The sequence below is a fragment of the Scyliorhinus canicula genome, chromosome 12 (genome assembly GCF_902713615.1).
Source record: "Scyliorhinus canicula chromosome 12, sScyCan1.1, whole genome shotgun sequence".
Classification (NCBI taxonomy): Eukaryota; Metazoa; Chordata; class Chondrichthyes; order Carcharhiniformes; family Scyliorhinidae; genus Scyliorhinus; species Scyliorhinus canicula.
In genome coordinates this window covers 104,217,003-104,505,360 of record NC_052157.1, presented here as the reverse complement: position 1 = coordinate 104,505,360, position 288,358 = coordinate 104,217,003, and the positions used below count along the sequence as shown (strand labels likewise).

The following is a 288,358-nucleotide window of genomic DNA, read 5'->3' as shown; positions in this document are numbered from 1 at the left end:
CCCTGTCTAACTCTCTAGATGTCGGTCTGTGGAAAGAGGCAGAGTCTGTGTGCCCTGGCCTTTTGTATGGGTCATGTAGTGCCCCCTTGTGGTAATGCCACCTCTGGGTGTCCTGATTACCCATTGATTGTGTCCTGTTCTAATGACCCATTGGTTGTATGTCTGCATGTCATGACATCTCTGGTGTTCCCTCTAGTGGTTCTTAGTTGTAGTATATTTACATTAACCCCTTGTGTATATACAGTGACGCATATCACTACATCCCCCCTTTTTTCATGTTACATATTTTCTGTACTTTGTTCAAGAAAATTGTACAAAACAGTAGATAAATGATGACATGTACACGTTGTGATGATATTGATGATTATACAATACCAATTAACATTTATGAGTCCAAACTTTAGGAATTGGTATGGCCGAGTGGCTTGCTTGTTTTGTTGTTGAAGTGGTGATGTTGATGCTGCCATTTTCTTGTGAACGCCGTCAGTGTTCCTGTGATCATGAGGTGTTTGAATGGTCGATTCATTTTGTTGTCTGATTTGGACTCTTTTTTTTTTGCTTGTGGTAGCGATTCTGTATGACATTTTTCATGGAAGCTGGTTTGCATGTTTGTAGTGGAGCAAACGTGAATGGGTGAGATGTGGTGTCATGCCATGGTATGTCTGCACTCTTGCCATTGTTTAGAGCTGTGCTGTTACATTGTCTTTCACGTGCAGAGTTGTACCATGTCGTTCAAGGTGTTGTTCTATTGTTGTTGTTTTTGTTGTTTTTTGTCATGCTTGTTGTTGCTGTTGTAGCCTTTGTTATTCTTCTTGTTGTTTTTGTTGTTGTTCTTGTAGTTTTTGTTGTTGTGCTTGTTGCGCTCAATGACCGTTCCGTGTGGATAATTTGAGTAATTCTCAAAGTTATTTGTGTCAGTGTCCTTTGTGGTAACTGATGCTTCATTGAAGGTTTCTTCGTGAGGATTGCGAGAATGACCTGATGTTGCATTGATCTTGGTGACATCACTCCTTTGTGGTTGACGTGATTCCTCTTTGATCCCTCAGTGCTCCTTTTCTGGAGTCATTTCTGGTTCACTTGAATCATCTTTGGTTTCTTGATGCTCCTCATCTGGAGTCAAAATCTTCAAGATTTCATTTTCTTGTGGATAGGCTCGAGTGGATGAGGTTTTAATTGACATGGTCGCACTGGGCTCACGAGTAGTTTCACTTGGATTGTCGACTGCCTCTGTACATACGAGCTGAGATCTGTCAGTCTCGCTGTGATGTTGCACATCTTGTATGGGAATTGTAATGCCTTCGTCACTTGTCTCACATGCAGTGGGTAGACCTTCAGTGTCTTCTTGTTGGTTAAATGAGCTGGGTAGACTTCCATAGCCTTTTTTATGGTGGCTCAAAAAAGCTGGGTAGACTGTCATCGTCTTTTTGTTGTTTACGTGAGCTTGGTAGACTTGCATAGTCTGCTGCTGGTTGCTCAGATAAGGTGGATAGACCTTCATGGTCATGTTCATGAATGGACTACGTTATGGAGTCATGAGTTGCTTCCATTGTGGAGTCTGTCAATGAGCTCTCTGTGGAGGCTTGTATCGCTCTCTCAGGAGAGTCGTGCATTGTTCCCTGTGTGGAGTCGTGCAGTGGTCTCGCTGTGGAGTCGATCTGTGCGCTCTCAACAAAGTTGTGTGGTAGTCTCGCTTGTGGAGTCTTTCATCGTTTCTGTGTGGAGTTGTGTGGTAGTCTCGCTTGTGGAGTCTTTCATCGCTTTCTGTGTGGAGTCGGGGACACTTCATGGTGCACGGACCACTTTTCGTGGCGCGTGGACCACTTTTTGTGGTGTGTGGACCACTGGTGTGGCGTCAGGCCGCTCTCTGTGGGCTTCATCTTCTTCTTGGGTATTTGACAGGTTGCTGTCATCCAATGTATCGACGAGTTGCCATGGCATCATGGTATTGGATTCGTCTACCATGAGTAGAGAGTCGAGTTGAGCTTTGCAACCATGTTGCTGGTACAATGATCATCAAATCCGAAGAACTCATCCATGTCTGAGCAGTAGTCTTCAATGTACAAATCATCTCTTTGTGTTTCGGATTTATTATTGTGCTCTCTATGTCCCATGATGAAATCATCTTCTGAGTAGTATTCTTCAATGAACAAATCATCACTTTTGGTGGTGCAAACTGCTTCTTCCAGGATGCTGCGGAGGTTATTTTCAACTGCTGATAGAAGTTCAAGCATTGTTCCGTCTTTCGAGGTGAAAGAATTGTGTTTTGTGGCTTTAAAACTCTTCTTTTTAATTTTCAGACATTTCCCCTTTAAGAGGGCATGGTCCGGGGCCGCTGACGTCATGACGCTCGTGACGTCATGTATAGGACTCCATTGCGCATACGCCGAGGTTCCTTTACTGTGCGCTCTTTTCGCTTTGCCGGTTTGCGTCTTTTAGAAATACGCATGTGCAGAGTGGTCTGGCTGGATACGCGCAAGGTGGCTGCCAATCAAAACTGCTGTCTGCTTCTGTTGCAACCCGACCTCTGCCTCATGGTGAGTATTCGCGCCAGTTTTACCGATTTCCTTTGTGTCTACCTCGCAGTGGCTGTCGAACTTGTCCAGGATGGTCTGGAATTTTGTTCTGTTCTGCTCGTCGGAGTTTTTAAAGGAGTTGATGATCTCTATTGCATGATCACCCGCACTGGTGAGTAGAAGAGCTATCTTCCGAGCATCGGTCGTGCCATCGAGGTCGGATGCTACCACGTATAGTTGAAATTTCTGCTTGAATGATCGCCAGTTGGCACTAAGATTGCTGGTAGTCCTGAGCTGATGAGGAGCCTGAATCTTGTCCATTGTACCTGTATTCAGTAGCTGGTTGTCACGGATCTTGCTGAGTTGAACTAAATAGATTGAACAGTCACTCCTGGTATCATGTTGTGTTATGCTGCTTCGGATAACACAGGCTGCTACTTGATGCAGTCTTAACTAAAGGATGCTCCAGACTCTGAAATGAGTTCACCGTGTTTATTGAACTATTAACACAGTTCTCAAATGAGTTCGACTCTCTGCTAATCTAACTATAGTAACTCAGTCTAACTGTACCAGCTTGCTCTAAGCCATGTGCTGGGGTGTGATGCTGCTGATCAACCCTGTCTAACTCTCTAGATGTCTGTCTGTGGAAAGAGGCAGAGTCTGTGTGCCCTGGCCTTTTATATGGGTCATGTAGTGCCCCCTTGTGGTAATGCCACCTCTGGGTGTCCTGATTACCCATTGATTGTGTCCTGTTCTAATGACCAATTGGTTGCATGTCTGCATGTCATGACATCTCTGGTGTTCCCCCTTGTGTGCATACAGTGATTCATATCACTACATCCCCCCTTTTTCATGTTTCATATTTTCTGTACTATGTCTGCATGTCATGACATCTCTGGTGTTCCCTCTAGTGGTTACTTAGTCGTAGCATATTTACATTAACACTTGTGTATAAACAGTGATGCATATCACTACACTTGTGAGGGGTGATCCCATGTGGGTTTTTGTTTGTGTGAAAATGAACTGGTATAGTTTTGTACTTCAGAACTTCAGGAGAACCAGGGATCAGAGGTGAGTGTAGTGGCCATCACAATGGAGAAGGTACTTGGGGAGACTGAAAGGTCTGAAGGTGGATTCATCACCTGGACCAGATGGACTATACCCCAGGGTTCTAAAAGAGATAGCTGAGGAGATTGTGGAGGTGTTGCTTCTTCCCCGCTGTTACCAGACTCCTAAACGATCCTCTTATGGACTAACCTCATTAAAACTACACCCCCTTCATCCGATGCCGGTGCTTACGTTGTTACATTGTGTACCCTGTGTTGCCCTATCATGTATTTTCTTTTATGTATTTTCTTTTATTTCCTTTTCTTTTCATGTACTTAATGATCTGTTGAGCTGCTCGCAGAAAAATACTTTTCACTGTACCTCGGTACACGTGACAATAAACAAATCCAATCCAATCCATTGGTGGTGATCTTTCAGGAATCATTGGAGGCAAGGAGGGTCCCAGAATCGTGGAAAATGGCTAACCCTTGTTTAAGAAAGGAGGGAGGAAGAAGAGGGGAAATTATAGGCCGGTTAGCCTGACTTCAGTCATTGGTAAGATTTTAGAGTCCATTATTAAAGATGAGATTGCAGAGTACTTGGAAGTGCATGATAAAATAGGACTGAGTCAGCACGGCTTTGTCAAGGGGAGGTCATGTCTGGCAAATCTGTTAGAGTTCTTTGAGGAAGTTAGACAAAGGAGAACCAGCAGACGTGATCTATTTTGATTTCTAGAAGGCCTTTGCCAAGGTGCCGTATAGGAGGCTGTTAAATAAGATAAGAGCCCATGGTGTGAAGATTAAGAAACCAGCATGGATAGAGGATTAGCTGACTGGCAGAAGGCAGAGTGAGATCAAGATGGCAGCTGGTGACTTGTGGTGTGCCTCAGGGGTCGGTGTTGGGACCACAACCTTTCACAATTTACAGTAACAATCTTGAAAAAGGAACTGAGGGCACTGTTGCTAAGTTTGCCGGTGATGCAAATATATGCAGAGGGACAGGTAGTACCGAGGAAGGGGGCTGCAGAAGGACTTGGACAAGCTAGGAGAGGGGCAAGAAGTGGCAGATGGAATACAATGTGGAAAAGTGTGAGGTTATGCACTTTGGCAGGAATAATGGAAGCATAGACTATTTTCTAAGTGGGAAAAGGCTTAGGAAATCAGAAGCACAAAGGGGCTTAGGAGTCCTAATTCAAGATTCTCTTAAGGTTAACGTACAGGTTCAGTCGGCTGTTTGGAAGGCATTGTTAGCATTCATGTCGAGAGGGCTAGAATACAAGACCAGGGATGTACTTCTGAGGCTGTATAAGGCTCTTGTCAGACCCCATTTGGAGTATTGTGAGCAATTTTGGGCCCTGTATCTAAGGAAAGAAATTTTGGCCTTGAAAAGGGTCCAGAGGAGGTTCACAAGAATGATCCCTGGAATGAAGAGCTTGTCATTTGAAGAACGGTTGAGGTCTCTGGGCCTGTACTCGTTGGAATTTAGAAGGATAAGGGGGGATCTTATCGAAACTTACAGGATACTGAGAGGCCTAGATAGAGTGGACGTGGAGAGGATGTTTCCATTAGTCGGAAAAACTAGAACCCGAGGGCACAGCTGTAGGGATGATCCATTAAAACTGAGATGAAGTGGAATTTCTTCAGCCAGAGAGTGGTGAATCTGTGGAACTCTTTGGCGCAGATGCGATGGGCTAAATGGCCTAATTATGCTCCTATATCCTATGGTCTTATGGTCTATGGTCTTATTGGTACCAATTTGGAAAGGTGATGTTTCCTTGTTGTTTATGGTTAGTGTGATATGTGGAACGTTAGGTAGTTGATTTTCAAATCTTTGTTATTGTGGACCGTTTAATAAACAAATCTATCCTTTCTAAATTCCTGAAACTCCACTCGAAGGGGCAATTCATCATGGCCAATCCACCTCACCTGCACATCTGTGGGAGGAAACCGGAGCACCCAGAGGAAAGCCACGCCGACATGGGAGAACGTGCAAACTCCGCACAGTTACCTGAGGTCGGAATTGAAACTGGGTCCCTGGTGCAGTGAGGCAGCAGTGCTAACCACTGTGCCACCCAAATCTTATTGAATGGCGGAGCAGATTCAAGGGGCCAGATGACCTACCCCATTCCTAATCCTTGTTATCTTGTGTTCTCGGGTTACCAACTCTCCAGCTGGTGGAAATAGACTTTCCTAACTTACTCTGTCATCAATAGCCCCCATAATTCTGAACACTGCCATTCAACCTCCCTTAGTCTTCTCTACTCCCAGGAGAATAATCTCAGTTTCTCTAGACTCTGCATATGAAGCATCCCAATTCTTATTGCTGGGAGAATTGTCCTTTCTATCCATCTCCTTGATTTATTGTAGCAGGGTTTTTTTGGAATTTAATAAAAATGAAGGTATTTGTTCAATGTCGGGCTTAACCATTTCTGTGCTGATTGCAAAGAAATCAGTCTGACAGGCTTTCCTGAGATTAAATATAAAAGGTAGGTTTTTCTTGGGCACCAAACTCAGCCAGGGAAAGATATTGTCCATAAACATACAAACACAAATACACAAGACACAGACATACACTAAGATACATACAGGCATACACAGACACACTAAGATACATAGACATACACAGACACATACACGCACAGACAGATAGGCACACACACCTAGATACACACACACAGATACACACACAGACACACAGACACAGATACACACACAGACAGATACACACACATAGATACGCACACAGATGCACACACGTATATATACTCACAGACTGTGTGACTGATATACACACACACACACACAGATACACACATACACAGATACACAGACATATACACACACAGATACATGCAGACACACACACACATACATACACACACATATAGATACATACACGCACATAGATACACACACAGAAACACACACAGCTACACTTACAGACACACACACAGACACACACACACATACACAAACAGATACACATACAGATACTCACACAGATACACAGATGCACACACTCTGACGCGCAGACACACACAAACAGACACACAAACACAAAAGTACACACACAGACTGATACGCGACACACACACATATACATAGATACACACACACACAGATACACAGATACACAAACGGACAGATACACACACAGATATACACACTGAGACACACACAAATACACACACAGACTGATATAGACACACAGACAGATACACACATGCAGACACAGACACACAGATACACATACAGACACAGATACATACACACACACAGACTGATGGAGACACACACACAGATATACACATGCACACACACACAAACACAATAACATGTTCGACAGTCAGTGGTTCTTTTTTGGTCAAATTAAAATAATTTAAGAAAAGGCAAATGAAATTAGAGAGTTCACTGTTCATGAGTGCTTCGCTGGTGCCTGTGGCTGAGGTTGACTTTTTCCATAGTGCTCTTGAAATTCCACTGGAGTTGAGGCTGATGTAAGCTGCAATTTCTGGAGATTGTCACTTTTAAGCTGTAATCTCTTTTCCAAAAGTTCATGCAATTATACCTGAGGTTCCTTGTGATGGAATTTCTCTGTCTGTGCGGTGGCTTCCAAACTGCATTCGAGGTAGGGGGGGAATTGTCCCATTTTGAGACAAGGTGCAGTGGTGGGTGGTTCCAATGGGACCTTTTCCCCTGGCCAGAATGGCAGGATCCTGCGGCAGGTCATGCACTTGGAACCGCATTAATTACGCACAGGCATGTTCCCCTCCGACTCTCCTGATGCTCCAACAGCTGATTAGTCTGCCTGCCCTCAGCTGACAGATTCGAAAGTCCTGGTGCCATATTTACAAAACCAGTCCAGCAAGCTCATCTCACTCTCTCCAGCCCACCTGTCTTCACCACACCATGCAAGTCAGTAACCCAGAGGGAAAAGGTTAGTTCCTTCATTTAAACCCAAACCCCCAAGCCCATTTCCTGTGAGGCGCTCTTGTCACATTCAGGCCACTACCCACTGCACCTGGACTCTTCACCCATTGACTTCCAGTAATCAATGGGGGATCCCATTGATCTCCTTGTTTGTGAACTTTTCAGGCAGCCTTTCCTCCGCTCGGTCTTCCTTCTGCCTTCCATTGCTCGACTTCTTCATCCGCCTCCTTGCCACTTTGCCTGCCATTGTGAGCTCTCATCCTTCCCCAACCCCTCTCCTTGCACAAACCACTTTCCACATTGTTCCCTTGCTCTTCATGTCTTTGTCACCCACACAGACCGCACTGCTTCCTCCTCCTCCTCCCCCCCCCTCGCCCACATCTCACTTCCCCTCCCCTGGTTAAACTTTGGACCTTAGTTGCGGTGGCTGCATGAGTCCCAGAGCACAGTCCTGTCCAGATAGACACTGGTGTGAAGCACCAGGGAGAAAGAGACTCCTGTACTCCCCAAAACCTGGCTCGATGCTGATCTTACTTGGTGACACAAGAGGGTGCATGGTGGAGCAGTACGGTGCTCTCTATGTAGACCAGCTCAGATTGGAGAGGGAGGGCAGGAACCGGTCTGCTCCGGCAGAGTGGTGAACAGTCCATCAGGATCAGCGCCGCAATATGGCAGAAAGACTTTGTCGCACTTGCCTCAAAGTCTCGTGCCAACTGAGGACCATCTTGTCCGTGCCACTCTTCAGCAATCGATTTGATGCCAACATGATTTCACACTGGTGAATATAAGGTTAGAAGACCTGATGGGATTCTAGCGGGCAGCTGTTTTAATGAGTATTTTGTAAGATGCAAATGACATTCGTGCCACTTGCCAGTGGGAAAGACGACCCACCATTAACCCTCCATTGGGAGAATTGCAATATATTTTCTCCGGGCCCCGACGGGCTGAGCGGCCGTCAGTTTCTGGTCAGTCCCGCCGGCGTGGATTGGACATGGTCCCACACGGCAGGACCTGGCTGGTAGGCCATCTGGTGCAGTCCTTGTTGGGGGGGGGGGGGGGGAATCGGTTCCAGGGAGGGCTCCCATGGTGGCCTGGCATGCGATCGGGGCCCACCAATCTGCAGGCTGGCCTGTGCCGTGGCGGCACTTCTTCCTTCCGCACCGGCCGCTGTAGGGCTCCGCCATGGTCGGCGTGGAGAAGACACCCCCCTGCGCATGCGCTAGAATACGGCGCCCGGTCTCCACGCCGGTGGTTCTGCGCATACGCTAACTCCCTTCGGCACCGGTTGACACAGCGCCAGCCCCTCTGCCACTGGCCTAACCCCCGGATTCCATTGTATTTGTCTTCCTAACTACCGACTGAACCTGCACGTTAACCTTAAGAGAATCATGAACAAGGACTCCCATATCCCTTTGTGCTTCTGATTTCCTAAGCATTTCCCCATTTAGAAAATAGTCTATGCCTCCATTCCTCCTTCCAAAGTCCATAAACTAATTTTTCCACATTGTATTTCATTTGCCACTTCATTGCCCACTCTCCTAGCCTGTCCAAATCCTTCTGCAGCCCCCTTGCTTCCTCAATACTATCTGTCCCTCTACAGATCTTTGTATCATCTGCAAACTTAGCAACAGTGCCTTCAGTTACTTCCTCCAGATCATTAATGTATATTGTGAAAAGTTGTGGTCCCAGCACAGATCCCAGAGGCACACTAGTCAGCAGCTGCCATCCTGATAAAAAACCCTTTATTCCCACTCTCTGCCTTCTGCCAGTCAGCCAATCCTCTATCCATGCCAGGATCTTAACCTTAACACCATGGGCTCTTGACATATTTAGCAGTCTCCTATACGGCGCCTTGTCAAAGGCCATCTGGAAATCTAAATAAATCACATCGACTGGTTCTCCTTTGTCTAACTTCCTTATTACCTCCTCAAAGAACAGATTTGTCAGACATGACCTCCCCTTTACAATGACGTGCTGACTCAGTCCTATTTTCTCATGCACTTACAAGTGCTCCACGATTTCACCTTTAATAATGGACTCTAAAATCTTACCAATGACCGAAGTCAGGCTAACCGGCCTATAGTTTCCCATCTTCTGCCTCCCTCCCTTCTTAAACATCAGTGTTACATTAGCCACTTTCCAGTCCTCTGGGAGCCTTCCTGCCTCCAGTGATTCCTGAAAGATCACCACCAATGCCTCCACATTCTCCTCAGCTATCTCTTTTAGAACTCTAATTCACAATACACAATTGTACACAATACTCTAGAAAAGGCTTAATGAATGCTTTAATGAAGGCTTAGCAAACTTTTGTTGCATTGTACTCTTTTCCTCTATTAACAAAGTATTCTGGGTATTTAGATCTGAAATGTTGGACATTTTCTGCATGTTTCATGGTGGAGGCAGCCTGCCATTGGCTGGCGGTGGGAATCACATGGGGGGGGTCATCACCTGCGGTAGCCAAGGATCCCGCTGGCAAGAACAACTGGAAAGTTCTGCCACTTAACACTGTTTCTCCCCAGAGACGCTGCCAGACCTGCTGAGTTTATTCAGGATTTTACGTTTTTATTTCAGATTTTCAGAATCTGCAGTATTTTGCATTTATTTAAGTATTCGGTATGCTTTTTACCAGCTTTATCAACCTGCCCTTTCAAAATGCATTGCATCACACCCCATTCCTTCAAATTTCATCTTTCATCAATCTTTGGCGAGCATCACCGTATATTACCCTTTGGTCTGAAGAGCCACTCTCTCGTTTCCCTTTCTTAGCCAGTTTTATCTCCAAGCAACTACTGCCCCTTTACCCCCATGAGCTTTTGCCAGCAAGTCTTTCATGTGTACACTTTTTCAAATATCTTTTGAAAGTTCATGGACATATCAAGTGCTCGACAATTGTCAACTCTTCAATATTTCAATCAAGTTGATCAGACATGATTTGCATTTCAGAAATCCATGTTGGCTGCCATCTATTAACCCACATTCTTCCAAGTAACAATTAAGTGACAATTCATCTTGTCTTCTCTTGAGGATTCTCGAGGTTCCTCACCACTGATATTAGGCTGACCGGCTTTTAGTTAGCTCCTGTATATATCTCTCTCCGCATTAATGATCAGAGGTTTACCATTTGCAACCCTCCAGTCCTCTCCCCCTCTCCAACAAAGATTATGGCCAGGGCTTGAGAATTTTCTACCCTTATGAATCCTCAGCAATCTGGGCATACCAACAGAACCATGAGCAGTGACAACTTTGTTTAGTACTGCCTCTTTATTTACATCCTATCCACTTATGGTAAAACATGGAATCATCAAATTTACAGTGCAGAAGGTTGCCATTCGGCCCATTGAGTCTGCACCGGTCCTTACAAAGAGCACCCTACTGAAGCCCACATATCTACCCTATTCCCATAACCCAGTAACACCCACTTAACATTTGTTTGGACACTAAGGGCTATTTAGCATGGCCAATCCACCTAACCTGCACATTTTTGGACTGTGGGAGGAACCCGGAGCACCCGGAGGAAACCCACGCACATACGGGGAAAACGTGCAGACTCCGCACAGACAGTGACCCAAGCCAGGAATCGAACCTGGGACCCTGGAGCTGTGAAGCAACTGTGCTAACCACTATGCTACCGTTCTGCCCGCCTCCTCCTATGCTGTAACATTGGCAGTACCCACTTCGGTGAAGACAAATGCAAAGAACCCCTGAGCTCAAATGTGCCCTCTGCCTCTAAGGATTTCATTTGGGGTATTTAATTGATCCCATCTTTCTGATTGGCAATCTTTTTACCCTTTTGATGTTTATAAAGGCATTAAGATTTTTCATTTTCGTTTTGACGTCCTTGATTATTTTGCCAGTCATCTCCACACCCTTTGTACTCAGCTTGCTTCTCAACTGTATTGTGAACCTGACATTTATCATAGTCTTGTTCCATTATCATTTCCATTCCTTTAGTCATCCAGAAAATGTCCTCCCACACCCTCTCCTGGGAACGTGTCTAGCCTGTATCTGAACCGTCTCCTTTCTGAAGATTTCCCATTGATCGCTTGCTGATTTTCGCCTGTCCATCTTTGGTTCCAACTCCCCTGAACCAAATTTATTTTCAGCTCTCAGGAATCAAACATTCTTTGTGATTGTCCCTTGTCCTTCGTAGAAGAGCCTGGCACGTAAAGGGTTAACATGGGACTGAATACAGTACCGCCCACACGGTGATAGCCTGCACCAAGGGGTCAGTCTGGTGTTGGTCAGAGACTTGTGTACAAGCAAGCATGGAGAGAGCTCCTAGTTTGAATCCTCTACAGTAGACATGTACATAGGGCGCGATTCTCCCAAAACGGGAGAAATCGTAAAGCTGGCGTCAAACCCGGGCGGGTTTGACGCCAGCGCGCCCCTTCCCGACCGGGAACCGATTCTGGTCCCCGGTCGGGGCTAGCAGCCCAACGCCGTAGGCTCCGGCATGACGGGCTTAACGAATATCGTTAAGCCCGCTTGTCGGAGTTAGCGCCGGCTGACGCGTCATATGACGTCAGCCGCGCATGCGCGGATTGGAAGACTCCAACCCGCGCATGCGCGGATGACGTCATCGCGTATTTGCGCGAAACCCGCGCATGCGCGGGCCGGGTTGCCCCTCAGCCGCCCCGCGAATGGATACTGCGGGGCGGCGGAAGGAGAAAGAGTGCGCGGGCATCGGGCCCGCTGCCCGCGATCGGTGCCCACCGATCGCGGGCCCATGGCACCCTTGGCACGGCCGTGGTACTGCCGTGCCAATCGGTGCCATGGTTATGAAAAGCGAGTTTGTGACGCCGTTTTTACAAACGGCCAGACCAGGTGTGTTTGCCGTTCGTAAAAACGGCGTAAAGGGCTGGGACTTCGGCCCATCGAACAGCTGTGAATCGCTGCCGGCCGTAAAAAAACGGCGGCAGCGATTCGGGTCGGGAGTTGGGCGGGGGGTGGGGGAGAATAGCGGGAGGGCGGGAAAAATGTCGGGAAGGCCCTCCCGCTATTCTCCGACCCGTCGTGGGGTCGGAGAATTTCGCCCATAGTTTTTCTAGTTAATCCATACGTACTTATGAATATAAAGGTCGCGATCGAACGGCCACGATGCGTCCGAAAGGCAGCTCGCTGTGGTGCATTTTGGCCGATAGAAGCTAGGAGATCCTGCTACCGGGATTTGCCCAGCTCGCAATGCCTCGCGAGATAATATTGCGATGTAAATCCTGCCCTTTGTGGGCGGGACCACTTTTTAGCAAATCTGCATATTAAAGCGAGACAGCTAGTCTCACTTTAATGTGCAGGTTCCCGAGGTACCCGAGGCATTGGGATCTATCCCCTTCACCTCAGAGACCTTGGTCGAGTGCTGTTCAAGTACTGGTCTTCACATCGCTTCTCGGCCTTTTGGCTAAGATCAAGTGTAGCGCACTTGATCAAGGGAAGCTAAGGATTTCGATGTCGATCGTGGATTGGACAACACGGAGAGACTGGAGATTTTGAAGAAGAAATGTTTGAGCTCTGCTGCTATTGGTGGATCTTCATGCTCGTCTAAGCCTTTGGTTTAGGCCTGACGCTGGTACAGTCAAGACTCAATGTCTGAGCTATGACTGCAGCTCCATCCCGACCACCAGGCTTGGGAGTGCGAAACACTGTCCGAGTCACAGTGAAGAAGTCGGAAGGGAAGTCGCCTGTGGATCGAAATTTCTTCGTGAAGCGGGTGCTGCTCGAGTCCTGCGGGTTTCAAGCAACAGATGTCTTCTGCTTGCAAGATTTCCCCAACAATGGTTATTTCGACGTCACCTTCGAGAGTGTAGCTGCTTGCATCAAGTTCTTGGATGTGTTTAAAGAAAAAGGCAACCAGAGCCCCCTGTCTATCCTGACTGCGGAGCCTCTGTTCACGCTACCGTCGCAGAGAAACCAGGTTGTTACACTGCACAAGTACAACCCCCACGTCCCTGATATACCATCAATTGAACGCGAGACGAGTTGCTGTACAAAAGTAAGGCTTTAATAAGCTAGATGTTCGCCCTGCGGTCGACTACAGTAAATGGACGACCGCCGGGCGTACTGGGTATTTATACCCTGCCCTGGAGGCGGGTTAACTCAGCCTCTCGACCAATCGGGGAGCCGTCACATGACTGGTCTCAACCAATCGGTCGAGAGGCACATGACCGACCAGGGCCAGTGGTAAGCCGGTGTTCTGCACCAATGGCAGGCAGCTATGTTAATCATATCACCACAGTCCCCGTGTCTGATGTGCTTACGTTCCTCGCCAGGTACGTCGAGCTGAAAAGTGACAACGTGCAACTAAAGGACACCTTTGGCATCTGGACAAGTGAGCACCAGGTCAAGGTGACCCTGAGAACGGACGGCAACGGAACCATCCTACATCCCCCCTCCAGTTTCGTCATTGGAGGAAATCGAGGCTACCTCTACTACGGGGGGCAGCCACGAGTATGTCACACCTGTGGCAAAACGGGGCATACGGCCGCCAACTGCAACGTCACCTTCTGCAAAAACTGCAAGCAGGAGGGACACATGACAAAGGACTGCAAGAAAGACAAGTACTGCAACCTGTGTGGGGAGGCCGGCCATCTTTACAGGGCCTGCCCAAAACGTGGGACAACCTATGCGCAAATCATCAGCGGTGGAGTCAAAAAGGCAACCACAGAGGAGGTTCAGGCACCCTCCATCGACAAAGACACCACACCACAGAATGCTGAAATTCAACAGAAAGACCCTCAACAGAAAGTGGAGGCCTCAGCACAGCCTGACAAACCAACCCCACCCTCATCTGACGGGGAACACTCGACGGACGAGGATGGAACAAAGAATGAAAGGCGCTGGGAAAAGACGAGCGGAAACAAATGAAAGAGGAAACAGAAAAATAAACCAAAGAAACCCCTGACGGTGAATGGAAAAAAGCGGCAATTCCTTATCGCCGACACCTCCTGCGATGAGGGAAAACCATCTAAGAATAGGCCTCAATTAAAGAGGCAAAGCACCAATGTGGAAGGGGGTGCACAGAACCCCCAGACCACAGACAGGAACGAAAATAAAACTCGCCCAGAGCACCAACCTCTGGACGATGGGAACCGGCCTGCAACCCCACTGACTGCCACGACGGACACAACGGCTAACCCCCCCCACAATGCACATCCATCAAGTTCACGACCACACTGCGGACCAGGGCAGCTTCCTTAGCCCTGCAACTGTGAAACATTTTGTGAGCACCACCGGCATGCTGGGGAACTTTGAACAGCTGGAACAACCAACTGTAATAGAACATAGAACATAGAACAGTACAGCACAGAACAGGCCCTTCGGCCCTCAATGTTGTGCCGAGCCATGATCACCCTACTCAAACCCACGTATCCACCCTATACCCGTAACCCAACAACCCCCCCTTAACCCTACTTTTATTAGGACACTACGGGCAATTTAGCATGGCCAATCCACCTAACCCGCACATCTTTGGACTGTGGGAGGAAACCGGAACACCCGGAGGAAACCCACGCACACAGGGGGAGGACGTAATAGACTCTGGACTCTGAGACTGGTCAATCTACCTTTTTAAAATGGGATTTAACCCACAGGAGAGACCTGATTAATCTCCCTATGAGGCTCCGAGAGTATGAGCTACGCTGCTGAGGGGGCAGAGGTCCATCAGTGGGATGGATAACTCTGGATATTAAAAACCAGCCCTGGTAGGAGCCAAGCTGCAGAGTGGTGTCGGCTGGGACTGAGACTGTTCCGTATATGTACTTTACTTTGATAATAAACCATTTATTTTAACTCTCCTTTCCGGACCACTCTGTGACTGATTAAGCATATTTATAACAATACTATCTCCAAGAAATATGGCTTGAGTTGCTGTTCAATCTGTAAGTTCTGTTTGTCGGAGTTGGTGACACTCATTTCAGTCCAGTGCGATGGGGAAGTCAAATCTGTGAGTTCAGTGTCGTGGTCACAAACATTCTTCCTTCAGCCCTGACTGAATCTTGGTCACTCTCCGTGTAAGGAAATGCTTCCTGACATCTGTCATCGTCCAGCATTTCATTGCTTTTATCTCTGCCCCATGTCCTGTGTCAGAATGTATTGTCTGTTGTTCGGTATGTTATTTATACCTCAGCAAAATTTCCCTGAGATGTTAAAGCTTCCTGCAGGGCAAGGTCAAAGCCATTAGAACTGAGGTTACCTTGTACACATTTTACATGTGAGGAGGGCGCATGGTAGTTCGAGACAGATTTTCAATGCTCAATCCTACCCTCATTGGAGCGGGATGGGTAGGGCCCGTGGTGAAATTGGCAGCAGAGTACTAACTACCCTGTTACCGCAGATGTCTGTGACTGCACCACCTTGATAGAGATCTTGCCATAGGCAGCTCTGACACCAGGCAGCAGCTTCATTGACCCATGGGTTTGCTGTCCATCTAGTTTTGAAGTATCAGTTGGGAGAAGGATGTGACGCCAATGGCCTTTTTCATTAATTCATGGTATGTGGGTATTGCCAGCTGAGCCCGCACTTATTATCCAACTGAGTGACCATTTCAGAGGGCACTTAAGAGTCAACCACATTGCTGTAGGCCAGACCAAGTAAGGAAGGAAAATTTCCTTCCCTAAAGAGCGTTAGGGAACCAGATATTTCTTTCCGACAATTGGCAATGGTTTCCTGGTCATCATTGGACATAATTCCAGCTTATTTTTGTTAGGTTCAAATTTCACCATGGGAATTGAACCTTGGTCCCCAGAGCATTACCCTGGCTCTCTGGGTTACTGGTCCAGTGACAATGCCACGTTACTCCATCTCAGTTGTATTGCATTAAGCAATCTCACCAGCGGTTCTTAAAGGGGCTACCATGGATCTGGACCATATGGTTTCCCAAGACCTTCCCGAATATGAACTTCCCCTTTAAGGGGCCGGGGCTTACCCTAAACAAGGAAAGCCCCAGCTTGTATAAAAACCCTGGCCTGGGTGCAGCTCAGGGAAGGAGACCCTTAGGGGAGTGGAGGATTTGTACTGGAATAAACCTTGCTCGTTAATTTCTACTTACCGTCTATACGATCTGCTCACTGCGGATTCAACACCGCCTGGCCTACCTCGTCTAGGCTTCAGAAGGCCCCACTACTAACTGCTGAAATGCTGCATATTGGAGCGCTGGAACCTTTTAATGCAGGTTCAGACGAATGGGGGCAATACGTAGAACACATGACTTTTTTTTAACAAATGCAATTACCGGCGATCAGAGGCAATCTGTGGTATTGCTAACAACTTGCAGAGGGCCTACCTACAATGTGACGAAGAGCCTGACTCACCCAGTCCCCCCAGGTACCAGGTCATTTGCTGCCCTGGTGGCCCCAGTGGGGGATACTTCAACCCGAAACCACTGCTCATTGTGCACCATTCCCGGTTCCACAAGGCTGCTCAGACTCAAGTTGAGTCAGTGAGGGACTTCCTGACTCACCTCCGAAAACTGGCTGAGACTTGCAAATTTGGAACGACGTTGAATGAAACACTCAGGGACCGCTTGGTGTGTGGACTCCGTGATGCAGTCACGCAACAGAAATTACTAACTGAGGCCCACCTGCATCTGCAAAGTGTGATGGAGATAGCCATCTCCAGTGAAATCGCTGAACTAGGGGTCCAAATACTCCAGGGGATGACGGTGTTCAGTCAGGGATGCCAAAGCGAGCGCCAATCACACTCAGCTAGACCTTAGGAAGCCGGCCCCCAGTAGTGGGACACGCAACGGAGGAGGAACACTGGTCGCCCTAATAGAGGCTGGGGGTGCCCCCGAACATTCTCCCCTCATGGATAGGTGGTTTGGCAATGATAAATTTCCCTTAGTGACCAAAAAAGGGGTTATTGGGTTACAGGGATAGGTTGGAAGTGAGGGGCTTAAGTGGGTCGGTGCAGACTCGATGGGCCAATTGGCCTCCTTCTGAACTGTATGTTCTATGTTCTATGACCGTGAGGAACAGGAATACGACCACTGACCAACAGGGGCTGCAGAGACCAGGGGAACAGAAGGCCACATGAGGATCTACCCGCCCACCGACCAGCTTGGCACAACCGCCCCCTACGTGACAGGGCTTACGATGTGGAAGGTGACGACAGCACCTACCAGCAGTTACACTGCATGGCTTCGTCAAGATTGGCGCCCATCCGCATCTCCCTGCAAATTAATGGACACCCAATCTGCATTGAGCTCGACACTGGGGCAGGAATGTTTGTAGTCAGTCACCGTACATTTGACCGCATCCAATGTGACCTTCAATCGCTGACCCTGTCGGACGCCAGCAGGAGGCTGGCCACTTATACAGGGCGACCACTGGCAATGGCAGGCACTTCAACTGTTCCTGTCGAGTATGGTCAACAATCAAAAAAATCATCCTTTAGTGGTGGTCCACGAGAGCAGTCCGAGCTTGCTGGGGCGTGACTGGTAACACCAACTGCGGTTAGATTGGCAACAGGTGCACCACATCCACCCACATGGTGCGGAAGGAGCTCTGACAAGATTTATGTCAGTGTTCCAGGATGGCTTGGGCACCGTAAAAGGACCTGTGGCCCGAATAAGCGCGGACCTGATGGCTTAACCATACTACTTCTGCGCCCGACCTGTCCCATATACCTTATGACCCAAGGTAGACGTTGAATTGGACCAGATGGAAAGTTTGGGCATCATACGCCTGGTGCAATTCTCCAACTGGGTGGCCATGGTTGTCCCGATCATGAAGCCAGATGGATCAGTGGCTTATATGGTGACTAAGATGACGGTCAACCGTTGTCTCAACTGAACCGTTAACTGGTTCCTCGGATTGAGGATCTTTACACGAAGCTCAGCGGAGATCGTATGTTTACGAAACTCAACATGATTCATGCTTACCCCCAGTTGGTCCTGGCCCCCGAGCTTTGTAACCGTGAACACATACATTGGGGTATATGAATACACACGCCTGCCCTTTGGGGTTTCCTCCACATGTGCGATATTCCAGCAAGTAATGGAGAACGTCATGTGCGGCCTGCCCCGCGTGGCAGTCTATTTCAACAATGTTCTGATCACAGGCTTGTCTGACCAGGAGCACCGGCAAAGCCTTTCAGGTTCTGAGGCATTTTGAGGAAGCCGGCGTCCGTCTCTGGAGGGGGAGACCAAAGAGAAAATGCTGGAAAATCTCAGCAGCTCTGGCAGCATCTGTCGTGAGAGAAAAGAGCTAACGTTTCGAGTCCAGATGGCCGCTTTGACAAAGGGATCTTGTCTGCCAATGGGATCCATCATGTGTGGACCCGTCACAAACCACCCAGCTTCGAATGGGTTGGCCGAGCAGGCGGTGCTAACTTTTCAGCTTGAAATGGAAAAGGAGACATCGCGGTACTGAGAGACCTGCTTAGCCAGGTTCTTATTCTGCTGCCAGAGAACCCTGCATGCCACGACGGACATCGTACCAGCCGAGATGTTGATGGGTCGCCGCCTCCGCACCCATTTGAGTCTCGCCTTTCCTGATGTTGGCGGGAAGGTGCCATGCTCAGGAGCAAACCGAGGTGGACACAGGCCACCGCAGGCCAATGCTTGAGTTTGCCCGAGGAGATGCGGTACACGTTGGGAATTTCGGCGATGGAGCCGGTTGGCTCCCGGATGTCGCGTTAGAGAAACCGGGTCCTGTTTCCAACCAAATATGGACACAGGGCTGTGAGTCTAATGGTCATGTGGACCACCTTCGAAGCCACGTGCCGGATACTCCAGCTGTACCAGCCATTGATTCGGATTTCCTAGCTCTGCCGTCTTCGCCGCTGCCCCTGTTGCCCCGGCTCCCCCCCCGGCTTTCGGGGATCCAGAGGTCAGTTTTGAGGGCACCGAGATGCCGGACAAAGAAGCGCATAGCTTTGACTTGGAAACTGAAATGTACGTTCTGCCACCGCCGAAGGCGCTCGTGCCGGCTCTCGTGGCCGCACCAGATATGCCGCCGCTGCCCAGACGTTCATCCCGCAAACGGCACTCCCGGTCTGATATATGCCTCCTGGCGCCGCAAGGTCTGTGCCTGAACACCGTCACAGGTCAAAGAGCCAGATGCACTTACTCATGGATGTGGACGTTGCTCCGGATTAGTTCGGGGGGAGGAGTGTTATAATCCCAATGAAGTTCCCGGGATCAGGACCATACGGTTTCCCGTGAACTCCCTGGAATGTGAACTTCCCCTTTAAGGGGGCGGGGCTTGACTTTAACAAGGAGAGCTCCAGCTGTATAAAAACCCTGGCCTGGGTGCAGACCAGGGAAGGAGACCCTGAGGGGAGTGGAGGAGTTCTGGATTTGTATCAGAATAAACCTTGTTCCTCAATTTCTACTTATCGTCAATACATTCTGCTTGCCGCGGATTGAACACCAAGCCTCTATATTTATCTCACCCGCCTCAGCTCGACTCTTTGGTGCATCCATGTCTTGCACCTCCCGATCCATAAAATTACCTCAGGTCTGAGACAGTTTCCATTGGTTATTTGGCAGACTGACCCTTCCTGTGTCACTCCTGTCGGACATGTTCATTTGAAAATTGGCTACTACGGGGGCACCTCTCGCATTCGTGAGGTTCTCCTTCAGTTCCCCTGGGCAGGCTGAAGGTTCAGCGGTATAACCCATTGTGTGTGGTGCTGCCAATGCTCTGTAGCTTTCACAATGTCCGTCCGAGTCTGTGTTATGGTAATGTCACCTTTCTTCATCCTTTGAGATGATGCATCAAACCGAGTGACCGTCTGTCTCCTCAGGTGGATACCACAGCACGGAGAATCAAGGAGAAGGGGAACCCACCTACCCCTCAGCGAAAATCACAATCACCGGTAAACAGGTTATTGTCACTTCGTTGGGGCGATTCTCCGAGCCCCACGCCGGGCCGGAGAATCGACGCAACCACACCACGATGCCCCAACGTCTGTGCATGATTCTCCAAGATGCGGATAATCGGCGCCATTTGCGCCGGCGCGTTTGGCGCTGCGCCGGCCATGGGCCGCTAGAAGCGGCGGGGCCGCCGATTCTCCGGCCCAGATGGGCCAAGCGGCCGCGCCGATACGACAGAGTCCCGCCGGCGCCGTTCACCCCTGGTCGCTACCGGCAGGAAATCTGCGGGAATGGTCAGGGGGAGGCCTGTGGGGGGCTCCTTCATCGGGGGGGTCCTCCGATGGGGTCTGGCCCGCGAACGGGCCCACCAATCAGCGGGCTGGCCTCTTCCCCCCCCCCCCCGGGCCTACTTTATGGCGTGGCCGGCCCCTGAACACCGACGCCATGTTGGTCGGGGCTGGCACGCTAAAGAAGTTCCCCGCGCATGAGCGGGTTGGCGCAGCGCCCATTTGGCGCCATGTAAGGAGGCTTGAGCGGCGTGAACCGCTCCAGCGCTTTGCGGGGCCAGAATCGCTCTTACCCGGGCCCTGTTCGCGCCGTCGTGAAACGCACCAGCGTTCACAACGGCACGAACACTTGGGCCCAATATTGGAGAATCGCCCCCGTTGTTTGTCCGAATTTGGGACATTGGGCGGAATTTTACCAGAATTTGACAAAGTGTCAGGCTCAGACTTAAAACTTACACCTAACTCTCCAGTTGACAGACCAGTTTTCACTCCGCATACTGCGTCTCTTGGAGAGAGAAAAGAGGGGGCGTGGTTCATGCTATCATTCTGGCAGGACAGAGCTTCATAGAACCAGCACCCACTTCCACAGAGATCGGGGCGCCCATTTTAAACTTTACATTCCCCCCCCCCAACACCCTCTCAGTGCTCACTCTCCCCCCACCTTCCCACTACACATCAATGAATCCCCCCCCCCCATGGGTGTCCCAGTAGCGCCCACCCCTGGCACTCGCTGACACTGCCAGGACACGCCCCAGGTATGACCCGCCCACCCGGGGCTATAATTATCTCCAGATCCCTGGAGGAATTCTCTCGACTGCTTCTTATTTGGCCAAACCCGTTGTAAATCCCGCGGACGTGACGTCACGTTGGTGAAGAGTGAATATTTAGTGAGTGGGGGTGGGATTATGTGGCGGGGGGATTGAGATTGATGCAAATCTATTAAAATGAGGTTCTTGTCGGTCGCCGGTTGAGGGGTGGCGAAAATCGGGAAATGCGATCTCTCTGGTGTGAATCGCGTTTCTCGATCCTCACGGGATTTCCCTTCCACGCCGTGGTACCTACGTGTGGCGAGTGCGGGCTCAGAATTGCCCCCTTTGTGTACAAATTGACTTCCACATTTCCAAATAACATTGACTTCAATAATACTTCCTTGGCTGTAAAACCCTTTGAGGCAAAAACAGAAAATGCTGGACAATCTCTCTTTTTTTTAAATCTAGAGTACCAATTATATTTTTCTCCAATTAAGGGGCAATTTAGCATGGCCAATCCGCCTACCCTGCACGTCTTTGGGTTGCGGGGGTGAAACCCACGCAGACACGGGGAGAATGTGCAAACTCCACACGGACAGTGACCCAGGGCCGGGATTCGAACCCGGGTCCTCAGTGCCGCAGTCCCACTGTGCCACATGCCGCCCTTAAATGCTGGACAATCTCAATAGGTCTGACAGTGTCTGTGGAGAGAGAAGGGAGCCAATGTTTCGAGTCTGGATGACTCTCTGTCAAAGCCCTTTGAGACACCTGCTTGTTTGTGAAAGGTGCTATGCAAATGCAACTTCTTTTTTTTCTCCGTCTTCGAACAATTAATTTCTCTCATTGAACCATCCTTAGGGTTAAAGCACATCAGCAGGCGGGGGAGGGGGGGTGGTGTGAGGGGAGATTTCTGGAATAAGTAGATTGTTTTTTTCGGACAGGCCATTGATGGCAGACAATTCTACTGGTAATGGTCTGGAATCTTGTACTTTCATAACCTCGAATGACAAAAGTCAGTGTGTCGAAGCTGGTGAATTGCCTTGTGATTGATAACCCCTTCCCCTGAAGAAAATGTACTTAAGTGATAAAGACAGAGCAGGTTGTCAGAAATAATAAAATATTAATTCATTAATCAATAAATCATTACTAAAGCTTAATTATAGAATCTGTAGATATCAACTGACCTACATAAGCTGCATGGAGTGCTGCAACAGAAGAACAAATTGGTTAATTCTAGTGGTGTAGAGATTTCGGAAGGGGAATTCTGCAGCAACACATTGATCAAAGGTCTATTCTGATCTATAAGGATAATGATCACGCAAGTGTGCATAAGGGCTTCAAAATTCTACATATTCAGGAGGACAGCAAGGCAATCTCTGTCTCACAATTAGATGATTGACAGCAGTAGCCACTCAATCCGATCTGCCAAGAGGTTTCTTGCTAAGGTCTGTGGTGGAGTAGCCTGCTTGGGAGAAGTAGGACACTTCATCTCAGGAGATGAGAATTGCTCCAACCTGCCTCTTCAATGCTTCCTTTCCTGTTATCAGGCGGCAGTGTCAATGGTCACCCAATCCAAGCCGCCAAATTGTTGCTGGGGGGAGGGAAGGGGTGGGGGGGGGGGGGGGGGGGGTTCGTGGAGATCAGAGCGTGGATCCCAGAGACCTTGGGTGGAATTCTCCGACCCCCCGCAGGGTCGGGGAATCGCCCGGGGCCGGCGTAAATTCCGCCACCCGGGAATCGGCGGGAACAGGAATCACGCCCCGCCGATCGGCGTGCCCCCCGCGGCGATTCTCCGGCCCGTGATGGGCCGAAGTCCTGCCACTGACACGCCAATCCCGCCGACGTGGCGGGATCAGCGGCACAAGCGGGCCCCAGGGATCCTGGGGGGGGTGCGGGGCGATCGGACCCCGGGGGGTGCCCCCACGGTGGCCTGGCCCGCGATCGGGACCCACCGATCGGCGGGCGGGCCAGTGCCGTGGGGGCACACTTTTTCTTCCGCTGCCGCCACGGCCTCCACCATGGCGGAGGCGGAACAGACCACCTCCACCGCGTATGCACCGGTGGTGACGTCAGCGGCCGCTGACGCACCAGCGCATGCGCGGAGCGGCGAAGGCCTTTCGGCCAGCGCCGACGCCGGGCGGCGTAGCGCCAAAGGCCGTTGGCGCCAGTTTTGGCGCCATCGGCAGAGCGGGAGCCACTCCAGCGCAGGCCTAGCCCCTAAAGGTGCGGAGAATTCCGTACCTTTTGGGGAGGCCCGATGCCGTAGTGGTTGGCGCCACTCCGCTACGCTGGGACCCCCCCGCCCCACCGGGTAGGGGAGAATTGCGCCCCTTATGCGGACACAAATTAGAGGAAAAAGTACTGGAAATGGTGAGGCATATTCTGACCAAAATGGAAGTTAATAATGTACTATCTGAATGGTTAATCACCAGGCCATTTTGTTAAAATGGGTTTTACTGATACCATCCCGAGGGTTAGTGGGCAAATCCTGGGGCCTTCCTCATTATTGCCATTCTGAAAACAGCCACTAAGATGTGAACAAGAGCTAGCTCAGATCAGCATCCCCCCCCCCCTGAGGCCCAACGTCACATCCAATGGCTTCCGAAGTCCGGAAATCATCATGTCAAGAATGGTGAGTGTAAGTGTGTGTCCCTCCTGCTGTGCCTCAGTGGTAGCACTCTGGCCTCTGGGTGACCAGGTTAGAAATTTAAGCCCCACTCCAGAGTCTTGAGCCATAATGAATGCTGACATTCCAGGGCAGTACTGAGGGAGTGCTGCACAGTCGGAGCTGCTGGTACTTGGATGAGGTGTTCAACTGTGGCTAGTCGGCCTCTGAGGTTGGCGTAAGAGATCCTATGGCACTATTGGAAGACGAGCTGGGGAGTTCCCCTCAATACTTATCCCTGAATAAGTATTTTACTAAATTACTAAATACCATTTAATTGGTCATTGTCACAATGCTGCGTATTAACGGCAGCAATGGTAGCACAGTGGGTAGCACTGTTGCTTCACAGCTCCAGGGCCCCCGGTTCGATTCTCGGCTTGGGCCACTGTGCAGAGTCTGCACTTTCTCCCCGTGTCTGTGAGGGTTTCCTCTGGGTGATCTGGTTTCCTCCCACAAGTCCCGAAAAACGTGCTGTTAGGTAATTTGGACATTCCGAATTCTCCCTCTGTGTACCCGAAAAGGCGCCGGAATGTGGCGACTAGGGGCTTTTCAGAGTAACTTCATTGCAGTGTCAATGTAAGCCTACTTGTGACAATCAATAAAGATTATTATTTTGTGACCTTACGGTACAGAAATTGGCTGCTGTTCTCCACATCGAGACTCCACTTCAAAACGACTTCACTGGCTGTGAGACATCCTGAGATCATGAAAAGCACTATATAAATGCACATTCTTTCTTTACCAGTGGAGAGAGGGCTGCAATGTCTTTTATCACACATGTCATTGATTATAAATGTGCCATCAAGGGAAACACAGGGACCACATCGAGTGGAGTATTACTCACAAAAGGAGAGGGACTTGATTTGAACTAAATCCTTTTTATTTCTGGACGCAATAGATTTTGATCTAATTCTATCAAACAGCAATCAGTCAGAAGCTGCCATTGTTACTTTGGGAATTGGACAGTCAGGCTGCAGATTAAATTCAACGTGAAGAAATGCAAAATGCTTCACACGGGGACAGAAAGTGCAGGAAGGGGTGAATAATTCAATGGAGAAAATAATGCAAACAGAAAATGAAAGAGACCCAGGCTCCTGATTGATAATAAATTGAAGCTATTGTAACAATGCTCAGCTGCAGCGAGCCAGGCTAATCAGATGTCAGGATGAATTGAGAGGTAAGTATTGAAGCGGAATGTAACTCCACCATTTTATAAACCATTGAGACTCCCACAGCACAAAAACATATACTGCAGCTGTGGAGAGGATTCAGCAAAGAGCAACTCACTGTCCCATAAATGAATCGGAGGATTACTGATATATCTGATTGCTGCTTGAATTTTTAAAATCTAATTTTAATAAATCTGCATTCATTTAAAATGAACCAAAAGCAGGATTGTTTTCTTTGAGATAAAAGCAAAATACTGTGGCTGCAGGAAATCCGAAATAAAAACAGCAAACGCTGTGAAAACGTAGCAGGTCTGGCAGTGTCTGTGGAGAGAGAAATAGTGTTAACATTTCGAGTCCGTATGATTCCACTTCAGAGCTGAAGAAGGATAGAAGGTGGGGCAGAATAGAAGGTTAGGTATCGGTGGGAGCTGAGGAGAGATTTGAGAAAGGTGCCATGGCCACAAGACAAAGTGAGTGTTAATGGCAGCCGAAAGATTAAAACACATGAATGTCCCACATTCACTCACCCTCACTTAAAAGTGACAGGCCATGGGGGTCACAGTGTGAGACTCCCTAGTGTGACAGTGATCTACCATCAATTCAACTCAAGACACATTTAGGATCCGAACTGTGGCTTTAATCAGCTAGTTGTTAGCCCGGTGGTCGACTACAGAGAATGACCGACCGCCGGGAACTCTGGGTACTTATACCCCGCCTCGGAGGCAGGGCCTACTTGCCTCTCGACCAATTGGAGAGCAGTCACATGACTACTCCCAACCAATCGGACGTGAGGCACATGACCAGCCAGAGCCAATGGGAAGCCAGTGCTCTGCACCAATGGCAATGCTCATATCCATACCACCACATTCACCCCTTTTGGAGAAAGAAGTGGGGGGTAAGTGGGAGGGGGGGGAGAGAGGGGGGAGAGAGGGGGGGAGAGGGGGGGGAGGGGGGAGGCGGGGCGAGAGGGGGAGGGGGAGAGAGGGGGAGGGAGGGGGGGGTCCGAGGACTGGTGGTATGAGCAGCGAAAATCGATAGGGGTGAACTGCCCACTGGCTCGTGGCAAAACAATACTACTACTACTAATAACAACAGAATAACACGAAATGTCCAAAAAAGACCCATGGCCGCATTAGATGGAGACGATCAGCCTGTCGGGTGCCCATGGTGTTCTGGAGGACCGTTGCAGTGGAGCCGGTGACGTCGGGCCGATGGTCGCCCTTGCCTCCGGGAGCGTCGGTCGTAGATATGTCTCCGTACCCCGGGCCGGTGGTGGAGACGCCGTAATGGGGGGAGAGGGGGCATGTGCGCTGGGTCGTGGGGGCGCGGGGGGCGCTGGGGGGAATTGGGGTTGGAGGGGGGTGTTGGTGTAGGGGAAGAAGGCTGCACGCCGGTGGGTGCCAGGTCCCGGAGCGAGACCGTATCCTCCCGACCATCAGGATATTCCACGTACGCATATTGCGGGTTGTCGTGGAGTAACTGGACTCTCTCAACCAACGGGTCGGACTTGTGCACCCACACATGCTTCCGGAGCAAGATGGGCCCGGGGGTGGCCAGCCAGGTCGGGAGAGGGGATCCTGAGGACGACTTTCTGGGGAAAACAAGAAGACGTTCATGAGGTGTTTGATTAGTGGTTGTACAGAGGAGAGACCGGATTGAATGCAGGGCGTTGGGAATGACTTCTTGCCAACGGGGAATAGGGAGATCTCTAGACCGTAGGGGCCTCACGGTAGCATGGTGGTTAGCATCAATGCTTCACAGCTCCAGGGCCCCAGGTTCGATTCCCGGCTGGGTCACTGTCTGTGTGGAGTCTGCACGTCCTCCCCGTGTGTGCGTGGGTTTCCTCCGGGTGCTCCAGTTTCCTCCCACAGTCCAAAGATGTGCGGGTTAGGTGGATTGGCCATGCTAAATTGCCCGTAGTGTAAGGTTAATGGGGGGATTGTTGGGTTACGGATATACGGGTTACGTGGGTTTAAGTGGGGTGATCATTGCTCGGCACAACATCGAGGGCCGAAGGGCCTGTTCTGTGCTGTACTGTTCTATGTTCTATGTTCTATGTTCTATGTAGGGCCAGCAGGATGGTCTTCCAAATGGTGCCATTCTCCCGCTCGACCTGACCGTTACCCCGGGGGTTATAACTGGTCGTCCTGCTAGAGGCTATGCCCCTGCTGAGCAGGAACTGACGCAGTTCGTCACTCATAAAAGAGGACCCCGGTCGCTGTGGATGTATGCGGGTAACCGAACAGGGAGAAGATGGATAGGAGGGCCTTTATGACGGTTGTTGTGGTCATGTCGGGACAGGGAATGGCGAAAGGGAATCGAGAGTATTCGTCGATAACACTCAAGAAATACGTGTTACGGTTGTTGGAGGGGAGGGGACCCTTGAAGTCTATACTGAGACATTCAAAGGGGCGGGATGCCTTGATCAGATGCGCTCGTTCGGGGCGGTAAAAGTGCGGTTTGCACTCGGCGCAGACGTGGCAGTCCCTAGTGACAGTCCAGACTGCCTCGACGGAGTAGGGCAGGTTGCGGGTCTTAATAAAATGGTAGAAACGGGTGACCCCTGGATGGCAGAGGTCCGTCTGGAGGGAGCGGAGGCGGTCAATCTGTGCGCAGCAGGTACCGCGGGACAGGGCATCAGGAGGCTCATTGAGCTTCCCAGGACGATACAAGATATCGTAGTTGTACGTGGACAACTCGATCCGTCACCGCAAGATCTTGTCATTCTTGATCTTGCCCCTCTGTGCATTGTCAAACATGAAAGCTACTGACCGTTGGTCTGTGAGGAGGGTAAACCTCCTGCCGGCCAGATAGTGCCTCCAATATCGCACAGCTTCAACTATGGCCTGTGCCTCCTTTTCCACCGAGGAATGGCGGATTTCGGAAGCGTGGAGGGTTCGTGAAAAGAAGGCCACGGGTCTACCCGCTTGGTTCAGGGTGGCCGCCAGAGCTACGTCAGACGCGTCGCTCTCGACCTGGAATGGGAGGGACTCATCGATAGCATGCATCGTGGCCTTTGCGATATCCGCTTTGATGCGGCTAAAGGCCTGGCGGGCCTCCATCGACAGGGGAAAGGAGGTGGACTGGATGAGGGGGCGGGCTTTGTCGGCGTAGTTGGGGACCCACTGGGCGTAGTATGAGAAGAAGCCCAGGCAGCGTTTGAGGCATTTGAGGGAGTTGGGGAGGCGAAGTTCCATCAGGGAGTGCATGCGTTCAGGATCGGGGCCTATCACTCCGTTACGTACTACGTAGCCAAGGGTGGCTAGACGGTCGGTGCTAAACACGCACGTATCCTTAGTGTAAGTTAAATTAAGGAGTTTTGCTGTTCGGAGGAATTTTTGAAGGTTGATGTCGTGGTCCTGCTGGTCGTGGCCGCAGATGGTGACATTATCGAGGTACGGAAAGGTAGCTCGTAACCCATGCCTGTCGACCATTCGGTCCATCTCCCGTTGGAAGACCGAGACTCCATTTGTGACACCGAAGGGAACCCTGAGGAAGTGGTAGAGGCGCCCATCTGCCTCAAACGCGGTGTACTTTCGGTCACTCGCGCGGATGGGAAGCTGGTGGTAGGCGGACATAAGGTCCACCGTGGAGAAGACTTTGTACTTCGCGATCCTGTTAACCAGGTCGGAAATACGGGGGAGAGGATACGCGTCCAGCTGCGTAAACCTGTTGATGGTCTGACTGTAATTGATGACCATCCGGTTTTTCTCCCCAGTCCGAACTACCAGCACTTGGGCTCGCCAGGGACTGTTGCTGGCCTCGATCACTCCTTCCTTAAGGAGCCTCTGGATCTCGGACCCGATGAAGGTCCGGTCCTGGGCACTGTATCATCTGCTACCAGTGGCGACAGGTTTACAATCTGGGGTGAGATTAGCAAACAAGGAAGGGGGGTCCACTTTGTGGGACGCGAGGCTGCAAACAGTAAGAGGAGGAATAGGGCCGCCGAATTGAAAGGTCAAGCTCTGCAGGTTGCACTGGAAGTCCAGGCCCAAGAGTGCCGGAGCGCATAGGCGGGGGAGAATGAGGAGTTTGAAATTTTTGGAAACCCTCCCCTGGACTGTGAGGTCCGCTATGCAGCACCCGGTGATTTGGACGGAATGCGAACCTGAGGCCAATTCAATTTTATGTTTAACTGGGTGGATGGGGAGCGCGCAGCGTCTTACCGTATTGGGGTGGACGAAGCTTTCCGTGCTCCCGGAGTCCAGCAAGCGCCTTGTTTTGTGTCCGTTGAGCTGCACCGTCGTTGTAGTCTTGGCAAGCGAGCGTGGTTGCGACTGGTCGAGCTTGATGGAAGCCAGTCGTGGTGAGAGTTCCAGATTCTCTTCAGTGGCCGAGCAGTCGCTTGCAGGGCCTTCCGAGTTGATCCAAGATGGCGGCGCCCAGGACCCGCACGTGGAGTTGGGGTCCCAAGATGGCAGCGCCCAGGACTCGCACGTGGAGCCGGGGCCCCAAGATGGCGGCACCCATGGCCCGCACATGGCGTCCGGGGCCCAAGATGGCGGCGCCCGTGGGAGCCTCGTGGCGGCTGGGGGCAGTGTCAGCGGCGTCTGCGGGCCGGTCAGGGCAGCTGGGAGCGAGGGTCGGGAGGACCGTGGGGCCGTTGCGGGAGCCGGGAGGCGGGCCGGAGAGGTTGGTGCGCGGCGTGGGGCCCTGGGGCCCTGGGGGGGCCCGTGGGGGGCGATCCACGGTCGTTGCGCGGAACAGCAGCGACCAACTTGGTCTGGCAGACCACCGCGTAGTGGCCCTTCTTCCCGCAGCTCTTACACAGAGCGGAGCGGGCCGGGCAGCGCGGGCAGGGATGCTTTGAGAGGCCACAGAAATAGCAACGGGGCCCCGCTAGTTTATCGGAGCGACCCGCGGCACAGGCTTGGGGGGGGGGGTCGGGGTCCACGGAGGATGGGGGTGGCGCGTGCCATGAAGTCCAGGGGGTTGCTGCGCGGCCGGGGGCGCATGCGCAGGCGTTCAGGTCAGCAACCTCCAGGGAAGTTGCAAGAGTCCGTGCCTCAGCTAGGCTGAGGGTGTTCTTCTCTAGCAATCGTTGGCAGATAGAAGGAGACTGCATGCCAGCAACGCAAGCGTCTCTTTTTTTTTATAAATGTTTTTTATTGAGTTTTCATATTTTATATATGACAAATTACAAATTATTAGAGAGAAAAAAAGAAAACACAAAAATTTAACATGTATATTTACAGGTAAGCATCTTCATAACAACAATTGTGGCCGCGCCCTTTAGCCAGCATACATATTTTACATTCCTCAATATGGCCGAGGCACATGTTTATAGGCATTTATTTATAGTTTGGTTTTGGGCCTTAGCTTGCCATCAAACCCCCATAACGAACCCGTAACCCCCCCCCCTCCCCCCGGCTACCTTCCCCCGCTTCCCGTCCAGTTTCCCCTGGTTCTTGGCCACCCGTCTATTCTTCCTCTTGTACGTTGGCCACAAACAGGTCCCGGAACAATTGCATGAATGGCTCCCACGTTCTGTGGAAGCCGTCGTCTGTCCCTCGGATGGCGAATTTGATTTTCTCCATTTGGAGAGATTCTGAGGGGGTCGAACAGCCAGTCTGCAGCTCTGGGCGGTGCTGCTGACCGCCAGCCAAACAGGATTATACGGCGGGCGATCAGGGAGGCAAAGGCAAGGGCGTCTGCCCTCCTCCCCAGGAATAGATCTGGCTGGTCTGAAACCCCGAAGACCGCCACTATCGGGCATGGCTCCACCCTCACCCCCACCACTTTGCACATAGCCTTGAAGTATGCTGTCCAGTACTCCACAAGTCTGGGGCAAGACCAGAACATGTGGGCGTGGTTGGCCGGGCCTCTTTGGCACCGTTCACATCTGTCCTCCACCTCCGGGAAGAACCTACTCATACGGTTTCTCGTTAAGTGGGCTCTATGTACCACTTTTAGTTGCGTCAGGCTGAGCCTTGCGCACGTGGAGGTGGAGTTGACCCTATGCAGTGCTTCGCTCCAGAGTCCCCACCCTATCTCCATCCCCAGGTCGTCCTCCCATTTCCTTCTTGTTGCGCCCAGTACGGTGTCGTCCCTTTCTACCAGTCGGTCATACATGTCACTACAGTTCCCTTTCTCTAGGATACTTGCGTCCAGTAGGTCTTCCAGTAGTGTCTGTCGTGGCGGTTGTGGGTACGTCCTTGTCTCCTTTCGTAGGAAGTTTTTGAGCTGCAGGTACCGTAGCTCGTTCCCCCCAGCTAGCTGAAATTTCTCTGTCACTTCGTCCAGTGTTGCGATCCTGCCGTCCGTATATAGGTCCCTGACTGTCAGTGTCCCCCCGTCCTGCCTCCACCTTTTGAAGGTGGCGTCAGTCAGTGCTGGTGTGAACCTATGGTTGTTGCAGATGGGAGCCTTGTCCGACATTTTGGTCAGGCCAAATTGCTGCCGCAGTTGGTTAACGTAAGCGTCTCTGATTAGAAGTTCCATGTGCTCCGTCGCCGAAACTTGGAGACATGCGCACGTTCTCCCTAGAGCTGCGAGGGCCTGGTAAAACTCGTCGAGGGACTCACCAGGGAACTGTTGTCTGGTCGTCAGGAGATGCCGTGTGTAAACTTTGTTGACCGGCCGGAGAAAGTGTCCTTTGAGAATCTCCATGGCCGGATCAAAATCGCCTTCGTCTTTGATCATTGCGTAGACCAATGTGCCCACGGATGAGTGGAGGATGTGGAGTTTCTGCTCCTTGGTGGGCTTGCCGGCTGCAGTCGTCAGGTAGCTATTAAAACACGCCTGCCAGTGTTTAAAGATTGCAGACGCATTTGCAGCATGCGGGCTGGTGCGGAGGCAGTCAGGCTTGATGCGAAGCTCCATTCCAAAATTCTAGCTGATTAAATTGATTACATAGACATACCATCAATTCGACTCAAGACACATTTCGGATCCGAACTGTGGCTTTAATCAGCTAGTCGTTAGCCCGGTGATCGACTACAGAGAATGACCGACCGCCGGGAAATCTGGGTACTTATACCCCGCCTCAGAGGCGGGGCCTACTTGCCTCTCGACCAATTGGAGAGCAGTCACATGACTAGTCCCAACCAATTGGACGAGAGGCACATGACCAGCCAGAGCCAATGGGAAGCCAGTGCTCTGCACCAATGGCAGTGCTCATATCCATACCACCACAGACAGCATCCCCAGTGAATGAGCCCTAACAGTTCACCATCTCCCACCAAACCATCTCCTCCTTCTGCAAGATTTTGGGGCCATGAGAAGGAGACCCCATTGCACAACCAGGGATCACCTGGGCAGACCGAGGTGTGTTATCTAAAAGACCAAAGTCAGGCTTTCTCACACAATGAGGAGCGCCAGAGCTCATGTCGCAGAAAGTCGCCATCATCCTCCGTCCTGCAGACAAGACCCACTCCAGAGTCAACACGCTGGATGATGGTAGGACCTGCGGAGGGGGGAGGGGGAGCTGTGGTCATGAGAAGAGGTGTGTAATGAACTCCAATTGGCTTTATTGGTTGGCCAATTGGAGTATGAGCTCCCTCAATGATAACTCATTGAGGGGGCCCATAAAAGCACCTGTGTAGGCTTTGTGAGCCAGTCTTAAGTTGACTGGACTGCTAGCAGCACTTTTTGTAGCTGCTCCTGTAATATCGTTATTGTAAATAAATATTGGTGTGGTGACAGAACTCCTGCTTCCCGTGGATTACTACAAGGTGAAAGGCTAAAGAGTGGTTTTCAGAGGGTGAAGGGGTGGGGGGCGAAGAGTGCGGAGGAACTGCTGTTTTTTTTGGCCTCCTATTTGGAAAATCGGAAGGTGATCAGATTGTCCCTGGTGCGTCGGCCATGAATGTCTCGTTCTGCGGTCCTTCGAGCTAGCTCTGGATCCTTGCCGGCTCCTCTTTAACACTGCCCTCGTCTGACGAAGCCTGCCATTCGTCCCCCACACAAGCATCATTGGCATGTAAGGCAAGGTGGCACAGTGGTTAGCACTGGAGACCTGGGTTCAATTCCGGTCTTGGGCGACTGTGTGGAGTCTGCACGTTCTCCCAGTGGCTCCGTAGCTTTCCTCCGGGTGCTCCGGTTTCCTCCCACAGTCCCACGATATGCAGGTTAGGTGGATTGACCATACCAAATTGCCCCTTACTATCCAAAAGGTTAGGTGGGGTTACTGGGTTACAGGGATAGGGTGGAGGCGTGGACCTAGGTAGGGTGCTCTTTCTAAGGGTCAGTGCAGACTGAATGTGCTGAATGGTCTCCTTTTGCACTGCAGGAACTGGATGGATTCTATCAGCCATGACCTCAGCAGGTAAGCCTTGTCACCCTCTAGTTAACTCCTCGCCCGAGAGAGCACCTCAAAGCTGCTGGGAACCTCCGAGTGCGCCAGGATGCATGTGGCGTGCACTGGGTATCGTGCACAGATGTGCATGTTGTGTAGCTGGTAACCACACACCAACTGAATGTTAAAGGAGTGAATGCCTTGGATCTGGGGCAAGTCAGCGATGGCAACAAATTCAGCAGCCCGGGTATCCAGGTGGGCCTGGTCCAGGTTAAAGTGGATGTACATAGATGCCCGGGCTCATAGGGTATCCGTCACATCTCGGATGCACCATTGTGTGGGCGGTTGTGATATCCCGCACATTCCTGCCTGAGCCCAGGAAGGAGCCAGCGGCATAGACTTTAGGGCCACTGACAAACTGGCAGCCGTCGGGTGTGGGAGTCTTCCTAACCCTCGCGGTGCCAGGTGCACCATCATCTGGCACGGGTGGCGCATGGTCTCATTGGTGAGCCAGGGTCGGTGGCCACACATGCCCTGGCGCTCTCACCGCCAATCATTTGGCATGGCAGCAGCAGCCAGGTAGATAGCTAGCATTGCTGGCTAGGTCTGGGGAGACAGAGACTGTCACCAAGGTGATGATTTCCTTGACCATCCAAAGCCACCAAATTCCAAGGCCACCCTCAACACCACCCCCCTCTATTTGTCCCCCACCGCTTTCAAGATCATGAAGTCCAATTGCCTCTCTGTCTCCGTCAGTGGCTGGCACCCGGCCCTTATTGTGGGGAGCCTTGAAGTTCGCATGGTGCATATCCACTGCCCAACCAAGACCAGTAGGCTACATGATGGACCTGGCCTGCACTGCAGCTCTTGGCCCCACATGTCCCTTCCCCCCCCCCCCTCCCTCCTTCCCCATCCCCACACCCATCCCCGGCCGTTCCCTCTGCCAATCTGTCCCCCGCATCCCTGGCCCCATCAGTGCTCAGCACCGCGGAGGCCCCTGGCCCCAGCACCTGCTCCTGCTGGCAGGGGTACTGGTGGCTGGCACTACCCATGCCAGCGGTATGCTCTGCGGCCCCCATCCCGCACCCTCCTGTAGGGGCTGCCAATTGCCGTAGCCCTTAGGTGGGCTGCGTGATGCCCCGCTGGCAGATGCCGTCCGATTGTGGGGGGAAGGGGGGGGGGGGGGATTGGTGGGGTGGAGGAAGGCGTTGGGGATGTGGAGGGTTGGTGGGTGGAGGTGATGTGGAGGGAGAGGTTGGGGGTGGGGTGGGTATACCCATACAGCCGGTGTCGCTCTAGACAACCATAAGCCACGATGGGAGGTCAGTGGGGTGTGCAGCAAGATGGCTGCCTTGCAGGCCGCAGCAAGGGCGGTCCATGCCTGGACACCCTGGTCCCAGGGATCACCCTGACGCCACCGCCCATTCCTTGGTCACCCCCCGTGACTCCCCCTGGCCCTGGCAGACGCCACCCAGCCAGCCATGCCAGCGAATAGACAGGCAGCCCATGGTCGCGCCTCTGGGAACATGACCTACCTCCGCTCTCTCCCTCAGCAGCCACTGTGCCTGTTGCCCGATTTCTAAAACTACGAGTGAACCTCACCGTCGGTAATTCCTCCTGATGGAGGTAGAATATCGTGGGAGCTCCGGAGAATACCGGGTCAGGCCCGCTAATGATATGCCAGTGGCGTTTATTGTATTTACGGCGTAGAATTCATTCATACGACTGTCGAGGCACCGGAGCATGGCATCCGTCCAACGCCCAGCGCCGGCCTCAATTTTCAGCTGACGTGCAATTCTCCGCCGATCGCCTTTCCCGATTTTAGTGTCAGCCGACGGAGAATCCCGCCCTGTATGTTTCCAAGAAGCAGTTAGCTTTTGGGGCTAAAGAGGTCAAAGGATATGGGGGGAACGTGGGTATAGTTACTGAGTTAGATGATCATCCATGATAATAGTGAATGGCGGAGCAGGCTTGAAAGACTAAATGGCCTACTGCTCGTATTTTCTATAGAACATAGAATATAGAACATAGAACGATACAGCACAGTACAGGCCCTTCAGCCCACGATGTTGCACCGACATGGGAAGTCAAAAACTAAAGGCCATCTAGCCTACATTATGCCATTATCATCCATATGCTTATCCAATAAACTTTTAAATGCCCTCAATGTTGGCGAGTTCACTACTGTTGCAGGTAGGGCATTCCACGGCCTCACCACTCTTTGCGTAAAAAACCTACCTCTGACATCTGTCCTATATCTATTACCCCTCAATTTAAGGCTATGTCTACTTGTGCTAGCCACCTCCATCCGCGGGAGAAGGCTCTCACTGTCCACCCTATCTAACCCTCTGATCATTTTGTATGCCTCTATTAAGTCACCTCTTAACCTTCTTCTCTCTAACGAGAACAACCTCAAGTCCATCAGCCTTTCCTCATAAGGTTTTCCCTCCATACCAGGCAACATCCTGGTAAATCTCCTCTGCACCCATTCCAAAGCTTCCACGTCCTTCCTATAATGAGGCGACCAGAACTGTACGCAATACTCCAAATGCGGCCGTACCAGAGTTTTGTACAGCTGCAACATGACCTCATGGCTCCAGAACTCAATCCCTTTACCAATAAAGGCCAACACACCATAGGCTTTCTTCACAACCCTATCAACCTGGATGGCAACTTTCAGGGATCTATGTACATGGACACCGAGATCTCTCTGCTCATCCACACTGCCAAGAATTTTACCATTAGCCAAATATTCCGCATTCCTGTTTTTCTTTCCAAAGTGAATCACCTCACACTTCTCTACATTAAACTCCATTTGCCACCTCTCAGCCCAGCTCTGCAGCTTATCTATGTCCCTCTGTAACCTGCAACATCCTTCCACACTGTCTACAACTCCACCGACTTTAGTGTCGTCTGCAAATTTACTCACCCAACCTTCTGTACCCTCCTCTAGGTCATTTATAAAAATGACAAACAGCAACGGCCCCAGAACAGATCCTTGTGGTACGCCACTTGTAACTGAACTCCATTCTGAACATTTGCCATCAACCACCACCCTCTGTCTTCTTTCAACTAGCCAATTTCTGATCCACATCTCTAAATCACCCTCAATCCCCAGCCTCCGTATTTTCTGCAATAGCCGACCGTGGGGAACCTTATCAAACGCTTTACTGAAATCCATATACACCACATCAACTGCTCTACCCTCGTCTACCTGTTCAGTCACCTTCTCAAAGAACTCGATAAGGTTTGTGAGGCATGACCTACCCTTCACAAAACCATGCTGACTATCCCTAATCATATTATTCCTATCTAGATGATTATAAATCATATCTCTTATAATCCTCTCCAAGACTTTACCCACAACAGACGTGAGGCTCACCGGCCTATAGTTACCGGGGTTATCTCTACTCCCCTTCTTGAACAAAGGGACCACATTTGCTATCCTCCAGTCCTCTGGCACTATTCCTGTAGCCAATGATGACATAAAAATCAAAGCCAAAGGCTCAGCAATCTCTTCCCTGGCTTCCCAGAGAATCCTCGGCTAAATCCCATCAGGCCCCGGGGACTTATCTATTTTCACCTTGTCCAGAATTGCCAACACTTCTTCCCTACGCACCTCAATGCCATCTATTCTAATAGCCTGGGTCTCAGCATTCTCCTCCACAACATTATCTTTTTCCTGAGTGAATACTGACGAAAAGTATTTAGTATCTCGCTTATCTCCTCAGCCTCCACACACAACTTCCCACCACTGTCCTTGACTGGCCCTACTCTTACCCTAGTCATTCTTTTATTCCTGACATAATTTTCTATGTTTCTATATTTGTTCAAAGGCACTCACTACCCAATTTAAGGGCTTGCATCAGGAAGGGGGAGCGCCCAAGAGCCACCACTTTGCCCTTACTGCCAACCCTACTCTCCTTTCTCCCTCGCAACCCCCAACCCACGACCCCCATTCTGCTATTGTTCACCTGTGGCCTGAGATCCAGCAACAATACTTGTGGCCTTACATGCGTGTCATACCAGCAGCTGCCACCAGCTCCATGGTGGCACTGCATTTCAATAGAGCTACAGACGTTTGATTGGCTGGGGGCTGTCGGCAGGCAAGACTCCTGCCCCTGAGGGTCCTTGCCGCCGTCCAGCGAAGTGCCTGGGTCACACTAAATGCGACAGGCCTTCATGAAGAGCATAGACCTCTCACCGGCTCTCCAGCAGAGTGCAAACCCCCATCATCTTTACTCCATCTAGGGGGTGGCACGGTGGCGCAGTGGTATGAACTGTTGCTTCATGACGCCGAGGACCCCGGTTCAATCCCAGCTCCAGGTCACTGTCCGTGTGTAGTTTGCACATTCTCCCTGTGTCTGCGTGGGTCCACCCCCAAAACCCAAAGGTGTGCAGGTTGGTGGATTGGCCACGCTAAATTGCCCTTAATTGAAAAAAAAAAAGGAATTGGGTACTTTAAATTTATATTTTAAAAAAATCTCAATTTCATCTAGCACTTAGAGCCTAGGCAGCTGGAGGCAGAGCTACAAATGTTGGAGCCACATAATTCAGGGATTTGGAAGGGACCGGATTTGGAGGAGTGCAGAGATCTCAAAGTGTTGCCGAGTTGATAAAGGTGACAAAGGTAGGGAGGGGGCGAGGCCATAATTTGAACACAAGGATGGGAGTTTTAAAATGATTTAAATTAGCAGCACAGTGAGATGGCAGGCCTTTCAGGTTGCTTGGCCTGATTGGCAGATAGTTCACGGGGTGCGGGCTGTCAAGTAACAGAAGATGATCCAGGTGATGGTCAAAGAACAGGCCACATTCATTTTAAGAATTTGCGTGAGATACATTCGATTTAGTACGGTCAATGTGTACCTGAAGACTACTTAACATTAACATCGGAATATCATTACAGTTAGCACACACAATGCCAAAAAGGGACTTATTTTCTATTTGGTAAATTTACGTTGATATTTTATGGATCCATTCTACATATACATATACTTTCATACACACATATACATACATATGCATAACATAAGCTCATTGTACATGAAAGTGTACATTTACACCAATATTTAAATATAATAATAAATAAATGAATGTATAATAGTAAAAGATTTTCGAATAGACGACTGTTCTGGGGCTGTATCTGGATGCTTCTATTTATGTGATTTAATGCAGCAGATTTCAGCACATATACTGCAAGCCATTTGTCATGTTTGATATGTTGGAAGGGTTGAGATGAAGCACAATGTGAGGAAACTTGGAGCATAAACGTCGATGTAGATCAGTTAGACCATTACTTCACAAACACTTTAAGGCCATTTTAAGGCCTCAGATTTCATGTGATGCCAGGGTGAAAATTTAGGAAGGTATGAAAATTGTTGAGTGAGGGGGACGCGGGGAGGCTTAGAACATAGAACAGTACAGCACAGAACAGGCCCTTCGGCCCTCGATGTTGTGCCAAGCAATGATCACCCTACTCAAATCCACGTATCCACCCTATACCCGTAACCCAACAACTCCCCCCTTAACCTTACTATTAAGACACTATGGGCAATTTAGCATGGCCAATCCACCTAACCCGCACATCTTTGAACTGTGGGAGGAAACCGGAGCACCCAGAGGAAACCCACGCACACACGGGGAGGACGTGCAGACTCCGCACAGACAGTGACCCAGCCGGGAATCGAACCTGGGACCCTGGAGCTGTGAAGCATTTATGCTAACCACCATGCTACCGTGCTTCAACCCTCCCATCTCTCCCCTCTTCAGTCATTCTCTTCCACCTACGTCCCATCACGCTTTCCTTCACCTCATCTCCCTTCACCTCATCTCCCCCTTCACCCTATCTCCTCCTCCTTCATCCCTATCTACCCCTCCTTCATACCCATCACCCCACCATCACCCCATCTTCCCCACTTACCCCATCTTCACCCTTCACCCCATCTCCCCTTCCTTCACCCCAATCTCCCACCTTCACCTCATATTCCCCCTTCACCCCATCTACCCCTTCACCCCATCTCCCTCTCCTTCACCTCTATCTTCCCCCTTCACCCTATCTCCTCCTCCTTCATCCCTATCTACCCCTCCTTCAGCCCCATCACCCCACCATCACCCCATCTTCCTCACTCACCCCATCTTCCCCTTCACCCCATCCCCCCTTCACTCCAATCTCCCCCTTCACCCCATATTCCCCCTCCACCCCATATTCCCCCTTCATCCCATCTCCCCCTTCACCCCATCTCCCCCTTCACTCCATCTCCCCCTTTACCCCATCTCCCCCTCCTTCACCCCCATCTCCTCCTCTTCATCCCTATCAACCCCTCCTTCAACCCCATCACCCTGCCGTCACCCCATCTCCCCCTTCACCCCATCTCCCTCTCCTTCACTCCTATCTTTCCCCTTTACCTTATCCCCTCCTCCTTCATCCCTATCTACCCTTCTTTCATCCCCATCACCCCACCATCACCCCATCTCCCCTTCCTTCACCCCATATTCCCCCTTCATCCCATCTCCCCTTCACCCCATCTCCCCCTTCACCCCATCTCCCCCTTTACCCCATCTCCTCCTCCTTCACCCCCATCCCCTCCTCTTCATCCCTATCTACCCCTCCTTCAACCCCATCACCCTGCCGTCACCCAATCTCCCCACTTACCCCATCTCCCCCTCCTTCACATAATAAAGGCAAATTACTGCAGATGCTGGAATCTGAAACCAAAGAGAAAATGCTGGAAAATCTCAGCAGGTGTGGCAGCATTTGTAGGGACAGAAAAGAGCTAATGTTTCTAGTCCAAATGACCCTTTGTCAAAGCTATAAGAAGCGAAGAGCTCTCAGGCCATCCTGGTGTGGGATGGAGATTACACATCCATGGTGAATAGAATGCGGTTAGGCCCCGCGAATTGGAAGCTGTCAATATGAAGCAGTGCATCAGAGAAATCCCGGATGTAGGTGGGGAGCGAATGGACCAGAGGATTGAGGATGGAGTCAAGATAAGAGGAAATAAGTTCGGTGGGGCAGGAGCATGCTGACACAATGGACCTGCCGGGACAGTCCTTTTTGTGCATTTTGGGAAGTAGGCAAAAGCGGGCTGTCCGAGGTTAGGAGACTATGAGGTTAGAAGCTGTAGGGGGAAGGCTCCATCACTCTTTGCTTCTTTCTCAAAAAGAGACCCGGACAATTCCCATCCACCACCACTCTCCTCCGCCTGGCTGAACTCGTTCTATCTCTCAACAACTTCTCATTTAACTCATCCCATTTTCTCCAAATCAAAGGTGTAGGAATGGGTACCCACGTGGGTCCCAGCTACGTTTGCCTTTTTATGGGGTATGTGGAACATTCCTTGTTCCAGGCCTATCCGGGCCCCCTGCCACAACTCCTTTACCGATACATTGATGACTGTAGGTGGGAAATCACAATTGAGGAAGAAGGAACATATTTTGAAGCCCCATTTTGGAAAGTGGCATCTTCAGAACAAATGCGACGAAGGCGAAGGAGCTGAGAGAAAGGGATGGAGTCCTTACAGGGTGTAGGGTGCGAAGAGCTGTAGTTCAGATAGATGCGGGAGTCAGTGGGCTTGTCACGTTATGCTCTCGTCCGGACCTGGAAAGCATAATCCTCCGCCATTTTCGCCAACTCCAGCGTGATGCCACCACCAAACACATCTTCCCTTCACTCCCTCTGTCAGCATTCCGCAGAGACTGTTACCTCCGAGATAACCTAGTTCTCTCCTCCACCATACCCAGTACCTCTCCTATCACCCATGGCACCATCCCATGCAATCGCAGGTGTAACGCCTGTCCCTTTACCTCTTCCATGCTTAACATCCCAGCCCAAAAACTCCGTTCCAGGTTAAGCAGCGTTTCACTTGCATCACTTCCAATTTGGTCTCTTGCATTCGCTGCTCCCAATGTGGTCTCCTCTATATCGGAGAGACCAAACGCAGACTGGGTGATCGCTTTGCTGAGCATCTTCAGTCTGTGCGCATTCAGGACCCTGACCGCCCTGTTGCTTGCCATTTTAACGCAAGACCCTGCTCCCATTTCCACATGTCTGTCCTTGGCCTGCTGCAATGTTCCAGTGAAGCTCAACGCAAACTAGAGGAACAACATCTTGTCTTCCGGTTAGGCACACTACAGCCTTCCGGTCTCAACATCGAATTCAACAACTTCAGATGATTAGCTGTACCCCACCTAGACTCATTTGTTTCAATTCCATTTCATTTTAACTGACTTTTACCATTTCTTTCTTTCTCGTCTTTCTTTATATATATGTTTACCCCCCCCCCCCACCCATCCTATCCACCTTTCCTTAACCTTTCTCCCCTTTTGTTCCTCCATCCCCTGCCCCCGCATCTACATCTGCCACAGTTTTCCCTCTAATGTTAGTTTCTCCTTCACCCCATCTCACCCTCCTTCACCCCATCTCACCCTCCTTCACCCCCATCTCCCCCTCCTTCACCCCATCTCCCCGTCCTTCACCCCATCTCCCCCTCCGTCACCCCATCTTCGTCTCCTTCACCCTATCTCCCCCTCCTTCACCATATCTCCCTCTTCTTCAACCCATCTCCCTCTCCTTCACCCCATCTCCCTCTCCTTCACCCCATCTCCCTCTCCTTCACCCCATCTCCCTCTCCTTCACCCTATCTCCCTCTCCTTCACCCTGTCTCTCTCTCCTTCGATCCCTCTCCTTCACCCCATCTCCCTCTCCTTCACCCCATCTCCCTCTCCTTCACCCCATCTCCCTCTCCTTCACCCTATCTCCCTCTCCTTCACCCTGTCTCTCTCTCCTTCGATCCCTCTCCTTCACCCCATCTCCCTCTCCTTCACCCCATCTCCCTCTCCTTCACCCCATCTCCCCTTTGAGTGGAATTGCCACCAGTGCTGTAAAATTCTGCAATTCAATTTGGCAAAATGAAGCTGTTTACAATGTGTCAGTGCTTTTATTGATGATCCTCATGATCAAAACTAAAAGACGAAATCGTGTTTTGTTTCAACAATTCACTTTCTGTTACAATTTTATTCTTCTTACAATTCAGGATGGGAAATAGTTTTGAACTATTGACAGTCACTGTAAACACTCGCAGGCCAGGTTACGCAGGTGATGAAGAAAACTCCTTTAATAGAATTTACAGTGCAGAAGGAGGCCATTCGGCCCATCGAGTCTGCACCAGCTCTTGGAAAGAGCACCCTACCCAAGGTCAACACCCCCACCCTATCCCCATAACCCAGTAACGCCACCCAACACTAAGGGCAATTTTGGACACTAAGGGCCAATCATGGCCAATCCACCTAACCTGCACATCTTTGGACTGTGGGAGGAAACCGGAGCACTCGGAGGAAACCCACGCACACACGGGGAGGATGTGCAGACTCCGCACAAACAGTGACCCAAGCCGGAATCGAACCTGAGACCCTGGAGCTGTGAAGCCATTGTGCGATCCACCCGAACACGATCTCTAACCCAGACTCTGAAGGCTATCCCCCACTGTACATTATCCGTGTCTTCCATCAGCCTCACTCAGTGAGAATGTAAATTTATGTTGAATCATAACAGTTTTCACCGTGTCCCCATTCGAGACCAGGTCCAATTGGACTGAACCCATTTCCCACACGGTCACTAATGAGAGGCATCCTGAAAGTCATCCGTCTGGCCGGGATTTAGAATCCACAGAATTCCTACAGTGCAGAAGGAGGCCATTCGGCCCATTGAGTCTGCACGCTCGTTAATCTCGGCTCCCCAAGTCATGCTTGAATTTAAAAAATGCATTGCCTTATTTCCCTGGAATCAGCACCTTTATAAAATATGCTACGGATCTGCATTCCTGATTGGAATAAATCTGGATTTCCTTTTCCTTTGTCTGGATATACATTCCCAACATTGTTCCCGGCAGCAGCGTCAGCTGCACTGGATGTAGATCCAAACAATGGTCGGAATAATAAAATGGTATAAACAACATAACTTCCAGTGGAATAAAGTGTCCCACTGAACAAACGTACCTCAGCAACAATTCTGTGCAAGAATTATGAGAAAGGTTTACAGTTTAATCTGGAACTTTTGTGGCACTAACAAAACCTTACTCATTGACGATGGATGGATTCACTCCCTGGAGCCTCAATGGTTTGTGAGGAATACACCAAGCTACCCCGGAGCTGATAGGGACAGCTTCAGGGACCTCTCCGTGCCCTTAGCCAACGGAGAGTTGAAATATAAATACCGGCAGGCTTTAGCAATTCCGTGAGCACTAATGGAAATTGGTTTGGTCATGGGGCAATGGTGGGAACTGGTCACGTGATGAAGCCAGTATACCAACCGTCTAGCCGCAGACATGGGGAACGGCCACTTGGGTGAGGTGCTGGAATGTGGACAGTGCCGATGGGCCATCAACACCCTCCTGTGGGAGGATGGGAGGGGTGGGGGCTGTTTGTGTGGCAGTGCAAACTTTCAGCTTCAATGTATTTGGCCCGGTGGCCAATTCATCCTTTGCTGGATGGCCAGTTTTCACAGTTAGCCTATTTTAACCTGATCTGGACGAGACTTTATGTCTGCTGCACGTAAAAGACCCCAAGGGACTTCCGATCGAGGCCATGGAGCGAGTGGTCATGCATTTGGTGGTTCCCGCTCGAGGGGGAATTTCTCGTCCTTTTTCACCCGATTTAAAGGGTGTTTGCTGGTGTGGGGTGCATGAGCACTGAGGAATAGAAGTACTACATATGGGGCCAGTTTATACAAGGAGTATAACAAGTAAGAGGCAGCAGCATGGGAGAGAGCTTATTCGAGGTGTGACGCAGGAAAAGATGGCGGAGGGTGCTGAGGCGTCGCTGCCCGCCTAGTAATCTACTGAACAACTTGTGGACTTTTTAATGCAAAGTTCCAGCCCCAGAGGCAGGAGGCGTCAGAAGACCTGGCAACGGTGATGGAGACGCTTAGGGCAGCAATCGAATGGCGCAGAGGCTGGAGGTGGAGGGTGCGGCACTCCAGAAGGTGGAGGAGTCGATGGGAGAGCATGAAGACCAGCAACCTCACAAGGAAGGGATGAGGTTTAGCGTGTTGTATGCTGCACGTCTATGGGTCACGCATCAGAATCAAGAGTTTTATTTTGATACGCTGGAGGAGATGAGTGAATTTATTTATTTATTTTCATTTTATTTTAATGGGGATGCGCGATTGAGGCCGCACATAGTCCTGTTTTTACAGTGGGGAGCCTCGCTCGCTGGAACTCCCTGTTGTAGTGATAGATCAGGACACCATTTTTAAAATGACATCATGATCTCCAAGGCCCCGAAATGAATCCCCGACCTCCCCCCCCCACCCAGCCCGAACGAAGCATGCGAGGGTCCCTCAACACTCATGGCGGGCAACCCCAGCTCGATCGCGCACACACAAAGAAATGCCAGCTTGGCACCCTGGCAGTGCCAACCCAGCACCCTGGTATAACCCCGCCAGCTGGCAGTGCCACCTGGAAGCACCAGGCTGGCACCCACTTGGCAGTGCCAGAGTGCCGGCCCAGGGTACACAGGCGGCACCAGCCATGCCAGGGCACCACCCTGCCCAGATGGCATGCTGCAGGGGGCTCCGATCCCCTCGGAGACCCCCATGGCATTACGTCTGGTTCCCGTTTGTAGGAACCAGTACCAAAAGCGCTCACCTGAGGTCCCCGAGGCCGAAGTGAGTGAATTTATCAGTGACCGTGGGCTGGGAGGTGTGTGAGGACATTGAATTTTGGTGATGCTAAAGTGGGAAAGGGGGTTTACACGGCAGGCGGCTGGTTGCATTTAATGAATATGGGTGCAGAGTGGGTGAGTGTGTACTTTTTCTTACTTTCTTGCTGTGTTTTGGGGGAATGGCAGGTGAAGGGCGATTGGAGGGAAGAGGGACAGGCGGAGGCCTCGAGTGGGGGCCACTATGCTAGCTGGTTAGCTAGTTAGGGGCTGGTTTAGCACAGTGGGCTAAACAACTGGTTTGTAAGGCAGAACAAGGCCAGCAGCGCGGGATCAATTCCCGTACCGGCCTCCACGAACATTTGCCGGAATGTGGTGACTAGGGGCTTTTCACAGTAACTTCATTGAAGCCTACTCGTGACAATAAGCAATTATTATTATTAACAGGACTGAAGTGGGGGGTCGATCTGTGGAGGGAGTGGGGATGGTTGGGTTTTCTTTGTCTTTGTTTATGGGGGGGAGGGGAAGGGGAGGGATTCTGATGTGAGTGGAGTTGATGTGACGCAGATGGTTAAGAGGAGATATAGAACATAGAACATAGAACATAGAACATAGAACAGTACAGCACAGAACAGGCCCTTCGGCCCTCGATGTTGTGCCGAGCAATGATCACCCTACTTAAACCCATGTAACCCGTATACCCGTAACCCAACAATCCCCCCATTAACCTTACACTACAGGCAATTTAGCATGGCCAATCCACCTAACCCGCACATCTTTGGACTGTGGGAGGAAACCGGAGCACCCGGAGGAAACCCACGCACACACGGGGAGGACGTGCAGACTCCACACAGACAGTGACCCAGCCGGGAATCGAACCTGGGACCCTGGAGCTGTGAAGCATTGATGCTAACCACCATGCTACCGTGAGCCCATAAAATGGCGGTGGTTATCTTGGGGAGGGTCCGAGGGGGTGCGAGGCGTGGACCTGGAGGAGCTGGTTAAAGGTGGCTGATCGGTGAGGGTGGGGGGGGAGGGGGTGCCCCATGACCCGGTTGATTACGTGGAACATGCGGGGCCTAAATGGACTGATCGAAAGGTCATGCAGTTTCACACATTTAAGGAGTTTGAAGGCAGCCATTGTGTTTCTTCAGGAGGCGCACCTGAAGCTGGGAGACCAGACGAGGCTGAAGAAAGGATGGGTGGGGCAGGTGGTCCACTCGGGGTTGGATGTGAAGATGAAGGAGGGCGGCCTTTGATATCAGCAATATCGTGATGGTTAGCAGGAAGCGAGAGAGGATGCCTGTGGTGCTAGTGGATGTTTATGCCCCAAATTGAGGCGGGCCGTAGCAAAGGTTCCAGACCGGGACAAGCACTGCCTGATTATGGGGGAGATTTCAATACGGTTCTAGATCCTGGTTGGATCGGTCGTGTCCTAGGCCCCTGAGGTTGTCGGCCACGGCAAAGAAGTTGTTGGGGTTTATGGAGCGGATGGAGGGGGGGACCTTTGGCGATTTGAAAGGCCAAGGGTGAACAAGTTTTCATATTCTTTGCACGTGCAGCGGGTATACTCCCAGATTGATTTTTTTTTTGTTTTGGGCAAGGTAACATCACCAACATCGGCAGGGGGGGTAGGATCGGAGTATTCGGCGAATGTGGCCCCGGATTACGCACCACATTGGGTGGATTTGTGCAGGAGCAGGTTCAGCAGCGACAGCGGGAGGAACTGAAAGCGGAGGTAAGGGCGGAATTTATATTGATTCGACCGCATAGAGAGCGGAGCGGGCTGAGAGGCTGAGATTTGTGGGGGTCATTCTGAGAGTAGACTGGAAATATTCGGTGGCAGCAGCGGAGGCATTGCTGAAGGAAAAGCAGAGGGTTTCGATGGAGTTTGGGCTAGTATCCACGGAGACAGAGAGGGTGAACAGGGGTTTTGAGGCTTTTATCGAAGGCTATATAGCTCGGAGCCTCCAGTGGGGGATGAAGCGGTTTTTGGACGAGTTGGAGTTTCCAAGGGTTGAGGAGGTGAAGGTGCAGTGACTGGAAACCCCGATGGGCTGAGGGAGGTGATGGATTGCGTGGGGTCGAAGCAAGCGGGGAAGGCCCCAGGGACAAATGGGCTCCCAATCGAATTTTATAAGAAGTTTGGGTTGGTGCTGGGTGGGCCCTGCTGGTTGAGATATACAAAGAATCGATGCTAAGGGGGGTGCTCCCCTCCACAATGTCACAGGCCTCGATATCACTTATTTGAGAAGGACAAAGGAAAGGAGCTGTGTGGATTGTACCGCCTGATCTCGCTGTTGAGTGTGGAGGTTGCTTAATGTTATAATGATGCCCTCAGAGGGCTGGGTTTTGGGGGGGGGGGGGGGGGGGGGCAAACCATGGACATATGTTTTGAGCATGTCTGAGGTTGAGTGGGTTTTGGAAGGGAATTTTGGACATGATGTCAAAGATTCTAGGGTAGAGGTAGCTCCGAGTCTGGAGCTGGCGATACATGGGAGTGTCTGTGGATCCAGGAGAGAGGCCGACGTCTTGGCCTTTGCTTCCCTGGTAGCCCAGAGATGGACTTTGTTGTGCTGGCAGGAATCAGGGCCTCTGGGTGAGTGATTTCACAGAGTTTCTGCATTTGGAAAGATCAAGTTCGCTATTTGAGGAGCGGAGGAGGGGTTCACCGTGAGGTGGAAGCTGTTTAGCAACTTCTTTAAGGGTTGTTGAGTCGTCAGCGGCGGTGGGGGGGTTGTTTTATTTCTTTTTTGTTGTCAGGGTTAAGAGGGGGTGGGAAGATGGAAAAGGGAGGCAGGTGCTGGGATGGCAGCGAGCTGAGTGGAGGGTGTCGGTTGGGGGGGGGGGGGGAGGTGTAGGGAGGGTGGGGGTGGGTGGGGCCTTTGTTACCTGTTGCCGCGGCTGTTTTTTGTATTCACCCCTCAACAAACCTCAATAAAACTGACTATCTGGTCATTTTCTATTGCTACTTGGGTTGTCTTGCTATGTACAAATTGGTTGCTGAGCTTCCTGCACAACAACAGTGACTATATTGCAAAGGTTTTTTTGGGATTCCATGAGAAAATCTCTGTATCAGTCAATCCACTTCTTATGCTCACCAAGGTGATTTTTTTCCAAGGTGCCGTTCTTCTAAGTTAGGAAGGAGTAGCAAACCCTGGGCTGGATTCTCTGCACCCCGATGCCAAAATTGCGGCCGGCGTGGGGGCGGGGAATCCATTTCCCCACACGGAATTGGGACCGGCACCGCCGGTTCCCCGATTCTGCGGGCCCCAAAAAGCGTGTACTCGGAGAGTTCGCCACACCGCCCAGCACCTACCTGGGGCCATTAATGGAGGCCCGCTCTGCCATACACCGCCCCCGACCGGTTGAAGTCCTGACAGCGTGGACCTAATGTGGTCCAGCCGGTTGGGATGACCACGGCCGTCCTGGTCGGCGGTGGATTGATTGGAGGGCAGGGGGGGCCTTATAGGTGGCCGGGAAATGTTTGTGTGGGTGTTGAGGGTCGGGCGTGCAGCCAATCGGGGGGTCTATTTTCAGTGTCCAGCTCCGCAGTCCGAGTCCGCTATGGAGCACAGCGAGGCCGCTGGAGGCTGCTGCGCACATGCGTGACCTCCGACCCGGAAGTGCGGGGCCCGTATCGGGCAGCAATAGCTGCTAGATCTATGCCGGGTCCCTGCTAGCCCCCTGCAGGGTGAGGAATATTTCACACCAGGTTTTCTGCCGTTAAAGTCTGACACCGGCATGGGGACATGGTCCCAATAACGGAGAATCCAGCCCCCTATTAGTGATTCAAAGTGATTTTTTTTAATGAAATGAAAATCGCTTATTGTCACGAGTAGGCTTCAAATGAAGTTACTGTGAAAAGCCCCTAGTCGCCACATTCCGGCACCTGTTCGGGGAGGCTGGTACGGGAATCGAACCGTGCTGCTGGCCTGCTTGGTCAGCGAATTAGCCCTGTGCTAATCAGCCCCATTTTAAATAAAGGTGACAGCATGTTACCATGGGCAACCAGGTTCAGAATAGAAGCAGGCAGGCTACACACTAGGTTGACTTGCTCTATGTACAAAGTGCAGAGTGAGGAATGCCGATGTGAAGACCATCTTCAAAAAGCTGATGCTGAAAGTGCTGTTTTCAGTCGCTGAGAAAATATCAGTGTTTTATTTCATTAAAAACTTATTGATTGATGTTCCAGCCAATCACAAAATGATCCTCCTTTGATCCAGCAGCCCAAATAGTTTTATTCAACACTTCAGCTTTCTGTTTGGCAACGGAGTCTTAGGTTCTCTGGGCGCAGGTCACCTCTGCTGGATCTGCAAAACATATGACAGCAATCACAGCAATTTAACAGCAACCATAGTAAACAAACTAATGTTACGATCCCAGCTGATGTTACGACTGGACAGATCCCAGGGTGAAACCTGGATTCTTGGATCCTAACTTTTATTTTTGTTGAGATACGGGAGGACAGCAACAGACCGAGTCACAAAGATAAGTGTTTATTAGACTATATTAGACTGCTCCTTCACCCCAACTATAATTTACAGGTATATACAGATTCATAAGGATAAGACAAGATCTTATCTAATGTTCTCAGTAAGTGCACAGTCCATGTAGACCAATGTGGTCAGACAGCCCACATTCCAAAACCAAGCTGGCAGACACCAGCCAATACAACTTCTACAGATTTCACAGTAATTACCCCTGATGCCCTTCACATTGTGAGTCAGTGGGTCTCACTCGAACTCTGTCTTCCACATGAGAGTTTCTAATTTCCACTTTCGAAGAACATGCCTTGGAATCTTCTCCCAAATGACGCCTTCTCTGGGATGTCAACACCAAGGATCCAGCTCCAGGATTTCAACCTCTTTCCATTATATCTTCAATTAATTTTTACAAGATTAGTTCACGAGATGTGGGTGCCGATGGTGAGACCAGCATTTATTGCCCATCCCTAATTGCCCTAGAAAAGGTGGTGGTGAGCTGCCTTCTTGAACCGCTGCAGTCCACGTGGTGTAGGTGCACCCACTGTGCTGTTGGGGAGGGAGTTCCAGAATTTAGACCCAGCGACAGCGAAGGAACGCCGGTATATTTCCAAGTCAGGATGGTGAGTGGTTAGAGAGAAATTTGCAGGTGGGTGGTGTTCCCAAGCATCTGCTTCCCTTGTCCTTCTAGATGGTAGAGGTCATGGATTTGGAAGGTGCTGCCTTGGTGAGTTGCTGCAATGCATCTTATAGATGCTGCACACTGCAGCCACTGTGCATCAATGGTGGAGGGAATGAATGTTTGTGGATGGGATGTCAATCAAGACGGCTGCTTTGTCCTGGATGGTGTTGAGCTTCTTGGCTGTTGTTGGAGCTTCATTCATTCAGGCAAGTGGAGAGTATTCTATCACAATCCCGACTTGTGCCTTGTGGACAGGCTTTGGGGAGTCAGGTGGTGAGTTACTCGCTGCAAGATTCCCCAGCCTCTGACCTGTTCTTGTAGCCACAGTATTTATATGACAGGTCCGGTTCAGTATCCGATCAATGGTAACCCCCCCAGGAGGTTGATTTGATTTTGCGATGGTAATGACATAGAATGACAAGAGGAGATGATTAGATTTTCTTTTGTTGGAGATGGCCATTGCCAGGCACTAGTGTGGGCTGAATGTTACTTGCCACTTGTCAGCCCAAGCCTGGATATTGTCTCAGTCTTGCTGCATTTGGACGTCAACTGTTTCCTTATCTGAGGACTCACGGATGTTGATTAACATTGTTTAATCATCAGCAAACATGCCTGATGCACAATTTTTAAAAAAATTTTGTTTTGAAGATAGCTGGGTTCTCTTTTATTGGCAATGATCATTTTTGAGCACATGTGTGGTGCAAATGTTCCTTATTACATCTATGAAATTGAAACATTCATGATTATGAAGGGCTCGATAGGGTTGCCAATACTTAAGACATTGTTCCCCATGCTCTCCAGTGAGCCGATCAGCAGCAAATGCAGGATAAAAACAATCTGTGATTGGCAGAGCATTGTGAAGGTGAGTGGTCATGGTGCATTCTCTCCCTTGCCTTCCCATGCAGATGCCAGGCCCCTAAAGGAGCTCAGGGGGTCAAGATGACGGACTGGGCTGAAAAAGCTAAGAGGCACAGCAGCAGCCGCCGGGACAGCTGGAGTCTCTGAAAGGGCCAGGGTGAGTGTGATAGCCGAAGGTTAGGACTTCATACAACACATGGTAATAATAATAATAATCTTTATTAGTGTCACACGTAGGCTTACATGAACACTGCAATGAAGTTACTGTGAAAATTTCCTAGTCGCCACACCATGGCGCCTGTTCAGGTATGCAGAGGGAGAATTCAGAATGTCCAATTCACCGAACACGCACATCTTTTGGGACTTGTGGGACGAAACCGGAAGCACCCGGAGGAAAGCCACGCAGACGGCAGGGCACAACTCTATCCAGAAATACTACTCCTCACCCTGCAGGGTCATCCCTCCGACCTGCTCCCAGGTTGGGGTTTATATCCTGTGAGGTTCCTCCCAATTACCGGGCTCTGCCGCCCCCCCCCCCCCCCCCCCCCCCCCCCCGCCGCACCCTCCCCCGGCCGCGCCCCCCCCCCCCCCCCCGCCCGCAACACGCACAATCACCTGGGGAGTTTATACTCGAAGATATCAGAGGAGAACCGTATACAATATAGGTTTTGGCCCTGTTTGGCATCAAATTCTTCCCCGGTGGTAAAGTGCCCAAAGCTCATGGGCCTGGGTGAGGAAAGAATGAGTCTGTGTGAGTGCGTCACAGCAAGAAGCTTAGGACTGGGAGTGAGCCAGACACACACATCTTCCCCCATCTCCTCCACCCTCCCCAAAAACCTTCCCACAGCAAGTCGGGACAGGAGGAACTTCAGGTCGAAATTTCCGACCCCGACTTTCGTATGAGTTCTACTGAGGCCAGGTCAGAGTGTGTCCCACCAGGGGCCAACCCGAGGTCAGTGTTAGTTAAACCCAGCTCCTTAGCTTGGTCCTGGTCTCCACCCCTTCCTTGACCAGGACTGAGGGCGTAGTCTGCCTCTTTTGCCCGGCTTCTTTTTTTTAAAAATAATTTTTATTGAAATTTTTACAAAATATAAACTCAACTCTATTAACAAAACAACCGTGGTAACACCCCAAGAACAATTCCCACCCAACTTCAAAAGCAACTACAAACAAAGAAAAAACAAAAAAACAAAGAACACCCAACAACAAAAGGGAAAGAGATAGCACCCGCCACATCCCACAGACCCGTGTACACAGTTCTCCCTCCCCCCAATCCAAACAACCCCCTCGCTCCCCCTCCCCCCTCCCTCCCACCTCCCCTCTCCCCTCTCCCCCTCCTCCCCCCTCCCCTCTCCCCCTCCTCCCCCTCCCCTCCTCCCCCTCCTCCCCCTCCCCCTCCCCCCCTCCCCTCCCCTCCCCCCCTCCCCTCCCTCCTCCTCCCCTCTCCCCTCTCCCCCTCCTCCCCCCTCCTCCCCCTCCTCCCTCCTCCCCCCTCCCCCCTCCCCTCCTCCCCTCCCCCTCCTCCCCTCCCCCCTCCCCCTCCTCCCCTCCCCCCTCCCCCTCCTCCCCTCCCCCCTCCCCCTCCTCCCCTCCCCCCTCCCCCTCCTCCCCCTCCCCCTCCTCCCCTCCCCCCTCCCCCTCCTCCCCTCCCCCTCCCCTCCTCCCCTCCTCCCCTCCCCCCTCCCCCCTCCCCTCCTCCCCTCCCCCCTCCCCCCTCCCCTCCTCCCCTCCCCCCTCCCCCCTCCCCCCTCCCCCCTCCCCCCTCCCCCCTCCCCCCTCCCCCCTCCCCCCTCCCCCCTCCCCCTCCTCCCCCCGGGTTGCTGCTGCTGCCGGTCTATTTCCCTACTGTTCCGCCAGGAAGTCCAGGAAAGGCTGCCACCGCCTAAAAAACACTTGTACTGATCCCCTCAGGGCAAATTTCACCTTCTCCAATTTGATGAACCCCGCCATGTCATTGATCCAGGCCTCCACGCTTGGGGGCCTCGCATCCTTCCACTGAAGAAGAATTCTCCGCCGGGCTACTAGGGACGCAAAGGCCAGAACACCGAACTCTTTCACCTCCTGTACTCCCGGCTCCACTGCAACCCCAAAAATTGCGAGTCCCCAGCCTGGCTTGACCCTGGATCCCACCACCCTCGACACCGTCCTTGCTACCCCCTTCCAAAACTCCCCCAGCGCTGGGCACGCCCAAAACAAATGGGCGTGGTTGCTGGGCTCCCCGAGCACCTAGCACACTTGTCTTCGCCCCCGAAAAACCTACTCATCCTCGTCCCGGTCATGTGGGCCCTATGCAGCACCTTGAACTGTATGAGGCTAAGCCTTGCACAGGAAGAGGAGGAATTCACTCTCTCCAGGGCATCCGCCTACGTCTCTTCCTCAATCTCCTCACCCAGCTCCTCTTCCCATTTACCCTTCAGACCTCCTGCATTACCCGGTATATGTCCAAAATCCTCCCTCCTCCAACCCACACCCCCGAGAGCAACCGATCCCGCACCCCTCGTGGGGGCAGCAAGGGGAACCCCTCCACCTGCTGCCTGGCAAACGCCCTCGCCTGCATGTACCTAAACATGTTCCCCGGGGGGAGCCCAAACTTCCCCTCTAACTCCCCCAAGCTCGCGAACCTCCCCTCCACAAGCAGGTCCCTCAACCTCCTAACCCCTGCCCTGTGCCAGCCCAGAAATCCGCCATCAATGCTCCCTGGGACAAACCGATGGTTCCCCCATATCGGGACCTCCATCGAGCCCCCCACGTCTCCCCTGTGCCGTCTCCATTGCCCCCAAATTTTGAGGATAGCCGCCACCACCGGGCTCGTGGTATACCTCGTTGGAGGGAGCGGCAACGGCGCCGTTACCAGCACCCCCTGGCTCGTGTCCACACATGACGCCGCCTCCATCCTCTTCCATGCTGCCCCTTCCCCGTCCATTACCCACTTACGCACCATCGCTGCATTGGCAGCCCAATAGTACCCACAGAGGTTGGGCAACGCCAGCCCCCCCCTATCTCTACCTCGTTCCAGAAACACTCTTCTCACCCTTGTGTGGGCGTCCCATGCGCCCACACAAATCCCGTGATACTCCTGTTGACCCTCCTAAAAAAGGCCTTCGGGATAAGGATGGGGAGGCACTGGAACAGGAACAAAAACCTCTGGAGCACCGTCATCTTAACGGACTGCACCCTCCCCGCCAGTGAAAGCGGTAACATATCCCACCTCTTAAACTCCTCCTCCATCTGCTCCACCAACCTTGTGAGGTTGAGCTTGTGCAGGGGCCCCCAGCTCCCAGCCACCTGGACCCCTAGGTACCTGAAGCTCTTCCCTGCCTGCTTCAATGGGAGCCTACCAATCCCCTCCTCTTGATCCCCCGGATGCACCACAAACAACTCACTCTTGCCCAGGTTCAACTTATACCCCGAGAAACCCCCAAATTCACTAAGAATCCTCATCACCTCCGGCATCCCCCCACCGGGTCCGCCACATACAGCAACAGGTCGTCTGCACACAGCGACACTCGATGCTCCTCCCCACACCGCACCAGGCCCCTCCAGTTCCCTGACTCCCTCAATGCCATGGCCAGGGGCTCAATCGCTAACGCGAAGAGTAAGGGGGACAGGGTCACCCCTGTCTCGTCCCCCGGTACAGCTGAAAGTACTCCGACCTCCTCCTGTTTGTGGCTACACTCGCCATCGGGGCCTCGTAGAGCAGTCTCACCCACCGGATAAATCCCTCCCCAAACCCAAACCTCTCCAACACCTCCCACAAATACTCCCACTCAACCCTATCAAAGGCCTTCTCCGCATCCAATGCCACCACTATCTCCTCCTCCCCTTCCATGGCCGGCATCATAATGACATTGAGGAGCCTTCGCACGTTCGTATTCAACTGCCTTCCCTTCACAAACCCCGTCTGGTACTCATGAATGACCCCGGGCACGCAATCCTCTATTCTAGTGGCCAGGATCTTTGCCAGCAGCTTAGCGTCGGCGTTAAGCAGCGAAATCGGCCTATATGACCCGCACTGCAGAGGGTCCTTGTCCCGCTTCAGGATCAAGGAAATCAGCGCCCGTGACATAGTTGGGGGCAAAGCCCCCCCCCCCCCCCCCCCCCCCCCACTCCCTTGCCTCGTTAAAGGTCCGGACCAACAGGGGGCCCAACAGGCCCAAATACCTTTTATAAAATTCCGCCGGAAACCCGTCCGGCCCCGGCGCCTTCCCCGACTGCATGCTCCCTATCCCTTTGACCACTTCCTCCAGCTCAATCGGCGCCCCCAGTCCCTCCACCTGCTCCTCCTCCACCCTCGGGAATCGCAGCTTGTCCAAGAAGCGCCCCATTCCACCCCCCTCCACTGGGGGTTCAGACCGGTACAGTTCCCCATAGAAGTCTCTGAAGACCCCATTAACATCGACTCCCCTCCGCACCACCTTCCCAGCCTTATCCGTCACTCCCCCAATCTCCCTGGCCGCGTCCCGCTTTCGGGGCTGGTGTGCCAGCATCCTGCTCGCCTTCGCAAGAGGGTGCCAGTGTTCAGGTAGGTGGTTTGAAGTGTGTCTACTTCAATGCCAGGAGTATACGAAATAAGGTAGGGGAACTGGCAGCATGGGTTGGTACCTGGGACTTCGATGTTGTGGCCATTTCAGAGACATGGATAGAGCAGGGACAGGAATGGTTGTTGCAGGTTCCGGGGTTTAGGTGTTTTAGTAAGCTCAGAGAAGGGGGCAAAAGAGGGGGAGGTGTGGCGCTGCTAGTCAAGGACAGTATTACGGTGGCGGAAAGGATGCTAGATGGGGACTCTTCTTCTGAGGTAGTGTGGGCTGAGGTTAGAAACAGGAAAGGAGAGGTCATCCTGTTGGGAGTTTTCTATAGGCCACCTAATAGTTCTAGGGATGTAGAGGAAAGGATGGCGAAGATGATTCTGGAAAAGAGCGAAAGTAACAGGGTAGTTGTTATGGGAGACTTTAACTTTCCAAATATTGACTGGAAAAGATATAGTTCGAGTACATTAGATGGGTCATTCTTTGTACAATGTGTGCAGGAGGGTTTCCTGACACAATATGTTGACAGGCCAACAAGAGGCGAGGCCACATTGGATTTGGTTTTGGGTAATGAACCAGGCCAGGTGTTAGATCTGGAGGTAGGTGAGCACTTTGGAAACAGTGGGCGAAATTCTCCGACCCCACGCAGGGTCGGAGAATAGGCGGGAAGCGGCGTTATTTCCGCTCCCGCAGGTTTTTCAATTCTCCCGGCGGTAAAAAACCGGCGTTGTGCAAATCCCGCCGGCAGCCTGTGAAAACAGCTGGTGCCGGCGGGATTTCATTTTTTTTGCACTGACCTTAAATCTCCGGCCCGGATGGGCCGAAGTCCCGCCGCCGTGGCCACGGGTCACGTCGGCGAAAATCACAGTTGATTTAAAACGGCGTCAACCATTGATGATGGTTGACGCCGTTCAGTGTCGGGGGTGGGTTGCGGCATGGGGGGGGGGGAGTGGGTTGCGGCATGGGGGGGGAGTGGGTTGCGGCATGGGGGGGGAGTGGGTTGCGGCATCGGGGGGGGAGTGGGTTGCGGCATCGGGGGGGGTTGCGGCATGAGGGGGCATCGGGGGGGTGGGTTGCGGCATCGGGGGGGGTGGGTTGCGGCCATCGGGGGGGCATCGGGGGAGTGGGTTGCGGCATCGGGGGAGTGGGTTGCGGCATCGGGGGGGTGGGTTGCGGCATCGGGGGGGGTGGGTTGCGACATCGGGGGGGGGGGTTGCGGCATCGGGGGGGTGGGTTGCGGCATCGGGGGGGGGGGTTGCGGCCATCGGGGGGCATCGGGGGAGTGGGTTGCGGCATCGGGGGAGTGGGTTGTGGCATCGGGGGGGGTGGGTTGCGGCATCGGGGGGGTGGGTTGCGGCATCGGGGGGGTGGGTTGCGGCATCGGGGGAGTGGGTTGCGGCATCGGGGGAGTGGGTTGCGGCATCGGGGGAGTGGGTTGCGGCCATCGGGGGGGCATCGGGGGAGTGGGTTGCGGCATCGGGGGAGTGGGTTGCGGCATCGGGGGGGTGGGTTGCGGCATCGGGGGGGTGGGTTGCGGCATCGGGGGAGTGGGTTGCGGCATCGGGGGAGTGGGTTGCGGCATCGGGGGAGTGGGTTGCGGCATCGGGGGAGTGGGTTGCGGCATCGGGGGGGTGGGTTGCGGCATCGGGGGGGTGGGTTGCGGCATCGGGGGAGTGGGTTGCGGCATCGGGGGAGTGGGTTGTGGCATGGGGGGGGCATCGGGGGGGGTGGGTTGCGGCATCGGGGGGGTTTGGGGCAGCGGCGGGCAGAGGGGAGGCGACGGATGCCCGGGGCCAACGCACCGTCGCCCCCCCCTCTGTACGCCGCTGCCCCCTACCCCAACCACCCCCCCTCACCACCCCTACCTCCCTCCAATGCCCCTACCCCCCTCCCCACCACCCCTACCCCCCTCCCCACCACCCCTACCCCCTCCCCACCACCCCTACCTCCCTCCAACGCCCCTACCCCCCGCCCCACCACCCCTACCCCCCTCCAACGCCACCCCCCATCTCTCGCAACGCCGCAACCCCCCCCCTTAACGCCGGGTCCCCCCCCTCAACGCCGGGTCCCCCCCCCCCTTAACGCCGGGTCCCCCCCCCTTAACGCCGGGTCCCCCCCCCTCAACGCCGGGTCCCCCCCCCCTCAACGCCGGGTTCCCCCCCCCCTTAACGCCGGGTCCCCCCCCCCTTAACGGGGTGTGGGTACCGACCCACACCCCGTCCCCCTCCCTCTGAAGGCCGGTACCCACACCCCCCCCTCTCTCCTCCTCCTCCCCCCTCCTTCCTCCTCCCCACCTCCTTCCTCCTCCCCCCCACTTCCTTCCTCCGTCCCCCTCTTCATTCCTCCGTCTCCCCCCCTTCCTTCCTCCCACCTTCCTTCCTCCGTTAGTGGGGGGGGGGGTGCGACGTTAGTGGGGGGTGGGGGTGCGGGTGTGGGGGTGCGGCGTTGGAGGGGGGTAGGGGTGGTGAAGGGGGTAGGGGTGGTGAGGGAAGGGGTTGGGGTAGGGGCAGCGGCGTGCAGAGGAGGGGGGCGACGGATGCCCGGGGCCAACGCACCGTCGCCCCCCCTCTGCACGCAGCTGCCCCTACCCCAACCCCCTCCCCTCACCACCCCTACCCCCTTCACCACCCCTACCCCCCTCCAACGCCGCACCCCCACACCCCCACCCCCACCCCCCACTAACGCCGCACCCCCCCCTCCCCCACTAACGGAGGAAGGAAGGGGGGGGGAGAGGAGAGAGGGAGGGGGGGGGAGGAGGAGAGAGAGGGGGGGGGAGGAGGAGAGAGGGGGGGTGTGGGTACCGGCCTTCAGAGGGAGGGGGACGGGACGGAGTGTGGGTACCGGCGTTGGGGGGGGGGGGGGGGGGACCCGGCGTTGGGGGGGGGGACCCGGCGTTGAGGGGGGGGGGACCCGGCGTTGAGGGGGGGGGAGAGACCCGGCGTTGGAGGGGGGTAGGTGTGGTGGGGAGGGGGGTAGGTGTGGTGGGGAAGGAGGTAGGGGTGGTGGGGAGGGAGGTAGGGGGGGAGGGAGGTAGGGGTGGTGGGGAGGGAGGTAGGGGTGGTGGGGAGGGAGGTAGGGGTGGTGGAGAGGGAGGTAGGGGTGGTGGGGAGGGAGGTAGGGGTGGTGGGGAGGGAGGTAGGGGTGGTGGGGAGGGAGGTAGGGGTGGTGGGGAGGGAGGTAGGGGTGGTGAGGGGGGGGTGGAGGTAGGGGTGGTGAGGGGGGGGTTGAGGTAGGGGTGGTGAGGGTGGGGGTTGGGGTAGGGGGCAGCGGCGTACAGAGGGGGGGGCGACGGTGCATTGGCCCCGGGCATCTGTCGCCCCCCCTCTCTGCCCGCCGCTGCCCCCAAACCCCCCCCCCCCAAATGCCGGAACACCCCCCCCCCCAAATGCCGGAACACACCCCCCCCCCAATGCCGGAACACACCCCCCCCCAATGCCGGAACACAACCCCCCCCCAATGCCGGAACACCCCCCCCCCCCCCCCCCAATGCCGGAACACACCCCCCCAATGCCGGGTCTCACACCCCCCCCCCCCCAAATGCCGGGTCTCACACCCCCCCCCCAAATGCCGGGTCTCACACACCCCCCCCCCAAATGCCGGGTCTCACACCCCCCCCCCCCAAATGCCGGGTCTGTCTCTCTCCTCCTCCTCCTCCAAAAAACGCCGGGTCTCACCACTTCCGCAGCTGGTGAAACTGACGCGTATCACGTCAGTCAGCTGCTGGCCCTTCCGGGACCGGAGATTGCCAGCTTAAAAGAAGGCCCGGACGCCGGAGTCATGCGCACCGATTTTTTTCGCAGGCAACCCGCGTTACGAAGGCCTACGGAGAATCCAGCCCAGTGACCACAATTCGGTGACCTTTACGTTAGTGATGGAAAGGGATAAGTATACCCCGCAGGGCAAGAGTTATAGCTGGGGGAAGGGCAATTATGATGCCATTAGACATGACTTAGGATGTGTTGGTTGGAGAAGTAGGCTGCAAGGGTTGGGCACACTGGATATGTGGAGCTTGTTCAAGGAACAGCTATTGCATGTTCTTGATAAGTACGTACCAGTCAGGCAGGGAGGAAGGGGTCGAGCGAGGGAACCGTGGTTTACCAAAGAAGTGGAATCTCTTGTTAAGAGGAAGAAGGAGGCCTATGTGAAGATGAGGCATGGAGTTTCAGTTGGGGCGTTTGATAGTTACAAGGAAGCGAGGAAGGATCTAAAGAGAGAGCTGAGACGAGCAAGGAGGGGACATGAGAAGTCTTTGGCAGGTAGGATCAAGGAAAACCCAAAAGCTTTCTATAGGTATGTCAGGAATAAAAGAATGACTAGGGTAAGAGTAGGGCCAGTCAAGGACAGTGGTGGGAAGTTGTGTGTGGAGGCAGAGGAGATAAGCGAGATACTAAAAGAATACTTTTCGTCAGTATTCACTCAAGAAAAAGATAATATTGTGGAGGAGAATGCTGAGACCCAGGCTATTAGAATAGATGGCATTGAGGTGCGTAGGGAAGAAGTGTTGGCAATTCTGGACAAGGTGAAAATAGATAAGTCCCCGGGGCCGGATGGGATTTATCCTAGGATTCTCTGGGAAGCCAGGGAAGAGATTGCTGAGCCTTTGGCTTTGATTTTTAGGTCATCATTGGCTACAGGAATAGTGCCAGAGGACTGGAGGATAGCAAATGTGGTCCCTTTGTTCAAGAAGGGGAGTAGAGATAACCCCGGTAACTATAGGCCGGTGAGCTTAACGTCTGTGGTGGGTAAGGTCTTGGAGAGGATTATAAAAGATACGATTTATAATCATCTAGATAGGAATAATATGATTAGGGATAGTCAGCATGGTTTTGTGAAGGGTAGGTCATGCCTCACAAACCTTATCGAGTTCTTTGAGAAGGTGACTGAACAGGTAGACGAGGGTAGAGCAGTTGATGTGGTGTATATGGATTTCAGTAAAGCGTTTGATAAGGTTCCCCATGGTCGGCTATTGCAGAAAATACGGAGGCTGGGGATTGAGGGTGATTTAGAGATGTGGATCAGAAATTGGCTAGTTGAAAGAAGACAGAGAGTGGTGGTTGATGGGAAATGTTCAGAATGGAGTTCAGTTACGAGTGGCGTACCACAAGGATCTGTTCTGGGGCCGTTGCTGTTTGTCATTTTTATAAATGACCTAGAGGAGGGCGCAGAAGGATGGGTGAGTAAATTTGCAGACGACACTAAAGTCGGTGGAGTTGTAGACAGTGCGGAAGGATGTTGCAGGTTACAGAGGGACATAGATAAGCTGCAGAGCTGGGCTGAGAGGTGGCAAATGGAGTTTAATGTGGAGAAGTGTGAGGTGATTCACTTTGGAAAGAATAACAGGAATGCGGAATATTTGGCTAATGGTAAAATTCTTGGTAGTGTGGATGAGCAGAGGGATCTCGGTGTCCATGTACATAGATCCCTGAAAGTTGCCACCCAGGTTGATAGGGTTGTGAAGAAGGCCTTTGGTGTGTTGGCCTTTATTGGTAGAGGGATTGAGTTCCGGAGTCATGAGGTCATGTTGCAGTTGTACAAAACTCTAGTACGGCCGCATTTGGAGTATTGCGTACAGTTCTGGTCGCCTCATTATAGGAAGGACGTGGAAGCCTTGGAACGGGTGCAGAGGAGATTTACCAGGATGTTGCCTGGTATGGAGGGAAAATCTTATGAGGAAAGGCTGATGGACTTGAGGTTGTTTTCGTTAGAGTGAAGAAGGTTAAGAGGTGACTTAATAGAGGCATACAAAATGATCAGAGGGTTAGATAGGGTGGACAGCGAGAGCCTTCTCCCGCGGATGGAGGTGGCTAGCACGAGGGGACATAGCCTTAAATTGAGGGGTAATAGATATAGGACAGAGGTCAGAGGTGGGTTTTTTACGCAAAGAGCGGTGAGGCCGTGGAATGCCCTACCTGCAACAGTAGTGAACTCGCCAACATTGAGGGCATTTAAAAATTTATTGGATAAGCATATGGATGATAAGGGCATAGTGTAGGTTAGATGGCCTTTAGTTTTTTTTCCATGTCGGTGCAACATCGAGGGCCGAAGGGCCTGTACTGCGCTGTATCGTTCTATGTTCTCCCCGTATTCATACACCGCCCCCTGTGCTTTCCTCCACTGAGCTTCTGCCTTTCTGGTAGTCAATAGGTCGAATCTGGCCTGAAGGCTACGCCTCTCCCCCAGCAATCCCTCCTCTGGAGCCTCCGCATATCTCCTATCCACCCTGATGCACAATTAATGGACATGAAACGTAGGTGAAGTCCGAAACGAAAGGCTATAATTAGCAAGAAGTGAGCCCGGCAGCAGACGTAGAGGAAATGGCCTGGATGCAGGGGAACACGGGTTCTTATACCCTGCCTCGTCGGCGGAGCTACCTTCCTCTTAGCCAATAGGGATAAGAAGCACACAATACTTGGGCCAATGGGCAGCGAGCCCTCTGCACCAATGGCAGCTCACACTCCCAGGTACCGTAATACCCCTAGTCATACTATCACAATGCCCATTTCTAATCTTATGATGGAGGGAATGTCATTGATGAAGCAACTGAAGATGGTTGGGCCTAGAATATTGCACTCCTGCAATGATGGGTTCTTTTCTTTTTTTTTAATTTAGAGTATCCAATTAATTTTTTCCAATTAAGGGACAATTTAGCATGGCCAATCCACCTAGTTTGCACATCTTTTGGGTTGTGAGGGTGAAACCCACGCAGACATGGGGAGAATGTGCAAACTCCACATGGTCAGTGACCCAGAGCCGGGATCAAACCTGTGACCTCGGCGCCATGAGGCAGAAGTGCTAACCACTCTGCCACCCTGCTACCCCTTCCTGCGGTGATGTTGCGAGGTCTCAGACAGGCTTGTTAAATACAACCAAGCCTTTCGGAATCTGACTATTTTTGATTATATTTTCTGTCTCTTAATGCTCTTCTATTACTTATTTTGGATATAAATTCCACTATATTTCCTATCACTGTCGATAAGCCTACTAGTCTATAATATCCCAGTTTTGTTCTATCTCCTATTGAGGGGGTGGCACAGTGGTTAGCACTGTTGCTTCACAGAGCCATTCGGCCCATCTAGTCTGCACCGACCCTCCGAAAGAGCGCACCACCTTGGCCCACTCCCCCGCCCCATCCCCGTAACCCCACCCAACCTTTTTGGACACTAAGGGGCAATTTAGCATGGCCAATCCAACTAACCTGCACATATTTGGAGGAAACCGGAGCACCCGAAGGAAACCAATCAAAAAACTCCTGAGGGAAGAGAACGCTCAAGTTGACCGAGGAACAATCAACAAATCAACCAAGGGTTAACCGAATCCACCTTGCACCAATACTCATTTCCAAAGAACGCGACCTCAAAGAAAGGTCAGAAGGAAACCCAGTCCTTCCCGGTATATATAATCCCCACAGGCCATCGACGAAGATAGGCACAGATTTTTCAATTCAAAATAACAAAAAGTTAAATAAATTTCCGATATGGTTAGCTCTAACTGGGGGACTCTACTCAAGCTCAGTGAGGACTTAACTAACCCTACCACCTAAGGCAGCACGGTAGCATTGTGGATAGCACAATCGCTTTACGGGTCCCAGGTTCGATTCCGGCTTGGATCACTGTCTGTGTGGAGTCTGCACATCCTCCCCGTGTGTGCGTGGGTTTCCTCCGGGTGCTCCGGTTTCCTCCCACAGTCCAAAGATGTGCGGGTTGGGTGGATTGGCCATGATAAATTGCCCTTAGTGTCCAAAATTGCCCTTAGTGTTGGGTGGGGTTTACTGTGTTATGGGGATAGGGTGGAGGTGTTGACCTTGGGTAGGGTGCTCTTTCCAAGAGTCGGTGCAGGCACGATGGGCCGAATGGCCTCCTTCTGCACTGTAAATTCTATGTAATCTATGTAAACTCCACATCAACCAACCTCAAAGAAAGGTCAGAAGGAACCCAATCCTTCCCAGGATATATAATCCGCACAGGCCATCGACGGAGATAGGCAAAAAGCCAAATAAAAACCTGATATGATTACCCTGCCCTGACTCCACTCATCTTTCCCTTCCCCCCCATAACTGCAAGGATTACAGCACATAAAAATAAAGGAGTAAAACTGTGCACAAACCACATATCGCATAATTGCTTCAGTATGATTTTTGCTAGAACAGGATAACAGGCGACCCTCACCCTCGTTCTCCCATCTCGCCCGTCCTTGCCAGGCGATAGGATAAACAATCAGCAACATAATCACAAGGGAGTAACGTCCAGGATTATTGAAGAACCTCACTGCAAATAATGACACTATCCACGCTGATTGAAAAGGCCAAAGTCCTGGCAGGATCATCGAACACGCCTCAGACTTTCTTAAGGATTTTAATGGACGAAGCACCAAGTCGTTGCCACGCCCCCCCCCCCCCCCCCCCCCCCAAAGATCAACAGCCCAGTTGCCAGACGGAGAGGGTTGGGGGTTGACTCGACACAACTGGCCACCTCTATCCCCTCACGAGAATCATTACAAACAGGATAATATAAGGCCAGCGGACGGGGTCCCGACCCATCACAGGCCTTGGAGACCGGATACATTGTGCTCTGTCAAATCTGATACACCCAGCCTCCAAATCAGGATTATTAAAGTATGGTAACCAATCTCCAAACTCAGTCAGGAACCCGCCTCATCCAGGATCATCCAGGGACACATTGCCAACAATATCTCTCAGGAACAGACAATGTTCCGCAGTGCGGTTCTTCAATAATCCTGGGCGTCACTCCCTTGTGATTATATTGTTGATTATTTATTGTTTTCTCCTAGCAAGGAGGGGCGAGGTGGGAGCATGAGAGTCATCAGCAACAACGCTACTACAAATTGGGCTCCACCTCAGCCAACTTCAACCACCTCACTCACACAAGGATCCTTTACAATTTCATTCGGTTTCTCATTGCAAAACTCCAGTCAGGATCATCCAGGGACATGTTACCAATAATATACCCCAGGAAAAGACAATTTTGAGATGTCCACATGGATAAAATAAAAGATGAGCAGACAGAACTCGCGAGAAAGCAGCCATTGACCTCCTCCTCCCATTCAGGCCATAGTTAAGGGGGAGCAGCCATGGAACAGAAGAATCTGGAAAGAGGAAACATGATAAAGTCACCTTGAGCAAGTTAAGAGGTGGAGTTGCCTACCTATTGGCTTGGTGTCAGGAATAACCAAATGGTACACCGCAGAGCTGGACAAATCTGATTTGAGTCAGTTTATGAACACTTGGGGCTTGAAGAACATCATGAGCTGAATGTCATGGGATTCTCCTTTTCTCTGTTCTTAACAGAGAGAGGATGTCAAAGAGGTCCGAGAGCAAAGGGCTGTTCTTTATTTTTTTAAATTTAGACTATCCAATTATTTTTGTCTCCAATGAAGGGGCAATTTAGTATGGCCAATCCCCCTACCCTGCACATCTTTTTGAGTTGTGGGGGTGAGACCCAAGCAGACACGGGGAGAATGTGCAAACTCCACACGGCAGTGACCCAGAGCCGGGATCAAACCTGGGGCCTCGGCGCCGTGAGGCAGCAGTGCTAACCCACTGCACCACCGTGCTGCCCTAAGCAAAGGGCTGTTCTTGATGCATTCTTTCAACTGTCTGCGGAACTTGCAGGTGCCGTTTTCGAACCATCGGTGTGTAAACCGCACCATCAGGAAAAGTGTAGCCTAAATCTGGATGTTTCCCTTTCTCCTTGTGACACCAGCCCACGGTTAACAGTCATGCCTCTGAACAGCAACACCTTCTGTTCTGACAGCCAACAATCGCCTATCTGGCCTGCTCAACCAGACACAGCCCAGGGGTTTAGCAGATGTCTTTGCAGAAGGATGATTGCTGGGAGGTATTTCTGACTTTCTATCCATTAACCCCATCATGTAAACACGAGACTCGAATCGGGACAAGGCAGGGTGCAGATGGATTTCACAAAGCGATCCCACCAGACATCCTCAATGCAGCAAGGAGTGACATTGTTTTACTCAAAATCAATAACAGCAGAAGAACAAAAAGTGGTTGAACCACCAGGAGTGTCAGCCAGTGTCTGGGGAGTGAACAAACAAGTTTATGTTTTGGGTGTGGAGCCGTTTATCATTACTGAAAAAAATAACAGGCAGAAGGTGTGAGCGTCAACACAAACATAAATGGGAATGGTTTGCATGAAGCAGACACAAACCCGAGAGGAATGGGGAGCAGATAGAAACGTGAAAAATAGGAGCAGGAGGAGGCCATTCAGCCCTTCGAGCTTCTGCCATTCATTATGATCACAGCTGATCATCCAACTCAGTAATTGTAGCCCCAAAAGCTATATCTAACTCCTTCTTGAAAACAAATGTTTTGGCCTCAACTGCTTTCTGTGGTAGTGAATTCCACAGGCTGACCACTCTCTGGGTAAAGAATGTTCTCCTCATCTCAGTCCTAAATGGTTCATCCCGTATCCTTAGGCTGTGCCCCCTGGTTCTAGACTCCGCCGCCATCGGAAACATCCTTCCTGCATCTACCCTGTCTAGTCCTGGTAGAATTTTATAGATTTCTATGAGACCCCCACCTCATTCTTCAAAACTCCAGCGAATATAATCCTAATGCTGACTCAATCTCTCCTCTTCCTTCAGTCCCGCCATCCCAGGAATCAGTCTGGTAAACCTTCACAGAACTCCCTCTATAGCAAGATGTGGGCCTATTCCAAGGCCCTGTATACTTGCAGCAAGACAGCCCTGCTCCTGTACTGTAATCCTCTCACTACATAAGAAGTCTTACAACACCAGGTTAAAGTCCAACAGGTTTGTTTCAAACACTAGTTTTCGGAACATTGCTCCTTTCTCAGGTGAATGAAGAGGTATGTTCCAGAAACATATATATAGACAAAGTCAAAGATGCCAGACAATGCTTAGAATGCTGGCATTTGCAGGTAATTGAATCTTTACAGATGCAGAGATAGGGGGTGACCCCGGGTTAAAGAGGTGTGAATTGTCTCATGCCAGGACAGTTGGTTGGATTTCGTAAGCCCAGGCCAGATAGTGGGGGGTGAATGTAATGCAACATGAATCCCAGGTCCAGGTTGAGGCCGCATTCATGTACATAGAACATAGAACATAGAACAGTACAGCACAGAACAGGCCCTTCGGCCCTCAATGTTGTGCCGAGCCATGATCACCCTACTCAAACCCACGTATCCACCCTATACCCGTAACCCAACAACCCCCCCCCCCTTAACCTTACTTTTATTAGGACACTACGGGCAATTTAGCATGGCCAATCCACCTAACCCGCACATCTTTGGACTGTGGGAGGAAACCGGAGCACCCGGAGGAAACCCACGCTCACAGGGGGAGGACGTGCAGACTCCACACAGACAGTGACCCAGCCGGGAATCGAACCTGGGACCCTGGAGCTGTGAAGCATTTATGCTAACCACCATGCTACCCTGCGGAACTTGACGATAAGTTTCTGCTCGGCGATTCTGCGTTGTCGCGCGTCCTGAAGGCCGCCTTGGAGAACGCTTACCCGGAGATCAGAGGCTGAATGCCCTTGACTGCTGAAGTGTTCCTCGACTGGAAGGGAACATTACTGTCTGGTGATTGTCGCGCGATGTCCGTTCATTCGTTGTCATAGCGTCTGCATGGTCTCGCCAATGTACCACGCTTCGGGAAATCTGGAAAGATTTAATTACCTGCAAATGCTCGCATTCCAAGCATTGTCTGGCATCTTGGTGAAGAAGGTGAAGTGAGGCAGGGGAGGGACAAAGGGAGAGGCTGGAAAGAGATGAGGAGGGAGTGGGGGAGTGGTTGGAGAGAGCCAGGTGGGTCAGGGTCACTGGATGAAGAACATCGGTGGGAGGGGGGGGAGGGGGGGGGGTGCGTTGGGAGGGGTCAATGTTCCTCCCAGGTGAGTGTATTCATGGCTGTGCAGCAACTTAGAATGTCCCTTGGATTGCCATAAACAGGTCACACAGTGAGCTCAAGTAGGGAGGGGCAAAGTTGTGTTACACTCTAACTACAAAAGGCTAGGAGAGAGACAGAAAGTGTAGCTTTGATTGGACCCCAGTCAGGCAGGGGGGGAGGAGCACGTAGCCTGAACTGAGAACCCTGCAAAGCAGGGAGGCCGGACAAAGCCTCTGAACCCCTGCTTCAGCACTGTAGGGATTCTATTCTATTCTAGATGAGAGCGCTTCAGACTCACAGGTCAAGGGTTGTGGGATGGTGGGGGAGAGACTTGGAAAAATACGCTGCTGGTCAGTCAGCCATGAGGAGAGAGGATCACAGAATCATAGAATCCCTTCAGTGCCATTCGGCCCATCGAGTCTACACTGACCCCCTGAACGAGCACCCCACTAAGGCCCACGCCCCCACCCTATTCGTGTAATCCCACAACCCCACCCAACCATTTGGACACAAAGGGGTAATTTAGCATGGCCAATCCACCCAATATCTTTGGACTGTGGGAGGAAACCGGAGCACTGGGGAGGAAACCCATGCAGACACGGGGAGAACGTACAAACTCCACACAGTCACCTGGGGCTGGAATTGAACCCGGGTCCCTGGCACTGTGGAGGCAGCAGTGCTAACCACTGTGTCACCATGCCGCCGGGAGGATGAGCTTGAACCGGGTGAAAATGATGGGACCCGCGGAGCAGATTAAGACTGAGATTTGGGAGTGCTCAGGTCAACCAAATCCTATTTCGACACCAATGACAAATGGGGACTTTGACTGATTTTCCTCCTCTTTACCCCAGGAGGATGGTTGTAATCCCAGCTAACTGCATCAGATAACTGAACCCAGACTGCTTATAGCACTGGGGATTCAATAGTCTGTTTTTGTTCTGAAAACTTCTTAAAATTTGAGCATTATTAGGGAGTTCACCTTAACTTCTTTTGTCACCAAAACAATCACTTTATCCAAAAAAGAGTAACAACTTTAAGCTCTGTGCAATGAACCCAACAGAAACAATCATTCACAGAAGATGCATTGATGTTTTTTCATATATTGTTCCAGCTCTCTCAGGCGTTGCACTACAGAACAAATGGCTGCCAGAAATCACCACTGATTTATTTATTTGTGGCTTCCAGACAATAAGCTTAATCAAGTTAAGAGTTGTCAAATTGAACCAGACATTTTCTCTTCTAATGGTACTTTTATTTTGTTTTCTTTTCTGGGGCTGGGGTGTTGGTGGAGGGAAGGCAAATATCATTTGATTATTTGAATTCAACAATCCTTCTGGCCCGTTGCACATAGTCGAGAATCTTTAACAATTAATCATAGAATTTACATTGCAGAAGGAGGCCATTCGGCCCATCGGGTCTGCAGCGGCCCTTGGAAAGAGCACCCTACTTAAGCCCGCACCTCCACCCTATCCCTGGAACCCAGTAACCCCACCTAACCTTTTTGGACACTAAGGGCAATTTAGCATAGCCAAACCACCTAACCTGTACATTTTGGACTGTGGGAGGAAACCCACGCACACACGGGGAGGATGTGCAAACTCCGCACAGACAGTGACCCAAGCCAGGAATCGAACCTGGTACCCTGGAGCTGTGAAACAACAGTGCTAACCATTGTGCTACCGTGCCACCCATACAACCTCCACACAAAAGACACAACAATCAACGATCCCATCAACAAGAAACAATGGCCGGGAGGGTGGGTGCAAACAAAGGAAAGCCTGTTGACACTGGCCGGACGAGAAGATCCCGCCACCAGCTAATAGTGAACCGCCTCTGCCGCCACGAAACATAGCGCAGGGGGGGACCAATGTTTTCTCAATTATGAATGACATAAAGAATGTTACAAGCTCAGTGTGTACAATGATTCTTGTACTCGATCTTCATTAGGAATGAATATAACATGGCTGCTCTCATGGCAGCATGGTGGCATAGTGGTTAGCACAATTGCGTCACCGCTCCAGGGTCCCAAGTTCGATTCCGGCTTGGGTCACTGTCTGTGCGGAGTCTGCACGTCCTCCCCGTGTGTGCGTGGGTTTCCTCCGGGTGCTCCGGTTTCCTCCCACAGTCCAAAGATGTGCAGGTTAGGTGGATTGGCCATGCTAAATTGCCCTTAGTGTCCAAAATTGCCCTTAGTGTTGGGTGGGGTTGCTGGGTTATGGGGATAGGGTGGAGGTGTTGACCTTGGGTAGGGTGCTCTTTCCAAGTGCTGGTGCAGACTCGATGGGCCGAATGGCCTCCTTCTGCACTGTAAATTCTATGATAAAACTGAGTGTTGCTCGCCACATCAGAGGCAGTTTAAGAGTTAACACATTGCTGTGAATCTGCAGTTGTATATAGGTCAGAACTGGGAATATGTTATACATAGGTTTTTTGTTTCTATTGCTGGCACACAGCCAAATATTACTTTGATTGGTGCGCATAACAAAATTCTTTCCACACAAGGATGGCAAAAGATTAATAGGAACTTTGGTCATTTCGAGGTTCACTCAGAGACAGGAAGAAATCCACATTTTCACATTCAGGCAGCAGCATGTTGGGGTATCTCTCCCTCTGTGCCATCTCCTGTCCACCGTAGCGGAGGGTTCCCAAACTGTGGGCGATGACCCCTAATGGAGCAGCAGAGATCACATTTGGAGTCAAGAGCTTCCCCTGCATGTGGCAGTGGTGACTGTGAAGTGGAGGCGGCCCAGTCTGGAGGCTCTAAGTGTTCCCGACTGTGCGTGCATGTGTGTGATTACAATGAATCTGCATGGGTGGGGGAGGGAGGGGGGTGTCACTGAGACTTCTGTCATTAGTGAATATGAAGAGCTTGGCTGAAAACCACATGTAGATCGAGTGGGAACGTGATGGCGTGGCTACGTAAGAGGAGCGCGGGAGTTATCCCCGGGATCTCAGGCAGAACGTATTACTGTCTGTAGCCGTTGTGCTTTGGAATAAACTACCTTTGTTGGAACTCTGTGATGTCAGTGAGTTGAGGAACTCACAACATTTTACATGGTATCAGGAATTGGCAGTATGGCACAAGGACTTCACCGCACCTTTGATGAAAATATTGCAGATAGTTTTGGAAAGTTCCAGAAGGAGTGGTGTATTTACTGCGGTGCTGTACTCTCTGACAAGTCAAAAGGTTTACAGTCTTTTACCCCAGGCCATCAAAAACTTGAATCATTTGTCTTCCAGACAGAGGAGGAAAAGGAAAATCCCGAGAAAATACTGAAACAATTCGAGAACATTTGCCTCCCGGTAAATAACCTAATCTTTGGCAGACATGCATTCAATTCTGATGTGACCATCAATTCACTCGAAACACGATTGGAAGTAAACTGGTTTTAATAGACTTACAACTGAGCCTGTCTGCGACCAGAAGAACTGAGGGCAGGCTCACACGGCTGCAGCACATTATACTTCCGGTAGTGGGAGGGGCCATGGGCGGAGCCATGAGCAGAGCCATGGGCGGAGCCGAGGGTGGAGCCCTGTACAAGCTCCTCGTCTCCCCTTGTGGACAGAGCCACGCAACGGCTCACAGACAAGGACCACAAGGACACAATCCAATCCAATACAATACAGTGTGAATTACATTAACCACACTGCATATAGTAAGAGGGGGTAGGGGTCCGCCGAAGCTGAGTGTGAGGCTCTTGAGGTTGCATTGAAAGTCAAGCCCGTGTAAGAGTGGGGCGCAGAGTTCGGGGAGTACGTTCAGCTGGAAATACGAGTAGCTGGCGCCCTGAATCGTTAGGGGCGCAACGGTGCGCCCTTGTATTTGGACCGAGTGCGAGCCCGAGGCGAGGGAGATAGTTTGCCGTGCAGGGAAGATAGGGAGCGAACAGCGTCTTACCAGGTCAGGATGTACGAAACTCTCGGTGCTCCCGGAGTCTAAGAGGCACGGTGTCTTGTATCTATTGATCTGAACGGACATCATCGAGCTCCGGAGGTGCTTCGGATGCGACTGGTCCAATGTGACTGCGTTGAGTTGCGGGTAGTCGGCGGCTCGATCAGCAGTGCTGGAGTGGCCCCGTGATGACTGTCCGCTGAGGTCGTAGTCGTCGAGGTGAACATCGGGTGATGGCCAAGATGGCGGCCCCCGTTGATCGCACGTGGCGGGCGATGAAGAAGATGGCGTCCAAGATGGCCACCCCCGTGGATCGCACGTGGCGGGTGGCGAGGAACATGGTGCCAAGATAGCGGCCCCCATGACTCGCACATGGCCGGCCGCGTGGGGGAGGATTGCCAAGATTTCGGCCCCCATGAGTCGCACATGTCGAGCGGAGGCGGAGGCGGCAGACACGCTGCAACGTTGCGGGGCCTGCGGGCCTGCGAATTGGGGGAGTGATTGTTCTGGACTGCGGGGGAGTTAGAGGGTATAGATTTAGACAGGCATACCTTAGGAAAATGTCCTTTTCGACCGCAGCTGCTGCAGGTTGCGTTGCGGGCCGGGCAGTGTTGCCGTGGGTGTTGGGGCTGGCCATAAAAATGGAACGCTGGCGCTCCATAGTGAGTGGGTCGCCGCGTGGTGCAGGCCTGGGGCAGTCACTGGTCAGGGGTCCACGATGGTGTCGCTTGGTCTGCGGGGAATGAGTTTAGACTTCGGAACGCGACCTCCATAGTAGTTGCTAGCTCTACCGTGTCCTCCAAGTTCTGGGCCCCTTTTTCGAGTAGTCGCTGGCGCACATAGTTAGATCGGAGCCCCGCAACGTACACATCACGGACAGCAAGTTCCATATGCTGGGAGGCAGTTACAGCCTGAAAGTTGCAGTCCCGAGCAAGGGCTTTTAAGTCACGCAGGAAGTCCTCTAGCGACTCTGCGGGGCGCTGGCGGTGGGTAGCGAAAATGTGCCGCGCGTAGACCTCGTTTACCGGCCGCACGTACAATCGGTCGAGCATAGCAAGGGCCTCAGTATAGGAGTCGGTACAATTGAGGTGCGTAGAGATATGATGGCTCACCCGTGCGTGCAGTAGGCTGAGTTTCTGCTCCTCTGTAGTCTCGGAGGTGGTCGATGCAGCCAGGTAGGCCTTGAAACACCGAAGCCAGTGTAGAAAGATTTCCTTCGCTTCTGCAGCCTGTGGGTCGAGTTCTAGTTGATCAGGTTTGAGGGCTGATTCCATAGTAGTTTTCTTAAGTCTATTAAATTGATGTGACCATCAATTCACTCGAAACACGATTGGAAGTAAACTGTGGTTTTAATAGACTTACAACTGAGCCTGCCTGCGACCAGAAGAACTGAGGGCACGCTCACACGGCTGCAGCACATTATACTTCCGGTAGTGGAAGGGGCCATGGGCGGAACCATGGGCGGAGCCGAGGGTGGAGCCCTGTACAAGCTCCTCGTCTCCCCTTGTGGGCAGAGCCGCGCAATGGCTCACAGACAGAGCCCACAAGGACACAATACAATACAATAGTGTGAATTACATTCACCACAATTCCACAAATCAGAAAGGTGATGAGACAATACTATCTTGCACAGCCACCCTATAAATATTGGCAAAGTAATGTGCGTTTGCAACTCTCACTGAAGACCTAATCAGGGATCGAGTTGTTTGTGAAATATATAGGAATTTAATCCACAAGTAGCTACTTCGAGAAAAATATTTAACGTTACAAACATCCATCAATATCTGTAAGTTAAACTGACGTTCAGAGAAATTAAACAGAGGTTTTAGGTGGGAAACCAAAGGTTGTACAATGCAGGAGGCCCCTGCTCCAGCTGTAGCGGTCAGCACCCACCAAACTGAACAGCTTGTTCTGCATATGGCAAAAAAAATTGTAGGACCCCTACAGTGCAGAATGAGGCCATTTGGCCCATCGAGTCTACAACAACCATCTGAAAGATCACCCCAGCCAGGCCCACTCCATCCTTGTAACCCTGCAATCCCAATTAACCTTTGGACACTAAGGGACAATTTAACATGGCAAATACACCTAACCTGCACATCTTTGGACTGTGGGAGGAAACCGGAGCATCCGGAGGAACTTCACGCAGACACGGGGAGGACATACAAACTCCACACATTCATCCAAGGCCAGAATCGAACCTGGGTCCTGTCCTGATGTGGTGAGGCAGCAGTGCTAGCCACTGTGCCAACTTGCCACCCATGGTGCAATAACTGTTGGAAATGGAACCACTTTATGAAGTTCTGCAGATCTAAACCACAGCAGCCCTCCTCCACCACCAGCAACATGGCGGCTGTTCGATCCCCAGGTAGGAGTGTCAGGAAGGTGAATGAATTGGAATTCAACCAAAACAGCAAAGCTCCAGTGCCTCCAACAACACTCTATTGCAGCAGTATTGACAATGTCACAGAAAAGAGAGAAATCTTCACCGCCCTCAACATAATTAGCAGTAATGCAGTAAAGTCAAGATTGACACTGGAGTAAAGGATAGTGTACGAGCCAGCCAACGGTTATGGGTAATAGACCCATATGCAGAACCACATCCCAGCACGCTGATGCACTTTGTAGCTTATGGCGGACAAACAATCCATACCAAAGGTGTAGCAACTCTCCACTGCACACATGGAAATTTCAAATTCTATATGGTTTGCCAGAACGTAAAGCCTCTCCGAAGGGCTTAAGGGCAACATTGCACTGGAGCTCATTCAGGTTGGTTCAGAGGTGCATGTTCCACAACACCAGGCCCCAGAGATGACAGCAGCTATCACTGCAACTGTGACATCATTGGTAAGCTACCAGTCATATACCACATGAGAGTAGATGATTCGGTATCACCAACAGTTTGTACTGTGGATAGTACAATTGCTTCACAGCTCCAGGGTCCCAGGTTCGATTCCGTCTTGGGTCACTGTCTGTGGGGAGTCTGCACATCCTCCCCGTGTGTGCGTGGGTTTCCTCCGGGTGCTCCGGTTTCCTCCCACAGTCTAAAGATGTGCAGGTTAGGTGGATTGGCCATGATAAATTGCCCTTAGTGTCCAAAATTGCCCTTAATGATAGGTGGGGTTACTGGGTTATGGGGATAGGGTGGAGGTGTTGAGCTTGGGTAGAGTGCTCTTTCCAAGAGCCGGTGCAGGCTCGATGGGCCGAATGGCCTCCTTCTGCAATGTAAATTCTATGCACTCCGACAAGAGTACCAATAACCTGAATGAGCTGCATCAAATGACAGCACCAGGTGTCAATATAGACAAGGCCACAGAATGGATTTCAGCAATGATGGCTGCAGTAAGGAAAGATGGCACAATCGGGATATACACTGACCCAGTGCACTTCAACAAAGCGCTGCTCAGACCTCATTTCCCTCTGAAGACAGTGGAACGGCGATAGCAGATATGCCAAATGATGAGGTGTTGAGCGATCTTGATGCAAAATGTGGGTTCTGGCAGATCCTATTAGATGAGGAATCCTCAAAATTAACCACATGCATGTCCCCGATAGGCAGATATCAGTTTCTGTGTATGCCCTATGGGATCTCCACTAATAGTGAGGATTTCCACTGGTGCATGGAGCAACTCTTTTTAGGCCAACCCTGCAACATCAGTGTTGACATCCTTATTTGGGGTTGTATTGTGCAGGAACATAGTGCACGTCTTTGTCTCACCCCCGACAGGATCAGGACCAATCAATTAAAGCTGAACCCTGCAAAATGCAGATTCAGGGTCAACCAAGTTCCTTACGTGGGTCACTTACTCACAGCCGATGGTGTAAAGCCAGATCCAAACTAGGCAAAGGCTATACAACAGATGGCTATTCCGGAGAAGCCGGTTTTAAAGGGCTTTATTGGGATGACAAATTATCTTTCTCAGTTCATCCCGTGTTACAGTGAGGTCACTGGGCTTCTTTGTCAACTTCTCCACCTGGATGTTGAATGGTGTTGGGAAGAGCACCACACAGCGGCTTCAACAGACCAAACAGGCATTCTCAGCCCTGCTGGTGCCACAATACTTTGATATTCAAGCACCCGCAAGCATATCAGCAGACAGGCCTAGCGCAGTCTGCATCCAGAATGGCAAACCATTACCATTTGCATCAAGGGCTCTCACTGACAATGAGATCAAAAAGGAACTCCTTGCTCTAACTCTTCTCCTGTCAGAAATGCCATGATTTCAAACATGACCGTCCTGCAACTGTTGAAACAGATCATCAGCCACTCATAACTATCTTAACAAAGCTTTTTCACACTGCGTCTGCACGGTTGCAATGCATGATGCTAAAGCCGCAACTTTACAATCTCAGTGTCATCTACAAACATGGTAAGCAATTGTACTTGGCTGGCGCTCTCTCTTGAGCTTTCCTACCCACTACAGACCAGGAAGATCGTGAGGGAGATATAGACACTATGGCGATAAGGGATGCTGTCCTCTCGTAGAATCCAGGAACTCAAACAAGCCATACAGGCGGACATCACATGCAGGTAACTGCACATCGCCATCATGAGGGGCTGGCGTGTGTCTTCACGGGAGATTCCCCATGAGCTCTGCACACTCCCTGTCATCAGAGTTGAGCTGACCGTATACGGTGGATTAATATTGCGTGGCCAGCGATTCGTCATCTCTACTGGCCCCAGAGATACTACACCCACCATCTTCACCAAGGGCACCCCAGGTTGGAAGCAACCAAATATAGGGCCAAGGAATCACAGTATTTGCCCTCCATGTACGCCGACATGGAGAGGGAAGTCTCCAGATGTGCACCGTGCAATACACTCAAGCTGCATCAAGCAAAGGAACCATTGCATTTACACGAGGTCCCGGACTCCACATGGTCATTCACAGCAACTGACATCTTCGAATGGAATGGTAAACAACATTTAATCCTAGTTGATTTGTACGCTGGGTTTTTTAAATTTGACTATCTACCAATAGATCTATCTATCTTCCTCCCACAGTCTAAAGATGTGCAGGTTAGGTGGATTGGCCATGCTAAATTGCCCTTCGTGTCCAAAATTGCCCTTAGTGGTGGGTGGGGTTACTGTGTTATGGGGACAGGGTGATGGTGTGGACCTTGGGTAGGGTGCCCTTTCCAAGAGCCAGTGCAGACTCGATGGGCCGAACGGCCTCCTTCTGCACTGTAAATTCTATGATCTATGATAATCGGCCTCGCTGTGGTGTGAATTATACAGAACCACGTTTGTCCTATCGATCATTGTGAACTGCATACGTTCACTGGATAATTCAGAAGCTAGATGGAAGACTTCAATTTCAAACCGGAACATTCAAACCTGTTCCTTCCTTGTTGCCAGGTCAATATCCAACCTGTATGAGGACAGAGCAACAGTGGTTCAAAGAGAAGACTCACCACCACCATCATCAGAATAATGGGCAATAAATAACTTTGCTAGCAATGCCCATAGCAGAAACATGATAGGGTGCCATGATATTTCTGAATGATTGACCATCCCTGCTCCACTCTTCTTTTTCAATTACAATTCATGCATATTAAGAATTCAATCAAGGTCGCCACCAATTTTTAGTGTAAAATGTTTCGGTTTTGTCTGACAAACCTGAATCTACAAATCTCCGCAAAAAACATCCCATGGCAGATTTTTGATGAAGAGCAGGGGAGTTCTCCCCGGTGTCCTGGCCAATATTTATCCACCAACCAGCCTCACTTTAAAAAGAGATCTGGCTGTTATCACAGGGGATCTCCCTGTACGCAAACTGGTCACTGTATTCCCTGCAGTCTAACAATCGCGACACATCGAAATTACTTCATTTGGCCGTGAACCACTTTGGGATGATGCGACGGACCCTATGAAAACGGAACTCTTCCTTTTCTAATCTGATAGCCGTCGCTAGAAATGAAAATTTTTTGATTGTAGTTGTGGATAATGGAGAAGCTAATTCACCATCGGCCTGTGTGGCAACCGGTCATGGCCAAGTTAAACCCTGGAGACCCTCCCACCGGAACCTTCCGGCAGCTTGTACTGGGAGATGCGCTCACTTCACCTTTGTTGCTGAGGTAACAGTAGGTGGGAAATGAGTGCAGTTGGATGGTTGGTGTTGGAACCAACAATTCTACGGACACGTGCTTGTAGGATTAGAATAGCGGTTTTAATATACTTACAACAGAGCCAGCCTGTTAGCTGTTGAACTTTCGGTGAACTGGCCGGCTGACCCTGTGGCACTGATCTTTATACAGCAGCTCCCGGGGGAGGAGTCCTGGGCGGAGCCAAGGGAGAAGCCCAGTACAACTCTCGAGCATTCCCAGAGCTACTCCCCCTGGTGGTCAGGTAGTGCAACTGCACTTACAATATAGACACACGTATATACAGATTATAATCCGGTGTGAATCACATTCACCACAGTTGGTATAAATATCCAGGAGGCCCGAGAAGGTGAGTTAACTGGAGTTTTATTTGAGTTTAAGGAAACAGCCACTATGGCAGCATACAACATAATAGGTCCCGGCCAGGACTAACGGTCCCAGTCTAGGCCGGTTTATAAAGTGCAAGTTAACAAGCTCCAGCTGGGTGGGCCTCCGCCCACTAACAGGGAAGCTCGTGTTCTATGAGGCCCAAAGGGGAGACCAATTAGTGTATCCCCCAGTGGGCCTGGTAAGGGTTATTGCAGAGGGTATACAATCGTGCGGCTGCTAGATGTTTTGTTGTTGTTGGGAAGATGAATAATGTGGATATTGGGATATCGACTCAGGCAATAATTGTTCGATTATAAGGGCTCACACCTGGAAGTCAAACATTCCAACATGTGTGATTTTATTAGGGAGAAAGTTGATTTTGTCCCTGAGTTTGTTCCCCTCTCTATTCATTCGCAAACCTCAAAGAGGTGCCTTGGTGAGGATAGCATAGAACATTTTCCTTCACTCTGAAATGAGGTTGCCACATGCTGAGTGTACAACCAGAATCTCCCTCAGATGGTGACAAAGTGAGAGGATCCGTGTCGGCACTGAACACCCTGCCCCATGCACAACTCTGTCATAGGGAAGAGTTACCTCAAGGCTGCGTTTAATGACACTTTGACTGCAGAGGGCGCACAAGGGAAGATGGTGGTGGACTGGTGATGTCACTGGACTAGTAATTCAAGGGCCCAGGCTAACGAACGCCCTTGGGACACAGGTTCAAATCCCAGCCACAACAATAAAAATCTGAATTGAAAGCATCAGTAATGACAACGATGAAGCCATCATTGATTTTGTTGTTTTAAAACCCATCAGGAGCCCCTTTCAGGATGGAAGGAAATCTGTTACATGTGACTCCCAAACCACAGCAAATGTGTTTACATAGAAAATAGAACATACAGAGCAGAAGAAGGGCACCCGGCCCATCGAGTCTGCACCAACCCATTTAAGCCCTCACCTCAACCCTATCCCCGCAACCCAATAACCCCTCCTAACCTTTTTGGACACTAAGGGCAATTCAGCATGGCCAATCCACCTAACCTGCACGTCTTTGGACTGTGGGAGGAAGCTGGAGCACCCGGAGGACATGCAGACACGGGGAGAATGTGCAGACTCCGCACAGACAGTGACCTGGTGGCGAATCAAACCTGGGACCCTGGCGCTGTGAAGCCACAGTGCTATCCACTTGTACTACCGTGCTGCCCTCTTCTTGATTCTTAGCTGTCTCTGAAATAGCTGAGCAAGCCGAGCAAGCAAGACACATGCTGGCCTTGCCAACGACAACCATGTTCTGTGAAAGAATTCTTTAAAAAACATGCAGTTACAGCTTGCTGTGACATCACCAAAGATGATGCAGACCAAACTCACCCCCTAAAGGACACTGTTTTCACCATGTCCTGCTTGCCATTTCCCCCAACCCTGCATTGCCTCACTTTAATGGATGACTATGATGTGGAGATGCTGGCGTTGGACTGGGGTGAGCACAGTAAGAAGTCTTACAACACCAGGTTAAAGTCCAACAGGTTTGTTTGGAATCACTAGGTTTTGGAGCGTAGCTCCTTCATCGGGTGGGTCACCTGATGAAGGAGCTGTGCTCCGAAAGCTAGTGATTCCAAACAAACCTGCAGGACTTTAACTTGCTGGATGGCGAGAGGGGTCAGGAGTGGGGTGCCCAAGTGGGAGGTGAGCTGGTTGAGAGTTGGGCGGCCAGAGGGATAGCAAATGAGGTGGTGGTTAGCCAGAGTTCAACGTACGATGAGCGCACATCAGCGCAAGGTGGAACTGCACGTCTGCTGGTGAGCGGAGTGGGTACAGAATTATTTTCTCAGAGGGGGAGGGGGAGGGTTGTTGGGTTACGGGTATAGGGTGGATATGTGGGTTTGAGTAGGGTGATCATTGCTCCGCACAACATCGAGGGCCGAAGGGCCTGTTCTGTGCTGTACTGTTCTATTCTATAAAAAAGTGCAATTTTAACAGTGGCCTGAATGGGTGGGGGAGATGTTGTGACTTTCCTGCCGGCTGAAGACACAGGAAGAGGGTGGAGGAAAAAGGGAGACCGGAACATAGAATTTCTTTTAGCTTCCTGATGTGACCTGGAGGAAATTTAGGCCTCCCCTGTCCTGGGTTCTCCCCCAATTTCCTCATGTGAGACTGACCCTCTAAGGCCTGCCACCAGAAATTCTCCTCCCGCCAGTTAACCAGTGCTCAACCTCCCGTAGTCCACTCTCCAACAGCTCGTCTGAAGCTCTGCTGCCTGTATCCTGGCTCGCAACAAATTCCGTTTAGCCATCACCTCTGTGCTCACTGACCTGCATTGGCAATATCGCGATTTAAAATTCTCATCCTTGTTTTCAAACCCTCTATGGCCTCACCCTTCCCCACCTCTGTAATCTCCTCCAGCTCTTCCACCCTCTGAAATATCTGTACTCCTCTAATTCTAACCTCTTGAGAATTCCTGATTCCATTGGTGGCCATGCCTTCAGCTGCTTGGGTCCTAAGCTCTGGAATTCACTCCCTAAACTGCTCTACCTTTTGTTCCTCCTTTAAGGTACACCTGGCTGGAACTGAATTAACTAACGAATGTCTCACCATTGGGAATTTTGTATTGACATTACTATATAATCTTCCTATGTTAACAGTCACAATGCAGTGACCAGCTTCAGCCACTAGGTGGAGTGATAGCCAGTCTGTCGTTTTGACCAATTCTAGATGTCCACCATTTTCCTTTTCACCCGGTTTTCACAGTTCAGTCTTTTCCTTTCAAACTTTCCTTTTTTCTCTCTTTTATGTTGATGTATTCCCCTGATGTCCTGTTTTTCCTGTTTTATTATTTGCCCATGTATTCCTCTTGTAATGAACTCCAATTGGCTTTATTGGTTGGCCAATTGGAGTACGAGCTCCCTCAATGATAGCTCATTGAGGGAGCCCATATAATCACCTGTGTAGGCTTTGTGAGCCAGTCTTTAGTTGACTGGACTGCTAGCAGCACTGTTTGTAGCTGCTCCTGTAATATCGTTATTGTAAATAAATATTGGCGTGGTGATGGAACTCCTGCCTCCCGTGGATTACTACACCTCTCTTCGCCCATTCTGGAGTCTGCAGCCATTTCCTTCTTCAACTCTCTCTTTGCTATAGAATCCCCACAATGCATAAGGAGGCCCCTACAGCGCAGAAGGAGGCCATTCATATCATCAAATCTGCAACGACCCTCCAAAAGAGCACCCTAACCAGGTCCAGACCCTCGCCCTATCCCCATAACCCAACCTAACCATCAGGGGCTGGTTTAGCACAGCACAAGAGCTGGCTTTGAAAGCAGACCAAGGCAGGCCAGTAGGACGGTTCAATTCCCGTACCAGCCTCCCCGAACAGGCGCCGGAGTGTGGCGACTAGGGGCTTTTCACAGTAACTTCATTTGAAGCCTACTTGGGACAATAAGCAATTTTTCATTTCACATCTTCAAACTGTGGAGAAAGCCCGCCACACACCTGTGGCTCACCCAGCACTGTGCGGGTATGGAGGAGGACACAGCTCCTGGTGGCTGTCAAGGTGACGGTGGCGCTTAACCTTTATGCCTCTTGCTTACTCCAGGGCTCAAGCGGGGACCTGTGTGGGATCTCGCAAATGTCTGCACGCATTGAAATGAAATGAAATGAAAATCGCTTATTGTCACAAGTAGGCTTCAATGAAGTTACTGTGAAAAGCCCCTAGTCGCCACATTCCGGCGCCTGTTCGGGGAGGCTGTTACAGGATTTGAACCGTGCTGCTGGCCTGTCTCGGTCTGCTTTCAAAGCCAGCGATTTAGCCCAGTGTGCTAAACAGCCCCTATTGATTGATGCCCTATGCACCGAAGCATCTGACTGCATCACCTTCGATCTGGACCAGGCCCGTCAGGATGCCCAGCCAAAGGTCAATCACCTTGTTCCGGCATTGCTTGCTGGTTATCCTGGTGATGCTGGCAGCCTTGACCTGCCTCTGCCACCTCCTCCCAGGTACTGTTCAGGAGGGTGGGCTTGAATCTCTGCCCCAAACCTGGGGAAGAGGTATTCCCCATCTCCTCAATGGCATCGAGTAGTCAGTCCACTTCAGGCTACCAAAATGAGTCTTCTCTGAGAGTGTGGAATGGATGGAGTGCTCCTGGGGCAGCAGGGTAGCATGGTGGTTAGCATAAATGCTTCACATCTCCAGGGTCCCAGGTTCGATTCCCGGCTGGGTCACTGTCTGTGTGGAGTCTGCACGTCCTCCCCCTGTGTGCGTGGGTTTCCTCCGGGTGCTCCGGTTTCCTCCCACAGTCTAAAGATGTGCAGGTTAGGTGGATTGGCCATGCTAAAGTGCCCGTAGTGTCCTAATAAAAGTAAGGTTAAGGGGGGGTTGTTGGGTTACGGGTATAGGGTGGAGACGTGGGTTTGAGTAGGGTGATCATGGCTCGGCACAACATTGAGGGCCGAAGGGCCTGTACTGTTCTATGTTCTATAAGTATAAGCAGCTACAAGTATAAGCAGGGGCTGGTTTAGCTCACCAGGCTAAATCGCTGGCTTTTAAAGCAGACCAAGCAGCCAGCAGCACGGTTCAATTCCCGTACCAGCCTCCCCGGACAGGCGCCGGAATGTGGCGACTAGGGGCTTTTCACAGTAACTTCATTGAAGCCTACTCGTGACAATAAGCGATTTTCATTTCATTTTTCATACAGCTTGCCAGCCTCTTTAATGCAAATTCCAGCCCCAGCAAATCTGACCCCAAAGGGGCTGGGAATTGCTGCCAATTCACGTGGGCAGAGTGCTGGCCAATTTGCATCTCCTGAATTTCGGATCAAACAGCGCCCCCAATCGGAACGCAAACTGCATGCGGTTCAGTTCCAGCAGGAAGGAACACTTTGCACTGAGTGCTGAGCTTGTGGCATTTGAGTGCTACAGTGAGAGTTTGGTGACTGAGGGAGTATAAGGGTTATTTAAAGTCTAGTATTTCTTTTATTTAGTTAATTAACTTAAAAGTTGCTGTTTGGTCTATAAGAAGGTGAATTTTGAATCAGCTTTAAACAAGGTTCTACTTGGACTTACTTGCAGCTGGAGCTTGTTAATTAGTTAATTGCATTAGGCCAGTTTTTAGAAGCTAGAGTCACAGTATAAATAGGGGCTAGATACAGTGCAGACTTTGTTTGCACTGAGTGCTGAGCTTGTGGCATTTGAGTGCTACAGTGAGAGTTTGGTGACTGAGGGAGTGCTGAGCTTGTGGCATTTGAGTGCTACAGTGAGAGTTTGGTGACTGAGGGAGTGCTGAGCTTGTGGCATTTGAGTGCTACAGTGAGAGTTTGGTGACTGAGGGAGTTAGGTGAGGAGGGAGTAAGGTACTCCTTTCATTTAATTTCCTATATTTATCAAAGAGCGTGAAGGGAACCAGGAGTTTAGAGTACAGCTGACTGGGAGCAGAGCCGGAGGGCGGAGGTCCAGTTGGTCCACAGGGCAGCTAATTCTGTAAAGTAAGAGGGGATGGAGGCTAGGGCAGTTGCATGCTCCTCCTGTAGGATGTGGGTGGTGAGGGATACCACTGGTGTCCCCGCTGACTATACCTGCGGGAAGTGCACCCAACTCCAGCTCCTCAGAGACCGTGTTAAGGTACTGGAGCTGGAGCTGGATGAACTTCGGATCATCCGGGAGGCAGAGGGGGTCATAGAGAAGAGTTACAGGGAGGTAGCCACACCAAAGGTACTGGACAAGAGTAGCTGGGTTACAGTCAGGGGAAAGAAAACTAACAGGCAGACAGTGCAGGGATCCCTCGTTGCCATTCCCCTTCAAAACAAGTATACCGTTTTGGATGCTGTTGGGGGGGATGACCTACCGGGGAAAGGCCCCAGCGGCCAGGTCTCTGGCACTGAGTCTGGCTCTGGGGCTCAGAAGGGAAGGGGGGAGCATAGAAAAGCAATAGTAATAGGAGATTCAATGGTTAGGGGAATAGATAGGAGATTCTGTGGTCGCGAGCGAGACTCCCGAAAGGTATGTTGCCTCCCGGGTGCCAGGGCCAGGGATGTCTCTGATCGTGTCTTCAGGATCCTGAAGGGGGAGGGTGAGCAGCCAGAAGTCGTGGTGCACATTGGTACCAACGATGTAGGTAGGAAAAAGGGTGTGGAGGTAATAAACAAGTTTAGGGAGTTAGGCTGGAAGTTAAGGGCCAGGACAGACAGAGTTGTCATCTCTGGTTTGTTGCCGGTGCCACGTGATAGCGAGGCTAGGAATAGGGAGAGAGTGCAGTTGAACACGTGGCTGCAGGAATGGTGTAGGAGGGAGGGCTTCAGGTATTTGGATAATTGGAGCGCATTCTGGGGAAGGTGGGACCTGTACAAGCAGGACGGGTTGCATCTGAACCAGAGGGGCACCAATATCCTGGGGGGGAGGTTTTCTAGTACTCTTCGGGAGGGTTTAAACTAATTTGGCAGGGGAATGGGAACCGGATCTGTAGTCCAGCAACTAAGGTAGACGATAGTCAGGACGCCAAAGCACGTAGTGATGCAGTGGGGAAGGTAACAATGACAAAGGAGAGTACTTGCAGGCAAGGAGATGGGTTGAAGTGTGTATACTTTAATGCAAGAAGCATCAGGAATAAGGTGGGTGAACTTAAGGCATGGATCGGTACTTGGGACTACGATGTGGTGGCCATCACGGAAACTTGGATAGAAGAGGGCCAGAAATGGTTGTTGGAGGTCCCTGGTTATAGATGTGTCAACAAGATTAGGGAGGGTGGTAAAAGAGGTGGGGGGGTGGCATTGTTAATTAGAGATAGTATAACAGCTGCAGAAAGGCAGTTCGAGGGGTATCTGCCTACTGAGGTAATATGGGTTGAAGTTAGAAATAGGAAAGGAGCAGTCACCTTGTTGGGAGTGTTCTATAGGCCCCCCAATAGCAGCAGAGATGTGGAGGAACAGATTGGGAAACAGATTCTGGAAAGGTGCAGAAGTCACAGGTAGTAGTCATGGGCGACTTCAACTTCCCAAACATTGAGTGGAAACTCTTTAGATCAAATAGTTTGGATGGGGTAGTGTTTGTGCAGTGTGTCCAGGAAGCTTTTCTAACACAGTATGTAGATTGTCCGACCAGAGGGGAGGCCATATTGGATTTAGTACTTGGTAATGAACCAGGGCAGGTGATAGATTTGTTAGTGGGTGAGCATTTTGGAGGTAGTGACCACAATTCTGTGACTTTCACTTTAGTAATGGAGAGGGATAGGTGCGAGCAACAGGGCAAGGTTTATAATTGGGGGAAGGGTAAATACAATGCTGTCAGACAAGAATTGAAGTGCAGAAGTTGGGAACATAGGCTGTCAGGGAAGGACACAAGTGAAATGTGGAACTTGTTCAAGGATCAGGTACTGCGTGTCTTTGATATGTATGTCCCTGTCAGGCAGGGAAGAGATGGTCGAGTGAGGGAACCATGGTTGACAAGAGAGGTTGAATGTCTTGTTAAGAGGAAGAAGGAGACTTATGTAAGGCTGAAGAAACAAGGTTCAGACAGTGCGCTGGAGGGATACAAGATAGCCAGGAGGGAACTGAAGAAAGGGATTAGGAGAGCTAAGAGAGGGCATGAAAAATCTTTGGCGGGTAGGATCAAGGAAAACCCCAAGGCCTTTTACACATACGTGAGAAATATGAGAATGACTAGAGTGAGAGTAGGTCCGATTAAGGACAGTAGCGGGAGATTGTGTATTGAGTCTGAAGAGATAGGAGAGGTCTTGAACAAGTATTTTTCTTCAGTATTTACAAATGAGAGGGGCCATATTGTTGGAGAGGACAGCATGAAGCAGACTGATAAGCTTGAGGAGATACTTATCAGGAAGGAAGATGTGTTGCGCGTTTTGAAAAACTTGAGGATAGACAAGTCCCCCGGGCCTGACGGGATATATCCAAGGATTCTATGGGAAGCAAGAAATGAAATTGCAGAGCCGTTGGCAATGATCTTTTCGTCCTCGCTGTCAACAGGGGTGGTACCAGAGGATTGGAGAGTGGCGAATGTCGTGCCCCTGTTCAAAAAAGGGAATAGGGATAACCCTGGGAATTACAGGCCAGTTAGTCTTACTTCGGTGGTAGGCAAAGTAATGGAAAGGGTACTGAGGGATAGGATTTCTGAGCATCTGGAAAGGCATTGCTTGATTAGGGATAGTCAGCACGGATTTGTGAGGGGTAGGTCTTGCCTTACAAGTCTTATTGAATTCTTTGAGGAGGTGACCAAGCATGTGGATGAAGGTAAAGCAGTGGATGTAGTGTACATGGATTTTAGTAAGGCATTTGATAAGGTTCCCCATGGTAGGCTTATGCAGAAAGTAAGGAGGCATGGGATAGTGGGAAATTTGGCCAGTTGGATAACAAACTGGCTAACCGATAGAAGACAGAGAGTTGTGGTGGATGGCAAATATTCAGCCTGGAGCCCAGTTATCAGTGGCGTACCGCAGGGATCAGTTCTGGGTCCTCTGCTGTTTTTGATTTTCATTAACGACTTGGATGAGGGAGTTGAAGGGTGGGTCAGTAAATTTGCAGATAATACGAAGATTGGTGGAGTTGTGGATAGTGAGGAGGGCTGTTGTCGGCTTCAAAGAGACATAGATAGAATGCAGAGCTGGGCTGAGAAGTGGCAGATGGAGTTTAACCCTGACAAGTGTGAGGTTGTCCATTTTGGAAGGACAAATCTGAATGCGGAATACAGGGTTAATGGTAGGGTTCTTGGCAATGTGGAGGAGCAGAGAGATCTTGGGGTCTATCTTGGGGTCTATGTTCATTGTTCTTTGAAAGTTGCCACTCACGGTAGCATGGTGGTTAGCATCAATGCTTCACAGCTCCAGGGTCCCAGGTTCGATTCCCGGCTGGGTCACTGTCTGTGTGGAGTCTGCACGTCCTCCTCGTGTGTGCGTGGGTTTCCTCCGGGTGCTCCGGTTTCCTCCCACAGTCCAAAGATGTGCGGGTTAGGTGGATTGGCCATGCTAAATTGCCCGTAGTGTAAGGTTAATGGGGGGATTGTTGGGTTATGGGTATACGGGTTACGTGGGTTTAAGTAGGGTGATCATTGCTCGGCACAACATCGAGGGCCGAAGGGCCTGTTCTGTGCTGTACTGTTCTATGTTCTATGTTCAAGTGGATAGAGCTGTGAAGAAGGCCTATGGTGTGCTCGCGTTCATTAGCAGAGGGATTGAATTTAAGAGCCGTGAGGTGATGATGCAGCTGTACAAAACCTTGGTCAGGCCACATTTGGAGTACTGTGTGCAGTTCTGGTCACCTCATTTTAGGAAGGATGTGGAAGCTTTGGAAAAGGTGCAAAGGAGATTTACCAGGATGTTGCCTGGAATGGAGAGTAGGTCATACGAGGAAAGGTTGAGGGTGCTAGGCCTTTTCTCATTAGAACGGAGAAGGATGAGGGGCGACTTGATAGAGGTTTATAAGATGATCAGGGGAATAGATAGAGTAGACAGTCAGAGACTTTTTCCCCGGGTGGAACACACCATTACAAGGGGACATAAATTTAAGATAAATGGTGGAAGATATAGAGGGGATGTCAGAGGTAGGTTCTTTACCCAGAGAGTAGTGGGGGCATGGAATGCACTGCCTGTGGTAGTAGTTGAGTCGGAAAATTTATGGACCTTCAAGCGGCTATTGGATAGGTACTTGGATTAGGGTAGAATAAGGGAGTGTAGGTTAACTTCTTAAGGGCAGCACGGTAGCATTGTGGATAGCACAATTGCTTCACAGCTCCAGGGTCCCAAGTTCGATTTTGACTTGGGTCACTGTCTGTGTGGAGTCTGCACATCCTCCCCGTGACTGCGTGGGTTTCCTCCGGGTACTCCGGTTTCCTCCCACAGTCCAAAGATGTGCAGGTTGGGTGGATTGGCCATGACAAATTGTCCAAAATTCTATGATTAACCTAGGACAAAAGTTCGGCGCAACATCGTGGGCCGAAGGGCCTGTTCTGTGCTGTATTTCTCTATCTCTATTTTAGTCTCCAAAACAGAGAATTCCAGCCCATACCGGACCCAATTCTCAAATCTCTGATTTTTCTCCTTGAACTGACGTCAAACCTACCTCTGCGGAATGGGAAAGGTTCATCGTGCAGAATGCAGGAGCGACGTTAACGTGACAGCAATAAGTGAGGTGGAAGGTGAGAACGTCTAGCCCATGGGCCTTACAGCAACGCCATGCGAGATCTGCTCTGGTCTGTAGAAAACTGCAAGGTGTTGTTTACACTGTGCTGACATATCACGGAAACTAAAATCAACAGATTACATTTGTGGTTCAGAGCTGATGTCAGGGAGTCGGAGAAGCTGCCATTAATTCGACATCTGTCATCACCTCGGCTAGAAAACCACAGGCATCTCCAGGTGAGTCAATAAACCGTCAGCTACATGTAAATGAGGTTGGGATAACTTTGGTGACTTTTGTTGACAAGCCCCAAATTCACTGACAAAGAAATGAATATTATCGGCTTTGCTGGGCCACAGTTTGATTTGAGCTGTTTAAACAATGTTTTTCTGAATGCTTCTTCACTAATGCCCTTGGTTCAAATGTTCCTTTCCAGCCGTGTATAATTTAGCTCCATCTCCCCATACTTTCCTTTTATTGTTGCCTCGCCAGCCACTTGCCACGGAATGTGCTGGGGTGGAGATTGGCCTGTACGTTAAACCTGTTCCTGCACCCAGCATGTGAAAAATGCTTCTCCGACAGTTTTTCGGCAGTGCTGACTGTGAACAGTGAGGGGAACGGGGGGGGGGGGGGGGGGGGGGGGGGGGGGGGGGAGGGGGCAGTATCTTCAGAAGGCCGATGAGGCAGGAACTGCGGCTAGTGGACATTTAATTTCACCATCCCACCTGCAAGCCATTTTTTGGATAGGCCAGAAGGGCAACTCACTCACATGGGCGGTACGGTAGCACAGTGGTTAGCACTGTTGCTTCACAGCGCCAGGGTCCCAGGTTTGATTCCCGGCTTGGGTCACTGTCTGTGCGGAGTCTGCACATTCTCCCTGTGTCTGCGTGGGTTTCCTCCGGGTGCTCCGGTTTCCTCCCACATGTCCCAAAAGACGTGCTTGTTAGGTGAATTGGACATTCTGAATTCTACCTCAGTATACCTGAACAGGGTCCGGAACTAGGGGCATTTTCACAGTAACTTCATTGCAGTGTTAATATAAGCCTACTTGTGACAATAAAGATTATTATTATGTGGCGGCTATAGTAAACTGAGGTGATGGAGGAACCGGTTAGGGCCCCTGTCTCATACCAGCTGGAATGTTTCAATTGGCGTGCAGGTCCCACACAGCGGCTGAAAACAGCGAGTTAAACAGTCTCCAGCAGTTAGGGAGGGTGTGCTTCATTGCGCTAATATATCCACACACCCCCACCCCTGCATCCACCATGGCCACTGGGCCACAGCAGCAACTGCTGTTTACCCAACAGAGGGTTTGCCTCTCAGGGCCAGGCAGCTGTGGCCTTTATTAATTTATTTTTCACCTGGTACTTGGAGACAGCACACCCCCCCCCCCCCCCCCCCCCCCGCCTCTCTCTCTGCTGTGTCATTACTGGAGGGCCTCCAATCAACCCTTTAGTTTCGAGAGCCTCCCTACCATCCTCATTTGGACGGTGGGTCCACCCTCCAGCCACTAACTGGTCACTCCGGGAAAACCCGGCTGTCAGGTTACTCCTCCCCTCAGGGGACTGGGTCACCGTTCGATTTGATTCCGACCTCAGAGTCCGGATGCAAAATGGAAAGCCCAGCACCAGGGCACTTGGGAACCATGGGGATCACAGGAGTGACTAGCGTGGCTCTTAACCAAAGAGATTTTAGGGTTGAGAAACAAAGAGGAAATGAGAAAGAAGGAGGGTGAATCAGAATGGGGGAATTCAATGTCAAATCATGTGCAGAAAGAGAAATAAAGAGAAGGAAAAAAGATATGATTGAGAGAGGGGTAAAATAGGAAGGAAGGAAAAGTAAGTCTTTTTTTAAAAAGTTTGAATCCTGACATATTAAAAATCTCCAACGGCACTACCTGAAGCAATGAGACCCCACGCTTTTAATACAATCAATAACTTATATTGATCTCGCACCTTTCCGGTCTTCTTAATATTTTCACCCTATTATAGGAAGGATATTGTTAAACTAGAAAGAGTGCAGAAGAGATGTACGAGGATGCTCCCAGGACTTGATGGTCTGAGTTATAAGGAGAGGCTGGATAGGCTGGGACTTCAGTGCAGGGCTGCTGTGTGCGCAGGACCAAAAGAACAACATGCCCAAGCCCGTGCGTGCGTAAAATGATGTCTCCTGCAAAAGAAGAAATCGGGGACACAACGCAGTATGGGAAGGCCTGACCCAACACCCAGGGCAAAAGACCAAATGATGGTACTGGAGGATTGGTCACACTGATATACACTGTTAGCTGCTATACTTAACTTCCTACAATGAAAAGGGACCATTAATTTGCAATCGCAGCAACTTCATTAATTCATGGAGAAGTTAACCATGAGAAGCCATCTTCACAGGGCCAAAGGCAGAGCAACAGAAATTAGACAACAATTTGTGGCATTGACAAATGGTCTGGTATCTCCACCTCACCATTGGTTGCTGCCTCATTTACATATTGATAGCAGTGCGCAGAAATTATTATTGTTTCAGAAAGTTCCGGAAAGAAAGCAGAGAATATTTTGCTAGACCGCAGCCCAATTGTGACATCCATTTCCACTAGGAGGCACGCGCTCAGGGTGTTGTATCTCCCTCTCCCTATGGCTGGCTCAGTGGCTTTAGGTTGTTTGATAATTGGGAGCCAGATTTTCCCATTGTCGGAGAAGCCCCACGTGAGCCCTAATCCTAAATCCGTCTATTTAATCTATTCTTTGTTCAAAGAAAGACTCTCTCTTCCCTCTCCCCCGACACAGTATTTGGGGCCATTCCTGCTGCAATCTCAGGGCCCTCACGCTGGGGCTAGGCAGAGACAAGGGTAGAGGTGCGGGGGCCAGGTACTGAGACCCGCCAACACAGATACAAAACTGGTAGAGGAATAACTAAGAGAGAATTGTGGTGAATAGTTGTTTTTCAGTCTGAAGATAAATATACAGGGTGTCCCAACCGGTGTTCATTTCGAGCTCTTTCTGAGCTACACTAAGTCTTGGATTTAGGGATTCAGGGCACATTTCAAATTTTGCAAATCAAGGGGAGAGCTGTGGGGAGTGTGACATTATGTGAAATGTTCAGAATACAAAGGGTTAATGTCACATCATGATTAGCCACCAGACGGAGATAGACGCAGAACTGTAGAAAGCACTGACCTGCAGGCTTCTGGGAGAGGGCAGGAGAGTGCAGAGGAGAGGTTGAGGGAGTGTAGGGTACAGTTATAGATAGAATGTAGCGACTAGTGTCAGTAGAGTGTAGATTGTAGATTACTAGATTATTGCTTACTATAAGAGTAAGTGGTCGTGCTTTAATAAGTAGTGTAAATAAAAGTTAGCTTTGTTAATGAACTTAGCTTCTGTGGGGTATGTGAACACTACACCATCCATCCTGATGGTAAGAATCACAAAGGACAGCACAGGGATGGTAGCAATAGACTTCATGGGGACTAGGCTGGTGGTATAGGAGGACACATGCAAAATGAAATTCATGTTAGACAATTGTGTGGTGATTGATTAGGGGAAAATCTGGGGCGGGATTCTCCCGTACCTGGCGGGGCGGGGGAGCCCGGCGGGACGGAGTGGCATGAACCACTCCGGAGTCGAGCCGCCCCAAAGGTGCGGAATCCTCCGCACTTTCAGGGGCTAGGCCGACGTCGGAGTGGTTTGCGCCCCGCCGACTGGCGGGGAAGGCCTTTGGCTGCCGCTGACGTCACCACCGGCGCATGCGCGGTATGGGGGTTCTCTTCCGCCTCCACCATGGTGGAGGCCGTGGCGGCGACGGAAGAAAAAGAGTGCCCCCCACGGCACAGGCCCGCCCGCCGATCGGTGGTCCCCGGGGGCCCGCTCGCGCCGCCAATCCCGCCGCCACCAGAGGTGGTTGAAACCATGGTGGCGGGATTGGCCTCTCAGCGGCGGGACATCGGCCCATCGTGGGCCGGAGGATCGCCACAGGGGGCCCGCCGATCGGCGCGGCGCGATTCCCGCCCCCACCAATTCCCGGGTGGCGGAGATTTCCGGCCACGGCGGGGGCGGGATTTGCGGCGGCCCCATGCGATTCTCCGACCCTGCGGGGGGTCAGAGAATTTTGCCCCAGGTCTGTGGGTGTTTGTGCTCAAATCCCAAAGGTGACAGAACAAAGTAGTTAAAGCATATAGGACATTATACAAAATCCAGGAAATTAGAATAAATCCAAATAGAACACTGTTTCTGCTCCAGTTGGACTGTTGTGTTCAATTCTGAGCACCACATTTTTGGAAGAACTTTCTTTTCTTCAGTCATAGGATAAGGGTTTTGCTGGTACGGTCAATATTTGTTGCTCCTCCTTAATTGCCCTTGAGAAGACACCTTCCTGAACAACATCAGTCCGTGTGCTGTTGGTGCGCCCACAGTGCTGTTAGAGAGGGAGTTTTTAAAATTTGTTCATGGGATGTGGGTGTCGCAAACTGTGCCAGCATTTATTGCCCATCCCTAATTGCCTTTGAGGGGGCAGTTAAGAGTCAACTGCATTGCTGTGGATCTGAGGTCACATGTAGGCCAGACCAGGTAAGGGCGGCAGATTTCCTTCCCTAAAGGACATTCGTGAACCAGATGGGTTATTACGACAATCAACAATGGTCATCATAAGGCTTTTAATTCCAGCTATTTTATTGAGCTTAAATTCCATCACCTGCCGTGGTGGGATTTGAACCCAGGTCCCCAGATCATGATCCTGGGTCTCTGGATTACTGGTCCCTAGATATTGACCCAGTGAAAGTGAATGAACAGTGATATATTTCCAAGTCAGGACGGTAGTGGTGTTCCCATGTCTCTGCTGTCCTTCTGGATGCTAGAGGTCGTGGGATGGAAGGTGAAGTCGAAGGAGCTTTGGTGAGTTCCGGCAGTGCATCTTGTGGATGGTACACTCTGCTGCTACTGTATGTCGGTGGTGGAGGGAGTGAATGTTGAAGGTGGTGGATGGAGTGCCAGTCAAGTGGGCTGCTTTGTCGAGGGTTGTGTTGAGTTTCTTGAGTGTTGGAGCTGCACTCACCTAGGCAAGTGGAGAGGATTCCATCACACTCCTGACTTGTGCCTTGCAACTGGTGGACAGGCTTTGGAGAGACAGGAGGCGAGTTACCCATCACAGGATTCCCAGCTTCTGACTTGCTTCAGGATTAATATGGTTAGTCCAGTTCAGTTTCTGGGCAATGGCAACCCCCAGGATACTGATAATGGAGGATTCAGCAGTGGTAATGCTATTGAATATTGAGAGGAGATGGTTAGATTGTCTTTTGTTGGAGATGGTCATTGCCTGGCACTTTTATGACATGAATATTACTTCTTACTTATCAGCCCGCCTGGATATTTTCCAGGTCTTGCTGCATTTGGACATGGACTGCTTCAGTGTCTGAGGAGTCTCGATTGGTGCTGAACATTGTACAACCTTTGGTGAACATCCCCATATCTGACCTTAGGATAGAAGGAAGGTCATCGGTTAGGCCGAGAACACCCCCCTGATGAACTCCTGCAGTGATAATCCTGGTCTAAAATGATTGACCTTAAATAACCACAACTATATTCCTTTGTGCTACGTAAGATATCAACTAGCAGAGTGTTTTCTCCCTGATTCCAATTGGCTCCAGTTTTGCTTGCGCTCCTTGATGCCACATTCAGTCAAATGATGCCTTGCAGCAAGGGCACTTCACCTCTAGAATTCAGCTTTTTATCCATGTTTGGACTGAGACTATAATGAGGTCTGGAGGCGAGTGGCCCTGTTGGGACCCAAACTGCGCACCAATGAGCAGGTTATAGGTGGGCATGTTCCACTTGCTAGTACAATCGATGACACTCTCCAGTTCCTAAGTGATAGTTGAAGGTAAGCTGGTGGCTATGTGCCGCCTGTGGCTCACTTGCTATTCTCTTGCCTCTAAATAGGTAGGTTGTGGGTTCAAGTCCCACTTCAGAACATAAATTTAGACTGACACACCAGTTCAGTGCTGAGGGAATGCTGTACTGTTAAAGATGCTGCCATTCAAATGAGAATTACCTTCTCAGGTAGGGGGATGCAGTGGCTTCATGGTATTGTCATGAGACTAGTAATGCAGAGACCCAAGGTAATGCTCTGGGAACCCAGGTTCAAATCCTACCACCACAGCAGATGGTGAAATTCGAATTTCAATACAAAGAACAAAGAAGAGTACAGCACAGGAACAGGCCCTTCGGCCCTCCAAGACTGTGCCGACCATGCTGCCCGTCTAAACTAAAATCTTCTACACTTCCGGGATCCGTATCCCTAAATTCCCATCCTATTCATGTATTTTTCAAGATGCCCCTTAAACGTCACTATCGTCTCTGCTTCCACCACCTCCTCCGGCAGCGAGTTCCAGGCACCCACTACCCTCTTTGTAAAAAGCTTGCCTCGTACATCTCCTCTAAATCTTCCCCCTCACACCTTAAACCTTTGCCCCCTAGTAATTGACCGCTCTACTCTGGGAAAAAGTCTCTGACTATCCACTCTGTCAATGCCCCTCATAATTTTGTAGACCTCCATCAGGTCGCCCCTCAACCTCCGTCGTTCCAGTGAGAAAAAACCGAGTTTATTCAATCTCTCCTCATAGCTAATGCCCTCCATACCAGGCAACATCCTGGTAAATCTCTTCTGCATCCTTTCTAAAGCCTCCACATACTTCTCGTAGTGTGGCAACCAGAATTGAACACTATACGCCAAGTGTGGCCCAACTAAGGTTCTATACAGCTGCAACATGACTTGCCAATTTTTATACTCAATGTCCTGGCCAATGAAGGCAAGCATGCCATATGCCTTCTTGACTACCTTCTCCACCTGTGTTGCCCCTTTCAGTGACCTGTGGGCCTGTAAATCTAGATCTCTCTGACTGGCAATACTCTTGAGGGTTCTACCATTCACTGTATATTGCCTACCTGTATTAGACTGGGAATAAAAATCTGGAATTAAAAATCTAGAGCTACCCAGTTAATTTTTTCCAATTAAGGGGCAATTTAGTGTGGCCAAACCACCTACACTGCACATCTTTGGGTTGTGGGGGCGAAACCCACGCAAACATGGGGAGAATGTGCAAACTCCACACGGATAGTGACCCAGAGCCGGGATCGAACCGGGGACCTCGGCGCCGTGAGGCAGCAATGCAAACCACTGCGCCACCGTGCTGCCGTAAAAATCTAATGATGACCATGAATCGATTGTTGTTAAAAACCCATCTGGGTCACTAATGTCACTTTAGGGAAGGAAATCTGCCATCCTTACCCGGTCTGGCCTACATGTGACTCCAGACCCTGAGAAATGTGGTTGACTCTTAACTGCCACTTAGTCTAGGGCAATTAGGGATGGCCAGCGATGCCCACATACCATGAAAGATTAAAGGGGAAAAAATGAGAATGTAAAAGAGCCCATGGCACCGTTTCAAAGAAAAGCAGGGGAGATCTCCGGAGTCCTGGCTCATACCTTTCCCCAATCTTCATCCCAAAATCAGAGGATCTAGTCATTAGCACAATGTTGTTTGTGGAAGGTTGCTCTATGCACATTGATGACCATGTTTCCTGCATTACAGCAGCGTCTACACTTCAACATCACCTTGATTATTGCAAAGTGCTTTGGGATGTCCTAAGGCTGTGAGAGTTAAATGTAAGTTTTTCTAAAATTAAATTTAGAGCACCCAATTTTTTTTTTCCAATTAAGAGCCAATTTAGCGTGGCCAATCCACCTATCCTGCACATCTTTGGGTTGTGGAGGTGAGACCCATGCAGACACGGGGAGAGTAATTGTGTTTTTTAAGCTTTGGAGAGGGTGCAGAAGGGATATACTAGAATGGTTCCAGGGATGAGGGGGATTAGAGATATATGGAGAGACTGAAGAAGCTGGGGTTGCCCTCCACAGAGCAGAGAAGGCGAAGAGAGGTGCTTAAAATCACAAAGGGCTTAGACGTAAAAACAGTTTCCAGTGGCTGAAGAGATGATAAACCGGTGTGGGTGGCGAGGGCACAGATTGAAGGTGAACAGCAAAAGATCTCAAGAAAACCTGAAGAAAAACGCTTTCACGCAGTGCGTGTTTAGGATTTGGAATGCACTGCCTGATAGGATTCAACAGCAACCTTCCAATGGGAACTGGATAAATTGCAGGCGTGAGGCCAACTGGACAGCTCTTGTAAAGAGCATAGTCTCAATGGGCTGAATGGGCTTCATTTGTATCTGGTGGGCAAGAAGGAGACAACTAGTCCCTATAGAAGTGGGGTGAGGGGGAGCTGGTTTGGGGTCAAGCGATTGGTATTTTGGAGTGGTGGGACATCGAGGTGTTGTATTTTGGGGTGGTGAGGACAGCGGGCAAGGTAAAGAAATTCCAGTTCTGGCAGCAGTAGGCGTCAATGCCCAAGTTTTACCTGCCTCTCAGAGCGATTCAGCTTGAGCTCCACATTTAATGGCCCATTTGTTAAGCACAACTTTGCAAGTTGTGTTCCAATCAGGTTTCACAGAGTTTACATTTACTCTTCACTGAGTTTGTTGTTTTTTAAAAAAATCTCATCATATATAAAACTACTGGCAGCATTACAAAGTGCTAAGCACGTGGAAACCTGACTGTCAGAATTAAGTTAATTGTCACCTTCTGTTAATGCACTAGATTAAACAAGCATTGATCAAAGGAGCCTGCTGTGCCCTCAAATGGCACCTTCCAGAGAGTTTGTTTTGAATGTCATTCACATCCAAGTCAGCCGTTTCTAGGGGCTTATTAGTGTTGTTCATTCCTCATTTCTTCCGACAAGGATGGATTAAATATATCAATTTTTCCCTCCCAAGTGCAGTGAATCACACCAGTGTCTCAGTCCTCTATGGTGAAACTCTTCCAATGCATTGTCACTTTGGGTCTGGTGTTGCTGTGGTTTGGCAGTTCTCCTGCTGGCTAATTGTGCAGCCTGATTTTGCTAAGCCACCCAGACTAGCCATGCTGGAGGTTTGATTCCCAGACTGCGCTGAGTTAGCTATTTGCAGCCAGTGGCGGTTGTTGGGCCTGCTAGATTAGTTAGACTCGGAGCTGGGCCTAGTGACACATGCAGCAACCTGGCTTTCGTAATGGGAACGGAGTCAGTTGAGTAAAAATAAAGTACTGGTTTATTCACGTCAGAAATGTATATGCACACACAGGACTCAGTTCGACCTTAAATACAACAGACCCCACCCAGTAGTTAGCAGGGGGAGTGCATGCTCCTCAGAACACACGGGAACTATCAACAAGCCTGTCCTGCGTGCTTCGCGCACCCCACCCCCACCAAGTTCGAAGAACCCCTCAAGGAAAGCTGAGGGTGATAAAGACGATGAGAAGACGAAGAAGAGGTCAGGTAGACTGATGACAATGAAAGAACTGAAGAGTTCGGCTCAGGCCCCATGGGTTGCAGACTTCAGCCAAGGCACTTTGCACCCCTATGGTGGAACTGGAGTAGCCGATGTATAGTGAGCCGGGTTGGAGGACCTGTAGGTGGTGGCCAGGCGACAACATCCAGGTTGGAGACCTCCGAGGTCCGGGTATCCATATCGGAATCTGAGGACCACACATCTGGCATTTTGATATCCCGAGGAGAAGAAGATGGCCCTTAGCAGAGTGGGCAGTGGGGGCAATGCAGTTGGCAATAGCAGGGCAGATTGTTCACAAAGGGGTGTCCTGGTGGTCGATCAGATCACAGGTGGGGACATTCGAGAGTATGGCTGAGGAGCAGATGAACGGGCACAAATATGATCAAGGTACCTCTTCATTAGCTGGCGTCGTACCCGGACCTGATACGAGATGGGACCGGTCTGTCGATCAATCACCCCTGGAAGCCAGCAAGGATCCTCACCAAGGTTGCGAACTGAGATCTGTTGGTCAGGTATGAAACGGCGTTGTGGGCGACGCCCAATAGGATAACGCCCTTGCATTTCCTGTGAGCGACACACCTTAGCGCCGATGCCAGGAAGCAATAACCCCAAATGAGTGTGGAGACGATGACCCGTCAACAACTCGGCCGGGGCCACTCACGTGACTGCATGCAGAGTGGTGCAGTATGAGAAGAGAAATCAAGCCAGCTTGTTGTCCATTGATCCTGCGGACTGTTCTTTTAGGTCCAGTTTGACAGTCTGGACCCCATCTTCCGCCAATCCATTCGATGCAGGGCGATAGGACTCCACGCGGACATGTCAGATACCATTCAACTTCATGAAAGGGTAAATGAGGCCCTGTTATCAGTAACTAGGACGTGTATGGAAAAAGAGACACGTAGGGCATGGGAGGTGATAGACGACATTCGATGTACCTCCAACCGTTTGGAACGTGCAGCCACTATCGCCAAGAACATGGAGCCCATAAACAGCCCCGTGAAATCTGCGTGATCCCAGGCCCAGGGACGCCCAGGCCACTCTCATAGATGTAGGGGCGCTGCTGCTGGGAGTTTTTGATGGGCCTGACAGATGACGCAGCGTTGAGTGAGTAACTCTATGTTCAAATCTATGCCGGGCCACCAGACATAGATCCAGGCCAGCGTTTTCATTTTGGTCACTCCAGGAAGCACGGCGTGACCGTGACCGCCCTTTTTTGAGAACGACAAATCTGGTGTCCCAGAGGAGTACCCCGCCCTCCACAGTCAACTCTGTCACCTTTGTTGAAAAAGCCTTCACCCAATCCTCGTCATCAGTTTAGTACAGGCAACAGAGTCAGTGGAGTAAAAATAAAGTAATGGTTTATTCACAATACAAGCGGATTGACACACACAGGGCCTGGTTAGGCTTCTCAGGTCCGTTCCTTCTGGAGGCCTATTCTAGCTAGGCCGACCTTATATAGTCCACTCCCCCCCCAACTGCATACTCCTCGAGCCACACGGGGACTATCATCAAACGTGTCCCGTGTGCTTAGTGCGGGATATTACATGGGTGCATTCACTGCAGTCTGTGCAGAGAAATCTGTCTCTACTCCCAGTGTCATCCCACCTTAGCTCGAGTAGATTGTGATTCACCACAGTTAAAGGGAAGGCTTACTATTTTTAGCACCTCTCAGGACTGCAGGATGCCTCAAAGTGCTTTGCAGCCAATTAAGCACTTCAGAAGTGTGGTCGCTGTTGTAATGTAGGAAAGACAGTGGCCAATTTGAGCACAGCAAGATCCCACAGACAACAGTGTGATGATGACCAGATCACGTTTTAGATGTTGGTTGAGAGGTGAATAATAACCAAGGCAAGGGGAGAACTGCCCCACTCTTCATTGAAACAATGCCGAGGGATCTTTTACATCCACCCAAGCGGGTAGACAGGGCCTCGGTTTAACACCACCAACATATATTGTACAATTTAGAGCCAGGATTCTATGGCACTCTGCTGGGCATGTGCCTGGCTCAAACACACCTTGAATTGTGTGAAATGACGCCAGGCGTATGTCCCAAAGTCATCGCGCACATGTGCAATACTGAGGGCGCGCGCAGCAGTCAGAGACATGCCCGCTGACAATTAAAGGGCCAATTGAGGCCATTAAAAAGCCTAACACAGATTTTAGGTTGTTTGTGCCATTTTGTGCTCATCGCAAAGTGTAAAAAGGGCATCATTTTTATCCATATGTAATCCAAGGGCGGGATAAAGGTCCCCAGAGCACAAGTACCTCCATTGTGTTTGGGATTTTGCTGCTGTGACATTTCAAAGTTTTTCCAGATTTCTTTTTGATTGCGTTAACTTTCTCAACGGCTTTACCTACAAATCTGTGCCAAAGTTCCAACGAAATAGGTCGGTCTGTACAAACCATGGGGAACACTGATGTTTACTAAAGATATTGGCCTGGAAATGTATGGCCATTTCACATATTGCCACTGTAATTATATGGGGAGGGGGATGGTTGTGCTGAGGGTAGGGGGCTCTCTGAACATCAGACGTCCATGAGTCAGGCTTTCATTATGGCCCAGCAGGTTTGTCATGGGGGGCTAGGGTGGGGTGGGGAGAAGAGGACTAAGCCAGCTGCAGATGTAGAATGTGACCAGATCCTTGCATCATTAAAAACTGCTTTTTTAGAAGGGATTCCCTGATTAGAGGGGTCAACTTGATTGGCACCTCTGGCACCCCCTCCCTCACTTTCCCTCCCCCACCTCGGTCACTAATGCAGGCTGCACTACCTCAGCCGGGCAGTTCAGAGCTGCCGAAACAGCAGGTAGACCAGAGGCACCCTTGGTGACATGGTTGTCTACCACGTTGGAGCATTCGGCTCTCTGAAGTTCAGTACGTTATTGGTTCAAGTCCTGTTCCAGAGAGTTGAGCATGTGGGCTTACAGACCCAGCAGAGTTATGAGAGAGTGCTGCACTGTCTCTGGTGCCAGTATTCAGGTGAGATATTAACCGGAGACTACGTCTGCCCTCTCAGATGGATGTAAAAGATCCAACATTGCTGTCTACTGTTGTGTTATGTACTCTGGGATAACACAGGCTGCAACTGGATGCAGCTTTAACCAAAAGATACTCCAGACCTTGAAGTTAGTTCTATCTGATTTATGAACCAGTCGCACAGTTAGCACAGTTCTCTATGAGTTCGACTCTCTGCTAACCTAAGTGTGGTTGCTCTGTCTGACTGAACCAGACTAGCTCTTAGCCACGTGCAGGAGGTGTGATACTGTTCATACACCCTGACTCATTCTGTAGATGTTCATCAGTGGAAAGAGGTGGAGTGTGAGTGCCTCGTTCCTTTTATACTGAGATACCACCCCTGAGTGTCCTGCCTGCTCATTGGTCATGTCCTGTTCTCGGTGTTCATTAGCTGCCTGTCTGTGCCTGTCTGTATATCATTATCTGCTTGTCTGCATATCATGACATCTACAGGAGCTTGCTGTGCGCAAAGTGGCTGGCCGGCATATTCTCCACATTACAGCAGTGATCACACTTCAAAAATTGCTGAGGCACTCTGGGTCATCCTGAAGACATGAAAGTTGCTGGAGAAATGCATATTCATTATTTTTTCTTTCTTCACTCATGTAAGTAGATGAAAGGAACCCCCTCCCCAAGGAACCCTCAGCATCCTCACTGCCGCCACAAACTTTAGTTGGATCAGTGGTGGATGCTGGGCAGGGTCTTAATAATAATAATAATCTTTTATTGTCACAAGTATGAAGCTACTGTGAAAAGCCCCTCGTCGCCACATTCTGGCGCCTGTTCGGGTAAGCGGTATGGGAATTGAACCCGCGCTGCTGGTCTTGTTCTGCATTACAAACCAGCTGTGTTTCCCACTGAGCTAAACTAGCTATAGATTTTCAAGGTACATTTCAGAGCTACTATAGACAAATACATTGGATCAGTGAAGGTTTTTGAGTGGATCAGTTCATAGCCAAAAAGCTGCCCTATTAACACCAAATTTGTTTCCATGTTGTAGGACCTATCAGTCTTTCCATTAGAGGTTTAATTTAAAGTCTTAGGGAATACCATTGGATCTGGTGCCTGACATCCTCCCCCCACCCTCCAACCCTCCCCAACCCCCGCAGCACTGGCCCAACCAACAGGCATGTTCACCGCTGGAGTGGGCCTTATGCAGGCTTCACATCCCTGCCTAGTGCACCAGACCGTTGGGCACGTGTGAAATTCAGCCCTTGGTTTTTATGCTTGAGTCTCATTTAATGAGTTGAATTCTGACTCAGGGATGACAATGCTACCCACAGAACCACAGCTGACACCGATGTTTATATTTCTAGCTGATGTTTATATTTACCAGTCTTTAACAAAGCTGCCTTGCCTCAGGCTGTTTCCATAAGAAAAGGTATTCCTCTATGGCCAAGCCATTAGTCTGACTCACAAGCTCCTACCCAGGAGGGTGCCTAACTACCTTGAGTCTGGCTCCCATCTTCATAGATTATCATAGAATTTACAGTGCCATTTGGCCCATCGAGTCTGCACCGGCTCTTGGAAAGAGCACCCTACCCAAGGTCAACACCTCCACCCTATCCCCATAACCCAATAACCCCACCCAATACTAAGGGCAATTTTGGACACTAAGGGCAATTTATCATGGCCAATCCACCTAACCTGCACATCTTTGGACTGTGGGAGGAAACCAGAGCACCCGGAGGAAACCCACGCACACACGGGGAGGATGTGCAGACTCCGCACAGACAGTGACCCAAGCCGGAATCGAACTTGGGACCCTGGAGCTGTGAAGCAATTGTGCTATCCACAAGGCTACCTTCGGACTTGTCTGGCTTGGGTGGCCCTACCTGGAGTTATAATCCCACAAAGCATAGCATCCAGGGTCAGAGCCGCACGCACGCCTTCCCACCACATGGTGGGGCACCGATGGTTGCCAATGATTCCTGTCGCTAGGTGTCATCCTGTTCTCCCTCCTGGTCTTCTGGGCCAAGGCTGGGTTTGGTTGTGATGCCCCCAAGGTTGAGGTACCACCTGGGCTACCAAGTTAAAGGAGGCTGTTTGACCAGGAGCTAGAATGGCCAAGAGCCAACATCCCAGCAGAGGTTCAGAACCTTGAGGGCATGAGGGAATAACAAATCTGGTGAGGAAAGGTACTCCGGGTGTCCAGCAGAACCTGACAGCATTGATCAGTGCAATGTGACATATGTTGCTTCTCAAATCATAGCATGAAAGTGGGACTAACCAGACTAACAAACTTATCCCCAGTTTTTAAAAAATGGTATGTTAATGATAAAGGGCTTTGTTTAAGTAAGTATCTCGAGCATTTATAAAGAGAGAGTGATGGACCACGAGACTTGGTGGGTAGGAGCAGGCATACAGAGTGCTGCATTCTATAAATAAATCTATTAACAAGAAAAGTATTAGCGTCTTGTTTCACAGTTCAATAAGTGGCTTGGAATCAATATAACATAGTTGTCTCGAGCTGAGTGGCCTTCTAGCCCACTTGAGCCACATGTAGGCCAGACCAGGTAAGGACGGCAGATTTCCTTCCCGAAAGGGCATCAGTGAACCAATTGGGTTTTTAATGATATGGTCATTTTTACTGATATCAACTTTTAATCTAAATTTACAAACTACCAAGGTGAGATTTGAACTCCGGATTCAAACCGTCTAGATTATTAGTCCAGGGCCGTAATCTCAGAAACAAACACACATCTGTGTGTACTTGGAAGCAGCCAAAGTATTACTTTGTTATGAACATTTACATTGAGCAGCAGATGCTGATCAAGTTTCCATGCCCCAGTGTTCATTCTTTCACAGGATGTGGGCTTTACCGTCTAGGCCAGCATTCATTGCCCATCCCTAACTGCCTTTGAGAAGGTGGTGGTGAGCTGCCTTCTTGAACCGCAGCAGTCCATGAGGGACTGTTAGGGAGGAAAGCTCCACTGCAAGATAAAGCTTGAGGGTTTCTACTCAGTAAAATCAGCCACTTCTCTCACAATATTGGCTCTAAGGCCTTCTCACTTCTCCACACAAGTCCTCAGTACAGTTGAGAGTCAGCAATCTGAATGTTCCCAAGCGGCCGCCATTGAAAATACATAAAGAACTCGCATTTCTACAGCACCTTTCACAACCCTGGCAGCTCAAAGCCAATGGTGTACTTTTGAAGTGTGGGCACTGTCGAAACATAGCAGCCAATCTACATTCAGCAAGGTCCCACAAACAGCAACAATATTGTCAACAAATGACCTGTTTCAGTGAAGTTGACTGAAGTAGAGGAAGTTGGCCAGGAAGACCTTTTGCGCTCTTCTTCGAATATTGCCATGAGATCATTCCTGTCTCCCTGAGAGGGCAGAAGGACCTCCTCAGTCTAATAAATCATTTAAAAGAGAGCGGGCAGGATTCTCCGTTCCCCGACGACAGCATTGGGAATGGCGATTGGGCGGAGAATAGCTCCCGACACCGAAATCGCGTCAGGTGACGGTTTTTCACCGATTCGCGATGCTCCGCCCGTTTGAAAATGGCGTCATTGCGATGCACGGCAAGCGTAGTTGCAACGCTGTTCGTATCTCATTAGCGGGCCCGCATGTGATGCTCCGCCTCCGATGGGTCGAGTTCCTGACGTCACGGTCCACATGTGCTCTCGACGGTCATAAACCTGGCATGGTGGCCGCAGAGAGAGAGAGAGACGACGTACGGACAGTGTCCAGCACCACCATTCTTTGCCGACAGTCATGCCACTGGCCTGGGGGTTTCTGCCAGGACTGGCGGGGGGGAATGGGAGGTTGACCAGGAGGCGGGCTGTGGGGTCAGGGTGGATAGGGACGCGGTGCAGCACAACCTGGTGCTTTTCAGCATGTGTGTGTGTGGGGGGGTGTGGGGGGTGGGGGGGGGGGGGCGGGGTTGTATAGTGTACGTGGGGCTGCAGCTTTTCAGCCATCACGGACCTGGTGATTCCCGCACCATTTTCTGTGTGTTCTGTGGATATTCCACGCGCCGCCGGTGCTAGCCCCTCACCAGTAGTGGAATTGGTGCGGGTTTGGCACCGATTTTCCCAACGTGGAATTCCACGGATCCTCCGTCAGCACTTAGACCCAGGAAGGGAGAATCCAGCCCAGGACTTTTGGCAATGAAGCGTTTCCTCAGTAGAGCACTGTTCTCAGGTCCCTGGAGAGGGACTCGAACCCACAGCCCTGTGACTCAGAAGTGAGAATGTTACCCACTGAGCTCTGGCTGCTAATCTGAGGCAAACAGCTCTCCATCCAGTGGAGGTTTCAAACTTGCTTCTCGACGAAAGTGCCACCAGCAGAAAAACTAAGCGGGTCCTGCCAGCAGTCGGTGCCTAGTCAGTTTGGTTGGTGCCAACGGGGATGGCAATCTTCCCATTTACGTGTTTAAGCCAGTTTGGCAACAACAAGGGGTTGGCACCACTCGTGTGCACGGTTCCCGACGCTGGCAAAATCAAACTCCACTTAGGATCCAGTGTACTCCGAACAGAGGTGCTCATGTGCCATTGCTGTGAGGATGTGGTAATGACTTCTATTCAAGTCTTGGGCTATGGAATTTTCCTGTCGTTGGAAGCAACTTAACAATGTCAAGGAGACATTAATTTGCCAACTGAGAGACAAAATGTTCTTTACATGATCATTCCCATCAAGTAAATGTTCGCATTCTGCAGAATGTGTGAGGATTTAATTGATGCCAATGTTCCACTGAACTGAATGTGGGCACAGAACGAAATGCCATCTGTACCCTTTGTACTCGCTGGATCAGTGTAATTAAGCTGATTTCTCTGTCCAATTTGCAAAGCATTTGAATCTTCAGCTTCTCGACAAGAAAAGAAGTTGCAACCGAGGGCTGGCCATTTACTAAACAACTGTTAATCAGGGATTTTTAAAGCGATTAAACAGTGCGCAATACCAGCTTAGAAATTCTTTGTAGCATCTACTAAAGGCGAGCTCAACTGCGAACGGGGAGCTGCCGCAGCAGCCACCGATAAAGACAGCATCCGTCAGTGAGTCTATTTAAAATTTGCTTTTACACGGGGTGTGGGAACCTCTGGCTTCGCCAGATTTGTTACTTAACACTGTTGTAGTCAGTGAGGAGCCCCGAAAAGGTGAGTCAAAAGTAGTTTGTTTCCTATTCACAGTTTGGAAATACAGCAACTCAGCAACAGTCCCAAGTCCCAGCCGGGACCATCCTGGGATGCTGATTCCCTCCTGGGCCAGCCTTTATCTTGGGGGATTGACAAGCCAGCTGTTGGGCCTCCGCCCCTCAGCGGGGGAGATCGTACTCCACGAGACCCTCGGAGCGATTGATTAGGTCATCCAGTGGGGGTTGTGACAAACGCCCCCCTCCCCCCTGCCCCAAGACCATAAGTCCCTCTGTTGTAGGGGGTGGAGGAGGTTGTCTTCTCTGCTCCGTTTTGCCTCCGTCTGTTGTGGGGCTGGGTCGGGAGAGGGGGCATGTAGCATGTCGGAGAATGTCGTTTTCTCGTCAATCCTCTGGGGGGCGCCGTCAGTGACCGTTCTCTGGTGAGGCCATCATCCGAAAATCTGGATGCCTGAGTTTCCACGTCGGAATAAGAACCTTCCACTTCACGCATCTCACTGTCGGGGTCCCGAGGGGGTGATGTCCTCAGGCGCCCCTTGTGCCGGGCCGGCAGGGCTGGAAGATGGTTCCTCCGGTGGGGTTTGACCTGACGTGGCTCCCTGCTCCGGAGGTGGTCCAGGTGCTTCTGCACTGTCCGTTCTCATGTTTGTATCGAGTAAGATACCGGTCTATTTCACCACCGTCCCTAGAATCCACCGGGCACCGTCTCCAAAGTTTCAGACATTTACTGCGTCCCCGATCGAAACTTCTATCCTGCGTCCATCTGCTTCGGTACTGCCTCTGTAGTTCTTGTCTCCGTTCTACTTTCCCGCTAATATCAGGGAACGTTAGGCTAAGGTGCATTCCGAACCTCTGGCCCATCAACAGTTCTGCGGCACGGTGTAACTTTGCCAATACTGGGTCCTTCAGTGTCCAGTCGCGTATTTGTGCGGTGGTGACTGGAAAAGTTTCCATCAAATTTAAGGTCAATACGGGCCGCATCGAGAGGAGCTCCCACCGGTGGCCACTATTTGCAGTGCTTTCGCGGGTTTCCCCAATTCTTCGCTCTACCCCCGATTATTGTCGGCCTTTGGGGCCGTCCCGGGCATCAAGCGGGGCCGGTTTGAAAACCGGCGAGGAATCCCGCGCGGGTGTCGGGCGGCTGGTGCTGAGGCGTCGGGCCCAGCGCGCGCGGAGGTCGGAGCAATGGGGGCGGAGCCAAGCGGAGGCAGAGGCGGCAGGCCCGAAGCCAGGGCGCGATGTAGGTGAGATGTCCCACATCGGATGGCCCCGCCCAGAATGTGGCAAGAAGACTGAAGTCCAGTCCCAGGGAAATTCTGGAGGAATACAAAAAAGAGAAAGAAGTTTTAAAGAAACTTGGTGAAAGTTTTCTTTTCTTTTTTCTGAAGGAAGAATTTTTTGTTTTTCTATCAAATAAAAAAAAGATTGAAGAAGGAAAGAAGGGTGAAAAAAAAATTAAAAGTAAAGACATCGGCCGAGGTGAGAGTGCAGGGCGAGAAGATGAAGGAAGTGGAGGAAGCCGTGTCGCAGCATAGCGACCAGTTCACCTCGATGGCGGACGTGCTACGGAGGGTGATGGAGTTCAACAGAGGACTCCGAGCAAAGCTTGAGGACTTGGAGAAACGCTCGAGGCGGCACAATCTGAGAATTGTGGGCTTGCCCGAAGGGGCAGAGGGTCCAAGGCCAACAGAATACTTCGCTAAGAAGTTGGCGGAGTTGATGGGGGAGGGTGAGAACCCCTCCCAGTACGAGCTGGACCGAGCTCATCGGTCATTAAGGCCGAAGCTCAAAGTGAGTGAGCCGCAAGAGCAGTAATCATCTGTTTCCATAAGGACTGCATGAAGGAGAAGGTGTTAAACTGGGAGAAGCAGAAGCACGAGGTGCAGTGGGATGGTGCCGGAGTTCAGATCTACCAGGACTTGACGGTGGAGTTGACAAAAAGCCGAGTGGCGTTCGGGCGAGTGAAGGTGGCACTGTACAAGAAGGGAGTGTGATTTGGTATGGTATACCCGGCGAAGCTGAGGGTGACGTATGATGCCAAAGGCTTTTATTTTGAGACAGTGGAGGCGGCTGAGGCATTTGTGAGGGCAGAAGGCTTGGGACAGACATGAGGAGCGGAGCTGGAAGAGAGACTGTGATTGGGGAGCTGGAAAATGTATAAATGCTATAACTGTAATTTACTTCTCTTCACATTGTGAAAGAGTTCAAGTTATTGGTTGGGTTGATTGGCATTCTGTGTTGCGAAGGTTATATATTATTTTAGTAAATTGTATGGGTTGGATTGTTATTTTTGTTTTTTCTTTCTCTGGGACTGGGTGGGAGTGGCCAGTATACCTTGGCGGGGGGAGCCACCCGCGCTAGCTAACTAAAGTCAGCTAGTGAACGGCGGTGAGGTGAGGAGGGCTGCAGACATTGGAGCCTGGTTAGCAGGTTTCGAAGGGCCTACGAGGCGAGCGAGCGGGGGGGGGGGGGGGGGGTGGTAATTGTGCTGGGAGATGTTTTTTGAGAGGAAATGTAAGGGGAGTTTTTGGTTGGGGGGGGGGGGGGAAGGGGTTCGACGTTAATAATAGATAGGGGAGAGTCCGGCTCATGGGGCACGGCCCGCTGGTATGATGATGGTGGATAAGAAGGGTGTGGGGGGTGGGGTGAGAGACCCCCAGTAAGGATAGTCACGTGGAACGTGAGGCGGTGAGGAGGTCCGGTCAAGAGGTCAAAGATGCTTGCACATCTTAAAAGTTTGAAAGACGACGTAGCAATGCTGCAGGAAACTCACTTGAGTGTGAAGGACCAGGTGAGACTTAAAAAGGGCTGAGTTAGTCAGGTGTTTCACTCTGGATTTGACGGAAGGGCTCGAGGGGTAGTGGTGTTCAGCAGTGGGTCAGCAAAAGAGTACGGTTCCAGATGGAGAATGTGGTGGCAGATCAGGGGGGATAGATATGTGATTTTGACAGGGGCGCTGGAGTGTATGTGGTCCCAACTGGGACGATGTGGGATTCGCAAAGAAGGTGTTCGGGGCCATCCCCGACTTGGACACACACGAACTGATCGTGGGGGGCTGGAACTTGATGCTTGAAGAGGCGATAGGGAAAGGGGTGTTGCCACATACCTTGGGTAGGCATCCATTTCCCTTTTGCTAAAAAAAGAAAAGGATCCAACGGAGTGTGGGTCGTATAGGCCCATATCACTTCTAAATGTGGACGCAATAGTATTGGCGAAGGTACTGGCGGGTCGGCTGGAGGAGTGCCTCCCGAAGGTGATAGGTGAAGATCAGATGAGGTTCGTGAGAGGGAGGCAGTTCTTTTCAAACGTTAGAACGTTGTTATGGCACCAGCAAATGGGAAGGAAACAGAGGTGGTTGTGGCATTGGACGCTGAGAAGGCGTTTGACCGGGTAGAATGGAGGTACTTGATGGCAGTTCTGGAGCAGTTTGGGATTGGACCAAGATTTGTGAACTGGGTAAAGCTATTATATAAGGAGCCGAAGGCGAGTGTCCGCACAAACAACATTAGCTCGAGATACTTTTCTCTCCACCTTGGGACTAGGTAGGAATGTCCTATGTCCCCCCTGCTGTTTGCACTCGCAATTGAGCCTTTGGCCATCGCAATAAGACGTTCGGGGGTATGGAAAGGAATAGTGCAGGGGGCGGAGTTAGAGCATAGGGTGTCCTTATATGCCGTTGACTTGCTGTTATAAGTGTTGGAACCGAGTGTATCGATAGAGAGAATATTGGAGCTGCTTCGAGTGTTTGGGTCTTTCTCGGGGTACAAACTAAATCTAGACAAGAGTGAGTATTTTGTGGTGTCTCGGCCGGGGGTGGGGGCAGGGGCGGGGGGGCTGGCATTCCATAGGGCAGGGGCTCACATTCATTACCTGGGGGTGCAGGTTTCCCGGGAGTGGGGGGGGAGGGGGCTCCGCAGGTACAACATTTCTAGTTTGGTGGGGAGAGTGAAAGCCGATCTGGCAAGGTGGGATGGTCTCCCTCTGTCACTGGCGGGTCGGGTACAGACGGTTAAAATGAACATGTTGCCGCGATTTCTGTTTATTTTTCAATGCCTGCCGATTTTCCTGCCAAAGGTTTTTTTCAGAGAGATTGAGGAAAGAATTACTTCATTCATATGGGGATGGAAGATGGCCAGAGTTATAGAGGTACTGCTACAGAGGGAAAGGCAGGCAGGGGGTTTGGCTCTTCCGAACATGATGTACTACTGGGCAACGAATGTGGAGAACGTGCGGAGCTGGGTCAGAGGGGTTGATTCCCAGTAGGTCAGAATGGAGGAGAGTTTGTGCAGGTGGTCAGGATTGAAAGCACTCGTAACAGCGCCGCTCCCGATGGCCCCGGGGAAATACTCAGGGAGTCTGATAATAATAGCTTCATTGAGAATTTGGAGGCAGTATCGCCAACACTTCGGGTTGGGGGCAGGGTCAAGGGAAAAAGATTCGGGGGAACCACAGATTTGAGCCAGGGAGGTGGGATGGAAATCTTCGGAAATGGGAGGAGAAGGGAATTGAGACACTAAAAGATTTGTTTCTTCGGGGTCGTTTTGCAGGATTGAAGGAGCTGGAAGCGAAGTATGGGCTGGAGCAGGGGGAAATGTTTAGATACATGCAGGTTTGAGATTTTGCCAGAAAGGGGAAACAGAGCTTCCTGGTGGAGCCGGCCTCCACATTGCTGGAGGAGATGCTGACAACAGGGGGACTGGAGAAGGAGGTAGTGTCAGCGGTTTACGGAGCTATTTTGGTAGAGGAGAAGGCACCACTGGAAGGGATCAAAGCAAAGTGGGAGGAAGAATTGGGAGAGGATTTGGAGGAGGGGTTCTGCTGTGAGGTGCTCCGGAGAGTGAATGCCTCCACCTCGTGCGCGAGGTTGGGGCTGATGTGTGTTAATGGCGACTATATGTGATCCCTAATTCCTTTCTGTCATTTGTTGTGTGAACATGCGGGCTAATGTTTGGGGTTTGGTGGGAGGATGGGATCGTTGTTATTGATATGGGGATTGACATATTTGTTCGTGATTATTGTTTATTGTTGGTGGGTGTAAATTTGGGAGAAAATGTGATAAAGGAGGAGAATAAAAAATATTTTTTTTAAAAATTAAGCCCAATACGACCTCATCAGTCTTGGTGGAGTTGAGGGGGGGGCGTGTCAACAACAGGAGTCGGCTCGGATGTCCACATTTACGACCTGTGTGCCTGGGCCGGGCGATACTCAAACACATACTCGTACGCCGCTAACAATGGGACCCATTGCTGCCGGGAAGGTGCTATTGGCGAAATCGCCTTGTCCTCTTTAAACAATCCAAACAATGGTTTGCGGTCCGTCTGATGGTGAACCAATGCCCAAACACAAACTGGTAAAATTTCCTCACCGCAAAAACGACGGCCAGTCCTTCTTTCTCAATCTGAGCATAGCTGCGCTCTGCAGCGGCCAAGTCCGCGATGCATAGGCTATTGGTCTCTCCTTTCCATCATTCATACGGTGGGGTAACACCGCCCCGATTCCGTATGGAGAGGCATCACAAGTGACAAAAACAGGCTGGAAGGGGCAGTCGTAATCGGTCAACAACCCTGATGACAAGTTACTGCTTCACCCTAGCACTCGCCACGCCCATTCTTGATGCTTCTTCAGTAGCGCATGCAGTGGTGCGAGGATGGTCACCAGGTTAGGGATAAACTTCCCATAATAATTCACGAGTCCTAAGATCGACCGCAATTCAGTTGCTTCTCTGGCTTGGGAACTGTTTGATTGCTCATATCTTCTCCTCTATTGGGTGCAAGCCATCTCGGTCAACACAATATCCTAAATCCATGACCTCTTTAGTGTAGAAAACACAGTTTCCTCTCTTAATGCCTGTCACCTTTTTCAGAAAACCAGCAGAGGACTTCCTCCAATTTGCTCCTTGTCGCTGGCTCCGGTGACCAGGACGTGACCCAAGTTAACCGCCATTCGCGGTAGACATTAGACGATGTTCTCCATGATTCTCTGGAAAATAGAGCAAGCCGTTGACAGTCCCCATGGCATCTTTGTATATTCGTAGAGGCCTCTGTGGGCATTAATGGTCACAAATTTTCTGGAAGTCACATCTAGCTCCAATTGGAGGTATGCGTGACTCATGTCGGGTTTAGAGAAAGAGTCTCCTCCAGCCAACTTTGCGTCGAGGCCCTCTATTCACGGCATCAGGTATCTGTCCGGAGGAGAGGCCTTGTCCACTGTCCGCTTGTAATCCCTGCACAGGCAATTGTTTTATCTGGTTTCAGTACTGGGACTACAGATGCTGCCCAATCTGCAAATTGTACCAGCCGATGGTTCCTCGGCTTTCCCAGCAGTTGAGTTCATCTTCCACCTTTGTCAGCAATGCGCAGGGAACTGGGCGGACCCTGAGGTACTTCGGTTTGGTCTCATGGTCACATTTAGAAGAATGAAAGGTGAGCTTGTTGAAATAGGTCAGATTCCGAAGGGTAGATGCTGAGAGGAAGTTTTCCCTCATGGAAGGAACCTAGAACTAGGGAGCACTTTTTAAAAATAATGGGCCTCCCATTTAAGGTGGAAATGAGGATTTTTTTTTATTTTATGGGGTCGTTAGTATTTGGAAATCTCTCCCCCAATGAGCAGTGAAGGTAGGGTCGTTGAATATATTCACGGCCGAGTTAGATAGATTTTTGATGGCCAAGGGATAGTCAAGGGTTATGGAGGGTTGGGGGAGGGCAGTTAGGTAGGGGGAGTCAGGCAGAAAAGTTGTCACCTCAATCAGATCAGCCATGATCTATTGACTGACAGGGCAAGGTTAAGGTGCTGAACGGCATACTCCTGCTCCTATTTCTTGCATTCTTTTGTGCTGAGGGTTAATGGGCCAAATAGCATGTTTTGCTGCTTCAAACCACAACCTTCTCCAAATACAGCTTTGCAGCATGTCACAGTACTCCTTTGGTCCTATTGCTCTCAATAACTGCATCATATTATTCATGTTGACTGAACGTCCCAGAAATAGTATTTTATATTACTCTGGAGAGCGGGGGAAACTTTAAAGTGGAGGCTTCTGCATACAGTATGTGTAACTCCATGTAAATATTGTATCTATTATATATATAATAATTTTTTTTATTATAGAGCAATGTATAATGTGTGCTTCAAAAGTATGAAATTTGTCAGCACATCTTATGTGCAATGCACACTGCGTTGGTCAGTAAATTAGAATATACTTCTGTCTTTCCCACTGGCAGAGCGTCAGTGACTAGAGGACATGTAACTGCCCAGTGAGCAGTTGAGGAGAATTTTCTTTATGCAGTGAGCTGTTGTGGCTAGTGGAAGCAGATTCAAAAGGGATAAATGCTTGAAATCAATGTGGACACATGGGCACGATGGGCCGAATGGCCTTCTTCAGCGATGTTAGGATTCCACGAGACTCCCTCTCCCTGTCAGTAATAATACCCATGCCGCTGTGTTGGTCCGTCTGAAAACAGGCTGACTCCAAAACCTCAAATCTGCAGCATAAGCAGCACAAATTGCTTCAAGGCAGCAACCTGTTGAGCTGAGGCCAAGGCAATTAAAATAGAAGCCAGCGTTTCTTACTGATTTCTCTTCTGTTTATCCAAGAGCTAATTCAGGGATCTAAGTGTCTGCTATGGCTCGGTGGTAGCATTCTCTCGCCTTCAAGTCTTACTGCATAAATCCAGGTTGCCATTCTTGTTGAGTCAGAAGGTTGTGGGTTCAAATCACACACCGCAGACTCGAGCACATAATCTTGTACTGAAGGAGTGCTGCACTGTTTAAGGTGCCATCTTTCCGATGAGACATTAAACTGTGACTGCCGTCTGTCCTCCCAGCTGGAGCAAAAGGTCCCAAGGCATCATTATGAGGATAAGGGGCTGGATTCTCCGACTCCCCGCCGGGTCGGAGAATCGCCGGGGACCGGCGTGAATCCCGGCCCCACCGGCCGCCGAATTCTCCGGCACCGGATATTCGGCGGGGACAGCAATCTCGCCACGCCTGTCGGCGGGCACCCCCCACCCCCTCGGCGATTCTCCAGCCTGCGATGGGCCGAAGTCCCGCTGCTGTTATGCCGGTCCCGCCGGCGTGAATTAAACAAGGTATTTACAGGCGTGGCCCACCGATCCGCGGGCGGGCCTGTGCCGCGGGGGCACTCTTTTCCTTCCGCATCGGGCATCAGCCTCCGTGATGGCCGACGCGGAGGTGACCCCTCCCCTGCGCAAGCCGGGAATGACATCAGCCACCGCTGACGCTCCCGCGCATGCGCGGACTTCCGCCGGCCGGCGGAGTCCCTTCGGCCACGGCTGGCGTGGCGCCAAAGGCCTTTCCCGCCGGCCGCCGGTGCGCCAACCACTCCGGCGTGGGCCTAGTCCCTAAAGGTGAGGGCTTGGCCCCTAAAGGTGCGGAGGATTCCGCACCATTGGGGCGGTCCGACGCTGGAGTGGTTCACGCCACTCCATTCCCGCCGGGTAGGGGAGAATCCAGCCCAAGTAAAGGAGTTCTGTCCCCATGTCGCGGCCAATACTTAACCCTCAGCATACAGTACAAAAAAAGATAATCTGGCCATTTATCCCATTGCTGAGTGTGGGAGCTTGCTGTGCACAAATTGGCTGTTGTGATTCCTACATTATGACTGTGACCAAACTTTAAAAGTACTGGCTATGAATTGCGTTGCGAAGTTCTGTGGTCATGAAAGCCACCATATAAATACATCTCTCTTTCTCTGATATCCTGCTTATCACAGAATCGTTACAGTGCAGAAGGAGGCCATTCAGTCCATCCTGTCTGCACAGGACCTCCAAATGAAGTGTTTGGAACTAACCCGCCATCTCTGGGTTCAGCCTAACCAGTATCTTGAATACATTCAGAATTACTTCCTTCTTTGTTGATTTGTACCATGCCACCAACATTTCCTCTTTTTTCAGTGAGCGGACTCTTTGTTTAAATGTGCAGGCCACTTAAGTTTTTATGCGTGGCCAGCACACATGGTAACTGAAGGGGGTTGGATGTCAGAGAGGCACTGCTCTGCTCTCACACAAGTAGCCTGACGGGATCTCTTATGTCCACCTGAGTGGATAGGTGGAGCCTCAGGTTAATATCCCAACCAAAGGACGAATGGCACCTTGGACAGTGCTGCACTCTCTCAGTACCTATCTCATTGCGGTGTCATTCCAGATTTTGTGCTCAAGTTTCTGGTGCGATGAATGTAAGAAATTGTTACATATATTGTATTTTATATCTGTTACAGTAATATTATTAAAGAGCCTAGGTTAAGGTGTCCAGACACTGTGGCTGCAGATGGTGCAATTAAGATGTCGTAAACGTACAATCATCATTCCTTCCAGCCGTTTATATTGTTTACCTAAACAGGGCAAATGTAATTTTGTCCACAGAAATAAAGGGCTGGATTCTCCGCCCCACATTTCTGTTTTATCCTGCCGGCGGGATGCTCCGTTACGCCGGCCGGTCAATGGGGCTTCCCACTGTGGGGCAGCCCCATGCCATCGGGAAACCCCCGGGCTTCCGGCAAAACGGAGCATCCCGCCGGCGGAGAATCCAGCCCCAGGTTTCCTGGGGTTTAGATCATTGAGGGGCTGTGGTTAGCCTTAGTAAGACGGTCATAACCCAGTTAGTGGAATGGAGATTATGTAATTTATGGGAGGAACCAGATCTGTAGCAGGCAGTTTAGCATTTGTTTTGCTGGGAGCAGCAGCTTTTGCAAAAGGCTTTCGAAAGAATCAGCAGGCTGTTTCCTGACAGGATCTCTCTCTCAAGCAGTATTTCAAAGAAATCTCTATTCAAGTGTGTAGCAACTATTTGCTAACTGTATTTACAAGTGACTGCAATGGGGTTTGCTTGATTGGGGATAGAGAAGGTATCAGTTAGAAGTGACAGTGTTTCCTTTTATTGTTAATTTAATTATATACGTTTTCTTTAAAGCTTTGTCTTTTGTTACAGCGCCCCTTTAAAGAGCTGTCAATTTGTTTAATGGGTGTATTTGTTAATTAGTCCATTTTATTTTACTGATACACCCAAAAGCATATAAAGAGAGGCTGTCTGACCTGACTGTCTGTCCCTCCTCCGTGGCTATGTCCTCACCCAGGTATCCCTGGAGAGGGAACATGCAATGTTCACTGGTGTGCTCGAGACCTTTCACAACCAGTGGGCAACACGGGGGCTGGAGGGTTTTCGCAACACCTACAACGTCATTTTGATTTAGTTTGATAAGATTCCTTTAATGGTTTGTCCTTTCGTTACAGTACCCCTTTAAGGGACTGTCACTTTAATTTAATTTATTAATTAGTTTTTCCTTTGGTCAATTTGTTTTATTCCAAAAGCGTATAGAGAGAGACTGGCCGTGGTTGCTAAAACAGGTCCAGGCAGTGGGTGATTGAGGGAGTCCTTTGTCCTGGCTGTCTGCAGCTCTTCTGTGGTTACATCCTAATCAGGGTGTTCTTGGAGAGGGAGCACACAGTGTCTGCTGGAACAATTGAGACTGTCCATGACCAGTGGGCACCGCAGGGACTGGAGTGCATCCGAGAACCATGGAATCCCTACAGTGCAAAGGAGGCCATTTGGCCCATCGAGTCTGCACCCTCCCTCTGACCGAGCAGCCTATTGAGGCTCACTCCCCAGCCTACCCGCTAAATCCCACCTAACCTACACATCTTTGGACAGTAAAGGGCAATCTTAGCATTGTCAATCCACCTAACCTGCACATCTTTGGACATCTTGAAACTGGGGCACCCAGGGGAAACCCACACAGACACGGGGAGAAAGTGCAAACTCCACTCAGACAGACACCCAAGGCCAGAATTGAACCTGAGTCCCTGGCGCTGTGAGGCAGCAGTGCACCCGTCATTTCCCCCCAAAAATATTTTAATTTAAATGCATCTCCTTTAAAGTTTTTATTATTGTTACAGTAGCCCCTTTAAGGGGCGGTTAATTTGTGAAATTAATTAACCAATGAATTAAAACAAATTAACTTATTTGTTGATTAGTTTATTTGTGTCATTGGTACAAGAGAGACTGCTGGGGCATGGGGATGGTAAGCATAAGGCAGAGATAACTTCTGCATACTCTGAATAAACCAATGAAAAACCAGATTTGCGTTTAGTGTAATACTTACCATCTCAAGCCAACCTCAAGAGTGTACTGCTAAAATTCCACCAGCACATCTCCTGTCCCACCAGGGGCGACAACACTCTTGACCACTGGTACTCAAAAATCAAGGGCGCCTACCGTTCCATCCCCCGACTGCACTTTGGGAAATCAGACCATAAGACTGTGCTCCTTCTCCCGGCTTACAAGCAGAAACTCAAGCGGGAGAATCCAGCTAAGTAGGGTTGTGCAGTGCTGGTCCAAGGAGACAGAAGAGCTCTTACGTGACTACTTAGAGATAGTGGACTGGTCCATATTTAAGAACTCAGCGACTAACTTAAATGAGTATGCCACCACCGTCACAGACTTCATCAGTAAATGTGTGGACGACTGCGTGCCAAAGAAGGCAGTACGTACGTTCCCCAACCGGAAACCATGGCTCAACCGCGAGATTGACTCCCTACTGAAGGACAGATCTGAGGCGTTCAAGGCAGACGACCCTGTCCTATACAAGAAATCCAGGTACGACCTCCGCAAAGCCATCCGAGATGCCAAGAGAGAATATCAAAATAAGCTAGAGTCACAGACAGACTCTCGGCGGTTGTGGCAAGGACTAAACAACATAACGGGCTACAAAGCGAAGCCGAGCAGTATCTCTGGCAGCAGCGCACCCCTCCCCGATGAACTTAATGCATTCTATGCTCGGTTTGAGCAGGTAACCAACAATCCGCTGTCGAGTGCCCCAGCAGCCCATAATTCACCCATACCCACCATCAGTTTCCGAAGTCAGATCGGCCTTCCTGAAAGTGAACCCACGGAAGGCGATGGGTCCGGACGGGATCCCTGGTCGTGCACTCAGAGCCTGCGCATACCAGCTGGCAGAGGTATTCACAGACATCTTTAACCTATCCCTACTCCACTCCGAGGTCCCCACCTGCTTCAAGAAGACCACCATCATACCGGTACCAAAGAAGAACCAGGCAACGTGCCTCAATGACTACCACCCGGTGGCCCTGACGTCAGTTTTGATGAAGTGCTTTGAGAGGCTGATCATGAAGCGCATCACCTCCATACTCCCGGAAAGCCTTGACCCACTTCAATTCGCATACCGTCGCAACCGGTCCACATCAGACGCCATTTCCCTGGCCCTACACTCATCCCTAGAGCATCTCGAATACAAGGACTCCTACATCAGACTCCTATTTATTGACTACAGCTCCACCTTCAACATCATAATCCCAGCCAAACTCATATCAAAGTTCCAAAACCTAGGACTTGGCTCTCCACTCTGCAACTGGATCCTTGACTTTCTGACCAACAGACCACAATCAGTAAGAATGAACACCAACACCTCCTCCACAATAGTCCTCAATACCGGTGCCCCGCAAGGCTGCGTACTTAGCCCCCTACTCTACTCCCTGTACACACACAACTGCATGGCAAAACTTGGTTCCAACTCCATCTACAAGTTTGCTGACGATACGACCATAGTGGGCCGGATCTCGAATAACAACGAGTCCGAATACAGGAGGGAGATAGAGAACCTAGTGGAGTGGTGTAACGACAACAATCTCTCCCTCAATGCCAGCAAAACTAAAGAGCTGGTCATCGACCTCAGGAAGCAAAGTACTATACACACCCCTGTCAGCATCAACGGGGCCGAGGTGGAGATGGTTAGCAGTTTCAAATTCCTAGGGGTGCACATCACCAAAAATCTGTCCTGGTCCACTCACCAAACAATGTTTATTCTATGAACTCAAGTTAACCTTTTTAAAACATAGAGTGAACATCTCAGCTACCATTACTTCAAATACAACCCCCAAGGAGTACAACACTAAGTAATGCTTATGTTGTCCTTTTTACATCGAGAAGACTTACAAAAAATATAACCTTTAACAGAAGCACATCAGGTTAAAGTCACTACTGAAAACATTTATAATTCTGAGTTCACCAAATGATCAAGAGATCAAGAGATTTCATTGCAGAGAGAACAGCAGTACAGCTGCTTTGGCTGACTGCAGCTCCAACACTGAAAACAAAACTAAAGCACAGCCTGCAGCAAACAGCCTAAAACGAAAGTAAAAAGCTGACAGACAGCCCAGCTCCACCCACTCTCTGACATCGCTGCAGTAATAAACACCCATTTCTTAAAGGTACTCTCACATGACAAGCTAAGCAAACAGCGGAACACCAAAGGGCGGTTTAAACTCAGCAGGTAACAGCAACAGGAGGCAGGGGATAGGGTGTCGGCTGGAAATAGTGATCTTAATACTTGAAGTGGCAAGGTTATTGAAAAAGAGGAAGTTACAAGGAGTATGAGATTTTTAGAATTATGAACAACATTTTGTTGGTTAAAAGATCAGTAACTTGGGGCCAGAGATTGAGGTTTACCAATTATATCAAGGGGGAAATGAGAAGAAATGTTTTCGGACAGGAAGTTACTCGAATGAAGAATTTAATACCATAACTAGCCACTGCAGCATAGACTTGGGGTGGGATTTACCCACCAACCCGCCGTTGCCAATGGGATTCTCCCCTCATCGCCGGGAAACACGTGCGCCGCTGTGGGATCAGAATATCCCGCTGACACGCACAGCCGGTAAATCCCACCCTATAATATTATTGAAAAGGGAATTTGTTGTGCATTTGGAGGATGCCACTTGGGAACACTCGATAACTAAAAGTAACTTTTATTGTGGTGTGTCCTCTCTCATGCCTGCTGCTTCTGTTTCCCGCTCTGCATCACATTACATCACTTCTTTGCATACATTACTACAGCAGGGCTCTAAGGTGAGCCAAAAGGGACAAACATATCACATTTCCTCCCCCCCCTTAATTTTAACGCCCCCAAAACAAGTTCAACATGAACAATAGTTAATAAGTTAGTCACTACTATAAGCTCAGGCGGTATGGAGGCCGTGGCTCTTGGAACAGTTGATGCGAACCACTGGCGTTTTCATCTTCACACTGACATAAGCGGTGGTTGGTTTGACTGATGTTGACATGGGAACTGGAGGATGTCTCTGTGCCTGAACAGAGGGTGAGGGGTGGACTTCCTCAGTGGTCTGTGGTGGTGTAGGGGTCGCAGGAAAGTCCTGACTTGGTACGGCGGAATCTGAATTCTCAACAGGCTCCAACTTTAGCGGATCTAATTTTCCAGCCAGTCTGCGTGTCTCCTCCAGATAATTATCATCTGAGGTCTGGACAGGGCAAGAAACAGGCCTGGTTCGAGAGCCCATTTCTCACCTGAGGAGTAATCCCAGGCCAGGACTCCTTGTCCATGATGGAAAACTGTGCTTTGACGTGCTTTCCTATCATTCCACTTGTGACATAGACATAGAACATACAGTGCAGAAGGAGGCCATTCGGCCCATCGAGTCTGCACCAACCCACTTCCACCCTATCCCCATAACCCAATAACCCCTCCTAACCTTTTTGGACACTGAGTGCAATTTATCATGGCCAATCCACCTAACCTGCACATCTTTGGACTGTGGGAGGAAACCGGAGCACCCGGAAGAAACTCACACAGACACGGGGAGAACGTGCAGACTCCTCACAGACAGTGACCCAGCAGGAAATCGAACCTAGGGACCCTGGCGCTGTGAAGCCACAGTGCTAGCCACGTGTGCTACTGTGCTGCTTGTTTTTATTGTCATACGATCTCCATGGCATTTGGAGGTTTTAGAAGATCTAAGCACAGTAGCATTGTGGATAGCACAATTGCTTCACAGCTCCAGAGTCCCAGGTTCGATTTCTACTTGGGTCACTGTCTGTGCGGAGTCTGCACATCCTCCCCGTGTGTGTGTGTGGGTTTCCTCCGGATGCTCCGGTTTCCTCCCACAGTCCAAAGATGTGCAGGTTAGGTGGATTGGCCATGATAAATTGCCCTTAGTGTACAAAATTGCCCTTAGTGTTGGGTGGGGTTACTGGGTTATGGGATAGGGTGGAGGTGTTGACCTTGGGTAGGGTGCTCTTTCCAAGAGCCGATGCAGACTCGATGGGCCGAATGGCCTCCTTCTGCACTGTAAATTTTATGATAATTCAGAATGCAGCTGCCTTTTTATCACGAGTAGTGCAGGAGAGGTCTTGGTCGTGGCATGTGTGGTGTTCCGATAGACCAGTAAGAATTTGTTGGAGAAGCGAACCTTGTTCTTCGGTTGATTTCAAAGCACGTTTCATGGTTTGGATGAAGTATTCTGCTAATCAATTAATGGCAGGGTGATATGCCGTGGATATAATGTGTTGAGTGCCGTTTTAGGATGTTGCCTGGTATGGAGGGAAGATCTTATGAGGAAAAGCTGTTTTCGTTAGAGAGAAGGTTAAGAGGTGACTTAATTGAGGCATACAAGATGATCAGAGGATTAGATAGGGTGGACATTGAGAGCCTTTTTCCCCAGATGGTGATGTCCAGCACGAGGGGACATAGCTTTAAATTGAGGGGAGATAGATATAGGACAGATGTCAGAGGTAGGTTCTGTACTCAGAGAGTAGTAAGGGCGTGGAATGCCCTGTCTGCAACAGTAGTGGACTCGCCAACATTAAGCGCATTTAAATGGTAATTGGATAAACATATGGATGATAAGGGAATAGTGTAGATGGGCTTTAGAGTGGTTTCACAGGTCGGCGCAACATCGAGGGCTGAAGGGCCTGTACTGCGCTATAATGTTCTATGTTCTTGTAGGAAGTTCTCAAACTCGACACAAATTGAGATATGTTGTCGCTCACCAACTGTTTTGGAAATCCAAACCGACTAAACATTTCTCGATGGCCTTCTCAGATGAGGTAGATTTCATCACAGCAACCTCTGGCCATTTGGTGTGAGCGTCAACAGTTACTAAAAAATGGGTCCTTCGATAGGACCTGTAAAATCCATGTGCTCACGTTGCTAAGTCTCTTCAGGCCATTCCCATGGATGCAGGGCTGCTAAGGTGGGCAGGTTTCTACCTTTGCACATGAGGAGCATGTTCTAGCTTTCTCTTCAATCTGAGCATCAAGTCCAGACCACCAGAAAAAGTTCCTCGCTATTTCATTCATGTGTACAACTCCGCAATGGCCCTCACGTAGCTTCTCTGACACCCATTACCACATTGATGGCGGAACAATCACTCTGAGCCCCCACTGAAGACACCCTGACTGAGCTGACAGCCCCATTCTCCTGGAGTCGTCTGGCTAGGTGCCAGTCCTGAAGTCTTTCCTTGTCCATCACTTGTGCGAGCACAGGAACTTTCCAAGCGTGTTTTCTCATTTGCATAGAAGTGACTGGTGTGTTGTCTAAAGTGGCAAGTAATCCCTGTCGAGCAGCCCGAGGAACAGAGAGGTAGTGACAATCTTGAAAGTCCATCTGCGTTACCATGTAAACCAGACTGGTGGTAATTAATGGTGTAAGTATGTGCAGATAGGATGCCCATCTTCTACTTACAGTGAGTGACAGAATTCTTGTGTGTGGTCTAATAACGGTAGTGAGTGGGCGATGGTCCGTCAGCAACAGCTCTCTCCCATACAGGAATTGATGGAATTTCTTGATGCTGAAGATGATCCTCAATGCTTCCTGTCCAAACTGGGCATAGTTGCTCTCTGCTTTGTTTAAGATTTGAGAAGTAAAAGCATCGCCCGATGACATGATGTGAGAGACCACCGCTCCGACACCATAAGGAGATGCATCACTAGCTAGCTGCAAGGATAATGTAGGATCAAAGTGCGTGAGAGATTCATGCTTGAGTGATGCTTCTTTGGCCTGCATGAAGGTGTTATTATATTGCTCTAACCACTTCCATGTCTTGTTTTGGCACAAGAGGCTATGTAATGGTTTCAGAATTGTTGCCAAGTTTGGAACAAATCTTCCATAATAATTGAACAATCACAGTAAGGAATGTAACTGGCTTATATTCTGAAGTGCAGGCACCTCTGCGATGGCTTTAAGCTTAGAAAGAGATTTGTGAAGGCCAGTGCCATCAGTGACATATCCCAGGTACTCAACAGAGGATTGGGAGAAGTCACACTAGTCCTTACGGACTCTCAGACCATAGTCTCCCAATCTCTGGAGAGAGGCAGCCAGACTTCAAAGGTGCTCCTCTTCATCTCTTCCAGTGATGAAGAAGTCATCCAGATATCACTGGACTCCACCCAGTCATCTCAGGATCTGATCCATTGCCCTTTGAAACAATGTAGGAGCAGACCTGATATCAAACGGCAATCTTCAGTACCGGAACAAACCTTTATGTGTCACAATTGACAGAGGTTTCTGTGACCTCTTGTCCACATTCATCTGTAAGTAGGCTTGGTTCAGATCAATTTTGCTGAAATTTCAGCCTCCCTCCAATTCCGCAAACAGGTCCTCAATGTGAGGTCATGTGTACTGTTCAACACATAACACTGGATTTATGGTGACCTTAAAGTCCCCACAAATCCTCATGGAACCAATATTCTTGATGACTGGAACAAGAGGTGTGGCCCATTTACTGATGCTGACAACGGACGTCCCGAAGCGTGGTACATTGGCGAGACCATGCAGACACTGCGACAACGAATAAACGGGCATCGTGCGACTATCAACAGGCAGGACTGTTCCCTTCCAGTTGGGGAACACTTCAGCAGTCAAGGACATTCAGCCTCTGATCTCCGGGTCAGCATTCTACAAGGAGGCCTTCAGGAGACGCGACAACGCAAAATTGCTGAGCAAAAACTTATAGCTAAGTTCCGCACGCATGAATGCGGACTCAACCGGGATCTGGGATTCATGTCGCATTACATTCGGCCCCCACCAACAAGCCTGGACTTGCGGAGGCCTACCGACTGAACTGGCTTGGGACAATTCACACCTCTTTAACCTGGAATTACCTCTCTCTCTGCATCTTTGATGATTTGATTGCCTGCAGGTGCTCGCATTCCGGGGCATCTCTGACTGTGTCTATATAAACATTTCTGGAACAAGCCTTTCCATTCACCTGAAGAAGGAGCCGTGCTCCGAAAGCTCGTGTTTGAAACAAACCTGTTGGACTTTAACCTGGTGTTGTAAGACTTCTTACTGTGCTCACCCCAGTCCAACGCCGGCATCTCCACATCATTTATAAATAACCAACACCCACTCCCCACCTGCTCCCCACCATAATCCACTTCTCCCACCCTGCCTTCCCCATTTTAACCCCTTTTTCCCTCCCTTCCCTTACCCCTTGTGGCCCCCCCCCTTTTGCTGACCTCTCAACCCTCCTTAAAGAAGTCAATAAACAGCTTCCGCTTCCGAGCAAACCCATCAAGCGACCCTCTCAGGACGTACTTGACTTTCTCCATCCTCAGGAATTCTGCCAGGTCACTCATACATACTATTGGTGGCTCTGAGTCCCTCCATCCAAGTAGGATCAACCTCCTGGCTATTAGGGAGGCAAAGGCCAAGACATCAGCCTCTCTCGCCCCCTGGACTCCCGGGTCTGAATATTGCCACCTCTGAACTCAGGGCCACCTTCACCTCCAGCACCTCGGACATTACGTCAGCAAACCCCTGCCAGAACCCCCTCAGCTTCGAACATGCCCAAAACATGTGGACAAGATTCACGGGCTTCCTTGTGCACCGTCCACACCTATCCTCTACCCCAGGGGTGGGCAAACTACGGCCCGCGGGCCGCATGCGGCCCGCCAAAGGTCTTTATGCGGCCCACCAAGATCAAGTCATTAAAAAAAAATTGTAATTTTTTTTTTTTAAAAAAGGTTAATGGGGGGGGGGGGCTGTTGGGTTACTTACTGGTATAGGATGGATACGTTGACTTGAGTAGGGTGATCATTGCTCAGCACAACATCGAGGGCCAAAGGGCCTGTTCTGTGCTGTACTGTTCTATGTTCTATGTTCTATATGAGGCGCCCAGAATCATAACCGGGTGAAGTAATTATTTTACTTAATATACTATGCGGCCCTTTAAAATTGTGAATTTCTGAATATGGCCCTTGCACGGAAAAGTTTGCCCACCCCTGCTCTACCCCCTGAAAAAACGTATTCGTCCACCCTACCGTCATATATGCTCTATGAATTATCTTGAACTGAATGAGGTTTAGTTTTGCACACGATAAGGACACATTCACCCTCCGTAAGGCCTCAGCCCACGTCCCGGCCTTCCCCCCACGTCCCGGCCTTCCCCCCTCCCCACTCCTCCTTCTCCTCCTCCTCCCACTTACAAATTTAATATAGTTGGTTCTCGGGCATGGAGACCTGATGTACCATCAATTGTACGCGAGGCGAGTGATTTACCAAAGTCTGGCTTTAATTGACTAGAACACAGCTCTGCGATCGTCTACAATGGAAAGGGACGATCGTCAGGCGTCTGACCATTTATACCTCGTTAATAGAGGCGTGGTTAACTCAGCCTCCCGGCCAATCGGTCGAGAGGCACATGACCGACCAGGGCCAATGATAAGCCGACGTTCTGGCCCAATGGCAGATAAGTATGCAGATCATATCACCACAAGACCACAACGTGTGATTACCCTGCACCCAGTGGATGCGATGCAGACAGAATGGTGCTTTCCCATCATAATGACTGTGTTGTGCAGCCCAGTACTAAGCATGCTGCTAATTGGCTGCATATTCAGCAGGGGGCCCAGATGCATGTGAGGCTAGCACCACTTAAAGCTTGATTGCACTTCTTAAAGCCACACTGAAATTCTTAAAAGGGGCTGCAGCAGTTTCTCAAAGAGTCACAATGAGGCAGCAGGCCAGAGAAAGAGAGGTCTCTATATGACATCGGAAGTCTTCGTCCAGGAATTGGAAAGGTGGAGAGAAGTCACGTTTCGGCATGAGGGGTCTATCAGGAAAAGGGAATGGGTGAAAATAACTATCAAGCTCAACCCGAAGAGTTTGGCCCAAGGATCCGGCTGCCGTGTTCAACAATCTCACCAGAATGGTCAAGGCCAGTGAATACATGTCCAAATACCATCTCCTACCCACTACCCAGCCTCAGACACTGCTCAATGCAGCACACCCTCATCACTCAGTCATCAGCAATCTCTGGCCATCAGGGATCATCCCCAAAATTCAAATACTCCACCTCACCTTCACACACTTACCACTGCTGCCAGACGCGCCCTCACATCCTGCAGGATAAGGTGGTACAAATGAAAAGAGAATGGCAACGAATGGGCAAGTTCAAGCAATTCTCTGAATTATTCGCACAGCAGGCATTGAGGCTTTTGCAGCCAGTGATGCTGGAACCACCCAAGATGAGGTGTGTCCCTGAGCAAATCCCACTCCACTCATTCCGTAAGCTGCTGTGAAATACAAGCTGCAAATGGAGTAGCCTTACACCTCTCGCTTACCCCCAACCAACCCCTTTCCTCACTCCAAACTTCCCCTTGTGTGTTTTACACTTTCAAATGGCATTTGTATGGCCCGAATGTAACTTGTCAGCCCAAGCCTGCATATTGTCCAGGTCTTGTTGCATTTGGACATGGACTGCTTCATTGTCTGAGGCGTCGGGTATGGTGCTGGGCATTGTGAAAACATCAGCCCCACTTCAGACCTTATGATAGAAAGAAGGTCATTGATGAAGCAGCTGAAGATGGTTGGGCCTAGGTCACTACCCTGAGGAACTCCTGCAATGTTGTCCTGGAGCTGGGATGATTGACCTCCAACCACCAGAACCACCTTCACACCTGTCCTTGTTATTCCAGTCTTTTAACCCAGGTGAATCGTTACCTCGAATTTGCTGTGATGCTTTTTTTCGGTCCTCCTCTAGATAGCGAGCAGTCCAAAGGAATAAGGCTCCTCCAACGACGGCAATGAAAGGGCACAGCAGGAAAGCGTATTCCAGGCTTACAAAGCTCCAATAGCTCGATGCTGGTTGACTTCTCCGGATAGTGTCGGAGATCTGTGCAGAAAAATCACAAGTTATCACCATATGCGTTAAGTGCTTTTCTGCTGCTTCTGCTGAGTACTGGAAGTGCTCACTGCTGCCTCCCTCTGTCCGGAGGTCATCTGTTTTATCCATCCTGTGGCAGCTCACCCTACACATGAAGGGTAGATAGGACAGGGCCCCTGCCCCATGTGGAAGTTGAGGTCACGCTTGGTCCCTCTTGGCCAGCTCACCCTGCCACCATTTAATGGCTGTCTGAATACTGCTGTCCAATCACAATGGCTGGCATTTCTCTGGTCACGATGGCCACTGCCGGGACTGCAAGCAGTCCCCAAGTGTGATCACCGATGTAAGTAGATGGGAGGCGGTGGGGGGGGGGGAGGAATCACTGGGGCTAGGCTGAAGTAAAGATGGGTAACTGTTGTTGAGTGGTAGGTCAGCCACAATGTGATTGAATTACAGGCTCAAAAGGTTAAAAGGCTTCCTCCTGTTCCTAATGTTTCTTTGCACATAATTCAGTCAATCACTCTTCTAATTGTGCTTAGATGGTTACCAATTATTGCCAATTGTAGTGGCAAAGCTATTCCTCCCCTACCCCAAGAGGGGAAGAAGTGACGTTCCTTAGCTACCTGCACTCTCAGTAGCTCCATTGATTAAGGGAGCTGTGTCCGTGCAGACTGCAGTTCACAACAAAGTCTGGGATTCAATTGTGCCACTTCAAACTCGGCCAAAGACTGGCTGGCTGCGAAGGCCTTTGTCTTACATGTTTCCAGATTACTCCAAGTTGCCATTGGTGACATCAGGTGAAAGTCAATCATCATGGGATAAATCCTCATTTATGTCACCCGGGTATTGGATCAAGGTGGCAGTGTCGGAGTTGAATATTATTCCACGGAGCTTCCCATTTTCCAACCAGAATTACAGTCAGCCATTAGGAGTGGGGATCTGCTACCTGACAGTGAACAGTGTAAGCTCCCGTTCAGCGAATAACACTCTCATCTGTAAATCAGACAGTGATGGGTTTGAATCCCACTCCAAGACTTGAGCACAAAAACCAAGACTGGCAGTACTGCGGGAGTGCTGCACAGTCAAGGCACTGGCTGGAATTCTGTGTCCCTTCGCTGGCGGTGGGATTCTCTGGTCCTGTCGGTAGCGCACCCCCGAATGTGGTTGGAGGTCAATCATCCCGGTGGCATGGGATGGCTTCAATGAGAATTCCCATTGGCATCGGCGGGAGCAGATAATCCCGCTGTCAGCGAACAGCTCACCGCCGAAAAGCGCACGGCTGGGAGACCAGGGAATCCCACCCACTATCTTTTTGGTAAGACATTAAATTCAGATCCTGTCTCTCTTGGCTCAAGGGAAAAATTTCCAGTATTTATCCTTAAGTCAACAAAAACAGATGATTTCGTTGTTATCACATTGCTGCTTGTGGGATCATAAAATCCCTACAGTGCAGAAGAAGGCCATTCAGCCCATCGACTCTGCACAACCCTCCGAAAGAGCACCCTGTCCGCTTTAGCCCTCAACCTTTTTGGACACTTAAGGGGCAATTTTAGCATGTCCAATCCACCTAACCTGCACATCTTTGGACTGTGGTAGGAAACTGGAGCACCCGGAGGAACCCCACACAGACACTGGGAGAATGTGCAAACTCCACACGGACAGTCACCCAAGGCCGGAATTGAACCCAGGTCCCTGGCGCTGTGAGGCAGCTGCGGAAAAAAAGCTGTGACACCATGCCACAAATTGGCTGCTGCGTTTCATGCAGTAGAATAGTGCCTACACTTCCACAGTTACTTCATTGGCTACAAAGTGCTTTGGGATGACCTGAGCCTGCGTAAGTATTTCTAATTGGAGCAATTCCCCAGTGGCCCTGGCTCAGCACAGTCTGAGGGTTGAACTAGGAGACTCTCAGTGTTGACCTCATCAGCATTCAAGACTTAACTCAAGCCCCCACAGTTGGTTGTCTTTTGTGTGTAGAATTAAAATGATTCCAAAGAAATAATTGCATTGATGAGGACATTAACATTGAGCCTTTCCCAACCAGAGCTCTTTACAGCCACTGAAATATTTTTGAAATATCGTCACGACCGGAAACCTGGCAGCCAAAATGTGCACAGCAAGCTCCCACAAACAGCAATGAAAAAAATGCAGATGGTTTATTGATGTTGATTGGGAGTCAAATATTGCTGAGGACATCTAGGAGACAAATATCTCAGAGGGCAGACTGGGCCTCAGTTAATTCACGAACATGGCACAGCTTGGCTGTAAGGAGTTTTGGGCAAATCTAGCTTGTGAAATGAGATACATAAATACAACTTTCTTTTCTCCCGTGGAAGGGATGCCAAACGGTTATGCCACTGAACTCCCATGATGTAGACGCTAGAACTGAGGTCTTGGTGAAAATCCTTCCAAGAGGACAATGTAGAGTGAGAGTGAATGGAACTTACAGCACCGATGATGTAGGAGCTGCTGGCATCTCCCAGAACGTGGCAGATAGTTATCTGTACTGCCTCTGCCATCGAGCGGCGGGTCGGGATAATAATGTACTGGGAATAACAGAAAGAGACACATTAGAGCCCTTGGTTCACAAGTGACAAGCTGAATAGATACAATGCTGGGCACAAGCATTCCTCCAGCTCAGGGAGGTTTCTCTGCCCCAAAGAGCCCTGTCAGATAGAGAGGCCTTTCCCATCAGCTACAAACATTAGGAAATTGCGAGCCTGCTGTCCCTGGATATCTATCCGTGGGCTGAAATTGTTAAGCAGGGGGTTCATGACTCCTAGGAGCTCCAGCACTCATAAAATCCTGGAATCTTCCATCAGGAGCCAGGCTCTTTGGGCCAATGGGCCCGGGCAAGCGGTTTCAAAGAGCAGTCCAATCCGCTCATTCTGCTGCTCTTTTCCTGTGGCTCTCCACAGTTCAAGTCCTGATCAAATTCCTTCAGAAAGTTATTGTTGAATCTGCTTTCACCACCTTTGTAGACAGTGCATTCCAGATTACAACAACTCGCTGCATAAAAAGACATTTCTCCCAATTCTTTCTGGCTCTTTTGTCATAGAATCCCTACATTGCAGAAGGTGGCCATTCGGCCCATTGAGTCTGCACCGACGCTTGGAGAGGGCACCCGACCTAGATCCACGCCTCCACCCTCTCCCCATATCCCAGTAACCCCACCTAACCTTTGGACACTAAGGGACAATTTAGCATGGAGAATCCACCGAACCTGCACATCTTTGGACTGTGGGAGGAAACCGGAGCACCCGGAGGAAACCCAACCAGAAATGGGGAGGAACAGGAAACTCCACACAGTCACCCGAGGCCAGTATTGAATCCGGGTCCCTGGATCTGTGAGGCATCAGTGCTAACCACTGGGCCACCCTAAATTATCTTAATTTTACAGGTCGATTATCTTCATTGTTTATCCTCTGGTTCCTGGGAATTCAGTAGAGGAACATGAGCAGTTCCACATTTAATGGTAGAAGATACTGACGTTTACTTGTCCATTCATTTAAACAAGTCCATAGAGATGGAAGAGGATGCTCCATTGGGACTTATCAGAAATGAAGAGTAAATGTGGCGGCATGGTAGTTAGCACTGCTGCCTCACCGACCTGGCCTCGGGTCACTGTCCGTGTGGAGTTTGCACATTCTCCCTGTGTCTGCTTGGGTCTCACCCCCACAGCCCAAAGATGTGCGGGATAGGTAGACTGGCCATGCTAAATTGGCCCTTAACTGGAAAAAAAAGAATTGGGTACTCTAAATTTATTTTTTAAAAGAAATGAAGAGTGAAAACGAATGCATCAGATGAGCTACATCGATGAATACAATCTAGCGATGTTTTTTATATGCAATCCGTCAAAACCCAAACATTCACAAGATGAGGAAGAAATTATGATTTAATGATTGGATTGCTGATTCAAACACAGGGAATTTATGATACAGAAAGAGGCCAGCCAAAATAAAAGCCTCTCCCACCTAATCCAACTCTAGGTCTGTTGGTTCTGGGTCTTGAAGTTCATATCCAAGTGTTTTTTTAATTCTTCGAGGGTTGCTGTGACGACGCCCTTTCAGGCAGTGAGTTTCAGATCCCCAATTCTCTTCAGCTCTCTTCTAATTCACGGGTTCCCAGAACTGTGGGTCATGACAGCCACAAGCTCCGAGGGAGGAACGGAGGCCGTGGAGCTCGGACTGAGTTTTGACAGCTGTGAAGCCCCTTTAAATGTTAGCATTGTCTTTCTGTCACTGAGCGTGTCTGTTCTCAGAGGCCTGGTTGCTGCTACAACCACTGCCTGTCAAAGGGGTGAATCTTTACTTTTTTTCAGGGCAAGTCCAGCAATTTTAACACCCCACTCCCCTCACCCCCCCCCCCCCCCCCCTCTCCTGGGTGTCCGGGGTTACATGAAGCATGAGGTATTAAAATGGGGTCACACAAGGGAAAGGTTTTCAAAGCGCTAGGCTAATCCTGCCACTTTACGTTACTTCAAATTTGTGCTCCCCTGGCTATTGACCTCTCTGCTAATGGAAACTGGTCTTTCTTATTTACTCCATCCAGGTCCCTCATATTACTACACACCTCAATTAAATCTCCTCTCCGCCCCTCATCCGTTCCGAGGAAAACAACCTCTAATCTCTCATCAAAAAGCTAAAATTCTCCTGCTCATCAGAAATCCAGATTGTACAGTCAGAAACCAATTACAATGACCAAAGAGGTTCGTGGTGAGGAACAAAGTGTTAGTCTGGCGCAGTGTTTACAAATGTAATGGAGATGAATAAGTAAGTACTTTCAAAGAAAAACACAAACCCTTTGTACATCTTTACTGTATGACTGTATTCTATCAGAACGGTTTGCCTGTCTGAATTGGAGTATCCCACAGTGCAGCACAACGTGTGCATTTGTTTATTTAAGAGCAACACTCCCTCTTTTGAAAATAGTTTCCTCCCTGAGTTCTGGGTCTTAACAATGGATCAGCTGTCCAGCTTTCTTTGTGTGGCCTTTAATATTGAACGGATGTTAATTTATTTTGCCCATCAACTCAAGGCCTCTCGGCCCAAACCCAAGTTGTGCAGGCTGGTTTCCATGACTTCACAAGGATACAACCAATGGAAGGCAGGGAAAGATCCTTTGGTCCATCACAATTGTGATGCCTTATGAATCTATCTATACAGTCATCACTCTAACAAAAAACATTTAATTTCTTGGAATAGACATAAAATAAGAGATTAAACCCCCCCCCCCCCCCCCCCCCCACCAGCTCATTTGAAGGATTAAAAATGTGAGAGATTTTTCTCTGGTCCCCTTAGATGATCAAAATGACCCATGGAGGTCACCCTGACCCTGTTAAGTTCTTGCAGTGCCCATGTTTGTACGAGAGATCTCCACTGGCAACTTTATAATCCGTTACTTGGCTGCGAGTGGTCGAAATGCCAATGGTAAAACAAGAACATTTGAAACTTCTTTACTGGCTAGCTAATCAAAGGTAGGCCCATCAGTGCAAGAGCGATGGCTATGTCTGGGTGAAGGCAGTGAACAACATCACTGCATTTAAATTTCCTTCCCCCCACTCCCCACCCTGCAAAAAAAAAACATAAATTACTCCCCTGCATCCAGGAAGCAAATTAACCAGTGGAGAAACCCTAACATAGCAGAATGAACAGGTAGGAGACTACCTGGGGTACCGGCAGCTCGGTTTTAATGTGTAGTGCTGACAAGCGAAATCCATGCACCGATTTACTGACCTCTCCCAAATTTAGCTTTGGGCCAATTTGGAAATTGGAAAGTACAGCAGATTGATCCAATTGTGGTGTTTAAGATGATTAACGGAGTTTTTTCCAATTAAGGGGCAATTTAATGTGGCCAATCCACCTACCCTGCACATCTTTCGGTTGTGGGTGTGAGACCCACACAGGCATGGGGAGGAATGTGCAAACTCCACACGGACAATGACCTGGGACCGGGTTTGAACCCGTGTCCTCGACTAACCACTGTGCCGCCCATGATTAACAGAGTTCATAGTGTAGGTGGTATGTTACAGTTCTCTCGGGAAGGTACAAAGCATGTTGTAGTCAGGAGCTATGGATAGTAATGGTAGAGATACACAGATACATAGAATTTACAGTGCAGAAGGAGGCCATTCAGCCCATCGAATCTACACCAACCCACTTAAGCCCTCACTTCCACCCTATCCCCATAACCCAATAACCCCTCCTTTTTGGACACTAAGGGCAATTTATCATGGCCAATCCACCTAACCTGCACGTCTTTGGACTGTGGGAGGAAACCAGAGCACCCGGAGGAAGCCCACGCAGACACGGGGAGAACATGTAGACTCCGCACAGACAGTGACCCAGCGGGGAATCAAACCTGGGACCCTGGCGCTGTGAAGCTACAGTGCTATCCACGTGTGCTACCGTGCTGCCCCTGTGCTACCGTGCTGCCCCACAGATCCACAGAGGCTCCAACATTCTTGCCAGTGGACCAGGAATTCATTGTGCTCTTTGTACTTGCCATTGGTGTGTGTTGGAAGGATTTCCAAGTTGATACTCAACCTGTTTGGCCATGCTATTAACACATCTTCATTGATCATCAAGTCCTGGAGTGGGGCTTGAATCCAGAGCCTCTGCTCAGAGGCAGGGGCGCTACCCACTGCATCACAACACTCCATCGGTGACAGGGGCGCTACCCACTGCATCCCAACAACACTCCATCGGTGGCAGGGGCGCTACCCACTACATCCCAACAACACTCCGTCGGTGGCAGGGGCGCTACCCACTGCATCACAACAACACTCCAGCGGTGGACTATGGCCACTGTTGGAGAATCCAGAACTATCACAAAATTGTTGTGGGGCAGAAGGATGCCCTGGGGCTCGTTGTGTCTGCACCGGCTCTCCAAATGAACATTATGGCTTTCCCTGCCTTTTCACTGTACCCTTGCAAATTGTTTCTACTCAAATAATCATCAATGTCCTCTTCAATTGAAGCTGCCTCCACCTTGTTTTCGTTAGAGAGAAGAAGGTTAAGAGGTGACTTAATAGAGGCATACAAAATGATCAGAGGGTTAGATAGGGTGGACAGTGAGAGCCTTCTCCTGCGGATGGAGGTGGCTAGCACGAGGGGACATAGCCTTAAATTGAGGGGTAATAGATATAGGACAGACGTCAGAGGTAGGTTTTTTACGCAAAGAGTGGTGAGGCCGTGGAATGCCCTACCTGCAACAGTAGTGAACTCGCCAACCTTGAGGGCATTTAAAAGTTTATTGGATAAGCATATGGATGATAATGGCATAGTGTAGGTTAGATGGCCTTTAGTTTTTGACTTCCCATGTCGGTGCAACATCGTGGGCCGAAGGGCCTGTACTGCGCTGTATCGTTCTATGTTCTATGTTCTATGTTCTAAGGTTAAGAGGTGACCTAATAGAGGCATACAAAATGATCAGAGGGTTAGATAGGGTGGACAGCGAGAGCCTTCTCCCGCGGATGGAGGTGGCTAGCACGAGGGGACCTAGCCTTAAATTGAGGGGTAATAGATATAGGACAGAGGTCAGAGGTGGGTTTTTTACACAAAGAGTGGTGAGGCCGTGGAATGCCCTACCTGCAACAGTAGTGAACTCGCCAACATTGAGGGCATTTAAAAGTTTATTGGATAAGCATATGGATGATAAGGGCATAGTGTAGGTTAGATGGCCTTTAGTTTTTTCCATGTCGGTGCAACATCGAGGGCCGAAGGGCCTGTACTGCGCTGTATCGTTCTATGTTCTATGTTTTATGAGACAATCAGGGTTCCTAAGAAATCTGATCATCCTTGACTAAGGTTGGGCACAATAAGAAGTCTTACAACACCAGGTTAAAGTCCAACAGGTTTGTTTCAAACACGAGCTTTCGGAGCACTGCTCCTTCCTCAGGTTCCTTCACTCATGTTTGAAACAAACCTGTTGGACTTTAACCTGGTGTTATAAGACTTCTTACTGTGCTCACCCCAGCCCAACGCCGGCATCTCCACATCTTGACTAAGATTGAGAGACACTTCAACAAAACAAGACATTGATTTCATAATGCCCATCTCATGAGTATTTGGAGATTGAAAAATTAAAATCTCTCCTCTCACATTCACCTCTGCAGGTAGAAATATCCTGTTCAATCAACCTGAGCAACGAAAAAATACGATATTAGTCTACAATCGGTTAAACAGCCGCGAACTGATGGCTCGGACTTACCAAGAGAATGTCTGCAACGATAGCCCAATTCAAAGCGAGGAAGATCTCAGCCAAGAAGATGAAGAACTTTGGAAAAAGAAGTATTTTATTCAATGTGCCATCTTGAACTACTATCAGACAGTTACCATGGAGTTGCCAGGGGGGTGGCAATGATTGCTATTGGCTGTCCCTAAATCACATCCCTACTCTTCAGATTGGCCATCAGTATCTGAAAGTGACCACTAAGTGATGGGGAAACACACAGAAGTGTTTGATTTCATTCATTCATGTGATGTGGGCACCGCTGGCGAGACCAGCATTTATTGCCCATCCCGAATTACCCTTGAGAAAGTGGAGGTGAGATGCTGCCTTGAGATGTCCACGTGGTGTATGTCCACTAAGACTGTTAGGAAGGGAGTTTATGGGATTGTACACATCCTGGGCCAGTTGTACATGGGTTTGTACACGTCCTGGGACAGTTGTACTGGGTTTGTACACTGCCTGGGCCAGTTGTATATGGGATTGTACACTGCCTGGGCCAGTTGTATATGGGATTGGACACTGCCTGGGCCAGTTGTATATGGGATTGTACACGTCCTGGGCCAGTTGTACTGGGTTTGTACACTGCCTGGGCCAGTTGTATATGGGATTGTATACTGCCTGGGCCAGGTGTGTATGTGATGGCACACTCCCAAATGGCACACTCCCTGAACCAATTGTATATGGGACGGTACACTGTCTGAGTCAGTTGTATTTGGGATTGTACACTGCCTGGGCCAGTTGTATATGGGATTGTATACTGCCTGGGCCAGGTGTGTATGTGATGGCACACTCCCAAATGGCACACTCCCTGAACCAATTGTATATGGGACGGTACACTGTCTGAGTCAATTGTATTTGGGATTGTACACTCCCTGGGCCAGTTGTATATGGGTTGGCACACTTTCTGACTATGCTGGTGAAAATATGCTGTGAACTCTCTCCAGTTTTAGTACACTCTCTATAATGTTATAATGAGTGTGTGTTACTGTGCGTGAACGTGTGTGTGTATATACATAGAATTACTTAGAATTTACAGTACAGGAGGAGGCCATTCAGCCCATCGCGTCTGCACCGGCTCTTGGAAAGAACACCCTACCCAAGGTCAACACCTCCACCCTATCTCCATAACCCAGTAACCCCACCCAACACTAAGGGCAATTTTGGACACTAAGGGCAATTTATCATGGCCAATCCACCTAACCTGCACATCTTTAGACTGTGGGAGGAAACCGGAGCACCCGGAGGAAACCCACGCACACACGGGGAGGATATGCAGACTCCGCACAGACAGTGACCCAAGCCGGAATCGAACCTGGGACCCTGGAGCTGTGAAGCGATTCCACAATGCTACCGTGCTGCCCACTAACAACACATATGTGTGTGTATTTTGTGTGTGAGAGTGTATGTGTTTTGTGGTTGTGTATGTGAGGGTATGTGTGTGAGTGTGCATTGTGTGTGTGCTGTGTGTGTATCAGTTTGTGAGTGTGTGTGCTGTGTTGTATGTGTGTGAGGTTGGTGTTTGTGGTGTGTGTGTGAGTTGTGAGTGTGCGTGTGTGTTGTATATGTGCGTGGTGCGTGTGTGAATGTATGTTGTATGTGTGTGTGTGTGAGTGTGTGTTGTGTGTGTGAGTGTATGTCGTATGTGTGTACTGTTTGTGATGTGTATGAGGGTGGTGTGTGAGTGTGTGTGTGTATGAGTGTGGTGTGTGTGTGTGTGTTGTATGTGTGTGAATGCGTGTGTGTATGTTGTGTGTGTGTGTGTATGTTGTATGTGTGTATGCTGTGTGTGTGTGTGTGTGTATGTTGTATGTGTGTATGTTGTGTGTGTGTATATGAGTGTGGTGTGTGTATGTATGAGTGTGGTGTGTGTGTGTTGTGTGTGTGTGAGTTGTGAGTGTGTGTGTGTGTTGTATATGTGCGTGGTGCGCGTGTGAATGTATGTTGTATGTGTGTGTGTGAGTGTGTGTTGTGTGTGTGAGTGTATGTCGCATGTGTGTACTGTTTGTGTATGTGTAAGAGGGTGGTGTGTGAGTGTGTGTGGTATGTGGTGTGTGTGTGTTGTATGTGTGTGAATGCGTGTGAGTATGTTGTGTGTGTGTGTATGTGTATATGAGTGTGGTGTGTGTATGTATGAGTGTGGTGTGTGAGTATGGTGTGTGTGTGTATGTGTGTGAGTGTGTGTGTGAGTGTGGTGTGTGTATGTATGAGTGTAGTGTATGAGTGTGGTGTGTGTTGTATGTGTGTGAGTGTGTGTGTGAGTGTGGTGTGTGTATGTATGAGTGTGGTGTGTTGTATGTGTGTGTGAGTGTGGTGTGTGAGTGTGGTGTGTGTTGTATGTGTGTGAGTGTGTGTGTGAGTGTGGTGTGTGTATGTATGAGTGTGGTGTGTTGTATGTGTGTGAGTGTGTGTGTGAGTGTGGTGTGTGGTGTGTGAGTGTGGTGTGTGTTGTATGAGTGTGTGTATGTGTGTGAGTGTCAGTTTGTGCTGAGGGATAAAATGAGGAATGTAGCACTGTTTGAAGAACAGGAGACTTCTCCCCAATGTCCTGCCAATATTTGTCACTCAACACAAATCACTAAAACAGATTGTGTGGTCATTTATTTGTGGGCCCTTGTGTACAGATTACTGTGTTTCCTGTTTTGGAACAGTGACAGCAAAACAATGTTGGAACTGGGGAGGATAAGGACTAGGGTAATTAATTTTAAAAGATCTGAGATTAATTATTTAAAGGGAAAGGCAACGCTCGGGGTAAATCACAAGGATTTGTAAGAGGTACACGTCTCTGAAAGTACCTGCCTCTTTAAATAATGCAATGTTCTTGCCAAGATTTGGTTCGATGGCATGTGTGAAGAATTTAATGTGTAAGGGTAAGTGCTGAGGGAGCCTAGAAAATGTACTGAGGACCTGTGACACACAGACTGAACATTACATGGTGAGGTACAATTAACCTGCTGTTACGTACAGCTTTCATTGCATTTCTCTGCCAGTAATCTGTACTTGTTTTGGTTTTGTTAGGTACAGTGCAGCCATCTGCTGGCCAGATGGAATATTGCCACCATCACCAGCCAGTCTCCAGTTGACTTGCCCACTCCATGCGTGGCAGACTTTTCCTCGGTATCCAGTCAGTGGCCTTTGTAAAATAATTTACTTGAGCCTTGGCCATGATTGTGGGAAAGGCTGGATCCCTCAAGTTATCACAATTAATCAGGTTACGGCCGCTGTCCCTCAGAGATGATCTGACTTCCATTTGTCCTTTGCTATCGGGAGGTTAGTTTCCATTGGGGGCTGGAGGTGAGCACTGCCTCCTCAGGTTAGTGATCACACCTTCTATTTACCAACTCTGCCTCCTGAGCACTCCTGCCTCACTTTCTATTTCAGTGACTGGAATGACCTGTGAGTTCAACCTTATCTGTTGCCACACATTCTCCTTATCTCATGTATTTTGTCCTCCCTCTTTCCACTTTTTTCTGTATTGTTTCTTGGGATGTGGGCATCGCTGGGCAAGGCCAGCATTTGTTGCCCATCCCTAATTGCCCTTGAGTTGCGTGGACTGCGAGGCCATTTCAGAGGGCGTTTAAAAATCAACCACATCGCTGTGGATCTGGAGTCACATGTAGGCCAGACTAGGTGAGGATGACAGATTGCCTTCCCTAAAGAAACATCAGTGAATCAGATGGGCTTTTAGAATAATCGATGAGTATTGTCATGGCCACTGTGACTGAGATTAGTTTTGTTGTCCAGGTTTGTTCATTTAGAATTAAAATTCCGCCAGCTCCCATGGTGTGATTTGAACCCATGTCGCTAGGGCATCAAATAAAATAAAAAGAGTGTGCTGGATAAACTCAGCAGGTCTGGCAGCATTTGTGAAGACAGAAACAAAGGGAAACAACAGAGTCCCATTTTGGGCACGTTTAACAGGGTGTTTCTCAGTGGCAAGAACGGTCCCGCCATCAAATGGGACTCTCAATCAATAGGCTGGCAACCGTCACACTAACATGACTGAAATCCTTCGCTCAATCAGGCATCAAAGGTAAAATGAGGAGGAAAGCCAGGCTGGCAGTGCCAAGATGCCTGGGTGGCAGCAGGATTGCACGGATACCACTCTGTCCAGAGCCCAACCACCCAGGGGCCTCCAATGGCCTGGGAGAACCCCCCAACCCCCCGGTGCCATTATGCCTGGTCCACGTTTGTGTGGACCAGTATTAAACAGCACCATGGCGAGGGCAAGATCCAGATCGCAACACCTCATGAGGTGTTCCGAGGATCACAAATTTCGCCAGAGGCTTGTCGTGATATTTAACGTCTTTGTCGCGTCACCGAGTCAGGTGCAACAAGGCCATTTGATCGTGCCCACAGTCAACGTTTCGAGTCCAATCTGACTCTCCTTTGGAACAGGTTCTTAAGAAGTCTCACATATGAAACGTTCACTCTGTTTCTCTCTCCACAGATGCTGCCAGACCTGCTGAGCTTTGCCAGCACTTTCTGTTTTTATTTCAGATTTCCAGCATCTGCTGTATTGTGCTTTCATCACTGGGGGCATTCGCCTGGGCCTCTGGGTTACTTCTGGTGCATCATTTCCACACAGACCTACCAATTCTGTGGTCCACAGCAAACCCCTCTCACCTCGCGGCATTGGGAAAGGTCGACGGAGCATTTTACTTGGCATGCCCTTCTGTGATGGGGCCAGTAACTTTCAGAGTTGCTACTGATTCTTCACTAGGTGTTGGGAGCAAGTAAGTGCCCCATCGCCAATGCATTCTTAGAAAACTAAATTGTAAGAATTTACAACCTTTGCCTCCCAAGGGCCTGTGATTGTTATAGTTGTAACCCTCTGCTTTCCTCCCCCTTCTACCCTTCCTCAACATCCTGGCCCACGCTGACTTGTCTTCTTGTCCAACTATTGCCAGAAACCAGGCTTCAGCTGGTCCTAATCCATCTTATTTCCTGCTGTTCCAATGATCTCCAGTCCATCCATTCTGTCTGAATGTCCCAAAATAAAACTTTCCTCCTCATTTTGTCTTTGATATCTGATTGGATGAAGGATTTTGGGCATGTGAGCATGGCAGTCACCAGTTTACTAACTGAGAGTCCTGGATGATTAATCTGAAGACATCAGTTCGAATTGCACAACATCATTTGGAGAATTAAAATTCAGTTGACCAAATAAATGTGGACTTAAAGAGCTAGTGACCATATGGTTCACTAATGTCCTTTAGGGAGGGAGATTTTCCACCTTGCTCGGTCTGTGCGTATCCAAACCCACAGCTAGCCACAGTTGACTCTCAGCTATTCCTTGAAATGGCGGATCAGAAAGCCACTCCTTTGTATCAAGATGCTACAGAGACGTTGAAGCAGAATAAAACCAGATGGGCCACATAGGACTGACCCATGAGCTGGATATGACCACAGTCCACCCAGCCCCTTTATCCCCCTTAAAAATTGGGTAAGCTGACAAGTCAATTTAACTGCCACAGTAGGGCCTCACGGTAGCATGGTGGTTAGCATCAATGCTTCACAGCTCCAGGGTCCCAGGTTCGATTCCCGGCTGGGTCACTGTCTGTGTGGAGTCTGCACGTCCTCCCCGTGTGCGCGTGGGTTTCTTCCGGGTGCTCCGGTTTCCTCCCACAGTCCACAGATGTGCGGGTTAGGTGGATTGGCCATGCTAAATTGCCCGTAGTGTAAGGTTAATGGGGGGATTGTTGGGTTACGGGTATACGGGTTACGTGGGTTTAAGTGGGGTGATCATTGTTCGGCACAACATCGAGGGCCGAAGGGCCTGTTCTGTGCTGTACTGTTCTATGTTCTATGTTCTATAAGTTAAGCAACAGCCCAATATATTCATCTGCACAGAGTGAAATCATTCAGCCAGTATCCCATATCGATTACAGTATCAACATTCCTGGGAATGTCCTTTCCCAGTGGCAAGACAGACCCACAAAACGTTGTACAGTTTAGAGGGAGTGGTCTCAGAATCCTTGGCACTGACTCTGGGGCCAGGGAGGTCTCGTAGCACCAGGTCAAACAGAGAGAAGGGAATCTCCTGTTGAGTATCACCTAACACCACCACCCGGCACGTGTTCCTCAGCTGAAGAGTCAGTACTCTTTCATGGTGAACACCAATTGGAAGAAGCACCAAGGATGGAAAGAGCACAAGGCTCTGGGTGAGAGTCCTCAATGTCCATCAACACATACCGACCAAGCTGGCCGAATCCCAAAGGACATAGCTACTGGACTTGGCCTGTTCCAGGTAAATGGAATAGATTTCATAGTATTATTTGAAGATGAGTTGGGGAGTTCTCCCCGGTGCCCTGGTAAATGTTTGTACTTCTACTAACATCATTAAACTGATTAGCTAGTTATCATCACATTGGAATGCATGGGAGATTTTGTGTGCAATTTATCTGCTGTATTTCAGACAAGGCAATAGTGATTACACTCAATAATTGGTTACAAACTGCTTTGAGACATCCTGAGGTTGTGATAGACACTGTAGAAATGCATATTTATCTTATGAAAAAAGATAACTATCATTAATGATTAATGTAGTGTAGGGTAACATCAGGATAAACACAGAGTAGTGTAGGGTAACATAGAACAGTACAGCACAGAACAGGCCCTTCGGCCCTCGATGTTGTGCCGAGCTATGATCACCCTGCTCAAACCCACGTATCCACCCTATACCCGTAACCCAATAACCCCCCCCTTAACCTTACTTTATTAGGACACTACGGGCAATTTAGCATGGCCAATCCACCTAACCCGCACATCTTTGGACTGTGGGAGGAAACCGGAGCACCCAGAGGAAACCCACGCACACACGGGAGGACGTGCAGACTCCGCACAGACAGTGACCCAGCCGGGAATCAAACCTGGGACCCTGGAGCTGTGAAGCATTTATGCTAACCACCATGCTACCGTGCTGAGTAGTGTAGGGTAACATCAGGATTAACACAGAGTAGTGTAGGGTAACATCAGGAATAACACAGAATTGTCTAGGGTAACACCAGGATTAACACAGAATAGTGTAGGGTAACATCAGGATTAACACAGAATAGTGTAGGTAACATCAGCATGAACACAGAATAGTGTAGGGTAACATCAGGATTAATACAGAGTAGTGTAGGGTAACATCAGGATTAGCACAGAATAGTGTAGGGTAACATCAGGATTAACACAGAATAGTGTAGGGTAACATCAGGATTAACACAGAATAGTGTAGGGTAACATCAGGATTACGGAACATCAGGATTAACACAGAATAGTGTGGGGAACATCAGGATTAACGCAGAGTAGTGTAGGGTAACATCAGGATTAACACAGAGTAGTGTGGGAACATCAGGATTAACACAATAGTGTGGGGAACATCAGGATTAACGCAGAGTAGTGTGGGGAACATCAGGATTAACACAGATAGTGTAGGGTAACATCAGGATTAACACAGAATAGTGTAGGGTAACATCAGGATTAACACAGAGTAGTGTAGGGTAACATCAGGATAACACAGTAGTGTAGGGTAACATCAGGATTAACGCAGAATAGTGTAGGGTAACATCAGGATTAACACGAGTAGTGTAGGGAACATCAGGATTAACACAGAATAGTGTAGGGTAACATCAGGATTAACACAGAATAGTGTAGGGTAACATCAGGATTAACAGAATAGTGTGGGGAACATCAGGATTAACAAGAGTAGTGTAGGGTAACATCAGGATTAACACTGAGTAGTGTGGGAACATCAGGATTAACACTGATAGTGTGGGGAACATCAGGATTAACACAGTAGTGTAGGGTAACATCAGGATTAACACAGAATAGTGTGGGGAACATCAGGATTAACACTGAGTAGTGTGGGGAACATCAGGATTAACAAAGTAGTGTAGGGAACATCAGGATTAACACAGAATAGTCTAGGGTAACATCAGGATTAACACTGAGTAGTGTGGGGAACATCAGGATTAACACAGATTGTAGGGTAACATCAGGATTAACACAGAATAGTGTAGGGTAACATCAGGATTAACACTGAGTAGTGTGGGGAACATCAGGATTAACACTGAGTAGTGTGGGGAACATCAGGATTAACGCAGAGTAGTATAGGGTAATATTCATACTTACATATGTCAGTGCAATGGAATGTTTGGCCAGCACAATAGCGATGAAGAGACAAGGGCTGCTGCTCAACATGCCAACTGCACAAATTAGAGGATCAGCTTCTGGAATCTTCTTTTTTAAGTATTTTGAAGTCATTGCTCCTATTCCGATCCCGACGATTCCTGTCACGCAGGTTATGGCTCCAAATATTAAACTGTGCAAAGTGAGTGCGGAAGATACAGTAACTGCACGGGACACACAGGTGTATCAGCAGCATAGACTGATAAAGCATCAATACATCCAGCCTGTCTGTTAATGCCCAGAGTATGCTGTGATGTCCAGTGTCAGTGCCCTGCTCTCTATTACATGCACTGGTTCTGCTCCATTTTAAGGAATGACACTTTTATCCTGTCTCCGTTTTCTTCGCCTACACTTCCAAATAATAATGTTGGCCTGGACCCTGCTACAAAGTGAGGGTGAATAAAAGGTAAAGGTCTTGTGTAAAAAGACCCAGTAATTTGTGGCAAGCAAGAGACATACTGTGAGTTGTGAGTCACCACAAATCGCTGGCCAATTTCTGTCGCTTGCTGTTAGACTTGGAAAAAACACGATCTCGCCCTCAGTGACCACTTTTGATCCAGAGAAAGGAAATTTTTTAAGGGAATTGTTAGTTGCTTTTGACATTTAAGACAATGCATTGATTGCAAAGGGATTAAATATAATTTTCTTGGATAGGAAGAAATACTGGTGCAGGACGTGGTGAACCTTGACCTGGAAGCAGCAACAACAGGCAGGAAGTTAAGGTTACAGATGCCATGTGGTCAGGGACAAAGAAACTCCAGCAGGGGATGAACAGAGAAGGTACATTTACAAGGAGCTTTTTGTGTAGTATATTTAAAAGCGTCAGAAAGCTGGCCTATGTTCAGGGGCCGGGATTCTCTGAAATCCCGGCCAAGTGTTGATGCTGGCATCAAATCCGGCGCAAGTGTAGCGCTAACAATTATAATCAAAGACGAGAGACTAGTACAATCGAGGCTTTATTGCTGTGCGATGATATTCCTCCATCTGCAACTGTAGACTAAGGTCTGAGTGACTCACACGCATATTTATACACAAGCTCCCTGTGGGCGGAGCTAGCCGGCAGGGGCTTGCCGGAGGAACCTGTATTACAGGGTACAGGCATACATCCCCCTACTGCAAGTACACATCACTACAGTGGTTATATCACCACATTCACCCCCTGTAAAAAAATGAGTGCGGTGGGGGTGACGTGTAACTATAATACAAAGGATGAGCTAGTTACAAGAGGGTCCAAACAAAGAAAACCAAGAGTCCATCGGGTTAGCAGGTTACTGGTTGAGCCGAATCGGCGGTCGAACGTTCCGCTGTGATCGGCGTAGCTGTGGTGGCGACGCCGGCACAGGCGGTGGTGGCAATGATGGTGCAGGTGCTGGCGGTGTTGGTGCTGGCTGCTGGCGGGATGACACCAGTGCGAGCCAAAATCTTCCGTGTCCTCCAGTGTGGGCAGGGGGACGAGGGATGGACCTGGTGGGGACGAATAGGGGGGCGCCAGGGAAAAGGAGGGTGGCATGGGGGGAAAAAGGGGCGTGGGCATGGGATCGGCACCTGAGGGAGCCAGGTCCCGGAGCGAGACTGTGTCCTGGCGGCCGTCGGGGAACTCCACGTAGGCATACTGAGGGTTGGCGTGGAGAAGGCGTACTTTGTCCACCAGGGGTTCCGCCTTGTGGTGCCGGACATGCCTACAGAGAAGGACTGGGCCCAGAGTCTTGAGCCACGTTGGGAGCGACACCCCGGATGTAGACTTCCTAGGGAAGGCAAAAACACGTTCATGGGGTGTACTGTTAGTTGCGGTGCACAGTAGTGACCGAATGGAATGGAGCGTGTCAAGGAGGACCTGCTGCCAGCGAGCGGCTGGGAGGTTCCTGGACCATAGGGCCAGCTGGACGGCCCTCCATACCGTCCCGTTCTCCTTCTCTACCTGCCCGTTTCCCCGGGGGTTGTAGCTGGTCGTCCTGCTGGAGGCAATATCTCTGCTGAGCAGGAAATGACGCAGCTCATCGCTCATGAACGAGGATCCCCTGTCACTGTGGATGTAGTCGGGGAAACCGAACAGGGCTAAAATGGAATCCAGGGCCTTGATGACGGTGGCAGACGTCATATCCGGGCATGGGATGGCGAAGGGGAACCTAGAAAATTCATCGACCACACTAAGGATGTAGGTGTTGCGGTCGGTGGAGGGGAGGGGCCCTTTGAAGTCCATGCTGAGGCGTTCAAAGGGGCGGGATGCTTTCACCAGGCGCGCGCGATCTGGCCGGTAGAAGTGCGGCTTGCACTCGGCACAGATCTGGCAGTCTCTGGTGACTGTCCGTACTTCCTCGACGGAGTAGGGCAGATTGCGGGCTTTCAGGCACGGAGCTGGTTCACTTGTGCGCTGGCACATGTACCTCGGGAGAGGGCGTCTGGGGGCTCATTGAGCTTGACGGGGCGATACAAGATCTCGTAGTTAAAGGTGGAGAGCTCGATTCTCCACCGCAAGATTTTGTCATTCTTGATCTTGCCCCGCTGCATGTTGTTGAACATGAAGGCTACCGACCGTTGGTCAGTGAGGAGAGTGAATCTCCTGCCTGCCAGGTAATGCCTCCAGTGCCGCACCGCTTCAACGATTGCCTGGGCCTCCTTTTCAACAGAGGAATGCCGAATTTCGGAGGCGTGGAGGGTGCGTGAAAAGAATGCCACGGGTCTGCCAGCCTGGTTTAGAGTGGCGGCAAGTGCGACATCTGAAGCATTGCTTTCTACTTGGAAAGGCAGTGTCTCGTCTACTGCGTGCATCCCGGCCCTGGCTATGTCAGATCGAATGCGGGCGAAGGCCTTTTGTGCCTCGGCCGAGGGGGGGAAATGTGTGGACTGGATAAGTGGCCGGGCCTTGTCCGCGTATTGTGGGACCCACTGGGCGTAATAAAAAAAGAACTCAAGGCAGCGTTTGAGGGCCTTGGGGCAGTGGGGGAGGGGGAGCTCCATGAGGGGGCGCATGCGGTCGGGGTCGGGCCCCAGTAGTCCGTTTTGGACTATGTAGCCAAGGATGGCTAAGCGGTCTGAGCGGAACACGCACTTCTCCTTGTTGTACGTGAGATTAAGGAGAGATGCGGTGTGGAGGAATTTAGAAAGGTTGGCATCATGGTCCTGCTGGTCATGGCCGCAGATGGTGACATTGTCGAGGTACGGGAAGGTGGCCTGCAATCCGTACCGGTCAACCATTCGGTCCATTTCTCGTTGAAATACCGAGACTCCATTCGTGACGCCGAAGGGAACCCTCAGAAATTGGTACAGACGACCGACTGCCTCGAAGGCAGTGTAGGGACGGTCCGATTTACGGATGGGGAGCTGGTGGTAGGCGGATTTCAGGTCAATAGTAGAGAATACCCAGTACAGTGCAATGTGATTGACCATATCAGAAATGCGGGGGAGGGGGTACGCGTCGAGCTGCGTGTACCGGTTGATGGTCTGGCTGTAGTCCACGACCATCCTGTGCTTCTCCCCGATCTTAACCACTACCACCTGGGCTCTCCAAGGGCTGTTGCTGACCTCGATGATACCCTCCCGAAGCAGCCGCTGGACTTCGGACCTGATGAAGATCTTGTCCGGGGTGCTGTACCGTCTGCTCCTGGTGGCGTCGGGCTTGCAGTCTGCGGTCAGATTGGCAAAGTGTGAGGGAGGCTCGCCCTTGAGGGTCGTGAGGCCGCAAACGGTGAGGGGAGGTAGGGGTCCGCCGAATTTGAGGGTGAGGCTCTGGAGATTGCACTGGAAATCCAGGCCTAGTAAGAGTGACGCGCAGAGGTTGGGGAGAATGTACAGACGGAAACGGTCGAATTCCACGCCCTGTACAGTAAGTTTAACCAGGCAGAAACCCAGGATCGGGACAGAGTGGGACCCGGAGGCGAGAGAGATCTGGCAGTTGGCGGGATGGACCGCAAGGGAATAACGCCTTACCGTGTACGGGTGGACGAAGCTCTCGGTCCTCCCAGAGTCGATGACGCAGGATGTCACGTGGCCGTTGACCAGCACCGATGTGGAAGAGGGTGCCAGGTTGCGAGGACGCGACTAGTCTTGCGTTACGGAGGGGAGTAGCAGGCGATCGGCGGTCGAGTCAGATGAGTCCGACGAGGAGCGGTAGCGACCCGTGTCCCGTGGCCCCGACCCGGGGGAGGACAAAATGGCGGCGTCTGGAGTACCTGTGGATAAAATGGTGGCGCCCATGGAGCGCACGTTGTGGGGTCAGGCCAAAATGGCGGCGCCCATGGAACGCACATGGCGGGGGCGGCGAAAGATGGCGGTGCCCACTGATCGCACGTGGGGTCGGGGGAAGCGGACGGCGGAGCCCATTGAGTGAGCAGCTGAGGCGAGGGGACCGGGGGCGCGATAGCGGCAACCGTCCGGGACTGACACACCACTGCAAAGTGGTCTTTCTTGCCACAAGCTTTGCAGGTCGCTGTGCGGGCCGGGCAACGTTGGCGAGGGTGCTTCTGCTGACCGCAGAAGTAACAGTGGGGACCCCCAGGGAGCGCGATGAGGCGAGCAGCGCAGGCATAGTGCGCGGGGGTGGCTGCTGGGGGGGCCGTTTGCGGGGTCCACGAGGGGTAGGACGGGTGGGCCTGGGGGGCCATTTGCAGGGTTCACGAGGGGTAGGACGGGTGGGCCAAGTGGCTAGCAGAGTAAGATCGCGCACTACGGGAGGCGGCCGTCATGGAAAGCGCCAGGGCCTTTGCGGCTGCGAGGTCAGGGGCGGCCCCTTCCAGCAGTCATTGCCAGATGGGGTCCGATGCAATGCCTGTAACAAAGGCATCGCGCATGAGTAAGTCAGAGTGTTCCGTGGCTGTGGGGGCCCGGCAGTAGTAGTCTCGTACCAGAGGTATAAGGGCCCTCCAGAAGTCCTCAATCGACTCACCCAGCTGCTGGACGCGAGTAGAGAGTTGATGCCTCGCAAACAGGGTATTCGCCGACTGTGCATAGTTCTCCTTGAGCAGTTCCATAGCTCTGGTGTAGTCAGTCGCATCTCGAATTAGCGGAAAGACACTGGAGCTAAGTCTGGAGTACAGGAGTTACTTGTTCTGAGCCTCCGTCGGGGGAGGGTTCGCTGAAGAGATGTAGGCCTCGAAAACTGCAAGCCAGTGAACAAAGTCTTTCCTGGCGTGAGGCGACTGCGGATCCAGCTGCAGACGGTCAGACTTGATTCTGATGTCCATGGTGAACGGAAAATCGCACAGCAATAAATTCAAGCGCTAACAATTATACTCAAAGACGAGAGACTAGTACAATAGAGGCTTTATTGCTGTGCGATGCTATTCCTCCATCTGCAACTGTAGACTAGGGTCTGAGTGACTCACACGCATATTTATACACAAGCTTCCTGTGGGCGGAGCTAGCCGGCAGGGGCTTACCGGAGGAACCTGTATTACAGGTACAGGCATACATCCCCCTACTGCAAGTACACATCACTACAGTGGTTATATCACCACAGCAAGTGACGCCGGCGTCAATCGGCCTCCAGGCCCAGGCATTCATCCATTCCTCAGAGGCTAGCACAGCACCGGAGGGCTGTGCACTGCTCCAGGGCCAAAAGCCAGCCCTACACAGCCGGCGCGGGTCCGCGTGTGCACGCCATGGCCATCTCCGCGCCGTCCCCTGGGCAACATGGCAGAGCCCTACAGGGCTCGGCGCGGAGGAACATAGGCCCACCCGGAATGAGCGCGCCCGCTGATCGGTAGCCCCCGTTCGCGGACCTGGCCACCATGGAGGCCCCCTCCGGAGTCGGCTCCCCCCCGCCCCCACCAGGACGGCCCCTGCAGCCAGTATGCCGAGTTCCCGACGGGAAGGGCCACATGTGAACCACACCGGCAGGACTCGGCGGAACTCGGTGGGCACTTGACCGGTCGAGCGCGGAGAATCGCCACGGGGGCCGCTTTGAACAGCCCCCAACTGGCGCCGGCGTGACTGGCAATGATTCTCTGGTTGACGGAGAATCTGCGGTCCGGCATCGGAGCGGCGTGGCGGGTTTTGCACGCCTAACGGCGATTCTCCGACCCGGCGTGGGCTCGGAGAATCCCGCCCAGGGTTAGAGCAGACATTGCATATTGGACAATTCCGCTCCTATGCTTCAGTTTTTGCCAGAGATGACCAAACCGCTTAACGATCAAAAGTGGCTCTGGTGAATCCATGCCATCTAGACTATCGAGAACTAGCTAAGTAGGTTCTGCAGGAGCATAATGGATGACGACCGTCTCTGGCCCACTCGGAGGAGCGGGGCGGCCATTACAGATGGCTCAAAGACCAAATCCATTTGAGTGCAAAAAGAGTGAGATCGCACACTCTGGAGTGGGAGTTGGAAAGACTGTGACTGCAAGTGATGGTCCTTTTTCTAACTGCTGGTCTGTGTGTAATTCATCATTTGGAATGACTGTAAATTGCCTGGTTAGTTCAGATTTAACCTACGTGGATTTGCGTTAAAGTCAAAGTTACAAAAACTGAAATCTTGTTGGTAGCTATTTCACTTGGGGACCGTTTGGTTAACTTGGCTGGTTTGGTTGGCAGCTCCCCCACGGAGATTGTCACAACATCAACCTCCCGGTGAGTTTCAAGAGATTGTTGGACCAGTAAAACAGATGAAAACCCGTCAGCAGATCCCACACTCCAGAATCTCTGGGCATATTGAAGAGTTATTAGGTGAAAGGAACCAGCCTCAAGGAGAGCAGATGAACTACTACTCCTTTATTCAAAGGGATCCTTGTGAAGGTTGAGGTATAGAAAAAATGGGGTTGGTTTAAGTGATTGAATGGTTATCATTCAATGACTGGGATGATAATACTGAGATAGGAATTCAAATCCCACCATGTGTGAGAATTTCAATTCATTTATTTTTTAAACCTGGGGAAAAAATGCAACAGTGACCATGCCACCTGACAATTGTCATAAAAACCAAACTAGTTTGCCAGTACCTTAGGCAAGGAAACCTCTCCTTATCTACCCGTAGCCTAAGGCCCACAACAATGTGGTTCACCTTTAACTGCCCTCTGGCCTAGTAAACCACTCGAGTTACCTTGGCATGGAGATGAAACGGAAAAGAGGGCGAGGGTGACATGCCAACTCTGCCACCTTCGACACTCACCCTCCTAGTAATAGTCATAGAATTTACAGTGCAGAAGGAGGCCATTCAGCCCATCAAGTCTGCATCGGCTCTTGGAAAGAGCACCTTACTCCATTCTATCCCCAAAAGCCACTGCCACCCATGTCATCTTGGTCTGTGGGGTCATTGGTACTTGAGGCTGGAGGCCAGAATCAGTTGTTTATAGAGATGGTGATTGAGCTTCCTACTTAGAGTGGGCAGCAAATGTAAGGATGGCCATTTATTATTCATTATTAATCATCTTTTTTTTAAATGGGGTTTTCTTCTTGGACCACTGCAGATTGATAAGTCTGAATGGTGTTTGCTAGCCCCAATTCTAGAGGGCAGTTAGGAATCACCCACATGGGGCAGCAAGGTGGCGCAGTGGTTAGAACCACTGCGTACGGCGTCGAGGACCCTGGTTCGATCCCGGCCCCGGGCCACAGTCCGTGTGGAGTTTGCACATTCTCCCAATGTCTGCGTGGGTCTCACCCCCACAACCCAAAGATGTGCAGGGTAGGTGGATTGGCCACGCTAAATTGTCCCTTAATTGGAAATAAAAATAATTGGGCACTTTAAATTTATTTTAAAAATAGACTCACCCATACTGGATGGGAGTGGAGTTGTGCAGGCTTCCTTCCTTTAAGGACATTGGTAAACAAGTTGGGTTTTTAGTCCAGGCCTCTGGATTATTAGTCTAGTCAAAATAACCAGCACATTATCAGGATCCCTTAGTTTTGGTTAACTCAACGAGAGGTGGTGTCCAGCCTTACCTGTCATGTGAGCTGTTGGTTGTATGCTCAGTGAAGTTATTAATGTTCCTTGCACGAAGCAGGAAGACAGGCGTCCAGAATCCCAGGGCCCCGGTTGTGAACGAGACAGATGCAGTGCCAAACGATGACAACACGAAACTCCGGCTGAAAACCCAGATCGAGAGGATTTAATGAGAGGTATCGATGGATTTGAAATCAGGACACCTCCCACCCACCTGACGTTGCTGTAAACGTTAGGCATTCCCACATCCCCTTCACTTTTCACACTCCCAGCGGGAACGGTTACTCGTGCCAGTTATACCCAGACCAAGCCCACCCGCCCTCCGATGCCAACGTCAATGGGCTGGGCTTTACAGCCTTTTCCTGCCAGGCGTGTTTTTAGTGGGGTGACGGGGGTGGGGGGTGGGGTGGGACGACAGTGGGGGGGGGGGGGGGGGGGGGGGGTGCGGGGCACGTAAAATATGATTGGTGGCTAGTCCAACCCCTTCCTGCTCACTCCAACCTGTTCCTCATGATAGGGTAGTCGGGTGGGCATCAAAATCAGCAACCATCTGACATTTAAAAAAAATAATTAACAGGCAATCGAGCTGGTTAACAAGCCAACTGACCATATATTCTGCTGCAAACGCTGGGCGCGATTCAGCGAGAGCACAATGCAGCTGGTGAATGCTGGGAGAGGCTTGCAGCGAGCTCCCGACAGGCTCCTTGACTCCCCGGATTCTCCGATTCATGGGACCAAATGATGCTCGCGGAAGTAGCCTCCCTCAATTCTTCGGCCTCCCCAAGGTGGCTGCAGCAGGGCGCCGCTCAGTGCTGGTCCACACACACGTGGACCAGGCAGAACAGCACCTGGAGGTCTCCCAGGCCATTGGAGACCCCAGGATGGTCAGGGCAAGTGCAGGGTGGCTCCCTGGCCTTCCCCTGGAACACGGACACCTTGGCACTGCCCAGCTGGCACCTTGGCACTGTCGCATTGGCACTGCCAAGGTGCCCATGTGGGACTGCCAAGCTGGCAGGAGCACTGTCAAGGTGGCAGTGCAAAGGGACCCGAGTACCAGGGTGGACCTGCCAAGGGCCTGGGGGTGAAGGGGCCATGCCCATGAAATGAGGGTGGAGGGGGGTTTGAAGGGTGGGGGAGTGCAGGGCAGTTAAGTAGGGGCCTCTGGGTGGTTGGATAGGTGATGGGTGGGAGTCCGAGAAAGGAGGGGGTTCTGAAAGGGGAATGGGGGGCCTGAAGACATCATAGCGGGGTGTCCTCACTTGGGGGGTGTGGGGTAGTGCCCATGTGTGGGGAGTGACATTGCCCATGGGTGGAGGGGGAACAAGCTCACTTAGCGATCGGGGCGCCCTTTCAAAATGGTGGCCCGATCTCGGAGTTCAGCTCCCCAGTGCTGAACAAAACTCTAAGGGCGTAATTCTCTGCTGCCGGGATGCTCCGTTTTGCCGGCAGCCGGGGGAGCTTCCGACAGCATGGGGCTGCCCCACAATGGGAAATCCCATTGGCCAGTTGGCAAAACGGAGAATACTGACGGCATGCCGGATGGAGAAACCTGCCCAAAGTGTGGGCTAAACCGATGAGAAACTCCCCAGGGCCCCAAAAAATGACTAAGTATCATTGAAAAGCGGTGGGGAACTCGCCGTTAGAAATTAACTGAGAAATTTGTTGGGAGAATCGCCCTCACTGTAAAATGGTTGGCGTGGGCTGTTTACGAAACTATTTTGTTGAAAGGGTGATGAGGATATTACTGGGCGGGGAATGCTGAAAAGGTGAAGGGCTGGGTTAGAGCGGGGGACCAGCCCTGGAAAGAGCACCCCACCCAAGCCCACACCTCCACCCTATTCCCTTAACCCCACCTAACCTTTTTGGACACTAAGGACAATTTAGCATGGTCAATCCACCTAAATTTCCCATCTTTGGCTGTGGGAGGAACACAGACAGTGACCCAGCCGGGAATCGAACCCGGGTCCCTGACGCTGTGAAGCATCAATGCTAACCACTGTGCTACAGTGTCACCGTGTATTAAACAGATCACTCCCACCCAGCCCCCAACCCCGACCCCAACCCCCAACCCCGACCCCAACCCCCAACCCCAACCCCAACCCCCAACCCCAACCCCAACCCCAACCCCAACCCCAACCCATCCCGACAAATTCTGATTACTGCAAATACAAGATCCTGAGGATAAGTGTTGGCCAGTTGTTGCTATCAAGGAAAATTAGTTTACAAATCTCGAACACTCAGCTGAAATTATTGACAACAACTTGTGTTTTGTACCAGCAAAGATGGGGGGGGGGGATTCTCCATTACCCAACGCCGATATCGGAATCAGCAATCTGGCGGAGAATCGACTCCGCCGCCCAAATCGGGGTTGGCGCCGGTTTGTCACCGGTCAACTATGCTTCACCCCCTCGAAATGACGTAATCGCGGCAAGTGCCATGCGCGGGTGCAATGGCTTTGACGCATCATCAGCCGGCACTCCCAAGATGCTCCGCCCCCAATGGCCAATGGGCCAAGCTCCTGACCGCAGTTGGGAACATGGCGTGGCGGCTGCAGACTGTGTCCAGCGTCGCCACACTCAGCCGGGATCAGTGGGTGGGTAAGGTCCTTTCCTATCCTGGGGTTCCCCATTCACCCACCAGTGAAAATTACCTTTCATTGTTTACCCACAGTAAGGGTTTCACTTGAACCTTGACTGGCTGCTCCACTCTGTGCTGCACCGACCCACCACCTTATTGTTGCTGCCTCTACTGGCCCGGGGGGGGGGGGGGGGGGGGGGGGGGGGGGGGGCTTCGCTTGGTGTTGATAGGTCCCAGGCTCATCCAAAACCACAAACCCTCCTCTCTTCCACTCATCCTCCCATCCCCAAACCCCATCAAATTATTGTAACAGGTCACAGGCTGGCAGAATGGGCTGACAGGTGGCAGATTAATACAGAGAAATGTGAGGAGATGCATTTTGGCAGGTTGGCCAGGGGGTGGAAATATAGATTTCATAGTCATTCCAAAGTGAGACTTGGTGGTTCATGTGCATCCATCTTTGAAGGTGGCACGACATATCGAGGGAGCTCTCAGCAAAGCAACGGGATCCTGGGTTTCATAAATATTTAGCGCAGAAGCAGTGACATTATGCTGAGCCTTTTAGAAAGATCTTGTTTTAGCCCCAACAAGAGTCTTGTGTCCAGTTCTGATGATCACAATTGAGGAAGGATGCGAGGGTCTTTGAGAAGGGTGACGAGGAAATTTATCAGAATGGTTCCAGGCATGGGGGATTTTAACTACAAGGCTAGCTTGGAGGAGCAAGAAGTGCTCTCCTTGGACCAAAGGAGATTGAGGGGTAATTTGATTGGTACAAGGATTGGTGGGCACAGGCTTCGGGATTTGAGCAAAAGATGCAGGGAAGGACGTGAAAAAGAAATGTTTAAAGAGTGAGTGCTGCTGACCAGGAAGTCGCTGCCCACGAGGAAGCTGGAAGTGGAAACAATCAATGATTTCAAAAGGAAATTGGATGGACATTTGAAAGAAATAAACGTGCCGGCTACAGGAATAGAGAGATGGGGACTGACTGGATTGTTCTGTGGAGAGCCATCATGGATTTAATGGGCCTTTGTGTGCTGTAATAACACCATGGCCAATCTTTGGGCGGCTGCTCTTTCCCTCCTAGTTTTCTGCGCACCTTATCTCTCCTCTCTGCTACTGAGTTCTAGTGTGCGTCAGCCAATAAGAGTTTTTTACCCCTTTATTTTCAGCTTCTCGCTGTGTCTCATCCTCTTGTCTACATGTAGCAGGAGGAGAATGTGCAGCAAAGCAATGGTCAGAGGAAAGTGAGAGAGAGAGAATGCAGGAGGCAGGAATGAAAAGGATGTTTGCGGATTGGTGAATGTGAGTGTGGTGATGTTTGAGCAGCCTCTGGTGGCAGCAAAAGCCTACTGCACCTGGTATTCCCAGGCGGTCTCCCATCCAAGTACTAACCAGGCCTGAATCTGCTTAGCTTCCGAGATCAGACGAGATCGGGCGTTTTCAGACTAGTATGGCCGTAGGCATTTGCTTGCTCCTTTTCTCCCTACTTAAAGCTGTATAGTCTTGACAGTCAGTCTTTTTACAATTTTACATCATTGCACTGCACACAAACATTCATATTTTTTCTTTCCTTTTTCCCCACATTACTCTCTTGCTTTCTCTCTGCCTCCCATACGCACAGACTGCAAGCCCTGCCCCCACATCTTCATTGTCTTCCCTTCAGCTTTAAAACTGTTACCACCCCTCGGGGGCCAAGGACTATGTTCTAAAAGATTCCCTGCCTTTTGTATAATGTATCAACTCCTCCACTAATTGGGGGCGGGTTTCCCCTTAACAAGGGGGAACCTCCTGGGGGCCCTGGTAACGGCGCCGTGGCTGCTCCCTCCCATGAGGTATACCACGAGTCCGGTGGTGACGGCTACCCCCAAGATATGGGGGCAATGGAGGCGACATAGGGGAGAAGTGGGGGGCTCGATGGAGGCTCCGTTAAGGGGGAACCATAGGTTCGTCCCGGGGAACATGGATGGGGGATTTCAGGGATGGTATAGAGCGGGCATTAGACAGCTGAGGGACCTGTTTATCGATGGAAGGTTTGCGAGCCTGGGGGAGTTGGAGGAGAAATTTGGGCTCCCGCCGGGAAACATGTTTAGATATCTGCAGGTAAAGGCATTTGCTAGACGGCAGGTGGAGGGATTCCCTGTGCTCCCCGCGAGGAGGGTGAGTGACAGGGTGGTCTCGGGGGTCTGGGTCGGGGAGGGGAAGATATCCAATATCTACAAAATTATGCAGGAGGTGGAAGAGGTGTCAGTAGAGGAGCTGAAAACAAAGTGGGAGGGGGAACTGGGGGAACAGATCGAAGACGGGACATGGGCTGATGCCCTAGAGAGGGTAAATTCTTCCTCCTCGTGTGCACGGCTTAGCCTCATTCAATTCAAGGTGCTGCACAGGGCCCACATGACTGGGACGAGGATGAGTAGGTTCTTTGGGGGTGAAGATAGGTGTGTCAGGTGCTCGGGGAGTCCAGCGAACCATGCCCATATGTTCTGGGCATGCCCGGCATTGGAGGAGTTCTGGAAGGGGGTGGCGAGGACGGTGTCAAGGGTGGTGGGATCCAGGGTCAAGCCAGGATGGGGACTCGCGATCTTTGGGGTTGGGGTAGAGCCAGGAGTGCAGGAGGCGAAAGAGGCCGGTGTGCTGGCCTTTGCGTCCCTAGTAGCCCGGCGAAGGATTTTGCTACAATGGAAGGATGCGAGGCCCCCAAGCGTGGAGACCTGGATCAATGACATGGCGGGTTTCATTAAGCTAGAGAAGGTCAAATTCGCCCTGAGACGATCGGTGCAAGGGTTCTCTAAACGGTGGCAGCCTTTCCTCGACTTTCTGGCTCAACGATAGGGTACTGGGACAGTAGCAGCAGCAACCCGAGGGGGTGGGGGGAGACGTTGATTATGTTTGCTTATTTTATTTAAATTTGATTTATTTAATTTTAATTTATGGTTAAATTCTCTTGTTGGGAAGGGGGGGGTGGTGGGGGGAGTATGATACATGTGATGTTACGGTTTGGAGGGAATTGTGGGTGTTATGGGGCTGTTAGTTGCATATTACTGCTTGTTGCTATACTTGTTGTTATATTTTTATATTTTATGTAAAAAATTTCAATAAAAATTATTTAAAAAAAAAAACAAGGGGGAACCTCTCAGTATAAAAACCCGGACCTGGGTGCAGGTCGAGAAGGATGGCCTTTCGGGACAGCAGTTGTTACTTTTCTAATTATTGTGCATCTCGTAATAAACATCTGTTCATTTTGGTCCTCTCATCGCTCCCGAGCGAGCGCTCCCTCCCTCCCTCCCTCCCTCCCTCCCACCACTCACTCTCTCCCTCCCTCCCACCACTCCCACCCTCCCTCCCACCACTCCCACCACTCCCTCCCTCCCTCCCTCCTTCCCTCCCACCACTCACTCCCTCCACTCACTCACTTCTCTGCTCATTCACTCCTCCATTCACTCACTCTGCCCAATCCACTCACTCTGCTCCACTCACTCCGTCCACTCACTCAACCCTTCAAATGTGTACACTCGGCGAGCAGCCTCTTCTCCGAGCTACTCTTCCCAACTCTGATCACAGGCGATCCTGGAGCTTTGATCATTTGACATTCTCACCACATGGGCCATCTGATTGTGCAATTCCTCATCATGTGATATCTGATCACGTGACCCGACAAATGTTCTGACCTTGAAAGCAGGGATGTCACTCCCCATTCCCGCCCACCATTCAGACTGGTCTCCATTGGAGCCACTTAACCTCATGTGGCAATTTGTGCAGCCTAGTTGTCAACCTTATTTTAACACACCTCGTATTCAACACACACAGTCCATCTGCATGCAGCCACTTTCATTTTCTCCTCCACCTAATTGCTGCTTATTGGAAGCGGAAAGGACACCGGCTTGTAGACGTTGAAAAGAGGAATAAAGGTGCATAAAAGAGTGTGCTGCCATCGGAGAGAAGTGAGTAATTCCATACTGTATTGGATAGCAGCAGATTCAGAAGCACCATGTGAAATGTAGACAGGATTACAAAGTATATGTGCAAACACACAAAGTGTTCTGAATAAGGTTGATGAGCTGCAACATCCGTATGGGAATGTGATATGGTGTCAATAACGGAAACATGGCTTCAAACTGGTGAGGACTGGACACCTACTATTCATAAACACAGTGTTCAGAAAAGATAAGAAAGGAGAAAATGATGGTGTGGCAGTACTGACCTGGGGAAAATAGGGATGGCCCAGAGGGGGGTGAGGACAGAATCCATTTTGTTACAGTTGAGAAGCAATAAAGGTTTGATGACACTACTGGGGGATTCTATAAGTCTCCAAATAGTGAGAAAGAGATGAAGGAACATATCAACAGGGAAATCTGTGAAATCAGGGACCTTCCGGCAAATATCAGGTAGGATAGTGTTCGAATAAAAGGTAAGGATGGGGAGGAATTTCAGGAGAATGTCAATGGTCATAACCCCCACGAGAACCATGAGGTACCATCATTGATCTCCCCATGGCACTCTTGGAGTTTGGGCTTCCCTGATTGGAGGCGGAGGCCACCCACCTGGGGCTGGTTATGAACTAAGAAAGAAGTTGACCCAAAGCAGGGCCTGGTGTTGCCGAATCCTCGCTGCAAGGACTGTACAGAGAGTGACATGCTGCCTTGTGCAGGACTCAGTAAATAGAATAAACGTTATGTTTATTTACCGCCAACTTACTCTGAGTCGGGGGTACTTGTGGGAGGTGCTGGAAAGGTTTGGGTTCGGGGAGGGGTTTGTCAGTTGGGTGAGGCTGTTATATGAGGCCCCGATGGTGAGCGTAGCCACGAATAGGAGGAGATCGGAGTACTTTCGGTTGTACCGGGGGACGAGACAGGGGTGTCCCCTGTCCCCCTTGCTCTTTGCGTTGGCAATTGCATTGAGGGAGTCGAGGAATTGGAGGGGTCTGGTGCGGTGTGGGGAGGAGCACCGAGTGTCACGTTACGCAGATGACTTGTTGCTATATGAGGCAGACCCAGTGGGGGGAATGCCGGAGGTGATGAAGATCCTTAGGGAATTTGGGGGCTTTTCAGGGTACAAGCTCAACCTGGGTAAGAGTGAGCTGTTCGTCGTGCACCCGAGGGATCAAGAGGAGGGGATTGGTAGGCTCCCACTGAAAAGGGCAGGGAGGAGCTTTTGGTACCTGGGAGTCCAGGTGGCTAGGAGCTGGCGGGCAGGGTGCAGTCCGTCAAGATGACGGTGCTCCCGAGGCTTTTGTTCCTGTTCCAGTGCCTCCCCATCCTTATCCCGAAGGCCTTTTTTAGGAGGGTCAATAGGAGTATTACGGGATTTGTATGGGCGCATGGGACTCCGAGGGTAAGAAGGGTGTTTTTGGAGCAGGGCAGGGATTGGGGGGGGCTGGCGTTGCCCAACCTCTGTGCGTAAGTGGGTAATGGACGGGGCAGAGGCAGCATGGAAGAGGATGGAGATGGCGTCCTGCGTGGACACGAGCCTGGAGGCGCTGGTAACGGCGCCGTTGCCGCTCCCTCCAACGAGTGATACCACGAGCCCGGTGGTAGCGGCTACCCTCAAAATTTGGGGGCAATGGAGACGGCATTGGGGGGAGGTGAGGGGCTCAATGGCGTCCCCGATACGCGGGAACCACCGGGTTGTTCCAGGGAGCATCGATGGTGGGTTTCTTGGCTGGCATAGGGTAGGTGTTAGGAGGTTGAGGGACCTGTTTGTGGATGGGAGGTTTGCGAGCCTGGGTGAGTTAGAGGGGATGTTTGGGCTCCCCCCCGGGGAACATGTTTAGGTAAATGCAGGTTAGGGCGTTTGCCAGGCGGCAGGTGGAGGGGTTCCCTCTGCTGCCGCCACATGGGGTACGGGACAGGGTGCTCTCGGGGATGTGGGTTGGAGGAGGGAGGATTTTGGACGTGTACCACATCATGCAGGAGGTGGATGAGGCCTCGGTGGGGGAGCTGAAGGGTAAATGGGAAGAGGAGCTGGGTGAGGAGATTGAGGAGGGGACGTGGGGTGTGCTAGGTGACAGGTGTGTTAGGTGCTCGGGGAGCCCAGCGAACCACGCCCATATGTTTTGGGCATACCCAGCGCTGAGGGTGTTCTGGAAGTGGGTAGCAAGGACGGTGTCGAGGGTGGTAGGATCCAGGGTCAAGCCAGGCTGGGGACTCGCAATTGTTGGGGCTGTAATAGAGCCGGGAGTGCAGGAGGCGAAAGAGGCCGGTGTTCTGGCCTTTGCGTCCCTAGTAGCCCGGCGGAGGATTTTGCTTCAATGGAAGGATGCGAGGCCCTACTGTTGACTTGTGTTTTCAGATTGGAAGATGGTACAATGCCATTCTCGGGGGCAGTAGTCGGACCAGTGCTTTCTTTGGTCTGTATAAATGGCTTAGATACTGGAATGCAGATTTTTAAAAAATTTCAATTAAACCAAATTTGGACGGGTGGCGAACCACAAGGATGATAGTAAATTATTGTAAAAGGTCACAGGCTAGCAGAATGGGCTGACAAGTGGCAGATTAATACAGAGAAATGTGAGGAGATGCATTTTGGCAGGTTGGCCAGGGGGTGGCAATATAGACTTCATAGTCATTCCAAAGTGAGACTTGGTGGTTCATGTGCATCCATCTTTGAAGGTGGCACGACATATCGAGGGAGCTCTTAGCAAAGCAACGGGATCCTGGGTTTCATAAATATTTAGCGCAGAAGCAGTGACATTATGCTAAGCCTTTTAGAAAGATCTCGTTTTAGCCCCAACAAGAGTCTTGTGTCCAGTTCTGATGATCACAATTTAGGAAGGATGCGAGGGTCTTTGAGAAGGGTGACGAGGAGATTTACCAGAATGGTTCCAGGCATGGGGGATTTTAACTACAAGGCTAGCTTGGAGGAGCAAGAAGTGCTCTCCTTGGACCAAAGGAGATTGAGGGGTAATTTGATTGGTACAAGGATTGGTGGACACAGGCTTCGGGATTTGAGCAAAAGATGCAGGGAAGGACGTGAAAAAGAAACGTTTAAAGAGTGAGTGCTGCTGACCTGGAAGTCGCTGCCCACGAGGGAGCTGGAAGTGGAAACAATCAATGATTTCAAAAGGAAATTGGATGGACATTTGAAAGAAATAAACGTGCCGGCTACAGGAATAGAGAGATGGGGACTGACTGGATTGTTCTGTGGAGAGCCATCATGGATTTAATGGGCCTTTGTGTGCTGTAATAACACCATGGCCAATCTTTGGGCGGCTGCTCTTTCCCTCCTAGTTTTCTGCGCACCTTATCTCTCCTCTCTGCGACTGAGTTCTGGTGTGCGTCAGCCAATAAGAGCTTTTTCTCCCTTTATTTTCAGCTTCTCGCTGTGTCTCATCCTCTTGTCTACATGTAGCAGGAGGAGAATGTGCAGCAAAGCAATGGTTAGAGGAAAGTGAGTGAGAGAGAATGCAGGAGGCAGGAATGAAAATGATATTTGTGGATTGGTGAATGTGAGTGTGGTGATGTTTGAGCAGCCTCTGGTGGCAGCAAAAGCCTACTGCACCTGGTATTCCCAGGCGGTCTCCCATCCAAGTACTAACCAGGCCTGAATCTGCTTAGCTTCCGAGATCAGACGAGATCGGGCGTTTTCAGACTAGTATGGCCGTAGGCATTTGCTTGCTCCTTTTCTCCCTACTTAAAGCTGCATAGTCCTGACAGTCATTCTTTTTACAACTTTACATCATTGCACTGCACACAAACATTCATATTTTTTGTTTCCTTTATCCCCACTTTACTCTCTTGCTTTCTCTCTGCCTCCCATACGCACAGACTCCAAGTCCTGCCCCCACATCTTCATTGTCTTCCCTTCAGCTTTAAAACTGTTACCACCCCTCGGCGGCCAAGGACTATGTTCTAGAAGATTCCCCGCCTTTAGTATAGTGTATCAACTCCCCCGCTACTTGGGGCGGGTTTCCCCTTAACAAGGGCGAACCTCTCAGTATAAAAACCCGGACCTGGGTGCAGGTCGACAAGGATGGCCTTTCGGGACAGCAGTTGTTACTTTTCTAATTATTGTGTATCCCGTAATAAACATCTGTTCATTCTGGTCCTCTCATCGCTCACGAGCGAGCGCTCCCTCCCTCCCTCCCTCCCTCCCTCCCTCCCTCCACTCACCGCTCCCTCCACTCACTCACTTCTCTGCTCACTCACTCCGCCCACTCACTCCGTTCACTCACTCTGCTCCACCCACTCCGTCCACTCACTCCATCCACTCACTCTGCTCCACTCACTCTGCTCCACTCACTCATCCCTTCAAATGTGTACACTCGGCGAGCAGCCTCTTCTCCGAGCTACTCTTCCCAACTCTGCTCACAGGCGATCCTGGAGCTTTGATCATTTGACATTCTCACCACATGGGCCATCTGATTGTGCAATTCCTCATCATGTGATATCTGATCACGTGACCCCGACAAACGTTCTGACCTTGTAAGCAGGGATGTCACTCCCCATTCCCGCCCACCATTCAGACTGGTCTCCATGAGAGCCACTTAACCTCATGTGGCAATTTGTGCAGCCAAGTTGTCAACCTTATTTTAAAACACCTCGTATTCAACACACACATTCCAACAGCATGCAGCCAGTTTCACTTTCCTCCTCCATCTAATTGCTGCTTATTGGAAGGGGAAAGGACACCGGCTTGTAGACGTTGAAAAGAGGAATAAAGGTGCATAAAAGAATGTGCTGGACAGTCGGAGAGAAGTCAGTAATTCCATATTGTATTGGATAGCAGTAGATTCAGAAGCACCATGTGAAATGCAGACAGGATTACAAAGTATATTTGCAAACACACAAAGTGTTCTGAATAAGGCTGATGAGCTGCAACATCCGTATGGGAATGTGATATGGTGTCAATAACGGAAACATGGCTTCAAACTGGTGAGGACTGGACACCTACTATTCATAAACACAGTGTTCAGAAAAGATAAGAAAGGAGAAAATGATGGTGTGGCAGTACTGACCTGGGGAAAATAGGGATGGCCCAGAGGCGGGGTGAGGACAGAATCCATTTTGTTACAGTTGAGAAACAATAAAGGTTTGATGACACTACCGGGGGATCCTATAAGTCTCCAAATAGTGAGAAAGAGATGAAGGAACATATCAACAGGGAAATCTGTGAAATCAGGGACCTTACGGCAAATATCAGGTAGCATAGTGTTCGAATAAAAGGTAAGGATGGGGAGGAATTTCAGGAGAATGTCAATGGTCATAACCCCCACGAGAACCATGAGGTACCATCATTGATCTCCCCATGGCACTCTTGGAGTTTGGGCTTCCCTGATTGGAGGCGGAGGCCACCCACCTGGGGCTGGTTATGAACTAAGAAAGAAGTTGACCCAAAGCAGGGCCTGGTGTTGCCGGATCCTCGCTGCAAGGACTGTACAGAGAGTGACATGCTGCCTTGTGCAGGACTCAGTAAATAGTTAATAAAGGTTATGTTTATTTACCGCCAACTTACTCTGAGTCATTAAAGTCATTGAACAGTGTGTTCTCGGTCCAACTGGAAAGGAGGAATTGTTACATCTGGTGCTGGGAAAAGAGGCGGGCTAAGAGGAATTTGTGCTTTAATAATAATAATTTTAATAATCTTTAGTGTCACAAGTAGGCTTACATTAACACTACAATGAAGTTACCGTCAAAAGCCCCTAGTAGCCATATTCAGCCGCCTGTTCGAATACACAGAGGGAGAATTCAGAATGTCCAATTTATCGAACAGCACATCTTTCGGGACTCGTGGGAGGAAACCGGAGCAGTCGGAGGAAACCCACACAGACACGGGGAGAACATGCAGGCGCAGACAGTTACCCAAGCCGAGAATCGAACCTGGGGCTGTTAGCAACAGTGTTAACCACTGTGCTCTTTTGGGGGAGCACTTGGGTAAGAGTGATCATTACATCAAAAGGTTTGGATTTGTAATGGAGAAGAGCGAGGACCAACCTAAAGTAGATTAACTAAATTGGGAGAAGGCTAATTTCAATGGGATAAGAAGTCATCCAGCCGGAGTAAAAAGGAACAAAAGACTCAAAGGAAAATACGTGATGGAGCAATGGGCGATCCATAAGGAAGAAATACTTTAGCACAGATTAGGTACATTTCAACAAGGGTGAAAGGTGGGGGGATCAAAGCCAGGACTCTTTGAATGACAAGGGAGATAGACAAAATCTTCAAATAAGGCTGGCTAGAAGAGGATGGCTGTTAACATAAAAGGGAACCCAGAAATCTACCAGCATGTAACTAGTAAGCTGGTAGTCAGGGATGGAGCGGTCCTATTTGGGTTAGGAGGGTGATATACACTTCAAGGCGTAGGGCTAGAAAAGCTCATGAGTACTTTGTATCAGCGTTTACTGAGGAAGAGGAATCTGACAAAATAGCAAAATAGCTATGGTGAGGGAATGGATGCTGTGTAAATTGCCAGGGAGGAGACCTGGAAACACTGTGTTTAGTCTGGATAACTCATTTGGTCCCAAGAGCCTGTTTCACACGTTGCTAAAGGAAGTGGGGTGGAGATAGTGGAGCGGTTGCCTTGATCTTCCAATCTTTCCACAACATGGGGGTTGTGCCACAGGTTTGGAAACTGCCAAATGTGACACCCTTATTCAAGAAAGGATGGAAGGACAGTCCCAGCATCTACAAGCGATGTTTTTTAACATCAGTGTTGCCTCAAATTTGAGAGACATTAATCAGGCAAAAAATAAGCAGGCATTTGGAAAGGTTTGAGTTACTTAAGAATAAACACATTGGACTTGTAAAAGCTAAAAGGATTTTGCGTGACTAATCCAATTGAATTTTTCTATGAAGTAACAGACAAGATGGATGAAGGGAATGTGGTGGATGTTGTATATTTAGATCTTTAGAAAGCATTTGATAAAGTTCCAGGTAAACAGTTGGTTAACAAAACCGAGGTTCATGGGAATAGGGGGATTTGTGGCTAATTCGATGAACAGAATTGGCTTAAGGACAGAAAACAACGAGGCATGATAAATGACTACTGTTTTCAGACTGGACGTGGTACAATGCCATTCTCGTGGTCAGTAGTCGGACCAGTGCTTTCTTTGGTCTGTATAAATGCCTTAGATACTGGAATGCAGATTTTAAAAAAATTTCAATTAAACCAAATTTGGACGGGTGGCGAACCACAAGGATGATAGTAAATTATTGTAACAGGTCACAGGCAAAGAATGGGCTGACAAGTGGCAGATTAATACAGAGAAATGTGAGGAGATGCATTTTGGCAGGTTGGCCAGGGGGTGGCAATATAGACTTCATAGTCATTCCAAAGTGAGACTTGGTGGTTCATGTGCATCCATCTTTGAAGGTGGCACGACATATCGAGGGAGCTCTTAGCAAAGCAACGGGATCCTGGGTTTCATAAATATTTAGCGCAGAAGCAGTGACATTATGCTGAGCCTTTTAGAAAGATCTCGTTTTAGCCCCAACAAGAGTCTTGTGTCCAGTTCTGATGATCACAATTTAGGAAGGATGCGAGGGTCTTTGAGAAGGGTGACGAGGAGATTTACCAGAATGGTTCCAGGCATGGGGGATTTTAACTACAAGGCTAGCTTGGAGGAGCAAGAAGTGCTCTCCTTGGACCAAAGGAGATTGAGGGGTAATTTGATTGGTACAAGGATTGGTGGACACAGGCTTCGGGATTTGAGCAAAAGATGCAGGGAAGGACGTGAAAAAGAAACGTTTAAAGAGTGAGTGCTGCTGACCTGGAAGTCGCTGCCCACGAGGGAGCTGGAAGTGGAAACAATCAATGATTTCAAAAGGAAATTGGATGGACATTTGAAAGAAATAAACGTGCCGGCTACAGGAATAGAGAGATGGGGACTGACTGGATTGTTCTGTGGAGAGCCATCATGGATTTAATGGGCCTTTGTGTGCTGTAATAACACCATGGCCAATCTTTGGGCGGCTGCTCTTTCCCTCCTAGTTTTCTGCGCACCTTATCTCTCCTCTCTGCGACTGAGTTCTGGTGTGCGTCAGCCAATAAGAGCTTTTTCTCCCTTTATTTTCAGCTTCTCGCTGTGTCTCATCCTCTTGTCTACATGTAGCAGGAGGAGAATGTGCAGCAAAGCAATGGTTAGAGGAAAGTGAGTGAGAGAGAATGCAGGAGGCAGGAATGAAAATGATATTTGTGGATTGGTGAATGTGAGTGTGGTGATGTTTGAGCAGCCTCTGGTGGCAGCAAAAGCCTACTGCACCTGGTATTCCCAGGCGGTCTCCCATCCAAGTACTAACCAGGCCTGAATCTGCTTAGCTTCCGAGATCAGACGAGATCGGGCGTTTTCAGACTAGTATGGCCGTAGGCATTTGCTTGCTCCTTTTCTCCCTACTTAAAGCTGCATAGTCCTGACAGTCACTCTTTTTACAACTTTACATCATTGCACTGCACACAAACATTCATATTTTTTGTTTCCTTTATCCCCACTTTACTCTCTTGCTTTCTCTCTGCCTCCCATACGCACAGACTGCAAGTCCTGCCCCCACATCTTCATTGTCTTCCCTTCAGCTTTAAAACTGTTACCACCCCTCGGGGGCCAAGGACTGTGTTCTAGAAGATTCCCCGCCTTTAGTATAGTGTATCAACTCCCCCGCTACCTGGGGGCGGGTTTCCCCTTAACAAGGGCGAACCTCTCAGTATAAAAACCCGGACCTGGGTGCAGGTCGACAAGGATGGCCTTTCGGGACAGCAGTCGTTACTTTTCTAATTATTGTGTATCCCGTAATAAACATAGAACATAGAACAGTACAGCACAGAACAGGCCCTTCGGCCCTCAATGTTGTGCCAAGCCATGATCACCCTACTCAAACCCACGTATCCACCCTATACCCGTAACCCAACAACCCCCCCTTAACCTTACTTTTATTAGGACACTACGGGCAATTCAGCATGGCCAATCCACCTAACCCGCACATCTTTGGACTGTGGGAGGAAACCGGAGCACCCGGAGGAAACCCACGCACACACGGGGAGGACGTGCAGACTCCACACAGACAGTGACCCAGCCGGGAATCGAACCTGGGACCCTGGAGCTGTGAAGCATTTATGCTAACCACCATGCTACCCTGCTGCCCGTTCTGGTCCTCTCATCTCTCACGAGCGAGCGCTCCCTCCCTCCCTCCCTCCCTCCCTCGCTCCCTCCACTCACCGCTCCCTCCACTCACTCACTTCTCTGCTCACTCACTTCTCTGCTCACTCACTCCGCCCACTCACTCTGCTCCACCCACTCCGTCCACTCACTCCATCCACTCACTCTGCTCCACTCACTCATCCCTTCAAATGTGTACACTCGGCGAGCAGCTTCTTCTCCGAGCTACTCTTCCCAACTCTGCTCACAGGCGATCCTGGAGCTTTGATCATTTGACATTCTCACCACATGGGCCATCTGATTGTGCAATTCCTCATCATGTGATATCTGATCACGTGACCCCGACAAACGTTCTGACCTTGTAAGCAGGGATGTCACTCCCCATTCCCGCCCACCATTCAGACTGGTCTCCATTGGAGCCACTTAACCTCATGTGGCAATTTGTGCAGCCTAGTTGTCAACCTTATTTTAAAACACCTCGGGCGAAATTCTCCGCACCCGCGGAAAGTCGGCAAACAGTCGTAAAAATCGGGACCGTTTTACGACGGTCGCGAAGGCTTCATTTCCCGACGGATTCACTTCCTGGAAATGGGCTAGTAGCGCGGCCGCGTCAATTACGTGCGTGATGACGACGGAACGCGACGACGACACGAACCCGCCCATGTGACGCCGCCCGACGCCGTAAAAAGGCGCGGGCGACCACAGAATCTGTCGGGCAGGATGTCGGAGCCGAGGAGAGCTGCTCCTCGCTTTGTAGATGCTGACGTCGAGGCGCTGCTCGATGCCGTGGAGCAGAGGAGGGGCATCATCCGCCCGCGGAGAGGGCATCGCCAACCTGCCAGCACGGTACGCCAGGCCTGGCGTGACGTGGCTGCTGCCGTCAGTGCTGTGGGGCAGACCCCTCGCTCAGCAGAGCAATGCCGGAAGAAGCTACACGACCTCACCAGGTCTGCCAGGGTAAGTGCCATGAGGGTGCCCCCTAGTCACAACCATCCCTCCCCCTTAACTGCCCGGGGGGGGGGGGGGGGGGGGGGGGGGGGGGGGAGGGATTGGGGCAGAGTTATTTGAGGGTGGTTCACAAAGTTGTCACAGACCCAGCGCTCTGGCCCCGAGGAGAGATGCAATCGTCTGATGACAACTTGCCCCCCCCAAACTGTGCCAGTATCTGAACGGACTGCTGATACCTACCGTTTTGTAATGATCTACCTATGTTCCCTCCCCCAACAGGCCAAGGCCGGTCATAACCACCATGAGCGGCACAAGACTGGAGGGGGTTCGCCCAACATGCACCCCCTCAGCACCTTTGAACAGAGGGCACTGGACCTTGTTGGGGGGTCTGCCACCCGCGATATCGCGCAATGCGAGGTTGGCGGAACTGCAGCAAGTGAGACAACCCTCCCTGACAAACACCCCCCCCCCCTCCCCCATCCTCTGTCCCTTCACAAACCCTGCCCACTGGGACACCTCCCCCATCCTCTGTCCCTTCACAAACCCTGCCCACTGGGACACCTCCCCCATCCTCTGTCCCTTCACACACCCTGCCCACTGGGACACCTCCCCCATCCTCTGTCCCTTCACACACCCTGCCCACTGGGACCGTCCAGCGGCCTGCCGAGCAAATCGAAATAACCCGTCTCATTCTCTTCCCTAGGACGTGATGCCGAACGACCAGGGCCGTCTGCCTCCAGACGGAGACAGGAATCTGCCGCCACCTCACCCGGGGCCTCACAACAGAGGGTGCCCGATCAGCAGGCAGCCCCATCCGCCCCAACCCAATCTGCGGACCAGGACGCACAGAGGGTTAGAAGTCCACCACCACCACCAGAAATGGCCAGGGACAACCCTCCTGTCGCTGAGCAGCCCCACACCATGGACGAGGCCCTAAGCATTGAGAGCGTCGGGCTTGCGGCACTGGTTTCTCCCACCACATCCATCATCCCAGAGACACACACCCCGGCGGGCCTATTTAGTGATGAGTCTCCTGGGGCACAGTCTGGTTGGCACATCACAGCTGAGCAGGTACAGCAGGTGGAGGTCGGAGCAACAGAGGGCCCGGACTCGCGGAGGCCAGACCAGGCCCAGGATGCAGCCGGCTCCCAGACGTTTTCTGAGTTCCTGGAGTTTATCAACACACCCGCACAGCCGATGCCTCAGGAAACCCAGGGAAACAATGACGGGATGAGGGCTTCCTTCCAGACTCTGCAGACGCTGTTAGAGGAGTCGAACCGCGTCCAAGAGCAGGGAGTGGTGCCGCTCATGGCAGAGACCCAGTCCGACACCGCACGGGTGGCATCCGCGGTGGAGGCAATGGGTCAGGTTATGCAAGACGTTGGGGTTAATGTGCACGCGTCATCCTCGGCCCTGGACAGGGTGGCCCTCTCACAGGCAGCAATGTGCCAGAGCCAAAACAACATTGCCGGCGCCCTGCGGGCCATGGCCGAGTCTCAGCAGGTCATTGGCCAGTCGCAGCAGTCGGTCGCGGAGACCATCAACCGCCTGACACATGTGCTGGATGGCGTCGTGCACACACAGGTTGAGATCGCACAGTCCCTGGCGGGAATGTCTAACTCCCTGGACTCCGTCTCTGCAAACCTTCGGATCCTGGTGGATACCGTTGCAGGCCTCCAGGACTGGCAGCGCCAGGTGTCGGTGGTGCGACGGGGAACCTCCCCGCTCGCACCTCTGTCCCAAAGTGAGGCCCGGGGGCCACCGGGCTCCCCGAGGGAGGAGGAGGTTTCGGGGCCCGTCCCATTAACTCCATCACGGGACGTCCCGGAATTCTCGGCCTCCCCCCGTCCCATCCCTGGTGCATCGGGTGGGCAGCAGGCAGAGCAGGGTGGCACAATGTCACCCGAGACGCCCGCAGAGCAGCCTGGCCCATCCAGGCCGGGTCGCCCCAGGAAACGCATAGCCAAGGAGAAACGAGTCGAGGGGGGCGATTCGCAGCAATCCTCCTCCACTCCTGCTGTATCATCTGGGGATTCACTTAGACGTAGTGGTAGGGCCCGTAAGGCAACTAAGATAGACACTGAGTAAGTTGGCACGGGTGAAGGGCACAGTTTAGTTGTAGGGGCTAGGGTACCTGTAAATAATTGTTAATATTAAACGCACTGTTCCACCTTACTTGTAATACCGTGTGATTGTTCCACAGCCACAGGAATCGTGATGGTGACCGAGTGTCGCTGGGGGTGACGGGTGGTGAAACCTCGGTGCCGGGTGTGCAGTCCCTGCCCCTACCCCCCTCCCACAGCTAGCCCACGCGGGCACGTGATGGAGTGTCAGTGATGAACTCAGCGGCCACCAAGGTGGATGGTTCAGCTATTGCCATGGGTCAGACTCTCTCTAACGATTCTGAGCTCACAGCTCTTCGCAGAGCGGGCTGTCATCATTCCACATGGCACTGATCACACCCGCTGACACAGCCATCAATGTTGTGCCATTCCGTCTGTACCCAGTGATAAGCGTCATGTCGAAGTGGAGCAGTGTACACTGAGGGGGGGGGTTGTGGTGGTGGCAGTTGTGTGGTGACCCTCTGCATGACTAGCGATGCAGGTGGTGGTTTGGTGTTCATCGGGGACGTCACATGCGATGCGTGAACCGTGCTGCCACCAGGGCGTCGCGTGCCCACCGTCCTTGCCGGGTCCGTCGTGCCGCCTCCTGGACATCACCAGCACCTGGGTCGTGTCTGCGTGCTGCGCCCGCCACTCCGCCAGCGTCCTCCTCCTCCTCCTCCTCCTCCTCCTCCTCCTCTGTGCTGGCACCACTGCCACTAGCTTCTCCCTCCGCCTCCTGCAACAGGTCATCTCCCCTCTGCATCGCGATGTTGTGCAGCGCACAGCAGACCACTACAATGCGAGCGACCCTGTCGGCCTGGTACTGCAGGGCCCCTCCGGAGCGGTCCAGGCACCTGAATCTCATCTTCAGGAGGCCAAGGCAGCGCTCCACCACACCCCTGGTTGCTGCATGGGCCTCGTTGTATCGTGTTTCCGCATTGGTCTGAGGCCTCCGTATAGGCGTCATCAGCCAAGACCTCAGCGGATAACCCCTGTCACCTAGCAACCAGCCCCTCAGCCGGGGGGGACGTCCCTCAAACATCGCAGGGATGAACGACTGCGCTAGTATGTAGGAGTCATGCACACTCCCTGGGAACCTTGCACAGACGTTCATGAACCTCATGTGGGGGTCGCATACCACCTGGACATTAATGGAGTATGTCCCCCTCCTGTTTGTGAACACTTCCTTGTCCACAGCAGGCGGGCGCATGGGGACGTGAACACAGTCGATTGACCCCTGAACCCTCGGTATCCCGGCCACACTGGCAAATCCACGGGCTCGTGAGTCTTGACTTGCTTGGTCCTCGAGAAAGGTGATGTAGCGATCGGTGATGGCATAGAGGGCGTCGGTCACATCCCGGATGCACCTGTGCACCGATGACTGGGAGATCCCAGAGACGTCCCCGCTCGGAGACTGGAAGGAGCCGGTAGCATAGAAGTTCAGAGCGACCGTCACCTTGATGGCTACCGGGATCGCGTGTCCTCCCCCCGTTCCACGTGGGGCGAGGTGCGACAGGAGTTCGCAGATATGTATCACCGTCTGCCTACTCAGCCGGAGTCTTCTCCTGCAGGTGATGTCCGGCATTGTTAGGAAAGAGACCCGGACACGGTACACCCTCGGCTTTGGTCGTCGCCTCTGACGCCGTGGCTGCACCCTCACTCTCTCCTCTTCCTCTTCCTCCTCCTCCTCCTCCTCCTCCCCCCCCCCCCCCCCCCCCCCCCCCCCCCCCCCCCCCCCCCCATGCTGCTCGACGACTGGCAACTCCTCGGCCCTTCCCTCTGCTGCTGCAGCTGGCCCTGCATCCACTGCGGGTTGTGGCTGTGGATGCTGCTGCATCTCCAAATCCAGTAGAGCGGCCCCAACCACTGCGCAGAACATAGGCGTTCTGTTCACAGACATTGTGCTAACCTACAGAAGGGTGGTGGGAGGCAGAGAAACGGAACATGTTAGACGGACGTTAGTCGACACCTCGGCAGCCGCCAGCCATGGGATACCAGTGTGTCCCGGTGGCCTGGTCGCGCTGCTGACACGCGGTCAGCCTAACCCCTGGTCACTTTCTGCATCCAACGGCCAGTAAACTATGGCCTCCTCACGGGTGCGTCAGTGGCCTGTGGCCGGAAGCCACAGGGGAACCAGCGGCCGTGTCCTCGTCACCTGCACACCATGGCATGCTGGCAGACATTTTGTTACGGGGTTGGACGGCTCACTCTCTACCTAACCCCCCCCCCTCCGTCCCCCCCCACTGCCCCCTCCGTCGCCCCCCACTGCCCCCTCCGTCTCCCCCACTGCCCCCTCCGTCTCCCCCACTGCCCCCTCCGTCCCCCCCACTGCCCCCTCCGTCGCCCCCCACTGCCCCCTCCGTCCCCCCCACTGCCCCCGTTCTGGACCCCCTCCCGTTCCCAGGGATGCCTTCCCCGTTGTGGTCAGACTCGAGCGGTGCGCTGAGCGGTGCGCTGAGCGGTGCGCAGAGTGGTGCCCTGACCTCCTCCAAGCAGTCGTCAGCCAGGCCGACTGGTTGACGAATTTAAAAAGCAGGTGTGTTTCACGACGTCCAAACAGGGCGCCATGACGTCGGGACTTCGGCCCATTCGGGCCGGTGAATAGCGGGGGGGCTCTCAGTGGCGATTCTGGTCGTGTCAGGGGCGGGAAGGAGGCGTTTGTCGGGAAACGCGACTCCGACAATTTGCGGGGTTCGGAGAATAGCGGGAGGGCGTCGGAACAGCGTCGCCGTAAAAATTTCCGACGCCCGCTATTCTCCGAACCGTCGTGAGTCCGGAGAATCTCGCCCCTCGTATTCAACACACACAGTCCATCTGCATGCAGCCAGTTTCACTTTCCTCCTCCATCTAATTGCTGCTCATTGGAAGGGGAAAGGACACCGGCTTGTAGACGTTGAAAAGAGGAATAAAGGTGCATAAAAGAATGTGCTGGACAGTCGGAGAGAAGTGAGTAATTCCATACTGTATTGGATAGCAGCAGATTCAGAAGCACCATGTGAAATGCAGACAGGATTACAAAGTATATTTGCAAACACACAAAGTGTTCTGAATAAGGTTGATGAGCTGCAACATCCGTATGGGAATGTGATATGGTGTCAATAACGGAAACATGGCTTCAAACTGGTGAGGACTGGACACCTACTATTCATAAACACAGTGTTCAGAAAAGATAAGAAAGGAGAAAATGATGGTGTGGCAGTACTGACGTGGGGAAAATAGGGATGGCCCAGAGGGGGGTGAGGACAGAATCCATTTTGTTACAGTTGAGAAACAATAAAGGTTTGATGACACTACCGGGGGATTCTATAAGTCTCCAAATAGTGAGAAAGAGATGAAGGAACATATCAATAGGGAAATCTGTGAAATCAGGGACCTTACGGCAAATATCAGGTAGGATAGTGTTCGAATAAAAGGTAAGGATGGGGAGGAATTTCAGGAGAATGTCAATGGTCATAACCCCCACGAGAACCATGAGGTACCATCATTGATCTCCCCATGGCACTCTTGGAGTTTGGGCTTCCCTGATTGGAGGCGGAGGCCACCCACCTGGGGCTGGTTATGAACTAAGAAAGAAGTTGACCCAAAGCAGGGCCTGGTGTTGCCAGATCCTCGCTGCAAGGACTGTACAGAGAGTGACATGCTGCCTTGTGCAGGACTCAGTAAATAGTTAATAAAGGTTATGTTTATTTACCGCCAACTTACTCTGAGTCATTAAAGTCATTGAACAGTGTGTTCTCGGCCCAACTGGAAAGGAGGAATTGTTACATCTGGTGCTGGGAAAAGAGGCGGGCTAAGAGGAATTTGTGCTTTAATAATAATAATTTTAATAATCTTTAGTGTCACAAGTAGGCTTACATTAACACTACAATGAAGTTACCGTCAAAAGCCCCTAGTAGCCACATTCCGCCGCCTGTTCGAATACACAGAGGGAGAATTCAGAATGTCCAATTTATCGAACAGCCCATCTTTCGGGACTTGTGGGAGGAAACCGGAGCAGTCGGAGGAAACCCACGCAGACACGGGGAGAACATGCAGACTCCGCGCAGACAGTGACCCAAGCCGAGAATCGAACCTGGGGCTGTTAGCAACAGTGTTAACCACTGTGCTCTTTTAGGGGAGCACTTGGGTAAGAGTGATCATTATATCAAAAGGTTTGGATTTGTAATGGAGAAGAGCGAGGACCAACCTAAAATAGATTAACTAAATTGGGAGAAGGCTAATTTCAATGGGATAAGAAGTCATCCAGCCGGAGTAAAAAGGAAGAAAAGACTAAAAGGAAAATACGTGATGGAGCAATGGGCGATCCATAAGGAAGAAATACTTCAGCACAGATTAGGTACATTTCAACAAGGGTGAAAGGTGGGGGGATCAAAGCCAGGACTCTTTGAATGAAAAGGGAGACAGACAAAATCTTCAAATAAGGCTGGCTAGAAGAGGATGGCTGTTAACATAAAAGGGAACCCAGAAATCTACCAGCATGTAAATAGTAAGCTGGTAGTCAGGGATGGAGCGGTCCTATTTGGGTCAGGAGGGTGATATACACTTCAAGGCGTAGGGCTAGAAAAGCTCATGAGTACTTTGTATCAGCGTTTACTGAGGAAGAGGAATCTGACAAAATAGCAAAATAGCTATGGTGAGGGAATGGATGCTGTGTAAATTGCCAGGGAGGAGACCGGGAAACACTGTGTTTAGTCTGGATAACTCATTTGGTCCCAAGGGCCTGTTTCACACGTTGCTAAAGGAAGTGGGGTGGAGATAGTGGAGCGGTTGCCTTGATCTTCCAATCTTTCCACAACATGGGGGTTGTGCCACAGGTTTGGAAACTGCCAAATGTGACACCCTTATTCAAGAAAGGATGGAAGGACAGTCCCAGCACCTACAAGCAAAGTTTTAATAACATCAGTGTTGCCTCAAATTTGAGAGACATTAATCAGGCAAAAAATAAGCAGGCATTTGGAAAGGTTTGAGTTACTTCAGAATAACAAATTGGACTTGTAAAAGCTAAAAGGACTTTGCTTGACTAATCCAATTGAATTTTTCTATGAAGTAACAGACAAGATGGATGAAGGGAATGTTGTGGATGTTGTATATTTAGATCTTTAGAAAGCATTTGATAAAGTTCCAGGTAAACAGTTGGTTAACAAAACCGAGGTTCATGGGAATAGGGGGATTTGTGGCTAATTCGATGAACAGAATTGGCATAAGGACAGAAAATAATGAAGCATGATAAATGATTTATGTTTTCTGACTGGAAGATGGTACAGTGCCATTCTCGTGGTCAGTAGTCGGACCAGTGCTTTCTTTGGTCGATATAAATGGCTGAGATACTGGAATGCAGATTTTTTTAAAATTTCAATTAAACCAAATTTGGACGGGTGGCGAACCACAAGGATGATAGTAAATTATTGTAACAGGTCACAGGCTAGCAGAATGGGCTGACAAGTGGCAGATTAATACAGAGAAATGTGAGGAGATGCATTTTGGCAGGTTGGCCAGGGGGTGGCAATATAGATTTCATAGTCATTCCAAAGTGAGACTTGGTGGTTCATGTGTATCCATCTTTGAAGGTGGCACGACATATCGAGGGAGCTCTTAGCAAAGCAACGGGATCCTGGGTTTCATAAATATTTAGCGCAGAAGCAGTGACATTATGCTAAGCCTTTTAGAAAGATCTTGTTTTAGCCCCAACAAGAGTCTTGTGTCCAGTTCTAATTATCACAATTTAGGAAGGATGCGAGGGTCTTTGAGAAGGGTGACGAGGAGATTTACCAGAATGGTTGCAGGCATGGGGGATTTTAACTACAAGGCTAGCTTGGAGGAGCAAGAAGTGCTCTCCTTGGACCAAAGGAGATTGAGGGGTAATTTGATTGGTACAAGGATTGGTGGACACAGGCTTCGGGATTTGAGCAAAAGATGCAGGGAGGGATGTGAAAAAGAAACGTTTAAAGAGTGAGTGCTGATGACCTGGAAGTCGCTGCCCACGAGGGAGCTGGAAGTGGAAACAATCAATGATTTCAAAAGGAAATTGGATGGGCTTTTGAAAGAAATAAACGTGCCGGCTACAGTAATAGAGAGATGGGGACTGACTGGATTGCTCTGTGGAGAGCCATCATGGATTTAATGGGCCTTTGTGTGCTGTAATAACACTATGGCCAATCTTTGGGCGGCTGCTCTTTCCCTCCTAGTTTTCTGTGCACCTTATCTCTCCTCTCTGCTACTGAGTTCGGGTGTCCGTCAGCCAATAAGAGTTTTTTCTCCCTTTATTTTCAGCTTCTCGCTGTGTCTCATCCTCGTGTCTACATGTAGCAGGAGGAGAATTAGCAGCAAAGCAATGGTTAGAGGAAAGTGAGTGAGAGAGAATGGAGGAGGCAGGAATGAAAATGATATTTGTGGATTGGTGAATGTGAGTGTGGTGATGTTTGAGCAGCCTCTGGTGGCAGCAAAAGCCTACTGCACCTGGTATTCCCAGGCGGTCTCCCATCCAAGTACTAACCAGGCCTGAATCTGCTTAGCTTCCGAGATCAGACGAGATCGGGCGTTTTCAGACTAGTATGGCCGTAGGCATTTGTTTGCTCCTTTTCTCCCTACTTAAAGCTGCATAGTCCTGACAGTCACTCTTTTTACAACTTTACATCATTGCACTGCACGCAAACATTCATATTTTTTGTTTCCTTTTTCCCCACGTTACTCTCTTGCTTTCTCTCTGCCTCCCATACGCACAGACTGCAAGTCCTGCCCCCACATCTTCATTGTCTTCCCTTCAGCTTTAAAACTGTTACCACCCCTCGGGGGCCAAGGACTATGTTCTAGAAGATTCCCCGCCTTTAGTATAGTGTATCAACTCCCCCGCTACCTGGGGGCGGGTTTCCCCTTAACAAGGGCGAACCTCTCAGTATAAAAACCCGGACCTGGGTGCAGGTCGACAAGGATGGCCTTTCGGGACAGCAGTTGTTACTTTTCTAATTATTGTGTATCCCGTAATAAACATCTGTTCATTCTGGTCCTCTCATCGCTCACGAGCGAGCGCTCCCTCCCTCCCTCCCTCCCTCCCTCCCTCCACTCACCGCTCCCTCCACTCACCGCTCCCTCCACTCACCGCTCCCTCCACTCACCACTCCCTCCACTCACCGCTCCCTCCACTCACCACTCCCTCCACTCACCGCTCCCTCCACTCACCACTCCCTCCACTCACCGCTCCCTCCACTCACCACTCCCTGCACTCACTGGAGAATGTGCAGCAAAGCAATGGTCAGAGGAAAGTGAGTGAGAGAGAATGGAGGAGGCAGGAATGAAAAGGATGTTTGTGGATTGGTGAACGTGAGTGATGTGATGTTTGAGCAACCTCTGGTGGCAGCAAAAGCCTACTGCACCTGGTATTCCCAGGCGGTCTCCCATCCAAGTATGAACCAGGCCTGAATCTGCTTAGCTTCCGAGATCAGACGTTTTCAGACTAGTATGGCCGTAGGCATTTGATGTTTTGCTGTCTGGCTACTTAAAGGCACACAGTCCTGACATTAATTCAAGACTTGTATCTTTTATTTTCATTTTGATTCTCGATAAACTGTAGACTCATCAGATGGAGGAGGAGTTCAAGAGGTGGGACATGCTGCCATTGTCGTTGGCGGGGAGGGTGCAGTCCGTCAAAATGACGGTGCTTCCGAGGTTCTTGTTCCTCTTTCAGTACCTGCCCATCTTCATCCCCAGGGCCTTCTTTAGGAGAGTGACTAGCAGTATCTTGAGCTTTGTGTGGGCACATGGGACTCCGAGAGTGAAGAGGGTTTTCCTGGAGCGAGGGAGGGATAGAGGCGGGCTGACGCTGCCCAACCTTTTGGGGTACTATTGGGCGGCCAATGTGTCAATGGTGCGTAAATGGGTGATGGAGGGGGGAGGGGCGGCGTGGAAAAGAATGGAGATGGCATCATGTAGAGGTACGAGCCTGGGTGCCATGGTAACGGCGCCGTTGCCGCTCTCCCCTAAGACGTATACCACGAGCCCGGTGGTGGCGGCGACCCTAAGAATCTGGAGACAGTGGAGACGGCATGGGGGGGAAACAGGGGGCTCGATGGAGGCTCCATTGGGTGGCAATCATCGGTTCATCCCGGGGAACAAGGATGGGGGATTTAGGGGGTGGCAAAGGGTGGGCATCAGTAAATTGAGGGACTTGTTTATTGGTGGGAGGTTTGCGGGCCTGGGGGAACTGGAAGATAAATTTGGGCTTCCCCAAGGGAACATGTTCAGATACTTGCAGGTAAAGGCGTTTGCTAGGCGACAGGTAGAGGGATTCCCTTTACTGCCCTCGCGGGGGACGATGGACAGAGTGCTTTCGGGGGTGTGGGTAGGAGAGGGGAAGGTGTCTGACATCTATAAGGTAATGCAGGAGGTGGAGGAGTCGTCAGTGGAGGAGCTGAAGGCTAAATGGGAGGGGTAACTTGGGGAGCAGATAGAGGCCGGGAGTTGAGCGGATGCCTTGGAGAGAGTCAACTCTTCCTCTTCATGTGCGAGGCTTAGTCTCATCCAATTTAAGGTGCTGCACCGGGCCCACATGTCCGGGACTAGGATGAGTAGGTTCTTCGGGGGTGAGGACAGGTGCACCAGATGTTCGGGGAGTCCTGCGAACCACGCCCATATGTTCTGGGCATGCCCAGCACTGGAAGAATTCTGGAAGGGGGTGGCGGGGACGGTGTCGAGGGTGGTTGGATCCAGGGTCAAACCAGGGAGGGGACTCGCGGTTTTCGGAGTTGTGGTGGAGCCGGGAGAGCAGGAGGCGAAAGAGCCCGGTGTTCTGGCCTTTGCGTCCCTAGTAGCCCGGCGGAGGATCTTGATGCAGTGGAAAGATGCGAGGCCCCAAGTGTGGAGACCTGGATCAGTGACATGGCGGGATTTATAAAGTTGGAAAGGGTCAAATTTGCCCTGAGAGGATCAGTACAAGGGTTCTATAAACGATGGCAGCCTTTTGCTGGACTTCCTGGCTCAAAGATAGGTATCTTGGTCAATAGCAGCAGCAACCCGGGGGGGTGGGGGGAGAGAGAGAGATGGGGGGGGGGGGGGGGTTCCTTACTTTAGTTTCTCTTTTTTGTTTCGCTACGGTTATGTAACTTAACATTGTGTTAATTTAAGTTGTTGTTAATATGTTGGGTTGTTCATTGAGGAGGGGCGAAGGTTCATGATTGTTGTCATTATTGTTATTGTTGGTATTTTAGTATGGTTTGATGTTGTTGTATAAATTCAAAATGTTTTCAATAAAAAATGTTTTTTTTTTAAACTGTAGACTCAAATGGAGAGTGAAATTACAGAACACTTGGAGTTACCATAAGAGTTCTAAAGACCACACCTGAGCAAACTTGTAGAATTTTTCAAGAAGCAGAGAATATAGAACAAGGAAATATACTGGATGTGGTTTATACTCATTTCAAAAAGCGTTTGCAAAATATACCACACAGCGCTGAGGGTCTTAACTTGTGCAAAATTTGTTAATGGGATGTGGGCATCGCTGGCCGAACCAGCATTTATTGCCAATCCCCGAGGGTTTTTTCAGAGTCTACCACATTGCTGTGGATCTGGAGTCACATGTAGGCCAGACCAGGGAAGGATGGCAGATTTCCCAAAGGTCATCAGTGAACCAGATGGATTTTTATGACAGTGGTTTCATGGTCATCATTAGACTTTTTAATTCTAGGTTTTTTTCAAAATTCAATCTCCACACCAGCTGCCATGGTGCAATTTGAACCCGGGTCCTCAGAGAATTACCCTGGATTTCTAGGTTATTAGGGATAATACCACCGCGCCCCTGTTTCCCCGCTCGCATGGATGGAGAGATACTTGCAACAACGGTTAGGGATTTCCCAGAGGCAGAAGTGAGCAGAACCTACATGAAGGGACGGATTCTGTGGCCTCCCACTGGTATTTGAAGGAACATTTGTAAAATGCGGCTTGTGACCTGCATGCCACCTCCCTCCTGCCCACCCCTGACCTATTTCCCATTTTACAGGGGTTGATGAATGCGTTGGCTGGTCTACTGAGGCCTTTACGTGACCAATCAATACCTACTTGCACCTTGTCCCACCCATAATGCCATTTTACCCGTGGCATGGTGAGGACTATTCCAAGCAAGTAGCCAGGTCGCTTTTATTGCCTCATATTGGGCAAGGGGAGAGGGGGTACATCCTTTGGCCATCTCCTATTGCAGTACACAGATGAGCATGAGCATGCCTGTTCCTGTCTCCATCTATATGAGAATAAAATGAATGCAAATCATGATTAGTCATACTCATTCTTGCATTACCTTTTTCACAATGGTATTTTCATGCTCATCTGTGTACTGTTCCTCTGTAACCTTTTTTTATTCATTTATTTTATTCATTTTATTTTTTTTTTACAAGTTCAAGGGGGGTTTTATTTAATAAAATTTTATGGAAGAAATGCAGAACTTTGGACAGATGGAGACGCCATACTTTCCGACACCGGAAGGCTTCACCTTCATCCAACGGGTTCCATTGGAGGAGCGTGTACGAGGGCCAAAGGGACCCAAAACCATTTCCTCCATTTTTATCAGCAGCAAAGAAGATAAGAGAAAACGGTGGGCCGGGCCGGCGTGGGTCGCGAAGGTCGGCCGGCGTGGGTCGCGAAGGTCGGCCGGGTTGGGTCCCGAAGGTTGGCTGGTTGGTAAAAATGGGTCCCCAGAAAAAAAGTTTGAAGAACACTGTCCTATTGCCATTGGAGGCACGCTCCCTGTCAAAGGTCACACCCGCCCCCTCCTGTAATGCTCTTCCGTGGCCTCCCTAACTCAGCCCCCCCCCCCACCTCCTTACCCCCCACGCTGTTATCTGCCAACCAGGCCACGCTGATAGGCCAGGTATACCTTAAATCCAGCCTCCACTAGCTGCTCTTCTTCAGGGACTGCCTATAGTCCCTGCAGTGGCCACCCCTCACACCTGATGCTGATGGGACGGCAGAGATGCTGGTTAATGTGAATGACCAGTAGCTCTCTAAGGCCACACTTACCTTCCCAGATGGAGGTGGAAGTCTTGTCCTGAGCCAATTAACAACCCCGCCCAGTGTAAAATGTCTGTTGAGGGGCGGGGAGGCATCGGAACTCAGCACCCCTTAAAATCCAGCCCTAAGTAACAACTTTGGTCTGGTAGCTTTAAGTTCAACATTCTCTGAGTGAACCTTACTAGTACCTCTCTTGACTCCTCCATAGTTGCTAATTTATCAGATTGCTTGTCGGACACCAAGGGCCGGCTGAGCAGAAATTGCCTCCAATTAATTATTGGGAAGACCGAAGCCATCGGTTTTGGTCTCCGTTCCAATTTCAATCCCGAGCTCCAGACCCCTTCCCTCTCTCTGGTAACAGTCTGAGATTAAACTAGTATGTTCAGAACGTTGGCGTCACTTTGATCCTGAAATGGGTTTTCGACCTCAGATCCTCCATCAGCCTTACCACCTATTCCCAGCTCCGTAACATTGGTCACGTTCACCCCTGTCTCAGCTCCGCTCTTGTTGAGGCCCTCGTCTGTGCCTTTGTTACTTCGAGACTTGACTATTCCAAAGCATTCCTGGCTGTTCTCCCACATTCTACTCTCTGTAAACTTGAGGTCATCCAAAGTTTTGCTGCCCTTGTCTTAACCCTCACCTAGTCCTGTTTCCCTATAACCGTTGCTCCCTGACCTAATTGGCTCGTGGTCAAGCAGCAGCTTGATTTAAAAATTCTCACCCCCATTTTCAAATCTTTCCCGGGCCTCGCTTCCTCTGTATCTGTGTTACCTCCTCCAACTCCACCACCGTTCCAGATACCTGCCCATTTCTAACAGGCTGTGGCAGTCTGTTTAGGAGTAAGGAAAGAGACAAATCTGGGAAAAGTTCTCTGAGTGGAGTTGAATCAAATAAACTGAAATCTCTCCTGCGAAGGCAAGCAGATTTTGGCTGACCCCTACAGCTTGGAAGGAAAAAAGCAGGAAGCAAACAGAGCAGAGAGATGACAAGTGCAGTTCGATTGAGTACTGTATCTTGTAAATAAGATTCGGGGCTTGGAATGTAAGTGATAATGTTTCCAACAGAGTGGAGAATCAGAAAGCCCTTGCTGAGTCAATCACCGCACAGACCAGAACAATTAGATAAGGATGTTTTAATGACAAAGGAAGCCAGCGGTTTGAAGGAAACAATTTATTTTACTTTTAACAATAATCTGCGTACAGCAGGAGCTATCTACAATCACGGTCCCCGTTAGGACAACCAACATGTTGGTCCCTGCTTGGGCCGGCCTTTATACTCAGTTTAACGAGCCCCAGCTGGGTGGGCTGCTGCCCCTTACCCGTGAAACTCGTACTCCACGAGCCCCATGGGGTGATCAATCATGGTTTCTCTGTGGGGCTTAGTGGGGGTTATGACACCCTTCCCCATACCCCCTCCCCACAAGTCTGAAGTAATCTGGGGAGGCCTCCTGCATCGCTTTGCCCGATGGGCTATGGTCAGATGGGTTCCCTGACTGAGGGGTGGTTCCTGGCAAGATGGAGGTATCGATGTCTACGGTTGTGAATTGGGTAGTACAGGCAACAACTTCTTAAGGTGGTCCACATGCTTGCATTGGACTTTCCCTTGGGCCTTAAGTTTACAGGAGACCAGCCCTGTTCTCTCAATTATGACTCCAGGGAGCCAGAGTGCCCCTTTCCAAAGTTGCAGACGTAGACAATGCCCCCTGAATGGAACTTCCGCCCTGGCGTCCGATGGTCAGGGTGCCATTCCTGTGTTTCTTGCCGCACTTCCACTCTCCCACTCAGTTTTGGAACAACCAGGCTTAACCGGGTCCTGATGCTGCGACCCATCAGCAGTTCGGCTGGTGCCACCCCTGTTGTCATGAGTGGTGTCGTCCTGTAATTGTGGCAAACTCTTCGCTTGTGAATGGTGTCCCATTGCCCATCACCAGGACATCAGGGGGTCCTGAGTGTGCTGAACGAGAAACTCAGCTTCTCAACGATGACCCTTGACGTCGTCGAGGTCGTTTTATAAACATCGAGCCATTTCGAGTGGGTTGCCACGACAAAGGCCCCATGACAGGCCTGTGAAATCGGAGTGCAGTCTCATCTTACCTATGAAATGGCCCTCGCAATTCCCAGGGATGAAGAGGAGCTGCTGGCAGGAGGTTTTGGTGCTCCTGACATGCCGGACAGCTGCATATGACTCCTCTATATCCCCGTCGATGCCAAGCCACCAGACATAGCTCCGAGCCAGCAACTTCATTTTTGAGGTGCCAGGGTGACCACTGCGTAGATCCTTCAAGAGAGACTTCTGAGCCAGCGGTGGAATGACTATGCGAGCTCCCCACAGGATGATACCGTCCTCCACACTTAGCTCTTGGAGTTTCAGAGCACAGGGCTGCTGGGAGGGTCACCTGTAATCTGCCATTTAATAGCATATTGCGGAGCTTCGTCAACTTAGGATCTCATTGAATCCATGTTGAAACTGAACAACCGTCACCAATAGAATATCGCCAACAACCTCATCCGCCACTGGTGGGCGTGGGGGACTCATAGGCAATGGCAGATATCTAAAGGCATCAGTGAGGGCTATCTGTGTACCCTCTAAACAGGCCCGGCAGAGGCTTGTGATTGGTCACAATGCAGAAGTAGATGTACTGAAGAACTTCTTGACCTCAAATATCACCATCAAGCCTTCCTTCTCTATTTGGGCATAGCAATGCTCCTCGTCTGCCAGAGTTCTTGAAACAAAGACAATAAGGCACTCTGTGCCATCATCCCATCTGTGGGCCAGCACCGCCCTGATGCCATAGGGGGAGGCAGGCATCGCACATAAGGATGTGCGGTAGGGCTGGGTTATAATGGGTGAGGAGTTGCACGGATGACAGGCGCTGCTTCACTCCAGCGAATGCTCCTTACATCGAGGCACCACAACTCACTTTTGGTTCTTCTTAAGCAGTATGTGGAGGGGTGCCAACAGGGTGGCCAAGTTTGAGGTGAATTGTCCATAACAATTCACCAGGCCCAAGAATGACTGGAGTTCGATGGCATTCCTCAGAGATCGGGCCCCTTTTACGGCCTGAACTTTCTCCTCCATAGGGTGTCCATCCTGTACCCCAGGTATGTTACCGCCTTCGCTCTGAACACTCACTTTCTCTTCTTCAGCCGGGCGCCACCTTGGGAGTACATCCTCCAGGCTTTCCATGTGCTCTTGTCAGCGGCACCCGTGATGAGCATGGGGTGGGCAGACAGACTTGTCCTATGGGTGCAGCCCACTCCACAAACTGTACTGGGCGTATGATTCCCAGGCGTAGGGAACCGGACTTGCCCTAAAATATCTGGGTTGAGCCTATGGGTCCACATATAAACGAACCTTGGCCCATTTATTCAGCCCAGATCCTCCTGGAATACTTAAGGGTCTTTGCCCAGGACTTCATACAAATTTCGGGTGCCCATCCAGAAACTTTGATGCCAGTCAAAACAGAGGGCTCGTAGACAGTCATGCCCCAGCAGATCGGGTCCCGGTTTCTGCACCACAACTAAGGGTAGCCTGACCATCTACAGACCATGTGCCAGCGGGGTCCCCGTGATGCTCAGCAGTTCGCCTGTATAGGTCCCCAACCTGGATTTGGTGTCTCGAGTGTTAGTGGTAAGCGCGCGAAAAGTCTGTCGGCCAATGATATAGACGGCAGCTCCCCATCCATCTCCATCACTAGAGGTCACTCTAACGTGACCCAGATAGGCGCCACCTTTGGGATCATGATGCAGTTCAGCTGCATCATAGTCTTCTTCTGAAGGGGGCACGTGCAAGGCCCTGGCTCGTGGTGGCCTCATTGCCTGCCTTGGGCAGCAGTTATCTCTGTCATTTCTGGCAGTTCTGACCACTGCCTGTTCTCCTTACACATATTTGGCCTTCCACTTTGTCCCTGGGGGAGGTATCCTGCAGGTCTATAGTGGACCTTGAGTACTGGGTCCAACTGCGGAATTGCGCCTTGGGTTGCCTCTTAGGAGGTGATCTGGCCATTCTGGCATTGCCCTGTGATGCTGTGGAAATCCAATATGAGGTTAAACAATGGACCTCATAGTCCATGGACCCTGAAGGTCCTGTACCCCTTTTGTCTCATTTTTGCAGGATGGCGACATCTCAATGGCAAGTCTAATGTGGGCTCTACCAACAGCTTCCTATGTGTGGCCATGTTATTTGTTCCACAAACAAGCCTATCCCTCAACATTTCTGAGAGGGATGGCCCCAACTCGCAGTGCTCCGCCAGCCGCCTAAGGTGGGTCAAAAAGACAGTGACTGACTCACCCGGAGCTTGCACTGCCGTGTTGAACCTATAATGTTGCATTATAATGGAAGATTTTGGATCATGGTGTTCAGCCACGAGTACAGCCAACTTGACTTGGAGTCTGGTGCAGCTGGATAAGTGAGACTCTTTATAATCCCAAATGTCGGCGCCCCGCAGACAGTCAGGAGAATCACTTTTTTAATGGTCTTTCCCCAATATACCATTGGCTTGAAAGAAGTGCCTCATTCTGCACATTGGCTCCAATCTTCCAGGCTAAAGTCGAAGGCTTAAGCTTACCAAACACAAAATTTTAAAACTTTATATCCTCACATTGCTGCACGGTAGATATTGGGTCCGGAGTCTCCTTTTTCCTCGTCGCCAGTTTAATGACCAAGGAAGCCAACAGTAGGAAGGAAAACATTTATTTTGCTTTCAGCAATAATCTGCCCACAGCATTAACTATCTCCAATCACAATCCCCGTTGGGACAACCAATATGCCGGTCCCTGCTCCGACCGGCTGTTATACCCGGTTTAACGAGCCCCAGCTGGGTGGGCCTCCACCCCCTACCTGCCAAGCTTGTACTCCACAAGCCCCATTGGGAGATCGTTAATGGTTTTCCCATGCGCTCCCTGGGTGTTATGACAGATGTTAAATAGGAAAAGTGGGGTGAGTTGTGGCCTGCTTATCAGTAGCCACGGTTATCTTGTGTTTTTGCTTCTGTGGTTTTCTGATATTTTTATGTATATATGCAAAATGTCTTTAAGAAAATTTTTTTTTTTAAAAAATGGAAAACGGTATCTTTTTATTTTCATGCCGAGAGATGTCAAATGAAAATGCAAGGAAGTAGATGGCACATGGAGTATCATGTATAGTCTCGGCCTCCCATTAGAGCAAGGAAATAAAGCAGTCGGATACGGTCAGTGTGGAATGGCTGGTGGGATTTACAATTACAACAACTTGAGAAGTTAGAGCTTTTCACTAGAGCTGAGAGGGTTAAGGGTGACCTCATAGAGATTTTCAAGATTATGAAAGGTTCTAACAAAATGGACAGTGACAAATTGTGTCCACTGTCGAGATAATAACGAACATTCACTGATTTAAGACCGTCTCAAAAATTAAAAAGGCGTCTAGACCATTTCTTCACACAAAGAGTGGCTAAGCAGTGGGTAGCACTGTTGCTGCACAGCTCCAAGGTCACAGATTTGATTCCCGGCTTGGGTCACTGCCTGTGCGGAGCCTGCCCAGGAGGGGCTGGTTTAGCTCACTCGGCTAAATCGCTGGATTTTAAAGCAGACCAAGCAGGCCAGCAGCACGGTTCGATTCCCGTACCAGCCTCCCCGGACAGGCGCCGGAATGTGGCGACTAGGGGCTTTTCACAGTGACTTCATTGAAGCCTACTCGTGACAATAAGCGATTTTCATTTTGTGTCTTCGTGGGTTTCCTTCGGGTGCTCCAGTTTCCTCCCACAAGTCCTGAAAGACGTGCTTGTTGGGTGAATTGGACATTCGGAATTCTCCCTCTGTGTACCCGAACAGGCGCTGGAATGTGGCGACTAGGGGCTTTTCACAGTAACTTCATTGCAGTGTTAATGTCAGCCTACTTGTGACACTCTGACAAGATTATTATTATTATTAAATTGATAGCACAGAATCAACAAGCACTTTTAAAATGTGGATTAGGTTGAAAGGGGAAAAGAGGAACATGAAAGGGTAAAGGGGAGAGAAGGAAAGTGGAATAAAGGAGTGAGCAGGAGAGTGGTATTACATTAAATGTGGAGAAAAAGACAAGTACAGACTTGAAAAGGTGGGAAAGATGGAATGTGCTGGAACATTCTATGATTCCAAGTTTTGCACCAGGCAGGATGTCACATGACAGCTGGCATTTTGTTGAATCTTGCTCCAGTACTGGTGGCAGCTGACTACCTGTTCTGATTATTTTTCAGATTTATGGTCGCTCACAGCAGCAACAACAACAATTTGCATTCGGATAGCGCCCTTCACATAGTTTTGTTTTAACAAAGCGAATCCAGACATTAATGCTGTTGTCAGTAACCTACTTGGTGCACAGGTATTTGAGATCCTCTCGCCAGGAAGTCCGGGAACTGGGTGAGTCCGTGTGATCTTCTGAGGCTCCTCGAGAAGGGTTGGGAACGAAGAAAATGAGGAAGAGGAAGACCAAGAATCCCACACAGGGGGTCACCTGAGGAATTGAGCAAATCGAGCGTGCCGGTGATTTAAGTATTTCAAGTACAGTCAGAAACAAACAAGTGACAACAGTTGTTTTTCTACATTTGCAGGTTGGGAATGATGTTTCTATGAAAGGTTAAGCCTGTTGGACAAATGCTAAAATATTCCAAGGAACTGTCTGACATGCGCAGCCCGGCTCACCTTGGGGCAGCTAAGATTAGATGGAGCAGCATCCTCCCAGAGCTTGGGTATCCTTACTGTTGTTCCCACAAACTGAAGAGGAATCGAGCCCCAGGTACACTCTATTGTCCTTGTACATTGGAATACCAAGCTTGGTGCCCAAGTCAAGGAACAATTCTCCTCAGACACACAAGATCTCACAGGGCAGAAGGGAGGCCCTTAGAAAAGTTTGTATATGGGCCTCATCCTTGAGAGGACAGGTGTAATAATGTGGGAGTGGGGAAACAGTAGCACCCTCATGGTGATGTATAGGGTGTCTCATGGCTCATCATAGTCCGGATGGAAATAGCTCATGGCTTTGATTGAAGAATCATAGAATTTTACAGTGCAGAAGGAGGCCATTCGGCCCATCGAGTCTGCACCGGCTCTTGGAAAGAGCACCCCACCCAAGGTCCACACCTCCACCTTATCCCCATAATCCAGTAACCCCACCCAACACTAAGGGCAAATTTGGACACTAAGGGCAATTTAGCGTGGCCAATCCACCTAACTTGCACATCTTTGGACTGTGGGAGGAAACCAGAGCACCCGGAAGAAACCCACGCACACACGGGGAGAATGTGCAAACTCCACACAGGCAGTGACCCAAGCCGGGAATCGAACCTGGGACCCTGGAGCTGTGAAGCCTACCTTGTGTATATTTGGATATGGTTACGTTCTACACTAAATAGTTACTGTTTGGACTAAATGCCACTGAACCTCTTCCTTAGGCACCACAACATGCAACATAGGGTGGCATGGTGGCACAGTGGTTGGCACTGCTGCCTCACAGCGCCAGGGATCCGGGTTGAATTCCGGCCTTGGGTGTGTGGGGTTTGCACTTTCTCCTCCAGGTGCACCGGTTTCCTTCCACAATCCAAAGATGTGCAGTTCAGGTGGATTGGCCATGCTACAAATTGTTCCTTAGTGTCCAAAGGTGTACAGGTTAGGTATTGTGGGGATAGGGCAGAGGAGTGGGCCTAGGTAGGGTGCTCTTTCAGAGGGTCAGTGTTGACTTGATGGGCCAAATGGCTTCCTTCTGCACCGTGGGGATTCTATGAAATGTGTGAGGCGTCATTCAGCACACTCTATTGTTACCTTCACAATGGCTACCTGCTCTGTCTGACATGCAGATTTTATTCAAACTGTATCACCATCAGATTGTGCCACTGACCGAAAGTTCAGAGCAACACTTGGATGGACAGAGCATTTGCGGAAAAGAAGGCAGGCAAAGCTTCGACTCTCTACCTGGATGTGGGGCCACTTGGGAAATTGCGGCATCCAATTCACATCACCCGTGGTTTCAGTATGAGTGTGACCCAGGGACCATGTCACATGATCAGGTGTCCAACATGCTCCTGATTAGATGAGTTGTAAGGTCCACTGACTGGGCAGTTTGGTGACACTAGAACTGAGAGAAGTGGCTTTGTGCGATAGAATACAATGGACAATAGCGAATCAACAGTCTGCGTTATACAGTACCTCTCCGAATTTCTACAATCGCCATTAATGGGGGTAACAATTGGGATAAAGACAATAAAGGCTGCCAATTTGCTATTGCCATTTCACACTGACACACAAAATCAACTTTAACCCACTGACTTTCCACTTTAACTTTCTTCGCCTCACTGCATCATCCACAGGCTGAGCGGGTCTGATTTAGGATTCCTCTCTCGCGTTGGGAGATATCTTGTTTTATTTTGCTGCTAGTAGCGATAGAACAACTCCTGGACCAATCATACCACAACAATAAACATTCCTCTTACACCATTGGACTTACCCTCATTGACCAGTGCCAATCACCAGTCAGCTTCATGACACCCGATCCAAGTATGTAACCCAGGCCGCTGCAGCAAAACAAATAAGAGACATTAGTTCTCCTTTTTTGAGAATATTTCAATTGGAAATTTTTCATTTAATATCAAAACTTTGCAGAACAATATAGAAACAATAATAACAATCAACACAATAACATCATCAGTATCATAAGCTGCCATCGTGTCTGTGATAGTGGGCGGGATTCTCCCAGCCCGCGCCAGTTCGGAGAATCGCCGAGCCAGGCACGATTCACGCGACACCGCCTCGATGCCGGTTCGCCGATTCTCCGGTGACCAGGGAATAGAGCGGCGTGGTCGGGACCACTCTATGCTGCCCCACCACCCCGACGATTCTCCGCCCGGGATGGGCAGAGTGACCGCCAAGAAAGACCGAGTCCCGCCTCCACTGTTCACATGTGATCTTACCTGGCAGGACCTCAGCGCAGTCCTGTTGGGGGCGGCCTGGCTGGTGGTGGGGGGGGGTCCTCCACTGTGGCCTGGCCCGCGATCGGGGTCTACTGATCAGCGGGCCAACATCTCCTGGTGGGGGTCTCTTTTACTCCCCGCCGGCCCCTGTAGCCCTTCGCCATGTCGTGTCGAGGCCGGCACAGAGAAGGAAGCTATTGCGCATGCGCGTGTTCGCACTGGTCGCAGGGCGCATGCGCATACCCGCGCCGCCTGTTTGACGCCGGTATCAGCAGCTGGAGCGTTGTGAGTCGCTCCAGTGTCGTGCTGGCCCCCTATAGGGCAGAGCATCGCTACACTTAGTGGTCCAATGACGCTGTCGTTAAACTCTCCGGTTTTTACGACGGCGTCAACACTCAGAAGGGAGAATCCCGCCCAGTGCTTCCAGTTGTATCATTTCCCTACATTATTTACATTAGTGTGTATCATACATCTTAAGCAAAAGAACAAAGAACATTACAGCACAGGAACAGGCCCTTCAGCCCTCCAAGCCTGTACCGGTCATGATACCAACCTTGGCCAAAGCCTTCAGCACGTCCTTGTGCCGTGTCCCTCTATACACATCCTATCCATGTATTTGCCAAGATGCCTTTTGAACGGCGTAAATGTATCTGTTTCCACAACCTCCCCTGGCAGCACATTCCAGGCACTCACCACCCTCTGCGTAAAAAACCTGCCTCGCACATCTCCTCTAAACTTTGCCCCTAGGACCTTAAACCTATGCCCCCTGGTGATTGACCCCTCGACCCTGGGAAAGAGTGCCTGCCCATCCACTCTAGCCATGCCCCTCATAAACTTGTAGACCTCTATCAGGGGTTGGCGGGGTTGGGGGGGGGGGCGGGGTTGGGGGGGGGGGGGGGGGGAGGCAGCAGGATTCTCCGTCCCAGCAGCTGGCAAACGGGGTTTCCCATTGTGGGCACTCAAATCCACGGGTGTGAGTGCGCTGCTGGTGAAATGGAGGATCCTGCCGATGGAGAATCCAGCGCTGCATGTTTTCAAGTAGCAGTTAGATATAGCTCTTGGGTGAAGGGAGTCAAAGGCTATGGGGGGGGGGGGGGGGGGGGGGGGGGATTAAGCTATTCAATTGGATCCTCATCCACTGTCATAATGAATGGTGGAGCAGGCTCGAAGGGCCAAATGCCTTGCTCCTGATCCTATTTTCTATGTTTCAATGTCGCCAATGATAAATCGCCATTACACTCAAATGATAATGTCGCCATTACACTCAAAGTCCCAAGTCACTGAGTGCGGAAAACATTCATCAGTCGATGGAACAGACTCTAAGCAAGAGTGTCAACTAGACTTGCAGCGTGTTCGCTGCCTATGGGAAAATGGAGCCCCCCCCCCCCCCGCCCGAGAAGGCTTCTCATATATCCACTGGGACACAGCACTTCTACAAAGGACAATCAATGCCGACATGTACCTACGCTCCTGGACCACATCAGTTTGTGGAATAGTTCATTGCCATGTGCTTTATTGATAAGGGTGGTTTGAGATGAAAATATGATAATAGAAATATTAATTCATAATTCAAATGAACTTCTTCCAATTTGTTCATTCTGTTTCAATTTGGAAAAGGTTGGCTTTAGTTGGAACGGTGAAATGTATTCAAATTTCCAAAGGTGTGCAGATATTTTCTACTTACTACCACACCTGACTGGAGAGAAAACAGGGGCCGGAATTCTGTGGTCGCTCGTGCCAGCGGGAATCTCTGGCCCCACCGGCAGCGCATCCCCACCATGGGTTTCCCTGCGGCATGGGCTGCTTTCAATGGGAATTCCCATTGACAGTGACGAGACCGCCGAGAAACACACTTTTGGGAAGCCGGAGAATCCCGCCCGAGAAATAGACAATAAGATCATAAGACATAGAAGCTGAAGTAGGCCATTCATAGAGGCACTGGAACTTAGAAAATAGGAGCAGGAGTAAGCTATTCAGCCCATCGAGTCTGCCCTGCCATTCAATGAGATTATGACTGATCTGATGTGATAACCCTCAACTCCACTTTCCATAACCCTCGATTCCCTCACTGATTAAAAATCTGTCTATCTCAGCTATGAACATACATAATGACCCAACCTCTACAGCTCTCTGCGGTAAAGAATCCCACAGATTCACTATCCTCTGAGAGAAGAAATTCCTCCTCACCTCTGTCTTAAATGGACGAGTCTCTTACTCTGAGATTATGCCCTCAGGTCCTAGACTCTCCCACAAGGGGACAGCAACTGCCCTTTCAATCCCCCTGAGAATCCTATATGTTTCAATAAGATTGCCTCTCATTCTTCTAAACGCCAAGAGTACAGGTCCAACCTACACACCCTCTCCTCACAAGAAAATCCCTCCATTCCAGGGATCAACCTAGTGAAGCATGAGCAGGAGTAGACCATATGGCCTATTTAGACTGCTCCGCCATTCATACGAACATACAAATTAGGGAAGGAAATCTGCCTACCTTACCTGGTCTGGCCTGCATGTGACTCCAGTGCAATGTGGTTGACTCTTAACTGCCCTCTGCAATGGCCTAGCAAGCCACTCAGTTCAAGGACAATTAAGGATGCGAATCAAATGCTGGCCCAGCCAGTGACACCCACATCCCTAATGAGGTTATTTATTCCCACCCATAATTTCATCAGTTTACAGAGCACACGATGAAGGTAAAACTATCATTAATGCATGTACCTTCCAACTGGAATTGCAATGTAGAAGATCGAGATCATGATGGTCCTTTTATCACCAACAAAGAGGTCAGCAATGATTGTGGGGGCGATGGTAGAGTAACTGGCTTCTCCGATGCCAACGAGAGCTCGACACAGAACCAATGCCCAAAAGTACTAAGGAGAAAAATAATTGAAAAATAAATGATGGCTCAACAGCGGAAGTCAAAAGACATACATATAATCCGTACAGTGCAGAAGGGGGCTATTCCGCTCATCAAGTCTGCACCGACCCAGGCGGCACGTGGCGTAGTGGTTAACACTGGGACTGTAGGGCAGCACGGTGGCCTAGTGGTTAGCACAACCGCCTCACGGCGCTGAGGTCCCAGGTTCGATCCCGGCTCTGGGTCACTGTCTGTGTGGAGTTTGCACATTCTCCCCGTGTCTGCGTGGGTTTCGCCCCCACAACCCAAAAATGTGCAGAGTAGGTGGATTGGCCACTCTAAATTGCCCCTTAATAGAAAAAATAATTGGGTAATCTAAATTTATTAAAAAAAACACTGGGACTGTGGCGCTGAGGACCCAGGTTCGAATCCCAGCCCTGGGTCACTGTCCGTGTGGAGTTTGTACATTCTCCCCAAGTCTGCATGGGTTTCGCCCCCACACCCAAAAGATGTGCAGGTTAGGTGGATTGGTCAGGCTAAATTGCCCCTTAATTAGAAAAAATAAATTGGCTACTCTAAATTTATTTTTTTAAAAGTCTGCACCGACCTTCTGAAAGAGCACCCTATCTAGGCCCAACCCCCACCCTAATCCCGAAACCCAGTAACTCCACCTAACCTTTTGGACACTAAGGGACAATTTATCCACCTAACCTACTCATCTTTGGACTGTGGGAGCACCCGGAGGAAACACATGCAGACATGGGGAGAACATGAAAACTCCACACCGACATTCACCCAAGGCTGGAATTGAACCCAGGTCTCTGGCGCTTTGAGGCCTACCAGCAAATATTCTTCAGAAGGGCAGTTTGTCAACTCCATCAAGCAAATGCAACGGGATACCGCTTCACCCTGGCACCCCTAAGTTTAAAGCAGCCCAGTCCATAAAGTCTAATGTGAAATGAGTTGGATAGTTTCAATTGCCATTAATTCATGATCTAAGTTACATAAGAATTGGCACGGATCAGCCTCTGAGACTCTGAGGAACATGTCATTCTGTTGCAACTAGAGTGTTGTTTTCAGATGGTCTGTAAGATCTCTTCATGGATCAAAGCAGAAGGGGCTTCTTCATAAGAACATAAGAACATAAGAACTAGGAGCAGGAGTAGGCCATCTGGCCCCTCGAGCCTGCTCCGCCATTCAATTAGATCATGGCTGATCTTTTGTGGACTCAGCTCCACTTTCCGGCCCGAACACCATAACCCTTAATCCCTTTATTCTTCAAAAAACTATCTATCTTTACCTTAAAAACATGTAATGAAGGAGCCTCAACTGCTTCACTGGGCAAGGAATTCCATAGATTCACAACCCTTTGGGTGAAGAAGTTCCTCCTAAACTCAGTCCTAAATCTACTTCCCCTTATTTTGAGGCTATGCCCCCTAGTTCTGCTGTCACCCGCCAGTGGAAACAACCTGCCCGCATCTATCCTATCTATTCCCTTCATAATTTTAAATGTTTCTATAAGATCCCCCCTCATCCTTCTAAATTCCAACGAGTACAGTCCCAGTCTACTCAACCTCTCCTCATAATCCAACCCCTTCAGCTCTGGGATTAACCTAGTGAATCTCCTCTGCACACCCTCCAGTGCCAGTATGTCCTTTCTCAAGTAAGGAGACCAAAACTGAACACAATACTCCAGGTGTGGCCGCACTAACACCTTATACAATTGCAACATAACCTCCCTAGTCTTAAACTCCATCCCTCTAGCAATGAAGGACAAAATTCCATTTGCCTTCTTAATCACCTGTTGCACTTGTAAACCAACCTTCTGTGACTCATGCACTAGCACACCCAAGTCTCTCTGAACAGCGGCATGCTTTAATATTTTATCGTTTAAATAATAATCCCGTTTGCTGTTATTCCTACCAAAATGGATAACCTCACATTTGTCAACATTGTATTCCATCTGCCAGACCCGAGCCCATTCACTTAACCTATCCAAATCCCTCTGCAGACTTCCAGTATCTTCTGCACTTTTCGCTTTACCACTCACCTTAGTGTCATCTGCAAACTTGGACACATTGCCCTTGGTCCCCAACTCTAAATCATCTATGTAAATTGTGAACAATTGTGGGCCCAACACTGAACCCTGAGGGACACCACTAGCTACTGATTGCCAACCAGAGAAACACCCATTTATCCCAACTCTTTGCTTTCTATTAATTAACCAATCCTCTATCCATGCTACTACTTTACCCTTCAAAAGCACCTCCCAAACCAGTGACCTCCATCACCTGGAAGGTTAAGAGCAGCAGAGGCCTGGGGACACCACCACCTCCAGGTTCCCCTTCCTATCAAGGGCATTCAGGGATGAGCAATAAATGCTGGCCTAGCCAGCATCCTTTGAATTAATTTATTAAAAGTCACTCATCATCCTGATTTGGAATTATATCACTGTATCTTCACTATCACTGTTGAAGATCCAGTCACAAGGGGACACAAGTTCAAGGTGAGGGGCAGGAAGTTTGGGGGGAATGTGAGGTAAATGTGAAGAACCCCCCTGTCAGCGATGGCGCGGCATGAAGAAATATGCGGCTGGGGAGGCAGAGAATTCACCTCCCTGAAATTTCTCTAATGTTTTCTGCTGATAATACTTGCTTTAAGTTCCTCGTTCTTAATAACCCCTTAATATCCCGTTATTTCTCATACACAATACTGCTGCAAATTCTTCATTGCCCATAATAATTTCTCCACTCTCTCCCTGTAAGGGACCAATGTTTACTTTAGCTACTCTCCCCATTTTATTTACTTCTAAAAGATCTCAAAAGCCATTTTTATATTTAAGGTCAGTTTACTTTCATGCTCTACTTTTTCCATTTTTATCAACTCCTTTTAAGAACAAAGAAAATTACAGCACAGGAACAGGCCCTTCGGCCCTCCCCGCCTGCGCCGATCCAGATCATAGAATCATATAATTATCATAGAATTTACAGTGCAGAAGGAGGCCATTCAGCCCATCGAGTCTGCACTGGCTCTTGGAAAGAGCACCATACCCAAGGTCAACACCTCGATCCCATCCCCATAACCCAGTAACCCCACCCAACACTAAGGACAATTTTGGACACTAAGGGCAATTTATCATGGCCAATCCACCTAACCTGCACATCTTTGGACTGTGGGAGGAAACCGAAGCACCCGGAGGAAACCCACGCACACACGGGGAGGATGTGCAGACTCCGCACAGACAGTGACCCAAGCCGGAATCGAACCTGGGACCCTGGCGCTGTGAAGCAATTGTGCTATCCACAATGCTACCGTGCTGCCCTAGATAGATCCTTTTTTCTAAACCTGTTGCCTATTTTCCAAGGATCTACTTCCCTCTGTTCCACGCCCGTTCATATATCTGTCCTGATGCATCTTAAATGATGCTATCGTGCCCGCCTCTATCACCTCTGCTGGCAAAGTGTTCCAGGCACCCACCACCCTATGCGTAAAAAACTTTCCACGCACGTCTCCCTTAAACTTTCCCCCTCTCACCTTGAAATCGTGACCCCTTGTAATTGACACCCCCACTCTTGGAAAAAGCTTGTTGCTATCCACCCTGTCCATACCTCTCATAATTTTGGAATCCTTTTGCTGGTTTCTGAAACTCTCCCAATCCTCAGGTTTGCCACTATTCTTCACAACTTCATAAGCCTCTTCTTTTAATCTAACACAATCTTTAACTTTCCGAATAAGCTAGGGATGGATGTTTCTTGATCAGTTTTGTCTTTTTAATTTAACGTATTTAAACATTTTTCAGAATTTCTTTAAATGGTTCCCACTGTTTATGTACCGTCACATCTCTTAGTCTATTTACCCAATCAATCTTAGCCAACTCTTCCCTTAAATCTTTGTTTAAGATTGTTGTTTTGAACTCAAGTGTGTGCCTCTCAAACTTCATATGGAATTTGACTGCATTATGATCACTTTTTTCTCATAGTGGATCTTTCACTATGAGATTACCAACTAAATTGCCTCATCACACAACACTAGATCTACTTAGCCTTATCCCTAATTAGTTCCACAACATATTATTCCCGGAAACGTCAGGAAAGCATTCTACAAACTCATCTCCCAGAGCAACTTTGCAAAATTTACTGTCTAGCCGGCATGAAAATGAAACTCTTCATGATTATTGCATTGAATTTGTTACAAGCTCCAGTTATATGTTGCTGAATATTCTGTCCAAGGGGTCTATAAGTGACTCCCACCCTCAGCATTTTCTGACCCTTGTTATTCCTAATCTCTGCTCATACTGATTCCATGTCCTGATCTTTTGAGCCAAGATCCTTTCTCACTAATGTCCTTATGCCATCCTTTATTGTCAGGGCTAATCCTCCTTGTATTCCATTTTGGCTGCCTTTTGGAAATTTTGTATATTCATTTCCCAACCTTGGTCACCTTGCAACCATGTCTCTATAATGCCAATTAGATCTAAACCATTAATCTTTATGCTGGTTCATAGATATTATTCTAAATTCTTTGTGCATTCAGATAAAGACTTCAGTTTTCTTTTAACCACTATTCTTTGCATGGACCTTATTCATTGCTGCCTTATTACCATTGAACTCTCTGTCCCTTCCTGTTCCATGCCTTGACCCAAAACTCACTGCTGTATTGCCTCGCCCTTCTTCTTTAATTTCTAAAGCACCCTTTACCTCACTCCTCTGCACCCCTTGTGCTACCTTAAAATACACATTTGCTCATTTCCTTCCTGCGATTTACTGGCTGCCATAGTGATACCGATTGACACTCTGACTTCTGTATATTACAATAAGCAGCCAGCTTAGAAAGTGAAAACTGATACAGACAGAGACAGCAGACACTGCACATAGGAATAACAAAGACTAGAATGGGAAGAATTATATTCTCTCCACCGTGGGCAGCACGGTAGCATTGTGGATAGCACAATTGCTTCACAGCTCCAAGGTACCAGGTTCGATTCCGGCTTGGGTCACTGTCTGTGCGGAGTCTACACATCCTCCCCGTGTGTGCGTGGGTTTCCTCCGGGTGCTCCAGTTTCCTCCCACAGTCCAAAGATGTGCAGGTTAGGTGGGTTGGCCATGATAAATTGCCCCTAGTGTCCAAAGTTGCCCTTAGTGTTGGGTGGGGTTACTGGGTTATGGGGATAGGGTGGAGGTGTTGACCTTGGGTAGGGTGCTCTTTCCAAGAGCCGGTGCAGACTCGATGGGCCGAATGGCCTCCTTCGGCACTGTAAATTCTATGTCTATGTCTATATTCTCTTGCCCCAACGTTGAGAAAAACAGCACAAAAATAAAAGTAAAGTGGCCTACAGACGGAGTGGTGAACGATCCTGCCAGCGTCACGCCACACCAAATGAATATTCCGATGGACATGAGCATCTTCCTGTCGTATCGATCCCCCAGGTAACCAAACAAAGGAGCCAATATCATGTAGCTGCAGATAAAGACTGAACAAAACAGGCAAGTCAGTAATAAAACAGTAAACTCAACATCTGGACAGCAAATTCCAGATGAGCAGGGACTCAGCCTTTCCGCTGCATCATGCCCAAATATATGAATGTAGAAGGATAGAATCATACAGTAGAGAAGAGGCCTTTCGGCCCATCAAGCCTGCACCGATAAAAAAAACGATAACTACTCTGAATCTACACTAATCCCACTTCCATGCACTTGGCCCAGGCTTTGAATGTTCTGACATTTCAAGTGCTCATCCAAGTACTTTTTGAAGATTGTGAGGTTTCCTGCCTCAGCTACCCTCCCAGACAGTGCAATCCAGACTCAAATACCCTCTAAATCCCCTGTCCCTCACTTCAAAATTATGCCCCCTTGTTATTGATTCTTCAACTAAGGGGAACAGCTGCTTTCTATCCACCCTGTCCATGCCCCTCATAATCATACACACCTCGATCAGGTCACCTCTCAGTCTTCTCTGCTCCAAAGAAAACATCCCGAGCTTATCCCGCATCTCTTCATAGTTAAAATGCTCCATCCCAGGCAACATCCTGGGGAATCTCCTCTGCTCCCTCTCTAGTGCCATCACATCCTTCCTATAATGCGGTGACCAGAACTGCACACAGTGCTCCAGCTGTGGCCAAACCAAAGTCCTGTACAGCTCCAACATAACCTTGCTGCCCTTACAATGTATGCCAGGACTGATCAAGACAAGTGTCCTGTATGCCTTCTTAACTGCCCTATTCACCTGTCCTACTGCCTTCAGGGATCTGTGGACAAGCACCCCAAGATCCCTCAGTTCCTCTGAGCCTCCTAGTGTCCTGCCATGCAGAGAGTACCCCCTTGTTGTGTTGTTCCTTACAAAGTGCATCACCTCACACTTTTCAGGCTTAAATTCTATCTGCCACTGAAGTGCCCGTCTGACCAATCTGTCTGTATTTTCCTGGACCTTCTTGGTTTCCACCGTAAACCGCCCGCTCAGGATTTCAATAAGGTCACCTCTCATTCTTCAAACCTCCAATGGATGGAGGCCCAAATTTTTCAACCTTTCTTCAGAAGATTATCCCTTCACCCCAGGAATGACTGAACCTCCTGGATGCAATTGTATCCTTTACCAAATAAGGAGACTTCATACTCCAGATGTGGTCTCAAGCCCCATACAGCTGCAATAAAACCTCTCTACCTTTACACTCTATTCCCCTTGCAATAAATACCAACACTCTATTTGCCTTCCTAATCACTTCTTGTGCCTGCATATTAATGACTGGAGCATTGTAGTAAGTAAGCAATGCACAATATATTATTCTGCCGTGAAAACACTTCTGTGTTAAACCTGCAGTCCACAAACCCAATCATTGTAAACGCTAAGGTCAAAAGGTAGATGACTATTTTTCAGGGTATCTTTTGTCAGGTTCTGAAGAGCTGGCAAATTGTTGGCTCCGGGTCAGAAGGCTGTAAATTCCTTTAAATTTCTTCACGCTCGGAATGTGACAGGTGTGGGCTAGTCAAATGTGAGACTTTACATACAGGGAGAAGGAATGGGGATCTTTGGCATATTGATCCTTCAAACAGTAATATAGCTGCTGAGAAAGAATCTCCAACTCTAGACTGGTAAATCATGTCACAGTTAAAGGTCCACATTGTATCCACTCCATAGATTTGTTCTTTAATAAATAGACGGGATAACATAGGCGGGATTGTCTGCTCTGCCAGCCGCACTTCCCTGGACGGCGCGCCCTCGCCGGCAACGCAATTCTCTGTTCCTGCCACCTACCAATGGGATTTCCCATTGTGGCCATCCCATGCTGCCGGCGAAACAGAAAATCCCGCCCCATATTTCTCCTTACTTTCAGTTCTTGACTCTTTGATGTGCTAGATTCTTGCGTACAGCCAGATATTAACCAGTGAAGCTCATGAATGGATAGCTTTTATTTCCTTTGGGCACCCAGGGCCTGTAGTTCCAGGCCAAAGCCAAATGAAAGAAAGATTATCAACTATCCCCCTTCACCGGCCCCCAACCAAATTCTTATCAATTCCCTAAACATCCTTCCTCACATTAACCACAATCTCATTGATGCACTATCAATTACAACGAGACGAGAGTAGAGAGTAATCGAGGCTTTATTGCACAGAGATGTGTGGCCTCCTACAGCTGCAGCCGAAATGGATGCAGTTCAGAGGGCACACATATTTATACTCCGCCTACTGGGCGGAGGCAGCAGGCAGGGATCTACCCCCGTACTACATTGAGAAAATAGGTGTTGCAGTCAGTGGAGGGGAACGGGCCCTTTGAAGTCCACGCTGAGGCGCTCAAAGGGGCAGGAGGCCTTCACTAGGCGGGCACGGTCTGGCCGGCAGAAGTGTGATTTACACTCCGCGCAGACCTGGCAGTCTCTGGTGATAGCCCTGACTTCCTCGATGGAATAGGGCAGATTGCAGGCGTTTATGAAGTGATAAAAGCGGGTGACCCCCTGGGTGACAGAGATCGTCGTGCAGGGTGCGGAGTCGGTCTACTTGTGCGCTGGCACATGTACCTCGGGATAGGGCATCGTTCGTTGAGCTTACCGGGGCGGTACAAAATCTCGTAATTGTAGGTGGAGAGCTTGATCCTTCACGTCAAGATCTTATCGTTGGTCAGTGAGGAGAGTGAATCTCCTGCTGGCCAGGTAATGCCTCCAATGTCGCACAGCTTCTATGATGGCCTGGGCTTCCTTTTCGACGGAGGAGTGCCGAATTTCGGAGGCATGGAGGGTGCGGAAAAAGAATGCCACGGGCCTGCCTGCCTGGTTGAGGGTGGCGGCCAGAGCGACATCTGAAGCATCGCTCTCGACTTGAAAGGGGAGCATCTCATCGACTGCGTGTGTCGCGGCCTTGGTGATGTCGGCCTTGATACGGTTGAAGGCCTGGTGAGCCTCGGCCGTCAGTGGGAAAGCGGTGGATTGAATGAGTGGGCGGGCCTTGTCCGTATAGTTAGGGACCCACTGGGCGTAGTACGAAAAGAACCCCAGGCATCGTTTGAGGGTCTTGGGGCAGTGGGGGAGGGGGGAGTTCCATGAGGGGGCGCATGCGATCGGGGTCGGGCCCTAGAACTCCGTTCTCGATCACATACCCATGGATGGCTAATCGGTCCATGCTGAACACACACTTCTCCTTGTTGTAGGTAAGGTTAAGGAGTTTGGTGGTGTGGAGAAATTTGGAAAGGTTAGCGTTGTGGTCCTGCTGGTCGTGGCCTTAGATGGTGACATTGTCCAGGTACGGGAAAGTGGCCCGCAGTCCGTACCGGTCAACTATTCGGTTATCTCCCGTTGGAAGACCGAGACCCCGTTAGTGACGCCGAAGGGAACCCTAAGGAAATGGTAAAGGCGGCCGCCCGCTTCAAATGCGGTGTACTGGCAGTCCCTCTCCTCCCCATTCCCCACTCCCTCTCCTCCCCATTCCCCAGTCCCTCTCCTCCCCATTCCCCAGTCCCTCTCCTTCCCATTCCCCAGCCTCTCTCCCCTCATTCCCACTCCCTCTCCTCCCCTTTCCCCAGTCCTGCTCCTCCCCATTCCCCACTCCCTCTCCTTCCCATTCCCCAGCCTCTCTCCCCTCATTCCCACTCCCTCTCCCCCCTTTCCCCAGTCACTCTCCTCCCCATTCCCCACTCCCTCTCCGCCCTATTCCCCAGTCCCTCTCCTCCCCAGTCCCCAGCCTCTCTCCCCTCATTCCCAGCCCCTCTCCTCCCCATTCCCCAGTCCCTCTCCTTCCTATTCCCCAGCCTCTCGCCCCTCATTCCCACTCCCTCTCCCCCCCTTTCCCCAGTCTCTCTCCTCCCCATTCCCCACTCCCTCTCCGCCCTATTCCCCAGTCCCTCTCCTTCCCATTCCCCAGCCTCTCGCCCCTCATTCCCACTCCCTCTCCCCCCCTTTCCCCAGTCTCTCTCCTCCCCATTCCCCACTCCCTCTCCGCCCTATTCCCCAGTCCCTCTCCTCCCCAGTCCCCAGCCTCTCTCCTCCCCAGTCCCCACTCCCTCTCCTCCCCATTCCCCAGTCCCTCTCCTCCCCATTCTCCACTCCCTCCCCTCCCCATAATCTCTCCTACCCATTCCAGGTGGCACAAGCAGTGCTGGGGCACCACTCTGCCCAAAGGGCACGCCTCCAATCTCCTTGGAGACCCCATGAGTGCCATTCCATTTGGGATTGATTCCCAAAGCCTCAGGTACCTCGGGAATTTGCACATTAGAGTAAGGCTTACTGCCTCGCTCTAATATGCAAATTTGCCAAAATATGATCCTGCCCATTTTGGGCGGCATTCGCATCGCAAAGTCACGCTAGATTGCGTTGAATATCGCGAGGCGTTGCGAGCCGGGTAGCCCCAGGAACAGGGTCTTCCGGCTTTCAAATGCCACGCTGTGCCGTGGCGAGCTGCCTTACCGGCGTAACGTGGCCGAAGGATCGCGCCCTTAGTTCCAGATGGGTTTCCCAGTAGCGTGGGATGGCTTCAATGGGAAATCCCATTGATCAGTGGCAGGAAGATAGAATCCCGCCACCGGTGAACGGCGCGCCACTGAGGAACACACGGCTTGACGACCGGAGAATCCAGCCCATAATGTTTTATCACTACTAAATGTAACTATTTATATCTACAGTGCTTTCTGAGTGCTTTCTGGTACACACACTTGTGGTGGTAAATCTGTGGAACTCTTTTGCCGCAGATGGCTGCAAATCACTGAGTGTCTTTGAGACAGAGATAGATAGGTTTTTGATTAATAAGGCGATCAGGGGTTATGGGGAGGAGGCAAGAGAATGGGGATGAGAAACATGTCAGCTACGATTGAATGGCGGAGCAGACTCGTTGCCCCGAGTGGCCTAATTCTGCTCCGGTTTCCATGTGCTCCGGTTTCCTCCCACAGTCCAAAGGTGTGGAGGTTAGGTATTGGCCATGCTAAATTGCCCTTAGTGTCCAAAAAGATTGGGTGGGGTTACTGGATTACGGGGATAGGATGGATGTGTGCTTGGATAAGGTGCTCTTTCCAAGGGATGGTGCAGACTTGATGAGCCGAACGCCCTCCTTCTGCACTGTAAATTCTATAATTCTATGATATTTCCAGGTTCAGCTCCATCTGCCATCTTTCCACCCAAGTCTCCAACCAATCTATAATCTACTGTATCCTCTGAAGGTCCTCATCGCTATCCGCAATTCCACCAACCTTTGCATCATCCGCAAACTTACTAATCAAACCAGTTACATTTTCCTCCAAATCATTTATATATATTATAGACAGCAAAGGTCCCAGCACTGATCCCTGAGGAACGCCACCACTCACAGCCCTCCATTCAGAAACGCACCCTTCCACTGCTACCCTCTGTCATCTATGACCCAGCCAGTTCTGTATCCATCTTGCCAGCTCACATCTGATCCCGTGTGACTTCACCTTCTGTACCAGTCTGCCATGTGGGACCTTGTCAAAGGCCTCTCCTCCCCTTTCCCCAGTCCTGCTCCTCCCCATTCCCCACTCCCTCTCCTTCCCATTCCCCAGCCTCTCTCCCCTCATTCCCACTCCCTCTCCCCCCTTTCCCCAGTCACTCTCCTCCCCATTCCCCACTCCCTCTCCGCCCTATTCCCCAGTCCCTCTCCTCCCCAGTCCCCAGCCTCTCTCCCCTCATTCCCAGCCCCTCTCCTCCCCATTCCCCAGTCCCTCTCCTTCCTATTCCCCAGCCTCTCGCCCCTCATTCCCACTCCCTCTCCCCCCCTTTCCCCAGTCTCTCTCCTCCCCATTCCCCACTCCCTCTCCGCCCTATTCCCCAGTCCCTCTCCTTCCCATTCCCCAGCCTCTCGCCCCTCATTCCCACTCCCTCTCCCCCCCTTTCCCCAGTCTCTCTCCTCCCCATTCCCCACTCCCTCTCTGCCCTATTCCCCAGTCCCTCTCCTCCCCAGTCCCCAGCCTCTCTCCTCCCCAGTCCCCACTCCCTCTCCTCCCCATTCCCCAGTCCCTCTCCTCCCCATTCTCCACTCCCTCCCCTCCCCATAATCTCTCCTACCCATTCCAGGTGGCACAAGCAGTGCTGGGGCACCACTCTGCCCAAAGGGCACGCCTCCAATCTCCTTGGAGACCCCATGAGTGCCATTCCATTTGGGATTGATTCCCAAAGCCTCAGGTACCTCGGGAATTTGCACATTAGAGTAAGGCTTACTGCCTCGCTCTAATATGCAAATTTGCCAAAATATGATCCTGCCCATTTTGGGCGGCATTCGCATCGCAAAGTCACGCTAGATTGCATTGAATATCGCGAGGCGTTGCGAGCCGGGTAGCCCCAGGAACAGGGTCTTCCGGCTTTCAAATGCCACGCTGTGCCGTGGCGAGCTGCCTTACCGGCGTAACGTGGCCGAAGGATCGCGCCCTTAGTTCCAGATGGGTTTCCCAGTAGCGTGGGATGGCTTCAATGGGAAATCCCATTGATCAGTGGCAGGAAGATAGAATCCCGCCACCGGTGAACGGCGCGCCACTGAGGAACACACGGCTTGACGACCGGAGAATCCAGCCCATAATGTTTTATCACTACTAAATGTAACTATTTATATCTACAGTGCTTTCTGAGTGCTTTCTGGTACACACACTTGTGGTGGTAAATCTGTGGAACTCTTTTGCCGCAGATGGCTGCAAATCACTGAGTGTCTTTGAGACAGAGATAGATAGGTTTTTGATTAATAAGGCGATCAGGGGTTATGGGGAGGAGGCAAGAGAATGGGGATGAGAAACATGTCAGCTACGATTGAATGGCGGAGCAGACTCGTTGCCCCGAGTGGCCTAATTCTGCTCCTATGTCTTATGGTTAGGCATTCTAATGTCATTCTGTAATCCAGAAAATTCCAAAATACCGAACAAAGAACAATACAGCACAGGAACAGGCCCTTCGGCCCTCCAAGCCTGCACCGACCATGCTGCCCATCTGAACTAAAACACCCTGCCCTTCCGAGGTCCGAGTCCTTCCATTCCACGCCCCTAAAAAGTCACTATTGTAGCTGCTTCCACTACCTTCCTCGACAGTGTGTTCCAGGCTCCTACCACCCTCGTACATCTCCTTTAAACCTTGCCCCTCGCACCTTAAACCTATGCCCCCCTAGTAATTGACTCTTCCACCCTGGGAAAATGTCTCTGATTATCCACTCTGTCCATCACCCTCATAATCATGTAGACTTCTATCAGGTCGCTCCTCAACCTCCGTTGTTCCATTGCAAACAAACCAAGTTTCTCCAATCTCTCCTCAAAGCTAGTGCCCTCCATACCAGGCAATATCCTGGTAAAGCTTTTCTGTACTCTCTCCAAAGCTTCCACATCCTTCTGGTAGTGTGATGACCAGAATTGTACACTATATTCCAGGTGCGGCCTAACTAAAGTTCTATAAACTGCAACATGACTTGACAATGTTTAAACTCAATGCTCTGGCCAATGAAGGTAAGCACACAGTATGGCTTCTTGACTACCTTCTCCACCTGCGTTGCTACTTTCAGTGACCTGCGTACCTTTACACCCAGATCCCTCTACCAATCAATACTCTTAAGGGTCCTGCCATTTATTGTATATTTCCCATCTGTATTAGACCTTCTAAGATGCATTACCTCACATGCCCCCTCTGTGGGCAGCATGGTAGCATAGTGGTTAGCACAGTTGCTTCACAGCTCCAGGGTCCCAGGTTCGATTCCCAGCTTGGGTCACTGTCTGTGCAGAGTCTACACATTTCCCCCGTGTCTGTGTGGGTTTCCTCCATGTGCTCCGGTTTCCTCCCACAGTCCAAAGGTGTGGAGGTTAGGTATTGGCCATGCTAAATTGCCCTTAGTGTCCAAAAAGATTGGGTGGGGTTACTGGATTACGGGGATAGGATGGATGTGTGCTTGGATAAGGTGCTCTTTCCAAGGGATGGTGCAGACTTGATGAGCCGAACGCCCTCCTTCTGCACTGTAAATTCTATAATTCTATGATATTTCCAGGTTCAGCTCCATCTGCCATCTTTCCACCCAAGTCTCCAACCAATCTATAATCTACTGTATCCTCTGAAGGTCCTCATCGCTATCCGCAATTCCACCAACCTTTGCATCATCCGCAAACTTACTAATCAAACCAGTTACATTTTCCTCCAAATCATTTATATATATTATAGACAGCAAAGGTCCCAGCACTGATCCCTGAGGAACGCCACCACTCACAGCCCTCCATTCAGAAACGCACCCTTCCACTGCTACCCTCTGTCATCTATGACCCAGCCAGTTCTGTATCCATCTTGCCAGCTCACATCTGATCCCGTGTGACTTCACCTTCTGTACCAGTCTGCCATGTGGGACCTTGTCAAAGGCCTTACTGAAGTCCATGTAGACAACATCCATTGCCCTACCCTCATCAATCATCTTCGTCACTTCCTTGAAAAACTCTATCAAGTTAGTGAGACATGAGCTCCCCTTCACAAACCATATTGCATATTGCCTCTCGTTAATATGTCCACTTATTTCCAAGTGGGAGTAAAACCTGTCTCGGAGGATCCTCTCCAAGAAATGACTTGATCCCATGCCTTCTGGACTGGAGAGGCTACAACGTATTTATCTTAACTTCAAGATTATGCCATTGATGAAAGATCATTAAGGAAGGGCACAATACTTGCTGTAATTACCATTGAATTCATGAACGTTCCCATTTTCTAGGCCTCAGAAAGCTCGGCAGATGGATGTGAACGAGGAGACACCTGTTTGGAGAGGGAAACAGCAAATTCTCTTTCTCACACTTACCTGTCTGTAATAGGCCAGCTAACGTGTCATTTATTTTAAAGTAGTCCTGAATATCACCCAACACACCTGCAAGAGAACAGCACATTGTGAGTCAGCAGTGCAAAGATTAGAAATGTTACATCCATAGACAGTGACATGGCCAACATTCAAGAACATGATCATAGGGGCTGTGCTTAGTTCTCGTCTAACCCACAGTATTGTTTTGCAATGACTTATTTTCCCACACTTTTACCTTTGGCACCCCCCCGGGGAGAACGTACAGACTCCGCACAGACAGTGACCCAACAGGGAATCGAACCTGGGACCCTGGCGCTGTGAAGCAACTGTGCTAACCATTGTGCTACCATGCATCTCGCACTACTGACCAGATCTCAAAGTCAGCACTGATTTCCAGCCTGTAGGATGGAAGCTCTGCAAAAGCAAAGGCACTTCAGGAAGACTGGTAAACTCAATCTAAATTGGAAAACTTTCAAACAACAGTTTGAAGTTTTTTTATCTTCCTCCGCGCTAGAATCAGCTCCTGACCAGTGTAAAATTGCGCTTCTTCTAAATTTAACTGGACCGCAAGCAATCTAGGCGTATAATTCTTTCCAATTTTAAGACTGTGAGGGTGAAAAGAAATATGAACTGGTAATGAACAAATTCGACATCCATGCTCAGTCTTGTAATTTTTCGTCTGTAGCGGATTCACTAACCGTGATCAAATCGTTTTTGCCGTTAACGATGAGCGGTTGCGTGAAAGTTTACTCCGACGGGAAATTCTGTCTTTAGATGAAGCAATTAATCTCTGTACGGCTAGTGAACAGGCTACAAATCAATATGCAGAGTTTGAGGCTCAAGAAAAGGGCGCAAATTCGTAAAACATGGCCGACGCCATTAACTCAGTGACGCAGTTTAGAAGTTAGCGCGCCACTGAAGGTGGCCATTTTGAACATGACACAGGCAGTGTGATGACGTGTGCCTGTTGTGGACATGTCCATTTAGAAAAACCTGCCCTGCAAATGGAAAAAATTGGTCGCAATGCGGTAAATCGAATCGTTTTGCCTCCCAATGTCATTCAACATCAGCAAAACCAGTGAAAGATTCTAAAAAATCGTACAAAGGAGATAAGAAAGTATAGAGTGTTACAAACAAAGGTGCTGAAGAAACAAAATTTCATTCAAATTTAGAATCTACAAGACACTTCTTTCATGGTTGGTGCGATTGCAACGGTAAATAAATTGGACACCGATGAAAATAAAATACAGATCTGAAAAAGGACTGGACTGTTACACTGAACGTAAATGGTTCAGGTGTTCCATTTAAGCTTGACACAGGTGCGTATGCCAACTTAATTACAGATGCAGATCTGACACTGATAAAGAAGTCTCCAAAGATTGAAACATCCAAATGTCGTCTGACTCACTACAATGGAAACACAATTGAAACAAGAGGTTCCTGCACCCTCATAGTAAAGAATTGTGAGTTATGCATTCCCTCTGCAAAATCATCATTGATAGATGTAGATGCATGCATGCAACTAAATTTGATACAGAGAGTCCATACTGCCCGCACATTCAATGGTTCTCTCAGTGGTGAAGTAGAAGAGATCCAGAGCAAATTCCCGAATGTATTCAGTGGAATCGGGTACGTTACCGTTCACTTATAGCATTCAGCTAAAGAGCGAAGCTAAGCCAGTGATACATCCACCTCGTAGAGTACCAGCACCTTTAAGAGACTATGAATTGTGACTATGAAGGATGAATTGGACAGGATGTTGCAGTGCAAAATCATATCAAAGCTAACTGAACCAAGTGACTGGGTGAGCTCAATGGTGCATGTTCGCAAACCAAATGGTGACTTACACATATGCATTGATCCAAAAGATCTCAACTCGACGTAGGTAGGAAAAGAGGTGTGGAGGTAATAAAAAGTTTAGGGAGTTAGGCTGGAAGTTAAAGGCCAGGACAGACAGAGTTATCATCTCTGGTTTGTTGCCGGTGCCACGTGATAGCGAGGCTAGGAATAGGGAGAGAGTGCAGTTGAACACATTACTGCAGGAATGGTGTAGGGGGGAGGGCTTCAGGTATTTGGATAATTGGAGCGCATTCTGGGGAAGGTGGGACCTGTACAAGCAGGACGGGTTGCATCTGAACCAGAGGGGCACCAATATCCTGGGAGGGAGGTTTTCTAGTAGTCTTCGGGGGGGTTTAAACTAATTTGGCAGGGGAATGGGAACCGGATTTGTAGTCCAGCAACTAAGGAAGCCGATATTCAGGACGCCAAAGCGTGTAGTGACGCAGTGGGGAAGGTAACACTGACAAAGGAGAGTACTTGCAGGCAAGGAGATGGGTTGAAGTGTGTATACTTCAACGCAAGAAGCATCAGGAATAAGGTGGGTGAACTTAAGGCATGGATCGGTACTTGGAACTACGATGTGGTGGCCATTACGGAAACGTGGATAGAAGAGGGGCAGAAATGGTTGTTGGAGGTCCCTGGTTATAGATGTTTCAACAAGATTAGGGAGGATGGTAAAAGAGGTGGAGGGGGTGGCATTGTTAATTAGAGATAGTAAAACAGCTGCAGAAAGGCAGTTCGAGGAGGATCTGCCTACTGAGGTAGTATGGGTTGAAGTCAGAAATAGGAAAGGAGCAGTCACCTTGTTGGGAGTTTTCTATAGGCCCCCCAATAGCAGCAGAAATGTGGAGGAACAGGTTGGGAAACAGATTTTGGAAAGGTGCAGAAGTCACAGGGTAGTAGTCATGGGTGACTCCAACTTCCCAAATATTGGGCGGAATTCTCCACTCCCCACGTGGCGTGGGAGAATCGTGGGAGGGCCTCCTGACATTTTTTACGCCCCCCCTGGCACCCCCGCGATTTCCCCCCCCCCCTCGTAAAAATCGCCGCTCGCCGTTTTTCACGGCAAACGGCGATTCTCCGAGCCCGTTTCACCACGGCAGCAACCACACCTGGTCGCTGCATTCGTGAAACGGGCGCCGGATGCCCGTTTGGGGCATCCAGGGGCCCGATTGGGACGGGAGCACCGCGACTGTGGTCCAGAGGCAACAGGCCCGCGATCGGTGCCCACCAATCGTCGGGCTTGCGTCCAAAACGGACGCACTCTTTCCCCTCCGCCGCCCGGCAAGATCAAGCCACCACATCTTGCCGCGTGGCGGTGCAGAAAGACGGTACTGCGGGTTCGCGTCGTCTGCGCGCTGATGTCATCCGCGCATGCGCTGGTTCCTGCGCATGCGCGGATGATATCCGCGAAGCGCCGTTCGGGCGTCATTTCCGGCAGCCGAGGTCGCGGTCAGGAACGATGGGGGCCCGCTCCTAGCCCCCCGGGTGGGGGTGAATTAGGTGCGGGGAGCGGGACCCGAGGCCATCGTGATCCTCGGCCGAGTTCACGACGGCCTCCACGATTTTGGCTACCAGAGGAGAATTCCGCCCATTGAGTGGAAACTCTTTAGATCAAATAGTTTGGATGGGGTGGTGTTTGTGCAGTGTGTCCAGGAAGCTTTTCTAACAGAGTATGTAGATTGTCCGACCAGAGGAGAGGCCATATTGGATTTGGTACTTGGTAATGAACCAGGGCAGGTGATAGATTTGTTAATGGGGGAGCATTTTGGAGGTAGTGACCACAATTCTGTGACTTTCAGTTTAGTTATGGAGAGGGATAGGTGCGTGCAACAGGGCAAGGTTTACAATTGGGGGAAGGGTAAATACAATGCTGTCAGACAAGAACTGAAGTGCATAAGTTGGGAACATAGGCTGTCAGGGAAGGACACAAGTGAAATGTGGAACTTGTTCAGGCAGGGAAGAGATGGTCGAGTGAGGGAACCATGGTTGACAAGAGAGGTTGAATGTCTTATTAAGAGGAAGAAGGAGACTTATGTAAGGCTGAGGAAACAAGGTTCAGGCAGGGCGCTGGAGGGATACAAGATAGCCAGGAGGGAACTGAAGAAAGGGATTAGGAGAGCTAAGAGAGGGCATGAAAAATCTTTGGCGGGTAGGATCAAGGAAAACCCCAAGGCCTTTTGCACATCTATGAGAAATATGAGAATGACTAGAGCGAGGGTAGGTCCGATCAAGGACAGTAGCGGGAGATTGTGTATTCAGTCTGAAGAGATAGGAGAGGTCTTGAACGGGTACTTTTCTTCAGTATTTACAAACGAGAGGGCCCATATTGTTGTAGAGGACAGTGTGAAGCAGACTGGTAAGCTCGAGGAGATACTTGTTAGGAAGGAAGATGTGTTGGGCGTTTTGAAAAACTTGAGGATAGACAAGTCTCCCGGGCCTGACGGGATATATCCAAGGATTCTATGGGAAGCAAGAAATGAAATTGCAGAACCGTTGGCAATGATCTTTTCGTCCACACTGTCAACAGGGGTGGTGCCAGGGAGAATGGCGAATGTTGTGCCCCTGTTCAAAAAAGGGAATAGGGAGAACCCTGGAAATTACAGGCCAGTTAGTCTTACTTCGGTGGTAGGCAAAGTAATGGAAAGGGTACTGAGGGATAGGATTTCTGAGCATCTGGAAAGACACTGCTTGATTAGGGATAGTTAGCATGGATTTGTGAGGGGTAGGTCTTGCCTTACAAGTCTTATTGACTTCTTTGAGGAGGTGACCAAGCATGTGGATGAAGGTAAAGCAGTGGATGTAGTGTACATGAATTTTAGTAAGGCATTTGATAAGGTTCACCATGGTAGGCTTATGCAGAAAGTAAGGAGGCATGGGATAGTGGGAAATTTGCCCAGTTGGATAACGAACTGGCTAACTGATAGAAGTCAGAGAGTGGTGGTGGATGGCAAATATTCAGCCTGGAGCCCAGTTACCAGTGGGGTACCGCAGGGATCAGTTCTGGGTCCTCTGCTGTTTGTGATTTTCATTAATGACTTGGATGAGGGAGTTGAAGGGTGGGTCAGTAAATTTGCAGATGATACGAAGATTGGTGGAGTTGTGGATAGTGAGGAGGGCTGTTGTCGGCTGCAAAGAGACATAGATAGGATGCAGAGCTGGGCTGAGAAGTGGCAGATGAAGTTTAACCCTGGCAAGTGTGACGTTGTCCATTTTGGAAGGACAAATATGAATGCGGAATACAGGGTTAACGGTAGGGTTCTTGGCAATGTAGAGGAGCAGAGAGATCTTGGGGTCTATGTTCATAGATCTTTGAAAGTTGCCACTCAAGTGGATAGAGCTGTGAAGAAGGCCTATGGTGTGCTCGCGTTCATTAGCAGAGGGATTGAATTTAAGAGCCGTGAGGTGATGATGCAGCTGTACAAAACCTTGGTAAGGCCACATTTGGAGTACTGTGTGCAGTTCTGGTTATTTCATTTTAGGAAGGATGTGGAAGCTTTGGAAAAGGTGCAAAGGAGATTTACCAGGATGTTGCCTGGAATGTAGAGTAGGTCTTACGAGGAAAGGTTGAGGGTGCTAGGCCTTTTCTCATTAGAACAGAGAAGGATGAGGGGCGACTTGATAGAGGTTTATAAGATGATCAGGGGAATAGATAGAGTAGACAGTCAGAGACTTTTTCCCCGGGTGGAACAAACCATTACAAGGGGACATAAATTTAAGGTAAATGGTGGAAGATATAGGGGGGATGTCAGAGGTAGGTTCTTTACCCAGAGAGTAGTGGGGGCATGGAATGCACTGCCTGTGGAAGTAGTTGAGTTGGAAACGTTAGGGGCTATTGGATAGGTACATGGATTAGGTTAGAATAATGGAGTGTAGATTAATTTGTTCTTAAGGGCAGCGCGGTAGCATTGTGGATAGCACAATTGCTTCACAGCTCCAGGGTCCCAGGTTCGATTTCGGCTTGGGTCACTGCCTGTGTGGAGTCTGCACATCCTCCCCATGTGTGCGTGGGTTTCCTCCGGGTGCTCTGGTTTCCTCCCACAGTCCAAAGATGTGCAGGTTGGGTGGATTGGCCATGATAAATTGCCCTTAGTGTCCAAAATTCTATGATCTATGATTAACCTGGGGCAGAAGTTCGGCACAACATCGTGGGCCGAAGGGCCTGTTCTGTGCTGTATTTCTCTATGTTCTATGTATTTCTCTATGTTCTAATAACAATATCAAACAGGAACACTACCTAATCCCGAAAAGAGAAGAAAACATGGCAGAAATGGGTCATGCCAAATACTTACGAAACTGGACACCTCGAGAGGATTTTGGCAACTACAGTTAGATAACAAAAGTAGAAAGCTGTGCACATTTAATACTCCACTTGGAAGGTACTGTTTCAACAAGCTACCTTTCGGCATAATATTGGCTTTGGTAATATTCCACTGAGCGATGGAAACAATAACTGAAGGGATACCTGGTGTTCGAGTCTATGTTGATGACGTGATTATATGGTCAAATACTCCTGAAGAACATAGTTCAAGACTCATGCAAATCATGACAAAAGTTAAATTGTAAGGCCTGAAATTAAACAGAGACAAATGGCAATTTGCCATACAGAAATTGAAGTTTCTAGGTGATGTAATCTTGAAAGAACGTGTGCAACCGGATCAAGATAATCAAGATACCAATTTCAAAAGATAAAAAGACGATTCTAAGAATGCTTGGTGTCATCAATTTAATGGGCAAATCTATCCACCAGAATGGCAGCATTATGAAATCTTATCGAGAGGAATGTTTCATTTGTGTGGACGCCTGCATGAAGCTGAATGGAAGGGCATGAAGTCACCATTAACAACAACCCCTGCATTAGTATTCTTTGATCCGACCAAAGAAACCAAGATCTCAACTGATGTCAGTCAGAATGGGATTGGAGCTGTATTACTTCAGAAATCCGAGGAAAATCTCTGGAAACCTGTTGCATATGCATCGCGTGCAATGACTCCAACAGAACAGAGATACGCACAAATAGAAAAAGAATGTCTAGAATCACCATCCTTTAGTGAACATAATGAGAAAAGATCTAAATGACATGTCACTGTGGTGATGTGCATCACTGTAAATACACAAGGGGTTAATGTAAATACATGTAGACTAGCTAGACACTAGAGGGAGCACCAGAGACATCACACACACACACTCAACCAATAGATCAGTTAGATAGGACACGACCAATGGGCATTCACGATACACACAGAGGTGAAACGAGCACAGGAGGGCATTACACCAACCCATATATAAAGGACAACACACACATGATCTTCCTCTTTCCAGTGGAGACAGTCAATGAGTACAGACACAGGGTTGATTCGATATCACTCCCACCACGCGGATTGTAGCAGTCTGGTTAGTCAGTCTGGGTAGCTATAGTAGGATTAACAGTAGTGTTGAACCCAAGTTATAGAAGTGTATATAGTTTAATAAACGTGTTGAAGTTATCTCCACGTCTGAACCTTCTTTTGTCAAGTGCACCACAAGGAAGCCGCTTATGCTACACCTAGAGCATAACAAGACAGTCACCACGATTACAAAGGATGATGGTGAAGCTTCGTAGATATGGGGCTGGATTCTAGGCATCCCAATGCTGAAATCACGGCCGGCGGCGGGGCAGAGAATCCATTTCCCCGCATGGAATCGGGACCGGCGGCCGGTTCCCCGATTCTCCAGGGCCTGAAAAGCAGCGTTCTCTCCGAGTACGCCGCGCCGCATATCCCATACCTGCAGCCATTGCTGGAGGCCCGCCCACCATTCTCCACCCCCGACTGGCCAAAGTCCCGACGGAAGAGAAAATGCTGAAAAATCTCAGCAGGTCTGGCAGAATCTGTAGGGAGTGAAAAGAGCTAACATTTCAAGTCCAATGACTCTTTGTCAAAGCCCGACGGCGTGGATCTAACATAGTCCTGCCGGTCAGGATACAAGCGTGGCGGCTGTGGACTCAGTCCACGGCCGCCCTGGTCGGGGGTGAGCCGATTGGTGGGCAGGGGAGGGTTTATATCTGACCAGGCTATTTTTGGCTGGGCGGTCCGGGTCGTGAACGCGGCCGATCAGGGCACTATGTTTAAGGTCCAGCTCCGCGGCCGCTGGAGGCCGCCGCCGTGCGCATGCGCGGCTTCTGACCCGGAAGTGTGGGGGCCCGTATCTGCAGCAAAAGCTGTTAGTTTTATGATGGGTCCCTGCTAGCCCTCTGCAGGGCTGGGAATATGTGACCCTTCCACACCAGTTTTGCTGGTGAGAAAGGCCACAGTTTTTACAATGGCGTGGGGACATAGTCCCAAAAACAGAGAATTCAGCCCATGATTTTACGTTATTTTATACGCCAGGCAAAGATCTTGGTGTGGCCGATGCTCTGTCACGTGCCACTAGTTTCACTGATGAGCCAACAGCAGAAGTAATCTTAAATGTGGAAGCCCAAGCCAAGTTCATAGCAGACATGCTACCAGTGTCTGATGCACAACTTAGCCCGATTCATGAAGAAACAGCAAAAGATGCCATCCTTCAGCGTGTGATGAAACACTTGGCGGGAGGATGGCCCAATGGCAGCTACAACAGTTTCAGAAGTGTAAAGGATGACCTAACTGTTGTAAATGGTTTTCTGCTGAAAGGGGACAGAATTGTCATTCCATCCTGCATGCAAAGACGTATCCCAGCCCGTATACATGAAGGGCATAGAAAAATGCAAAAGACGTGCAAGGCAATCAGTCTATTGGCCAGGCATAAATAAGGATGTGGACAATTGTTTTCAAGATTGTAGTGTCTGCCAGATGCATCAATTGTCCCAGTGCAAAGAGACATTTGCTTGGAGTGAACTGATCACTAACCCATGGTCCAAAATTGGGATGGACTTATTTTATTTTAGAGGAAATTACTACCTGATAATAATTGACTACTATTCAAACTATCCAGAAGCAGTGACCCGAATAGATTTGACTGCTCAATCAGTCATCAGAGCCACAAAATCTACATTTGCATTACATAGCATAGCCCTAAAGGTCATAATGGATAATGTTCCCTGTGTTAGTTGTTGGGAGTGGTCGTCATTTGACAAATGCGACAACTTCCAGCACATCACATCAAGTCCGTTGTACCCACAGTCAAATGGGAAAGCCGAGAAAGGTGTTGGAATAGTCAAGAACCTATTTAAAAAGGCATATGATGACCAACAGGATTTTTCTTTGGCACTGTTAAGTTACAGAACTACTCCTTTAGTATCCAGGCTTATCGCCAGCCCAGCTGTTGATGGGTAGAAAGCTACATGCGCCGGTGCCAGGGATAACCATTCCAAATGGAAGAACAGACAGTAGATAAAACGCATCATCAGAAGAACAAACAAGATTCATACTACAATCAGCATGCAAAGGAACTACCTCCACTGAGACAAGGCGATATCATTCAGATACAAAATCCAAATGCTAGGTGGTCGGAAAAAGCAAATGTTGTGAGTGAAATTGCACCACGTTCACATGTTGCCCAGACGAAAGCTGGAGTGATGTACAGAAGGAATCAAAGAGCTTTATTCAAAATCAAGAATCCAGTTCATATCGTTTCTCGGCCTTTTGGCTGAGATGAGCGTGAGGTCAGGTGTAATGCCTGGATCTGGTATGTCTCTCTTGTGGGGACCATGAATTGGATTCAATTTGAGTTGTTTTTTGGAGCAGGCAAGGAGCGGGATTAGGGATTTGTCCCTGTCCACACTCTGAGCTCTGGCTTCGTAACTCTGATAAAGTAATAAAAAATAAATAAAACAAAGAATCCAGTTCATGCTCCAACATGACTGGACTCAATATTTTGGAATGTTGAATTTCCAACAGTATTTTTGGTCTACCATGAAACATGAACAGACAAAGGACAGTTCTAATGATACCTAGTGCGCATTAAGAAGGTCCACAAGGATAAAAAAGAACCTAAACATCTGAATTTGTAAAGAATAACTTGCTACTCTGTAATTCTGATGTTATGCTCACTGACATAACATTGTCAATGCCAGATACATATTCCCATACATGTAGGTATGAAATGTTTGAAAATGTTTCAAACATGTTCAAAGAAAGGGGGGGGTGACATTAGGTAGAAAGTCTAGTACATAAAGGGTTCATGTAATATCATAATCGATCAAATGATGGAGCTGAGGAGCAGACCTGTGAAGAGGAATGCCTCTCAGGCTTCTTGTGGAGAGTGTGGAGAAGGCGAGAGTAGGTTAGAGAGACAAGGAGCAGAACAGAGTACAATTTAAGATAGCGTGCATGAGACAAGTGTTAGTATAGTGTAGATTGTAGGTTAGTTAGAATATTGCTTGGTTTAGGAATAGTGCTCGAACTGCATAATAAGTAGTGTTATAAATTAGCTTTGTTTATTTTACTTAGCTTTTTTGTGGTCTTTGTGTACACTACAAATCCATCCGAGTATAAACAACACAAAGAACACCATAATGGATGCTCTGTAAGCCCGGGCATCCAACTATATCATCTTGCAGTTAGCACAGTTGCTTCACAACTCCAGGGTCCCAGGTTCGGCTCTCAGTTTGGGTCACTGTCTATGTGGAGTCTGCACGTTCTCCCTGTGTATGCGTGGGTTTCCTCCGGGTGCTCTGGTTTCCTCCCACAGTCCAAAGATGTGCAGGTTAGGTGGATTGGCTATTCTAAATGGCCCTTAGTGTCCAAAAAGGTTAGGAGGGGTTATTGGGTTACGGGGATAAAGGGGGATAGGGTGGAGATGTGGGCCTTGGTGAGGTGCTCTTTCCAAGGGCTGGTGCAAACTTGAAGGGCTGAATGGCCTCCTTCTGCTCTGTAAATTCTATGATTCTATGATCTTCCAGCTGGACCAGGTCCACCAAGATGCCTGGGCTGCAGGATTTGCTGCCATCGCCGGGATTCCCCAGGTCCAGGGGGCGATTGATGGCACGCATATCACCCTGCTCAATATTAACAGGAAAGGGTTCAGATCATGTGACAATCACTTATTGTCACACGTAGGCTTCAATGAAGTTGCTGTGAAAAGCCCCTAGTCGCCACATTTCGGCGCCTGTTCGGGGAGGCTGGTACGGGAATTGAACCCGCGCTGCTGGCCTTGTTCTGCATTACATAGATTTACATAGAACATATAGAAGCCAGCTGTTTAGCCCACTGTGCTAAACCAGCCCCATGTGTGACATCCAGGGGCACTCGGAGATCGCTGATGTCATTGAGGACCACCCCAGGATGACAGGCTGGCTGCTCAGGGACAAGAGATACCCGCTGAGGTCATGGCTGATGATGCTAGTGCGGAGGCTGGAGACCGAAGCGGAGACCCGTTATAACGAGGCCAATGTTGCCACCCATGCTGTCACTGAGCGGTGAATCGGACTGCTGAAAATTTGGTTCTGATGCCTGGACTGCTCTGGTGGTGCACTGCAGTACTCTGTCCAGGGGATCTCCCTGTGCCCTCCACATCCTGGATAATTTGGGGAAGGCCATCTATGAGCCTTCTTGCTCCAGACATAATTAGGGCAGAGCTGGTAAGGGGTCAGGATCCACAGAGGCCACCCCCCCCCCCCCCCAACCGCCTGATTTAAAAGCCCCCATCACCACCAAACCCGCCACAGGAGAGGACACAAGAGTCTGGAGAAAATTGCAGGGCAATGGTGAAAGAACCGCGGAGTGGAACTAATTAATTAGCTCCTTCAAAGAGGCAGCACTCTTTCTGCACAGTAGGATTCCATCATTCTATAACTCTGTCAGGAGGTCCAGTGATGATGTCTACGAGCCAGAAACTCTGGGTTTGAGCCCCTCTTCAGGACTAGATGACCAAGGAAGGTGGCTGAGCATCAACCTGCAGATCCTTCCAACGCTTGCCAATGGCAGGCAGTAAAAGTGGGAGATCCCTGGTCAGCCATGGGATGGAAAGAAAGTTGGAGACTCTACCATCACTCTCCATAGCTCCAGGTTGCAACATGCGTGGAAAAGTGCATTGTTGCCACAGCAACTTGGACTCCAAGTGAACTATAACACGCCACCGTCGGTTGCTCCATACCAGGATGTTGCCTGGTATGGAGGGCATTAGCTATGAGGAGAGGGTGAATAACCTCAGTTTATTCTCACTGGAATGACAAAGGTTGAGGGGCGACCTGATCGAGGCCTGCAAAATTATGAGGGGCATAGACAGAGTGGATAATCAGAGACTTTTTCCCATGGTAGAGGGGTCAATTACTAGGGGCATAGGTTTAAGGTGCGAGGGGCAAGGTTTAGAGGCGATGTACGAGGCAAGTTTTTTACACAGAGGGTAGCGGGTGCCTGGAACTCGCTGCCAGAGGAGGTGGTGGAAGCAGGGATGATAGTGACGTTTAAGGGGCATCTTGACAAATACATGAATAGGATGGGAATAAAGGGAAACATACCCCGGAAGTGTAGAAGATTTTAGTTTGGACGGGCAGCATGGTCGGCACAGGCTTGGAGGGCCGAAGGGCCTGTTCCTGTGCTGTACTTTTCTTTGTTCTTTGTTGGTTGTTCTCACAAAGACCACCTACTTTCCTCCATGTCATTGCTGAGTTCCCTTGTTCAGCCCATCCCGTTGAAAATCTCAATTGTGCCTTTTGCAGCTGCAGATTCAATGAGCAGCAATTCTGACTTCCATAATAAGCAGACAGTATCAAACCAGCCTCTGTATCCCTCCTTGAGTTTCACTTCCCTGACATCAATTTGCCCCGGGCAGCCTTCAGAAAATTGTTTTCAAAAGCCAACACTCCTTCCAGCCTCATAATGTTTTCGCATCCCTTTAGTTTTCCCAGTAGCTGTGTCTGGAAATGCTTGTCTTAGTTTATTACGGTTTCTCGGGGGAGCTGGCAGCTGGAGGCTTTAACTTGAGATCAGAGGTACGGCCACAACCCCCTATATCTCTGCTAACAAACATCCCAACCCTGATTGTCAGCTCACAGTGCACAGACAGTGCTGAGACAGCAGGCACATGATAACTGAATTTACTTCAGCTGCAGTGGATTATTTTTCTAGTCACACAAAACGCTGGGTTTCAGATATTCAGGAAACCACAAATTAATAACAGATTGCCTAGCTGCAGTTTGACACTGTCCAAATCTCACGAAATGATCTGGAGACTGGTGTCAAACCAGCACACAGGGCTGGCAATGCCTAGGTGGGGCATTTTGTTAAAGATTTCCTCTGATAACCACCTCTGCCTCCAACCAACTCCCATCACCAACACTTCTATCCTTCATAAACGGGAAGTTTTCAAAGAAAATGAATAAAGATACAGGTTTTCTTAACATCACTATGACCTTGAATCTGGGCTATTCATAGCAGTGTCCTTGACATTAATTTTAGTTATGGGGTTGTATGTTCATTGCTCCACGAAAAGCCACAACTTCTTTCTCAGCCCATTCTCATCCTGTCCTCCAATTCTCAAAGACTGTTTGAATGTCACAAGATTGATAGATTTACTTTTTCTTTGCAAAGAATCTCCAAATGCCAGAAAAATAATTCATTCCATTGGAGGTCCTTGCCACAGGACCTCAATGGTTGGGCAGGCAGCTGCTTTGAAGGCATTATCTAGGAGGGCAGTCGGGTCCGTGAAGGTCTCACGTGGGGTGGTCAAGTGTGCCATGGCAACCATGCAAATTACCCAATTGTTAATGTGCTTTTGCTTCACCATTGGAGACGGTCGCCCAGTTTGAAGAATATTTTCAAAATATGATTCAGGCACTTGGTAAGCGGTCCAGGTATGGGACTCAGCGTGCGAGTGTGGTAGCACCGTGATTCTGAGTTCAAATCACACCCGAGCAAGTCATGAAATGTAATCAATTCATAAGTTCATAGATCATAGAATTTACAGTGCAGAAGGAGACCATTCGGCCCATCGAGTCTGCACCAGCCCTTGGAAATAGCACCCCACTTAAGCCCACGCCTCAAGCCTATCCCCGTAACCCAACCTAACCTTTTTGGGCACTAAGGGCAATTTAGCAACATCTTTGGACTGTGGGAGGAAGCCGGAGCACCTGGAGGAAACCCACGCGGACACGGGGAGAACGTGCAGACTCTGCGCAGTGACCCAAGCCGGGAATCGAACCTGGGATCCTGGACCTGCGAAGCAACTATGCTAACCATTGTGCTACCGTGCTGCCCTGAAGTTCTGAAGTACTTTGGGATGTCCTCAAGTTGTTTCACTTCCACAACCCAAAGATGTGCAGGTTAAGTGGATTGGCCACGCTAAGTTGGAAAAGAAAAATCTAAAACATTTTTTAAGTTGTCAAAGATTCAGCACAAATTTTCTTAAATTTGGGAAGGAGAAAAAGTGGCCCAGAGCTAGCTGGTTCATAAATCTCCACCAGGGAGGAATATCTGCCAATTCTACCCAGCAACCATAGAATCATAGAATCCCGACAGAAGGAGGCCAGTCGGCCCATCAAATCCACACCAATGCTTGGAAAGAGCACCCTACCTAGGCCCACACCTTCACCCTCTCCCCATAACCCAGTAACTCCCTAATTTTTGGACTCTAAGGGGCAATTTAGCCTGGCCAATCCACCTAACCTGCACATCTTTGGACTGTGGGAGGAAACCGGAGCACCCGGAGGAAACCCACGTAGACACAGGGGGCATGTGCAAACTCCACACCGACAGTGACCCGAGGACAGAATTGAACCCGGGTCCCTGGTGCTTTGAGGCAGCAGTGCTAACCACTGCATGGTTGATGATTAGTGATTGACTTTCCTTGAGGATTCTTCTGTTTGGCCGGCTGAAGATGCACAAAAGCAGTGTAAATGCATTTAATCTGGGGACTTTGCAGACCTTCTGCTGAAGTTATTAGAGCTCATGTGGAAATTCAAGCCACTTGCATGCTGAGTGATAAGAATCAAGTGAGGCCTTGAACAGCAGAAATTGCTACAGCCATTCTAAAAGAGGAGGAAGTGAGAGTGAGAGAGGCAAAGAGAATCCAATAACAGTTTTATAATTGTGTAAGTGGTTGTCGACACACTTTATAAATTAAGAACAAACCTAAAATTGCAAGCCATAATTTAACTTAATGCACTCAACAGGGACAGGTTCAATGATGTAAAGTCAGACGTGCTGTAAAATATATACCTGGCCCTTACCGATTGGGTGGGTCTCCAGTCGGAGAGTGCTATGGTCAGATCACTATCTGCTCTATACCGCGGCCTATTGCTCACACTAATATGAATGGACAAAATGGCCGAACAGGACAAGAGCAGCTGCTCCATTCAGCCTGTCCCACATCATGGGCGCAATTCTCCCAACGGGAGACTAAGGGTGGAATTCTCCGCTCCCCACGCCGGGTGGGAGAAACGCGGGATGACCGGGCACCTCACGACACGCCCACTGGCGCCCCCCCGCAATTCTCCCATCCCCACCCGGGAGAATCGCCGCTCACCGTTTTTCACGGCGACCGGCGATTCGCCACCCCGGATGGGCCGAGCTGCCGTTCCCGACCGGTTCACGACGGCGGCAACCACACCTGGTCGCTGCCGTCGTGAACATGGGTGCCAAATGTTGGTTTGAGGATTGTGGGGGGCGGAGAGGGGAGTGAGCACCACGGCCGTGCTCGGGAGGGGACTGGCCCGCGATCGGTGCCCACCGATCGTCGGGCCGGCGACTCAAAGCGACGCACTCTTTCCCCTCCTCCGCCCCGCAATATCAAGCCGCCACGTTTTACGGGGCAGCGGAGGGGAAGACGGCAACCGCGCATGCGCGGGTTTCAGCCGTCAGCCGTCGTGACGTCAGCCGCGCATGCGCAGGTTGGAGCCGCCAACCTGCGCATGCGCGGCTGATGTCACTTAGGCACCGCCGTCGCGTCATTCTTGGCACACCGCCTTGACGCAAGCGTCAAGGCCTGGCGGCCGAGAGTTACGGAAAGCCGCTCCTAGCCCCCCGGGTGGGGATGAATAAGGTGAGAGGAGCGGCCTCCGAGGCCGTCGTGAAACTCGGCCGAGTTCACGACGGCCTTCCCGATTTATCGCGGGAGTGGAGAATTCCACCCTAAGTGCCAACGCCGGAGTGAAAACCGAAATGTTTCACTCCGGCATCGGAGGCCGCTCCTCGCCCCCCTATTCTCCCACCCCCAGAGGGCTAGGAGCGGCGCCGCGTCAACTTCGCGCGCCGGGCCTTGGCGCCCGCGTCAAAACGGCGCCGCCTAAATGACGCGGCCAGCGGCGCCTAAATGACATCACCCGCGCATGCGCAGTTGCCGTCCTCCCCGCGGGCGACCCGCAAGACATGGACCATTGATCTTGCGGAGCGGCGGAGGGTAAAGAGTGCGTCTTTTAGAGACGCCGGCCCGGCGATCGGTGGGCACCAATCGCGGGCCAGACACCCACTGAGCACCCCCCTGGTGTTCGATCCTCCCCCCCACCCACACGCCACACACGCAGTGTTCTCACGCTGTTCACGCTGGCAGCGACCAGGTGTGGTTGGCACCGGCGTGAACCAGTCGTATTGGACAGGCCGCTCGGCCCATCCGGGCGGGAGAATCGCCGCTCAACTGTTAGAAACGGCGAGCGGCGATTCGCCGAGCGGCATGTCGTAAAATGCGGCCCACCGTTTTGGGGGCTGGTGGGAGAATCGCGTGTGGGTGCCAGGGCGGCATGGCGGGAATCGCCCGGCACTCCCGCGATTCTCCCACCCGGCGTGGGGGTCGGAGAATCGCGCCCCATGTCTATCAAAACTAAATACCTTCTACTTAGCAACCCTCCCACCCAAACTCAACACTCCCCTTTTTACCCATCTCCACCACCCCCCCCCCCCTCCCCCCCACCCAATCTCCATCCTTCCCCACAGGAATAATCTTTAGGAGAGGCTGCTGAAGTGTCTCCTTACTCTGCGCTGGCTGGAAGTGTTGACAGGTTGCACAGTTAAGGACTATGTTTGCGATGTCCTGGCTAATCCCGGGCCAGTAGACAGCCTGCCTGGCTCTGCGTCTGCACTTTCCACACCCAGGTGGCCCTCATGGATTTGACAGAGCACCAAGCTCTGGAGATTGTGTGGAATTACAATCCGGTCCAGTTTGCGGAGGATACCATCAACCACCGTCAGGTCGTCCTTTACATTGAAAATTTGAGGGCACTGCCCTTTTTGCCAGCCATTGGCTAGGTTTGCATAACATGCTGCAAGAGGGGGTCTTTGGCTGTCTCCTCACAGATACAAATCACCTTCTCATCAGATGCCGGAAGGGTGCAAGCCAGCGCCGGCCCTAGGGTTGCTGGCGCCCCGGGCAAGCTGAACTTCGGCGCCCTTCAGGGTGGGAGGGGGGGGGGGGGGGGGCGCGAGGGGGGGGGGGGGGGCCGAGGGGGGGGGGGGGGGGGGCCTTGGGAGACTTCTTGATGTGTTTGATGTCTGCCTGTGAGAGGAGGTTGGCAGAAGCACCTGTGTCCAGCTTGAACTGGATGGAGCAGCGGTTGACCTGCATCACCGCCGCCATCCGTCCTCCGAATCCACAGCGAGGATGGACTGAATGCGAGATGAGTTAGGTGTGGCATGTTCACGTGTGGTAATGATGCCCACTCGGTAGGCGGACTCCAGGCACTCGTCCTCTGGATCCGTTGTACTGCCAGGATCAGAATCCTGTAATCATCGTTGCACATTCTGGACGTGCCGTCGTCAGAATTGGGAGTGCTGGCCCCTGACTGGTGGTGCAGACCTGCACAAGGCTGCATAGTGTCCAGGCTTCCCGCAGTTTAAACATCGCCTGCCTCTTGCAGGGCAGTGTCCCTTTAAGTGGGCGTTGCCGCAGTTTGGGCACGTCATGACGTCGGCGTTGTGACGTGGTGTACTGTCGTCGCACATGCGCAGTGCGGTCGGTGCTGAGGCGCTGCATCCGGGAGATGGCCTGCACACTCACTGCCTCGTGGGAGGCAAGCTTCTCATTTTTAGCCAATTTGTATTGGGAATACCGATTTATTTGCGTGCTCATGCACTGTACATGTTTCAATCGTGACTGGCAGGGTCATATGCTTGATTTTTAAGAGCTGCTCTCTCAGAGGATCAGAGTGAACTCCAAACATGATTTGGTCTCTGATCATGGAGTCAGCAATATCACCAATGTTGCAGGACACCGCTAGCAGGCGGAGGCTAGTTAAGAAGAAGTTGAAAGATTCATCTTTACCTTGAAGACGTTGTTTGAATATGTGGCGCTCGAAGATTACATGGGTGTCCACTTCAAAGTGACTGTCAAACTTGTCAAGGATGGTCTGAAACTTTGTCTTGTCCCGGCCTTCAGTGAAGTAAAACGAGTTGAAGAGTTGGATGACTTGATCACCCACTGTTGAGAGGAGAAGCGCGATCTTCCTGGCATCAGACGCACCCACGAGGTCTGAGGCTTCGATGTACAGCAGAAACCTTTGCTTGAATGTCCGCCAGTTGGCACTGAGATTGCCGGAGGTCCTCAGCTGGTGAGCAGCCTGAATCTTCTCCATGGTGCCGGGATACATTTGCTGGTCGTCACGAAACGGACTGAGGTAAGACACCTTAAATTAGTAGTCTCCTGGTATCATGTCGTGTTAGGTACACTGGTATAACACTGACTGCAACTGGATGTAGTTTCGATCGAAAAGATACTCCAGACCTTGAAGTTAGTTCAATCAGGTTCATTGAACTAATAGTACAGTTAGCACAGTTCTCTGTGAGTTCAACTGTCTGCTAACTTATGTGTGATTACTCTGTCTGACTGAACCAGACTAGCTCTTAACCACGTGGTGGAGGTGTGAGATTGTAACAACACCCTTGACTGACTCTCTAGGTGTTCATCAGTGGAAAGAGGTGGAGTGTGAGTGCCTTGTGTCTTTTATAGTCAGATCCCACCCCTGAGTGTCCTGCCTGCTTATTGGTCATGTCCTGTTCTCTGTGTCCATTAGCTGCTTGTCTATGCCTGCCTGTATATCGTTATGTGTGTGTCTGCAAATCATGACAAACACTTACCATGTGGGCATTATTACAAAGTGTGAATATGCCATACCAGACACACCGCAAGTTCAATCAATTCTAGCTGTGGATAGCACAGGCCTCAATCTCGCTGATACCTAAGAAAGACAAAGACCCAACGGAATGTGGGTCATACAGACCCATATCTCTGCTGAACGCAGACGCCAAAATACTGGCCAAAATCCTAGCCAAAAGGCTAGAAGACTGTGTACCTCAGGTGGTCACAGAGGACCAGACGGGCTTCGTCAAAGGTAGACAGCTTACCGCGAACATCAGGCGCCTGCTGAACGTGATAATGACCCCCTCCGGGGAGAGAACACAAGAGGTGATCGTCTCCCTGGACGCAGAAAAGGCCTTCGACAGAGTCGAATGGAAATACCTCATAGAGGTACTGGAGCGGTTCGGGCTTGGAACAGGGTTCACCGCTTGGGTAAAGCTCCTATACAACGCCCCCATGGCGAGTGTACGGACCAACAATACCAACTCCCAATACTTCCAGCTGCACAGGGGCACCAGACAAGGATGCCCACTGTCCCCGCTGCTGTTCGCACTAGCAATCGAACCGCTAGCAATCGCGCTCAGGGCAGCAAAAAATTGGAGGGGGATCCGAAGGGGAGGTAGAGAGCACAGAGTCTCACTCTATGCGGATGATCTGCTCCTCTATATCTCGGACCCACAAAGCAGCATGGACGGAATCATAGCGCTCCTGAAAGAGTTTGGAGCCTTCTCGGGCTACAAACTCAACATGAGCAAAAGTGAGATCTTCCCAGTACACCCGCAAGGGGGGGGGGGGGGGCAGCACTAAAGGGCCTGCCGTTCAAACAAGCCCGAAATAAATTCCGTTACCTGGGGATCCAAATAGCCCATGACTGGAAAGGGATCCACAAATGGAACCTCACTAGCCTGACGGAGGAAGTAAAAAAGGACCTGCAAAGATGGAACACACTCCCGCTCTCCCTCGCGGGGAGAGTCCAGACGATCAAAATGAACGTACTGCCCAGGTTCCTTTTCCTGTTTAGATCCATTCCGATCTACATCCCCAAGGCCTTTTTCAAAGCGCTGGACAAACATATCATGGCGTTCGTATGGGGGGGTAAAAATGCTAGGATCCCAAAGAAGGTCATACAAAAAACAAAATCCAGGGGGGGGCTAGCCCTCCCGAATCTACAATTCTACCACTGGGCGGCAACAGCCGAGCGAGTAAGGGGATGGATCCAGGAGCCAGAAGCCGAGTGGGTGCGTGCGGAGGAGGTCTCCTGCATGGGAACCTCCCTCCGGGCCCTCGCCACGGCAGCACTCCCATCCCCACCCAAAAAACACTCCACCAGCCCAGTGGTGACGGCCACCCTCCAATCCTGGAACCAACTGCGGCAGCAATTTGGCCTGTACAAAATGTCGGACAAGGCTCCCATCTGCAACAACCATAGGTTCACACCAGCACTGACTGACGCCACCTTCAAAAGGTGGAGGCAGGACGGGGGGACACTGACAGTCAAGGACCTATACACGGACGACAGGATCGCAACACTGGACGAACTGACAGAGAAATTTCAGCTAGCTGGGGGGAACGAGCTACGGTACCTGCAGCTCAAAAACTTCCTACGAAAGGAGACAAGGACATACCCACAACCGCCACGACAGACACTACTGGAAGACCTACTGGACGCAAGTATCCTACAGAAAGGGAACTGTAGTGACATGTATGACCGACTGGTAGATAGGGACGACACCGTACTGGACGCAACAAGAAGGAAATGGGAGGACGACCTGGGGATGGAGATAGGGTGGGGACTCTGGAGCGAAGCACTGCATAGGGTCAACTCCACCTCCACGTGCGCAAGGCTCAGCCTGACGCAACTAAAAGTGGTACATAGAGCCCACTTAACGAGAAACCGTATGAGTAGGTTCTTCCCGGAGGTGGAGGACAAATGTGAGCGGTGCCAGAGAGGCCCGGCCAACCACGCCCACATGTTCTGGTCTTGCCCCAGACTTGTGGAGTACTGGACAGCCTTCTTCGAGGCTATGTCCAAAGTGGTGGGGGTGAGGGTGGAGCCATGCCCGATAGTGGCGGTCTTCGGGGTTTCAGACCAGCCAGATCTATTCCTGGGGAGGAGGGCGGACGCCCTTGCCTTTGCCTCTCTGATTGCCCGCCGTAGAATCCTGTTTGGCTGGCGGTCAGCAGCACCACCCAGAGCTGCAGACTGGCTGTCCGACCTCTCGGAATCTCTCCAAATGGAGAAAATCAAATTCGCCATCCGAGGGTCGGACGACGGCTTCCACAGAACGTGGGAGCCATTCATGCAACTGTTCCGGGACCTGTTTGTGGCCAACGTACAGGAGGAAGGATAGTCGGGTGGCCAAGAACCAGGGGAAAATGGACGGGAATCGGGGGAAGGTAGCCGGGGGGAGGGAGGGGGGGGGGCTACGGGCTCGGTATGGGGGTTTGATGGCAAGCCAAGGCCCAAAACCAAACTATAAATAAATGCCTATAAACATGTGCCTCGGCCATATTGGGGAATGTAAAATATGTATGCTGGCTAAAGGAGGCGGCCACAATTATTGTTATGAAGATGCTTACTTGTAAATATTCATGTTAAATTTTTGTGTTTTCCTTTTTTTTTTCTCTCTCTCTAATAACTTGTAATTTGTCATATATAAAATATGAAAACTCAATAAAAAAACATTTAAAAAAAAAAAAATTCTAGCTGTGGATTCCGAGGACGAATGGTCTGCAGTGACGAAGGTCAACCACTGCCCCATCCAGTTCAAGCTGGACACAGGTGCCTCTGCCAACCTACACCCACAGGCGGTCTTTAAAAGAATCAAGAACATAGAACATAGAACATAGAACAGTACAGCACAGAACAGGCCCTTCGGCCCTCGATGTTGTGCCGAGCAATGATCACCCTACTCAAACCCACGTATCCACACTATGCCCGTAACCCAACAACCCCACCCCTCTTAACCTTACTTTTAAGGACACTACGGGCAATTTAGCATGGCCAATCCACCTAACCCGCACATCTTTGGACTGTGGGAGGAAACCGGAGCACCCGGAGGAAACCCACGCACACAGGGGGAGGACGTGCAGACTCCACACAGACAGTGACCCAGAAGTCTGCACGTCCTCCCCGTGTGTGTGTGGGTTTCCTCCGGGTGCTCCGGTTTCCTCCCACAGTCCAAAGATGTGCGGGTTAGGTGGATTGGCCATGCTAAATTGCCCGTAGTGTCCTTAAAAGTAAGGTTAAGGGGGGTGGGGTTGTTGGGTTACGGGCATAGTGTGGATACGTGGGTTTGAGTAGGGTGATCATTGCTCGGCACAACATCGAGGGCCGAAGGGCCTGTTCTGTGCTGTACTGTTCTATCTTCTAAGAGTCCAGCAGAAGGCTCTGCAACTTCAACACGCCTTTTGGCAGATACTGCTACAATCGCATGCCATTTGGCATTGTCTCGGCATCGGAGATATTCCATCGCATCGGAACAGATGATGGAGGGCATTGAAGGGGTTCGTGTGTACGTGGACGATATCATCATCTGGTCCCGACCCCTGAAGAACATGTGTCCCGACTCCAGAATGTACATGACTACGGCCTAAAGTTAAATAGGTCCAAGTGCTGTTTTGGAACATCCACGCTCAAGTTCCTAGGCAACCAGATCTCGCAATATGTGTCCGCCGGACACAGACAAAATCAAAGCCATCGAGACAATGAAAGTCCCTTAGGACAAGAAGGCGGTACTGCGCTTCCTGGGTATGGTCAATTTCCTTGGCAAGTTGATCCCAAACTTGGCCACGCACACCACGGCCCTGCGCAACCTGGTAAAAAAATCAACTGCCTTTGAGTGGAAGACGGAATACCAGACAGAGTGGCTGGAGCTGAAAGCCAAGCTCACCACTGCACCACTCCTGGCATTCTTCGACCCAGACTGGGAGACACAGATATCCGCAGATGTGAGTCAGGATGGCATTGGTGTGGTGTTACTTCAACGAGATAACACATCATCCTGGGCATCAGTAGCTTACGCGTCACGGGCAATGACACCTACTGAAACCAGATATGCACAGATTGAGAAGGAGCACTTGGGTCTTCTCACTGGCATCCTCAAATTTCATGATTATGTCTATGGCCTGCCGACATTCACTGCCGAGACGGATCATAGGCCTCTGGTCAACATCATCCATAAGGACCTGAATGACATGACGCCTCGGTTACAGAGAATCCTGCTTAAACTTAGGAGGTATGACTTCAACTTGGTGTACACACCTGGCAAGGAGCTCATCATCGCTGATGCATTGTCCCGCTCCATCAACTCGCCCAGTGAGCCGCTGGAGACCATCGAATCGCAGGTGCAGCTGTGTGCTCGCACTCTCCTGGCGTCGGATGAGAAGGTCGTTCTCATCCGAAATGAGACAGCCAAAGACCCCTTCTTGCAGCGAGCCATCCACAACCTCACTAATGGCTGGCAGAAAGGGCAATGCCCACAATTGTACAATTACTTCTGTTGTGGGAAAAGTCTTGGAAAGATGTATAAGAGATAGGATGTATAATCATCTGGAAAGGAATAATTTGATTAGAGATGGTCAACATGGTTTTCTGAAGGGTAGGTCGTGCCTCACAAACCTTATTGAGTTCTTCGAGAAGGTGACCAAACAGGTGGATGAGGGTAAAGCAGTTGATGTGGTGTATATGGATTTCAGTAAAGTGTTTGATAAGGTTCCCCACGATCGGCTATTGCAGAAAATACAGAGGCATGGGATTCAGGGTGATTTAGCAGTTTGGATCAGAAATTGGCTGGCTGATAGAAGACAAAGGGTGGTGGTTGATGGGAAATGTTCAGACTGGTGTCCAGTTACTAGTGGTGTACCACAAGGATCTGTTTTGGGGCCGCTGCTGATGGTCATTTTTATAAATGACCTGGGGGAGGGCGTAGAAGGATGGGTGAGTAAATTTGCAGATGACACTAAAGTCGGTGGAGTTGTGGACAGTGCAGAAGGATGTTACAAGTTACAGAGGGACATAGATAAGCTGCAGAGCTGGGCTGACAGGTGGCAAATAGAGTTTAATGCTGAAAAGTGTGAGGTGATTCATTTTGGAAGGAATAACAGGAAGACAGAGTACTGGGCTAATGGTAAGATTCTTGGTAGTGTGGACGAGCAGAGAGATCTCGGTGTCCATGTCCATAGATCCCTGAAAGTTGCCACCCAGGATGAGAGGGTTGTTAGGAAGGCGTACGGTGTGTTAACTTTTATTGGTAGAGGAATTGAGTTTCGGAGCCATGAGGTCACGTTGCAGTTATACAAAATTCTGGTGCGGCTGCATTTGGAGTATTGCGTGCAGTTCTGGTCGCCGCATTATAGGAAGGATGTGGAAGCTTTGGAAAGGGTACAGAGGAGATTTACAAGGATGTTGCCTGGTATGGAGGGAAGATCTTATGAGGGAAGGCTGAGGGACTTGAGGCTGTTTTCGTTAGAGAGAAGAAGGTTAAGAGGTGGCTTAATTGAGGCATGCAAGATGATCAGAGGATTAGATAGGGTGGACACTGAGAGCCTTTTTCCCCGGATGGTGATGTCCAGCACGAGGGGACATAGCATTAAATTGAGGGGAGATAGATATGGGACAGATGTCAGAGGTAGGTTCTTTACTCAGAGAGTAGTAAGGGCGTGGAATGCCCTGCCTGCAACAGTAGTGGACTCGCCAACACTAAACGGATTCAAATGGTCATTGGATAGGCATATGGATGATAAGGGAATAGTGTAGATGGGCTTTAGAGTGGTTTTACAGGTCGGCGCAACATCGAGGGCCGAAGGGCCTGTACTGCGCTGTAATGTTCTATGATCTATGTTCTATTTTACAATGTTAAGAACGACCTGACGGTGATTGATGGTAGCCTCCTCAAGCTGGATAGGATTGTCATTCCGCTCAGTTTCCACAGCTTGGTGCTGCGCCAGATTCATGAGGGACACCTGGGCAGTGAGAAGTGCAGACGCAGAGCCCGGCAGGCTGTCTACTGGCCCGGTATTAGCCAGGACATCTCGAACATGGCTCTGAACTGTGCGACCTGTCAGCGGTTCCAGCCAGCGCAGAGCAAGGAGACGCTCCAACAGCATAACATAGTGACCTCCCCGTGGTCCAAGGTTGGCATCAACCTCTTTCATGTGAATGGTCGCAACTATATATTGATCATCGACTACTTCTCGAACCACCCTGAGGTGCTGAAGCTACCAGACCTCACCTCTCGGACCGCCATCAAAGCCTGTAAGGAGACATTCTCAAGGCATGGCATCCTAATCACCGTCATGAGTGACAATGGCCAGTGCTTTAGCAGTTGAGAATGGTCCATGTTTGCCAGGTCATACAATTTCCAGCATGTCAGCTCCAGTCTGCACTATCCACAGTCCAATGGAAAAGCCGAGAAAGGGGTGCACATTGTGAAACAGCTGATCTGCAAGGCCGCGGATTCTGCTTCCAACATACACCTCGCGCTGCTCGTGTACAGGGCGACTGCATTGTCCACTGGCATGTCGCCGGATCAACTCCTGATGAACAGGGACCTGTGGACGGCGCTTCCAGCCATACACCCGCCCAACCTGGATCACCTCCCGGTGCTGCAGAAGATGCAGCAGCTTCAAGACCGTCAAAAGCAAGGCTATGATGGCCATGCCACCGTTCCGGCCGTGCTATCCCCGGCAGACACTGTCAGGTTCAAGATACCGGATGGTGGGTGGTCTACTCCGGCTGTCATTGTTCGAAAGGCCGCGCCCCGCTCTTATGTTGTATCGCTGATGGCTCCATCGTGCGAAGGAATCGACGGGCACTGCGCAAAGTTGCTTGCCCACAACCACTTTCCCCTCCATTTCCACATGTTGAATTGCCACCTCCTGATACCTCGAACCACAAAGCCACCAGTCAGGCTTCCATCCCGCCTGTCAAGGTGCCGTCATCCCCTCCACCACCTCTCCGGCGGTCAACCACGATCAGAGACTGGACTTATGAACATTTGCTTCGTTTGCTCTGTTCTATATTCCTCAGTCAGTCACGTTAGACAGACTCATTCACATGTACATACATTCACATACACCAACAAAACATAAAAAAAGGGGGAGATGTCATGATATGCAAACATGCAGCTAATGAACACTTAGAATAGGACACGACCAATGAGCAGCCAGGACACACAGGGGTGGTATCTCACTATAAAAGGGATGAGGCACTCACACCCCGCCTCTTTCCACAGACCAACATCTACAGAGTGAGACAGGGTGTACCCTCAGCATCACACCCCAGCACGTGGCTTAGAGCAAGGCTGGTTCAGTTAGACTGAGTTACTACAATTAGATTAGCAGAGAATCAAAGTCTGGAGCATCTTTTACTTAAAACTGCACCAAGTGGCAGCCTGTGTTATTCCAAACTACATAACACAACACACCGCACGTCATAGTCCATCTGAGAAGGTGAGCTGCTCCCTTGGACCTCTGCCAATGTGGCTCTGCTCAGGCATGAGCTGTGTTCATCCCGCAGCTGCGGTCGGAGGACTACTGTGGACGGAATTATAGGTTGTTGGTGTTTATGAATCGTTGTGCACTTCCCACGGAGAACAGTGTGCGGCTGATTAATAGTCTGGTAGGCAGTGTCATCAACACTCCTTCCACGGCCCAAGACTATTGATTAATACTCTCGGTTCCTGTTGCCTCCAAAATTGAAATTCTGAACACATCTTGGCTTCTGGATTTAGTGAAGCTATGATACACAGCATGTAATGCAAAGGCTGCTGGAGACCTCACGTTATAGTTGTTGGGTTTGGTCACCGGTTGGCCAGCCTGCCAGGTCTTTCCTTAATGATGGTGCATTTTGACTCCAGCTAAAAGGTCACCACATCACCTCATGACAGTCTCTCTTGCCATTGCATTAACTTACACCAACAATCCTGAGAGGAGGTCTCATAGCCGAGAGGTGCTCAGCAAAGGGAAAGACCACTGCAACTGGCTTGAAAGTGCTCAATACTGGGATAAGGGCAGGAAATAAGTAGGGGGCAATCTAATCCTTCCTGTTATCTCTTGTTGTATTATCAATGAAGAGGTAGGGACTAATTAACGAGGAACTAATTGTTATCTGGAAGTATTCCGGGGGGTGGGGGGGGGGGGGAACATTTCACGCTGCACTCGAGAATGATGTAATGTATTAACAACATCTGGGAACCAAATCAACACATTGCACCGTAGGGCAGCACGGTAGCACACGTGAATAGCACTGTGGCTTCACAGCGCCAGGTTCCCAGGTTCAGTTCCCCGCTCGGTCACTGTCTGTGCGGAGTCTGCACGTTCTCCCTGTGTCTGCGTGGGTTTCCTTCGGGTGCTCCAGTTTCCTCCCACAGTCCAAAGATGTGTAGGTTGGGTGGATTGGCCATGATAAATTGCCCTTAGTGAACAAAAGGTTAGGAGGGGTTGCTGGGTTACGGGGATAGGGGGGAAGTGAGGGCTTAAGTGGGTCAGTGCAGACTTGATGGGCCGAATGGCCTCCTTCTGCACTGTATGTTCTATGTTCTCTGGTCCATTAGATTTAACTACATAAGTGGGTCCGAGTTGTCACTCAGAACCCCCTTCCTCTCGATTGGTGCCCATAAGGCCCTGGGGTCTACCTTGGGACCAAGGGGCAGCTGGTTCAACCCGAGGCTGCCTCCGCGTCATCTGGCTCAGCCAGCCCTGGCGGTTCACCATGGCCCGCATTATCGTGTCGACGCCCCCGGCGATGCTCCTCAGTGACTGGGACATAAGATGAGTGGTAAAGGGAAAAGTGCAGAGGATACTGGAAGTCTGCAGAGGGATTTGGATAGGTTAAGTGAATGGGCTCGGGTCTGGCAGATGGAATACAATGTTGACAAATGTGAGGTTATCCATTTTGGTAGGAATAACAGCAAACGGGATTATTATTTAAACGATAAAATATTAAAGCATGCCGCTGTTCAGAGAGACTTGGGTGTGCTAGTGCATGAGTCACAGAAGGTTGGTTTACAAGTGCAACAGGTGATTAAGAAGGCAAATGGAATTTTGTCCTTCATTGCTAGAGGGATGGAGTTTAAGACTAGGGAGGTTATGTTGCAATTGTATAAGGTGTTAGTGCGGCCACACCTGGAGTATTGTGTTCAGTTTTGGTCTCCTTACTTGAGAAAGGACGTACTGGCGCTGGAGGGTGTGCAGAGGAGATTCACTAGGTTAATCCCAGAGCTGAAGGGGTTGGATTATGAGGAGAGGTTGAGTAGACTGGGACTGTACTTGTTGGAATTTAGAAGGATGAGGGGGGATCTTATAGAAACATTTAAAATTATGAAGAGAATAGATAGGATAGATGCGGGCAGGTTGTTTCCACTGGCGGGTGACAGCAGAACTAGGGGGCATAGCCTCAAAATAAGGGGAAGTAGATTTCGGACTGAGTTTAGGAGGAACTTCTTCACCCAAAGGGTTGTGAATCTATGGAATTCCTTGCCCAGTGAAGCAATTGAGGCTCCTTCATTAAATGTTTTTAAGGTAAAGATAGATAGTTTTTTGAAGAATAAAGGGATTAAGGGTTATGGTGTTCGGGCCGGAAAGTGGAGCTGAGTCCACAAAAGATCAGCCATGATCTCATTGAATGGCGGAGCAGGCTCGAGGGGCCAGATGGCCTACTCCTGCTCCTATTTCTTATGTTCTTATGTTCTATGCTCTGCAGTGTCTCGGCAATGCCCACCTTTGACTGGGAAAAAGCTCCTCAGCGCCTCGGCCATGTCCATCTGAGAGTGGGACATGTCCCGCAGAGGCTCGTCAAAGTCAACCTGGTACTGGGTGACATCCCACAATGAGTCAGACATTCTGCCCAGACCCTCAGCCATGGCCGTCACCGACTGCGCGACACCTTGGGCACCTTCACTAATGGTGGTGCACCCAGGCTCTTGGCTGCGGTCACCATCCTAGCAGTGTTGACCTTGTATTGAACATGGGGAGAGTGTGTTACACACTGGATAACATGGTGAGAATATGTTACACACTGGCTAACACGGGGAGTGTATGTTACACACTGGCTAACACGGGGAGAGTGTGTTACACACCGGATAAGACGGGGAGAGTGTGTTAGGCACTGGTTTACATGGGGAGAGGATGTAACACAGGGAGAGGGTATTACACACTGGCTAACATGGGGAGAGTGTGTTACACACCGGATAAGAGGGGGGGGGGTGTGTTAGGCACTGGTTTGCATGGGGAGAGGATGTAATACACTAGATAACACAGGGAGAGGGTATTACACACTGGCTAACACGGGGAGAGTGTGTTACACACTGGATAACACTGGGAGAATGTACGTTTTGCACACCGGAAAATATGGGGAGAGTGTATTTGTTACACTTTGAATAACATGGGCAGAGTATGTTGCATATTGGATAACACGGAAAGAGTGTGTTACACACTGGATAACATGGGGAGAGTGTGTAACACACTGGATAATATGGGGAGAGTGTATTTGTTACACTTTGAATAACATGGGCAGAGTATGTTGCATATTGGATAACACGGAGAGAGTGTGTTACACACTGGATAACATGGGGAGAGTGTGTAACACTGGATAATATGGGGAGAGTGTATTTGTAACACTTTAAATAACATGGGCAGAGTATGTTGCATATTGGATAACACGGAGAGAGTGTGTTACACACTGGATAACATGGGGAGAGTGTGTAACACACTGGATAATATGGGGAGAGTGTATTTGTTACACTTTGAATAACATGGGCAGAGTATGTTGCATACTGGGCAACACGGAGAGAGTGTGTTACACATTAGATAATAAGGGGATAGTGTGGGGATAGTGTGCAACTTACCAAGCCTTCTTCGACAGCCAATTCCAAACCCATGACATCTACCATCTCGAAGGGCAAAGGTAATAGGTGCATGGGATCACCACCATATGCAAGTTCCATCCCAAGCCACATACCATCCTGACTTGGAAATACATTGGCTGTTCCTTCACTGTTGCAGAGTCAAAATCCTGGAATTCTCTCCCTAACAGTAATATAATAAGCTTACATTAACACTGCGATGAAGTTACTGTGAAAATCCCCTGTTCATCACATTCCGGCGCCTGTTCAGGTACACAGAGGGAGAATTCAGAATGATCAATTCACCGAACAAACACATCTTTCGGAACTTGTGGGAGGAAACCGGAGCACCTGGAGGAAACCCACGCAGACACGAGGAGAACGTACATACTCCGCACAGGCAGTGACCCAAGCTGGGAATCGAACCTGGGACCCTAGCACTGTGAAGCAACAGTGCTAACCACTGTGTTACCGTGCCACCCATACTACTGTGCTACCGGGCTGCCAATACAAGTGTACCTACAACCACATGGACCGCAGTAACCAGTGATACGCAACTGATGTCGGCCTTGCTAGTGACGCTCACCACCTAAGAACAATGTATATTTGAAAGGCATTTCCCAACACATTTCCTAAGATCAGGCAGTTCCTCTCTGAAGACAAAGTCGGTCAGTGTGCAATCTTTCAGCAATCCTTACGACACAGAATAATTTATTTCTTAAAAAAAGGCAGGGAAGTGTGATTATTTCTAGACATCAGATTAGGACCAGAAGGGGGAAGTCAAGTGAAGTTGGCAATATTAGAAGGAAATAGGATTGTTAATGAAGGTTCACAAACTACGCACCAACATTTCCTCTTTGCAACCACAGACTATCCTTCTGGGAATATCCCGCATTCGGCAATTTCATTGCAGAACTTCTATCAGGTGCATTTCTTAATTAGTTTGAGTGAACATTGACATTACGATAGTGTAGTGGTTCGCACTGTTGCTTCACAATGCCAGGTCCCAGGTTTGATTTCCGGCTTGGGACACTGTGTCTGCGTGGGTTTCCTCCGGGTGCTCCGGTTTCCTCCCACAAGTCCCAAAAGACGTGCTGTTAGGTAATTTGGACATTCTGAACCCTTTGGGCGAAATTCTCCGACCCCCACGACGGGTCGGAGAATAGCGGGAGGGCCTTCCCGACATTTTTCCCACCCTCCCGCTATTCTCCCCCACCCCCCGCCCAACTCCCGACCCGAATCGCTGCCGCCGTTTTTTTACGGCCGGCAGCGATTCACAGCTGTTCGATGGGCCGAAGTCCCAGCCCTTTACGCCGTTTTTACGAACGGCAAACACACCTGGTCTGGCCGTTCGTAAAAACGGCGTCACAAACTCGCTATTAATAACCATGGCACCGATTGGCACGGCAGTACCACGGCCGTGCCAAGGGTGCCATGGGCCCGCGATCGGTGGGCACCGATCGCGGGCAGCGGGCCCGATGCCCGCGCACTCTTTCTCCTTCCGCCGCCCCGCAGTATCCATTCGCGGGGCGGCTGAGGGGCAACCCGGCCCGCGCATGCGCGGGTTTCGCGCAAATACGCGATGACGTCATCCGCGCATGCGCGGGTTGGAGTCTTCCAATCCGCGCATGCGCGGCTGACGTCATATGACGCGTCAGCCGGCGCTAACTCCGGCAAGCGGGCTTAACGATATTCGGGTTCAATTCCTGTACCAGCTTACCCGAACAAGTGCCGGAATGTGGCGACTAAGGGCTTTTCACAGTAACTTCATACATGTGACAATAAAAGATTATTATTATTATTATGACGAGATACTAGGCCAGATGACCAAGAGCTTGGTCAAAGCCATAGGTTTTAATGAGCACCTTAAAAAGGAAAGCGAGGTAGGAAGAGGAGGAAAGGTAACTCGTGACACCTGATTTGTGCCTTGTAGATGGTGGACAGGCTTTGGGGAATCAAGAGGTGAGTTACTCACTGCAGGATTCCCAGCCTCTGACCTGCTCTTGTAGCCACAGTATTTATATGGCCAGTCCAGTTCAGTTTCTGGTCAATGATAACCCCCCCCAGGATGTTGATAGTGGGGTATTCGGCAATGGTAATGTTATTGAATGCCAAGGAGCGACCTAATTGAAAGGGAACGCAGGCTTGATGGGCAGAATGGCCTAATCCTGTTCCTAGCCACATCTGGACTCCTAAGTTGCCACATATGGCCAATTTCTAATGGACAACACTGGTCTAAACTAGGGCTACAGAGTTGTTCTGTCATCTCAAGGAATTAAAGATTAATCACAGCAACCTATGATAAAGATCATTGGGATGTTAATTATTGGGCGGGATTCTCCGACGGTGCGGCGCGCCTCTGCCAGCAGCAGGATTCTCCATCCCACCAACCGGCCAATGGGGTTTTCCTTTGTGGGCAGCCCCATACCGTCAGGAAATCCCCAGTCATGGGTGCGCTGTCGACGCAATGGAGAATCCCCGACAGCGGAGAATCTAGCCTATTGTCTTTTTTAAATTTTCTTTTAATACTGAAAAAAACGGTAGGAGAAAGGAAAGATGGTGGTTTGATCAAATGTTAAGTACCGTTGAATCGAATAATTTACCTTGCTATGTGGTGAAACCTTCAGGAATTTGCCCAGCTGCAGTAGCAAACCCTGCACTACCTTTGGAGAATTGTTTTCCTTGAACAGACAATGGGTGAAGGGCAGGGTGTACAACAGCTTGAAGTCACTCAGTTCTGTCCTCCCACAGGCCAAGCTAATGTATTATTTCAAACTCTATCTTCCTGATCTTTGCTTCCTGACATGTTGCTGGGAAGCTAAGATTTTCCTTTTGGGTGGTCAGCCATCTTGAAGCATTAGGGTCAAAGTGAATTAGGTCAACATTACTATCACAGGGCGGGCCACAGGAGCCAGGGCACGTACCTATGTTACTGAATTAATCACCCAGGGAATGTGTGTTAAAATCTCACCATGGTGGCCTGAGATGTTGCGTTTGAATTTTTTTTTTGAAGCATCTGGAATACTGGGATCAGTAAGAGTGGCCACCAAGCTGCGGGATTATCTAAAAATCGAGTGGAATCATTCCAGCCCCCAGAAAGGAAACCTACCAACCTTACACAGTCTGGTGTATGTGACTCCAGACCCACGGCAATATGGTTGGCTCTTAGATGCCCTCTGAAGAGGCTTAGTGAACCATTCAATTATATCAAACTGTTACTTAGGATGGGCAATAAGTGTCGACCTTGCCAGCAACATTCACATCCTGAAGTTGAAATGAAACGTTAAAAATGCACTGCAGATTTTCCGCCGGTAGACTTGGTGGAATTCTTTGTTCGCTGCAACATATTATGAAATTTGGATTCTCCAATCTGGAGACACGCTGGCGTGGGAACGATGGCGCCAGGAAAACTGGCGCAAAACGGCCACTGATTCCCCATTTTGATGGGGGCTAGCAGGAAGGCAACGTAGAGCACCCGGCTCTAGCTGCCGATACGGCCTGGAGAATTGCCGGGTCCATGGCCACGCATGCGCAGAGCGGCGGTCTGCAGCAGCCTCGCCGTGCTTCACGGCGGATGCTGCTTGCGGACCAGGCCCATGAAATAATCCCTCTCTTCGGCTGACTCACTCACCACGGACCGCCCCACCACAGTGCCCCCATCCCCAAATATGTCCACCCCTGCCCACGGATCGGCCCTCCCCCAACTGTGGCGGCGCTGGACTGAGTCCGCCACGCTGAATTCCCAACGGATGAGACCATGAGAGACCCACACCGTCGGGAACTCAGCTGATCGGGGGTGGAGCATCGCGGGGCTGGCCTCAGCCAACGTACGGAGGCCGTAGATACGACATGCGGTGTACTCTGTGAGTACAACACTTTTCAGGGGGCGGAGCATCGTGAAAGCGGCACCGCCCCCACGATTACGCCGTCATCGGGGATTCTCTGCAATGTCGCCAAACGCAATTTCACCATCAGTGCTCGGAGAATCCAGCCCCCTATTTTATACCCAGTTCATGCACTTGAGTGATTAGTCAGTAGATTAGTCACGCCTAAGCCCATAAGGACATACCTGAATTTTAATCTGAATAATTGTCTACAAGGTTGTTTGCTTGACAGTTCAGTTTGTTATTTCTAACCCTGAAAAATACTGGGCGGGATTCTCCCAGCCCCGCGATAATCTCCGGCCCAGCTTGGGCTGGGAGAATCACCCCGGTGCATTTCTCCGCGATGCAGAGAATCGGTGCCATTTGCGCCAGTGCGTTTGGCGCGCGCCTGTCGCAGGCCGCTCCATGGCTGGGCCGCTGATTCTCTGGCCAGATGGGCCGAGCAGCCACGCGGAAACGGCGGAGTCCCGACGGCGCCGTTCACCCCTGGTCACTGCCGGCGGGAACTCTGCGCGAAGGGATCGGAGGGGGCGGCCTGTGGGGCGGGGGAAAGCGCTCCTTCACTGGGGGGAGGGGGGGGGCTCCGATGGGGTCTGGCCCGCGATCGGGGCTCAATGATCGGCAGGCCGGCCTCTTCCCAACCCCCGCTCCAGCGCTCTTCCCTACTGCCCGCGCCCGTTTCGCGCCATCATAAAATGCAACGGCGTTCACGACGGCGCGGACACTTAGTCCCGCGATCGATGAATCGCACCCACTGTTCCATAAACGTACACTGGAGAAAGGAACACAGCTTTTGCTCATTCCCACCTCAGTCAGAAGGTTATGGGTTCAGGTCCCACTCCAGACAGTTCTAGTGAATGAAAGGAAGAATTCTGGTCTCTGAAATACTAGGTTGATAGCCAACAGGCTACTCGTATCCAATAGAAGAGGAGTGGCCGCCCTTGCTACCAATCGCATTCAGCTAGCCCCCATGGTAAGGTCAACATCAATTATTTACTTTGATGAATATCAGAGATCTTCCAATGCTGAAATAGTAAATGAAAGAACAGTTTCCATTTATAACAGCATGGTCCACAACTTTAGGAAATCTTCAAAACACTTTACAGCCAATAGGCACTTTTGAAGTGCAGTCACTGATGTCATTAGGAAATCCCTAAGCTAAATAGGGCACAGCAAACTCCCACAAACATTAATGAGGGGAATGACCAGATAACCTTTTTTATTGCGTTGATTGAGGAATAAAGTTTGGTCATCCAGAAAGAGGAAGACCGCTGTCTCTTTAAAGACAGTTCCTTGGAATTCTTTACTTCCACCTGAAGACCTTTGTTTAATATCACATCTGGAAGGCACCACCTTTCGCAGAGCAGCACTCCCTCAGTACTACGCTGATGTGTTGGCCTAGGTTTTGTGCTTAATTTTCTTAAGTGGGATTTGAACTCGAGGCAAGGGTGTGACCTACTAAACTATGGATTCCACAATCTGAAGAGTGGCTTGTTCATGAAGAGAAGAGACATACATAATGACACTTGTGTCAATGTATCAGCAATTGCCTTGTTTGGCAATTACCTTGTTAAGCTAATTGCATTGTTAAGGTGATCAGTATTGCCCCACCTGTAAATGTAAACAGTTGCTGATTCCTGGAAAGTGGGATCTGGCTCTCCAATGCTGAAATGGCCGAGAGAGCCACTACATCCCCAAGAATTACCATGAACTGTCAGGTTTTGTTCCCATAAGATAGAAATGGACACAGCTGGAGCAGGGGAGGAAGGAACTGAAGAGTCTATCACTCTGTTGAGCTGGCTTGAGAATAAACCTGCCTGAGTAAAATACTAGCTTTAGACTCATTCTTTCACCATTTGCTATTATTAGAATTAACACTTTGTTGGCACTGAATTCTCTTTGTAGTTGAAAAAGTAAAACTGAGTGCTCCCGGCTCTATCCTTGATTCAAGGGTGTGTCAGGATACTGTATAACAGGATGGTTCACTTGCGATTGATAAGTACGTTTCTCAGGCACTAGTGTGGAGCCTTCAGGAACCAGGAGGAAACCTTCATCAAATCACAAAAAGTTGGTATATACAGGTGATTAGGAAGGCAAATGGAAGGTGCACAGTGTTTAGCACAGCTGCCTCGTGGCACCGAGGACCCAGGTTCGATCCCGGCCCCTGGTCACTGTCCGTGTGACGTTTGCACATTGTCTGCCTGGGTCTTACCCCCACAATCCAAAGATGTGCAGGGTAGGTGAATTGACCATGCTAAAGTGTCCCTTAATTGGAAGAAAGTTTTTTAAAAAGGAAGGCTTTTTGAAGAATGAAATGTTGGAATATAAAAGGAGGAAAATTCTGCCACAGTTGTAGAGACACTTACTTAGGAAAGGATCAAATTATATTAGAAGCTGTTCCTAGAGACAGTTCCTGGGATGAAGGGTTATTTTATGGGGAAATGTTCGACAGGCTGGGCCTGAATCCATTGGAGTTTAAGAAGTAATCTGATTGAAACATATAAGATCCTGCAGGGATTTGGCAGGGTGGAAGCTGAGAGCATGTTTTCCCCCTGAGTGGGAGACTAGAACTAGGGGGACAAGATTAAAAATGAGGAGTCTCCCATTTACGATGGAAATGAGGGAAATTTATTTTCTCCCAGAGCCATTCGTCTATGGAGTTCTCTGCCCCAGAGAGCAGAGGAGGCTGGGTCACTGAATATATTTAATTCTGACATTAGATTAATTTTTAAATAAATTTGGATTGGATTGGATTGGATTTGTTTATTGTCACGTGTACCGAGGTACAGTGAAAAGTATTTTTCTGCAAGCAGCTCAACAGATCATTCAGTACATGGGAAGAAAAGGGAATTGAACAGAATTCAAGAAAATACATGAGAATACATAATAGGGCAACACAAGATATACAATGTAACTACATAAGCATTGGCATCGGATGAAGCAGACAGGGTGTAGTGTTAATGAGGACAGTCCATAAAAGGGTCATTTAGGAGTCTGGTGACAGTGGGGAAGAAGCTGTTTTTGAGTCTGTTCGTCCGTGTTCTCAGACTTCTGAATCTCCTGCCCGATGGAAGAAGTTGGAAAAGTGAGTAAGCCGGGTGGGAGGGATCCTTGATTATGCTGCCTGCTTTCCCCCGGCAGCGGGAGGTGTAGATGGAATCAATGGATGGGAGGCAGGTTCGTGTGATGGACTGGGCGGTATTCACGACTCTCTGAAGTTCCTTGCGGTCCTGGGCCGAGCAGTTGCCATACCAGGCTGTGATGCAGCCCGAGAGGATGCTCTCTATAGTGCATCTGTAAAAGTTGGTAAGGGTTAATGTGGACATGCCAAATTTCCTTAGTTTCCTGAGGAAGTAAAGGCGCTGTTGTGCTTTCTTGGTGATAGCGTCGACATGAGTGGACCAGGATAGATTTTTGGTGATGTGCACCCCTAGGAATTTGAAACTGCTCACCATCTCTACCTCAGCTCCGTTGATGCTGACAGGGGTGTGTACAGTACTATGCTTCCTGAAGTCGATGACCAGCTCTTTAGTTTTGCTGGCATTAAGGGAGAGATTGTTGTCGTTGCACCACTCCACTAAGTTCTCTATCTCCCTCCTGTATTCAGACTCGTCGTTGTTCGAGATCCGGCCCACTATGGTCGTATCGTCAGCAAACTTGTAGATGGAGTTGGAACCAAGTTTTGCCATGCAGTCGTGTGTGTACAGGGAGTAGAGTAGGGGGCTAAGTACACAGCCTTGCGGGGCACCGGTGTTGAGGACTATTGTGGAGGAGGTGTTGGTGTTCATTCTTACTAACTGTGGTCTGTTGGTCAGAAAGTCAAGGATCCAGTTGCAGAGTGGAGAGCCAAGTCCTAGGTTTTGGAGCTTTGATATGAGCTTGGCTGGGATTATGATGTTGAAGGCGGAGCTGTAGTCAATAAATAAGAGTCTGATGTAGGAGTCCTTGTTTTCGAGATGCTCTTTTGAGTGTAGGGCCAGGGAAATGGCGTCTGATGTGGATCGGTTGCGACGGTATGCGAATTGAAGTGGGTCAAGGCATTCCGGGAGTATGGAGGTGATGCGCTTCATGATCAGCCTCTCAAAGCACTTCATTACAACTGACGTCAGGGGCCACCGGGCGGTAGTCATTGAGGCACGTTGCCTGGTTCTTCCTTGGTACCGGTATGATGGTGGTCTTCTTGAAGCAGGTGGGGACCTCGGAGTGGAGTAGGGATAGGTTAAAGATGTCTGTGAAAACCTCTGCCAGCTGGTCCGCGCAGGTTCTGAGTGCACGACCAGGGATCCCGTCCGGGCCCATCGCCTTCCGTGGGTTCACTTTCAGGAAGGCCAATCTGACTTCGGAAACTGTGATGGTGGGTATGGGTGAATTATGGGTTGCTGGGGCACTCGATAGCGGGTTGTTGGTTACCTGCTCAAACCGAGCATAGAATGCGTTAAGTTCATCGGGGAGGGGTGCACTGCTGCCAGAGATACTGCTCGGCTTCGCTTTGTAGCCCGTTGTGTTGCTTAGTCCTTGCCACAACCGCCGAGAGTCTGTCTGTGACTCTAGCTTAGTTTGATATTCTCTCTTGGCATCTCGGATGGCTTTGCGGAGGTCGTACCTGGATTTCTTGTATAGGACATTTAGAGTACAGTTAGTACTGTACATCTAGAGGAATTTAGAGTACCCAATTATTTTTTTCCAATTAAGGGGCAATTTAGCATGGCCAATCCACCTATCCTGCATATCTTTTGGGTTGTGGGGGTGAAACCCACGCAGACACAGGGAGAATGTGCAAACTCCTCACCCAGAGCCAGGATTTGAACCCGGGTCTTCAGCGCCGTAGGTAGCAATGCTAACCACTGTGCCACCATGCTGCCCTGAAATTAGATTCTTGATTGGCAAGGTTGTCAAAGGATATAGTGGGTAGACAGGAAAGTAGAGTTGAAGCCACAATCAAATCAACCATGAGTATCGGAGCAGGCTCAGAGGGCCGAATGGCCTAATTCCTGCTCCTAATTTGTTTAGTCATATAGTTTGCATGTAAATTCTGACTGGTACGAACTGTAGGTGGTAAAGACTAGCTTCATTGATGTGACCAAAAAGGCAAGCATTGCACTCAGTCATGTTGAAACTAGCAGTGAGACACTGACATGCTCATTATCAAGAAGAAAACTGGGCAGTTAACCCTTCATGGGTTTTTAAAGGCAATAGATTTTTAAGGCAAATATTTTTTGACCAATTTAACAGAGATATTTGGAAAGGTAAAGGAAATGCAATAGGCCGAATAATGTGCTGTACATTCTATGCTTCAATGACTATATATCATAGATATCATAGAATTTGCAGTGCAGAAGGAGGCCATTCGGCCCATTGAGTCTGCACCGGCTCTTGGAAAGAGCACCCCACCCAAGGTCAACACCTCCACCTTATCCCCATAACCCAGTAACCCCACCCAACACTAAGAGCAATTTTGGACCCTAAGGGCAATTTATCATGGCCAATCCACCTAACCTGCACATCTTTGGACTGTGGGGGGAAACCGGAGAACCCGGAGGAAACCCACGCACACACGGGGAGGATGTGCAGACTCCACACAGACAGTGACCCAAGCCGGAATCGAACCTGGGACCCTGGAGCTGTGAAGCCATTGTGCTATCCACCCGAACACCCACGCACACAAAAGTGCAAACTCAACACAGACAGTCACCCAAGGCTGGAATTGAGCCCGGGTCCCTGGCGCTGTGAGACAGCAGTGCTAACCACTGTGCTACTCTGCTGCGCATATTGCTTAAAGCTTTCTATAACTTTCAAAACTTTGGGGCGGCACGGTGGCGCAGTGGTTAGCACTGCTGCCTCACGGCATCGAGGACCCGGTTTCAATTTCGGCCACGGGTCACTGTCCATGTGAAGTTTGCCCATTGTCTCTGTGTGGGTATCACCCTCACAACCCAAAGATGTGCAGGGTAGGTGAATTGGCCATGCTAAATTTCCCCTTAATTGGGAAAGAAACGAATTGGGTACCTTAAATTTTTTTTTATTTCAAAACTTAGAAACTAATGGATAAATAACTGGTTAAATTGACCAACACAGAAGATTTCTGAGATAGATAATAAAATGAAACGTTTCTTTTGAAACGATGTGAGAGGGCAGGCTGCCTGCTTTGCCTGGGGGTGAGAATTGAGATAATTTGCAGCTTGCAAGAAAAAGTTTGCAACATATAGCACATGAGAGCAGGAAGAGGTCACTTCTGTAATCTATGTCACAGTGCTGTGGTATCACAGGCCTCGTAAAGAGTACCATTGTTTTTTCCTCACAAATCTGACCCAATACCAGCTCTCCCCAGCAGTGTGTACAGGACCACACAACAGCACATAAAGGAGGTTGTGCCTGGGTCATCTCTATGAAAAAGTGATCCATGTAGTTCCCAAATTCTACTGCTTATCCCCCATTGCCCTTCCATTGTTTAAGTTCCAACATTTGTTCACTGTTTCCACATGGTACTTTACTGTGTGTCAAAATTATCAGCAATTTTATTGTTTTAAAAAAAAATAATTTTTATTCAAATTTTTCAACAACAAATTTTCTCCCAACAATAAAATAAACAAGGCATAGAAAAAACAGAAAGAAAAGCCCCTCCCCAATACAAAACGATAAATTAATAACAAAAAAGAAAGTAACAAACATATAGTTGCAAAAACAAACCCCCTTAACAGACCCATAATCCAGCCCCCCCCCCCCCCCCCCCCCCCCGGGTTGCTGCTGAAATTGACCACCCCCTAACACTACGCCAGGAAATCAAGAAAAGGCTGCCACCGCCGGAAGAACCCTTGCCGACCCCCTCAGGGCAAACTTGACCCTCTCCAGTTTGATGAACCCAGCCATGTCGTTGACCCAGGATTCCGGGCTCAGGGGCTTTGCGTCCCTCTACTGTAAAAGAATCCTGCGCCGGGCTACTAGAGACGCAAAGGCCAGAATACCGGCCTCTCTCGCCTCCTGCACTCCCGGCTCCGATGCTACCCCGAAGATCGCGAGCCCCCAGCCCGGTTCCACCCTGGAACCGACCACCTTGGACAAGTTCCCCGCCAACCCCTTCCAGAAACCCTCCAACGCCGGACACGCCCGGAACATATCGGTGTGATCCGCTGGGCTCCCCGAACACCTCCCACACCTGTCCTCACCCCCAAAGAACCGGCTCAGGCTGGTCCCAGTCGTATACGCCCTATGCAGCACCTTCAGCTGAATTCAGCTGAGCCGTGCGCAAGAAGAGGACAAATTCACCCTCCACAGGGCATCCGCCCACGTCCCCTCGTCGATCTCCTCCCCAGCTCCTCCTCCCACTTCACTTTCAGCTCCTCCACCGAGGCCTCCTCCCCCTCCTGCATTACCTGATAAATTGTCGAGATCCTACCCTCACCGACCCACGTCCCCGAGAACCTACCCTCACCGACCCACGTCCCCGAGAAAACCCTATCCTGCACCTCCCTTGGCGGCCGTAGCGGAAACTCCGCCACCTGCCGCTTAACAAACGCCCTAATCTGCATATACTTGAAAGTATTCTCGGGGGGAGACCCCACTTCCCCAGCAACTCCTCTAAAGTCGGAAACTTCCCGTCGCTAAAAGGGTCCCCCATCCGCCTGATGCCTGCCCTATGCCAACTCAAAAACCCGCCATCTATTCTCCCTGGTGCAAACCGGTGGTTGCCCCGTATCGGGGTCCAAACTGAGGCCTTCACTTCTCCCCTATGCCGCCTCCACTGCCCCCAAATTTTGAGGGAAGCCACCACTACTGGACTCGTAGAATACCTTGCCGGGGGGAGTGGGAGCGGGGCCGTCACCAGTGCCTCCAAACTCGTGCCCACACAGGACGCCACCTCCAACCTCTTCCATGCGGCACCATCCCCCTCCATCACCCACCTACGAATCATTGCCACATTCGCAGCCCAGTAGTACCCACACAGGTTGGGAAACGCCAAACCACCTGCCTCCCTTCCTCGCGCCAGGAATACCCTCCTCACTCTCAGGGTCTTCCGCGCCCACACGAACCCCAGAATACTCTTATTAACCCTCCTAAAGAAAGCCTTCGGAATCAAGATGGGGAGACACTGGAAGAGAAACAAAAACCTCGGGAGCACCGTCATCTTAACCGACTGGACCCTGCCCGCCAAGGAGAGTGGCAGCGCATCCCACCTCCTAAACCCCTCCTCCATCTCTTCCACCAGCCTCGAAAAGTTTAGCCTATCTAGGGCCCCCCAGCTCCTAGCTATCTGGACGCCAAGATACCTAAAGCTCCTCTCCGCCCTCTTCAACGGGAGCTATCTCCCTCTCCTGGTCCCCCACGTGTATCACAAACAGCTCATTCTTCCCCACGTTGAGCTTATAGCCCGAAAAGTCACCAAACTCCCCAAGTATCCTCAACACCTCTGGCATCCCGCCCGCCGGATCCGCGATGTACAACAGTAAATCATCCGTGTACAGCGACAGCCAGTGCTCCTCCTCTCCCCCCCCCCCCCCTCCCCCACCACCACCAGCACAATCCCCCTCCAGTTCTTCGAATCCCTCAGCGCCATGGCAAGGGGTTCAATCGCCAACACGATGTCCCTGCCTCGTCCCCCGGGACAGCCGAAAGTCCTCCGACCTCCTCCCATTCGTCACCACGCTCGCTACCGGAGCACTATACAACAGCCTCACCCACCTAATGAATCCCTCACCGAAACCAAATCTCCTCAACACTTCCCACAGGTAGCTCCACTCCACCCTATCGAAGGCCTTCTCCGCATCCATCGATGCTACTATTTCCGCCTCCCCATCCGCTGCCGACATCATTATAACATTAAGTAGCCGCCGCGCATTGACATTCAGCTGCCTCCCCTTCACAAACCCCGTTTGATCCTAATGGATAACCAGCGGGACTGCATCTTCCACCCTCCTGGACAGTACCTTAGCCAACAACTTTGCGTCCACGTTGAGGAGTGAGATCAGCCTGTAAGACCCACACTGGAGGGAATCCTTATCCCGCTTCAGAATCAGTGAAATTATTGCTCTAGGCATCGTCGGGGGCAAAGCCCCCCACTACCTCGCCTCATTAACAACGGGCCCAGCAGGTCTGAGAACTTCTTATAAAACTCCACCGGGAACCCATCAGGTCCCGGTGCTTTCCCTGTCTGCATGCTCCCCAGCGCCTCAATCAGCTCCTCCAACTCGATTGGGGCCCCCAGACCCTCCACCCGCTCCTCCTCCACTCTTGGGAACTCCAGCTTATCCAGAAAGCGGTCCATCCTGCCCACCTCCCTAAGGGGCACCGACCGGTCCAGCTCCTCGTAGAAGGACCTGAACACCCCATTAATGTCCCTAGCACTCCGCACCAGGTTCCCTCCTACATCCCTAACTCCCCCTATCTCTCTCGCTGCCTCCCGCTTCCGGAGCCGGTGGGCCAGCATCCGACTTGCCTTCTCCCCGTACTCGTACAGCGCTCCCTGCGCCCTCCTCCACTGCGCCTCCGCCTTCCGGGTGGTCAGTATATTAAACTCCGCTTGGAGACTGCGACGCTTCCTCAAAAGCCCCTCTTCCGGGACATCCGCATACCTCCTGTCCACCCTTACCATTTCTTCCACCAACCTCTCCCTCTCAACCCTCTCCCCCCTCTCCCTGTGCACCCGAATAGATATCAGCTCCCCTCTAACCACCGCCTTCAACGCTTCCCAGACCACCCCAACTTGCACCTCCCCATTGTCATTAGCTTCCAAATACCCCTCTATGCAGCTACGGACCCGCCCGCATACTTCCTCCTCTGACAGAAGCCCCACATCTAACCTCCACAGCGGGCACTGATCCTTCCCGTCCCCCAGCTCCAGGTCCACCGAATGCGGAGCGTGGTCCGATATGGCCATCACCGAATACTCCGCCCCCACCACTCTCGGGATTAGCGCCCTGCTGAGGACAAAAAAGTCAATCCGGGAATAAGCCTTGTTGACATGGGAGAAAAAGGAAAACTCCCTACCTCCCGGCCTCAAAAACCTCCAAGGGTCTACCCCTCCCATCTGATCCATGAACCCCCTCAGCACTGTGGCCGCCGCAGGCCTCTTGCCCGTCTTAGACCTCGAACGATCCAGGGCTGGGTCCAACACAGAATTAAAATCACCTCCCAAGATCAAGCCCCCCCCCCCCCATCTCCAGGTCCGGAATCCGGCTCAACATTCGCCGCATGAAACCTGCATCGTCCCAGTTGGGGACGTACACATTAACCAGAACCACCCGCTCCCCTTGAAGCCTACCACTCACCATTACATATCTGCCACAGCTGTCCGCCACCACACTCGACGCCACAAACGACAAGCTCTTACCAACTAAAATCTCCACCCCTCGATTCTTCGCATCTAGCCCCGAGTGAAACACCTGTCCAACCCAGCCTCTTCTCAGCCTCACCTGATCCGCCACTTTTTTTTTTTTTTTTTTTTGTTTTTTTTTTTTTTAATTTTTTTATTGGAATTTTTTGCAGAAAATATATAAAAAAAGTATAGCAAAAAGCAGTAATATGCAACTAACAGCCCCATAACACCCACAATTCCCCCCATACCGTAACATCACATGTATCACATTCCCCCACCCCCCCCCAAACACGAGAACTTAACCATAAATTAAAATTAGATAAATCAAATTTAAATAAAATAAGCTAACATAATCAACGCCCCCCCCCCCACCCCCACCCCCCACCCCCCACCCCCCACCCCCCCACCCCCACCCCCCACCCCCCACCCCCACCCCCCACCCCCCACCCCCACCCACCCCCCCCCCGGGTTGCTGCTGCTACTGTCCCAGTACCCTATCGTTGAGCCAGAAAGTCGAGGAAAGGCTGCCACCGTTTAGAGAACCCTTGCACCGATCCTCTCAGGGCGAATTTAACCTTCTCTAGCTTAATAAAACCCGCCATGTCATTGATCCAGGTCTCCACGCTTGGGGGCCTCGCGTCCTTCCACTGTAGCAAAATCCTTCGCCGGGCTACTAGGGACGCAAAGGCCAGCACACCGGCCTCTTTCGCCTCCTGCACTCCCGGCTCTACCCCAACCCCAAAGATCGCGAGTCCCCATCCTGGCTTGACCCTGAATCCCACCACCCTTGACACCGTCCTCACCACCCCCTTCCAGAACTCCTCCAATGCCGGGCATGCCCAGAACATATGGGCATGGTTCGCTGGACTCCCCGAGCACCTGGCACACCTATCTTCACCCCCAAAGAACCTATTCATCCTCGTCCCAGTCATGTGGGCCCGGTGCAGCACCTTGAATTGCTGATCCGCCACTTTAAGGTGCGTCTCCTGGAGCATAGCCACGTCCGCTCCCAGCCCCTTCAAATGCGGCAAGACCCGGGACCGCTTCACCTGTCCATTCAGCCCCCTCACGTTCCATGTGTCCAACCGAATCTGGGGGGTCTTCCCCCTCCCTCTGCGCTGATCAGCCATAGCTCTCCCTCGGCACACCACATTCCCACAGAACCCCCCAGGCCCGTTCCCCACGGTGGCAGACACCCCTCCCAACCCCCCCCCTTCGGCCCCTCCAGCAGCAACCCGGTACCCCCCCATCCCCCCCCCCCTCCAAGCCCCCCCCCCCCACGCCCCCCCACGCCCCCCCAGCTAGGGCCCCCCCCAGCTGTGTAATCCCTTCCATCGTACTTCCGTAAGTCAGCCGACTCCTGCTGACCCCGACTGCTCCCACCACCCCACCACCCCAATGACCTCCCCACCCCGGTGTCACACAACCACCACTCCCCCCACCCAGTGCCGGTCCCGCCCACTGCGCCTCCAGCGCGGGAAGAAAGCCCGCTCTTCCATCTCAGACCCCGGCCCCCTGACCCAACACGCGGGAAAAAGAAGTGCGCGTGACCCAGCGGGACCGCGAACAGCTCCCCAGCCCTCCACCAGTGAAAAACAAGAAAGCACCAGAATAAATAAATAACAGCCCCAAAAAGCAAAAAAGCAAAAATGGCATCAACAAACACAACCAGAAAATCGAAAGGATACCCAAGAGGATAAGGCCTATGTACATCAGTCCCCAGCCCCCCAGTGCTCAGTTCGAGTCCAACTTCTCTGCCTGGAAGAAGGGCCAGGCATCCTCCGGGGAATCGAAGTAAAGCTGGCGATCTTTATAAGTGACCCAGAAGCGAGCCGGCTGTAACATGCCAAACTTCACCCCCTTCTTGTGAAACACTGCCTTCATCCGATTAAAACCAGCCCTTCTCTTTGCCACCTCCGCGCTCCAATCCTGATAAATCCGGATCTCTGAATTCTCCCACTTGCTGCTCCTCTCCTTCTTCGCCCATCTCAGCACACACTCACGGTCAACGAAGCGGTGAAAACGGACCAGCACCGCCCTAGGCGGTTCGTTCGGCTTGGGCTTCCTCAAAGGCGCTCGATGGGCCCCCTCCAGCTCCAAGGGCCCCTGGAACGATCCCGCGCCCATTAACTAATTCAACATCACGGCCACATAGGCCCCCAAGTCCGAACCTTCCAGCCCCTCCGGGAGGCCCAGGATCCGCAGGTTCTTCCGACGGGAGCGGTTCTCCATCTCCTCCATCCTCGCTAGCCATTTCTTGTGGAGCGCCTCGTGCAACTCCACCTTCACTGCCAGGCCTAGGAGTTCGTCCTCGCTCTCCGAGGCCTTTTGCCGTAGCTCTCTGATCTCTGCACCCTAAGCCGTCTGAGTCGCCATGAGCTTGTCCAGTGAGGCCTTAAATGGTTCCAAAAACTCAGCCTTCAGCTCTCTGAAGCAGTGCTTAAGCAGCTCCTGCTGCTCCTGCGCCCACTGCTGCCACGCTGCAGGTTCCCTGCCCGCCGCCATCTTGTTTCTCCTGCCTCGCACCTTTCTCTGCTCCAAAGCCGATTTTTTAACCGCTCCGCTCCTGGTCCAGTCCAACCTCCGGCAGATAAGCGCAGTGGATGTGTTCCCACACCGGGAAAAGTCCAGCCAGCACCGCTACGGGTCCTTAAAAGAGCCCAAAAGACCGAAAATAGCGGGAGCTACCGAACGTGCGGCTTAGCTCCGCATCACCGCAACCGGAAGTCCAGTAATTTTATTGTTAAGGTTTAATAGCAATTACATTATTAAACCAGTAAGAAGTCTTCCAACACCAGGTTAAAGTCCAACAGGTTTATTTGGACAGGTTTCACCTCACCTGATGAAGGAGCTGTGCTCCGAAAGCTGGTGATTCCAAATAAACCTGTTGGACTTTAACCTGGTGTTGGAAGACTTCCTACTGTGCTCACCCCAGTCCAACAGCGGCATCGCCACATCATTATTAAACCAGTGATGGGGTTTTGTACACCAAAATATCGAAAATTCCCAAAAAAGTATAAACGGGGATAGCTGGGGTACTGGAGGGCTGGAGTAGTGTTGGCTTTGTACTTAGTCAATACTTCATGGGGATACCCTGGGCAGGATTCTCCGCCGGCGGGATTCTCCGTTGCACCAGCAGTGCACCATGCCTGCGGGTTTCCCAGCGGCATGGGGTGGACACAATGGGAAATCCCATTGGCAGGTGGTGGGAACTGAGAATCTCCCTGTGGGCCATTGAGGAACACGCGGCTGGCGGACACAGGAATCCCACCTTGGTTTTGACTCCTCCAACAGGTTTGGATCTGTATAGGATGGTGCACACTAAAATGTGCAGCATGGCCGGGAATGCCTCTCAGATCAGGCCTCTGCCTAAACTGATTTCTAAAGCTAGGAATTTGCTCCATTCCCCTCAAAATATCCCCAAAAAATTGATGCAAAGAAATAGGCCACTCGACCCAAATGGTCTAAATTCCAGTCAAATCTTCTCCTACCCTACTTCACCTCATCTACCCTGTTAATATTAATTTAAATAAAACAAAATCTCCTACAGTCTCTCTCTCCCGCCTTGACTCAAATCTCATGTCGTCTCTCATCCTGTGAACTGCTTTGAAATTTTTTTTGTATAAAACCCATTACGTTAATCCAATGTTTGCAATTTCACTTCCTCACAGTGAGTTCAGCTCACCAGGGCTCGTGATCCCAAAAGCAACCGTGGGACTCACCAGTCAACCAGAAGTAAAGTTTGGAGTCTTTTTGTTTGGCCCTGCCAATCGGAAAGTTCCAAATCAACACCAAGACCCAACCCCAAGGAGAAACAGATTTGCCTCAGACTCAAATGCCCAAATAGAGGGCAGGTCGAACCCATAGTTTAATTGTGGCAGGAATTTGAGCCAGGCGGTCAATTGGTCAAGTCCCACTCCAGGAAACATGAGCACAAAGTGCAAACTGACAGACCCAGTGCAGCACGGAACTGCTCTCATATAATTTACAGTGCAGAAGGAGGCCATTTGGCCCATCGAGTCTGCACCCACCCTTGGAAAGAGCACCCCACCAATGCCCACGCCCCCACCCCATCCCCGTAACCCAGTAACCACACCCAACCTTTTTGGACACGAAGGGCAATTTATCATGGCTAATTCACCTAACCTGCACATCTTTCGTCTGTGGGAGGAAACCGGAGCACCCGGAGAAAACCCACGCACACACGGGGAGAATGTGCAGACTCAGCACAGACAATGACCCAAGCCGGGAATCAAACCTGGGACCCTGGAGCTATGAAGCAACTGTGCTAGCCACTATGCAACGTGCTCCCCTCTGAATAGATGAAGATGCCAGCTTTCAGATTAAACATTAAGTTGATACACTGTGTGCTCGCTCATGTGAAGATTCTACTGGATTGCACAAAGAAGGGCGGGTGGGGGGGTTTCTTCTTCGCAAAAACATCACTGCACATTGACTGCATTGCTGTTTGTGGGATCTTGCTGTGCACTGATGGGCTACAATGCTTCCTACAGTACATACACTCCTTCCTCCGTTTGGAGTAAAGAGACATGGGGTGACAGTGCATACAAATCGTTGAACTCGACAAGGCAGGTTGAAAAAGTGGTTAGTAAAACATACAGAATCCTGCCTTTATAAATGGAATGCAAAAGGGCTGAATTCTCCGGCCTCCCAGCCGCACGTTTCTCCGTGCCGGGAGGCGGCGCGGCGGGAAGCGGCCCGCCGGTCACTGTCGGCGGGATTCTCTCCTCCCGCAGCTGTCAATGGGATTTCCCGTTGAAGACACCCAACGCCACCGGGAAACCCGCAGTGCTGCTGAGCTGCTGGCGGTAAACAGAGAATCCCAGCACCAGCAAACGGCCGGAGAATTCCGGCCTGTATCTGTATAAAACTCTGGTTCAGCCTCAACTGGAGTGTGGTGTCCAGGTCTGAGCACCACACTATAGGAAGGATGTGAAGGCTTTAGAGAGAGTGCAGAAATGATTCAGGGGAATGACCCAAGTTATGTAGGTTAATTGGAAAAGCTGGGCTCCCGGGAGATGGTTGTCAAAAGATTAGATAGGGCTGTTCAAAATAATGAGGGGTCTGGACTGAGTAGGTCGAGAGAGACTATTTTCATTGGCAGGAGGATTGAGAACCAGAGGACAGTGATTTAAAGTGATTGTTAAAATGAAGCAATAGACATGAAGAGAAACCTCTTTCACACGGCGAATGGTTCGGCTTTGGAAAGCGCTGTCTGAGAGTATGGTGGAGGCAGGTTCCATTTCAAAGGGGATTGGATAATTTATCTGAAGAGAAAAAACTTTCTGGACTTCCTGAGCTGAGTGGCTCCTGCAGAGGACGGCACAGGTACAAGGGGCTGAATGGCCTCTTGTACTGTTCCCATTCTGTGACAATATGATCTATAACAGCAATTATACAACAACAGCTTGAGGGCTCTTGAGGTCTCCAATGGTACCGTGTAAATTCAAATTCTTTCTTTCTGATGGCTGAGTGTTTGACTTTACAGTTTACCTGTACCTGACAGACTCACACTCTCACCATTGTCAGATGCACGCTCTCACTATTGTCATACTTACACTCTCACCATTGTCACACCCAAATTCTCACCATTGTCATGCCCACACTTTCACCATTGTCACACCCACACTCTCACCATTGCCAAACTCACACCTTCACCATTGTCGGACTCAAACTCTCACCACAGTCACATCCACACTCTCACCATTGTCACACCCACACTCTCACCTCGATCACACCCACACTCTCACCATTGTCACACCCACACTCTCACCATTGTCACACCCACACTCTCACCACTGTCACACCCACACTCTCACCATTGTCACACCCACACTCTCACCATTGTCACACCCACACTCTCACCATTGTCACACCCACACTCTCACCACTGTCACACCCACACTCTCACCACTGTCACAACCACACTCTCACTATTGTCACACCCACACTCTCACTATTGTCACACCCACACTCTCACCATTGTCACACCCACACTCTCACCACGATCACACCCACACTCTCACCATTGTCACGCCCACACTCTCACCATTGTCACACCCACACTCTCACCTCGATCACACCCACACTCTCACCATTGTCACACCCACACTCTCACCATTGTCACACCCATACTCTCACCACTGTCACACCATACTCTCACCACTGTCACACCCACACTCTCACCATTGTCACACCCACACTCTCACCATTGTCACACCCACACTCTCACCACGATCACACCCACACTCTCACCACTGTCACACCCACACTCTCACCACTGTCACACCCACACTCTCACCATTGTCACACCCACACTCTCACCATTGTCACACCCACACTCTCACCATTGTCACACCCACACTCTCACCATTGTCACACCCACACTCTCACCACAATCACAACCACACTCTCACCATTGTCACACCCACACTCTCACCATTGTCACACGCACACTCTCACCATTGTCGCACCCACACTCTCACCACGATCACACCCACACTCTCACCATTGTCACACCCACACTTTGTAAGACTCACGCTTTCACCATTGTCACATTCTGACCATTATCAAACTGCCACTGTAACAAATGTGAAAATGGATGGGGTGCTAGGAGTGGGGTGGGGAAGGTGGGACCGGCTCGGAAGTTTGGGAAAGCACAATCTCCATGAAAAGTGTCCTGAAAAAATCCTTTTAGAGACACAATGCAACGATATAAACATCATCAAAACAAACCACCACTGTCTCCCGTAATGTAATTAAAATGCCATCTGTTATTCTGTCTTTGCAAATTATGTTTGCAAAACAGTTTCAGACAAATTCCTCCCTTGTATACAGCAGTTTAGTTTAAGTCGTCCACTGACAACCCTGGCAAAACCCACGTTGCTGCTAATTTGAAATATTCAGAAGCGGCAGAGTTGCATCATTAAACCACTGGTAATAGAATCTTTTTTTAACTCTGGCTAACATTCCACGGAACATTTCAAAGTATATCCTACCCACGCCCTTACACACACAAGAGCAGTAGCAGCAATGTTGTGGGAACACCATTGCCTGCAAGTTTCTCTCCAAGTCACACAACATCCTGACCAGGTCATATATTTGGATGTTGCCTCTTTAGTGTTGGGTCAGTCACTTGGCCCTTTTCTGGGAGCAACCTGATCACAAGGGCTGGGTAAACGCCCACCTTCTCAAGACAGGTGAAGGTGGGCAATAAATGTCGATCTTCCCCCTTCGCCCACATTTGAAGAATGATTTATTTTAAGATTTGGGAGTTTCAGGGGCTCTTCCTGGGAGACGGTGCTGGTGAAAAGATCGAGAATGAGAGGGCACAATTTAAAGTGACTTGCAAAAGAAGCAAAAAGTGATGTGAGAAAAAGCATTTACACGCAGTGAGTGGTTAGGATCGGGAAGAGTGTGGTGGGGAGCAGGTTCAACCGAGGCATTTGAAAGGGAATTAAACTGTTACCATAAAAAGAATGTGTGGGGTTGAGGACAGATGTCAGGGGAATGGCATAAAGAACCGGCATGGTGGCATAGTGGTTAGAACTTCTGCCTCACAGCTTCAGGTTCCCCAGTTCAATTCCAGCCTTGGGTGATTGTCTGTGTGGAGTTTGCACATTCTCCCCATGTCTGCGTGGGTTCTCTCCGGGTGCTCCGGTTTCCTCCCACAGTCCAAAGATGTGCAGGTTAGGTGGATTGGCCATGCTAAATTGCCCTTAGTGCCCAGGGATATGCAGGTTAGCAGGTTAGGGTCACTGCCAACATGATAGACCGAATGCCTTCCTTCTGCTGTGTAGAAATTCTGTGATTCTGAAATACAAATTAAATAAAGGCATCTCACAACTCTTCGAATTGTTGCCCTGCCTGCCATTGACCAGGGGATGGAGAGGGGTAAATGGGGGAGGGAGTGGGTGGTAAACTTGAGACAACAGATGCTGCCATCACTTCAGAGAATACCAGTCCCCAGTGAGAGATTTGCCCCGGGTTGGTGGGTAATGGTTAATGACATTGAGAGTTAATGACATAGAGAGTGGAAACAACGGGAAAAAGGGCGCGCTCTCACCTGCAATGATAAAGCGATCCATGTAGTTGAGGAGGTTAATGAGAAACAAGATGAAGGTGACGATGTAGGACCTGGTCGGGGATATGTAGAAGTGTCCGGTGCCGTTGACCTGGACATTGTCCGCCTCCGCCTCCGCCCCCAGGCTCCCGGTTGAACCGTACCTGGCTGTTGCGGAGCGCTCCCTGGGCTGGGCGTCGCTGGCACCCTCCATACGAGTAGAAACTGGAGACGCAGCTTTGTTGGAAACACTTGTCTCAGAAAGCTCTTGTACTTCTGCAAAGTAACGGAAGGAATCCCCCTAGCGACAAATCAAACACTCTGGCTCTCAACCAGTAGTTCTCTCAAACAGTAGACTGCACTGCTCTACATACCACAGCAGAGGCATTGCAGGGGCATAAACATCCTCCTTCAAAGACTGCTTACCCACGATTGACCAGCCAGATCTTTCTGTGGCCAATTTCATTTGTTCCAACGGGACAAGTGAAGGAATTTCAGAGAACTGACCAAGAGGTGGCCAGCAAGTAAAAAGTAGTCACCACAGTCCCAGATGATCATCGGCTGCTTTTAAATATTGAGGGGAGAAAGCTGACTGGTGCTGATTTAACCTGAGGGTCACCACACCACACGCCAGGGGGGCAAGGCTGAGAAGGTGGCACGGTGGCACAGTGGTTAGCACTGCTGCCTCACAGCTCCAGGGACCCGGGTTCAATTCCGGCCTCGGGTGACTGTGCGGAGTTTGCACTTCCTTCCTGTGTCTGCGTGGGTTTTCTCCAGGTGCTCCGGTTTCCTCCCACAGTCCAAAGATGTGCAGGTTAGGTGGATTGATAAAATTGCCCCATAGTGTCCAAAAGGTTAGGTGGGGTCACGGAGATAGGGTCGCGGTGTGGGCCTAGGTTGGGTGCTCTTTCCAAGGGTTGGTGCAGACTCGATGGGCTGAATGGCCTCCTTCACTGTAGAGATTCTATGATTCTAAGACGGGACCTTCATGCAGGGCATTCAACTTTCAAACTGTCCTGTTAAGGCATTATGGTGCTATGAAGCAAAAGTGCTAACCACTGTGGGGCCTCACGGTAGCATGGTGGTTAGCATCAATGCTTCACAGCTCCAGGGTCCCAGGTTCGATTCCCGGCTGGGTCACTGTCTGTGTGGAGTCTGCACGTCCTCCCCTTGTGTGCGTGGGTTTCCTCCGGGTGCTCCGGTTTCCTCCCACAGTCCAAAGATGTGCGGGTTAGGTGGATTGGCCTTGCTAAATTGCCCGTAGTGTAAGGTTAATGGGGGGATTGTTGGGTTACGGGTATACGGGTTACGTGGGTTTAAGTAGGGTGATCATTGCTCGGCACAACATCGAGGGCCGAAGGGCCTGTTCTGTGCTGTACTGTTCTATTCTATGTTCTATGTTCTATGTGCTACCACACCGCCCAATCTGCCACGGTGATCATGAAACTGTCATAAAAACCCACCTGATACATGAATGGGCTTTTGGGAAGGAAATCTGCCATCCATACATGGTCTGGCCTGCATGTGACTCCAGATCTACAGTAATCTGGTTGGCTCTGAACTGCCCTCTGACATGGCCTAGCAAGCCACACAGTCCAAGGGCAATTAGGGATGGGCAACAAATGCCTGCCCAGCCAGTGATGCCCACATCCTCTGCCCTGGGGCAGCAGGGTAGCATGGTGGTTAGCATAAATGCTTCACAGCTCCAGGGTCCCAGGTTCGATTCCCGGCTGGGTCACTGTCTGTGTGGAGTCTGCACGTCCTCCCCCTGTGTGCGTGGGTTTCCTCCGGGTGCTCCGGTTTCCTCCCACAGTCCAAAGATGTGCGGGTTAGGTGGATTGGCCATGCTAAATTGCCCGTAGTGTCCTAATAAAAGTAAGGTTAAGGGGGGGCTTGTTGGGTTACGGGTATAGGGTAGATATGTGGGTTTGAGTAGGGTGATCATGGCTCGGCACAACATGGAGGGCCGAAGGGCCTGTTCTGTGCTGTACTGTTCTATGTTCTATGTGTTGTTGCAGCTGCACTCATCCAGGCAAGTAGAGAGTATGCCATCTGACTTGCGTTTGACTCACTCTCTGCAGAATTCCTAGTTTCTGAGCCTGTCTGGTAGCTGTTTATGTCACTGGTTCAATTATGTTTCTGATCAGTGGTGACTCCAGAATCTTATTGGTGAGGGATTCAGTTATGGTAATATCATTGAATGTAAAGATATTTAAGTATTAGAACAACGGCCAGTGAAATTCAAGGGGGAAATAAAAGTGCAAAAAGCAACACAAGACGAGGAAAGATAGATGACTTGCATGTATTGTGAATGGTGGTGAAATAACCATTCATGAATTTGGAAGAGACTTAGGAATCTTAGTAGATTCAAAGGTAAACATATTGTACCAAAGCAGTATATTGTGTTAAACGATTTGTCCAAAACAGTGGAGTATGTTTCAGAGGCAGAAATGATTAAACTCATCAAATCACACGTTGGCTCAGTTCTTTTTTATTTATGTCATGGGAATGTGAGCATCACTGGAAAGGCCAGCATTTATTGTCCATCCCTAATTGCCCTTGAACTAAGGGGCGTGCTGGGCCATTTCAGAGTCACCCACATTGCTGTAGGCCTCAACACACATATAGACCAAACCAGGTAAGGATGGCAGATTTCCTTCCCCAGAGAACATTTGTGAACCAGGTGGGTTTTTATGACAATTTCATGATCACCATTCGTGAGACTAGCTTTATAATTTAGATTTTTTTAATTGAATTTAAAATCCACCAGCTGCTGTGGTGGGATACAAACCCTTGTCCTCATTGCATTAGCTGCAGCCTCTGGGTCGCGAGTCCAGTATCATTAGTGCTATGCTGCTGTAATGAGTGTAAGAAATTGGGATATATTTTCTGTTGCAGCGGAGTGAGAGTCTTATAGGCCTATTTCACTGTTGAATACTGATGCTAAGATATTAACTAAGATTCTGGCAAAGTGTTTGGAGGGATGCTTGAAAGAGGAAACCTCTGAGGGTCAAACAGGGTTTGGCAAGGGCCAACAGTTGTTGGACAATATCAGGAGACTTTTGAATGTGGTATTGTCATCCTCTATGCTGCAGGTGCCTGAGGCACCTCTCCATGGATGAGGAGAAGACTTTTGATTGGGTGGAGTGGAGGTACCTCTTCGATGTCTTAGGACGATCTGAGTTTGGACCGACATTTATCTCCTGGGTGAGACTGTTCGATAGTGCCCCTATGGCTAGGGTCTGGACCAGTGCGGTGAGCTCAGGGTATTTCCAGTAATATAGGGGCACGAGGCAGGGGTGCCCACTGTCCCCATTGTTTTTTGCATTAGCAATTGAGCTGTTGACCATCGCACTTAGATCGTCAGGGGAGTGGAGAGGTACTGAGAGAAGGGGTGAGGAGCATAGGGTGCCCCCTTCAGCAGACAATTTGGTGTTGTACATTTCTGATCCTCTCGCTAGTGTGGGAGAGGTAATGGAGCTACTGAGGAACAAAAAACAATACAGCACAGGAACAGGCCCTTCGGCCCTCCAAGCCTGTACTGGTCATGATACCAACCTTTGCCAAAACCCTCAGCACTTCCTTAGAACATAGAACATACAGTGCAGAAGGAGGCAATTCGGCCCATTGAGTCTGCACCAACCCACGTAAGTCCTCACTTCCACCCTATCCCCGTAACCCAATAACCCCTTCTAAACTTTTTTGGACACTGAGGGCAATTTAGCAATGGCCAACCCACCTAACCTACACGTCTTTGGACAATGGGAGGAAACCGGAGCACCCAGAGGAAACCAACACCAGACACGGGGAGAACGTGCAAACGCCGCACAGACAGTGACCCAGCGGGGAATCGAACCTGGAACACTGGCACTGTGAAGCCACAGTGCTATCCACTTGTGCTACCATGCTGCCGTCTTCCTTGCGCTGTATCTCTCTATACCCATCCTATCCATGTGTTTGTCAAGATGCTTTTTGAATGCCAGTAATGTATCTGCTTCCGCAACCTCCCCTGGCAACGCGTTCCAGGCACTCCACCCTCTGCATAAAAAACCTGCCTCACACATATCCTTCTCAGGGTACAAACTGAAATCCTCCTGGTGAATCCCCTGGGGAGAGGAACTGGTTTAGGGAGACTGATGTTTAAGCTAGCCAAGACAAAGTTTAGATATTTAGGGATTCAGATGGTGCATGGCTGGGCTCTGTTACACAAACTGAACCTTGGCGGGTAGTGTGCAGATGATCAAAATGAACGATCTGCCAAGGTCCTTATTTGTGTTCCAGTGTTTCTTGATCTTCCTCCTTAAATCTTTTTTCGTTAGGGTTGATAAGTTAATCTCAGCCTTTGTTTGGGAGGGTAAGACTCCCAGCATTCGAAGAGCCTTCCTGCAGAGAGGGCAAGTCGGGCAGGCTGACACTACCAAATTTAATGTTCTATTGCTGGGCGACGAACATCGGGAAATTGTAAAGGTGATCTGAGGAGCCGGGGCCAAGGTGGAGGCAGATGGAGGAGGCCTCTTGAGTAGGGTTGTGTCTAAGGGTATGAGTTATGGCCCCTCTTCTGATTTCTTCAGCCAGGTTCTCAATGAGCCCGGTAGTAGTGGCATCTCTAAGCATTTGGAACCAATTTAGGCAGCATTTTAGATTAGGGGCCATGTCATTACTGTCACCAATTTATGGGAATCATAGGTATGCGCCGTCAGTGATGGATGCAATAAATGTACAAGATTGGGAGCAGGGACGGGGTTGAGAGGTTTAGTGTTTATGGAAGGTAGGTGTCCGGGCCTCAAGAAGGTGGTGGAGAAATTTCAACTCCCAAGGGGAACTGCGTTTAGATATCTGCAGGTGAGGAACTTTATTCGTAAAGAACTGTTTTTGTTCCCCCAGTTGCGAGGCCTACATTAATGGACAGGACGCTATAGAAATGAAAATGAAAAAATGAAAATCGCTTATTGTCACGAGTAGGCTTCAATGAAGTTACTGTGAAAAGCCCCTAGTCGCCACATTCCGGCGCCTGTCCGGGGAAGCTGGTACAGGAATCGAACCGTGCTGCTGGCCTGCTTGGTCTGCTTTAAAAGCCAGCGATTTAGCCCAGTGAGCTAAACCAGCCCCAAAATGAAATGAAAATCGCTTATTGACACGAGTAGGCTTCAATGAAGTTACTGTGAAAAGCCCCTTGTCGCCACATTCCGGCGCCTGTTCGGGGAGGCTGGTACGGGAATCGAACCGTGCTGCTGGCCTGCTTTAAAAGCCAGCGATTTAGCCCAGTGTGCTAAACCAGCCCCTTTCATAGAATCATGCAGCACAGAAAAGGCCCTTCAGCCCATCACGTCTGTGCCGGTGAAAAACAACCACCGAGGCAGCACGGTGGCCTAGTGGTTAGCACAGCTGCCTCACGGCGCTGAGGTCCCAGGTTTGATCCCGGCTCTGGGTCACTGTCCGTGTGGAGTTTGCACATTCTCCCCGTGTTTGCGTGGGTTTCACCCCCACAACCCATAAATGTGCCGACTAGGTGGATTGGCCACACTAAATTGCCCCTTAATTGGAAAAAATAATTGGGTAATCTAAATTTATTTTAAAAAAGAAGCAACCACAGAACCATTCTAATCCCATTTTCCAGCACTTGGCCCATAGTCTATATGCCCTAGAATTGCCAGTGCATTTCTGAATATTTCTTAAATGTCATGAGGGTCTCTGACTCCACCACCTTTCAGGCAGAAAATTCCAAACTCTCACCACCCTCTGGGTAAAAATGTTTTTACTACACATCCCCTCTAAACCTCCTGCCCCTAATCTTAAATCTATGTCCCACAGAGTCATCTCGGGATGAGAAAGCAGAAGGGAAGATTCCCGCTGTATATGGGCGGTTGCTGGAGGTGGTAAGAGGAGGTAAAGGGAAAATGGGAAGAGGAACTGGGCCTGGGGCCAGAGGGAGGGGTGTGGAGTGAGATTTCAGACAGGGTGAATTCCACCTTTTCTTGTGCCAGGCTGAGACTGATACAGTTTAAAGTAGTCCATAGGGAGCAACTGATGAGAGCGCGCATGAGGGGACCGTGTCGGAGATTATGGAGATTAAACTGGATATTCATCGGTGGTAATCTTGCGGTGTTGGAAATGAAAATGAATGAAATGAAAATCGCTTATTGTCACGAGTAAGCTTCAATGAAGTTACTGTGAAAAGCCCCTAGTCGCCACATTCCGGCACCTGTTCGGGGAGGCTGGTACGGGAATTGAACCGTGCTGCTGGCTTGCCTTGGTCTCCTTTCAAAGCCAGCAATTTAGCCCTGTGCTAAACCAGCGGAGCATCTTGAGGGGAGGAAGGCTGATGCCTTCACCTCTCTGATACCGGAGACGGGTTCTGTTTGGATGGAGGTCGGTGATGCCACCTGAGGCCTCAGCATAGTTGGGGGACTTGGTAGAGATCCTGAGATTGGAAAAGATTAAGTATACCTTGAGAGGGTCAGAGGAAGGATTGTATTCCAGATGGAAGCCATTCATCACTTTCTTTAAGGATTTGTTCATGGCCATCAGCTAGGGCAGGGGGAGGGGTGGGGAGGAAGGGAGCGGGTGTGGTCAGGCTGAGGTGGGTAGGGGTTTTAGGGTCTCTACCTTTACCCTGTTAAAATGAAAAAGACATTAGATTATATTAAAACACCTTTGTGTGTGAGAATTTGGCAATGTTTGGACCAAAAATATATATAAGAAAGAAAGATTGACCGAATGGATTTTCTCATTCATAACCTCCCTGTGAACTAATAATAACAAAGCCTGATTAAGTCATTGCTATTTGCTGGGTCTCACCGTATATACATTTGCTGAAATATTTGCATTTTTGGGGTAACAGACCCAGTTGGTTCTACATGAAATGCTTTAAGCTGCTTCTGGGAAATGTCTTTCACTAAGAAGGCTGCGTTTCCACACTGGCTGTTTAAAACTCAAATTCAATTATAGAGGCTGGTTCGGTCTTAATTCCATCAGGTTTGTCCCATCTTGTGTCTACGGCGGCCATGTTGATGCGCACTCACACCGGGGGCTGACTCATCGCAGGCATCACGTCCGTTTGGGCGTTTGCCAGGCCCCTCGCCGACCACCCCACCCAGCCAGCAGCACCCACCGGGGGTGGAGACACAGGGCCACACCCACGGCAGCCCCCCGGTGAGGGCCTGGCAGGAGGGATGGGCGATAGGTGCAGAGGCACTGAAGGGCGGGGGTGGATGGACCTGTGTGGCTAGGGCCCACGGTGCCAACCGGGCGACCATGTAGGCCATGGCACCTGGTTGTGGACGGCTGTATGCGCCATGATAACATTTTATTTCCCCTCACCCTCTGCAGATCATAATATTTGGTCACCACCCAGTGATGTTGGCCGCCGTGGCAGGAGCCGCTGCCCTGCATGTCGCCCTGTGAAAGCAGAGGAGACAGAGGCCACAGCAGAGGAGCAGGCCGCAGAGGGCCATGTGCCAGACACTCAGGCTGCAGGCACTCTGCCCGACAGGCCGAGGAGGAGAAGGGGGAGGAGGAACCAGACGAGGGGGAGCCACAGGACAGGTATGACGATGAGGAGGAGGAGGAGGGGGAGGGGAGGTGGTGCCACGGAGGCGCCTGATGAGGCCCCGTGTGGTACCAGCGCCGCATGTCCTTCCAGGACCTCCCAGACAGGTCATGCAGGAGGAGACTCCAGAAGAACCAGGAAACCATGGCCCACATATGCCACATGATGGCACACCTGGCACCGCGTGGGATTGGGGGAGGACACTCTCTCCCCGTGGCCGTCAAGGTTACGGTCGCCCTAAACTTCCACGCCACGGGGTCGTTCCAGTCGCCGAGTGGGGACCTGTCCGGCATCTCCCAGGTGTCTGTGCACAGGTGCATCCGTGCCCTGACTGACACCCTGTATGCCCTTGCGGACCGGTACATAGAGTTCCCCGTGGACCGCATGATGGAACCATCAATTCACCAGACACGTGCTTTCCGATATGAACAGTGGTTTTAATCTACTTACTACAGAGCCAGCCTGTTACCCGTTGATGAACTCTCGATGAACTGCAGGCTGACTCTGGACAAGGGTATTTATACAGCAGCACAGGGGGGAGGAGTCGGGGCGGAGCCAAGGGTGGAGCCCTGTACAAACTCCTGCGCATTCCCAGAGCTACTCCCCCTAGTGGTCGGATAACGCTACTGCGCTTACAAAGGTATTGGTAAATAGAGTGTGAATTACCAAGTTACATTCACCACATTCACCCCCTGCAAAAAAATCAAGTCCGGCGGGGGTGGTGGTCTACAAAGTAAGTCTGTCCGGTGGTCGAACTGTCCGCTGTGATCTGCGGAGCACCGGGGTTGCAGCCTCTTGCGGTGGCTGGATGGGTGTTGTGTGCTGGTGTACGATGGCGGACTCCAGGGAGGGTTGTATCCGAGCTTCAACTCTCCTGGTTCGACCGGGGACTGGGGGCGCTGGGGGCTGGCCGGCGCGGGTGCGCAGAACTGGTGGAGCGAGCTCGTGGGCTCGGGAGCGCGAGGGGGCGGCAGCATGGGGTGTAGGGTGAGGGGTCCTTCTTTGGGGGTAGAGGGGGCGCTGGATCCGGCGGGTGGCAGATCCCGGAGGGATACTGTGTCCTGACGGCCGTCAGGACACTCGACAAATGCGTACTGGGGGTTGGAGTGGAGCAGGCGCACCTTCTCAACAAGGAGGTCGGTTTTGTGTGCCCTGACGTGTTTCCTCAGGAGTTCCGGGCCCGATGTCCTCAGCCATGCCGGAAGTGAGACCCCCATGGTAGTGCCCCTGGAAAAAATGAAGAGCCTCTCGTGAGGGGTCTGATTGGTCGCTGTGCATAAGAGGGACCTAATAGCGTGGAGCGCGTCTGGGAGGACTTCCTGCCACTGGGAGACTTGGAGCTTTCTAGACCGGAGGGTCAGTAGGACAGTCTTCCAGACCGTCGCGTTCTCCCTCTCCACCTGCCCATTCCCCCTGGTGTTGTAGATGGTAGTCCTGCTCGAGGCAATGCCCTTGTCGAGCAGGTACTGACGCAGCTCGTCGCTCATGAAGGACGAACCCCGGTCGCTGTGTACGTAGCTGGGGAAACCAAACAGGGTGAAGATGCTATGCAGGGCCCTAATGACTGTGTGGGAGGTCATGTCGGGGCACGAGATAGCAAATGGGAAACGGGAGAACTCATCTACGATGTTTAGAAAGTAAACGTTCTTGTTAGTTGAGGGGAGTGGCCCTTTGAAATCAATCACGAGGTGTTCAAACCTTGACCAGGTGGGCCCTGTCTGGTCTATAGAAGTGCGGTTTGCACTCCGCACAGATCGGGCAGTCCCTGGTGACCGCTTTTACCTCCTCGTTGGAGAAAGGCAGGTTTCGGGCTCTGATGTAGTGGGCGAGCCGGGTGACCCCCGGGTGGCAGAGGTCGTTGTGGATGACTTTCAGTCGGTCAATCTGCGCGCCAGGGTGGAGCCCTGTACAAACTCCTGAGCATTCCCAGAGCTACTCCCCCTAGTGGTCGGATAACGCTACTGCGCTTACAAAGGTATTGGTAAATACAGTGAATTACCAAGTTACATTCACCACACCGCAGTCACCAGGATGCCCGGGACGCAGGCTACGCTGCCGTGGCCAGGATACCCATGGTACAGGGAGTGATTGATAGGATGCATGTCGCCATGCGCCCACCATTGTATAACAGGCCAGTGTTCATCAACAGGAAGGGGTACCACTCCATGAACGTGAACATGAGGTGGTTTGTGACCACCAGATGAATATCTTGCCCGTCTGTGCCCGGTACCCGGGCAGTGCACATGACTCTTTTGTGATGACACAATCTGGGACCCCAGCATTTTCGAGGGACACCGCACCCCCCCCCCCCCCCCCCCCCCCAACCCCCTCCTGGCTGCGGGGCTGGTTGCTGGGCGACAGGGGTTACCCGTTGCGGTCTTGGCTGATGACGCCTATACAGAGGCCACAGACCGACGCGGAGAACCGCTACAATGAGGCCCACTGTGTGACCAGGGATGTGGTCGAGAGGTGCTTTGGGGTCCTGAAATGTGCTTCAGTTGCCTGGACCGCTCTGGAGGGGCCCTCCAGTACGACTCAAGAAGGGTTAGCCTCATTGTTGTGGTCTGCTGCATCCTCCACAATATAGCCCAGCAGAGGGGCGATGTGTTGGCAGGTAGAGGAGGGGGAGGAGGAGGATCAGGAGGAGGGGTAGGCCTCTCCAGACGAGGAGAGGCGGGACATGGGGGCTGGAGGCAGCACGATGCCACCGGCAGGCCTAGCGAGCATGGGACGAGTTAATAGCCGCACATTTCACCACTGGGGGGGTAGGGTTCTCTGATGTGCAGGGGCACGGACACCTCAAAACGGCACCACCTCACCACCAACCGCACTCACCACCCCCACCACTGACCACACACACCCTCCCCCACCACCGACCACACACACTCTCCCCCACCACCGACCACACACACCTCCCCCACCACCGACCACACACACCCTCCCCCACCACCGACCACACACACTCTCCCCCACCACCGACCACACACACCTCCCCCACCACCGACCACACACACCCTCCCCCACCACCGACCACACACACTCTCCCCCACCACTGACCACACACACCTCCCCCACCACCGACCACACATACCCTCCCCCACCACCGATGACACTCACCTCCCCCACCACTGACCACACACACCTCTCCCGCCACCAATCACACATACTTCCCACATCACTGCAACACCCACATGCACACCATCCCTACATTACACATCCACCTGCGGCACATCGAGCTGGGGGCACTGGGTTGGCAGTGACAGCAGGTCTGGTCCAATGGGAATGGAGGATGATGACAGCCCGCTGTGCGATGAGCTCTGAGCTCCAAATCATTAGACAATGTCTGATTCACGCGCAGGGCCGGCCCAAGGCACCGGCAACTCGGGCAGTCGCCCGGGCGCCATGTGCTAGGGGACGGCAGACTCGGGTCCCGCGCATGCGCAGTTGGGCCGGTGCCAAATGCGCATGCGCGGTGGCCGCCCTCCGCCATGCGGCCCCCTACGCCCGCCCCCGCGCCTCGGGCCCGCCCCCCCCCCGTGCCTCGGGCCCGCCCCCCCTGCCTCAGGCCCGCCCCACCCCCGCCTCGGGCCCGCCCCCCCCCCCGCCTCGGGCCCGCCCCCGCCCCCCCCCCCGCCTCGGGCCCGCCCCCCCGCCTCGGGCCCGCCCCCCCCCCGCCTCCGCCAAGGCCCCCCCGCCTCGGGCCCGCCGCCCCCCCCGCCTCAAACTCGCCCCCCCCCCCCCCCCCCGGCCCGGCCCCCCCCCCCCCCCCGGCCCGGCCCCGCCCCCCCCCCCCCCCCCCCCCGAAGGGCGCCGAAGTTCAGCTTGCCCAGGGCGCCAGCAACTCTAGGGCCGGCACTGCTCACGCGCACACTAAAACCCACCACCTTTTATCTGGGGCCGGGGTGATGTGGACGTCTGGGGCGGGGGGGGGGGGGGGGGGGGGCTGCACGGCACACCCACCTGGCCTCAATGTTCCATCACCTCATCAGCCGCAGCGGCACTAACCTTCCTCCCCACCCCCGCACACATCGGACAGAGCACAGAGGCAGCTTCCATCAGTGATAAAAAGTGTTTAATTTGTAAAGTTATATACATGTGCCCTAGCTCCTATAACTGAACTGTGCCCTGCACCCATGCCAACTTACTCAGTGTCTAACTTCCTGGCCTTATGGGCCCTATCATTACGCCTACGTGGTTCTCCAGACGGCTCAGCAGGGGTGGAGGTGGACTGCTGTGACCCCTGCCCTGTGACAAAGGTCCCAGTTGGCGCATGTTTCCTGGGGTGACCCTGCCTGGATGTGGCCAGCCGCTCATTGGGCGTGCCGGCTGGCTTTGTGCCGCCCTGCTCTGCCCGCTACCCACCAGATGCACTAGGGATGTTATGGGGGGGGGGGTCATCCCCTTGTCTGGTCCCTGGGTCGCTGACTGCATCAGATCTATAGGTGGGAGTGGAAATTCCAGGAACCAGGACCCCCCTGGTTGGCAGCTGCTTGCTGGAGCTGGGCTCCCCTCCGACTGTGCGGCCCCTCGGCTGCTCCTAGCTCCACCTGCTGGATCGGAGCGGCTGTGTGGTGCGCACCAGTATGTGTCCCAGGCGCATCCTCACTGAAGATCCCAACCGAGGTGATAGTCTCTGCGATGGTGGAGGCTGTGGGTGATAGCAGTGACGGAAAGTTTAACGGCTCTTTGGGGCGGTCCTTAACCTTGGACCCAATAGTTCGACAGGGTTCTGATCACTGTCTTCGATTTCGGCCAATAAAGGGGCGGGTGCCTTGGTAGCTGGGCGGGTCCTTAGCGGTCATTGACCTTGGCAGTTGGGCTTTCTGAATAAGGGGAGTGGCACCGATCAGTCTGTGGCTGTACCAGTGTAGCCATGCTGGCCACGCAAAATGGACACTGAGCCAAACTAAAATGGAAGACAGCAGGGAAAGCCTGTTTAGTGAGAACAGACAGCCTGCTCTCAACTAATTAGCATTTTGCAAGCAGCAAACCAGTTTTCTGGCCAGGTGCAGATCTCCAAGCCAAAGGTGTTAATGGCAAAGCGCTTAACATTCTGATGAGGCAGCCCAGATCCAGGCACACACAATGGCAACATTTCCATCTCAATGTAGCACTTAATTGGTGGAGCAGACAGGATGGCACCAGAGTAACGAATATCGAAACCACCCCCCAACATCGAGGGAAGCCCCCGCATTGGAGGATTTCGAAGGTAGCCGTTTGGAAACGTTCCAATCGGTACCGAAAGGTAGAGCCCGCCTAGAAGGGGGCAAGGACATTAGAGAGGGGTATAAAAGCAAATTCCCCACAGAGCCCGGGCTGTTAAACTCGTGCTCCGGCTCTGACTGACATCTTGCATCCTGACTCCAGCCGTTGAGCACCAGCCGCCGAAACCGTAAGTTCAACGCTCGCTACGCGATCCAAGCCCACTAGACTCCCAAGTACCAGAACGCTTGCTGAAGGCTGCAGTACAAGACCAGGACGAAGGCCTCGTTCTCTGACCTTGCCTGTTCCTGTTAGATAAGTATTCTGTTTGCTTAAGTTTAGTTATAGCTTAGTCTCTTAGTGTGCATGAGTATTTATTATAACTGTATAATAAATATTGATCGTTTGAACCTTACTAATCGGTGTATCGTCTTTATTACTTTGAACTTGACCTTGGAATACTTGTGACGTTGCCTATACGGCAACTGGCGACTCCAGAGCTAAATAATTACATAGAACAGAGCCTAGTAGTGTTAAGCACACATCGAACTCGGAGGCGTGTTAATACACTCCAATAAACGCGTTTTACAACCACAGTAAAACGTGCAACATTTAGTGGCGACTCTGATGGGACCCTGTTGTAAGTGGAAACACCACAGTGTCCAGGACCCTGAAATTTGAATTAGAACTCCAAATTGCAGAGAAAGAAAGAGATCACAAGTATTCAAGGTGTTCAAAATAATAAGCGTAATTCGGAAGTGTGTTTAGTGCATGCGTACTAACAGGGCTGTAAGGTAAAACTGAAAGCTTTTTGTTGCGACAGACTTTCGGTAGTTTTGTTAACGGAACATAGCGTAAGCCGTACCCGTTTCTCGAAACACCACCCCAGCAACCCCCTGTTCCAAATTATACAAAGAGAGTCAGAGGAAATGGCCATGCAGGCAATGGAACGTCTGATGGATCCAGCAAAGTTTGTGGTCGCAGCGACCAGCAGCAGTAGCAGAGTAGGCCAGTGTCCCACGTGGGAGCTGGAACTCCGCAAATATTTACAAGGAAAGGGATGGCCCCTTTGGAAAGAGTTTTGTGCAAATGAGGAGACAGGTCCCGGGAGTATAGGTCATACTTGGTGGGAGAACCTCTCTCAAATACACAAAAGGAACCTAGGTAAAGCACGCAAGCCGATGGCGATTGTGTCCTGTTTGGCACAGTTGCGAGGCGCAGAGGAGGTCATCAGGACGCTCCGGACAGATTTAGAAGAGAGGAATAGGATGAGTAAGGTCGATGTCAGGGACGTCGAGAAAGAAAACCTGGAATTAAAAGGGAAGTTGGCAGAGAAGGATAGAGAGGTGGATGATGCCAAGAGGGCTCACCAGTCTTGTCTAGCTCATCTGAACAGTTCCCAGACCCAGTATGAGAAAGCCTATCAGGACGTGCAACGTGCCGTTCTGATAAGACAGGAATCGGAGAAGCAGGTGGAGGCATTGCAGAGGCAATGTTCTGATCTCAAAGCAGCTTTGAGAGCACTCCATGCTGCAACGACCGAACAAAGACAAAGCACAGTTGACCACGCGAAATGCAGGAAACAGATTGCGGAATTGCAATCTCTGCTTTCGGTGCAGAATGGCTTCCAAAGCACCTTTGGAGCACAGTTAGATGGAGAAAACGCCCCAGATTGGCAGGAATTAAGCGAGACAGCGCAGCGTTATGTTCAGGGAACATGTGCGCCCGCAGCTCAGCAGAAACGACAGGCACCCCAACCCCCCACAGCTCAGACCATAACCGCACCCATGAATCCCGTAACCACGCAGAGAAAAGCCGAATCAGAAGGCGCCCCAGACATAACCTACACCACCCCTTTAACAGTAACCCAGCTAAGGGACGCGTGTGAAAAGATCACTCCGTTCCTCCCCACCACAGACCCCCACCAGTTTTTCGCTAAAGTAAAGCAGCAGGCTACCATGTACGGCCTGGATGAGAGAGAGCAGGTTAAGCTCACAGTGCTGAGTTTAGACCAAAGTGTAGTAGCAGCCCTCCCCGACCCACAGAACGTGGCAGGAGGCAGCCTAGAGGAGATGCACACCGCCATTTTAGATGCCATCGGGTACAATAGAGGTGACCCCGTAGAAGGATTGAATAAGTGCAGGCAGAAAAGATCCGAACACCCCACAGCATTCGCAGGAAGGCTGTGGATTCATTTCAGCGCAGTTTTCGGACAGTTAGATAGAGCGCATTTAACCCGTGAAAACATGGTTAAGTGGACGCGCACAATTATCTCACACGCAACAGAAGCAGGACAGAGCGCTTGCAATAGCTATGACCCCTCAGAAGAGGCCCATAACGAGAAATGGGTCCTGAAAAGATTGTCCCGCGCTTGGGAGCAATCGCTTCAGGGAAAAGGAAAAGTTAGATCCCCAGAAGAGGCTCAGGCTGCTGCAGATATCCAAGCAGTCAGAGAGCACCAGAAGCCCGCATGGGTAAATGAAGGCAAGAGCAGCCCACAACAGAAAGGACAGGAATGCTATAACTGTGGACAGTTAGGGCATTGGGCTAAAGAGTGCCAAGCACCCCAGCGACCTCAGAGAGGCCAGCAGACAGGCACTCTGAACCGCAATAAGTCAAAACCGATCCATAATGTTACAGTACAGTCAGGACCCACCAATGTGGACGAGACGAACTGACGGTGTTCGGGCTCCCCCACTTGGGTCTGTGACACACTATGGGACTCATCAGGGAGGCCCGTAGTCACAGCGAAAGTCAAAGGGAAGCCCATAGAGTTACTGTGGGACACAGGAGGATCCCGCACCACCATTAACTCCACAACCACGGCACACTCAGACACGTGGCCGACCACCTCCACCATTACACTTAGCGGGTTCACCGGACACTCGCAGCAGGGGCACATTACAGCACCCATAGCAATTCAGCTAGGGAACATTAGCACAAGGCACCCCGTAGTTCTAGTAAATCTTCCCCGGACAGCAGAGCACATCCTGGGGATAGATTTTATGAACGCTCATAGCTTGTCGTTCGACCCAGTGAACCAGTGTGTCTGGCGAATGGCGAGATCAGACAGAGCACCAGCCACCCTCACAGTAGGAGACTACGCTAATCGGATTAGCGCAGTGGGAGAGTACTCATTCGACCTGACTACACTCCACACCGACAGACAAATTAAGGCCCTACTAAACAAACACAGGACAGCATTTGCAAGTCACCGTCATGACTGTGGCAGAATGACTGGACAAGTTCATGTTACCGGACAGGACCCCCGACCGCAAAAGCAATATAGATTTCCCCTCGAGGCAGAGGTGGAAATAGAAAAGGTTATAGGTAGCTTGTTGGACCAAGGTGTACTGAGAACGGTAGCCTCCACCAACAATGCCCCTATTTGGCCAGTGAGGAAGCCCGATGGATCATGGCGTCTGACCATCGATTATCGGGAACTCAACAAAGTAACCCCCGCAGTAGCCCCAACGGTAGCTACTAGTCCCGAGACCATGCTCAAGCAGGGTCTCAACGCCAAGTACTTCACGGTATTGGATATCAGTAACGGATTCTGGTCCATACCATTGGCAAAAGCGTGCCAATACAAATTCGCATTCACTTTTAAAACTCAGCAGTACACGTGGACATGCCTCCCACAAGGATTCCACAATTCACCCTCCATTTTCCACCGACAGCTGGCAAGTGGATTAGAGAAATTTTCCCGACCCGAATGTCTGGTACAGTATGTAGACGACCTACTACTGCAGACAGACACCAAGGCAGAGCACATTACGCTTCTGGCCGAACTCCTGGAACTCTTGACTGAAATTGGCTGTAAAGTTAACCCGAAAAAGGCCCAAATATTGGAAAGTAAAGTGATGTATTTGGGAACAGTCATCACGCACGGCAAACGCGAGATCGAATTCAAAAGAATTGATTCGATCGTCAAATTGCCCCTTCCCCAAAATGTATCAGCCCTCCGGTCGTTTTTAGGACTGGTTGGCTATTGTCGGAACCACATAGACGGATTCGCGACAAAAGCCGCCCCACTTTCAGACCTCCTTAAGAAAGGAGCCCCCTGGGAATGGCTTCCGCAGCATACAGGCGCTGTGGAAGAGTTAAAACGAGCCCTTAGTGCAGCACCCGCGCTGCTAGTCCCAGACCAACTTTCCCCGTACGCAATCGAGGTAGCTAGCACAGATCTGACCCTCTCGGCCGTGTTGCTTCAGGAACGGCACGAGCAGCTAAGACCAGTGGCTTATGCCTCCCGACTGTTAGACCCGGTTGAACAAGGATTTTCAGCCTGTGAGAGGCACCTCCTTGCTGTCTTCTGGGCAGTACAGTACTTTTCATACATAACCGGACTAAACCCCATCACCATTCTAACCGAACACACACCCACACAGCTACTACTAGACGGTCGACAGAAGGACGGTTCAGTTGCCAGATTAGGGCAGCTAGGTGGACCCTACTTTTACAAGGACGGGACATTACTGTAAAACGGACACGCACCCACACATATTTAGCAGACAACCTCCAATACCCCGGACAGCCCCATGACTGTGAAATTGTAGCTCCCCTGCATAACACAGGACCCTTTTTAGCAAAAACACCCCCCAGGAAGATAGGGAACCCAAAACAAAGCCCCCAGCCCACAGACACGTGTGGACCCTTGAGGATTTATGTAGACGGTTCCTCCACAGTTTTAAATGGTGAGCGTATCACAGGATGCGGCATCTATGTAGAGGACGCGCAGGGGCGCGCTCTCGAAGAGATAGCTCTGAAGTTACCTGGTCACTTAGGCGCGCAGGCAGCAGAGCTAGCAGCCATAGCGTATATAGTGGACCACCCCGATTCTTTCCCCAGCCCAGCAGACATATATTCAGACAGCTTATATGTCTGCAATAGCCTAACAGATTTTCTGCCCCTGTGGAGGACACGAGGTTTTGTCTCCGCAGACGGAAAACCCCTTCCATCAGCCCCCTTACTCCAGCACATCCTAGACAAAGCGAAGGACAGGACCTTCGGCATTATAAAAGTTCGCAGCCACCATAGGTCATCACCCCCTGGGAATGTAAAAGCCGACGCATTGGCTAAGGCAGGTTCCAGGAGAGGACACTTATGGACCCCCCCAGCTAGCGCACCAGCTAGCGCCCCTGTGAGCGCAGTACAAGTCTCACAAACAGAGGTTAAAGATCTCGTGGCAGCACAGAAACAGGACGGAGACCTCAGGGAGGTTTTCAAGGGAAACTTTGTGCCTGCGTACGAACACTTTAAACACACACTGACCACACATGAGGGTGTGATCATTAAGGACCAACTTTATGTGGTCCCGAAGCAGGACAGGAATCAGATGATTGCCTTGTTCCATGACGGACACGGGCATCAGGGAATTGATGCAACAACGAGGCACCTCAGGCAACTCTGTTGGTGGCCTAATCTCAGGAATGATGTAACGCACTACATTGAGAATTGCCTGATTTGTGCTCAGAATAACCCGGAGCGGTATTCTAAGAAAGCACAACTTCGGCATACTCGCCCAGTTAACGGCCCTTGGACAAACCTCCAGATCGATTTTATAGGTCCATTGCCCCCTTGTAGGAATGGCTATAAATACGTTCTGGTGGTCATCGACACCTTTACCAAATGGGTAGAGGCATTTCCCTCACGAACAAACACAGCTAAGACAGCTGCAAAGATCCTGACCCACCACATCTTCACGAGATGGGGTTTACCCCGAAGTATCGATTCGGACCAGGGATCTCACTTTACAGGACGGGTCATGAGGAACGTCCTGACAATATTCGGTATCAAACAAAACTTCCATATTGCGTATCATCCACAGTCCAGCGGGATTGTGGAGCGCATGAATCGGACCCTAAAAACGACCCTCAGGAAAATGGTTCAAGAGAATAATTCCACATGGGATTCAGTGCTCCCCTTTGCACTTATGTTCATAAGGAGCACTGTCTCCACATCTACAGGATACACACCACATACACTCATGACCGGACGCCCTATGAAAGGTACAGAATTCCTTTTAGGACTGGACATGACAAGCCCCGAAGTGACGGCCCTCACACATGAAAAGGCAGTTAAAGATCTAGTTGAGACTGTGAGGTCTGCACAGATCGCAGCCGCAGTCCAGCTAGGGAAACGCCGACAGCAACGTACTGCCTGTTTCAATAAGACCGTACACACCACAGAATTCCAGGTTGGGCAACAGGTAATGTTATCTGTTTATAACCCCAGCAGTTTTTTGGCTCCAAAATATTCCGGTCCCTACTCAATTTCGGACAAAATTAGCCCCTCCGTTTACAGGATAAAGTATCCTAATGGGAAGACCGCGTGGTTCCATATAAACCAGTTAAAGGCATATGGAACACAGGCCAACCATGCTCACCATGTCCTGCTGGATGCAGCAGAACACTTCACCCCGCCCACCAGAGACACTTTTCCACCATCCCCCTCACAGACCAGTTCATCCACGGACTCGCCCACGACTCCGCCCCCAGACCACAACAGACCACGCCCCGACACGCCCACAAGCTGCCACAGCAGAGACAGCAGGACTGACACTGACTCTGAAGACAGCGACAGCACACAGCCATATAGCCCACACTGCACCAACTACGACCCCGACTCCAGTGACCCCGTGGAAGTCACTTACCTTAAAAACCCAGAACCACCACCCGACCCCGACTACCCCGACAACACACTCGACACTACACAATGGCACAGGGACAATTCCTACAGACTTGTCCGCAATGATGAAAGTGACCCCCGGTCACACAATTCCAAAGTTTCATGCCTGATCCACACAAGGGTGTGGGATCCGGGAGAGCAGGACGACGCAATGTCTGAATCCCGACACGGCAACCCCTTTGTGACCCTGTTCACAGAGGCAGAATCAAAGTGAGGTGTCCAGATGATGTAAAATAGGAATCGTTTGAGGGAAACGATGTCCTTTCTGATGGAACCTGCACGTATGTTTGTCTTCGTTTTATGTTTGTTTGTCTCAGGATTGTACATTGTTCAGCTGGAGGATGGACATCTTCTTTTCAGCTGAAAAGATTGTGACCACCTCACATACACGTTAGTTTGTCTGCCGAAACTTTTGAGAACTTCGGTTTGATTGGAGATCCTTTCCAAAGTTGTAAGGCCACACGCCAAATAGCTTGTCCGCAGATATCTCTGAGAACTTCAGTGATGTCCTCAGTTGGAGCATCTTGGCTCCCTTGGTTTTTTTAGGTGCCCCTCTATTCGGCGAAATAGAGGCTGCAAGTCATGGTAAACACATTCGTACCCGTTTTTTCCAGGTTACTCAGGCAGTGGACAAACGGCACTGAGGACCCGCCCTGTCTGAGAACCAACCCTTGGTCAGCCAAGCTCGGGTATGGCACAGCACGCCCTACCCGGGGATCCCATCCAACTCGTACCCGTCGCGGCCCATACGCAACTCATTCGGATGTTTGTTTCAAAGTTTGTTTTCATTTTACGTTAGGTAGCCCTTCGGCCACCATCCCACATGCTATTTACATCCGGGAACATTCGGATGGTAAATCAGCAAAGCCTGCGAGACGGCTCGCAGAAGGAAGGATTGTTAGGTGTATGCTGGTCTTTAAATTCGCTTTTTGAAAAAAAAATGAGGGGAGTCACAGGGTGTGACTTAGCCAGTCATTTTAAAGGGTCAATTGGGTTTTGAAAGACAGATGCACTAACAAGTAAAGGTCTTAAACTGTGTATTGACAGATACTGTGCTTGATCCCAAAGGTTTCAAAGGACGAGACAGAGGTCGAAGCCAGGATTGTCAATACCGGAGGAAGAAGGAAGAGAAAGAAGAAGAACAGCAAAATGATGGAAGCCCACTTATTACTGTTTAATGTCATATGTATATGTGTGGAAACAAGACACGTTTCCCCCACAACCCCCACCGTAAATGTTTCAATTACAGCAAACCCCCAGTGCTCAGCTCTGATCAGCGAGGTTCAGACCTGGTGTACTAAATTCATGACGTGGTACTCCATGTCCTATATAATCGAATCACTGTTGGTGATCGCGATCCTCATCATACTAGTGCAGACCCTCAGGTTGAGGAAATGGAAGAGGAGAGCCTCTCGTTCCAGCACCTCACCCATCTATAGAGTCCAATCCCCCATCTTCGGATTCCACCAAACCCCTCAACCCCTCACTGATTACAACACTCTGTAAATAAAAATTCAGCCATGTATTATATTGTTCCATACTCGACTGCCGAGTTGGGAAGTGTGATGTTGTGGTGTGAATGGTTAAGATTTTAGAGTGATGAAATGTTAAGTTAAGGTTAAGGTTAATAGTGATAGGTAGAGGTTCCCAGTTGTAGTAATGCATGTCCCTTTGACATAGGGCCAAGTAGAGATGTTAGTTAAAAAAAATTTTCTTCTTCCCATAGTTTAAGATAGAGTAGAACAGGAACTGGCAAGAGGTCAGAACACAAGGAAGGCAAAGTACATAGGTGATCCTTCACAATAGTGTGATTGTGAGGATCACAAGGAGGGAATGTAGCCATGCTGGCCACGCAAAATGGACACTGAGCCAAACTAAAATGGAAGACAGCAGGGAAAGCCTGTTTAGTGAGAACAGACAGCCTGCTCTCAACTAATTAGCATTTTGCAAGCAGCAAACCAGTTTTCTGGCCAGGTGCAGATCTCCAAGCCAAAGGTGTTAATGGCAAAGCGCTTAACATTCTGATGAGGCAGCCCAGATCCAGGCACACACAATGGCAACATTTCCATCTCAATGTAGCACTTAATTGGTGGAGCAGACAGGATGGCACCAGAGTAACGAATATCGAAACCACCCCCCAACATCGAGGGAAGCCCCCGCATTGGAGGATTTCGAAGGTAGCCGTTTGGAAACGTTCCAATCGGTACCGAAAGGTAGAGCCCGCCTAGAAGGGGGCAAGGACATTAGAGAGGGGTATAAAAGCAAATTCCCCACAGAGCCCGGGCTGTTAAACTCGTGCTCCGGCTCTGACTGACATCTTGCATCCTGACTCCAGCCGTTGAGCACCAGCCGCCGAAACCGTAAGTTCAACGCTCGCTACGCGATCCAAGCCCACTAGACTCCCAAGTACCAGAACGCTTGCTGAAGGCTGCAGTACAAGACCAGGACGAAGGCCTCGTTCTCTGACCTTGCCTGTTCCTGTTAGATAAGTATTCTGTTTGCTTAAGTTTAGTTATAGCTTAGTCTCTTAGTGTGCATGAGTATTTATTATAACTGTATAATAAATATTGATCGTTTGAACCTTACTAATCGGTGTATCGTCTTTATTACTTTGAACTTGACCTTGGAATACTTGTGACGTTGCCTATACGGCAACTGGCGACTCCAGAGCTAAATAATTACATAGAACAGAGCCTAGTAGTGTTAAGCACACGTCGAACTCGGAGGCGTGTTAATACACTCCAATAAACGCGTTTTACAACCACAGTAAAACGTGCAACACCAGTTGCTTGATTGGAGTTCTATTGTCCTGGGAAAATTGGCCATTAAAATGCAAACGAGCGGGGGTTTCGGTCAGGTCTGGTTACCTGTGTTTTAGGTACACATAGGCTGTGTATCTGTCTGAGTCCTGGGTTGGCCATAATTCCCATGGTCCTTTGCAGGTGGCCTTCTTAGATGGCTACACCACCCTTGCCTCCCACAACATCCAGGGATACATTTCATCAGGTCCCAGGGATTTATCTACCTTAATGTGTTTTTAAGCTTCCAGGTACAGAACAGTGCTGCCCTCTCACAGGCAGCTATTCCAGGGCCACCAGGAAATTGCAGCGGCGCTCCGGAGCTTGGCCCAGCCACAATGGGTCATGGTCAAGGGTGTCGCCGGCATTTCCGGGGTGCTGGGTGACCTGAACCACTCCCGGAGGGAGGTGGCACAGTCAAAGAGTGATGTGGCACAGTCGCACACGGAGGTGGCATAGTCCTTGTACTGGTTTGGTTTGGGACATGTGATGCCCCGCTGGCAGTTGCCATCCAGTTGTGGGGGACCGGGGGGGGGAGGGGGGGAGGGGGGGGTGGGGGTGATGGGGTTGGGGGTGGCAGGGGTGGGGTAGGACTAGGGCACCCATACAGTTGCTGTCACTCGGTGTAACCATGTGCCACAGTGGCGGTCAGTGGGGTGCGCAGCAAGATGGCTGCATTGCAGACCGCAGCAATGGCAGTCCATGCCTGGACACTCATGTCCCGGGGTGTCACCGCGACCCAATAGCCCATCCCATGGTCACCCCCTGCTACTCCCCCAGATATTGGCAGATGCTTCCCTCCCCCGCAGCCAGCCAAGCCAGCAGCAGGACCGGCAGCCCACGGCCGCTCCTCTGGCAACATGTCCTACCTCCTCTCTCTCCCTCAGCAGTCACGGCACCTATTTCCCAATTTTTAAAACCACAAGTGGTTCCATCAGTAATTCCTCCTGGCGGAGGCAAACATCTTGGGGGCCCCAGAGGATAATGATATGCCAACAGCGTTTACTGTACGTGCGAAGTAGAATGCATTGACTCTGCTGTCAAGACACCGGAGCATGGCATTCCATCGGGGGTCCGGCGCTGGCCATGATTTTCCACTCAATCGCATTTCCTGATTCCAGCATCGCTGGATGGAGAATCCAGCCCCAGTTGTTTGACTGTGTGTTGAATTCACCTCGGCATATAGACAAAAAGTGCAGCCACTGGCTATATTAAAAGTTTTGTTCCAGGTAGTAACATTCTGTTGGAAATGCAGTGAGACAGACATTTTCAAAGTGGGGGGTCGCGATCCGCAGGTGGGTTGCGGGCGGGTGGCGGGAGGGCTGCGGAGCCAGCCATCGCGGCGTTCCCGACCGCAGGAATTCACGTGCAACAGCCGCAGCAGCCGGCTTTTAACAATGCCAGCTGCGAGTGGGTTTGAAAATGACGGCCGTGACCTGCTAAAACAATGCGGGCGCCCAGCGCATGTGTGCCCCCTCATCAGTGGGCATGAGGCCCGGGAGTGTTGGGACCTGAACCCGGGGTCAAAGTGCAGCATGGCGGCGGCTCATTGCGTGGTGATCACCGATGATGAACAAGCCTATGACCTCGATTTGCTTTGCATCCCTAAACATTACTCAAATGATCTGGAGAGAGTATATATTCCTCATGGTTTAATCATGGACAGAACTGAATGTTTGGCACGGGATATAATAAAAGCCATGGGAAATCATCACAATGTCGCCCTCTGTGTACTGAAAGGTGGCTCTAAGTTTTTTGCTGACCTTTTAGACTACATTAAAGCATTGAATTAAAACAGTGACCAGTCAAACCCAATGATGGTGGACTTCATGCGCTTGAAGAGTTACTGTAATGATCAGTCACCAGGGGAGCTACTCAGAGTTTACGCACTGAGGTACAAAATCCACTTTTTCCTCCTCGAGAAATTGTCCTCTCTGGCGGATTCATTTGCTGATGAACCTTGGTTGCTAACTATGTCTTACCTCTCCTCCTGTGAACCTGATTGGAGTGAGACCGTGAGGACCAAGCAGGCTTACCTCTCGCAGTAAAGGTAAGATAAAATGGTGGGTCGCAAAGGTCGGCCGGTGTGGGTCGCGAAGGTTGGCCGCCATGGGTCGCGAAGGTCGGCTGCCGCAGGTCGCGAAGTTCGGCCGCCGTGGGCCGCGAAGGTCAGCCGCCGTGGGTCGCAAAGATCGGTCGGCGTGGGTCGCAAAGGTCGGCCGGCGTGGATCGCAAAGGACGGCCGTCGTGGGTCGCGAAGATCGGTCGGCGTGGGTCGCAAAGGTCGGCCGGCGTGGATCGCAAAGGTCGGCCGGCATGTGTCGCAAAGGTCGGCCGTTGTGGGTAGCGACGGTTGGCCGCCGTGAGTCACGAAGGTCGGCTGAAGTGGGTCGCGAAGGTCGGCTGCCGTGGGTCGCAAAGGTCGGCTGCCGTGGGTCGTAAAGGTCGGCCGGCATGGGTCGCGAAGGTCAGCTGCCGTGGGTCGCGAAGGTCGGCCGGCATGTGTCGCAAAGGTCGGCCGGTGTGGGTAGCGACGGTTGGCCGCCGTGAGTCACGAAGGTCGGCTGAAGTGGGTCGCGAAGGTCGGCCGGCATGGGTCGCAAAGGTCGGCTGCCGTGGGTCGCAAAGGTCGGCCAGCATGGGTCGCGAAGGTCGGCTGCCGTGGGTCGCGAAGGTCGGCCAGCATGGGTCGCGAAGGTCAGCTGCCGTGGGTCGCGAAGGTCGGCCGGCATGTGTCGCAAAGGTCGGCCGGTGTGGGTAGCGACGGTTGGCCGCCGTGAGTCACGAAGGTCGGCTGAAGTGGGTCGCGAAGGTCGGCCGGCATGGGTCGCAAAGGTCGGCTGCCGTGTGTCGCAAAGGTCGGCCGGCATGGGTCGCGAAGGTCGGCTGCCGTGGGTCGCGAAGGTCGGCCAGCATGGGTCGCGAAGGTCGGCTGCCATGGGTCGCGAAGATCGGCCTGCGTGGGCTGCAAAGGTCGGCTGGCGTGGGTCGTGAAGGTCGGCTGAAGTGGGTCGCGTAGGTCTGCTGGCGTGGGTCCTGAAGGTCTGCCGGCGTGGGTCGCAAAGGTTGGCCGGTTGGTAAAAATGGGACCCTGGAAAAAAAGTTTGAAAAACACTGCAGTAGGTGAATTAATTTTTTTTAAACTCGCCAGATTTCACATTCCTTATCGTAACCCACTATTTTTTAAAAAATAATTAAGTATGTAACATAAGAAATAGGAGCAGGAGTCGGCCAATCATTACTAGCCATGGCTGAACATCTTATGGCCTGAACACTACGTTCCTGCCTTCTTACCCCATAACCTTTGATTCCCTTGTAGATCGAAAATCTGTCCATCACAGTCTTGAATATATTCATGATGTGGAGATGCCGGCGTTGGACTGGGGTGAGCACAGTAAGAAGTCTTACAACACCAGGTTAAAGTCCAACAGGTTTGATTCAAACACGAGCTTTCGGAGCGCAGCTCTTTCCTCAGGTGAATTCCTCGCCATTCACCTGAGGAAGGAGCCGCGCTCCGAAAGCTCGTGTTTGAATCAAACCTGTTGGACTTTAACCTGGTGTTGTAAGACTTCTTATTGAATATATTCAGCAGCCACTGCTCTCTGAGGAAGAGAATGCCAAAGACTAACAAACCCTGTGAGAGGGGAGATTCCTCCTCATCTCTACCTTGCATGAGAGATTCCTTACTCTGAAACTGTGTCCCCTAGTTCCAGATTTCCCCACAAGAGTAAATGTCCTCTCAGCATCCACCCTGTCAAGCTCCCTCAGAATGTTATGTTTCAGTACAATCCACCTCTAATTGAGGCCCAACCTGCTCAACATTTCCTCGCACGACAACCCCTTCATCCCAGGAATCAGCATGGTGACCCTTCTCTGAACTGCTTCCAATGCAAGAACATCTCTACTTAAATAAAGAGATCAATACGGCACATAGTACTCTCGGCACGGTCTCACCAATTCCCCGTACAGTTGTAGCAAAAGGTTTCTGAAACTCCTGAAAGGGAAAACAGTTTGCTTTTATACATCTTTAGTGTCTTCAGGATTTCCAACTTCCATTTTAAATGTGTTGCATGGAAATGCAGAAGCCAATTTGCTGACATCAATATTGAATAAACAGTAGAGATAATTGAGTAACTTGTTTTAATGGATATTGGTTGAGGAATAAATATAGAACATAGAACATACACTGCAGAAGGAGGCCATTTGGCCAATCGAGTCTGCCCTGACCCACTTAAGCCCTCACTTCAACTCTATCCCCTCAACCCAATAACCCCTCCTAACGTTTTTGGACACTAAAGGCAATTTAGCATGGCCAATCCACCTAACCTGCACGTCTTTGGACTGCGGGAGGAAACCGGAGCACCCGGAGGAAACCCACACAGTCACGGGGATAACGTGCAGACTCTGCACAGACAGTGGCCCAGTGGGGAATTGAACCTTGGGCCCTGGCACTGTGAAGCCACAGTGCTAACCACTATGCTACCGTGCTGCCCTGACAACCCCTGAAGACTCCCTTCTCTTTTTTTTGAATAGTGCCATGAAATCTTTAATGCCCATTTGCTGGGGTGGAGCCTAAGGTTAATGGCTCGTCTCCCACACTGCTGCAATCCCTCAGCAGTGGGAGATCCCACTGGAATTCTGCATGGAAGAATCAGCCCAGCTTACAAGACCCTGGAGTGGAGTTTGAAGCACAACCTTCGGACCCGGAGATGAAAGTGCTATCACCGAGCTATGGATGGCACTTAGGACTGCAGACAACTCAATTCTTTTCCCCCTTCTAGACTTTAACAAATATTGCTGCTCTGGCAGCATTGGTGCTAAAGTGCCTGTTGGCAATGAAACATCAACAATTGAACAAATTATGCCTATTTTGTCCAACAGTCCTGCACAAAAACAATTGGCTAAATACTGCAAATGTGGGAATTTTGAAATGAAAACAGAAAATGCCACAAAAGACTCAGCAGGTCAGGCTGCACCCGTGGAGAGAAGGAAACCTGGGGTTATTGTGGCGGGTCCTTATGTCAGTAGGTATTCAAAATCATGAGGGGTCTGGGAAGAGTAGTTCGGGAAAAACTGTTCCCACTCATAAATGGACTGAGAATGAGAGGGCACGGGGACTTCCGGTGGCAGCCACGGAGTGAGTGGTCGCACATTTGGCAGCTCTCGCTCATGGTGGTCTTTGTGTGGCTTTTAAGTCGGATTGTTGCAGGAATTTTGTAGAGGAAAGGTGCAGAAGTAAGAACAGAAGAAATTGACGCCTAGTGTTCCAGAAGTAATCGGAAAAGAATGAACCAGGAGGTGGTGGCGAGTGAGGAGCGGACAACGCTCGCGGAGATGGCAGACAAACAGGGTTGGACCCCGTCAGCTCAGTGGTCGATGGACCAGTTGGTGAGCTTCTTCAATGAGAAGTTCACCCAACAGCGGAAGGAGAGTGCGGAGGATCTGGCCCGGGCGGTGGACTCGATCAAGGTGGTGGTTGACCGCATGGAGACGAGTCTGACAGCCCAGGGGCAGGCAATCCAGAGGTTGGAGGAGCAGGCGGGGAAACAAGACAAACAGTCCACCTCAATGGCAGCAGAGATTGGGATGCTGCGTGAACAGCAGAAGAGACTGCTGGAGAAAGTGGAGAACATGGAAAATCATTCTCGGAGGCAGAACATTCGGATCGTTGGTCAGCCGGAGGGATTTGAAGGATTAGATGCTGGTGCGTATGTGGGGATGATGTTGGAGAAGCTGCTTGGAGAAGGTGCGTTTGATCCACCACTGGAGGTGGATCGGGCGCACAGGGCACTTATGTGCAAGCCCCAGGGGGGTGAATCGCTGAGGGCGATGGTGGTACGATTACATCGGTTCCTGGACAAGGAATGTATTATGAAGTGGGCCAGGCAGACGAGGCGATGCACTTGGGAAGATGTCGAGATCCGGGTGTACCAGGACCTGGGAACAGAGCTTGCGAAGAGGAGGGCGAGCTTTAATAAGATCAAGTCAGCCCTGTACAAAAAGGGCATAAAATTTGGTCTACTGAACCCAGCTCGCCTATGGGTAACCTACGGGAGCCAGGAGTTGTACTTTGGCTCGGCAGAGGAGGCAGCGGACTTTAAGAAATAGAATAGACTGACAGGAGAAGGAGGACCTTGAACTTTGACTGAGGAGGTCTGAACTATGTTCTGTAAATACTTTGGGTTTGCGTTGTTCGGATTTAGTTTGGGGGTTTTGCTTGTTTCTTTCTATTTTTGCGGTCCTGTTTGGGGTTAGGCTGATATGTAGTTCTTTGTTAAGGGAGGAGGGATGGATCTTTGGGTTCAGACCTTGGGAGGGATGGTTTGTTTGTTTTTACTTCTTGCATTTGTTTTGATTGTTTTAAATGTTTGCATTAAAATTGGGGGGGGGGGGGGGGGGGGGGGTGGAGAACCAGTAAGAGGTAAGATGCTAGGCACCATGGATGGGGGCTGCCAGGTTAGCTGGGCGGGCTAATTCACGTAAGCAAAGTGGGGGGTGAGCTGAAGACTGATGTGGGGGGGGATGGGAGAAGGGGAGTGGGGGGGGGGGGGTTGGGTGAGGCGGGGTAGACTGCTGACGGGGAGGAGACTTTCAAGGTGGAGGAGGAGGAGGTTGATGACGGTAGTTGCCCGAGAGCGGGCCAAGAGAGGTGTGGAGCATGGGCCGCAGACTGGCCTAGGACAGGTTATGGATGATTGGCAGGGGAGGGGAACGGGGTTCCCCCCAACCAGGCTGCTCACGTGGAACATTCGGGGGCTGAATGGGCCCGTCAAAAGGGCCCAAGTGTTTGCGCACTCGAGGCAACTAAAGGTGGAGGTGGCCATGTTGCAGGAGACCCATCTGAAGGTGGGGGACCAGGTTAGGTTAAGGAATGGATGGGTTGGGTTGGTGTTCCATTTGGGATTAGACTTTAAAATGAGGGGGGGTGGCAATCCTGGTCAATAAGTGGGTGGCATTCGAGGTGGGAAAATAGAGGCGGGCCCGGGGGGGTAGATATATTATGGTTAGTGGGAAACTGGAGGGAATGGCCATGGTACTGGTAAACATATATGCCCCAAACTGGGATGACGTTGAGTTTGTTAGACGGGTGCTGGGGAAGATCCCGGACCTGGACTCACATTGATTGATTATGGGGGGAGATTTCATAGAACATACAGTGCAGAAGGAGGCCATTTGACCCATCGAGTCTGCACCAACCCACTTAAGCCCTCACTTCCAACCTATCCTCGTAACCCAATAACCCCTCCATGGAGATTTGGGAGGCCGAGGAGTACAGAGTTTGCATTCTACTCCCATGTGCACAAGGTGTATTCCCGGATAGACTTCTTTGTGTTGGACAAAACGCTGCTGGCTGAGGTGGTAGATGCTGAATATTCAGCAATTTTGAAGTCAGACCACGCCCCACACTGGGTAAACCTGCAACTTAACAAAGGAAAGGCCCAGCGGCCGCAATGGAGGTTAGATGTGGGGCTGTGAGCAGAGGAGGAGGTGTGCGAGAGGGTGAGGAAGGCCATTCGAAGGATATATAAAGATCAATGACACAGGTGAGGTTTCGGCTGGGGTGATGTGGAGGCACTGAAGGCAATTATTAGGGGGGAACTCATCTCAATTTGGGCCCATAAGGAGAAGACTGAGCGGGTGGAGTTAGAAAGCTGGTAGGCAAAGTTTTACAGGTGGACAGGAAGTATGCGGAGCCTCCGGATGACGGGCTTCTGAAGGAGCATCAGAGTCTGCAGCAGGAATTTGGGCTCCTGTCCACGGGTAAGGCGTAGGGACAACTTCGGAGGGTAAAGGGGGCGATCTATGAATATGGGGAAAAAGCCAGCA

At 50.5% G+C, this 288,358-nt stretch overlaps 1 protein-coding gene, 1 long non-coding RNA gene, 4 other non-coding genes and 1 pseudogene across 6 annotated transcripts; 1 reads left to right on the top strand and 6 right to left on the bottom strand.

The window, feature by feature from the left end:
* Positions 1-49,187: 49,187 nt before the first annotated feature.
* Positions 49,188-258,553, bottom strand: LOC119974807 (protein spinster homolog 3-like). The gene is made up of 12 exons (XM_038814074.1): positions 258,296-258,553; positions 206,375-206,440; positions 197,477-197,613; positions 192,005-192,156; positions 188,824-188,890; positions 186,695-186,837; positions 150,660-150,803; positions 142,734-142,923; positions 134,598-134,663; positions 128,834-128,932; positions 126,224-126,395; positions 49,188-49,374 (listed from the first exon to the last, which is right to left on the bottom strand). Exons 1-12 carry the CDS (start codon positions 258,504-258,506, stop codon positions 49,340-49,342), a joined length of 1,482 nt encoding a protein of 493 aa, XP_038670002.1. The 5' UTR covers positions 258,507-258,553; the 3' UTR covers positions 49,188-49,339.
* Positions 131,015-135,554, top strand: LOC119974808. The gene is made up of 3 exons (XR_005462575.1): positions 131,015-131,158; positions 134,503-135,245; positions 135,357-135,554. It is a non-coding gene; the product is annotated as an uncharacterized LOC119974808 (long non-coding RNA).
* LOC119975321 lies at positions 154,581-154,699 on the bottom strand. Its single transcript, XR_005462737.1, has one exon. It is a non-coding gene; the product is annotated as a 5S ribosomal RNA (ribosomal RNA).
* Positions 160,723-160,841, bottom strand: LOC119975318. Its single transcript, XR_005462735.1, has one exon. It is a non-coding gene; the product is annotated as a 5S ribosomal RNA (ribosomal RNA).
* Positions 165,422-165,540, bottom strand: LOC119975317. Its single transcript, XR_005462734.1, has one exon. It is a non-coding gene; the product is annotated as a 5S ribosomal RNA (ribosomal RNA).
* LOC119975316 lies at positions 175,819-175,937 on the bottom strand. Its single transcript, XR_005462733.1, has one exon. It is a non-coding gene; the product is annotated as a 5S ribosomal RNA (ribosomal RNA).
* On the bottom strand, positions 176,733-176,841 carry LOC119975333 (annotated as a pseudogene).
* Positions 258,554-288,358: the final 29,805 nt, after the last annotated feature.

Bases quoted from the DNA above. Each gene is read 5' to 3' on its own strand.
- LOC119974807 (XM_038814074.1), bottom strand. From the start codon at position 258,506: ATGGAGGGTGCCAGCGACGCCCAGCCCAGGGAGCGCTCCGCAACAGCC. The intron at 134,664-142,733 runs GTAAGTATGAAT...CTTTTTCCAAAG, and splicing joins ATTCCATTGCACTGACATAT to TTCTTCATCTTCTTGGCTGA. The intron at 128,933-134,597 runs GTAAGTCCGAGC...TGTTATTCCCAG, and splicing joins TCGTTGCAGACATTCTCTTG to TACATTATTATCCCGACCCG.